The following is a 288358-nucleotide window of genomic DNA, read 5'->3' on the forward strand; positions in this document are numbered from 1 at the left end:
AATGCATGAAAGTGAAAAGTGAAAGTGAAGCCGCTCAGTCGTGTCACTCTTAGTGACCCCATGGACTGCAGCCTACCAGGCTTCTTCATCCATGGGATTTTCCAGGCAAGAGTACTGGATGGGGTGCCATTGCCTTCTCCAGATATACACACTAGTATACACAAAATAAATGACTAATAAAGACCTACTGTATAGTACAAGGAACTCTACTCAATACTCTGTGAAGGCCTATATGAGAGAATAATCTAAAAAAGAGTGGATGTATGTATATGTATAACTGAATCACTTTTCTGTATACCTGAAGCTAACACAACAAACACTATATATATTATATATAAAATGTGAGCTTATGCCAGAGAATTATTTGATTTATTAATGACAGTACTAGCAAGATGACAAATCTGGTTCTAGAGGCTATGAAAGAAACTTAAAAAATCAACAAAAAACTGGATGCTGTGTGTATATATATACACACAGATGCATGCATTTATATGGGGCTTCCCAGGTGGTGCTAGTTGTAAAGAATTTGCCTGCCAATCCAGGAGTTGCAAGGGATGTAGGTTTGATCCCTGGGTCAGGAAAATTCCCTGGAGTAGGAAGTGGCAACAAGTAATCTTACCTAGAAAATGCCATGGACAGGCTATAGTCCATATCTAGCAGGCTAAAATCCATGGAGCTGCACAGAGCAGGACATGACTGAGTGACTGAGCATATATATATATATATATATATATTTGCATCTTTACTGCACAAAAGTTAACTGCAATTTCTTTTTTCCAAGATGACATCTAACTTTTACAGGCTCTGAGTCCTAATCTTTTCCATGGGGATAGTCTTGATCCCTGTCTCCAGTACAATGTCACAAACCTCATTCCATAGTTCATTAGGCACTCTATCTATCAGATCTAGTCCCTTAAATCTATTTCTCACTTCCACTGTATAATCATAAGGGATTTGATTTAGGTCATACCTGAATGGTCTAGCGGTTTTCTCTACTTTCTTCAATTTGAGTCTGAATTTGGTAATAAAGAGTTCATGATCTGAGCCACAGTCAGCTCCTGGTCTTGTTTTTGTTGACTGTATAAAGCTTTTCCATCTTTGGCTGCAAAGAATATAATCAATCTGATTTCGGTGTTGACCATCTGGTGATGTCCATGTGTAGAGTCTTCTCTTGTGTTGTTGGAAGAGGCTGTTTGCTATGACCAGTGCATTTTCTTGGCAAAACTCTATTAGTCTTTGCCCTGCTTCAATTATGCATTGAAGGCCAAATTTGCCTGTTTCTCCAGGTGTTTCCTGACTTCCTACTTTTGCATTCCAGTCCCCTATAATGAAAAGGACATCTTTTGGGGGTGTTAGTTCTAAAAGGTCTTGTAGGTCTTCATAAAACCGTTCAACTCCAGTTTCTTCAGCGTTACTGGTTGGGGCATAGACTTGGATAACTGTGATATTGAATGGTTTGCCTTGGAGACGAACAGAGATCATTCTGTCGTTTTTGAGATTCCATCCAAGTACTGCATTGTGGACTCTTTTGTTGACCATGATGGCTACTCCATTTCTTCTGAGGGATTCCTGCTTGCAGTAGTAGATATAATGGTCATCTGCGTTAAATTCACCCATTCCAGTCCATTTTAGTTCGTTGATTCCTAGAATGTCGACGTTCACACTTGCCATCTCTTGTTCGACCACTTCCAATTTGCCTTGATTCATGGACCTGACATTCCAGGTTCCTATGCAATATTGCTCTTTACAGCATCAGATCTTACTTCTATCACCAGTCACATCCACAACTGGGTATTGTTTTTGCTTTGGCTCCATCCCTTCATTCTTTCTGGAGTTATTTCTCCACTGATCTCCATTAGCATATTGGGCACCTACTGACCTGGGGAGTTCCTCTTTTGGTATCCTATCATTTTGCCTTTTCATACTGTTCATAGGGTTCTCAAGGCAAGAATACTGAAGTGGCTTGGCTGTCTGGGGAGGTCTTACAAATAGCTGTGAAAAGAAGAGAGGCAAAAAGCAAAGGAGAAAAGGAAAGATATAAGCATCTGAATGCAGAGTTCCAAAGAATAGCAAGAAGAGGTAAGAAAGCATTCTTCAGTATTCAGTGTAAAGAAACAGAGGAAAAGAACAGAATGGGAAAGACTAGAGATCTCTTCAAAAAAATTAGAGATACCAAGGGAACATTTCATGCAAAGATGGGCTTGATAAAGGACAGAAATGTTATGACCTAACAGAAGCAGAAGATATTAAGAAGAGGTGGCAAGAATACACAGAACTGTACAAAAAAGATCTTCACGACCCAGATAATCATGATGATGTGATCAATAATCTAGAGCCAGACATCTTGGAATGTGAAGTCAAGCGGGCCTTAGAAAACATCAGTACAAACAAAGCCAGTGGAGGTGATGGAATTCCACTTGAGCTGTTTCAAATTCTGAAAGATGATGCTGTGAAAGTGCCACACTCAATATGCCAGCAAATTTGGAAAACCCAGCAGTGGCCACAGGACTGGAAAAGGTCAGCTTTCATTCCAATCCCAAAGAAAGGCAATGCAAAAGAATGCTCAAACTGCTGCACAATTGCACTCATCTCACATGCTAGTGAAGTAATGCTCAAAATTCTCCAAGCCAGGCTTCAGCAATACATGAACCGTGAACTCCCTGATGTTCAAGCTGGTTTTAGAAAAGGCAGAGGAACCAGAGATCAAATTGCCAACATCTGCTGGATCATGGAAAAAGCAAGAGAGTTCCAGAAAAACATCTATTTCTGCTTTATTGCCTATGCCAAGGCCTTTGACTGTGTGGATCACAAAACACTGTGGAAAATTCTGAAAGAGATGGAAATACCAGACCACCTAACCTGCTTCGTGAGAAATCTGTGTGCAGGTCAGGAAGCAACAGTTAGAACTGGACATGGAACAACAGACTGGTTCCAAATAGGAATAGGAGTATGTCAAGGCTGTATATTGTCACCCTGCTCATTTAACTTCTATGCAGAGTACATCATGAGAAACGCTGGGCTGGAAGAAGCACAAGGTGGACTCAAGATTGCCGGGAGAAATCTCAATAACCTCATATATGCAGATGACACCATCCTTATGGCAGAAAGTGAAGAGGAGCTAAAAAGCCTCTTGATGAAAGTGAAAGAGGAGAGCGAAAAAGTTGGCTTAAAGCTCAACATTCGGAAAACAAAGGTCATGGCATCTGGTCCCATCACTTCATGGGAAATAGATGGGGAAACAGTGGAAACAGTGTCAAACGTTATTTTTTGGGGCTCCAAAATCCCTGCATATGGTGACTGAAGCCATGAAATTTAATGACGCTTACTCCTTGGAAGAAAAGTTATGACCAACCTAGATGGTATATTCAAAAGCAGAGACATTACTTTGCCGACTAAGGTCCGTCTAGTCAAGGCTATGGTTTTTCCTGTGGTCATATATGGATGTGAGAGTTGGACTGTGAAGAAGGCTGAGCACTGAAGAATTGATGCTTTTGAACTGTGGTGTTGGAGAAGACTCTTGAGAGTCACTTGGACTGCAAGGAGATCCAACCAGTCCATTCTGAAGGAGATCAGCCCTGGGATTTCTTGGGAAGGAATGATGCTAAAGCTGAAGCTGCAGTACTTTGGCCACCTCATGTGAAGAGTTGTCTCATTGGAAAAGACTCTGATGCTGGGAGGGGTTGGGGGCAGGAGGAGAAGGGGATGACCGAGGATGAGATGGCTGGATGGCATCACGGACTTGATGGATGTGAGTCTGAGTAAACTCCGGGAGATGGTGATGGACAGGGAGACCTGGCGTGCTGCGATTCATGGGGTCGCAAACAGTCAGACACGACTGAGCAACTGAAATGAACTGAACTGAACTGAGTCCTAATCAATATATAATAGTAAGCCAAAGAAAGTTACAAGTCCCTAAATAGTCAGATGGCTGCTAGGCAGATTTGTCAGACAATGCTCAATTTGACACTACAAGGACATACACATTTTTTTGGCCTTATTTCCATGTTTTGAGATATTTTTCCCTAAGCACTTCAATCTTTTTACATTCTGGGGGAGATATGTCTGTCGGTCTCCATCCTTGTTTGTAATTGGCCTTGTACAAGTTGCTTGCTCTTTACTCATGGCTTATTCAGAGAAGGTTGATCACCGTTGCCCCAAGAAAGAGTGCCCATGAAACAGATCTTACAGGCACAGCCATGGCACATGAGACCAGGACACTTGTAACATCTACTCCCCCTGTCCCCTGCCAAGTAGAGGTGTGTCTTTTGATTCCAAAAGGAGCAATGATAGGGTGAAAGGAAAAGGCCCAACACTAGAACTGAAGAGAACTTAGACCATGGGGAAAGCCCCGTGTCAACCTATGCTATACAAAGAATCCCAAGGGCCACATGTGAATTCAATTTACTTGTGCTTAGTAAATCATAAAATAGCTCTTCAGATCTCAGGTTTTGTGATAGAAAAAATAATTACTCTATCCAAGTGTCAACCGTATAAGTAGAAAAAAAGTATTAAAGTGCACAGTAAACATCAGATTCTGGAGAGAAAATGAAAATGACCCCACATATTTTCAATAGTGAATTTGCTTTATTAGCTATAACCTCTACAATAAATAACATCCAAGGGGTGAGAGAAGATTGTCTCCTTATTTCTTATTGATCCCGGTGAAGGTCTGATGTAAAATCTACTTGGCTGCAAGAGAACTCTGAAAAACAGCAGAATTAAGCAATAAAAGAAGCCAGCAATGGGTAGTTCAGAGGTGGTGCATTTCTAATTAAACTGGAGAATGAACAATTCATTTTTCCCTGTTAATTGTACAGTGCTTGATTTCTCTAGAGAAATTTAAGTCTAGTAAACAATTTTCCCTAATGCTTTGCATGCAGCTTCTAATGTATTGACATTGAAGGAAGGATCCAATTATTATGTGATTAATTGTGGACTGCTTTTGGTCTTAGACTGATTACATTGATGGTTTTATAGAGCAGAATCAGTATTTGGACCAAATGTCTTCACCTAAACTGGCAACTTCTACCTAGGGATCAGAACTACATTGAGAAAATATTGCAAGCAGAAGCACATGTTAATAAATATTCAGCTAATTCCTATTGTCACTCAGAGACAGGCCGTTACTAAGCAGTGGTAATTATAATTGCAGCATGTGTACTGCTGCTGCCATGTTTAAAATTAATGAATATTTTATTTATTCAAAACACAAATAAAGAAATATCGTGCATTTGTTGTTCAGACAAATGTTCAGTGTTTCAGCAATAGAGATAAATAAAATTTACTACCATGCAAATTTAATTACAATATGATACATGAGAAAATGAGTGACATTTCATAAATTAGAAAGAGAATTACAAATTCAAAAATGCTAATTTCTAATAAAGCCAATTAACACACACTAGAATTAAATGCAATCGTTTGCTTCATCAAATGATTTTTCCATTATTCTTTAGTGAAGCATTAAAATTCAAGGTGTGAAGGAAAGAAAACATTCAGGAAATACTAATCATGACAAGAGGATGATGTCAGGCTTCCCTTCAGGGGGTACTTTTAAATAGGTGATTGATAACTAGAAAAAAATTCCCTTCATCTGCTACTTCTGAGATGGCTGTCTGTGTTTTGTCAATGCTTTCTTCTATTTTATTTGTAATAGGAGGTTGGGAATCTTCTAAATCCATCCTTCTGTTACTTGTGTCATATGGTTCATTTAATCATGGTAGAGATGGAGGCCAATTAAAGAAAATAAATGGCCTAATACTGAGGCCACAGAATAAGGAATGGTTCTATTGATATTTAACAGATGACTTTTTTGATGAATCTTTAAAAAGAAAATGTTTAAGTCTATTCACTGAATAGGGTAGAAAACAGTTTTTCTTTCCTAAATTTGTAGTCTTTTGCTATGCTATATAGAGTACAAATATTTTGTTTTTTCTTGCTTTCAAAAGAGAAATATAAACATAAAATTAAGAGATGTACTAAATGTGTACAATAAATAATAAGATTTATTTCCACCTGAAAAGAGCACGTCATAAAGAGGATTTACTATTTTACAAAAGGAGGGAAAATGAGATATCCTACTGTCTTAAAACAAGCTAAAACTTCTATTATATTTTATTGACATTGTTTTTGAGAAATTATATAAGTCACATTTTTCACCCTTCCCACCCTGCCCAACACTGAAAACAATTATTGGATTGGCCAAATTTTTATTCGTACAATATTCTAGAAAAACCAAAGCAAACTTTTTGACCAACCCAGTTCTATCCAATACTTGATATTTATCTTTACTATGCTTGTTTTCTGTTTTAAAGTATATGTACATATATTTTTATATATGTACACACATGTAAAATTATTGTTTTCATATGAATAATCACAAGCTACTCTCTACGATTTGTCTTTTTTGACCCATCGTTTTTCCTGAGATTTATCCACGCATTGAAACATGGAACTATTATGTGTATAACTCAACTTACTTATTTCACTACTGATGAATGCTTAGTCATTCACATTTATTTGTCATTAGAAAGAATGTTGCTACAATAATTCTTCTATAAGTATTCCTTTGTACAGATATAATAAAGTTATGACCAACCTAGAGAGCATATTAAAAAGCAGAGACATTACTTTGCCAACAAAGGTCCGTCTAGTCTAGGCTATGGTTTTCCATTGGTCATGTATGGATGTGAAAGTTGGACTGTGAAGAAAGCCACCGAAGAATTGATGCTTTTGAACTGTGGTGTTGGAGAATACTCGAGAGTCCCTTGGACTGCAAGGAAATCCAACCAGTCCATTCTAAAGGAGATCAGTCCTGGGTGTTTATTGGAAGTACTGATGCTAAAGCTGAAACTCCAATACTTTGGCCACCTCATGCGAAGAATTGACTCATTGGAAAATACCCTGATGCTGGGAGGGATTGAGGGCAGGAGGAGAAGGGGATGACAGAGGATGAGATGGCTAGATGGCATCACCGACTCGATGGACATGGGTTTGGGTAAACTCCGGGAGTTGGTGATGGACAGCATGCTGCAATTCATGGGGTCACAAAGAGTCGGACACGACTGAGCGACTGAACTGAACTGAACCGAATTTCTTTAAGGCAATAGTCTTGAAACAGTATTATGTTTCTCCTTGATGGCATGCAAAATCTTTCCAATGGAACACAAATACCGGTAATTTTAAGGTAAAAATTTCCATATCATAAGCTGAACTGAACTGAAGCTTCTATGTAAATTCATTCGTAATTGTCCTGATAGTATACAAAATAATTGACATCTTGATAACAGCAACTCTTCTGATACACAATAATTCTGATATATCTCTCTAATTTCTTAGCTCTTCTATAATATGTTTCAACAGAAGTTGGCAAAATCCTTTATAAAGGTCTTCCATATTTTTTGATAGATTTACTTTTAGCCATATTAACCCTCTATTTTTAAATTATTTTTTAACTTTTGTATTAATACATAGAAATATGACTTCTTTCTGTATATTGCTAGATTCATAAATGCTAATAATTTTTCTACACATATTCTGGGGTTTCCTATCTAGGACAGACAAATTGTTTTCAAATAATCATAACTCTGTCTCTTATTTTTGAATATTCAAACGTTTTCTTTTTTATTGTCTTACTTCTTCATTAGAATCTCTATTAAAATTTTCACATGGTGAAATATAGGGTTCTTTCCCACTTCCTTTGACTGTTTTGCCTTTAAGACAGTGGGTTAAATCTGTAATATTCATTTAATTTCTCTGATAATTAGGTCTACTCAGTTTTTCTTTTTCTTAAATTTTCTCTAGTAAGTTCTATTTTTCCAAAAAAATTCTGGTTATTTTAAGCTTTCAAGTTAATTGACATATAGTTACTTGTGATACAACAACCTGTTAAAATGAGGCTCTTCTGTCTCAGCCTTAGCTGAAACTCCAAGACTAACAACATGATAGTTATCAAGAACATCTTTTTTTTTAAGATTTCTTTTTTATGTGGATCATTTAAAAACTCATTATTGAACTTATTACAATATTGCTTCTGTTTTATTTTTGGTTGTTTGGCTGCAAGCCACGTGGATCTTAGCTCCCTGACCAAAGATTGAACCCACATCTTCTGCATTGGAAGGCAAAATCTTAACCATCAGACTTGTCAGGAAGTCCCTCAAGTGTGTTTTCTTAAAGCAAGTTACCACTTACAAGATTGCAGGCATTTTTTCTTCACTCGCTATTATGGTAGAAAGAATAAGGGTTTAATGCTTGGAAGGAACATGTCAATGTGCTCTTAGTATCCTTCTCCTTCTCTGTGGAACAGAGGCAGTTTCCTTTCCTCTTGCCTTAGTAAGTTGAAAAAAGAGGACTTATAGAGAATTAGCAGAGAAATTCATGCTGGCCCCTTGGAGTTGAGACAGTATAGAAATTGGTGATCAATTTTCACAGAGACAAAGGAACTCACAAGAGATGGTTTGAAGTTAAAAAGCAATGAAACAAAAGGCTTTACTCAAACCAAACCCTCTTCCTCCAAGAGAACAGAAAAGATGTGAGTGTGTATGGAAGGGAATCAGCCAAGAGTCATCTTAAAAGGAAGGCAATCCAAGAGGGTCATCTAGGAGAACAATGTGACCAGCTAGAAACACAAGGGTGAGGAAAGGTTATAACTGGCCAGACAGCAGGGGTGTCCTTTCTTGGAGATCCCCAGTGTGGGATGTCTGGGGAACACACACAAGTGCTCAAGAAATCAACACCAAATATGAATGCATCTGGCATACATAGAGGTGAACTGTGTTAGCCACCGAAACACTTTTTTCTCTTAGTCCCCTTTACCCTTAGCGTCTTCCCCAAAGGAGTAAAACCACAGAAACTAGACAAGGGAAGAGAGAAAAACAATCATCCTCCTCACTTCCACCATTTACTGAACCCTGATCAGAAAAGGAAGGAAATCTTTCATGCTCAGAGCATTGATATTAACCTGGTTTGGACTTTTTAACTAAAAATAAAGACCTTTATAGTTTCTAAGAGATCAGAAAAATTATGATCTAAAAGATCAGAAAAATTATTTTGCCAGAGATTTTTTTCAATGGCTAGATAGAATACTTGTCACTATATTTTTGCATGGGAAGTTTAAGAAAAAGTGAAGTTCATTTCCACATATATCCAAACGAGATCTAGTCCATTAAATAAATTAGTATAACCTTTGATATTGTTTTCAAAATCTCAGCTGCATCTTAGTCATGTCCCACTTTGTTATTCATTTTATAATTTTTTCTATCCTCTTTTGATCAATATATGATTCGCTTTATTAGTGTCAAAGAACCTATTTTTGACCTTATTAACCCTACTTATTGTATCTTTTTCCTATTCCATTATTTTATATGCTTATTATTGCTATTTGTTGAGTTTCTTTGGATTTGTTCTGTCACTGTTTTACTTCTTAAACTGAACTTTAAGTTCACTGACCTTCAGCATTTTTTCCTTTCTACAATAAGCATGTGATATTATACATTTCTATCTAACATGTATTCACCATAACTCCAATAACTGTTCTCTAATTGCATTAAAATTTTTCTTTGCTTCTCTGATTATTTAGCAGTTTGGGTTTAAAAACAATTCTAAATGCATGTTCCCCTCTTTTGTTATCATTTTTGTCCTTGATTTCTAAGCTAATTATGTTATGATTAGAGAATATTACTACCAAATATTTAAAAATTTTTAAATTTTTATTGGAGAATAGTTACTTTACAATGTTATGTTAGTTCCTTGCTGTATAGCAAAGTGAATCAGTCGTGTGTGTGTGTGTATGTGTGTGTGTGGGTGTGTGTGTGTATCCAGTCTTTTTTAGATTTTCTTCCCATTTAGGTCACCGCAGAACATTGAGCAGAGTTCTCTGTGCTAAACAATAGGTTCTCATTAGTTATCTGTATATTTTACGCATAGTAGTGTGTATATGTCAGTCCTAATCTCTCAATTCATCTCACTTCTCATTCCCCCCTTGGCAACCACACATTTGTTCTCTACATCTATTACTCTGTTACTCTATTTCTGCTTTGCAAATAAATTCATCTCTACCATTTTTCTAGATTAGACATGTGACATTATACCTAGGTATAATATTTGTTTTTCTCTTTCTAACTTATTTACCCTGTATGACAATGTTGAGGTCCATCCATGTCTTCTATAAATGGCACTATTTGTTCGTTTTTATGATTCAGTAATATTCCATTTATATATGTACCACTTCTTTTTCCATTCTTCTATTGATGGACATTTACATTGTTTCCACATCCTAGCTATTATAAACAGTGCTGCAATCAACACTGGCGTGCATGTATTTTTTCAAATTATGTGGTTTTTTTTAGATATATGCCCAGAAGTAGGATTGCTGGCTCATATAGTAGCTCTATTTTTTTTTTCTTTTTGAAGGACCCTTCTTATTATTTTCCATAGTGGCTGTACCAATTTGCATTCCCATCACCAATGTAGGAGGGCTCCCTTTCCTCAAAAACCTCTCCAGCACTTACTGTTAGTAGATTTTTTGATGATGGCCGTTCTGACTAGTGTGAGATGATGCCTCATAGTTTTGATTTGTATTTCTTTAATAATTAGTGATGTTGAGCATCTTTTCATCTGTTTGTTGTCCGTCTGTTTGTCTTCTTTGGAGAAATGTCAATTTGGTCATCAGCCCATTTTTTTTATTTGGTTATTTATTTATTCATTTTTCCCAGTAGTGAGCTGCATGAATTATTTGTACATTTTGGAGATTAATTTCTTTATAATTTGTTGAGATAGTTTACATTTACAATAATTTGCAGAAATATTCCCTATATTCTCAAGAAAAGTATGTTTTCTAATTGTTGGGCAAAGGATCCTATTTTAGTTTAACAAATCATTCTCATTAACTGTATTGTTCAAACTTTTTTTTTCCTGCCCATTCTATCAAACATTCAAGAACTGTAAAAGGATACATCTGTCATTATACTTGCATATTTTTTCATATTTATTTCATATTCTATTTGCATACCCAGTAACTAACCAACTCAAAATTTATTATAGCATCCTGGGAATAGAAATTTTAGCTGATAAGATTAAAGTATCAAGAACTCAAGTATAAAGAGTGTACTCCATGCTCTCTGAATAAGTTTGACCCCAACAGGGAAGGTACACAGTGAGAAAAGGTAAGAACCCTCATTTCTAGACATCCAGAAGGTCATGAGGGAGCCTCAAGAAATCAGACTAAGAATATTCGCCACCAGGCCTGGATCCCTCTAGACGCGAGTGTTCAGAGAGAATTCAGAACACTCCAAAGACTGTCCTGATCCCCAGCCTTTCATTAAGGTATCTTAGACACCTTTCACTATCACTAGGATCTTAAAATACAGATAAACAAGGTCTAAAGGCAAAAAAAAAAAAATCTTTCAAAGATTATGGATGGATAGATAAAAAATTTTAATATAAATACTTTTGCAACTCATTGAAAACCCAGGTATCAGTTCAGTTTAGTCACTTAGTCATGTCTGACTCTTTGTGACCCCATGGACTGCAGCACACCAAGCCTCCTCATCCATCTCCAAATACTGGAGTTTATTCAAACTCATCTCCATCACGTTGGTGATGCCATCCAACCATCTCATCCTCTGTCATCCCCTTCTCCTCCCACCTTCAATCTTTCTCAGCATCAGGGTTTATTCAAATGAGTCAGTTCTTTGCATCAGGTGGCCAAAGTATTGGAGTTTCAGCTTCAACAAACATCAGTCCTTCCAATGAATATTTAGGACTGATCTCCTTTAGGATAGATGGGTTGGATCTCCTTGCCATCCAAAGGTCTCTTATGTGTCTTCTCCAACACTGCAGTTCAAAAACATCAATTCTTTGGTGCTCAGCTTTCTCTATCGTCCAACTCTGACATCCATACATGACTACTGGAAAAACCATAGCTTTGACAATATGGACCCTTGCTGGCAAAGTAATGTCTCTGTTTTTGAATATGCTGTCTAGGTTGGTCATAACTTTTCTTCCAAGGAGTAAGTGTCTTTTAATTTCATGGCTGTAGTCACCATCTGCAGGGATTTTGAAGCCCCCCCAAAAATAAAGTCTGTTACAGTTTACATTGTTTCCCCATCTATTTGTCATGAAGTGATGGGACCAGATGTCGTGATATTAGTTTTCTGAATGTTGAGCTTTAAGCCAACTTTTTCACTCTTCTCTTTCACTTTCATTAGGAGGCTCTAAGTTCTTCTTTGCTTTCTGCCATAAAAGTGATGTCATCTGCATATTTGAGGTTATTGATATTTCTCCTGGCAATCTTGATTTCAGCTTGTGCTTCACCCAGTCCAGGATTTCTCATGATGCATTCTGCATATAAGTTAAATAAGCAGGGTGACAATATACAGCCTTGATGTACCTCTTTCCTGATATGGAACCAGTCTGTTGTTCCATGTCCAGTTTTAACTGTTGCTTCTTGATCTGCATATAGATTTCTCAGGAGGCAGGTCAGGTGGTCTGATATTCCCATCACCTTCAGAATTTTCCACAGTGTTTCGTGATCCACACAGTCAAAGTCTTTGGCATAGTCAATAAAGCAGAAATAAAGATGAACAGAGTTGACAAGAATTTTACTAATAAGATATAGAAATGGGTGAAAAACATTATTTAACGTTCTAAGTTACTTTCAATTAATAAAATATAAACTAAAGCAATCTTAAATGTTAAGCTAATAACTGGAAAAAAGTTCGTTATACACAGGTCTGGTAAGAATGCAAAAAGAAATTCTCTTATGTTGATGGTTGCACTAGAAATCACCACAATTATAATTGTACATGTTTGAATTTTATTTAAAGATATAGTTAAGGAACTATACAAATAACTAAGTTGAGTTCAGTCAGTCAGTTCAGTCGTTCAGTCGTGTCCGACTCTTTGCCACCCCATGAATCGCAGCACGCCAGGCCTCCTTGCCCATCACCATCTCCCGGAGTTCACTCAGACTCACGTTCATCGAGTCAGTGATGCCATCCAGCCATCTCATCCTCTGTCGTCCCCTTCTCCTCCTGCCCTCAATCCTTCCCAGCATCAGAGTCTTTTCCAATGAGTCAACTCTTCACATGAGGTGGCCAAAGTACTGGTGTTTCAGCTTTAGCCTCATTCCTTCCAAAGAAATCCCAGAGCTGATCTCCTTTAGAATGGACTGGTTGGATCTCCTTGCAGTCCAAGGGACTCACAAGAGTCTTCTCCAACACTACAATTGAAAAGCATCAATTCTTCGGCACTCAGCCTTCTTCACAGTCCAACTCTCACATCCATACGTGACCACAGGAAAAACCATAGCCTTGTCTAGACGGAACTTAGTCAGCAAAGCAACGTCTCTGCTTTTGAATATACCATCTAGGTTGCTCATAACTTTTCTTCCAAGGAGCAAGCATCTTTTAATTTCATGATTGCAGTCACCATCTTCAGGGATTTTGGAGCCCCCCCCAAAAAAAGTCTGACACTGTTTCCACTGTTTCCCCATCTATTTCCCAGGAAGTGATGGGACTGGATGCCATGATCTTTGTTTTCTGAATGTTGAGCTTTAAGCCAACTTTTTCACTCTCCTCTTTCACTTGCATCAAGAGGCTTTTTAGTTCCTCTTCACTTTCTGCCATAAGGATGGTGTCATCTGCATACCTGAGGTTATTGACATTTCTCCTGGCAATTTTGATTCCAGCTGTGCTTCCTCCAGCCCAGCGTTTCTCATGATGTACTCTGTGTATAAGTTAAATAAGCAGGGTGACAATATACAGCCTTGACATATTCCTTTTCCTATTTGGAACCAGGCTGTTGTTCCATGTCCAGTTCTAACTGTTGCTTCCTGACCTGCATACAGATTCCTCAAGAGGCAGGTTAGGTGGTCTGGGATTCCCATCTCTTTCAGAATTTTCCACCGTTTGTGGTGATCCACACAGTCAAAGGCTTTGGCATGGTCAATAAAGCAGAAATAGATGTTTTCCTGGAATTCTCTTGCTTTTTCCATGATCCAGAGGATGTTGGCAATTTTCAAAATTGATCAATTAACTATACAGGATTTATTGAAGACATTGAGAAATTTACTGACTAAATTTTGCATTTGACTTATACTAACAAAGTATTTAAGTACCCAGAAAACATTGTTATCATATTTATCTTAAGTGAAAACAAAATTAAAATATTCTAATTACAAAAAATATTCTAATTACCTTTTGATAAATTATATACATTATCAATCAGTCCATGTGGGATACACTACATTGTGGTAATAACTCTAAAATTTTATTGACCTGGTGTAACCTAAATGTACGGCTTGTTCCTACAAAGCCCACTATGGGCCTTGGCAATTTTCCAGGCCATATGACCTCTATGCCACATCTCAGTGTTCCAGGTTAGGTCACTTAAACCAGGTCTCTCCTACCAAATGATGCATGGGACACTAAAGAATCTTAAGCATTTCACTGTCCCTACTTTAAAATGACATTTCTTTGGCTATAAGAGGGTTGAACAGTACAATCTTCCATGTATGAAGATGAGTAGAAATTTCTGGCCCCTGGTAATATCTGCACATTAGAATTCCAAATTGAAAAAACTATATACTCTATCTATCCATCTAAATAAACACATAACACATATCTTAGAAAATCATACATTCTAATTTTTATTAACACTGGGAATATAGAGTCTTTATAATCAGAATGGCAAATGATTCCTTTGTGAACTATTCATAGACAATAAAGTAATAAAATTCAATTTAATATGCCTGTATACTCAAGAACTTGTCAACCCAATCCAACAATTTAGGAAGAGCATGAGCATACTAATGAAATCTAATTGGTGGCCTGCTGGGCTCAGCTTCACTTTGGTAGGTGGCACCAAAGCATTGGTATCTATTTTGATTGTATTGCACTTTCAGAATTAATCTGTAAGGGTCTCTCTCCCCACTTAGTGAATTCAGTTAGTATGCCAATAGTTTCAAAGATTTTGCCTAACAAAGGATCTACATTTCTCTCTGCCTGCCTGACTACTTAATGAGCTGAAGTAAAAATGTCTTTAAAGTATATAGTTTTCATAGCACTTTCAATGTATTATCTCATTTAATTCTCATAACTATTTTAGGAGGTTTGGCTTACACTTTATTTAACTTGCAAATGAAACCAAGTTAGTTTTAGAAAGGATGGTTGGTTCCCCAAGGCTAATTTTTGTTTAATGTCACAATTAGACAAATTAGAAAAAGAAATGCAAAAAGGCAAAATGGTTGTCTGAGGAGGCCTTCCAAACATCTATGAAAAGAAGAGAAGGGACAGGCAAAGGAGAAAAGACAGATATACCCATTGAATGCAGAGTTCCAAAGAATAGCAAGGAGAGATAAGAAAGTCTTCCTCAGGAATCAATGCAAAGAAATAGAGGAAAACAATAGAATGGGAAAGACTAGAGATCTCTTCAAGAAAATTAGATACACCAAGGGAACTTTTCATGTGAAAATGAGCACAATAAAGGACAGAAATGGAATGGACCTAATAGAAGCGGAAGATATTAAGATGATGTGGCAAGAATACACAGAAGAACTATACAAAAAAGATCTTCATGACCCAGGTAACCACAATGGTGTGATCATTCACCTAGAGCAAGACATCCTGGAATGTGAAGTCAAGTGGGCCTTAGGAAGCATCTCTATGAACAAAGCTAGTGGAGGTGATGGAATTCCAGTTGAGCTATTTCAAATCCTGAAAGATGATGCTGTGAAAGTGCTGCCCTCAATATGCCAGCAAATTTGTAAAACTCAGCAGTGGCCACAGGACTGGAAAAGGTCGGTTTTCATTCCAATCCCAAAAGAAAGGCAATGCCAAAGAATGTACAAAGTACTACACAACTGTACTCATCTCACATGCTAGCAGAGTAATGCTCAAAATTCTCCAAGCCAGGCTTCAACAGTATGTGAACCATGAACTTCCAGATGTTCAAGCTGTAATTAGAAAAGGCAGAGGAACCAGAGATCAAATTGCCAGCATCCATTGGATCATAAAAAAAAAAGAGTTCCAGAAAAACATTTACTTTTGCTTTATTGACTATGCCAAAGCCTTTGACTGTGTGGGTCACAACAAACTATGGAAAATTCTTCCTGAGATGGGAATACCAGACCACCTAAACTGTCTCCTGAGAAATCTGTATGCAGGTGAAGAAGCAACAGTTAGAACTGGCTGGACATGGAACAACAGACTGGTTCCAAATCGGGAAAGGAGTATATCAAGGCTTTATATTGTCACCCTGCATGTTTAACTTATATACAGAACACATTAAGAGAAATGCTGGACTGGATATAGCACAAGCTGGAATCAAGATTTTTAGGAGAAATCTCAATAACCTCAGATATGCAGATGACACCACACATATGGCAGAAAGGAAAGAAGAACTAAGGAGCCTCTTGATGAAAGTGAAAGAGGAGAATGAAAAAGTTGGCTTGAAGCTCAACATTCAGAAAACTAACATCATGGCATCTGGTCCTCTCATTTTATGGCAAATAGATGGGGAGACAATGTAAACAGTGACAGACTTTATTTTTTTGTGGCTCCAAATCCCTGTAGATGGTGACTGCAGCTATGAAATTAAAAGATGCTTGCTCCTTGGAAGAAAAGCTATGAGCAACCTAGACAGCGTATAAAAAAGCAGAGACAATAGCAACAAAGATCTGTCTAGTCAGGGCTGTGGTTTTTCCAGTAGTCATGTATGGATGTGAGAATTGAACTATAATGAAAGCTGAGCACCAAAGAATTGATGCTTTTGACCTATGGTTTTGGAGAAGACTCTTGACAGTCCCTTGGACAGCAAGGATATCCGACCTGTCTATCCTAAAGGAGATCAGTCATGGATATTCACTGGAAGGACTGATGCTGAAGCTGAAACTCCAATACTTTGGCCACCTGATATGAAGAATCGACTCATTGGAAAAGACCCTGATGCTGGGAAAGGTTGAAGGTGGGAGGAGAAGGGGACGACAGAGGATGAGATGGTTGGATGGCATCCAACCATGTGTCCGTCCACATGATGGACATGATTTTGAGTAGGCTCCGGGTGTTGGTGATGGACAGGGAAGTCTGGTGTGCTGCAGTCCATGGGGTCGCAAAGAGTTGGACAAAATTGAGTATCTGAACTGAACAAAAGGTCACAATTAATGAAGGAAAATGTGAGAATTCAAAATAGTTTCTCCTGCCTCCACCATTATTCATTCTTTCCACCATATGTTTCATGCTGTCCAAAATTCTTTTAGTTAGGAAGTTCCGGGCTTCCCTGGTCAAGAATCTACCTACCAATGCAGGAGATGCAGATTCCATCCCTGGGTGGGAAAAGTCCCCTGGAGAAGAAAATGGCAACCCACTCCAGTATTCTTGCCTGGGACAGAGGAGCCTGGTGGGCTACAGTCTATGGGGTCACAAAGAGTGGGACATGACTTAGTGACTGAACAACACCAACATAGAACTATAATCTCTTTACAGGATTGGGTTTATTACAACTAAATCATTTACAAATGAGATTGGATTACTCCAGACAAAACCTTGTAACTAGGATTCCTGATTCCTTGCTCTGTAATCTTTCCATGACCTGGCTGCCTCAAGGAATATACTGCCAGCTCTCTGAGATAATATTCAGTTTTCCTCCAGGGCAGATTCCACCCTTTCCAAATATCCCCATAAAACAGGATCTATCAGCACAATCCACAGTCCTCAGCACTTAAGACAATGTCAACACACCATTTACTTCTTTAAAAAATTCAAATGATAAATAAAAGAAGCTGAAGTTGAACGCTTCTATGAAGACCGACAAGACCTTTTAGAACTAACATCAAAAAAGATGTCCTTTTCATTATAGGGGTTCAGTTCAGTTCAGTTCAGTCACTCACTCAGTCGTGTCCAACTCTTTGTGACCCCATGAATCACAGCACGCCAGACCTCCCTGTCCATCACCATCTCCCAGAGCTCACTCAGACTCACATCCATCAAGTCTGTGATGCCATCCAGCTGTCTCATCCTCGGTCGTTCACTTCTCCTCCTGCCCTCAATCCCTCCCAGCAAAAAGAGTCTTTTCCAATGTTTCAACTCTTCACATGAGGTTGCCAAAGTACTGGAATTTCAGCTTTAGCATCAAGAAATCCCAGGGTTGATCCTTCAGAATGGACTGGTTGGATCTCCTTGCAGTCCAAGGGACTCTCAAGAGTCTTCTCCAACTCCACAGTTCAAAAGTATCAGTTCTTCAGCACTCAGCCTTCTTCACAGTCCAACTCTCACATCCATACGTGACCACAGGAAAAACCATAGCCTTGACTAGACGGACCTTAGTCGGCAAAGTAATGTCTCTGCTTTTGAATATACCATCTAGGTTGGTCATAACTTTTCTTCCAAGGAGTAAGCGTCTTTTAATTTCATGGCTGCAGTCACCATATAAAGTGATTTTGGAGCCCACCCCTCCCCCCCCCCAAAAAAATAGTCTGACACTGTTTCTACTGTTTCCCCATCTATTTCCCATGAAGTAATGGGACCGGATGGCATGATCTTCATTTTCTGAATGTTGAGCTTTAAGCCAAATTTTTCACTCTCCTCTTTCACTTGCATCAAGAGGCTTTTTAGCTCCTCTTCACTTTCTGCTATAAGGGTGGTGTCATCTGCATATCTGAGGTTATTGATATTTCTCCCGGAAATCTTGAGTCCAGCTTGTGTTTCTTCCAGTCCAGCGTTTCTCATGATATACTCTGCATGAAGTTAAATAAGCAGGGTGACAATATACAGCCTTGATGTACTTCTTTTCCTATTTGGAACCAGTCTGTTGTTCCATGTCCAGTTCTAACTGTTGCTTCCTGGCCTGCATACAGATTCCTCAAGAGGTAGGTTAGGTGGTCTGGTATTCCCATCTCTTTCAGAATTTTCCACAGTTTATGGTGATCTACACAGTCAAAGGCTTTGGCATAGTCAATTAAGCAGAAATAGATGTTTTTCTGGAACTCTCTTGCTTTTTCCATGATCCAGCGGATGTTGGCAATTTGATCTCTGGTTCCTTTGCCTTTTCTTAAACCAGCTTGAACATCAGGGAGTTCACGGTTCATGTATTGCTGAAGCCTGGCTTGGAGAATTTTGAGCATTACTTTACTAGCATGTGAGATGAGTGCAACTGTGCCATAGTTTGAGAATTCTTTTGCATTGCCTTTCTTTGGGATTGGAATGAAAAGGGACCTTTTCCAGTCCTGTGGCCACTGCTGAGTTTTCCAAATTTGCTGGCATATTGAGTGCAGCACTTTCACAGCATCATCTTTCAGGATTTGAAACAGCTCAACTGGAATTCCATCACCTCCACTACCTTTCTTCATAGTGATGCTTTCTAAGGCCCACTTGACTTCACATTCCAAGATGTCTGGCTCTAGATTAGTGATCCCATCATCATGATTATCTGGGTCATGAAGATCTTTTTGTACAGTTCTTCTGTGTATTCTTGCCACGTTTTCTTAATATCTTCTGCTTCCTTTAGGTCCATACCATTTCTGTCCTTTATCGAGCCCATCTTTGCATGAAATATTCCCTTGGTATCTCTAATTTTTTTGAAGAGATCTCTGGTCTTTCCCATCCTGTTGTTTTCCTCTATTTCTTTGCATTGATAGCTGAAGAAGGCTTTCTTCTCTCTTCTTGCTATTCTTTGGAACTCTGCATTCAGATGCTTATTTTCTCCTTTGCTTTTTGCCTCTCTTCTTTTCACAGCCATTTTGCTTTTTTGCATTTCTTTTCCATGGGTATGGTCTTGATCCCTGTCTCCTGTACAATGTCACAAACCTCATTCCATAGTTCATCAGGCACTCTATCTATCAGATCTAGTTCCTTAAATCTATTTCTCACTTCCAATGTATAATCATAAGGGATTTGATTTAGGTCATACCTGAATGGTCTAGTGGTTTTCCCTACTTTCTTCAATTTGAGTCTGAATTTGGTAATAAGGGGTTCATGATCTGAGCCAGTCAGCTCCTGGTCTTGTTTTTGTTGACTGTATAGAGCTTCTCCATCTTTGGCTGCAAAGAATATAATCAATCTGATTTCAGTGTTGACCATCTGGTGATGTCCATGTGTAGAGTCTTCTCTTGTGTTGTTGGAAGAGGGTGTTTACTATGACCAGTGCATTTTCTTGGCAAAACTCTATTAGTCTTTGCCCTGCTTCATTCCACATTCCAAGGCCAAATTTGCCTGTTACTCCAGGTGTTTCTTGACTTCCTTTTTTTTGCATTCCAGTCCCCTATAATGAAAAGGACATCTTTTTGGGGTGTTAGTTCTCAAAGGTCTTGTAGATCTCCATAAAACCATTCAACTTCAGTTTCTTCAGCATTACTGGTTGGGGCATAGACTTGGATAACTGTGATATTGAATGGTTTGCCTTGGAGACAAACAGAGATCACTCTGTCGTTTTTGAGACTCCATCCAAGTACTGCATTTCGGACTCTTTTGTTGACCATGATGGCTACGCCATTTCTTCTCAGGGATTCCTGCTTGCAGTAGTATATATAATGGTCATCTGAGTTAAGTTCATCCATTCTAGTCCATTTTAGTTCTCTGATTCTTAGAATGTCGACATTCATTTTTGTCATCTCCTGCTTGACCCTTTGTAATTTGCCAGTAAATGAAATGTTTGTTTTTATTTGTACATTTAATATTTTTATCCCAGGAAGAATACACAATGCTATCTAAATGAGATAATAAAGCACAGATTAATTTTAGAAACAAAAGAATAGAGTTGTAAAATTATCAAGAGAATAAGAGAATGGATATCTTTGCTATGCATCCATCACAAATTTGGTCAAAGGTTTTCACTGGAGAGGCGGCTATCAAAACTTTTTTTCCCCCTAGTCCAATGTCCTGTAGTTTTATGATAAATCACTAAAGAACATTGCAGCCTGGAGGATATACAATAATACTTATTTGGGGAAAATGCCTTTTGGGGCATGCCTTTTGTATATCAGTGGTCCCCAACCATTTTGGCATCAAGAACAAGTTCTGTGGAAGAAAATTTTTCCATAGACTGGCAGTGGGTGGGTGGGGATATTTTCCGGAGGATTCAAATGCATTACATTTATTATGCACTTTATTTCTATTATTTTACATCAGCTCCACCTCAGATCATCAGGCATTAGATCCTGGACTTTAGGGTCCCTGTACTAGATGACTAAAAATATTGCTCTGCCACGTTCAATTTGTATAAGTACTGAAGTTGGAAAGGGTTAAAATTTTAAGGTTAAGCCACAGCTCTGGACTATGTGCAAAAATGTTAGTCAAGCACGAGCAGAATAAAAAATGCACCTTAAAAAATAAATATAGAAGCGATTAGGTCATCCAAATGTGCTGATAACTTCTTCTCTAAGTTTCCATTAAGCTCTTCAGCAATTCACTTGTCTCAGGAGAATAACTGTGATGAACTGTTTAATCCTGAAGGGAGGTAGGCAGACAGTGCTGTCAGAAAGTTCTTAACATCTAAGTTGTATAATCATTCCAGTGGCATTTCTCGCCATGCATTTTCATAAACCACTAAATTTATAAGTAATAGCCTAGAGCTTGCAATTAGGTGTTTTGTGTTCCCTGTCCACTGTGCCTCACCACTGTGCCTTTCCCTGTGGGGTTCTGCTTATATAAAATTTGAAAGGTGGAAGAGGAGGAGATACCTTAATATTCTCTGGAGACAACTACAAGTAGTCATGGGGGCAGAAGACTAGGTTTGGAGAATCATCTACCTTGGGAATCAGCTAAGACTGGAGGCAGCAGAGATGACTGAAATTGACCAAGTTTTCCAGCAACATGGATGGACCTAGATATTATCATACCAAATGCAATAAGTCAGAAAGATAAATTCCATATGATATCACTTATGTTTAGAATCTAAAATATGGCACAAATGAACATATCTATGAAACAGAAATAGACTCATGGACTTAGAGAACAGACTTTTGGTTACCAAGAGGGAGGGTACTGGGGAAGGGATGGAGTGAGAGGTTGTGGTTAGCAAATGTAAGCTATTAAATATAGATTGGATAAACAACAAGGTCCTACTGTATAGCACAGAGAACTATAGAACTGTATTCAGTATCCTATGATAAATCATAATGAAAAATAATATTGTAAAAAATGTATATATATATTTATTTTCCCTGGTGACTTCCCCAGTGGCTCTATGGTAAAGAATCAGCCTGCAATGCAGGAGCCACAGGAGACACAGGTTCTATCCCTGGGTCAGGAAGATACCCTGGAGGAGGGCATGGAAACCCACTCCAGTATTCTTGCCTAGAGAATCCCCATGGACAGAAGAGCTTGATGGACTACAGTCCATAGCGTCACAGAGTCAGACACAATTGAGGCAACTTAGCACCTACCAACATCATATGTATCAGTGAGTCACTTTGCTGTACATCAGAGATTAACACAACATAGTAAATCAACTATACTTCAGTTTTTTAAAAAAGAATACATTTTTGAATATTTAAACAAATGGATAGTCTGTTCTTCAAGGGGTTCTTTGCTTAGCTCAGACTTGACGAATACCTGGTGGTAGAGAGACACATCATAGTGGAGAATGTATTAATCTAGAATGCATCTACTATTTGGGATTATCAGTTAAATACAGGTTCATAAGCTTTAAAGACAACCAACCTAGATATAATACTCCTATCTCTGATGAAAATTAAGAAGCTTGACAAGATTGAATTCCTGATTAAAGATCCTTCTCCTTTCCTGAGAAGTTACAAAGGTAGGCCCCACATGTAAAATAAAGATACTTCCTAGAAAACTGTTTTGCATCCTCTCTTCAATCAAGACCTATTGACAAAATTCCTTTAAATGAAAGTTTTAATGAATTTAGTTATACAGATTTTCTTAGAAAAATGTGAATGCTTGTAAGAAACATGGTTCATATTTCCGTATTTTATATAAAAAATGCTTTATTATCAAAATTCTAAAAGTAGATACTCTGTAGATTGCCTCTATAAATCGTATACAGATACCTATCTAGAAATCGAATACTTTTGACCAGAATTCTTCCTTCACATAGACACATGCTCAACTGTGGGAATTCAGACTGTTCCTATTTAAAACTTCTATAGATAAAAGTGTAATGCTCACATTTTTTAAACTAACAGTGTAATTTATTCAGTCATCCAAAATATATTGATTGACTACCTAACATGCATTAGATATTGCGTTAGGTGAGGGGATACAGTAGTTAACAAAACAGACAAAATTGTCTGCTCTCATATTCTAGTGTTAGAGATAGAAAAAAAAATCAAAATAACTAAAATAGGTTAGTGCATGGCAGTGAAAAAATCTAGAGGAAATAGAATGGGGAAATGCAGGGATGGGAGTTGCAATTTTAAATAGAATTGTTTGAAATTCCCTGGTGATCCATTGGTTAAGGACTTAGGACTTTCACTGCCTGGCCCCAGGTTCAATCCCTGGTCAGGGAATTAAGATCCAACAACTGTGCTAGACAGTCAAAAAAGAAAAAAAAAATGCAAATTATTAGATAAAGGCTCAGTAATATGAGATTTGAAAGAGGTATGGTCATGAGCCATGTAGATATACGGAGAAAAAACTCAGCACACAGAGGAAAAAGCTGGTGCAAAGGGCCACAATGGAAACATGCATACATGTTTGACAATCTTCAGTCAGTGAATATGGTGCAATGTGTGAAGGGAGGAGTAAAAAGAGATCAGACCTTGGGAGTAAATAAGAAGTCATATGATGGTCGGGCTTTTAAGCAATTATATAAGGATATTACCATTTTTTCTGATTGAATTGGTTCAATAAGCTAGAAAACTTATTGCAGCTAAACGGTATGATCTGATTTACATTTTAACTAGATCACTTTGGCTGCTGGGTTGAGAGATTGGAAGCAATTATTTCCAGGTGCATCACTTTATATTTGTCTCACTGCAATTCTTTTCTCACTTTTTCTCCCTGGCACTTATCTATTTGAAATCCACTAATGCATTATGTCTATTTGAAGAAGGGCTCTATCGTGTAGCTTTATATTTCACTTTGTATTCCTTCCTCTAGATTATAAAGTGTTAAATAAAATTGTATTCAGCACCTAGAAGCTTCCACAATTAACACTTTTACATTCAAGTGTAATAAATGTGTTTAGCATTTATGTTATGATTTTAGGTGATAAATGATAATTTAGATAATAATAGATAAATGACAATTTAGAGAATATTAAATCATATATACATACATGTCCAATATAATCTCAAATCCACAAAAACAATGTGTAAAGAAAAAAAAGATCAAATAGAAATACCCCCAATATCCAAAAGATTATTATTTTGTTTTTTAAATTTTCAGTATATTTTAATTCATGTGAGGAAACAAATTAAGCTTTATTAAGCTTTATTAATCTATATTAAGCTTTTTAAAAAAAAAATCTCGGGTGAGAGATATTTATAATGGGTAAACAGATGTGAAAGGAAGGAGAGGGGTGGAAACGCAAGATTGGGAGGAATAATACAAGCTTCAGTGCAAGTTCAACAATCCTAGCCAACTCTGTGGAAAGTTCTAAAACAAAAATTGCCCATAAGGAAAGCCTGCTCTAGGGCAAAAATGACCTAGTCTTTACATCCCCATCTCAGTTACTAGTTGAAGGTGTGGTCTCGATTGAGGCAGTTTTCTAGAGTGAGACATATCTTGAGCTACTGAGAGCTAGTCTTCCAATGACCAAACTTCCTTTTGAGGAGCAAGTCCTTTTTTTTTTTTTTTTAGTTTTTTATTTTTTAAATTTTAAAATATTTAATTATTACATGCGTTCCCAAACATGAACCCCCCTCCCACCTCCCTCCCCATAACATCTCTCTGGGTCATCCCCATGCACCAGCCCCAAGCTTGCTGCATCCTGCGTCAGACATAGACTGGTGATTCGATTCTTACATGATAGTATACATGTTAGACTGTCATTCTCCCAAATCATCCCACCCTCTCCCTCTCCCTCTCCCTCTGTGTTCCCCATGCATACATGCCTGTGACAAAACATGTCACACATACGCCCTGTGACAAAGCATTGTCTCTCTAGCTTCTTGCTTCCCAACCCTTACCTGAGGAGAAAAAAATGAAAACTGAGCAAAAAGATTCCTGCAACAAAAGTAAACAGAGGAAGAAAAGGACTCTGATATCTTAGGCATATCCAGGTGGAGAAGCGAAGGAGAGAGAATAGGGGTCATTTGCACATTGAAATGACTTATGATAGACACAATGGTGCTTTGGGTGACTAAGACATTATTAGAGACATAATTGAGGGGTCTGACACTGCTTTCTCCCTTCCTTTACCTTCCATGATGGCTTCTGTCCCTACAAATCCACTGTTAGAGATCTGGCCAAAGACAAAGAGAACCACTGTTTTGACAAATCTAGAGCACTATTTTAATGGTTATCTTTGCTGCCTCTCTCCTTAGGATTTGACACAATTTGTTACATATTGTTGTCTAGATTACATGTCACCATACTCTCCTTGTTTGCTGCCTTCTCTTTGCTCCTTCTCAGCTTCCTGTGTTAGTTTTCATTCTCTTACTAGGATCCACATCTTGACTTACTCAGAGCTATTTCCTGCATCACTTAGCTCTCTGTGTTAAATCCCTTATAATGTTATTACTTTGTGTGGGGTTTCAAAGCGCCTCTATGAGGTGACTCCCACATTTACATCTGCAGTCAATCTCTTATTCGAGTTCCCAACTTGTATACCAAATATGTCTTTGAAATTTCCATGTAGATGCCCCAACAGTATAACAGGGAAGAACCTTTTGTATTCTATTACAAGTTAATCACTAAAGGAATGCTGCCTATAAACTGAAATTACACCTAATGGCCCATCTCTGGGAACCTTGATTCCCAAGTAAAAGCATTAAGTTAAAATATCTTTATTTAGCTCACAGGAAGCATTCTGACCAAGCCCTATTGTGAATGACTGAAGGGAGGAAGAAATTAACACATCTCCTCTGGAGGCTGATGGGAACAAGGAAGTGTTTGACTTTACTCCCTCCCCTTTTATTACAAAAGGAGCCTGAATTCTAACTCAGGCAAGAGAGTTCTTAAGGGCAGGACCCCATCATCTTCTCAGTTTTCCAAATTTCTGAATAAAATCTCTATTCCTTGCCCCAACGACTCATCTCTTGACTATTAACCTGTCATGTGGTGAGCAATGTGAGCTTAGTAACAAAAGCATCACATACCTAAATGTGCAAAACTAAACATTTAGTCCTTAATTTCCCTTCCAATACACAATAGCTCCTCTCCAATCTTCCAGTATTCTTATAGCCAGAATATACAATATTTTAAGCCTGAAATCTAATATATGTGTGTGTGTAAAGTCGCTTCGGTCATGTCCAATTCTTTGCTACCCTATGGTCTGTAGCCTGCCAGGCTTCTCTGCCGTTGGGATTTTCCAGGCAAGAATATTGGAGGGGGTTGCCATTTCCTTCTCCAGGGGATCTTCCTGACCCAGGGATTGAACCTGCATTTCCTGCAGCTCCTGCATTGCAGGTAAATTCTTTACCGCTGAGCCACTGGGGAAATCTAATATGCATATACTTAGGATACCAAGTACAGATAATTTGAATTCCAAAATATGAACTTCCTCTTCTGTCTGTGGCCACTCCCATGACTCTAGTACTTGTCATCCATCAGGTCTTATCCAGGCCCATCTATAGCATTCTCACTCTTCTCCTGCAAAAATCCATTCTCCAAAGAGTAACCAGAGTGATGTTCTTAGAACGCAAATAGGATCATATAAAAAACTTTCTGATAAAATATAAATCCCTTACCATACTCCACAAGTGCCTGTTAACATCTGAGTCTTGTTTGACTCTCTACCCTTCTTCCTTGTATTTCCCTGAATTCAATCTGCTCGAGACACATGACATTCTTTCTCTAATGCATTGAACTCTTTCCCATTGTCCAACTTCTGCATATTCTATTTCCTTCTCTGGACTGCTCCTTCTCACTCTCTGTGTTCATTTCAAATGGCATAGATAACTTCTCACAACTACAAACTTTACATTCATTGGTTTAATTGTTTATATCTGACTCCCACAATAGAGTATAAGCTCCATGAAGGCAAGGAAAGCTTGCTTTGTTCACCACTATATCCCCAGCAATAAGCACACTAGCCGTTAAGTCCCTAATAAATATTTGTTAGATGAATTAATAAAGTATGTATTCAACACAAAAATTAATAAATGCCATTTTTTAACTTTCATTTTAGGAAGATAAAACATCTTGAAAATTTGCTCAGATGTTGTAAATAGTGAACATGAAACAAAACGCACAGCTTGAGGACATCCTCGGCAGGATGAGCTTCCTCCCAGTTTCATCCAGATGACTTTCAGAGCCTCCTCACTGGTCTCCTCACCTCCTTGTCCCTGCTAAAATGCACACTCCACAGGGTAGCCACATCTGGGACTAGCCTTTTGTCATGTTTCAAAGGAAAGCAGAAAAGACAATGACAAAATAAAGCACAGCTTAAGAAGAGGCCTCCAAAGACAGCTTATGTCCATTTAGTTCTTTCTCTCCAAATTCCTTGAACTTCTTAGTTATTGAAAGAAAAATTACTATGGACAGGCCTCCTAAAGATGGCTTCCTTGAAAATCAAGGAAAAGTCAATACTGACCTGGCAGTGAAACAGCACAGAGACAGTCTCCAAAGGGAACTCATCAGTATGTCTCCTTTAGTATCAAAGACAGACACACAAGCTCAATTGATTTTAATTAAGGTCTCCCCAGGCTCACCAGAAGGTGAACTTTCCTAGCATTCCTAGCACAACAGATAAGCGATTTGCCAACTAGGATAAATGTGAAAGATACTTTGGCCCCAGGGTAGCTATATAATCCTTAGAAGTAATTAGTAAAAGATTATAACTTGTTATTCTGCATTCACAGCACAGCACCTTGTTATCATAGCAATGGCCTAGATATGGGTTAAATTGACACCTATTGAACAAGCATCTTAATAAAATCAACGCCCCAAAACTCAGAGAAACAAGCTTGTGTCTTAATGTCATACTATTTCCTATGATGATATTTAAATGCAGTCTTGCTTTACGCGTCTGTTAAATTGTCATGCTCCATAATTGGTAAATGAGTTGAGCGAACTCTAGAAGATAGTGAAGGACAAGGAAGTCTGGCACACTGCAGTCCATGGATGCAGAGTCGTACACAATTTAGCAACTGAACAACAGCAGCAGCAATAATTGGTAAAAGTATAAGAAAGCATTTCTTTGAAAAGAAACTCATCTTTTTTTTTTAATATCCAAAACCCTGTGGACTACAACCATATTAGGCAAAGAACAAAAATATTTAATAAGAAGCTGTAGTTTAAAATTTACATTGGAGGCCAAGTTTGTAAAAATTCTCAAGACATTTTATCCATAGTCCCTTTTAGCAACCCTATAAGGAAGTTCAGTGCCTATTAATACTGTAATTTTACAGGTAAAGAAAATGGAGATGCGAGAATAAGTGTGTAGAGTCTCTTAGGAAGTCAGTGTGGGAGGTTGGGGGTGATTAGAGCCTGGAGGCCCTTCTCCTTTTTAGTATAGCAAGTGGTTCTGACTCCATGGGGTTCTCTTCTTGAGCAATAGAATACACAAACATCCCTGGACATTTAAAAATGTATAAGAACTCTTTGAAACTAGTTCTCTTAATGCAAAAAATTCTTCAAAAAGAATGATTTTCCAGATAGGTATAGTGGAAGTCATGGTGAATTTTGACAAGGAAATGTCTCTTTAATTCTGTAATCTTCCACTTACTAGATATACATCCTTCGGCAAAATAACTTCTCTGTGACTCATTTTCCTCACTTTAAAAATTGATACAGTAACAGAAGCTTTTCTCATAGGATTGTGAGAAAACAAAGAAGTAATGCATTGAAAGGTCAAGTGCTAACTCCTGGAGTTGTCTATCAGATGACAAACATTCCAAATGCTAAGATTCAGGCACCTGGTCTCCATCCAGGAATGAAAAGCTTAAGGCTGTTTATTTATATGCAGACAACCAAGTGTCTTGTGGAAACGCGAAGAGCTAAATTGTCTCATCTTGAGCGTATATTTCCTCAGTGAGCCAACCTTTAGTTCCAAACTGGGGATTAATAAAACTGCCCCTTAAGGGGAGAGTGAAAGGCAGCTGTGAGGGAGTTCAACATTTGCTCAGTACTTTATTTCCTGAGAGAAGAAAACAAAGTAAATAACAATAAGCAAGCAGCTCCCAATAGAACATGTCAGAAAAACACATGCAGGTGAGTATAAACTATGTAAATAATGAATCAAGCTAGACACCTACCATCTAGATTGCTATGAATTAATGCATTGAATCTTCATTAAAGTCATGTATGACAGATAAAACTTAAAACATCAGCTTACTCTTTTAAGCAAAAAAATTTAAAATCTACATAAAAAATAGAAGTATATCAGAATATCTCTTCAAAATTCTTTTCTAAGTAATTTTCACAGAGTGATCTTTTAATCAAATAAGACTGGCAATGCCTCTTTCTGCAAAATGTATTCTTTAATTTTCAGAGCTCTCTGATTTATTTTGTAAGTAAAATATCTGAATTCACAGATTTTAGTTTATGAACAGGTAGCATCTAACTTATTTCACTATGCATTTTGTAACTAAATAATGTCAAATGAGTTTAAAATACTTTTTCAGAAGTATTATATTAGTTATCAAAAGCATAGCAATTTATCCTAAAAACATAATGGCTGAAAACCATATGCATTCATTAATTCACAGTTACTATGGTTCAGGGATTCAAAAGCAGACTAGCAGGGCGGGTTACATTATACTGCAGTCAGGATGTTGGCAGGAGCTTGGGTCATCCAAAGGATTAATTAAGACTGTAGAAAAGGTTTCCAAGAATACATGAGCCTTTCCATACCCTGCTGAAATGTCCTCAAGATGTGTTATCTGGCTCTCTCTGAGTGATTCAGGAGAGAGGAAGGTTGGGACCACCCTGGCTTTGATGGCCTAGTCTTGGAAGTCTCACATGGTCATTTTCTCTTTCTTATCCTTTCATTAAAGTGAATCACTAGGACTTCCCTGGCAGTCCTGAGGTTAACACTTTGACTTTCTATGCATGGGGTGAGGATTCAGTCCTTGGTCAGGGAGATAAAAGCCACAAGGCCAAAAACCCAAAAAGCAATATTTTAACACATTAAAAAAGAAATACTTTAAAAATGGCCCACATCAAAAAGAAAACAATCTAAAAAAACAAAGGGAACCACTAATTCTAGTCTGCACTCTGGAGTATGTGATTAGGATCCACCTCTTGAAAAGGAAGAGGAACATAGAATTCGTAGGCATATTTTAAACTAGCATAGTTAGTTATTTTAGAGCTGTTTCCAGTATTAGGCTATTATAGAGAGACTAGCATAGCTCAGAACTGAGATTTGGGGGCCAGATTTCCCAGGTCAAAGGCTTGGCTTTAATAAATACTCTCTGTGTGATTAAGTGTAAGTTACTTAACTAACATGTGCCTCAGTGTTTCCTCTTCAAACAGGACCTAATGCTGGTTCTTACCTTTTAGGTTTTTTGTGAGGACTAAATGAATAGATGTGAATAAAATGCTTAGATTATTGCTTGCCACATTATAAACATCCAATAAGCTTTAATGACTATTATGAGTTGGTGTTAATTGTAACAGCTCAGCTATATACAAACAACTTTATTTTCATAGTTAGAAATATGTTTTTCCTTTTCAACAAAGAAAAGATTTTGAATTGAACCACTGGACAACAAATATCTTAAACAACACGACCGACTACTCAGAATAACAAAAATTCACTTTTGAATATTTCATCACTTCCATTTTCAGAGAAGGATTTACTTCCTTGTCTCCAATTTGGAATTGCTTTTCTTTGGGGGTATTTAATGCCTATGAACAGTTTTTTTTTTTTTTTTTTTTTAATTTTTTTAACCTTTCTAAGATACGAACATTTATTCATCTTAATTAGTTGAATCAAATGAAAACAATGCTGCCTGAAATTTGTTTGGTTAATTTACTTTCCTCTTTCCAAAAGCCTGTATCTCAGCTTTACCTGAATGTATGCGGGTTTTATTCTTTTGACAAGCTTATTGCCTACTATCCCATGTTTCTTAACAGCTTGATTGCACTGTGTCAAAACTGCTGGGCTCTAATCATGAACCTTTTTTCAAAGATTCAGTTGCTTCCCAGTAGCTGAATAGTTACATCCATCCACCGACTGTTATTGTCAGAATCCTGCCGCCTCCTCCTGTGAGGAGCCACCAGGCTTCAGCAGTTTAATGAGAATTTTGAGCTGTGAATACCATTTTCTCCATGAGGCCAGGACCATAAATCCCTCCAAGTCTCTCCCCACCCACCTTACATCGATATTAGAGACAGAGAAGGAACAAGCTTCCTTGCTCCCCACCCCACCATTCTTTCTCCTGGGAGATCAAAGAAATCTCCTAAGTCCTTCTAAACTTGCCATTACCGATTCTGATTCTGCCATCTCAATGTCTCTCTCTGCCTCCTGTTCAGAAACCAATGTAACTTTTCTAGAAGTAAATGTGACAGCAGATCCGTCATGCACCGAGATGATCAGATTGGGGAGGCCCTTCCAGGACTGGAGAGCAGAAACCTGTGCTGTGCACAGGTAAACTCTTTACCTCAAATGTGTTTTTATTTATTTATTTTCTTTCTTATTTTACTTTACAATATTGTATTGGTTTTGCCACACACCAACATGAATCCACCACAGGTGTACACGTGTTCACAATCCCAACCCCCTCCCCACCCCACCCCCCCCCCCCGCCACACCATCCCTCCAGGTCATCCCAGTGCACCAGCCCCAAGCATCCTGCACCCTGCTTCGAATCTAGACTGGCGATTCATTTCTTATATATTATACATGTTTCAATGCCATTCTCCCAAATCATCCCACCCTCTCCCTCTCCCACAGAGTCCAAAAGACTGTCCTATACATCTGTGTCTCTTTTGCTGGCTTGCATACAGGGTTATTATTACCATCTTTCTAAATTCCATATATATGTGTTAATATGCTGTATTGGTGTTTTTCTTTCTGGCTTACTTCACTCTGTATAATTGGCTCCAGTTTCGTCCACCTCATTAGAACTGAGTCAAATGTATTCTTTTTTATGGCTGAGTAATACTCCATTGTGTATATGTACCACAGCTTTCTTATCCATTCATCTGCTGATGGACATCTAGGTTGCTTCCATGTCCTGGCTATTATAAACATTGCTGCGATGAACATTGGAGTACACGTGTCTCTTTCAATTCTGGTTTCCTCAGTGTGTATGCCCAGCAGTGGGATTGCTGCATCATAAGGCAGTTCTATTTCCAGTTTTTTAAGGAATCTCCACACTGTTCTCCATAGTGGCTGTACTAGTTTGCTAACAACACATGAAAAGATGCTCAATATCACTCATTATCAAAGAAATGCAAATCAAACACGTCTTTAAGCTCTCTTGTCACTTCTGAGAGCACCTTTTTTTTATGGCAAAAGAGTATTAAATCATATTTCTATCCTATAATTTGAAAGGCTTCTGGCATTGTTGCTGCTGCTGCTGCTGCAGTCGCTTCAGTCATATCTGACTGTGCGACCCCATAGACAGCAGCCCACCAAGCTCCCCTGTCCCTGGGATTCTCCAGGCAAGAACACTGGAGTGGGTTGCCATTTCCTTCTCCAATGCGTGAAAGTGAAAAGTGAAAGTAAAGTCGCTCAGTCCTGTCTAACTCTTTGCAACCCCATGGACTGCAGCCTACCAGGCTCCTCCATCCATGGGGTTTTCCAGGCAAGAATACTGGAGTGGGGCGCCATTGCCTTCTCCACTAGTATTGTTAGGTATGTATTATTCAGTAATTTGAATTTCCCTTCCCATTTCCATCCCCTGTTTAATATATACGTCTATCTTTTAAAACACACAAACTTTTTCCGAAGTAGAATCACAATACACAGAATAGTTTTTTAATTTGCTGCTTTCTAAAATTAATATGTGGCACCTAATCAGTACCAACCATGCACATGAGATTTGTAATTAAATTACCTGGACATACATACTGTGTTCTCCACTCTCACTGGATTAACGGGCCAATTACTTAACTTTTTCCTTGCCTATTTGGGCTTCCCTCATGACAGTCAGTAAAGAATCTGCTTGCAATGCAGGAGACCCAGGTTTAATTCCTGGGTCGGGAAGATCCCCTGGAGGAGTAAATGGCAACCCACTTTAGAATCCTTGCCTGGGAAATCCCATGGACAGAGGAGCCTGGTGGGCTATAGTTCATGGGGTCCCAAAGGGTCGGACATGACTTAGGAACTAAACAACGAGAAGAAGCTGCAAAATAAGGATAGTATCTCTCTCATAGGGTTACTGTATGGATTCTATATGATTCAGTAAGCACTTAACACATTGCCCAGCAATTAGAAAGCAATCAGTGTATTCTAGCTATTAATGTAATTATTATTGCTACATAACTATTTTTTGTAAACAAATTTACTTTATTTATTAAAATGACAAAAAGTAGTACTCCACTTTCGGGGTTGATGAAACAATGTGTCCAACCAATTTCCTATTAATGGCTCTTTAGATGATTTCTAAATTTTTATATTATAAAATATGATGATGAACATTCTCACATGGACATCCTGCAATACTCATAGCTATTTTTCTGTTTGCAACGGTCCTTAAATTTTTAATAATTTTGGAAAGCGTGACTACATATAGATTAAGAAATTTCCCCTCTACTGACGTTTTCCTCTTGAACATCTTACCAGGGCAAGGAAAAACATAATTGCAGCAAAGTTGCCCTGTCCAACTTCTAAACAGTGTTTCCAGTCCTGCTTCAAAGCAAAGCCTGGCTATGATTCTACCTGGGTTCTATAGCCCTGCTCAAGAGGGAGTCAAGCCAGTAGTCGCTGAACCATTAGGCATTGAACCCTCATAACTAGGGGGCCCGAATAGAAACCCTTAGCAACCCCGGAAACCAGCCACAGAATTGCCCACCAATGGAGTCCAGCCTACAACCCTACGCAGTAGTGGAGTTCAATCTATGATCCTTCCCTAATGCTGAACATAGCCTGCAGCCTTATGCAGTTAGAAAACGTGACCCCAACCAATGGCGGAATACAGCCTGAAGCCCCTGAGGACCAGAAAACACAAAGGGCAACTTTGTAGAACTGGGAAACAGTCTCCAGTCTCATCTAACTTGGGGGCATAGTTTGAACTCACTTGACCAGAGAGCCCAGCCAGCAACCTTTCCAACAGAAGAGCACAGAGAGTGGTCTGATTGATAGTGAAGCCTGTGAAGCCCCATCTTAACGCAAAGCCTGGACTGTGGCTCTGCCTGAATGCAGAGTTGGTTAGTGGCTCTGCATCAAGGTGAAGTCAGCCAGAGGCACTACTGGAGCTGGGGAGCAAGCCTGAAGCCCCACTTGACCATGGGTGATTGCAGAGCCCAGCTATTGGCCCCACCTAATGGTGGAGTACAACCAGCAGCCCTCCCTGAGCAGTGGCCCTACTTGAATGTGGAGCTCAGCCATCAGGCCCACCCAAGCATGGGGTCACCTCACTCTCTATCTCAGAGCACAGGCACTGACCCCCTAACCAGAGGGCCGGATAGCAAGGCAGCCTACCCATGGACACTACAAACTGATATATCCAGTACCTCAAGCTGAGGTGACTGGAAAATGTCTTTCCTTGACAAAGTAAACCTATAAAGTCTAGAAGAGACTGCTTACTCAAATGTGTAGATACCAACACAAAGATTACAAAGAATCAGGTAAACATGACACCTCTGATGGGAACTCAAAAAGCTCTAATAACTGACCTAAAGAAATGGAGTACAGTGAACTGAGAGAGAATTCAGAATAATCCTCTTAAGAAGTTGTCAACCACAAGAAGAGACAGACAGACCTCTAAACAAAAGTAGGAAAACAATGGATGCACAAAATGAGTAGTTCAATGACAAAATAAAAACTGTTTTAAAATGTTGGAGAATGCAATGACTAAACTGAAAAAAATTCAATAGAAAGCTTCAACAGATTTGATCAATCAGAAGAATCAATGTCTATGAATCAGAAGAATAAATGTTAAAATGTCCATGCTACTCATAATCATCTACAGATTCAATGCAATCTCTATGAAAGTTCCACTAATATTTTTATAGATAGAAAAAAAACAGCTCTAAATTTCGTATGGAACCACAAAAGACTGAACAGCTAAAACAATGTCAGAAAAGCAGAGCAAAACTGGAGATATATCTTAACTCTATGTACTAAGAATGTCTATTCATTCTTCCCATGCAGGGCATTAAAATTATACTTTTTTAAATTAATTGAATAATCAGTTCAGTTCAGTCACTCAGTCATGTCCAACCCTTTGCGACCCCATGGACTGCAGCTCGCCAGGCTTCCCTGTCCATCATCAATTCCCAGAGTTTACTCATGTCCATTGTGTCAGTGATGCAATCCAACCAGCTCATCCTCTGTCGTCCCCTTCTCCTCCTGCCTTCAATCTTTCCCAGCATCAGGGTCTTTTCAAAGGAGTTAGTTCTTTGAATCAGGTGGCCAAAGTTTTGGAGCTTCAGCTTCAGCATCAGACCTTCCAGTGACTATTCAGGACTGATTTCCTTTAGGATGGACTGGTTGGATCTCCTTGCAGTCCAAGAGCCTTTCAAGAGTCTTCTCCAACACCACAGTTCAAAAGCATCAATTCTTTGGTGCTCAGCTTTCTTTATAGTCCAACTCTACCATCCATACATGACTACTGGAAGAACCACAGCTTTAACTAGACAGACCTTTGTGGGCAAAGTAATGTCTCTGCTTTTTAATAGGCTGTCTAGGTTGGTCATGACTTTTCTTCCAAAGAGCAAGCATCTTTTAATTTCATGGCTGCAGTCACCATCTGCAGGGATTTTGGAGCCCCCCAAAATAAAATCTATCATTGTTTCCATTGTTTCCCCATATTTTTGCCTTGAAGAGATGGGACCAGATGCCATGATATTCATTTTCTGAATGTTGAGCTTTAAGTCAACTTTTTCACTCTCCTCTTTTACTTTCATCAAGAGGCTCCTTAGTTCTTCTTTGCTTTCTGCCATAAGGGTAGTGTCATCTGCATATCTGAGGTTATTGAGATTTCTCCTAAAAATCTTGATTCCAGTTTGTGCTTTATCCAGTCCAGCATTTCTGTTAATGTATTCTGCATATAAGTTAAATAAGCAAGGTGACAATATACAGTCTTGATGTACTCCTTTCCCAATTTGGAACCAGTCTGTTGTTCCATGTCCAGTTCAAACTGTTGCTTCTTGACCTGCATACAGATTTCTCAGGAGGCAGGTCAGGTGGTCTGGTATTCCCATCTCTTCAAGAATTTTCCATAGTTTGTTGTGATCCACACAGCCAAAGGCTTTGGTATAGTCAATAAAACATAAGTAGATGTTTTTCTGGAACTCTCTCACTTTTTCGATGATCCGGTGAATGTTGGCAATATGATCTCTGGTTCCTCTGCTATTTCTAAATCCAACTTGAACATCTGGAATTTCACAGCTCACATACTGTTTAAGCCTGGCTTGGAGAATTTTAAGCATTACTGTGCTAGCGTGTGAGATGAGTGCAATTGTGTGGTAGTTTGAGCATTCTTTGTCATTGCCTTTCTTTGCAATTAGAATGAAAACTGACCTTTTCCTTTCTCATGTATTGTATTGTGTTGAACAATAAAGAAGGAAAAAATAAAATGAGAAAAATATCAAATCATCAAAAAATATATATTTTTTAAGTTAAAAATGCTTCCTTTATTACATAAAGCCAGTACTGCTACTTCTAAATTCCACTGTTTGTGCATCTCTAGGTTGTTCAGTGTTATGCCTGTGATGTGAAGGACAGTCACTTCCAGGGGTGCTCAGCGTGGCTTCCTGTGTTGTCCATCACACCTGCTCCCCTCTACATGTACAGTTACAAGCTACTCTAGGAGAGGAAGAAGTTCTCCCGGGCCCTAGAGTAAAAGTAACATTCTTCCATACTTTATTATACCAGAAGCAACAAAGTTCTGAAGGAGACATAATTAAAGACAGCACAGAGTCGCAGTCTGTCAATACACCACCCTCACCATTTTCATTTACAAAGTGGGTTACTCTGGAGCTCAGATCTGCTTTACAATTTGCTGTTGTAAGATGATGCACACTCTCCTGAATCCAGGGTACAAGGCAACTCTCAAAACAGCCTCCTGACCAGACCTGTGAGTAAAAAATATATATATATATTTTTAATGTTATCTCTTTTAAGGTACTTCTTTTTCCTTTTAATACTACAAAAGAACTTAGAACTTGGCACAGAGTGAATGGTCAATAAATATTACCAATTATTGTTCATAACTGTGGGCGTCTAAATTCTGAATACCACAAGAAGTGAATTTATCTAAACTGGGGAGCTGCCCAGAGGAGCAACTGGATGTTTATTTTGTTTTGGTTTTAATTAATAGACATTATTTTTTACAGCAGTTTGGAAGTCACAGCAAAATTGAGAGAAAGTTTCAGGAATTCCCCATACATCCCTACAGATACATATGAATAGGCTCTCCCACTTTCAAAAGCCAGCACTGGAGTGGCATATTTGTTACAATCAATGAGCCTACACTGATGCACCATAATCAGCCAAAAACCCATAGTTTACATTAGTATCCAATCTTGGTGTGCATTCCCCAGGCTTTGGTCAATGTATAATGACATGAATCCACCATTACAGAACCTTACAGGATAATTTCACTGCGTAAACACCCTCTGTGCCCTACTTATTCATCCTTTCTCACCCTGCTTCTTCAACTGAGCCACCAGGGAAGTCCCATAAGGTTTGTTACTGGCAGATAAATAGTACTGCAGTCAAGGCCTTGGACCCTGAAATCCAGTTGTTAGGTTTAACTCATGCCTCTGACACTTCCTGGCTGTATGAGTTAGAAAACATTATTTAACCTGTCAGCATTTCAATTTCCTCCTCTGCTAAATGGGCATGGAAATTGCACTTAGGTAATAGGTAAAGATTAAAATCCTATTTACAAATGGTAAAAAGCACTTAGAAGTGATACTAGCACTTTGCCAGCACCCTGTAAATGTTAGCTCTTTTTTATTGCATAGATCCTGTTTTTTGGCCTGGCCCTTCCCATTAAGTGCTTTGATTGGACTGCTTGCCCCTCCTTAATTTGGGATTCAGACCCTGGACATTATTACTCACAGACATCTTACCATATTTCTGCAATGGCACCAGTGTGCCATGATTCCATGAAAGATTCAGTATTTAGAAGGGGAGTTTCTGTAACATATGGTTAGGATGAATTTTTATTTAATCACTGCAGATACCAGGAAAAAATTATATTCTTAGAAGATGGGCTGTATAATGGCAATGCCTGTCAGACTGTTGACCATTTGTTAAGGTTAAGAGTCTCTTCACTGCACATCAATAATGAGGAGCAGATCTAGTACAGAAAACTTCTTGTTTTCTGATGTCATTCAATTCACTGTTTATGGTATAATCACTTTGGCTATACTTGTTTCTGCTCCAAACAGAGATACTTTGAGATGGTTTAGAATAGAATGCCATGACTATTGGGCTTCCCTTGTAGCTCATTTGGTAAAGAATCTGCCTGTAGTGCAGGAGACCTGGGTTTGATCCCTGGGTTGGGAAGATCCTCTGGAGAAGGAAATGGCAACCCATTCCAGCATCCTTGCCTGGAAAATCTCATGGACAAAGGAGCCTCATGGGCTGCAGTCCATGGGATCACAAAGAGCCGGGGATGATTGAGCGACTAACATGTACTTTTATTAGAAAGTAATATGTTCATTTTAATGTCATACCAACCTAATCTCATTTTTGGGGGTGGTATTTTTGTTATAAATTTTTCTGTCATATTAGGATTGTTAGTTGCATACTCAACCAACATTTTCTCTTATCTTCTTAATAGAGTCCTGATTTTATTCACAGAACAATGCTTAATATAGATTGAAACCATGTCTAAATAGAGACAGAAACATGATTAGCTGAAGTCAATCACAGTGATGTTATGTCTCTTGTTAGTGATTGGTTTGGGCATGGAGGCAAAATCATTTTAATAAATAAAATATGAGGGAATAGACTTATTGAGGTTATTTTGTAAAAGATGTTTCTTCCCAGAAATAAAAAGTGAAATAAAGAAGAAAATACATTCTTTTCCCACTGAATGTATTATTGGACTATTATAAATAGTACTAAGATACATGTATTATGATATTGAAAGATCAGTGACACATGGGGTGATGGGGCAGGTAAATAAAAAGTAGGGTCCTTGATAACATCATGCCAGAGCTGAATCCATCAATCCTGGAGGTGCTTGTCTCCATGGTCTTTTTATTACATTAGTATATTTTTCTGATTCTTTAAAATAGTTAAGTAGAAATTTTGGTTCTCTGTAGCTTACAAAATTCTTGAAAGAGACAGTTTTTTTTTATAAAGATAATAGCAAATATTATTTCAGAAAGTCTTTTATGTTATTTCCATGGAGAATATGAGGACATTTAGGTAATATGGACTATTAAACAACATAATTCCCAAGATAGCTGGTTCATGAATCAGAGTCAAACATCAGAAGAGTTTTAGAGGCATGCCATAACACTGTCCTAGTCAATATTTTTACCTATTCCCGTCATGGATATGAAAGAGAAAAGTAGGTTTCTACTACCTAGAGGTTAAAGTCTGAACTTTGTTCATTTTTCAAGGCCATTGGTGATATTTATTTCAACCATATTTCTCATGGTGTGTGCATGTGTATGTATGCATATATTATATGTATTGTCTATATTGTGTATATATAATTGTATTATGAATATTTTACATATCATCATGTATTCATTTATATGATAAAATGCTAAAAGAATCTAAATTATGGCCTGTAGTGCATGCTCATGTTTTCTGCATGCTGTTTTCTTTGCCTTGAATATCCTTTCCATTTTTGTCTATATGTTAATAGTTGAGGCTATTAGTGTTCTGTCTAGATCCTTTTTAAAGAGTCAGTGGACAGAACTTCTAACTCCAGTGCTATTGGGTAACAGCCATCCACTTCTCCAGAGAGAGAACTGCTGACCAGGATTTTCCTTGGCTGGGAAATTAACCACACCTCCTGAAGTGACAACCTGAACTGCCTGAAATGATAACCTATTAGTAAATGATACAGGGGCACAGTAGATTGCCCTTTTGCTGCAAGGCAGACCAAACAGTGCAATTCCTGCTTCAGAACTTCCCGTGGGACCAATGTGAGGCCAATCTCCAGCTTAACGTGCAATCTTTCTTTCTTTTCTTCCCTATCCTAGTTCCCTCCTTCTCCTTCTTATGAGAACACTCCTGCAATAAACCAGCTTCTCAAGAATCCTCATCTGGCAACCTGCTTTTAGAAAACCCAAACTAAGATAATAAACTAGATAATTTCTGAACATCCTTCCAGACTCAGGTCTACTGTCATTTACTCTATAAAACTGTCAAAAGTGTTCCAAGGTAGCATGAGGCACTCTTTCCTCCATGATCACATAGCACATATATCAGCCCTAAAACATTATTTTAAACATATTCTAATCCTCTGCTACTCTTCCCCTCATACTATAGGTTCTGTGAAAAAAAGACATATCTACCAAATACATGTATTCTTCATAACATGATGTATGGCAATAAGAGCTTAACAACATTTTAAATAAGGGAAAAAATTCCATTCCTTTTAAAAAACAGTTTTAAGACTAGGTCGGAGAAGGCAATGGCAACCCACTCCAGTACTCTTGCCTGGAAAACCCCATGGGCAGAGGAGCCTGGTGGGCTGCAGTCCATGGGGTCAACTAAGAGTCGGACACGACTGAGCGACTTCACTTTCACTTTTCACTTTCCTGCATTGGAGAAGGAAATGGCAACCCACTCCAGTGTTCTCGCCTGGAGAATCCCAGGGACGGAGGAGCCTGGTGGGCTGCCGTCTATGGGGTCGCACAGAGTCGGACACGACTGAAGCGACTTAGCAGCAGCAGCAGCAGCAAGACTAGGTCATAGAACAAAGATTTAAAACCTTTTAAGAAAATATTTACTTCAAAGACCAATGACAGAGGAATGAATAAAAAAGATGTGGTACATATATACAATGGAATATAACTCAGAAATAAAAATCGTGAAACAATACCATTCACAGCAACATGAATGAACCTAGAGATGATCATACCAAGCGAAGTGAGCCAGATAAAGACCAATGTCATATGGTATCACTTACATGTGGAGCCACTGAAGGTGCAAGGTGCCTAGTCATGTCCGATTCTTTGCAACCCCATGGACTGTAGCCTGACAGGCTTCTCTGTCCGTGGAATTGTCCTGGCAAAAATACTGGAGTGGGTAGCCATGCCCTGCTCTAGGGGATCTTCCCAACCCTAGGACTGAACCCAGGACTCCTGTATTGCAGGCAGATTCTTTACTATCTGAGCCACCAGGGAACCACATGAACTTATTTACAAAACAGAAATAAACTCACAGACATAGAAAATAACATTACAGTTACCTAAGGAGAGGAGGGGAAGAGCAATAAATAAGGAGTTTGGGATTAAAATATACATACTGCTATATATAGATAACCAACAAAGACCTGCTATATGGCACAGGGAACTATACTCAGTGGCTTGTAATAAGAGAATGGGAAAAACAGAATGTAAAAAATAATATATAAATTTGTGTATAAAGGTATAACTGAATCACTTTGCTGTGGACCTGAAACTAGCATTGCAAATCAACTATATTTCAGTTAAAATTAAAAGAAAGGAAATATTTACCCAAACAAGCAAAATGAAATTAAAAAGCACTGATGTAAAACCTTTAGCGAAGGTTCAAGAAGTAATTTATTCAGAATAAAAATAATTTGATATTTTATAGTATATGCTCATAGAACTTCACAATTCTCAAAATTCTTCACTTATTTATCCTTGATTCTTCCAATATATCTCCATGGTAACCATTATTAGTATCCAGATTTTGTAGATGGAAAAGTGAATTTTCAGTAGATTGAGAATCTTTCCAAGAATTCACCATTATTAAGTGACAGATCTAAAGAACAAAATAATATATTCCAATTTGAATTTTCACTGTTGCTGAAAAGCAGCTTATGTGAAAATATGTAAGAAAAGTTTTGTTCGTCACCGCTTCAAGATGAACAACTGTGCTATTAAGTTGCTCTAGAAATAGCTTGAATCATATATATATCATATATATATGATATGATATATATAGAACATATATAGAGAGAGAACAAAAATGATGAGAGGTAATAATTCTACTATTCGCTGTCTAGCTGTGAAAATCTGAAATATTGTAAACCTGATGCTATAGTTTACGAGGAATACTAAACAAAACTTGAATATGTATTGATAAGTACAAAGAAGACAATGAGAACAATGTCTGTCATGGCTGATCAGTACTCAACTAATTACTCAAGGGAAACCCTCGGCAGTTCTCTCCCTTCCTTGCTCTCTCTGTAACCATCTCCTCCCTCATGCTTTGTCCTAGAAACTTCAGCTGCCTTGGTCTCTCTCCAACTCTCACTACTGTCTTCATAACTCAGGGAGTCTGCCATGCTCTACCTGGGTTCCTCTGTGAAAATCTTTCCTACTAAATTGTCTTAAGACACTAGACTGGAGAAATTGAGGGGTTCACCTAATTTGTCTCTCATTTCTCAGAGATTGATGACTTTCATTTCCTGATAATCAGGATTGTGAAAACTGCTGCCCTCACATATTATGTCCATGCTCTGGTTATCTCAGGTGAGAGGGTAAATCTGGTTCAAGTTACTTTATCTTGACTGGAAGTGAAAGTTACAATAATGTACATTTACGTGCAAGGTACCAACATCAAAATATGCATATCAAAATTTATTACACATTTAAAGAGTATGGAAAGTAACCTGAATTTCAATAAATTTTGTTAACTCTTGGTATATGGTAAAGATAAAAATGAGAGTATATTGTATTTGAAAGCTAAAATTACTTAGGTTAATAGGTCTTTGAATCCTACTTAACTTTCTGTAAAAAATATAATACAGTTTTACTCAATCTCAAGTATAAGAATTGATCAATAACAGGCCATCAAGCAGATTTCAATGCATGTTGAGCAAAAGAAATGATAATTAAAAGAATTGGTGCATTCTTGAACCAGAAGTGATAAAAATGGAGATCTATAATTACAGCAGAATAGAACACAACTACTTGAAAATTCAAAAAGAAAATCTAAAAACTGAATCAAATAAATATTATTAGTACTGTTGTTTCACTTTAACTTTAAAAATATTTTATATAAAATGTTATAAGATGTGGTAAAAGCTATAATCAAAGATAAATATTAGGCCCAAATGGATTATTTAAGAAAAAATAAATAATGCATTAAATGTAGAGTTATTGTCTATCATATTTCAATAATAATCTAGATTCTGGGGCCATAATGTAAAACAGCATGGACATGAGTCAGATTCTAATTGAAAGAATACTCAATGAATGAATCTATAGAAATATTCAAAATAAATAAAAACTAACTGGAAGAATAAGTGGGATTAAAACCATGATAGAGATTGTTAAGAGCACTGCACACAACTCTTGGCAACAAATTGGCAAATAATAATTGTAATGGAAAATCATCCATTTATGTATATTAAAAAAATATATCTGAAAAGGAATAGCAGATCTAAACAGACCAATAGAATCAGACAAATTTTCAAAGATTTATAACCAGCAATTCTTCTGGGGCCAGAATTTTTCTGCATGATTATTTCTAAAACTTTCAAAAGAACATATATGTCCAATACAATCTACCACAGAATTTAGAAAAATCTAAAAATGCCATAATTCATTTTGCAGGACTAGTGTAACCTATTCATTTCAGTTGAGTTTAGTTCAGTTGCTCAGCCATGTCTGACTCTTTGTGACCCCATGAACTGCAGCATATCAGGCCTCCCTGTCCATCACCAAGTCCTGGAGTTCACCTAAACCCATGTCCATCAAGTCGATGATGCCATCCAGCCATTTCATCCTCTGTCGTCCCCTTCTCCTTCTGCCCTCAATCTTTCCCAGCATCAGGGTCTTTACCAATGAGTCAGTTCTTCACATCAGGTGGCCAAAATATTGGAGTTTCAGCTTCAACATTGGTCCTTCCAATGAACACCCAGGACTGATCTCCTTTAGGATGGACTGGTTGGATCTCCTTGCAGTCCAAGGGACTCTCAAGAATCTTCTCCAACACCACAGTTCAAAAGCATCAATTCTTTGGTGCTCAGCTTTCTTTATAGTCCAACCTTCACGTCCATACATGACCACAGGAAAAACCATAGCCTTGACTAGATGGACCTTTGTTGGCTAAGTAATGTCTCTGCTTTTTAATATGCTATCTAGGTTGTCATAACTTTCCTTCCAAGGACTAAACGTCTTTTAATTTCATGGCTGCAATCACCATCTAAGGTGATTTTGGAGCCCAGAAAAATAAAGTCAGCCATTGTTTCCACTGTTTCTCCATCTATTTCCCACGAAGTGATGGGACCATATGCCATGATGTTAGTTATCTGAATGTTGAGCTTTAGGCCAACTTTTTCACTCTTCCTCTTTCATTTTTATCAAGAGGCTCTTTAGTTCTTCTCTTTATGCCATAAGGATAGTATCATCTGCATATCTGAGGTTATTTATATTTCTCCCAGCAATCTTGATTCCATCTTGTGCTTCCTCCAGCCCAGCATTTCTCATGATGTACTCTGCTTAGAAGTTAAATAAGCAGGGTGACAATATACAGCCTTGATGTACTCTTTTTCCTATTTGGAACCAGTATGTTGTTCCATGTCCAGTTGTAACTGTTCCTTCCTGCATACAGGTTTCTCAAGAGGCAGGTCAGGTGGTCTGGTATTCCCATCTCTTTCAGAATTTTCCACAGTTTATTGTGATCCACACAGTCAAAGGCTTTGGCATAGTCAATAAAGCAGAAATAGATATTTTTCTGGAACTCTCTTGCTTTTTCCATGACCCAGAAGATGTGGGCAATTTGACCTCTGGTTCCTCTGCCTTTTCTTAAACCAGCTTGAACATCTGGAAGTTCACGGTTCATGTATTGCTGAAGCCTGGCTTGGAGAATTTTGAGCATTACTTTACTAGCGTGTGAGATGAGTGCAACTGTGCCATAGTTTGAGCATTCTTTGGCATTGCCTTTCTTTGGGATTGGAATGAAAACTGACCTTTTCCAGTCCTGTGGCCACTGCTGAGTTTTCCAAATTTGCTGGCATATTGAGTGCAGCACTTTCACAGCGTCATCTTTCAGGATTTGAAATAGCTCGACTGGAATTCTGTCACCTCAACTAGCTTTGTTTGTAGTGATGCTTCCTAAGGTCCACTTGACTTCACATTCCAGGATGTCTGGCTCTAAGTGAGTGATCACACCATCGTGATTGTCTGGGTTGTGAAGATCTTTTTGTACAGTTCTTCCGTGTATTCTTGCCACCTTTTCTTAATATCTTCTGCTTCTGTTAGGTCCATAACATTTCTGTCCTTTATCGAGCCCATCTTTGTGTGAAATGTTCCCTTGGTATCTCTAATTTTCTTGAAGAGATCTCTAGTCTTTCCCATTCTATTGTTTTCCTCTATTTCTTTGTACTGATCACTGAGGAAGGCTTTCTTATCTCTCCTTGCTAGTCTTTGGAATTCTGCATTCAAATCAATATATTTTTCCTTTTCTCCTTTGCTTTTCTCTTCCCTTCTTTTCACAGCTATTTATAAGGCCTCCTCAGACAGCCATTTTGCTTTTTTGCATTTCTTTTTCTTGGGGATGTTCTTGATTCCTCTCTCCTGTACAATGTCACATACCTCCATCCATAGTTCATCAGGCACTCTGTCTATCAGATCTAGTCCCTTGTATCTATTTCTCACTTCCACTTTGTAGTCATTAAGGATTTGATTTAGCTCATACCTCGATGGTCTAGTGGTTTTCCCTACTTTCTTCAATTTCAGCCTGAATTTGGCAATAAGGAGTTCATGATCTGAGCCACAGTCAGCTCCCGTTCTTGTTTTTGCTGACTGTATAGGGCTTCTCCATCTTTGGCTGCAAAGAATATAATCAATCTGGTTTCAGTGTTGACCATCTGGTGATGTCCATGTGTAGAGTCTTCTCTTGTGTTGTTGGAAGAGGCTGTTTGCTATGACCAGTGCCTTCTCTTGGCAGAACTCTATTAGTTAACCTATTACCAAAATATAAATACTATTGAACTTAAAAGAAAACCTGTGAGCATTCTGACTTACAAAAATACATATGTAAATATAGAGCAAAAAAAAAAAAATCACAGCTAACAAGTCTACACGCAGATGCACCCATAACCTCACAGCTAATTTTATCCAGAAATGTAACAATATTTTAATGTTAGAACGTATTTTACTCTAACAAAGATTATTAATTAATAATTAACAGCATAATATAATCTAACATGTTACTGAATATCCATTCAACTAGTTCCAAAGCAGTTTACATTGAAATATTTATTTAAAAAATAAAAATATTTATTCTAAATACTAGTCCTTTGTTAACTGTATCTATGAAAAATTATCCCACCACTTAATTTGTCTTTATTCTCTCCTACTTTTGATGAAGCAAAAATTTTCAATTAAATACATTTGAATTACAGGAACAATTCAATTTAATGCACTTGATTTATAACTTTTTCCTTTTTAATAAGTGCTTTCTATGTTTTAAGGTATTCTTTTCTTATAAAGATAATGAAGATATATTCTTATCTTCTAAATTTTTTAGAAATTTTCTTTTCACACTTAGATCTTTAATCCCATTGAAATGAATTTTGTTTATTTTTTTAGATAAGATCCTTTTTCTTTCTATTTTTTTCCCCTTATGGCTACCCAGTTGTCCTGGGACCATTTAATGAAAAGGTCCTCTTTTCTCTGTTGACATGTATAATCATTTTACTTTTATAAAAAACATCCATTTTGCTAGATCTATTTCTGGGCCATTTATTCTATTTCATTGGTCTATTTGAGCATCCCTATATAATATACTCCAGAGAAGGTAATGGCACCCCACTCCAGTACTCTTGCCTGGCAAATCCCATGGATGGAGGACCCTGGTAGGATGCAGTCCATGGCGTCGCTAAGAGTCAGACACGACTGAGCGACTTCACTTTTACTTTTCACTTTCATGCATTGGAGAAGGAAATGGCAACCCACTCCAGTGTTCTTGCCTGGAGAATCCCAGGGACGGGGGAGCCTGGTGGGCTGCTGTCTGTGGGGTCACACAGAGTTGGACACAACTGAAGCGACTTAGCAGCAGCAGCACATAATATACTCGGAGAAGGCAATGGCACCCCACTCCAGTACTCTTGCCTGGAAAATCCCACAGACAGAGGAGCCTGGTAGGCTGCAGTCCATGGGGTCTCTAAGAGTCAGGCACGACTGAGCGACTTCCCTTTCACTTTTCACTTTCATGCATTGGAGAAGGAAATGGCAACCCACCCCAGTGTTCTTGCCTGGAGAATCCCAGAGACAGTGGGCCCCCATCTATGGGGTTGCACAGAGTCGGACACGACTGAAGTGACTTAGCGTATAATATACTGCTCAAAGAATATAGTTTTATATATGCTTGAATTCTGAAGATTGTTGTTCATCAATATTATCAAGAATATTCTTGGCCTTTTCTGTTTTCAAATAAATGATAGAATTATATAACTATATAGTATAAGAAATATAGTGGAGGAGGAAATGGCAACCCTCACCAGTATTCTTGCCTGGAGAATCCCCATGGATAAAGGAGCCTGGTGGGATACAGTCCATGGGGTTGCAAAGAGTTGAATATAACTGAGTGACTAAGCACATATTCTATAACCTGTAGAATTATAGGATCAGTTTTTCAAATCCACATGAAAGCATATGTAAAAACTCATTGAGAGATTTTTTTAATTGAATTATAGTTGATTTATAATGTTGTGTTAGTTTCTGCTGTACAGTAAAATGATTCAGTTATACATATATTCTTTTCCATTATGGTTTATCACAGGATATTGAATGTATTTCCCTGTGCTATACAGTAAGACCTTGTTGTTTATCCATTCTATGTAATGTAATAGGTTTCATCTGCTAACACCAAACTCCCAGTATTTCCTTTCCTTGGGCCCCTCCCCCTTGGCAAATGAAACTCTGTACTCTAAGTCTGTGTTTCTGATTTGTGGTAGTTTATTCACTAAGTCGTGTCCAACTCTTGCGGCCCCATGGACTGTAGCCCGCCAGGCTCCTCTGTCCATGGGATTTTACAGGCAAGAATACTGGAGTGGCTTGCTATTTCCTTCTCAGTCTGATTTGTAAATAAGTTCATTTGTGTCATATTTTAGATTCCACATATAAGTGATATCATGTGGCATTTGTATTTCTTATTAATATTTCACCTAGTAGGATAATCTCTAGGTCCATCTATGTTGCTGAAAATGGCATTATTTCATTCTTTTTTAAGGTTGAGTAGTATTCCATTTTATATATGTACCACATCTTTATCCATTCATCTGTCCATAGACATTTAGGTTTTTCCCATGTCTTGGCTGTTATAAATAGTGCTTCTTTGAATATAGGGTACATATATCTTAAACTATAGCTTTATCTGGATATATGCCCAGGAGTGTGATTGCTGAATCAAATTGGAGCTCTATTTTTAGGTTTTAAGGAACCTCCTTATTGTTTTCCATTATGGCTGTATCAGTTTACACTCCTACCAACAACGTAGGAAGTTCCCTTTTCTCCAGACCCTCCCTAGCATCTGTTATTTGTAGACTTTTAATGATGGCCATTCTGATGGGTGTGAGATGGTACCTCATTGTAGTTTTTATTTTACTTCTCTCATAATTAGAGATGTTGAGCATCTTTTCATATGCCTGTTGCCCAAAGGTATGTCTTCTTTGGAGAAATGTCTATTTGGTCTGCTTCCCATTTTATATTGGGTTGTTTTTGTTGTTGTTAAGTTGTATGAGATGTTTGTATATTTTGAAAATTAAGCCCCTGTCAGTTGCATTGTTTGCAAATATTTTCTTCTACTCTGTAGGTAGTTGTTTCATCTTGTTCATGGTTTTCTCTGCTATGCAAGAGCTTGTAAGTTTTATTAGGTCCAATTTGTTTATTTTTGCTTTTTTTTCTATTGCCTTGGGAGATTGACCTAAGAAAATATTGGTACTATTTATATCTGAGAATGTTTTTCCTATGTTCTCTTCTAGGAGTTTTATGGTGTCATGTCTTATGTTTACTCCTTTAAGCCATTTTGAGTTTATTTTTGTGCATGGTATGAGAGTGTGTTCTAATTCATTAATTTACATGTCACTATCCAGCTTTCCCAGCACCACTTGCTAAAGAGACTATCGTTTCCCATTTTCTATTCCTGCCTCCTTTGTCAGAGAGTGACTGTAGGTGTGTGGGTTTATTTCTGAGCTCTATTCTGTTTCATTGATTCATGTCTGTTTTTGTGCCAATACAATGCTGTTTTCATTACTGTAGTTTTGTTTGTCTGAACTCTGGAAGGATTATGTGTCTGGCTTATTTTTTCTCAGGTTTGCTTTGGCAATTCTGGGTCTTTTATGGTTTCATAAAAATTTTAGAGTTATTTGTTCTAGTTTTGTGGAAAATTGTCATTGGTAATTTGAGAGAGACCACATTAGGTCTGTAGATTGCTTGAGTAGTATAGCCGTTTTAACAATATTAATTCTTCCAATTCAAGAGCAATCCCATTGGGATTTTTATTTGTATTTCTGGTGATCCACTGATCAATTTAGAGAAAAATTATATTTTACATTATTGTCTTCCAACAGGGCACTTCTCTCATTTTTATATACATCTGTTTCAAAATTTGCTATAAGTTGAATTGTGTTCCCTCAAATATGTTAAAATTCTAACTCTTGGTGTGACTTTTTTTGGAGATAGGGCCTTTAGGAGGTAATTAAGTTTAAATGAAGTAATAACAGTGGAACCCTAATCAAGTAGCATTGGGGTCCTTATATAAAGAAGAAAAGAGAGTCATAAACCCCCAGCTCCAGAACTGGAGGGAATACGTATCTATTGTTTAAGCCACCCAGTCTGTGGTATATTGTTAGGCAGACCAAGCAGACTAAGATAATAGTGCTCAGTATTGTCCACAGAGAGAAAGTAGATTCATGGGCACTTCCTATTTTTGATGTTAATGTAAATAACATATACTTAGACATTTCATTTTCTGTTTATATAGAAAAATAAAATTGATCTCAGTATTTAAGCTTGTATCAATAAGTCTTACTATTCTCTCTTGTTAAATGTTAACTATTGATCTAAAAAATTTTTTACAGTGTCCTAGAGTAACAATAATATATGTGAATAAAGAAAATATATTTCTTTACTTGCAATCTTAATTTTTCCTCCTGGTCTTACTACGCTGACAAGGACCTAATTCATAAGGCCTGAGGTAGGATCTCATTTCTGACCATATCCTGGATAATTCTTGCAACCTTAGGGAGCTGCAGTCCAAAATAATTATATTGGGTCCTAAGAATCTGGCACTATTGGCAGATATATGTTGATTAGCTCACATTTGTTTTTTTATTCCTATCTTTCCTTATAATAGCAATTTATAAAAAGTTCAATTTATCTCTAGCTCACCAAAATGCAACCAGAGGTATCTGAGTCATAGGAGGTGCCTCCACTAGGCGAAAGTCAGAGAAGAAAATTGAAATGCAGACAAATTGTGGAGATAGTTGAAACAGAGGGAGATACTTAATAAAAATGAGCATCAGATTTCTGGCACACTCCAAGCTTACAAGGAACTCTTCTTGAAGTTCTCCTTTGTCTTGGAGGTCAGATACAAACCACACTTAATCTGTTAAGCCCTCCCTTTTATAATTACCCCTTCTGCCTCTGAAAATATATATATTAAGTCCACCCTCAACATACTTATTTCCATATGGAAATAAGTGGACTACTATGGACTACTAATAAGTGGACAATATGGACTACTAAAAGGGATTTGAACAAGAAATACACTTATTTTACAAATAAAATGAAATATATACCTTAGAAATAACACTGAAAGGCAGAAGTAATTTCAGAAAAATAATGGGAACAGATTCATCAAAGAGATAACAACTGAATTGAATTTTTAAAAAGGACCCTTGCTGCTGCTGCTAAGTCGCTTCAGTCGTGTCCAACTCTGTGCGACCCCAGAGACGGCAGCCCACCAGGCTCCCCCGTCCCTGGGATTCTCCAGGCAAGAACACTGGAGTGGGTTGCCATTTCCTTCTCCAATGCATGAAAGTGAACAGTGAAAGTGAAGTCACTCAGTCATGTCTGACTGCTAGCAACCCCATGGGACCATAGCCTACCAGGCTCCTCTGTCCATGGGATTTGCTAGGCAAGAGTACTGGAGTGGCGTGCCATTGCCTTCTCCGAAAAGGGCCCTTAGTTAAACCAAATACAGATTCAGAACCAGGCAAAGCAAGATGATTGGCCAAAGGAAACCCAAAATAAATGTCCCATATAAGTGATTCAAACTATCACGAAGGCACAACTCTTTCTCTGAGCCTTCCTGAATGTCGATCCATACATACTGTTTTATCTCCTAACAAACACTTGTTTCACTGCAAAAAAAAAAAGAAAAGAAAGAAAAAGGATAAAAACTGAAAATGTAGACATGGGAAGGCACTAAGTACTCCATTAGTAGAGGAGAGGACACCTGTGGCTAGCGGTGGATGACAAAGCTTGTGAGCCAGCTTAGTAATCTATTTTAGAGACTCTTGAGAGCAAACAAAGATGAGTAAGGATATGCACTAGAGAAAGGTAGAGTCGTCTTAAGGTTCTTGGATGGTCAACTGACACAAAATTTAGTGGCCATATTGTGCAGGAAAGGAGGAAGGAAGGAAAGCATCGGAATCAAGGTAACCATTTAGTAAACTATAACTTAGGCAGAACACGATGAGGACTCATAATAAAAAAGCGGTGAAAGAAAAAGGAAGGAATGTGTTTAAAGAATGCTCTAAAAATTCACCAACATAAAAATCACCGTTAGGGGGAAAATGCCTTCAGATATTGCCTAATACCCCATTTATAAGCGGGCCTGCTCCCTGATTATAAATCTAGAAAATGCACTGGATGAGACTCAACATTCTATAGAATCAGATCACTAATTAAGAACGCGTTCTTCTATCGAAAGACTTAAAAAGAACGGTTTCTGAAATCATTGTCCTTTTTGGGAAATGTCAGGCCCTGGTTTGTATTCAAGAGGAATAATATCAGGAGTTTTCTCTGATGCAGTCCTCTAAAATTTTGTCAGGAAGACAATACCTTGTTTATCCCCCGATTAATGTATTGCTTGTAAAGAACAGCTGAGGAGATCTAATGTGTCAGTTCATTTAAATACTGCCATTTTGCTTTTGTTGGAGCAGTGTGGCAATCTCACACCCTCGCACCACAGTGAGTAAGACTTTGGCAGTTGCTTCTGTAAATGTCTGATCAATCTTCATGCCTTAGGCAGACACAGGTGGAGAGGGAAGGAGGAAGACGGAGGAGTCCCTTTACATCCATATTTTCCAGAACTCCACTGACAGGCTGTGCATTTTCTGATTTATGTTGTGTGGGAAGAGAGCTAGGGAATGGCTCACTTCCTTTGCAGCTTGGCTTCTTTGAAAACTCAAAAACAGAAGCATGCGTTGTCAGCAAGTCAGACATACGGCCTTAACTTTTATGTGGAGTAATCAATTGTCTCAGGTGTAGCCTATATATATATAATTTCTTCTATTGGGATTATTTTACTTTATAATGTGGTTTGATTTGGCAGTGTGGTACCCTGGCCTTGAAGAATTTATTTCTTTTTTGGATTTTCTTACCTTGGTCAGTGTGACCACCTTCTTATTTAGTTAGGGCTCATGGAGTCCTTGACTCATTCCCTACTCAGAACAGCTACATTATATATCCGAAGTCATTCCCAAATGCTTGCATCCCTCTCCATGCCCATAGCCTCTGCTCTGTTTTGTCTTTTTTTTTCAGCTCTACTCTAAATAATTTCAGTAACCTATTAACATGTGTTCTTCACTCCAGCTTCGTCTCAGAAACCAATCCTTCACACTGCTGTAGAGGTTTTCAAGTCCAGTGGTGAACTTCTTGATTTCATTTGTTTCTTTGTTTAACATCTGTTTAGCATTTCCACCCCCACCTCCCAGAACAACTTGTACCGATAAGAACAAATAACATCCATGCAATATCTTCCTAAATATAGATTCAGGCAATTTTTATGATTTCATGACTTTCACAGTTACCTACGTGACCTGCTCCCCTTTTCTAAACCTAGAAATTACACTGGATGATTTAGGCATCGTGAACACACCCACTTTCTGTTCCCGTAGTGTTTTTATATGTTTCTGTTAGAAATTTTTATCTATTGTAGTTATTTTATGATATGGTATCCTACGCATGTATCAGACGGATCATGCTTTGTTCCAAAATTTCATAGCTAATTACCACTAATCACTTGCACAAAGATATCTCATGCTATCAAAATGAAAACAACAAAAAGTGCTTTATTTTTCCTAAAAAGGACACACACATATGATTATACTGCTACTGCTGCTAAGTCGCTTCAATCGTGTCCGACTCTGTGCAACCCCAGAGACGGCAGCCCACCAGGCTCCCTCAATCCCTGAGACTCTCCAGGCAAGAACACTGGAGTGGGTTGCCATTTCCTTCTCCAATGCATGAAAGTGAAAAGTGAAAGTGAAGTCGCTCAGTCCCGTCCGACTCCTAGCAACCCCATGGACTGCAGCCTACCAGGCTCCTCCGTCCATGGGATTTTCCAGGCAAGAGTACTGGAGTGGGGTGCCATTGCCTTCTCCCATATGATTATAAGCTGTAAGCTGTCTGTAAATTCCTTAGCAATTTTTATAAACACCCTTCCCTTGAGTAATATCATTGGTTGAGAAGCGCTGAAATAACCTTATTTATCACTTGAGTCCTTAGTATATAAAAGTAAGCACTCAAGTGACATGTTACATGGCTGACTCAAAGAATAATTTCTAATTCATTTATTTCTAATAGATCTAACATTGTTATCATAGCTCCTCAATGCCACTTTTCAAGCATGCTCTTTGAACACAGTTGTAAAAATCCCTGATCTTTTGAGGATGATCTGAAACATTACCTCCTATTTCTCTTAATCACTGTCATCTACTGACCTGCAGACACTTACCTATTGAGTAAAATTTTTTAGTACCAACCATCTTTTCCTTTAACCCAACTCTTATCTCTAACCTATACTAATTCAGTAGTTGTACGGTTAGCTTCCTTCTGAACCCTGGAGTTCCAAACTTTCTATTTTTTTGAATTACTTATTTATCAGCTCCTAATCATTAATTTCCTCCTATTTTTTTTTCTCAAAATATAAAACTACTCTTTCGACCTCAGCCTTGCAGTAGCAACAAATCTTTTTCTTCTTTACAGTTAAGTCTCCTGAAAGAGTTGCATAAAGTGAAGTCGCTCAGTTATGTCCGACTCTTTGTGACCCCATGGACTGTAGCCCACCAGGCTCCTCTGTCCATGGGATTCTCCAGGCAAGAATACTGGAGTGGGTTACCATTTCCTTCTCCAGGGGATCTTCCTGACCCAGGGATCGAACCCAGGTCTCCTGCATTGCAGGCAGACACTTTACCATCTGAGCCACCAGGGAAGCCCTGAAAGAGTTATATACATTCTTTACTTTTCTTTTTCCATTTATTTTTCAAACTACTGCCATCTAATTTCTATCTCTATGACACCAATTAGATGTTTTTCAGCAGTGATCTCTTTTTACTAAATTCAGTGGACAATTTTATGCTCTACCATTTCTTAGTCTCTACCATGTGACATTAATGGCTTATTTCATTCTTTTGGAGGGCTTGCTTTGGCTATATTATTCTCTGTCTCTAATCAGTCCTTTCTGTATCTATCCAGGTTTTTCTTCCTTTATCTTTTCCTTAAATATTGGCATTTTCCAGCATTCTGCCCCCTTATCTAGGCTGAGTATATCACTACTTATATAAAATGCTTCCATATATTTGCATTGTTTTCCAACAACATTGTTACTGCTCAGCTTGGAATTCTAGATTCTGTGCCCTGAATCTTCACTAGCCTCTTGTTAACTCATGTTCATTCCATTTCATGTTGTGTATTCACACAAGTGACTTAATTTTCTCATTAACTCAATTTATCCAAATTTAAAATGGAAAAATAGTAATGCTTCCATCAGTGTTGAAAGGATTTTATGAGTAAATATCTATAACATATAACACACGACAGTTCTTGGGACAAAGCCATAGATAACATTATCTACTGTTCTTCACTTCACTTCACTGTTCTTATTTAAGCATTTACTTTCTTCACACAATATTTTTTGGGAAACAGTCTGTGGATAACCTTCATCAGAATCATCTGGGATCAGTTTGCTAAAAAAGCAAACCAAAAAAAAAAAACAGATACCTGGCCGCATAGTAGACCTATAGAATTACAGTCTCTGGGGCCAGGATTTTAGCCATATTCCTTTTTAGCTAGCATTCTAGATTACCAGTTTTCCTAGGATAGTAGCTAAAAAGGAACATGGTTAAAAACCTAGTCTCAGGTGGTGCTAGCGGTAAAGAACACATTTGCTGGTGTAGGAGACATAGACTCAGGTTCGCCCCGGTCAGGAAGATCTCCTGAAGGAGGGCACGGCAGCCCCCTCCAGTATTCTTGACTGGAGAATCCCATGGACAGAGGAGCCTGGTGGGCTGGACTACAGTTCACAGGGTCTCACAGAGCTGGACACAACTAAAGTGATTTAGCATGCATGCATATATATATATATATGCACATAAAAATTGCCAAAGAAATGTAGGGGTTCAAATAGTTCTAAGAGAATCAGTTTCAGAATTCTCAGTTTCCACAAGTGCTATTCCTAAATCTAATCTCCCTGAGAATGTACTTGGGTTAGCATTGTTTTGTTTTGTTTTGTTTTTAACCACGCTTCCTCTTGTACCGGGTCCTCTAGTTCACATAACTTGTTGCTGCTTAGTCTCTAAGTTGTGTCCAACTTTTTTGCCACCCCATGGTCTGTAGCCTGCCAGGCTCTTCTGTCCGTGGGATTTCCTATGCAAGAATACTGGAGAGGGTTGCCATTTCCTTCTCCAGGGGATCTTTCCAACCCAGGGATCAAACCCATATCTCTTGCATTTGCAGGTGGATTATTTACCACTGAACCACTTGGGAAGCTCATTTCACAAAACTAGACCTTATCCAACAACGGCATAGCATCACCATCATGTGCAATCCCTCGGAATGTTAAACACAGAGATAATTTAAAATATTGATGTTGATGTTGAGAAGGTAAATGTCAGTAATGACTATAAAATAAATCTTTCTGCAAGTACAGTGGTTTCTAATTACTTCCTTTCAACAAAAGTAAGAGAATCAAATTGAGTTGTCAGCTTATAGATCATTAAACATAATTTTTAATAATGGATTACTGCAATTTGGGCCATGTAACACAAAATGAGTTCAAGGAGTCATGTTATACTGTTATTGTGAAACTCCTTCCAAATTCATCTACTTTTTTTAGTTGAACAAAGTTCATCAGTGATTATTATTTTTAAAAAATCAGGAATTGATTGGTGTTGAAACGTTTATCACTGTAGCCAAAAAATGGTATTGACCCTTAGATACATGATCTGAACTGAAAGAGAGTATTTTGCATCTCATTAAAGGATTAATTTCCAGTGAAATTTTACTTTCATTTTATATCTTCATTATCAAATTTTGAAATGTATTTTCAGTCTTTTAGTAAACCATGTATTAATACTAGTCACAACGATGACTTGATGACTTCAATCTTGAAGGAAAAACTTAAGACATAGAACTTTATAGACACAGACTATTTTTAAAATTAGTTTAAAAATTATCATAGAAATCTAATAATGTAGTCATTAAAATTCTTGATAAGATATTTAAATTAAGATTAAATTCTCTGCTGAAAATAAAATGGACAGATGAGACAAAAGAGAAAAAATGAGTAGTGTTACCTTTTCAGCTACTGAATGAAAGCTTTTCATTATTTTTTTAAAATGCTGGGTATCAAAAGAACTATGCTATTTTTATTCCATTGGCTATGTCAAAAAGAATGACTAAATATATTTTCTTAGAATGCTTATATTTATAGTACTCTGGAGATTACACTCTTTATAACTATTTAAAATTATGATGGAAATATTTAGATACCAAGTTGAATATGTGAAAGGTAATTTTTCAAAATTATCTTAGATTAGTAGACAAACGCAAATCACTTGAAGAACTCTGAAAAAACATTGGGTCTCATATACACTAATCTTTGAAAACTAATACTCCACACCATACTGCCTTTTTAAGTAGTATTAAAAACTCAGGCACATAATATCATGGTATCAAGTTACTTTGAATAGGTAAAGAGCACTGAGTGCCTTAAAGTAATTGACACTATGAAAAAGTTTTGTATTACACTCTTACCTAGAGAATATCTTACTTTTCGTTTATTCATTAGCTAATCTAAGTCATTCATTCCTTCATTGTTACTATTTGTTGATCACCAAATATTTTCAAGAACCTGCTCTAATTGTGATTCTTTTCTGTTATACGTTATTACAAAATATTGAGAGTATGTTCCCTGTGATATACAGTAGGTCCTTGTTGGTTATCTATTATATATATAGCGCTATGTGTATGTTAGTCCAAAACTCCCAATTTATCTCTCTTCCTCTCCTCCCCTTAGGTAACCATATTTTGCTTTTGAAGTCTGTGAGTCTGTTTCTGTAAAAGAGTGCATTTATATAAATTTTTTTATTTCACTTATAAGTGATATATGATATTTGTCTTTCTCTGCCTAACTTCATTTAGTATGGAATCTCTAGGTCCATCCAGATTGCTCCAAATGGCATTATTTCATTTTCTTTTTTATGGCTGAGTAATGTTACATATTTACACATATTTTTCCATGTTTCTGTCAATGGTATTTAGGTTGTTTCCATGTTTGGGCTATTGTAAACAGTGCCTCTATGAATATTGGGGTGCATGTATCTTTTTGAACGAGAGTTTTTTCTGGATATATGCCCAGGAGTAGTCTCACCTGATCATATGGTAACTCTATCTTTACTTTTTTAAGGAACCTCCATACTGCTCTCCATAAGGCTGTACCAGTTTACATTCCCACCAACAATATAGGAAGGTTCCTTTTTCTCCACACCCTCTCCAGCATTTGTAATTTGTGGTATTTCATGGCCAAGCTCAGTATTGATATTCTCTGTTAAGTAGTGGGCTACAGTAAAATTGAATAATATGTTTGTAAACAAACACACTCAGATCTGAAATTAGCTTTTCCCTTTATTAACTGTCAAGCAGGTAAATCATATTTTTTCTAACATATGATTTTAGGCTAATAACAAATTTCTCAAAATGTTATCATGAAGGATAAGTGAGAATATAAAGTGTCACACAGAGTGATGGAAAATAATCTATATAAAACTATCTACTTCCCCCTTTTGTGTCTCTGATTCTCTTAGAATAAGGTTCTAATTCCTTATCAGGGCCCTGTTTTGCTTCTCCAGCCTCATTTCATCCAATCTTTTCCTTACTCATTATATACCACCCAGCTGCTGCTTTTCTGCTAAGAATTCCCCAAAGGAACTGCATTTATTTTATTTTCATGATGGAATCTTCTACTTCTGGAACCACTAACTTTTTAAAAACCTTGAGCAAAATATGTCCTCCAAAGAATTTTACCTGAATTTTTGTCTGTGTAACCCTTGAACCACCTTGAATCACATTTGTTTTGTTTCATTACACTTTCTCAATTTGTCTACTTGAATTTCTGCATGTATAATACATATACAGACATATGTATATACACATGTACATATTCTATTTCTATTGATCTGAGTTCCATGAATGCACGGATTATATCTTCCAACAGAGAACAGGTACTCTAAAATGTTTGTTGATAATATAAATGGATGAATATTGTAGTACTTCCCAAGATCTGAAACAAATCAACCAATGTAAATTTTATTGTGCACCAAGACCATTGTTGTTGTTTAGTCACTAAGTCATGTCCAACTCTTTTGCAACCCATGACTGTAGCCTACAGGCTCCTCTGTTCATGGAATTCTCCAGACAAGAATACTGGACTGGGTTGCCATTTCCTTATCCAGGGAATATTCCCAACCCAGGGACTGAACCTGTGGCTCCTGCATTAGCAAGCCAATTCTTTACACTGAACTTCCAGAGAGGCACCAAGAATAAAACATATCAAATTTTGAATTTAAACAGTTAACTAGATTTTTAAAATATATAATTACTTTGTTTAAAAAGTTTATGAAAAATAGAAGTTTATATAAAGAGACTAATTAGAAAGCATTGTGAGATGCAAATGAAACCCCATCAATAGCCTACTACATTAACTCTGTGATACTGAAGGAAAGCTGATCAAGTACATTGCCAATAAAGGTGGATTTTTTTTTTAAGTTAGAAAATATTCCCAGTAGACTTTATAAACTGTTGAAGTCTAGTGGACTTTTGTCTGAGTTTTCATGGTAAAGTTTACCTTTGAATCAATTTTTACACAGGTATCAGGAAAAAAATAAAAGTAATCATCAGGAATATTTCACACATTTCTTGACTAGATGGATAAAAGCTTAAGACGTATCGGTGGAGAAATGTCCACAACCAAACAGTGGCCTGTACATTGAAGAAGAGTACATTATAGAAATGGAAAAGAGATTAAGAAAAGGTTTTGAAAGCTCTGAATGCTGCTCCATTAAATTGTATGAAAAGCATTACTTCTGAATGAAATGACCCACTGTGTTAAGATGCAATTCAAAATTTCAGGGTGTATTGAGTTCAAAATGTTTCTTCAGTTCTGAAGAAAGTGGACATTTATATGTGACCTTTTACAGTAATATGTTGCCTGAGCTTAGGTGATAATTCACAGATATAAATTGTTCTCGTGTCCTTCAGTTTAGAAAGGAAACCAAAATATGGTGACAACTCAAAATGCCACTAGGATATTACATAGGAAATCAGTATAAGGGTAAATTAATTCATGAAACAAGTAAGGAAAGAATGCCTATAAAATTCTGTTTAAGTTTGTGGTTTGCATGCTTCAGTTATCAAAAATTTCTACTAATTACCTGACATTCATTACTGGTAGCCAAAAAATAGCCTATTGGTATATATGAATAACAATAATATGTAGGGATTTTTTTTAACTTACAGAGGAATTTGGCATTCATCTATTCTTTTAATATCTGCAATCATTCTTAAAATTGCCATCTCACCCTTATCACCCACCACTCAGCTTCATTTTTAAACTGAACAAACTAATGCCCATAAGAAAAAGTGGCTTGAGTTACGTCACACAGGTGATAAATAGTAAATGTAGGATAGAAGTCTGGCTTTGACCCTGTTTAATGTTTTTTTGTGTACTTAGTCACTCAGTCACGTCCAAATCTTTGCGACCCCATGGACTGTATCCCACCAGGCTCCTCTGTCCATGGAATTCTCCAGGCAAGGATACTTGAGTGAGTTTCCTTGCCCTTCTCCAGGGAATTTTCCCAACCCAGGGATCAATTCTCTGCGGGAAAATTCTTTACCATCTGAGCCACCAGGGAAGGCCAAATGTTTCCTTACCAAATGGGTTTAATAAATTGCCAATGGATTATGAGAAGGCAAATATGGATCTGTATCAAAGATAAAAATTAAGCTGTTGGGGTTATTTTGTGATTAATACCAGAAAAGATTTGCCTGTGCAACACACTGGAATCCTCACAAATCACATGCCTTCTCTGGATCACATTTTGGGCAGACATAGGTTGGTGATACCATAGAAATATCAAAACTTTCTGAAAATAATGTAGAAACAAATATTTCCTTTAAAGTAGATTAATTATAGGCATCTGCCTAGATCTATTTCAGAGGCTAATAATGTATATATTATAAATATGTAAATTTAAGTGATAGGCAATCTGTTTCCCTCCATGAGAATTTTGGAAGATGCATGAATGTTTTAAAAAGTCATCAGGGAGTTATTTATTTTTGATGTTTAACATTGTAGCCAGATGTGCACAGGTGATTAATAAATAATTACTGGATTTTAAAAATGAAATTCAGTACCTACATATAGCCTAGTTGGGGGGAAAAAGGAAGAAAAAGATGAATTTAAGTTTTAAAAGAGTTAAATAATGCCCCACCCTGAAATTGAGAAATAATTTATGCTATAAAAAATGCCTCCACTTCTTAAAGCATATCTCAGGAATTATCTTTGAAGGGAAGATATTACTTACTGTGCCATACTACATACATATGCCATATTACATATGTTGAATGGTTCTATGAAGACCTACAAAAACTTTCAGAACTAACACCCAAAAAAGATGTCCTCTTCATTATACGGGATTAGAATGCAAAAGCAGGAAGTCAAAAACACCTGGGGTACAGGAAAATTTGACCTTGGAATACGGAATGAAGCAGGGCAAAGGCTCATAGAGTTTTGTCAAGAGAACACACTGGTAATAGCAAACACCCTCTTCCAACAACACAAGAGAAGACTCTACACATGAACATCACCAGATGGTCAACACCAAAATCAGATTGATTATATTCTTTGCAGGCAAAGATGGAGAAGCCCTATACAGTCAGCAAAAACAAGAAAGGGAGCTGACTGTGGCTCAGATCATGAACTTCTTATTGCCAAATTCAGACTTGAATTGAAGAAAGTAAGGAAACCCAATAGACCATTCAGTTCAGTTCAGTTCAGTCGCTCAGTCATGTCCAACTCTTTGTGACCCCATGAATCACAGCATGCCAGGACTCCCTGTCCATCACCATCTCCCAGAGTTCATTCAGACTCACGTCCATAGAGTCGGTGATGCCATCAAGGCATCTCATCTTCTTTCATCCCCTTTTCCTCCTGCCCCCATTCCCTCCAGCATCAGAGTCTTTTCCAATGAGTCAACTCTTCGCATGAGGTGGCCAAAGTATTGGAGTTTCAGCTTTAGCATCATTCCTTCCAAAAAACACCCAGGACCGATCTCCTTTAGAATGGGCTGGTTGGATCTCCTTGCAGTCCAAGGGACTCTCAAGAGTCTTCTCCAACACACACAGTTCAAAAGCATCAATTCTTTGGTGCTCAACTTTCTTCACAGTCCAACTCTCACAGCCATACACGACCACTGGAAAAACCATAGCCTTAACTAAATGGACCTTTGTTGGCAAAGTAATGACTCTGCTTTTCAATATGCTATCTAGGTTGGTCATAACTTTTCTTCCAAGGAGTAAGCGTCATTTAATTTTATGGCTGCAGTCACCATCTGCAGTGATTTTGGAGCCCAGAAAGATAAAGTCTGACACTGTTTCCACTATTTCCCCATCCATTTCCCATGAAGTGATGGGACCAGATGCCATGATCTTGGTTTTCTGAATGTTGAGCTTTAAGCCAACTTTTTCACTTTCCTCTTTCACTTTCATCATGAGGCTTTTTAGTTCCTCTTCACATTCTGCCATAATTCAGGAATGACCTAAATCAAATCCCTTATGGTTATACAGTGGAAGTGAGAAATAGATTTAAGGGCCTAGATCTGATAGAGTGCCTGATGAACTATGGACTGAGATTCGTGACATTGTACAGGAGACAGGGATCAAGACCATCCCCGTGGAAAAGAAATGCAAAAAAGCAAAATGGCTGTCTCAAGAAGCCTTACAAATAGTTGTGAAAAGAGGAGCAGTGAAAAGCAAAGGAGAAAAGGAAAGATACACCCATTTGAATGCAGAGTCTAAAGAATAGCAAGGAGAAGTAAGAAACCCTTCCTCAGCAATCAAGGCAAAGAAATAGAGGAAAACAACAGAATGGGAAGGACTAGAGATCTCTTCAAGAAAATTAGAGTTACCAAGGGAACATTTCATGCTAAGATGGGCTCAATAAAGGACAGAAATGGTCTGGATGTAACAGAAGCAGAAGATATTAAGAAGAGGTGAAAGAATACACAGAAGAACTGTACAAAAAAGATCTTCACGAATCAGATAATCACAATGGTGTGATCACTCACCTAGAGCCAGACATCCTGGAATGTGAAGTCAAGTGGGCGTTAGAAAGCATCACTTTGAACAAAGCTAGTGAAGGTGAAGGAATTCCAGTTGAGCTATTTCAAACTGTGAAAGATGATGCTGTGAAAGTGCTGCACTCAATATGCTAGCAAATTTGGAAAACTCAGCAGTGGCCACAGGACTGGAAAAGGTCAGTTTTCATTCCAATCCCAAAGAAAGGCAATGCCAAAGAATGCTCAAACACCCACACAATTGCACTCATCTCACACTCTAGTAAAGTAATGCTCAAAATTCTCCAAGCCAGGCTTAAGCAATACATGAACTGTGAACTTCCAAATGTTCAAGCTGGTTTTAGAAAAGGCAGAGGAACCAGAGATCAAATTGCCAACATCCACTGGATCATGGAAAAGCAAGAGAGTTCCAGGAAAATATCTATTTCTGCTTTATTGACTATGCCAAAGCCTTTGACTGTGTGGATCACAATAAACTGTGGAAAATTCTGAAAGAGATGGGAATCCCAGACCACCTAACCTACCTCTTGAGAAACCTATATGCAGGTCAGGAAGCAACAGTTAGAACTGGACATGGAACGATAGACTGGTTCCAAATAGGAAAAGGAGTACGTCAAGCCTGTATAATGTCGCCCTGCTTATTTAACTTCTATGCAGAGTACATCATGAGAAACACGGGGCTGGAGGAAGCACAGCTGGAGTCAAGATTGCCAGGAGAAATATCAATAACCTCAGATATGCAGATGACACCACCCTTATGGCAGAAAGTGAGAAACTAAAGAGCCTCTTGATGCAAGTGAAAGAGGAAAGTGAAAAAGTTGGCTTAAAGCTCAACATTCAGAAAACCAAGATCATGGCATCCAGTCCCATCACTTCGTGAGAAATACATGGGAAAACAGTGGAAACAGTGTCAGCCTTTATTTTGGGGGGCTCCAAAATCACCTTAGATGGTGATTGCAGCCATGAAATTAAAAGACGTTTCCTCTTTGGAAGGAAAGTTATGACCAACCTAGATAGCATACTGAATAGCAGAGACATTACTTTGCCAACAAAGGTCTGTCTAGTCAAGGCTATGGTTTTTCCAGTAGTCATGTATGGATGTGAGAGTTGGACTGTGAAGAAAGCTGAGCACTGAAGAATTGATGCTTTTGAATGGTGGTGTTGGAGAAGACTCTTGAGAATCCCTTGGACTGCAAGGAGATCCAACCAATCCATTCTGAAGGAGATAAGTCCTGGGTGTTTATTGGAAGGACTGATGCTAAAGCTGAAACTCCAATACTTTGGCCACCTCATGCGAAGAGCTGACTCAATGGAAAAGACTCTGATGCTGGGAGGGATTGGGGGCAGGAGGAGAAGGGGAGGTCAGAGGATGAGATGGCGGGATGGCATCACTGCCTCGATGGACAGGAGTTTGCATAAACTTCGGGAGTTGGTGATGGACAGGGAGGCCTGGGGTGCTGCAATTCATGGGGTCACAGAGTCGGACATGACTGAGCAACTGAACTGAACTGAACTGAACTGATGCCACTTTTTCCTTAAAGATCTTTACTTTAAGATAACAGATGAGTGTTAAAATAAAAAAAGGGAAAGGAATTCTCATACACGTTATAACATGGATAAACCTTATTATATTTAATGGATAAACATTACGCTTCATGAAATAAACAACATCATAAAGGAACAAATATCATATGATTCTGCTTAAATCAGATACCTAAGTAGTCAAATTCATAGAGACCAAAGTTAAAATGGTGGTTGCCAAGGGCTGGTTAAGAGGAGGAATGGAAAGTTATTATTTAATGGATACAAAATTTCTGTCCTGGAGTTGGATGGTGACAATGGTGTCACAATCATATGAGTATACTTAATACCACTGAACTGTACACTCAAAATGATTCAGATGATAAATTTTATTTTGTGTGTATTTCATTAGTATTTTTCAAAAGCTCATTGTCTAGTTGTCTTCTTTCTCTGGTCCTCAGGTTTGATCTACGTATCCATTGGAAATCCCTAATGACTCAACATTGCAAGACGTATGTATTAGTTCCTCCTTTCATTTCACTTTCCCATTAGGCAGAGACACCATCCACGTATTTGCCCAAACTAGAAAGCTAACAATCAACTGTGACACATTTTCCTCCTTCCTCGTTCCCACCACAAAACAGGTACTAAGTCCTATTTTTTTCCACTTTCATAATATCTCTCAAATATCATACTCCCATCTATCTCATGATCCAGTACCTAGTTCAAGTAACCATAACTTCTTACCTGTGTTATCACAGTGAACTTCTAATTAGACTCTTTACCTATAGTCTTAGCCCATTTCTGAACAATTTTTGACATTATAGTCAGAGTCTTATTTACAAAATGCGTATCTGTTCACTTCTCTACTTAATATTAAATTCCTCCCCATAGACTTCAGGATAAAGAGTAAATCTCAGTGTAGCATAAAATACTTGCCTTGTTTGGACTCAATAATTTTTCTAATTCTTTGCATTCAGTCAACAAGTATTTAGAGAACACTTTCTATATGAAAAGTTCTTTACTAGGTACTGGTAGTAAATGTTGAATAAAACAGGCAGAATCTATGGTTTCATGGAATATATAGCCTAGGTTAGGATGTATAGACATTAATTTTTAAAATCATGCAGATAATGTATATTGACAAGCAATGATGGCTGCTGAGGAGGAAAGATAGAGAATGGTGTGAGAATATATTAGTTCAGCTTCCCTTGTAGCTCAGTTGGTAAAGAATCTGCCCACAATGCAGGAGACCGAGTTTGATCCCTGGGTTGGGAAGATCCCCTGGAGAAGGAAATGGCAACCCACTCCAGTATTCTTGCCTGGAAAATCCCAAGGACAGAGCAGCCTGGCAGGTTACAGTCCATGGGGTCGCAAGAGTTGGACACGACTTAGCGACTAAAGCACAAACACAGTCTCAGGGTCTGGAAAAGCCTCCTGCAAAGAGATGATATATGAGTTGAGATTTCCAAGATTTCTATGAGTTTTAATTATACAAAGCGGGGAAGGTAAATTTCAGTTAGAGAAAACATGTACGCTCAATTAAGCCAGATGGAAGATAGTGCATTTGAACCACTAAAAACACTCAGCTGATCACAAAGAGAGAGTGGTGGTGCAAGGGGAAGCTGGCTAGGGTCCTGAACTCTCTCCACAAGCAATAATTTAGGCATTTTGATCTCTTCTCTCTGTCATGCTCTCTCTCATCTCTTGCTATTGCATACTCTGTTGCTTCTATTGGGAACATCCCTCCTGAGTCTTTAACCTGATTCATCCTTGAACAATCAGTTGAGGTTTCCTCCTCAGCTGGGTTAGGTGCTCTGCTTGTGTTCATTCCCCAGGCTGTGTGTAACTTGCACAGCACTTTCTGTGCTGTAAGGCCAGACTAGAGCATTAATGTCAAGGGAAGGAGTTGAATAACATGATGCTTTGGTTTTTGTTTTGTTTTCATTGGCGAATACTTGCTATACAATGTCGTGTTAGTTTCTGTTGTACAACAAAGTTCATCATCCATACCTACACATATAGCCCTTCTTTTTCAGATTTCCTTCCCATTTAGGTCGTCACAGAGCACTGAGTGTAGTCCCTGTGCCATACAGCAGGTTCTCATTAGTTATCTATCTTGTACATAGTAGTGTGTATGTGTCATTCAGGCCTCTTTGTATCTCTAGCACCTCATACAATTTCTAGTGCAGTTTCCTCAATGAATATTTATTGAGCATTTGATATGGGAAAGTCCTAAAATAGAAATATTGAAGAATATGGAGTTGTATAAAAACCACCTTTAAGGAACTTGGTGTTTGTTACAAACGATATATGGAGAACAACATCTGGGTTTGTACTTTCCTGAGCCCAGATGTGCACAGAGGGAACAGATACAACAGCTTCCTTAGATAACACTTTGAGGGCAATCAGTTATTAGTGTATAACAAATAATTAGGTCTTTTACTAAATCATATTCATCTCATGTGCCTTCCAGCTTATTTTTTTCTCTTAACACAATATTCAATAGAAACTTAAGTATATGAGAAATCTACAGAAAAACAAAACAAAACAAAACAAAAATTAGAGTTCCGTTATGTTAACACTCTGTTCAACAGGCCAGTGCCATCTGTCAGAATATTTAATTCAAATATTACATTTTATTAGCTTTCTTTCTAGTTGACTGTATATTTCTATAAGCTATTTTCTACATCCTTCTTTTTATGTACAATTTTCACTAACTCTACCTTAAATTTATGTTTCTATTCTCTTTTAACATAATTTTAACCCCACAACAACAACACAAAATCAATATCGACCCCAGAAATTTAGTTATAATTCTATTCAAATCTACTGACACCATTATTATTCAGTTTGCCTAGATTTGGCCTTTCTAATGAAAACTTTAGCTCTTATACTTTGTGTGGGTGTAGAATATATTGTAATTATAGAACCTTCTGGAGTAGAAGTGACATTTAGATCTTCAAGTGTGTTTTTATACTTTCCAGTGTACAGGGAACAGTAACCACTGGGAATAAACCTTGTAGAAGTGTTGTATATCTTAATAAATTGGGAAAAACTAACATAGCTCTTTGTTGAAGAAAACATTTTTAAAGACTCTGATAATCCTATGGTAAGGAACTCTTTTGACATTGCCCAAAGCTGTTTTACCATAGACATCATATTTTCAGGGATGTCTACTGAGACATGGCATTCTTACAATTTTAAGAATGCTTTGAGAAATAAATACTAATATGATAAACCCTTTTAACTATAAATAAATCAAATGAAACTTACATTAGTAATGACATAATACCATCACCAAGGAAGCTACTGGAAGAATTGGGATTAGAGTCTAGCTCTTTTTCCTCCCAGTCTTAACCACAAGGCCCATGTTCTTTAAGAAGATAGTTAAGTATGCAAGTGTATAAAACAATCTTTGAAGTCTCTAAAATTATTAGGATACCATATTCAAAACAGATGGCTGAGCTATTGCTATGATTTAACTAAACCTATGTTTACTATCAAATTTGCATGCATGCTGTGCATGCTAAGTCACTTTAGTCGTGTCTGACTCTTTGCAACCTTATGGACTATAACCCGCCAGGCTTCTGTGTTCATGGGATTCTCCAGGCAAGAATACTGGAGTGGGTTGCCATTTTCTTCTCCAGGACATCTTCACCACCAAATGACTGAACCCGCATCTCTTATGTAAGTCTCCTGCATTGGCAGGTGACACCACCAAAGAAGTGTGTTTAATATCACATTTAATGACTTTAAATATATCAGTGAAAAGCATTTCTTATTAACATTTAGGAAGGATAATAAAGAAATCCGCATATAAGACCATATGAGGTTCATGGTATATTCTCAGTTTGGTACTTGAAATTAGGTTCTAGATGGAAGGATAAGCCAAATGCAGTGCATATAATGAGAAGATATTTCCATAAAATATATAACAGAGGCTTTTTTATTTTACTTGTAAAAAGTTGAAGAAATACTGTTGGGATGGTTGCATATAATTTGGTGGATTAGTAGCTAGCTAAAACTCTACTCACACAGTGCTAATTAAAGATATGAGAATAACTTGGAGGGAAATTTAAAATTATCTTTTCTTGATCCTTTTCTATTCAGTGCTTTTATCAGTAACCAGGAATAAAATATAAAAGGGGCAATTATAAAAATTGCTAATGGCATAAAACTCAAAGACAGTGAATTAGATAGAAATCAGAATGTGGCTTTAAAAGTATTTTGACAGTCTGTAACGTGTCAATGTGTTGAACTTAACAAAACTGAACAGGAAAAATGTAAAGTTCTGATAATGACTAGAAAGCAAAGAAAATAAACCAAAGATTGTAGTCTGCAATCCAGAATGGGGAAAGATATGCAAGGGTCTTCAGGTATAAATGTGCAATACAGCTGGTTTTAGTGAATTTGACCCTAAGATTTCAAGGATAGTTAGCGTAAAAGGAGCAGGGAGGAGACAGCATGGTGTTATGAGAAGAAGGTAGGTTTCAGGATTAGGAGTCCAGGATTTGGTCTGTACAATCAAATTGCAGTTCTGTTACTTATGAGTTATTTAATCTTGAGCAAATCATTTTCTTTATCTTTAAAGTAGAGATATTGGGACTTCCTTGGCAGTCCATTGGTTAAGACTTTGCCTTCCAATGCAGGGGACGTGAGTTTAATCCCTGGTTGAGGAGCTAAGATCCCATATGCCTCATGGCCTAAAAGCCAAAATGTGAAACAGGAGAAATATTGTAATGAGTTTAATAAAGATTTTTAAAATGATTCACATCAAAAAAAAAGAAAAAAAAACTTTAAAAAATAAAAAAGAAAGTAGAGATACTAATAATGACTCAAAAGATGCTTCATTCTTTTCTCTAAGTCTTTTTCCTCTTATTCCCTCTTCCATTTATACCCTTGTTTCTCTTTTACTTTTTTTCAATCACTGTAATTCCTCTTTTCCTTCTTTTTTCTTCCATTCCTCTTCTTTGCTTTTTATTCTCAGTTTTCTCTCAAACTCAAGATCCAGTAAGTTTCACATAACCGTCTCCCAATCTTCCACTGAGGTGCATACTCAGTTGATCAGTCATATCTGACTCTTTGTGACCCTTTGGACTGTAGCCCACCAGGCTCCTCTGTCCATGAGATTTTCTAAGCAAGAATACTGAAGTGTGATGCATTTCCTCCTCCAGGTTGGTGTCCAAGAATTCTGGGCCCCAGATGAATGCTCCTTTGCCATCACTCTGTAGAACATCAGACTGATGGATCTTGACCCTGAATTCACAGTGCCAGAGAATGTTCAGGGGAGCAGTTTATGGTAAAATGAGCTTGAATGCGTTAGTCACTGTCCTATCTGACTCTTTGTGACCCCATGGACTGTAGCCTGCCAGGCTCCTCTGTCTATGGAGTTCTCCAGGCAAGGATACTGGAGTGGTTAGCCTTACCCTTCTTCAGGGGATTTTCCCAACCGAGGGATTGAACCTGGGTTTCCTGCATTGGAGGTGGATCCTTGAGTGTCTGAGCCACCAAGGAGACCCATAAAATGAGCTGAGGGAAAAGCAAATATTCAGAACCCAGAGAATCCCTAGCTGTCAAAGCTCTGAGGACACCTTCCTTCCCAGCCCTTCAGAGCTTTTGAGTCCTGTTTGTCTTCCCCGTGAAGGAACCCTGGCAGACGCGATAACAGCATGGCCTCATGAGCATCACTGATGGGAGGCTGCGTATCCTTAGCTAAGTTTGCAAGTTATTTTATCTCCCATGGACTTTAAAGGACCCCAAGTCTCACTGCTAATTGATTCACACTTGAGACAGAACTTTCAACAATAATACAGTCCTACAATCTCTGTGCAAACGACTGAAATTTTCTCCTGTCAACTGTTTTGTATTAGGCTCTGTATCAATTCCATTTAAAAAATTATCGGAAAACTATAATAGAAAGTGTTTACGACTGAGACTACACTGATAGAATAGAGCTACAAGATCTGAAGAAGTCTAGTTTTATAAGGTGGGAAATAAAATCCACCATGCAGCTCTCAATTTACCCCACTGCAATGAGAGGTTTTGTTGTGAAAGTTAGGGACTTAAAGCTTCATGGATAAAGGGAATTTTATGCTTCAATAATACTGTTTTAAATGTTACACCCTTCAATGTTAAAATTCTGATTGGTAAGGCCTTGCCCAGGGATTTTCATGTTGAATATTTAAAAGAGAAGAAAATCACAATACTCAGAGCATTCTTAAAATGGGACAATCAGCCTCAGGCAAAATTGGTATAAATCAAAAAAGTACCCTAGAATTTGAGGCATTGTGTTGTAAGGCTTCAAATTTTGAGATCAGTTTCCTGGCTTCTTGGGAACTAATGCAGAAGATTGTTACTTTTTTTTAATGAAGGGCTTTTAGTAGAGTTTTTAGTTTTTATTTAGTAGAGTTTTATTTCTATGCAATGCAGAATTGACAAACCTCCTCTGTAATCTCTCTTCTTGGCACACAGTATTACCTACAATTTTGAAGTAAGGATGATGCTTACAACAGCTTTTGGGGGGAATGTTACATTGATCTCTTAAATTATAAAAAATACAAAATATCAAAATTGTGAGAACTGACACAATTTTGCCTTAACGAGTACTAGACTAGAACTTGTCATATTATATTTAAAGAAGACTTGGAGTGCTCATTGATGTTTACGATTTTAATATTTCTGAAGACCATTACAGTGGCCTGGATATGTGCTGAAAGCCAACCTTTTAAATTTGTTTTTTAAACTATTTTAAATAAATCCTATTTTAACACAGGCTACATGACTGCAGCCATGAAATTAAAAGATGCTTGCTCCTTGGAAGAAAAGCTATGACCAACCTAGACAGCATATTAAAAGGCAGAGACATTGCCAACAAGGGTCCATCTAGTCAAAGCTATGGTCTTTCCACTTGTCATGTATGGATGTGAGAGCTGGACCATAAAGAAGGCTGAGCATGAAAGAACTGATATTTTTGATTTAGAGAAGACTCTTAAGAGTCCCTTGGACTGCAAGGAGATAAAACCAGTACATCCTAAAGGAAATCAGTCCTGAATATTCACTGGAAGGACTGATGCTAAAGCTGTAGCTCCAATATTTGGCCACCTGATGTGAACAGCCGACAGGACAGAGCTCATTAGAAAAGACCCTGATGCTGGGAAAGATAGACGGCAGGAGGAGAAAGGGCAGCAGAGGAGGAGATGGTTGGATGGCATCACCAACTCAATGGACATGAGTTTGAGCAAGCTCCTTGAGATAGTGAAGGACAGGGAATCCTGGCCTGCTGCAGCTCATGGGGAGGCAAAGAGTCAGACACAACTGAGCGACTGAACAACAACAACCAGGAAAAGATAACTGAAACTAAAGATGGACAAAATATCTGAACAGCCATATCAGAAAAGCGGAAATCCAAAAGGTTAATAAACATAGGGAAAGGTGATCAATTTCACTGATAAAGAAAGAGCAGTTTTTTTAAACTATAATACTATTTTGTATCAACTAATTGGCAAAAATTAAAAAAGTCAGATAATAACCAGTGTTGGTGAGCACATGAAACAATAGGAAATTTCATGCGCTATAGGGATTGTGTCTAAATTTGTAAACTTCTAGTAAAGAAATGCATATGTTATAACTCTGAGTTTCTATACTAAACAAAATCCCTAGAAATAAATGTACATGTCCATTAAGAGATGCACAAGAGATGCCTACAAAATTGTTCACAGCAGCATCAATTCTAAAAGAAAAAAAGCTGGAAACAAATATTTATCAAGAGTAAAAGGTTAAATAAGTCATGGTCAAGTCATGGTTAAATAAGTCAAGCTAAATAGAAAATTAGAAAAATTATTGTCACAAAAGTCAAAGAGGCTGATATAGGAGACAGATTGATGATAGAAATGACACACATTAAGAGGATGGCTTCTAAGTTCTGAAAATGTTATATTTCTTAACTTGGTAGCGGTTACATAGTGTTGCTTTATAATCATTATTTAACTTCATATACACGATGTATGTCACATACAAAGTTTGTATACTTTTGGTATATGTAGGATATTTCACAATTGAAAAGCGTATTGTTCAGTCACCTGTAGAGCAAAGAACTGTCTTAATTCAGTAATGAGCATGTTCATTAACCTTAAAAATCAGAGATTTTTGTCTGACTTGAAAGTTTAGTCTTCTTTTCCCAATTCTGAGCCCTTCAATAGGAATCTCCAACTACCTCATATGGAAAAGAGGGAGTTCCTGACCTTCTGTATATCTCAGGCTTGCCCATCTCCTTCTGTACCCTTCTGCTGGCTGCCTGCCCCTTGCTCTTTCTTCCTCTAGTGTTGGGGACAATAGAGAAATGAGTGAGGAGGGAAAATAAAGGTGTTATTTAACAGGTACTGTCACCATCAGGTTTTCGTGTAACTCGGCATGCTGAAAGTTGACTCTTTTCCTCCTGAAGTTAATTCCTGTGAGATCGCCCAGTGGGGACATCTGACTGCATCTGCCTCAATGGGGCAATGCCTTTCCTGTGGCTGGACATTAAAAAAAAAAAAAAAACATTCAAATTGAAGATGATGAAAATATAATCTTCAGCTTCTGCCTCCATGGGTACCAGAGCAATCTCTTTGTTGTACTGCTTATTGCAAGAAACAATCCTGATGGAGGTTCCCAATTCAATGATCCACCTGAATCTTGCTCTCCCAGGAGGCCCATATCTGCACCGCAGGAAAGGAGCTCCTGTCCCCATTACTCCAGTGCAGCAAGTGTTAGAGTTCTCCAGAGTTAGCCCGATTTCAGCGCATGTGCCTCTGGGACTAAGCTCAAGTTCTGAATTAAAATTCAGCCCCATGGAGGGCTAGCGTAGAAGGGAGAAATATAACAGCACTCTCTCCAAAGTTCTTGCAACACCCTTCATGTCCCAGTCCCTTTATGGTTAATACTCATGTATCTATTTGGAGAGGGCAATGGCAACCCACTCCAGTGCTCTTGCCTGGATAATCCTGTGGCTGGAAGAGCCTGGTAGGCTGCAGTCCATGGGGTTGCTAAGAGTCGGACACTTACTGAGCGACTTCCCTTTCACTTTTCACTTTCATATTTTGGAGAAGGAAATGGTGACCCACTCCAGTTTTCTTGCCTGGAGAATCCCAGGGACGGCGGAGCCTGGTGGGCTGCCGTCTATGGGGTCGCACAGAATCGGACACGACTGAAGCGACTTAGCAGCAGCAGCATGTATCTATTAAATGCGTGTTTTGCTAAAACTCTGTTGTTGTCATCACTGTTACTGTTTTGTCTTTTGGAAGGTAAGAATTCTTTCTATCTTATGGTTTTTCTCAGTCTTTTGAGACCTTAGTAAAAAATTGGTCCCATTTTAACAACTTGTCACAATACTTTCTACCATTCCACACCACACCTCGACATATGGATCCTTCATGCCCTAAACCTCAACTGAGTGCTGCATTTTGACTTTTGCTGATTTTCCTTCCCCCCAGCCCTTAGCAAAACAGAATAACAGAAAGCTGATCTACATCTCTTATCTACTGTGTTTTCCTTTCCCAGTCTCTGTCTTTATAGGACTACTACACTTTTACGATCCATTTATTGCATACTGAAAGATTTCAGAAGAGAGAAATATTAGCTTTGCAAGTAATATAATCAGAATACTAGGAATTAGTTCTTATTCTGCCCCATGGTGCCTAGGAAAGTGCTTTGTTCAAGGCTATTTCATAAATGAATTACAAAATAAATGAAACAAAAAAAATTTTCCCAACAGTGAGCTTAAAAGAAAACATGCTTCTTGCACTGTATACTGTATATTATTAAAATGGTGAAAGTGAAAGTGTTAGTAGCTCAGTCTTGTCTCACTCTTTGCAACCAGGCTGCCAGGTTCCTCTGTCCATAGAATTCTCCAGACAAGAATACTATAGCGGGTAGTCATTCCATTCTCCAGGAGATCTTCCTGATCCAGGGATCAAACCCAGGTCTCCTATATTGCAGGCAGATTCTTTACCATCTGAGCCACCAGGGAAGCAATGCTCTGCCAAATATTTATGTGACAGCTAAATAATAATCTAAGCAATGAAAGAAAAACTCTATAATTTTTCTTTCTTAGGTTTTATGATTGCCAGTGAATGTGTTTGTGTGTATATTTGATGAGCTTCTAGTATTATCAGAAATTTTCAATTATTGTGAAGCTGAAGCTAGTATATCTTACTGAAACAATTTCTCTCAGCATGCAACTCCATCTTAGGAAAAAACTTAAAACATTTGATGGATCACTTTGCTTCTGTTTGATTTTATTCATTTTGGCAACTGTGTAAATTTCATTATAATCATTGTGTGCATAGAAGTATAATAACTACCCCTTTACCGATTTTACATTAAATGAATACCAGAAATGAGCTTGGTGGAAAAGAAAGAAAAATAAAAAGGCCTCAGTTCTTTATTTCTTAACTTGAAAAGAACAAAAATTTGCCATCAGAGACAAAAATACAGTTTTTTCTTGAAAACAACCAACTATGCTTTTGGATAAGCTCATGACATATTTCAACACATGAAATGATTGTTTCTAAGTTGGGGTGGTTGGTGCTCAAGTACCAGTGTTCACTGTGCTCAGGCACTTCAGTGGGGTACAATTCTTTGCAACCTTATGGACTGTAACCTGCCAAGCTCCTCTGTCCACGGGATTTTCTAGGCAAGAATACTGGAGTGAGTTGCTATGCCCTCCCTCCAGGGGATCTTCCCGATCCAGGGATCAAACCCACATTCTGTGCCTCCTGCATTGCATGTGGATTCTTTACCGCTGTCACAGGAGGAAGTCCCTTCATGTACCAAACTGAATGTAAATCTAAGACAAGTTACAAGGTACAAAAAATACAAAAATACACTCTAAGGATACATACACATTATAAACAAATAAATCAATATTTTTTCCACATAGAACCTTTCTCCTCCCCCCCTTTTTTTTCACTTAGCCTTTTTAAAACAGTAAGTTCAGTTCAGTCTCTCAATAGTGTCTGACTCTTTGCGACCCCATGGACTGCAGCCAGCCAGGATTCCCTGTGCATCACCAACTCCTGGAGTTTACTCAACTCATGTCCATTGAGTCAGAGATGCAATCCAACCACCTCACCCTCTGTCGTCCCCCACTCCTCCCACCTTCAATCTTTCCCAGCATCAGGGTCTTTTCCAATGAGTCAGTTATTCGCATCAGGTGGCCAAAGTATAGGAGTTTCAGCTTCAGCATAGGTCCTTTCAATGAATATTCAGGACTGATTTCCTTTAGGATAAACTGGTTGGATCTCCTTGTGATCCAAGGGACCCTCAAGAGTCTTCTCCAACACCACAGTTCAAAAGCATCGATTCTTCGGTGCTCAGCTTTTTTTATAGCCCAACTCTCACATTCATACATGACTACTGGAAAAACCACGGCTTTGACTAGATGGACCTTTGTTGGCAAAGTAATGTCTCAGCTTTTTAATATGCTGTCTAGGTTGGTCATCACTTTTCTTCCAAGGAACAAATGTCTTTTAATTTCATGTTTGCAGTCACCATCTGCAGTGATTTTGGAGCCCAGCAAAATAAAGTCAACCACTGTTACTGCTGTTTCCCCATCTATTCCCCATGAAGTGATGGGACCAGATGCCATGATCTTCATTTTCTGCATGTTGAGTTTTAAGCCAACTTTTTCACCCTCCTCTTTCACTTTCATCGAGAGGCTCTTTAGTTCTTCTTCACTTTCTGCCATAAGGATGGTGTCATCTGCATATTTGAGGTTATTGATATTTCTCCTGGCAATCTTGATTCCAGCTTGTGCTTCATCCAGCCTGGCTTTGCATGATGTACTCTGCATATAAGTTAAATAAGCAGGGTGACAATATACAGCCTTAATGTACTCCTTTCCCGAGTTGGAACCAGTCTGTTATTCCATGTCCAGTTCTAACTGTTGTTTCTTGACCTGCATACAGATTTCTCAGGAGGCAGGTCGGGTAGTCTCATATTCCCATCTCTTGAAGTATTTTCCTCAATTTGTTGTGATCCACACAGTCAAAGGCTTTGACTTAGTCAATAAGGCAGAAGTTTAAAACAATAAATAAGTGAAGTTTTTTTTAAAATTTCCTAGATATTTATCAAAGCGCTATAAGAATACTTTCCTATTAGGTATAGCTTGGTGGTAACATAAAATAGTGACTTATTAATGACCTTCAATATTTAAAACTTGTTAATAACCTTCAGTATTTTAGGGATGAAATCCAGTAATTGTAATCACCTGAATAAATAAGAACAAATAGAGTAGACTATAAATGTTCTCACCACAAAAAAAGAAACAGTAATTACATGAGATGATGGAGGGTTAGCGAATGTGATAGTTGCAATCAAATTGCAATATATAAATGTATCAAATGAGCATACTATACACCTTAAACCTATACCATGTTATGTTTCAATTCTGTTGCAAAGAAGTTGGGGAGAGATTTCAAAAGGATAAATAGAAGAAAAAAGCATATGAAAACCCCCTGTAGTAGAAATATGATTGACTATTTCATAGCAGATCACTTTTCTATCATTGAAAAATCTAATCACCCTTGCTAGAAATTTCTTCAGCCATGTATATATTGCCTGGAATATACTTGGAGTTTCAGCTTCAGCATTCAGTCCTTCCGATAAATATTCAGGACTGATTTCCTTTAGGATGGACTGGTTGGATCTCCTTGCAGTCCAAGGGACTCTCAAGAGTCTTCTCCAACACCACAGTTCAAAAGCTTCAATTCTTCAGTGCTCAGCTTTCTTTATAGTCCAACTCTCACATCCAAACATAACCAGAAGTAGGAAAATCAATATGGGGCTAAAAGAGTTGGCTTTGAGCTTGACTTTAAGAGAAAGTGAAAACTAACCAAATTTTGATCTTGACAACATCTGCATAAATATTATATAATAGTGTCTATAAAAATAGAGTCAAATAGACAATGTCATTTTTAATTTGTACTATGCAACTGTCAATAACAGATCTCATCATATGGAGGTATTAAATGAAATGTTAGAACTAGGCGGGTTAAGATTAAGATACAAGTTTAATTTTATCTCATCATTTTGGAGAAAGATGCATTTTTACCAATAAGGTTAGGACTGATATCATTATCCATTTAGTAAAACTAGGAACTGTTAAAGTTATCTCAAAAGAAACATTTTGCCTCTTGAAATTATTTAAGGGAAATAAAAATCTAGCAATGTTCTTTCTCACCTGCATTTTTAATGTGTGTGTGTGTGTGTGCACTCAGTCACGTCCCACTCTTCTGCAACCCCACGGACTATAGCCCACCAGGCTCCTCTATTCATGGAATTTTCCAGGCAAGAAATACTGGAGTGGTTTGCCATTTAATGATGGTTTATAAATAGAATTTTGATTGTTTGATGTAATCATTTTTAATATATTTCTCTATCTTACCTGATCACCTTTATATAGGACATAAAGAAGCTAGGTATTGTAAAAAAAAAAAAAAGGAACTAAAAAGGAACTCTAACAAACAAAAACAGGCTTTAGAATTGTTGGAAAGTGTATCAAAATTAACTAGAAGAGTACAGTAGAGGTATTTGATAAGTTAAAACGTTTTCTCATGGAAAACCACATGGAAACTCCAGCAGGAGTTGTTTATCTAGTGTCAAACTAAATAAATCATATTAATTAAAAACAGAAAATTCTATTTGTTATTGATATAAGTTCTCTGATTTTTCTGGTGCTAGAAAAATCTTCTTTAATCTACTTTTCATGTGTGGAAGAATAAATGAAGAAAGCACAAAAGGCAGAAGAAAAAGGTAGCTCCAATCCTAATCATGTGGGGTTACTAATAATTCCATAAATCATCTGATCCAACATGACCTCATACTGTTACCAGCAGAAACATTGCTCTCGTTTGCATTTTTTTAGATGTGAGGGAAAGATGAGTTCAGCTAACAGTTGAACATGGGCACATGGGCTTCAGTGACAGAAAGCGTTTACAAAATATGTTCTTAGTGTGCTTTGCCTTCCATGCACTACAATTGACCTCAAATCCTTCCATTTTTTTGGACATAAAATCACTTCTCATGAGAATGGAGCTAGTATGGTAAAATTTAAAGTCCAGATTCCTCCAGTATACATTTCTTCTGACTTGTTCCAAGTCCACTGCTCTAAGCATAAGATAATAAATATAAAACAATCATATGTTTTCTTTGAATCTCAGGCACTTATAGTTTATTTGGAATAAGGAAATTCGAAGGTTAGCTAAAAGCTTCATTGAGCAAGGATTTGTCACTTGATAAATTTGGTTTGCCTTTTAAACTTTCAAGAAAATTATAAACTCACTGAAACTTTTCCTTGCAATTTAGCTATCTTTCTGAACGATTACATTATGATGTTTAGATGATGTTTCCTGCATGAAAATATGTCTTATTGGGCATAAAATTGTGAGTTTTCCATTCTTTATTTAAAAATTGTCTCCATGAATTGTTTAAGCATAAGTGGTATTAACAAACTTTACACTTGAAGGTGACATGCAAGCAGATAACTTTTAAGAGAAAAAAATAACATCCTATTATTTAAATGGTTCATCATTAATATTTAAATATGAGAATCCTGATTTGTTTCTACCTTTTCTCTTTTTATGGTCTTAGAGATATAGTCTTAAGTTGTTATTAGGTTTCCTTTCTTTTTCAGACGTTATCTCAGAACACACTCCAGAATTATTGTTTGTAGTTTTCATTAAAATCTATTTGTTTCTTGAATCTTTTTTAATGAAATCTACAAACAAGAAATGCTGGAGAGGATGTGGAGAAAAGGGAACCTCTTACTCTATTGATGGGAATGTAAATTGATATAACCACTATGGAGAACAGAATGGAAATTTGTTAAAAAACTAAAAAGTGAATCACCATATGACCCAGCAATCCCACTCCTGGGCATATATCCAGAGAAAACCATAGTTCAAAAAGACATTTACACCCCAGTGTTCATTGTAGTGCTATTTACAATAGCCAGGACATAAAGCAGCCTAAAAGTCCATTGACAGAGAAACGGATAACCAAGATGTGGTGCATACACACAATGGGCTATTACTCAGCCATATAAAGGAATGAAACTGCGCCATTCGTAGAGATGTGGATGGACCTAAAGACTGTCATACAGAGTGAATTAAGTCAGACAAAGTCAGATATTAGCACATACATGTGGAGTCTAGAAAAATGGTATGCTGCTGCTCCTGCTGCTAAGTCGCTTCAGTCGTGTCCACCTCTATGCGGCCCCATAGATGGCAGCCTACCAGGCTCCCCCATCCCTGGGATTCTCCAGGCAAGAACACTGGAGTGGGGTGCCATTTCCTTCTCCAATGCATGAAAGTGAAAAGGGAAAGTGAAGTCGCTCAGTTGTGTCCGACTCTTCGAGACCCCATGGACTGTAGCCTACCAGGCTCTTCTGTCCATGGGATTTTCCAGGCAAGAGTACTGGAGTGGGGTGCCATTGCCTTCTCCAGAAAAATGGTGTAGATGATCTTATTTTCAAAACAGAAATAGAAAAACAGACATAGAGAATAAACCTAGGAACACCGAGGGAGGATATGTTGGTGGGGTGGGATGAATTGGGAGGCTGGGATTGACATACTCACACTATGTATAAAATAGATAACTAATGAGAATCTATTGTCTACTTCAGGGAACTCTACTAGGTGCACACACAGGGGCTTCCCAGGTGGCCCCTAGTAGGTAGAGAATCTTCCTGCCAATGCAGGAGATCCAAAACACACAGGTTTGAACCCTGAGTGGGGAAGAGCCTCTGGAGTAGGAAATGGTAACTCACTTCATTATTCTTGCCTGGAAAATCCCAAGGACAGAGGAGTCTGGTGGGCTACAGTCCATGGGGTAGCAAACAACAGGACATGACTGAGCATAGCAGAGCATCTATACGTATAGTTGATTCACTTTGCTGTACAGTAAAAACAGGCACAACATTGTACAGTAACTATACTCCAACAAAAATTAATGAGACACACACACTCACATATACTCCTCTTCAGCTGACTCAAGTTTAACCCTGTGAGTCTTAAAGAAAGCATAAAGTGAATGAAGTTGCTCAGTCGTGTCCAACTCTTTGTGACCCCATGAACTGTAGCCTATCAAGCTCCTCCATCCATGGGATTTTCCAGGCAAGAATACTGGAGTGGTGCCGGGAGCCAGCACGGGAGATCCCACCCATGACAAGGTCATGTGGAGAGACCTGATGGGCAAGGCGAGTCAGGTCTCAAGGGGTCCTCTGCCTGAGCATCTACCCCGAAACCAAAATCTGTCTGTTTACTATCTGCTATACTATACTCTTCTGACATTACAGGGGGGTTATCCCCGACCACCTTTCTCTGGAAAAAGTTAACTTAGAGCTCCAACTGTCTCCTGCATATGAAAGGAATGTTTCAACTCAAATCCCTCTGATGGCTCTCTAACTTGCCTGACAGTTGGAGACTTTTACAACTTGTGATTGTTTACAGCCCCCAACCACGAGAGGCTTAAAACATCTTAAAGATATAGAGCCTTTTAGAGCTAAGAATTAGTTTGGTGAAGGATTTCATTGTTGAGTTAATGTTTACCACCAGGCCTCCATATCCTTTATCTTTTAGGCACCTGGGAGGATACTAATCAATGTAAATGGGATGCAGAAATAGGAATATAGTAGTTTTGATGTTAGCAATACTAGACTTTTGAGTTAATGAATTTTCTCTTTGTTATAAATCACTGTACTCCTCTTTCTTTGTTATAAATTGTTGTGTCCTTGCTATGTAAGAATGTAACATTATTTAGTGCTTTCTGAGAGTGGCCCCAGACTTTGGGAAGAACAACACTATTACCCTTATCAGAAAAGGGCTATAAAATGTTAATTGGCCTTCTGGCCAGAAGATAATGTAAATCACCTGAGACCCTTTGTATACAGAAAGATTTGCAGAAAGAAAGCCTGGTCTTGATAAGAGTCAGGGCTGCTGACACTGCATAATTTTGTATTATCCATTGATCTCTTTGTACAACCAAAAGTATAAAAAGCTTTCCTGAGCAATAAAGGATGGACCACTTTCTCAGACCAGCTTCTTAAACTGGTTTCTGGGAAATCTGGCTCCCCACATGTCAAATCTCTCTCTCTCTCTCTCTCTCTTTTTCTCCCTCTCCCTCCCTCTCCTTTTCAGGCTGAATTCCCATCTGGGGTGTGGAGGCTCTCCAAGTCTACTTACTTGCCCTGGCTTTTAAGACCCACGCGAGAGGGAGCCCAAGGCAGGGCACCCTCTGCTATTCAAGCGGGCCCCGGTGGCCTAACGTATATGGTGCAAATCTCTTGTCTCGAGGTTTTATTAGCTCTCCACGTAAACCAAGTTATTTAGCCTCTTTTCTCCACCAAATTTTCCTACTACACTATTCTTTCCTAATCTCTCTTTATATTTCTAAATAAGTAAGTTTTTCCTCTCCTACTCCGTACATCCTTTGAATTCCCTGGATCCACTGGGGCTGGACCCCGGCAGAGCGGGTTGTCATTTCCTTCTCCAGGGGATCTTCCTGACCCAGGGATTGAACCTAGGTCTCCTGCATTGTAGGCAGAGGCTTTTACCGTCTGAGCCACCAGGGAAGAGCCAAAGAAGGCATACCTATGCCCAAAGGCCTGACAGGTTACTACTTTATCCTTATTTTTCCCTTCACAGCAATTTATTAAAAAATATGTCTAACTCACAGTCTTTGAATTTTAATTTTTCATTTCCTCTTCAATCTAGTACAACCTGGTTTCCACCTCCACTACCTAAATGAAATGATTTTTCCCCCTAAGGATACCAATGGCTTCCACTTTGTCTAAAATAGTGGATATACTTTTGTTTTACCTTAATTGATCTCTCTTCAACTTTTAAACTATTGATACTCCTTCTTAGAAATTTTTGTCTTTCTTGATATCAGATATAATTTTCTTTTCTGTGAAATTACAGTTTCTCTGTGAAAACCTTTTAACTTCTTCATTCATATATTTGACAGATTGTTTCGAATACTGCTGAAGATCAAGTTCCCTTTCCTGTCCTCTTCACTATGTTATTGTTGCTGTTGAGTCACCCAGTCATGTCCAACTCTTTGCAACCACATGGATCACAGCATGACAGGCCTGACTGTCCCTCACCATCTCCCAGAGTTTGTCCAAATTCATAAATGTGGAAGCCCTCCATCTATTTGATTTTCTCTAGTACAACCTGGTCTCCACCTCCACTACCTAAATGAAATGATTTTTCCCCCTAAGGATACCAATGGCTTCCACTTTGTCTAAAATAGTGGATATACTTTTGTTTTACCTTAATTGATCTCTCTTCAACTTTTAAACTATTGATTAGAAATTTTTGTCTTTCTTGATATCAGATATAATTTTCTTTTCTGTGAAATTACAGTTTCTCTGTGAAAACCTTTTAACTTCTTCATTCATATATTTGACAGATTGTTTCGAATACTGCTGAAGATCAAGTTCCCTTTCCTGTCCTCTTCACTATGTTATTGTTGCTGTTGAGTCACCCAGTCATGTCCAACTCTTTGCAACCACATGGATCACAGCATGACAGGCCTGACTGTCCCTCACCATCTCCCAGAGTTTGTCCAAATTCATAAATGTGGAAGCCCTCCATCTATTTGATTTTCTCAGTATACACATTCACCTAGGTTGTTTCATCCAGACTCACTGTGAATGATTCAAAAACTTATTTCTCCAGTAAGACCTCACTCATTATTCTCAATGGTTCACAGAACATCTTTATGCTGGTGTTCAAAAGACATCATATACTGATTTGCCGTCAGTTGTAAAAGGAAAATGTTTAAAATATTTATTCTGGCCTATGCCATCCTAAAAGTATGAAGTAATATCTCATTGTGATTTGCATTTCCTTTATGGTTAGTGATACTGAGCACTTTTTCATATACATGTTGGGCATTTATTTATCTTCTTTGCAAAAATTAATATGTGGCAATGAACATTGGGGTACATGAATCTTTCTGGATATATTTAGTTGCTTAAGTTGTTATTGTGATGATCAACTGGTCTTTTGTTTTACCTCTGCAATGTAAGGAAACAATAATGAATTATGTCCCTGAAACCACAAATATATACAATCCAGTGCTGAAATACGATTGAATGGATAAAACTGTGGCTCTCAAACACAGTAACTCTTAGATAGTTTGGGAAAAATTCATATTTTCCTACTGCCCTTAAGAGATTTACACATCATGTAAAATATATATAAAACCTGAAAAAGTATTTATTTTGTTTACTTTCTTCATTATTAGATCTCCCTTCCTGTACGACCCTCACAGGAATGTACTTCTGTGTAGGACAGCCAGGGTTAATAAATTACAGCAGGTTCATGATGCTTTTGAAAATGTAGAGGAACCATGTGTTCAGGGAATCAGGTTAAAGATAGTCAAATACTTTTCCAAAGCTAGGCCCATTCACTATGCTGGAAATCACATGCTGTTAAATTTTAGTATTTCTCATGTTGTTCAATATATGTTGAAAAAAAATTGTTTAGTTTTTTTCACCCAATCTTTAAGTTCTCCTTTAGGACAGAAGGACTAAATTTATAGGCTGAGAAGAAAGTGAATCCATATTAGCAAGATATATGAGTAAAAAATGAACACTTCTGCCATCTGGAAGTTTCCAAGTGTCCAGATGTTTGGTATCATGTTAGCTAAATATCTGAACTACTAATTAAATATTTTTATTGTGCAGGTTTTGGGCATCATGTAGATTTTTTAAAACATGTCCGTGTTATATCCAGATGTTGGTGTGACAGAAAAATAAAGTAGTCCATTGTGGGAAAAATTATTATTATGATTGGCTTGAAGGAACATGTTCAGATTCATCAGATACCAAATTGATCATTAATAAAATAAAGGTAATTATGCCAATTGTGCACAATTATTAGCAGGCACAACTCTATTCATCAATCATTTCTTAGTAATGATTGTGTTCAACTCACTTTATTCAACAGGAAATGTTGTTTGTATTTGTAGGATAATGTAAGTTAGAAAGTAAAAAAGCACCTCCATAACTAACACAAACCAATGCCAGCTAGCCAAAGGGCACATTGAGGATTTTGTTTTTTAACAAGGCTTTGAGTTCTTTTCTCTGCTGTCATAATACGCTCAGGCATTCCAAGACTCATTCCAGTGAACGGAGGTCTTCACTTGTTGAAAAATCAGGGAGAGTATCTCATCATCAGTTAAGTCCCACATATGCATGAAAACCAGCACTTACTGAGTATCTTCTCTTGTGGCCTTGGAAGAAAAGTTATGACCAACCTAGATAGTATATTCAAAAGCAGAGACATTACTTTGCCGACAAAGGTCCATCTAGTCAAGGTTATGGTTTTTCCTGGGGTCATGTATGGATGTGAGAGTTGGACTGTGAAGAAGGCTGAGCACCGAAGAATTGATGCGTTTGAACTGTGGTGTTGGAGAAGACTCTTGAGAGTCCCTTGGACTGCAAGGAGATCCAACCAGTCCATTCTGAAGGAGATCAACCCTGGGATTTCTTTGGAAGGAATGAGGCTAAAGCTGAAGCTCCAGTACTTTGGCCACCTCATGTGAAGAGTTGACTCATTGGAAAAGACTCTGATGCTGGGAGAGATTGGGGGCAGGAGGAGAAGGGGACGACCCAGGATGAGATGGCTGGATGGCATCACGGACTCAATGGACGTGAGTCTGAGTGAACTCCGGGAGATGGTGATGGACAGGGAGGCCTGGTGTGCTGCGATTCATGGGGTCACAAAGAGTCGGACACGACTTAGTGACTGAACTGAACTGAACTGAGTATCTATGGTGAACACTTAGAGATTGAAATAGAAATGAAAATAAAACATGATGCATGGCACTAAGTTCTAGGATTTCATGACCTAAAGCTAATAGACAACACTGTAAGACAACTAGTAAAACTAGGAGATTTCCTTTAAGTTCCCATATTTTGCCATTACTTTCCATTAGCTATTTCTTTTCTTTGTGAGAGTAAAGATATAGATACATAAAATTAGTTAGAAAATACTTGCAAACCCAAATGTAAGATGCTATAGGCAATAGAGTTGGACCATAAAGAAAGCTGAGCACTGAAGAATTGATGCTTTTGAACTGTGGTGTTGGAGAAGACTCTTGAGAGTCGCTTCGAACACAAGGAGATCAAACCAGTCCATCCTAAAGGAAATCAACCCTGAATATTCATTGGAAGGACTGATGCTGAAGCTGAAACTCCAAAATTTTGGCCACCTGATGCAGAGAACTGACTTATTTGAAAAGATCCTGATGCTGGGAAAGATTGATGGCAGGAGGAGAAGGGGGCAACAGAGGATGAGATGGTTGGATGGCATCACTGACTCGATGGACATGAGTTTGAGCAAGCTCTGGGAGTTGGTGATGGACAGGGAAGCATGGTGTGCTATAGTCCCTGGGGCACAAAATGTCAGACACAACTGAGTGACTGAACTGAATTGATAGGTCATGGAGAATTTAGGAAAGACACAGTTTATCAGAAACAAAAGTAAAAAGAAGGGTGTGTATGTATGTGTAAGAGAGATAACCATGAAAAGTAAAATTAAAATTAAAGTTTATTTAGCTCTAAATAAGAAATCTTTATAGAGAAATTGGACATGTTGGAGAATTCCACATGACAAAGAACTGATGGTTGCCTCTGGATTATAACCAAAAAGAAACAGACTCCCTCGACCTGATAATTTCCAGGGAACTGAATGCTGCCAATATCATGTGAATTTGGAAGCAGCTCCTTCCTTAGTTTGGTCTTCAGATGAGAACCCTGCCCTGGCTGACACCTTGATTCTGACCTGTGAAAGACTCTAAACAGAGGACCCAGGTTAAGTTCTTCCCAGACTCCTGACCCTCAGAAACTGAGGTTATTATAAATGCATGTTGCTTCCAGCCACTAAGTGTGTGTAAGTCGCTACACAGCACCAGATAACTAACATAGAGTCCAAACTCCTTATATGTGGAAGCTCTCAATATAATGTTTCCAAGCTCCTGAGTTCCTAATTATATTCAGTAAATGGTTTAATAAAATTAATACCAACTTCACACAAAAGTAAGGTTTTAATCCTTGCCATGCACACAAATGGAATTTTAGACTATCTTTTAATGCCCAGTTTCTAAAAGTATATTCCTGTGATATCTAATCCTATTTGCTGTTTTTAAAAGTAAAGTAAGAATTTGGTAGATTTGATGAATAATAAAGGCTGTGATGGAAAACTGTTCTTCATTCTGAGTCATTTTGCAGAAATTTTGTTATTTTCAGTTATTTTTTTAACATATAACCAAACACTGCTTGTTTATATATTCGCTACCAAAGTCAAACAGAATTTCCATTCACTGAGACTCATTTAAAAGATGATTTTTAAAGACAATACTCAGTGAACAAGAAAATCTTTTCTTCTGTAGCCTCAGAAACTGTAAACATCCTTCCTACACCCTACTTATTTTTCTTATAAAAAAGGTATTTATTTCTTGTAATAGGGAGGTCTGCTTTTAAAGCCAAGAGGCTCTATTTTGGGAGATGAAAGAAAGGGAGAAATCTGCAAGCAACTTCAGGTAAACAAAAGCATTCAGTTGTTCAAATACTTCAGCAGAGCAAAAATGAGCAGGAGAAAGGAGTGGATAACAATCAATTCTTACATAGTGCTTAAACTTTGAAAACACCAAACAACTGTTAATTTACAGAGACAGTCCTTAAGAGACAGCTGCATATTATGGACAGTTTCACCAAATGCCTTCATGGGACAAATTCTATGGGCTGGTCTAACACAGATACGAATCTAAGATTGACTTAGAAATTGTGCTTAAGACTAGCAAGCATTCAGTCTCATTCTTTACATTTGGAGAACCAGCTTTGTTTCAAAAAATTATTAATCCAAGAGTCATGTAATGATTCTGGTTCTATATTTGCAAATATGGAGTCAAGGCACTTGGGTGTTATTTTAATCCTAATACTGCATGAAAAGGGCTTCCCAGGTGACAGAGTGGTAAAGAATCTGCCTGCCAATGTAGGAGATGTAAATTCAATCCCTAGGTCAGGGAAGATCCCCTTGAGTAGGAAATGACCACCCACTTCAGTATTCTTGCCTGAAAAATTCCATGGACAGAGGAGCCTGGCGCGCTACAGTCTATGGGCTGGAAAGAGTCAGAAGAACTGAGCAACAGAGCACACAGGCGCTTCAAGAGAATTGTAGCCAAAGGGGAAGAAACATCCCCGGATCTGTGAAGGGGCGATCAGCTCCATCCCTTTTAAGCGAGCGATAATGCCTGTAGTTGTCATAACTAGTACCCTGTGTGTGTGTGTGTGTGTGTGTGTGTGTGTGTGTTAGTCACTCAGTCGTGTCTGACTCTTTGTGACACCACAGACTATAACTGTCCAGGCTCCTCTGTCCATGGAATTCCCCAGGCAAGAATACTGGAGTTGGTTGCCATTCCCTTCTCCAGGGGATCTTCCTGACCCAGGGATCAAACCCAGATCTCCCGCATTGTAGGCAGATTCTTTAACCATATGAGCCATCAGGGGAGTCCAACTAGTACCATCGTCAACTCTTTACCCCTAATCTCACATAGCATATTATCTAAAAGAAATAATTTTATAATTGGTGTCAAGGATTTTAAGGTTTTGAAATTTTTTTTTTAATATCATCAGGGTTCACTTTCAAACGTAGAAAAACTTCTGCAGAGTCTAAAATTCCACTCTAACTACCGATAAATATGAAATTTTTTGACAGCGTTATGACAAAACATCACACTAGCTTTTATTTTTAACATAATTTTCTTTCATTTTGAAACATTTTAAAGAAAAGTTTGTACATCATGCTTAATTTTGTTGACATTTAAAGAAATGCTTTTTTATTTGACAAAGAGTAATTTTCCAATTATCAATCAAGAGTTTATAAATTGGGCTACAAATATTTATCTCTGTGGAATTTCAACGGTTTTAAGAAGGAAGAATGAGATTATATATTCACATTGCCGTTTAAACACAAAAGTTTCAAAAATACTCAAAGGAATTCTGCCTTTCATTCAACCCTTTAAAAAGGAAAAACTAACAGTGGAACCATCATCAGTTTAATTAACACAGGAAATGTCTAAGGCAAAGTAAGCAATCTGGGACCTAATAAAAATGTCATAACTGAGTGAAATGAAAAACAACACTCAACTTGCCGTGGCATGCTCAGGTGCAGATTTTTCTGAGTATATACTGTGCACAATGAAGCCTTGATTAGAACAGTCTATAACACCTAATGGAACTCTCCAATATTCTCACAACAGGAATAGCAAACAAAAGAGCTTCAGGGAATGTTTGAAAGTAAATGAAACTCTAAAATAATAAGCTAAATAATAATAAGCTAATATGTCTTCCAATGGGAAGGTTATGGTTCATTTGGGAAAAGGGTTGAGCTAAAATGCACATTTGTTCAGTACCATAACTAAAATTAAAAAGATTAATCTTTATCTTCTTTAAAATCAAATTTATGTACTTACAACACATACTAACTAACAATTCTTTTCAGATTACCTCTTCAAAACCTTCCTAAAATTTACCTTGGATAAGCAATGAAGTAGCATTCAATAAATACTTATTGGTTGATCTGTCTTAAGTGTAGATAAATGAAGTAGCTATTACCTACCGAATGACCATTGGTGGCTGTAAGACTTCCACGACCCCTAATATCTACTGCACTCAGCCCGTCTTATAAGTAAAATAATGATAAGTATATATGACTATTTCATGGGTTGGAATAATGAATACTTGAGTTAATAAGTATAATGTGTTTAGAACTGTGCCTGAAAGAATCTCTGCTTAGTGAATGGAAAAATTTAGACATATGAGAGAATAGTGGAGGAAGTCATTAAGTTAGCCTTGGGGATAACAAAAAGCCTTCACAATAGAAGATGCATTTGAAATATGAATAGAATATCCATAGAAAGGGAAAGAAGGTGAGGAAATTCTACCCATATTACTCTCCTGCTACTTTAAATCCTTTAAAATTTCCCAAAGATGTATATGTGTTCATGTGTGTCTGTGATGTGGGTATGTGACAACATACACATAAACAATAATACATAAATGCTCAAATTTGGCTTAAAAGACCTATCCTGGCCTGGTTGTTTCAATTTTGCTAATTATGCATGTTCATCTGTCACTCTTTTCACCCTGGTAGTCATCTGATCTTATTTCCATTCCAAATGCCTTCATTTTTCTCTTTAACGTCCTCTATATCTCTCTCAACCTGAGCGCCTCCTTCCCACTGACTTTTCCTTGCTCTTACTCACCATTTCAGGTCTCAATTTCATTTCATTGTCTCTAAGAAGCCTTAAAGGCTTCCTAGGTGGCGCTACTGTAAAGAGCCTGCCAGCCGGAGGTAATGCAGGAGACATAAGAGATGTGGGTTCGATCCCTGGGTGGGAAAGATCCCCTGGAGGAGGACAGGGCAACCTATTCCAGTATTCTTGCTTGGAGAATCCCATGGACAGAGGAGCCTGGTGAGCTACAGTCCATAGAGTTGCAAAGAGCTGGACATGACTGAGGCAACTTAGCATGCGCAAGGAGCCTTCAAGACTAAATTGGATGAGCCTGCTATATACTTCCATAGGGCCTTGTATTCTTTTTTATTAATATAAAACCACTGCCACAAAGTTAGTAACTTAAAACAACAGTCATTGATTATCTCACAGTCTATGGGGCAGAAATCTGAGCAGGCTTGATTGTGTTCTCTGTTCAGGGACTCAGAAGGCTGAGCCAAGTTGTTGGCCAACCTTCTGGACTCTTCTCTGGAGACTCTGGGGGAGAATCAGCTTCTGGATTTATTCAGGTTGTTGGCAGAATGCAGTTTTTGTGCTTTTGAGACTAAAGCCCCTGTTTTCTTTCTATCAACCGGGCACCACGCTTTATGGCTTTGTGGTCTTATGGTACAGCAAATGTTTACAATGTCTCCACATTCACCTGATGCCACAGCCAGAGAAAACTCTCTGCTTTTAAAGCAGGGGTCCCCAACCTCCAGGATCTAATGTCTTATGGTCTGAGGTGAAGCTGATGTAATAATAATAATAATAATAGAACTAAAGTGCACAATAAATGTAATGCACTTGAAACATCCTGGAACCATTCCCCACCCCCACGTGCATGGAAAAATTGTCTTGGGGACTGCTGTTTTAAAGAGCCTACATGATTAGATGGGGCCTATCAGATCCTCTACCTTTTAATTAACTCCAAACCAACCAAACTTAATTAAATATATAAAAATTCCTTTTCACATAACATGATCACAAGAAGAATCATATCTCATCATATTCACAGACTCCATCTAAGCTGAAGAGGAGAAGACAAGGATTAGGATCACTGAGGATAAAACTCCATCTACTAGACTTCATACCCGCTTCTATCATCCATAGTTAAGATTGTGGTTGTTTGTTTCTTCTCACTATAATTAGCAAGTGATAGTTTAACACGCATTATATATTATCCACTGTCCCATGATTTTAGGAGGATACGATTCTTATGTGTAGTATTCAAATGAGGAAAATCAAGGCATGAAGAGGCTGGATAACCTGACCAAGATGACAGAGCTGTAAAATAGAAGAAGTAGGTTTGTAATCCAGGCAGGCTGGCTCTGGAGTCTATGCTGTTAACATTGAATTATGCTCTAAATGGCAACCCACTCCAGTATTCCTGCCTGGAGAATCCCATGGATGGAGGATCCTGGTAGGCTACAGTCCACGGGGTCGCAAAGAGTCAGACATGCCTGAGCGACTTCACTTTTGCTCTCTGCACAGTTAGGGTGCATCCTCCATGCCTGAATCTCTCTTATTTATTGAGGTCCCTATGCTTATGCAGATGACACCACCCTTATGGCAGAAAGTCAAGAAGAACTAAAGAGCCTCCTGATGAAAGTGAAAGAGGAAAGTGAAAAAGTTGGCTTAAAGCTTCACATTCAGAAAACTAAGATTATGGCATCCGGTCCCATCACTTCATGGCAAATAGATGGGGAAACAGTGGAAACAGTGAGAGACTTTACTTTTGGTGGCTCCAAAATCACTGCAGATGGTGATTGCAGCCATGAAATTAAAAATGCTTACTCCTTGGAAGGAAAGTTATGACCAATCTAGACAGCATACTAAAAAGCAGAGACATTACTTTGCCGACTAAGGTCCGTCTAGTCAAGGCTATGGTTTTTCCTGTGGTCATGTATGAGAGTTGGACTATAAAGAAAGCTGAATGCTGAAGAACTGATGCTGTTGAACTGTGGTCTTGGAGAAGACTATTGAGAGTCCCTTGGACAGCAAGGAGATCCAACCAGTCCATCCTAAAAGAGATCAGTCCTGGGTGTTCATTGGAAGGACTGATGTTGAAACTGAAACTCCAATACTTTGGCCACCTGATGCGAAGAACTGACTCATTTGAAAAGACCCTGATGTTGGGAAAGATTGAAGGTGTGAGGAGAAGGGGACGACAGAGGATGAGATGCTTGGATGGCATCACTGACTCAATGGACATGAGTTTGAGTAAACCCCGGGAGTTGGTGATGGACAGGGAGGCCTGGTGTGCTGCAGTCCATGGGGTCGCAAAGAGTCGGACATGACTGAGCAACTGAACTGATGCTTACTTCAGTCCATAGCACTTAACGTATTTATGGTATAAATCAATATAAAACTTTAAGAAATTTTTCCAAACAATGTTATTGAGCAACCATAGCCCAGTTTATGCCATATTAAAAATTATAGTTCCATATATGCCACTCATATATACCAAGCATGATTCTAAAAATCAAGGAGACAACACTAAGCAAGCCAAACATATTGTCTCCTCTTGGAATTTGCCTGGATGTCAAGACATACAAGTAAATATCCAAACACAACATGATGTGGTAAGTGTTACAGTGGAATCTGCCTGACAATACAGGAGACTCAGGTTGGATTCCTGGCTCAGGAAGATGCCCTGGAGAAGGAAATGGCAATGCACTCCAGTACTCTTGCTTGGGAAATCCCATTGACAGAGGACCCAGGCAGGCAACAGTCCATGGAGTTGCAAAGAGTTGGACACAGCTTAACAACTAAACAAGTTTTACAATAAAATTAAATTTCACTGTCAGATGAATTAATGGAATATGTGCTGAAGACAATAGCATCCCACTCCAGTACTCTTGCCTGGAAAATCCATGGACGGAGGAGCCTGGTAGGCTGCAGTCCATGGGATCGCTAAGAGTTGGACACGACTGAGCAACTTCACTTTCACTTTTCACTTTCCTGCATTGGAGAAGGAAATGGCAACCCACTCCAGTGTTCTTGCCTGGAGAATCCCAGGGACGGGGGAGCCTGGTGGGCTACCGTCTATGGGGTCACACAGAGTCAGACACGACTGAAGCGACTTAGCAGCAGCAGTGCTGAAAATATGATGTCTATGCAGTCCATGGGGTCGCTAAGAGTCGGACACGACTGAGCGACTTCACTTTCACTTTTCACTTTGATGCATTGGAGAAGGAAATGGCAACCCACTCCAGTGTTCTTGCCTGGAGAATCCTGGGGACAGGGGAGCCTGGTGGGCTGCTGTCCATGGGGTCGCACAGAGTCGGACACGACTGAAGCGACTTAGCAATAGCAGCAGCAGCATCCACTTTCCTATATTTGAACATCCCAGATCAGATCATTTAAAAGAGTAATTTGGGAAATGACTTGAATAAAAGTAAAATCCTAAGAGCTGAAACATTAACTAATCAAGAAATTAAATTAAAGAAGTTCTCCATGCATCCTATTCTTCATGTTACACTTCAAAATGAATCATATTCCCATTGGCAGAAAAGCTAATATCAGTAAGATTAGCCACAGGGATTTGCCCCAGTTGCTTCCTTTGTGAATATATTACTTTCCCTAGGTGGAGTTTGAGTGAAAGCACTTAAAATCACATCAGCACCAAAATTAGTCTTCCTGATTAATGTCATGTTTTATAACAAGCATTTGAAAAGCAGTCAGCCTTTGCCACTATAATATGGGGCATCTGTTAATGTGAGTTTATATCTGTTCATCGATTAAACTTAATTATCTTTCCCTGTGGTTTTCAACCAAAGAAGATCTACACGAAAATATATGGCTTCTTTTGATATTAATAGAAATTCTGCATGAAGAGTAAAGGAGAAGGGAGCAAAGGAAGTTAGCATTTATTTAGCAAGTATTATGTGCCAGATACTTTTTATATACTAGCCCATTTAAATCTTTCAACAACTGCATGACATTTCTAGAATAATTTCATGTTACAAACAGAAACCCCAAGGCTTGGTGAGATTAAGAATTGTTTAAGATCATAGAATTCACATGCAGCTTTCATAGCTAGCATTAACCACCTGTAGGCATCTAAGAAAAGTTGATGTCAACAGATTTTGGAATAAAAAGCAATTCCCAGCTTGCTGCTTACAAAGGGTGTTTTAATTTTGTTTTGCTTTTCAATTTCTCACTTTAGAGTGGCTCACAAAGCATTATATGATATGGTTCTCAAACTGGCACATCCAATCTAGAAAAGCAAATGTTCCTACCATTTTCCCTTTTGAGATTAGCATGGTCTCAAACATGTCTCTTCTTTTCTGATAATATTCTGATATTTCTCAGCTCTACCTCCCCAATCACCTATTCTTTAGGATTCCCATTCCAACTGTCTGTTAAAAATGGGGAAAAAAAACTTAACTGAGAGTCAAACCTTATACCCACTCCCCAAAATTATAAATAATTTAAGCCATGATCCACATGGTACAGTCATCATTAAGGATACAGTTTCACAACCAAAATATACCTTGAAAATAAGCAAATGTGCACTTAGGTTTCTCAAGTAATATGAAAATGATGCTTAGATTACAGCAGTGCTTAATAATAACCCTTTTCCATCCATTTCATATAGTAACATAAGTGCCTGTCTACAAATTATCTGAAAAATTCCCACTGAAACTTTAGACCATGCATGTCTTATTTTTTATAGTATTTCCTTTTCTTTTCAAAACCAGCATGAGGGATAAAAGAAAAAGAATTTTTCTCAGAAGTTAATCCTCAGAGGAGGAGGTGAAGGGAACAAAATTGCAAGCAAAGCAAGAACTCATTTACTATGAAGGAAAAGAGAAATGTTAGAAATATTCTAGTATCAGTAATTTACAGGTTTCCAGACTCCATGGATATGAAAATGAAAGTGTTAGTTTGCTCAATCATGTCCAACTCTTTGTGACCCCATGGACAGTAGCCCACCAGTCTCCTCTGTCCATGGAATTCTCCAAGCAAGAATATTGGAGTGAGTGGCCATTCCCTTTTCCAGGGCATCTTCCCTTTTCCAGAGGATCTTCCTGACCCAGGGATCAAACCCCAGGCTCCTACATTGCAGGCAGATTCTTTACCATTTAAGAAAAATCTGAACAATGAAAACATCCAAACCGCGAAACTCTGAATAACAACTTGATAAATATGTAGCTTACATATCATATTTACTCATTAGCATACAACTCAATATTTTTTAGTATTAATATACTGGCAAATGTTCAGACACCAGCACAATCTAATTTCCATCATTTTGTTCATCTCATAAAGAAACCCAATAGGCAGAGTGCAGAGGATTTTCAGGGTAGTGAAACTGCTCTGTGTGAGACTGTAATGGTGGGTACATGTCGGAGAATTGTCAGACCCATAAACTGTAGAACACTAAGAGAGAACCCCAATGTAAACTATGGACTGTGGGTGATGATGTGTCAGTGTGGTTCATCAATGTTGATAGTCTTCAAGAGAAGACTTTGAGAGTCCCTTGGACTGCAAGGAGATCCAACCAGTCCATCCTAAAGGAAATCAGTCCTGAATATTCACTGGAAAGACTGATGCTGAAGCTGAAACTCCAATACTTTGGCCACTACTACTTCTGAGGTGAAGAAATGACTCATTTGAAAAGACCCTGATGCTGAGAAAGATTGAAGGCAAGAGGGGAAGGAGACGACATAGGAAGAGATGGTTGGATGGCATCACCAACTCAATGGATGTGAGTTTGAGTAAATTCCAGGATTTGGTGATGGACAGGGAGGCCTGGCATGCTGCAGTCCAAGGGGTCACAAAGAGTCAGACACGACTGAGCAACTGAACTGAACTGATTGTTGATAGTGGGGCAGGCTGTACATGTGTGGAGGCAAAGAGTGTATAGGAAATCTCTATATCTTTCACTCAACTTTTCTGTGAAACTGATACTGATTTTAAAAATGAATTATATTAGAAAAGAAAAGGATACTCTATGTCAATGGAAGGCCCCCATGCTGTAGCCCCGCATCCCTCCTTGGCTCTTGGCAACCACAGATCTACTTTATCCACATATAGATTTTTGCTTCCTATGGCAATTTCATATACTCTTATTTTAAGTAGATAACAATCACTCCAGTATAAATAATGGGAAATTATTTGCTAAATCAGTGGCATGGACTTCTGGGTTTCCCTAGGATAATGTCAGGTTCTTAGACTAAAATCTCTCGGTATTCCCTACCAAAAGCAAACTGATCAACAAAAGAAGAGCAAATGAAACCACAAAAAACTGCCCTCTTTGGCATCACCTGGATATTGAGAGTGCCACAGTACTTGCGCTAAATATAAGGAAAAAAAATGAAGACCAAATTCCAACAGACATCAATGTGACCTCACCCCATAAGCCCATGTGGAAACAAAGTGGTGCCTGAAGAGACTGGGTAGAAGGATAATGGAGCAAATAAGATCCAGAGTGGCAAGGCTCAGTCACAGCATGGAACTTCTGCAACGGTCTGAAACCTGGCAGACCTGAACTCTGGCTACAGAAAGGTAGCCAGGATCTGAAGAGACAAATTCAAAACACACTTTCTTCTGGAAAAGAATGAAACAAATAGGATGGGTAGGGCATCTTTTACAGGTTTGGTGATTAAATAAGAAAGTAAGAAGAGAATCTGAGAATCTTGCAGGAACATAATCCAAAGACACGCTGATCTACTTCCCCCAAAAAACATTTATTGCTGTATGTTTCCCAAACCCTTTATTGGTGTATACATAAATTATTATTGTAGACCCAGGTTATAAACAGGAAAAATTCAGTCTACTTAACACAGAATCTTCTCTAAAAAGGAAACAGAAAACTAAAATCCAAGCAATCCAGTTAATGAAAAATCTTCTCCTCCTTTAAAGAAAAACAACAATGAAGCAGAAGAAAATTATATAACAGCCCTCCAGTCTGGATTAAATATACAAGTATTCATAGATGTTTAACAAATCATCTAAATCAGAAAATCAAAAACGCTGAACAGAAATAAGCAAAATCACAGAAGAACCATTTTAAAAAAATATTTTGACCAAACTCAGAAAGAACATGAAGATGAAACAATTTTGTGAAAACTAAATTATAAGTGCCTAATTACATGGTGTACTAGATTCAACTAAAAATTTTATAATGTAATAAGAGGAATTTAAGAATGGCTTGAAAACAACAAAATAAAAATTAGATAAAAAATGAAGTAAAAAAATCACAGGAGAAAAAAAAATGGTGGAATGAAAGTCAGGCAAAACAGATTCAAATACTGCATAACATGAGGACTTGGGTTAAAAACCAAACAACAAACCTATTTAAACAATAACACAAGGCAAATTTTTCAGATTGCTTGAAAAGTAAAATATTTCTTTTTAGAAATGCCTATGCCTTTTATTTGTTTTTCTTTGTTGCCAAACAGCTCTGTAAAGTAGACCCAGAACAATGCTGAATAAAAGTGGTCAGAGCACTTCAGTTTGGTTCCCAATCTTAGTGGGAAAGCATTCAATATGAGATTAACTGTTGGATATTTGTTGATGCCCTTAATTAATTTGAGAAGCTATTTTATTTTATTGCAATTTAATCAAGAATGAGTTAATCTACTGACATAATCACTTATATTTCTCCTTTATTCTGTTAATATGGTGAATATTTTGATTGATTTTCCAATGTTAAACAGATCTTGCAACCCTGGAATAAAGACACTTAGTTATGATGAATTATTTGGTAATTTTAAAAATATACATATATTTATATATTTTGTTTTATTAAATATATATGATATGCATATATATATATATCTACACATATACATTTTATTTTCTCATATTTAGATGAAAATTTTGGGACCAAGATTTCTGTGTGTGTGTGTGCTTAATTTTTTTTTAAATTTTTAATTGGAGGATCATTGCCGTATAATGCTGTTTGTTTCTACTGTACAACATGAATCAGCCATAAGTATACATATGTCCCCTCCCCCTTAAGCCTCCCTCCCACCTCCCCAATCCCAACCCTCTAGGTCATCACAGAAAACCAGCCTACTTTTTCTGAGAGTATTTTTTGTACCTTTTTTTGGTAGCTCTGTCTTCTTATAATGCTGTATAATTTTACTACCATAATAATGCTAACATCCTAAAATGTATTAGTAAATGTTCTTTCCTCAATTACTTTTCCAAAGATTTTGAGTAGGTTTGGAATAATTTTGTTCTTAAATATTTGGTAGATTTTACTGGAAAGCCATCTGGACCTAGATTTCCTCTGTGGAGAAGTTTTCAATTAAGAATTTAGTATCTTTAATAAGTATAGGCTTATTCAGCTTTCCACCTTATTTTTCTGCAAAATTTGATATTCTGTATCTTTTAACAACTTCAAGTTGTCAAATTCATTAGCCTATAGTCCCTGGGATCATGTCCTGTAAAATATTCCTGTCGTTGATAATCTATAGCAACACTATTCTTGCTCACAGTTACCATAATTTAGGTGGAGAAAGAGAAGGCTACATCTGTATTATCTTCCTCTTCAGCCAACAAGTGAATGTAAAAGAATAGTGGTTGAATGTGTGTGCGTGTGTGTCGAAATTTGATTCAGAGTATAATTTTGTATTGAAAACCTGTCAGTTGTCAGGTCAGATCCCCTGCTAAGCAGAAACTGATTCAGCCAATAGCATGCGAAACAGGGACTGGGCAAAGGAGTCAACTGACCTGTGATTCAGATCAATCAGATTCTCAGTTGGGCGCTTCAGGGGTTCTGGAGCTAGGATGGCCCTGAAAAGCTATTCTGACACGGGGACCTGGGATTTGGTCATTATATTCTGCATTGATGAGCCGTTAGATGTGGGCTGCCTCTGGAAGGAGATGTGACGTCAGGTGAGGCGATTTTCTTCTTGAAGGGCAATCCGCTAAAGGATTGGCAGCTAAGGACTGAATTACAGCATCTCTCTGCAGCTGTGGAATTAGTCCTTCCTTCCTAAAAGGAAATCAGGGCAGCACATCCCAACATCCACCACACAGCTGCCTTCTTAAATTACTACAATTGGCAGATCAATTCATTCTAAACTCTTTATATCCTATGCTCCATACCCATTTAAACATGTCTGCTTATCAATAAGATCATGTGAAATAAGCTTCATTGACAAACTTGGCTGAATTGTAAAGAAGACGCACAGCCAAAAGTTCCTAATATAATACAAACCAGGCAGACTGCTCCCTAGGTAAAAGTATAATTGCAGGAAATTGGCCTGCCATTAATTTTTAATAGGCTGTCTAATTTAGGCAGTATATCAAGGATACTTGTTGAGTCACAAAGTAATATCTCTCCCTGAAACTTGTTAGAGGTTGCTAAATATTATGCTGTTGAGGCTAGTAAAGTGATTTGGTATAAACCCCTAAAGAGCACTTCCAATAAATGATGTATTATTTATTCCATTAGCATTATTTGCTCTCCAACTCCTCAATGCTAATAATTTCAACATGTACATTTTCTCTTATAAACAACAGAGCTCAAACAACAAGGAAGAGAATTTCTATGATCCAAATCAGAACCAACAGGCATAGTCAAATGAAGATTGCTTGCCTCATTCTAATGAATTTCCCATAATTTCTTCTTCTGTTAGGAAACAGAGAAGAAAAGTTGAAAATGGTTTATTCCCAGCTCTAACTGTAATTATTATGCCCCATCAAGTGTCATCAAGTGTTTAATAAATAATATCATTTCAGCATAAAGAATACACTTCCACTCATTTGTTTCCATTCTCAAATGCATTAAGAATATGTCTCTTCACAGGAAAGGAGAGGGAAAATTAGGATATACTGAGCCTTAACTGTATGGCAGTGTCTTTCACAAGCATGACCTCTCATTGACTTTGTTTTCTATTCTAATTCCAGAGGCAGTGGGACGAGAAAAGGAATAATATTGCCAGTCCCTGAGGTTATATTAACACCTTGGCTTCCTGGGGCTGAAGTAAAGGCACGTTGCCAAAGACCAGTTTAATTTTGTCTCATTTCACTACCACCTCCATGGCCACACTGAGTCTAATGACAGGGAATATGTTGCCAGGCTCAGAGATAATTTTACATACATTTAGTCCATCATAGAGTAGAAGAGATGGTCATCTGTTTAAAGATAACTGCCGAAGAAGAATGATAATCATGTGATGTGATGGAGGTGTTAGCTAATGCTATGATGGTGATTATTTTACAATATATTAGTGTTCAAATCAACCTTCTGTACATCTTAAACTCCACACAATGTTAATGTCAATTGTATCTCAATAAAACCAGAAAAAATAAAGAAAACTGCCTCTCTCTATCTCTCTCTCTGTGTGTGTATATATATATATATATATATATATGTATTAGATATGTATATGAACAGTAGCGCAAACAGAAACTTTACTAGTAGGAAAATGGGCTCTCCCTAATAGAAAAATGAGGAGCTACAAACTTTTGGATCTGTTAAGGGGCATTAAAAACTAGGGTGGAATTACTCCCTAAATGGTTTCCTTCTTTGAACACAGAACTCATTAGCATAACACTTTTCAGTCCCTTTCTCACTTGTCCCTGGGGAGAGGGAAAGACTTGCATGATTGCTGAAACTGTAAAGAATAATTAGGCGTTTTCAGGTGAGCTCTGCCCTACTTCTTCTTGGGAGCTGGAAGCAAGCGTCAACAGTCATTCTGACAGCTTGTGGCAGGAGGCCACATTTCAGGGCCACCTGTCCACATGGCTAGTTCTAACACTGAGATGCAATATTAGGAAACTTACCTTTTCATAAGCCATGTACTCCAACCTGGAGTTTACCAAAAATAAGTTCCATCTGTATATCTGCTTTATTTCTAGATTTGTTCAGAACCTAGTTATGGAAGAGGAATGAAGAGGTTTATCCCTCTCCCTCAAAGATTCCCAGCATTTCCTGCCTGGGCTAGGATCCCTGAGAAATGAAATGTAAGAGTGAAATGGGAGACCAAGTATATGTGTGGTAGGTTTTGGGAAGGACCAAGACATAGGATGATAGGCTTGGGCTTTACTGTTTCAGCTAGGTGCTTTGAACTTGTAGTTTTCTTTCCTTTCTTTCTTTCTATTTTTAGAGATGTATTGGAGCTAGATTTTAATTGCTGGGACAAAAGGAAGAAACACTGGGGCCTCCCCAGTGACTCAGTGGTTAAAAATATACCTGCAATGCAGGAGATGTAGGAGATGTAGGTTTGAGCCCTGGTGGAGAAGATCCCGTGGTGCAGGGCATGGCAACCCACTCCAGTATTTTGCCTGAAGAATCCCATGGACAGAGGAGCCTGGTAGGCTACTGTCCATTGGGTCACAAAGAGTTGGACACAACCAAAGCAACTAGGCATGCAAGGAAGAAATGTTAAGACATCGGGAACATTGTATTTTGACCTGGGTGGATGAAAACAGGTTATGGAAGTTTTGTTTGTTTGTAATGATTGTTTATTTGTTTGAAGAGACTGAGACTTAAGCAAAGAGTGGTGACCTTGGGAAAATTCTGGCCTCAGCCAGATCTCTGGCAGCCTAGGGCCTAGCAAGAGAGACCCACTGGAGACCCAGTTCACCATAAAAAGTGGGCAAAACTTTTCCAAAGTAGTCATAGCTGACCACTATTCCAATGTTACAGGTCTCAGAGGCCTTGTTATACAAATGGTATCTGCTGCTTCAGAGTGAATGTGAGTTGAGTTTTAGCATTATAGAGAGCACTGATGAGGTTCTGGCTTTAAATTTTCCATGACCAGTCTGAATCATCTTCCCAAATTATCATTTTTTGCATGCTGTGAATTATCTTCAGGGTTGATGTTAGCCTTGGATTTATGAGGCTCAGCACAAACTCATTTTGGTTCTATTCAGGTTAATTGTAATCACAATAACAATATCAGGGAATCAATTTTGGGGAGCCCCAATATGGCTTTAAATAAAAAGGCACGGCAGCACTTAGAAACTAATGTCTGCTCACAAAAGTAAGATGCTATGGCACTAGATAAGAGTCCATACTCAGTACTGGAAGCAGTAGAAAGCAGGAGGTTTTGATATACTACTAAGTGGTTAGAAAGGCACCTTAGTCAAGTCCAGATGTAAACATTGTTAACAGTGCAAATTTCTCAACTTTGCATACAGACAGCAATGGCTTTTTGTCACTCTCCAAGAGAGGAAGCAGTACACAGAGGAGGCTCCTCTCTACCCCCAGATTTGCAAATTGGTGCCGAATTTGTTTGCCTGTCCTTGAAAGATTTCTCCCAGGGGAGTTTCAGTTTTTGGTAGCGGAGTGCAGACAACCGGCAGGAAATAACCAGGGTCCTCCGACCCTTCTCTCAGAGAGCACTGAGTGTCTGTGGTGCTCGTTGGGACCACTGGCCTCTGGCAATGTAATTTTATACGGGATGGTAACTCAAGGACGAGAAATCAGCTTGTTTTCTAAATGTGGTGGGTGTGGAGCCAATGCTATAATAAATCTTGTTTCTTGTTATGCCTTAGGATTCTTTAAAATGAGGTGTATCAGAGACTTGACATAACACATTCTGAAGCCCTCAACGAAGGAACTACACCTTTTCCTCTGAGATGTGTCTCAGAAGGCAGCTGTTGAAAGAAGACCAAATCTACTCAGGCATCTTAGTACCCCTCTGCTGAGACTGAGCTGAATAATAAATTTGGAAGGATAGTCTGGGTCTTAATTATAACTTAGAAATTTTAAACTTCAAACATGTGATTCCACAGGGGAAAATAACTTGATATCAGACTCTAATTCATTTGGACTTTAATATATTTTGACTTGAACTTGAAAGAAGATTTAATCTTTGAACTTCAGTTTTGCCCTGGGACTTTAAAGTAGTGGGGGTCTTTATATTCAGATTTGGGGTATTTCTATGATGCTGTCATCTCCTTATTGGAAGAAACTTTATACTTTCTATCTTTTGGTTGGCATTAAATCTCATTGAAGAACTCTGACATGCTATGGGAAAATGTGACCGGACATAATTTGAAATAGAAGGAATAGAGAATGAACTTTCAGCTTTGGATTGAGATTGGGTTTAAAATTGATATACTTCTTTTCGTATTTTCAGCTCAGTTCAGTTCAGTCGCCCAGTCGTGTCCGACTCTGCGACCCCATGAATTGCAGCACACCAGGCCACCCTGTCTATCACCAACTCCTGGAGTTTACCCAAACTCATGTCCATTGAGTCAGTGATGCCATCCAGCCATCTCATTCTCTGTCATCCCCTTCTCCTCCTGCTCCAATCCCTCCCAGCATCAGGGTCTTTTCCAATGAGTCAACTCTTCACATGAGGTGGCCAAAGTACTGGAGTTTCAGCTTCAGCATCATTCCTTCCAATGAACTCCCAGGACTGATCTCCTTTAGGATGGACTGGTTGAATCTCCTTGCTTTGTGTTTTACATTTTTAAATTAAAATGATTTATTTCAAAATTTCAAAGGTCACTTATTTAAAACTTCACTCCCATAAGGATGTCCCTATTTAAATCTTCTTTAAAAAAAACACACACATATATATATATATATTTAATTTTATTATTTGAGTAGAATTGTTTTACAAATGTTGAGGGTCAAGAGGGAAGGGTATATATATACACATAGCCGATTCACTTTGCTGTACAGCAGAAACTAATACAACATTGTAAATTAATTAAAGTTGACATACTTAATGAAATATATATATCCATTTCAGGACATTCTAGAGGCAAATTTTACAGTGGCAGAAGGATCCCAGGAGAATCCAAAAAGACAGGCAGTTGGAATTTGGATGTAAGAGTGAAACTGATGGCTTGTATATTTCCTCTTCTGAGGACTAAGCATGATATTACTATTTGAATGTAATGGGTTAAAAGAAAATTTAATCTAAGGAATTTGGGGGTGAATGTTTATTTCCCACTCCTGATGTTTCCTTCTTCTAATTATGAGATTTACCCTATAGCCTCTCACCTTTTACTTACTCCACCCTCAGGGAAGCCGAACAACTAATCAGAAAACTGGACAAGACTAAACTTTGTGGGCTCATCCCCTCTCTGGGATTCAAACTCTGAGTGTGAGCTACCTGTAGGGAGGCCAGTTTTCTCCTTTGTTCCTCTAGTTAAGAGTTAGGCTGTACCCTTGTTGGGGATTTGGGAGAGAAAGGAAGAAAGGGAGTCAAGAGGAGTAGGGGCAGGAGGTATGTTCTTGTCCTACGTGGGCAAATCTTTCTGATTCTGGGAGTTGGTTTTACAAATCACTTGAGCTCCAACTTAATTCTTCATATAAATGCTGGTGATTCTTGACCTCTATCTGCCACTTTTTGACTGATTTCTAAATTTTCTAGAACTGGGTTCAGGGAAAGGGTAACATACTCTTTAATGGACCCTCTTGAAGACTCCCAGCAGAACTGGGACTGACACCCATAATTTGCTAGTAATGCTTTAGTAAATATATGGTGGTAGTTTAGTTGCTAAGTCGTATCTGACTCTTGCGACACCATGGACTATAACCAACCACGCTCCTCCATCCACGGGATTTCCTAAGCAAGAGTACAGGAGTCAGTTGCCATTTCCTTCTCCAGGGGATCTTCCTAACTCAGGAATCGAACAGGGGTCTCCTGCATTGGAGGTGGATTCTTTACCAACTGAGTTACAAAGGAAGTAATTTGCTAGTAATGTGATCTGGCCATGTCTGTGAAACCTAGTCCACTCATCTATAAATCTAAAATCCACTTTACTGCATGGGTAGTGAATAGTAAGTGAAATTTATAGGATTACTAAACATGACACTTGCCTGGCAAATCCCATGGACAGAGGAGCCTGGTGGGCTGCCGTCCATGGGGTCGCTAGGAGTCGGACACCACTGAGTGACTTCACTTTCACGCATTGGAGAAGGAAATGGCAACCCACTCCAGTGTTCTTGCCTGGAGAATCCCAGGGACGGCAGAGCCTGGTGAGCTGCTGTCTCTGGGGTCACACAGAGTTGGACACGACTGAAGTGACTTAGCAGCAGCAGCAGCAAACTTGACACAATTTTGGACCTATGAACAAATAGGCCTGCAAAAGCATCACTGCAAATAGAGAAAGACAAATTCATCTGGCCTCAGGTAGAGTTGGTCACATGCAGGCCCTCCTATGGAGGATGAGTGCAGCTCAGAGTTGACTCTGTGGGGTCTGATGGAACAGACTAGGGAGGAAGGGACCAGCCGTGCATGTCCATCTCCTTCTTGTGAACTCAGCAGTTAAGGAAGAGACTCATTACTCTCAGGAGCAGTGAGTGACAGGGGAAAGGGGCACTAGGGATGGAAGTGTTACTGTAAGGAAATTTTTTTCACTTAGAAACAAGAATGAAGGGTAAATGTCACCTTCAAAATGATATATAGACACTGACGACATCAAATAAATAATTTTTAAGACAACTCCATATGGATGTTTGAAACTAGTACTAGAAGATTGAGACTTATCATCCTGTGAAAACTACCTGGCTGTCCTAAGAATAGATTACAAGTTTTCAATCACCTCAAATAAAAGGAGATATAATGTCAATGTGAATATCTTTTTAATGCTTTTTTTTTTTAATTTTCATAGAAGGGACTGAAAGACTGATGTATCCCTTCACAACTAATCTAATTACAGGGGAGAATATATTAAAGTAACAAATGAGTTCTTAGCCTAATTGTTGACATAGTAAATGAGATATTTTTTAGGAAAGAGAATCTTTTCTCCACTCCTGCCAGAAAATGGAATTTCTAGGCAACACAGATTCATCTGTTTATTGTAATTTGCATTTTTAAGCAAATAGTTGGTAGAAAGAAATAGACTAGAACCAAACTGAATTGAACTGAATTGGGGTTGAATTGAATTAGATTGGATTCCAGGGAGATGGTGCCACAAGATGGCCTCCCTGACCAGATAAGCTGAAAGAAGCCACAGGATTACGTATGTGCCTAAGGTCACTCACTCCCTTTATTAGTGAAAGACAAGGAGAAGGAATCTGGGTTTACTGACCTCAGCAACAAATGCTTCCCTCCTATGTAACCTCTGGGATTCCCTATGGCTCACCTGGTAAAGAATCTGCCTGCAATGTGGGAGACCTGGGTTTGATCCCTGGGTTGGAAAGATCCGTTGGAGAAGGGAACAGCTACCCACTCCAGTATTCTAAGATCATGGCATCTGGTCCCATCACATCGTGGCAAATGGATGGGGAAACAATGGAAACAGTGACAGACTTTATTTTCTTGGGCTCCAAAATCACTGCAGATGGTGACTGCAGCCATGAAATTAAAAGATACTTGCTCCTTGGAAGAACAGCTATGACCAACCTAGACAGTATATTGAAACACAGAGACATTACTTTGCCAACAAATCTCTCTCTAGTCAAAGCTATGGTTTTTCCAGTAGACATGTATGAATGTGAAAGTTGGACCATAAAGAAAGCTGAGCACCAAAGAATGGATACTTTTGAATTGTAGTGTTGGAGAAGACTCTTGAGAGTCCCTTGGACTGCAAGGAGATCCAACCAGTCAATCCAAAAGGAAATCAGTCGTGAATATTCACTGAAAGGACTGATGTTGAAGCTGAAACTCCAATATTTTGGCCACCTGACGTGAAGAACTGACTCATTGGAAATGAACCTGATGCTGGAAAGATTGAAGGCAGGAGGATAAGGGGATGACAGAGGAGAAGATGGTTGGATGACATCACAGACTCGATGGACATGAGCTTGAGCAAGCTCCAGGAGTTGGTGATGGACAGGGAAGCCTGGCATACTACAGTCCATGGGGTCGCAAAGAGTCAGACACTACTGAGAGACTGTACTGTCTGATGCAGCCTCTGATAATACACTCAGTTCTGATACAAGGTTTCCATTTATTTGCTGTCAGCTTTACTTTGTTTTTATGCCTAGATTTTTCATGTTAACTTACTTTTATGATAGAAACCAGTAGAGGAAGGACAAATATATATATATGAACACTTTTTCTAAAAAAAAAAAAAAACTACAAAATTCATTTTTCTCATCCCCATGTAGGAAATCCACTTAGAAATTTTCATAGCCAGATTTAACCTTTGATTTTCCAACTGGGAGCACCACAGTGAATATTCATGGAAGGATTGATGCTGAAGCTCAAATAATTTAGCCACCTGATGCAAAGAGACGACTCATTGGAAAAGCCTCTTTATGTTGGGAAAGATCAAGGGCAGGAGGAAAATGGGGAGGATGAGATGGTTGGATGGCATCATTAACACAATTGATATGAGTTTGAGCCAACTCCAGGAGACGGTGAAAGACAGGGAAGCCTGATATGCTGCAGGCCATGCAGTTGCAAAGAGTCGGACATGACTTAGCAACTGAACAAGAATAATATAGAAAAACAAGATAAATGCCCAAGAGATGATAGACCCAAAGATTAACATTCAGTTCAAACACATTTTAAAAATCTTTACAATAGAAAAGTTCAAACATGTACAAAAGGAGAATAATATAAAGAACTCATATTCCCATCACTCAGTAGATACTATTAGCAACACCTGGCCAATTTTATTTTATTTATGCCTTGTTCTACATTGTGGTGGTAGTTTGGTCTCTGAGTCATGTGTGAATCTTTGCAATCCCACAGACTCTAGCCCGCCAGGCTCCTCTGTCCATGGGATTTCCCAGGAAGAATACTGGAGTGGGTTACCATTTCCTTCTCCAGTGGATCTTCCTGACCCAGGGGTCAAACACATGTCTCTTGCACTATCAGGTGGATTCTTTACTACTGAGTCACCAGGGAAGCCCTTAGTTAGGTTTATTCCTAGGTATTTCTTGGTTGGAATGTAAATTCATGTAGCCACTATGGAGAATTCCTCAATGGAGGTTCTCAAAAAATAAAATAAAATAAAATAAAAATAGAACTACCATACTGTGAAAGTGCTGCAATCAATATGCCGGCAAACTTGGAAAACTCGGCAGTGGTCACAGGACTGGAAATGGGCAGTTTTCATTCCAATCCCAAAGAAAGGCAATGGCAAAGAATACTCAGCCTACCACAGAATTGGATTCATCTCACAGCCTAGCAAAGTAATGCTCAAAATTCTCAAAGCTGAGCTTCAATGATACATGGACCATGAACTTCCAGATGTTCAAGCTGGATTTAGAAAAGGCAAAGGAACCAGAGACCAAATTGCCAGTATCTGCTGAATCATCGAAAAACCAAGAGAGTTCCAGAAAAACATCTACTTCTGCTTTATTGACTATGCCAAAGCTTTTGACTGTGTGGGTCACAACAAACTATGAAAAATTATTCAAGAGATGGGAATAGCAGACTATCTGACCTGCCTCCTGAGAAATCTGTATGCAGGTCAAGAAGCAACAGTTAGAACTGGACATGGAACAACAGACTGGTTCCAAATAAGAAAGGAATGCATCAAGACTGTATACTGTCACCCTGCTTATTTTACTTATATGCAGAGTACATCATGAGAAATGTTGGACTGGATGAAGCACAAGCTGGAATCAAGATTGCTGGGAGAAACATCATAATCTCATATATGCAGATGACACCACCCTTAGGGCAGAAAGCAAAGAACAACTAAAGAGCCTCTTGATGAAAGTGAAAGAGGAGAGTGAAAAAGTTGGCTTAAAACTCAATATTCAGAAAACTAAGATCATGGCATCCGGTCCCATGGCATATAAATGGGGAAACAGTGGAAACAGTGTCAGACTTTATTTTGGGGGGCTCCAAAATCACTCTAGACTGCAACTGCAGCCATGAAATTAAAAGATGTTTGTTCTTTAGAAGAAAAGTTATGGCCAACATAGATAGCATATTATAAAGCAGAGTCATTGCCTTGCCAACAAAGGTCCGTGTAGTCAAAGCTATGGTTTTTCCAGTAGTCATATATATATGTGAGAGTTGGACTATAAAGAAAGTTGAGCACTGAAGAATTGATGCTTTTGAACTGTGGCATTGGAGAAGACTCTTGAGAGTCCCTTGGACTGCAAGGAGATCCAACCAGTCCATCCTAAAGGAAATCAGTCCTGAGTATTCTCTGGAAGGACTGATGCTGAAGCTGAAACTCCAATACTTTGGCCACCTGATGCAAAGAACTGACCTATATGAAAAGATTCTGATGCTGGGAAAGATTGAAGGTAGGAGGAGAAGGGAACGACAGAGGATGAGGTGGTTGGATGGTATCATGGACTCAATGGACGTGAGTTTGAGTAAACTCTGGGATTTGGTGATCGACAGGGAAGCCTGGCATGCTGTAGTCCATAGGGTCACAAAGAGTCATAAATGACTGAGTGACTGAACTGAACTGATGACACAGAAAACCCACTCCTGCACATATATCTGGAGAAAACCATAATTTAAAGAGATACATGTACCCCAATATTTGTGAGTGTGTGCTCAATCCCTAAGTTGTGTACAACTTTTTGCAACCCTATGGACTTTTGCCTGCCAGGCACCTCTGCCCTTGGGATTCTCCAGGCAAGAATAGTGGAGTGGGTTGCTATTTTTTTCTCCAGAGATCTCCCTGACTCTGGGATCAAACATATGTCTCTGGCATTGGCAGGCAGAGACTTTACCACTGAGCCAGGTAGGAAGCACTATTCATAATAGCCAGGATATAGATGGAACCTAAATGGCCATGAACAGAGGAATGAATAAAGAAGATATGGTACATCTATATAATGGAATATTAGCCAAAAAAGGAACAAAATAGTTCCATTTGCAGAAACATGGATAGACTGTCATACAGAGTGAAGCAAGTCAGAACTAATATCACTTGTATGTGGAATCTAGAAAAATTATACAGATAAACTTATTTGCAAAGCAGAAATAGAGGCATGGATGCAGAGAACAAGCCTATGGATTAAAAGGGGAAAGAAAGAGTGGGATAAATTGGGAGGCAGGATAGACATCTGTATACTACTACGTATAAAATATTTCAGTCCCAAAGAATGACAATGCCAGAGAATGTTCAAACTACCACACAACTGTGCTCGTTTCACATGATAGTAATTTAATGCTTAAAATTCTTCAAGCTGGGCTTCAGCAGTACATTAACTAAGAACTTCTAGATGTACAAGCTGGGTTTCAAAGAGTCAGAAGAATCAGAAATCAAATTGCTAACATTCATTGGATCATGGAGGAAGCAAGGGAGTTCTGGAAAAAACATCTTCAACAGTTATAGTAAAGCCTTTGACTGTGTAAACACAGCAAACTGGAAAATTCTTAAAGAGATGAAGAGCCTGGCATGCTGCAATCTATGGGGTCAGAAAGTGCTGGACTTAGCAACTGAAGAACAACAATAAACAATGTATAAAATAGATAACAAATGAGAACCTACTGTATAGCACAAGCAACTCTACCAGTGCTCTGTGGTGACCTAAGTGGGGAAAAAACTATAAAAGAGGGGATATATATATAGATATAGATATCAGTTCAGTTCATTCGCTGTCGTGTCTGACTCTTTGCGACCCCATGAACCACAACACGCCAGGCCTCCCTGTCCATCACCAACTCCCGGAGTCCACCCAAGCCCATGTCCATCGAAACAATGATGCCATTTAGCCATCTCATTCTCTGTTGTCCCTTCCTGCCCTCAATCCTTCCCAGCATCAGGGTCTCTTCCAATGAGTCAGCTCTTCACATCATATGGCCAAAGTATTGGACTTTCAGCTTCAACATCAGTCCTTCCAGTGAACACCCAGGACTGGTCTCCTTTAGGACAGACAGGTTGGATCTCCTTGCAGTCCAAGGGACTCTCAAGCATCTTATCCAACACCACAGTTCAAAAGCATCAATTCTTCAGCACTCAGCTTTCTTTATAGTCCAACTTTAACATCCATAAACGACCACTGCAAAAACCATAGCCTTGACTAGACAGACCTTTGTTGGCAAAGTAATGTCTCTGCTTTTGAATATGCTGTCTAGGTTGGTCATAACTTTCCTTCCAAGGACTAAGCGTCTTTTAATTTCATGGCTGCAATCGCCATCTGCAGTGATCTTGGAGCCCCCCAAAATAAAGTCAGCCACTGTTTCCACTGTTTCCCCATCTATTTCCCATGAAGTGATGGGACCAGATGCCATCATCTTAGTTTTCTGAATGTTGAGCTTTAAACCAACTTTTTCACTCTCCCACTTTCATCAAGAAGCTCTTTAGTTCTTCACTTTCTGCCATAAGGGTGGTGTCATCTGCATATCTGATGTTATTGATATTTCTCCCAGAAATCTTGATTCCAGCTTGTGCTTCCTCCAGCCCAGCGTTTCTCATGATGTACTCTGCATAGAAGTTAAATAAGCAGGGTGACAATATACAGCCTGGACGTACTCCTTTCCCTATTTGGAACCACTCTGTTGTTCCATGTCCAGTTGTAACTGTTGCTTCCTGACCTGCATACAGGTTTCTCAAGAGGCAGGTCAGGTGGTCTGGTATTTCAATCTCTTTCAGAATTTTCCACAGTTTATAGCTACATAGAATGGATTGCTGTAGTGCTGTACACTTTTCTGTACAGCAGAAACGAACGCAACATTGTAAAGCAACTGTACTCCAACTAAAATTATGAAGGAAAAAAAAATCAGATCATTTGGTGACCAATACGCATGCTTCCCCCTCATTAACCTTGCCCTTAAAACCTTAATCATCCCATTGGTTGAGAAAGTGATTTGTGAACTAAATTTTTATTTTTCCATTCTCTGGTCATTGAATAAAACTTGTGCCACTTCAATTTTAACTTTAGTTTTGTTTTTGCATCCCTGAATCCAAACAGAAGAACCTTCCCTGCCTGGCAAGAGCCTACGTGGGAGTTCTTAACATCTAATTTGTAACAAAAGCACATCCTTACTCACCTGTATAGTGGTTAAAGATGGCTAACCACTGGGATCTCACATGGGTCTGTCAGCTATAATGCTTACCCATGTTCACTTCACATGGCCTGGGCTTTCTCTAACATGGTAGATTACTGACATATTAGATGTACATAATACATACTTTCTCCCTCTTTTTCACTTAGTAACAAATTCAGAGATCATTGGATAGCACTATATAACAATATTTCTCCCTTTCTTTTACAGCTGCCTCCCCATTTGTCTGACTGCAGCTTTGTTTCTTTATCTGAAACCCCACTGAAGACATTGGGCTGTTTGCAGTTTTTTACTATCACAAAATTTGACGTGCAGTGAATAGCCTGATGATTATGCCTTTTTGTTTGCTTGTTTGTCAGTGTTTTTTAAAGATAGGTATCTGGAAATGAAAGGTTACATCCATATGTAATTTTTCTGGGTGGTGCCAAATCCCCTTCCATTGATGATGTCACATAAAACGTTTTGCTTTCAGACGAGTAATACATGAAACTGCTCATTTCCCACAGCATTTACAAAACAGAATGCAGTCAAAATCTTGCATTTTTGCCAATTTGATAGGTATTTTTGTCTTATGCAAAGACACCTTTAAATATCAAATATGAAAATAAGTTACCATCTTAACTGAAGGAAATTCAGTATCCTATATTAAAAACAGACATAATTTACTTGTTCATAGGACTATTCTGTAGCAAGCAGTTTGTTGTGTTTCATTACACATTGTCTATTTAAACACATGCCCCTGGTCTATTTCAGTTAAAATAACAGAAAAAGAATTTGTTTCTGGGATGCATTTGACTGGAATTTATCCTCCTATACACACCTTGTTGGACAACTCCTAATTTGGATTGAACCTACTTAGGGAAACTAGGCTGACCCTGGGCCTGTAGCTGAATCAGCTGATTGTCATTCAGCCTCAGAGGGTGTGACCTCCTCCCAGTCTGGCACACCTCTGAGCCAGTCTGCAGCATCCAAACAAACGGCCCTAACAATCTATGCCAGCCGGCCTCAGAGCCTTACCCTGACAAGTTAACTTTCTCCCATTTTACTACTTAACCTTCCCCAAACCCCAATCTGTGCCAAGTTTGTTGCAAGACTCGGGTGACCTCATAGCTTCTCTATCTAATTCTTCTTCCATGTTTAATGAATGAAGAGAGATGGAAGAATAAGGCGAGGTTGAAATAAGCAGGTATTTTCATCACATGTATTTTTAGTTACCTAGCCAGTCCTGCACCTTCTGCACAGGGATAGTAGAGAGTCCTGATTTGAACTATAGTGTTCTATTTATAATTAAGCCTAAAATTGAAAAGCAAAATGTTTTTCCTTCCTATTCTCTATCCTTCCTTTCTGTTCAGCATTGATTATTCCCCTTTCTCCACTCCTCTGTTCCCAAATAAACCTAGGCAAGAATTTCCTTTTTATTTTATGTTTTATCCTACTTCTTTTCAGCGATTGAACAGTACACTAGCTGAATGAGGGCAAGCCAAGTCATGTCTTTGTGTGTTTAAAATAATAGAGGGCATTTGTTCAGGTATAAGTTATTTCAAGCTACACTTTTAAAATAGAAATTTCCTTTAAATAAACTTTCAGGAGATATGGATGTACATTGTAAGAAAAAATTGGAATTTGGGTTGAAAAACACATTTGCAAGGCTCACAAATCACTTGTAAATTCTTACTGGATTCAAGTCTCAGAATTGGCTGTTAATATTTCCAGGATTGCACTGTCTTTATATCATAGGGTATGCAACTTTTTGTTTCAATTATGCCTTCTAAATGAATCCAAATAAGACAAATACAGAGTATCCCAAATCTTATTTTACAGAACCTCACTGGCATAGAAAAGAGTTGACTAAAGTCTTGCAATTTGGCCTTATGAAATTATTGTTAATGACCAAAAAAAATCTATCCTGTTCTGAAATTCTCAAGTCATTCAAACAAAAAATGTAACCTTTTGTATGACTTCACTTCCAAACATTGCTCAGTCATTTAAAGACATACTATCTACTGTAATTTTATTAACAAACAACTCTGACACTTTAATCCTGGTGCCTTTGAGGATGGCACAAAATAGAGTTGGGTTTTGCTGTTTGTTTTTCCAGCATTTGAAAATATGCTTTTAGCTCGACTGAGGAAAATAAACTTTATTTATTCAGACAGTGGAGAAGGGAATAACAACCCACTCCAGTATTGCTTGCCTTGAAAATCCCATGGACAGAAGAACCTGGTAGGCTACAGTCCATGGGGTCGCAAAAAGTCAGACACAACCGATCGACTAACACACAGCCAGACAGAAGTCACGGAGGACACTGTCAGTCAGCTGTTTACTGTATGCCTTACAGATTTTTGCTCCTCTAGAGTCAGAAAGATTTTATCTGTTTAAATCCCTCTCCTCATGTGTTCAGATGACAGCTATAGTGTGGATTAAGCTGGACATTTAGTTTTCAAGTTACCTAATTTCCCACATATTTGAAAACTCTCATGAATTATAACTCATTTCAGAATAAACTACACACACTGACTCCTTTTCCACCCTCTCTTCCACGCCAGCAAGCATACATATATACACAGGCAGACAAAATATCATTGAGGCTAGAAGCAGTGTCCTTGAAATACATTGCATGCTAACAGTTTTATGCTGTAAAGAAGGTGAGGGAAGCAAAAGAAAAGTCACTTTGGTCTTTGAGGAAATAGAAAATGTTCACAAAGACAAAGATAAGAAACAATAAAGAATGAGAACACTCAAGCTCTTGAGCTAGGGTTATATCAGCCCATCACATTGAGGATTTGTCTAACACATTCTTAAGCAAATGCTAAAATCTGTCCGTCTACCATATCAGCTATGACAAGGGAAGGAACTAGAGCAGCCTCACTTGCAAAATGACCTTCCCAAAACACTGACAATCTCAACTTGACATTGTTACCATGTGAATAGCTGAACCTGTGGAAACAATTTCTCTTAGAAAATTTGTATCTAAAAAACCTTTTCCTACCTACCTCTGTATTTTGAAGTTAACAGGCATTTAGAATGAATCGACACTTTAAGTTTTTTAAATTAATTTTTCAAATGGAAAGATGAAATTTTGTTACCATGCTCTAATAGAAATTAACACTTGTAGATAAATTATACTTAAATGAAATTTATTCTGTGTATTTTATCAAATCAGTTTGCATTTTGAGACAGTCAAATAACTATGGTACTTGCATATGTGCTTGGTTTGGTAAAAAAATGGCTGACTCTTTATTTTATGTGTTATGATAAGTCTGATCACACACCCCTGTACAATATTCTCCAATTCCATTTTCATCTGCCAACACACACACACACACACACACAGATACTTCTTTACACGCTTATAGTTAATTTTGTTATTGTTCTTTAATGGCTTAGGAATAGATTTTCTTCTCTGTCACACACATATGCATTGACGTATGTATACCTTTGTTAAAATAGAAGCCATTCTGATTTCCATACTCATTTTTCTTTTTAATTGAAAGTCGCTCAATCGTGTCTGACTCTTTGTTGTCCCATGAACTATAGCCTGCCAGGCTGCTCTGTCCATGGAATTCTCCAGGCAAGAATACTGTAGTGGGTAGCCACTCCCTTCTCCAGGGGATCTTCCCAACCCAGGGACCAAACACAGGTCTCTGCATTGCAGGAGGATTCTTTACCAACTGAGCCACTAGGAAAGCCCAAGAATACTGGCATGGGTAGCCTATCCCTTCTCCAGGAGACCTTTCCAACCCAGGAATCAAACTGGGGTCTCCTGAATTGCAGGCAGATTGAAGGTATTTTTTGTTTTCAGTATCTTTTTAACTTTAGGTTCAACAGAAAAAAAAATCAAACATTATAGCAATATTCTTCCTGTCAATAGACACTAAAATGATATGGAGGATGTTAACACCTCAGGAGGAATACATGATGTATTTGGAGCAGGACTTCCATGGTGAGTTCTCAGTGTAACTCTGAGAACACTGTAAAAACTAAAAGTGAATTACTGAAAGCATCTTAATTCAAATATGCACACTCAAATGTACAAATTTCTCTAATAAATATTCATAAGATCTAATTTAATATTATTTCAATGCTTTTTAAATGGCCTCTTAGAACACAAGTTAATGTGTTCCTAAGTATGAATTCATTTCATCTAATCATGAATAATAATATCTCATATTTTCAAGGATTTCAATGTTCTGCAAAGTGCTCATTTCTTCACATGCATTATCTTAATCAGTTTTATTCACCTGCTTTTTTCCCTTTCTTTTTCCTCCTCTTTTTTCTAAGATCATAATATATGTTTGCTTTCCAGGAGAAAGATTACTCTCTGTATATATGAGAGCAAATTTGGCAGATTTGCCTCTCAGAAAAGACTAAATCACTAAAATGAAAAGATTATTTAAAGCCCAGTATGGTTCAGGGTATTGAAATGAAAAAAATCAGGGAAGGGATGGAATAGGTAGCAATGCCAAAAGCAATAGCATGAAGATTTCTTCTTAATCCAAGAAATCGTTATTGTTAACTTTTATTTGGACCAGAGAATCTTTTTATTTGATATTCCAAATCCTTTATTTATAGCATAATCTGTTTTTATAGTGTTGACCTTTTGCTTTACACAACATTGCAATATTGTCCTTGTACACTGTGGTCATTTGTTATATTAGGTATCTGAGTATTTTCTCACATGCAAATTTATGTTAAGTGATGTGTATTCTTTTGATATGCATAACTTTCCATTTAATTATCTGCAAGCATTTTATTGAGATGTTTAAATTTTTTAATGAAAAATCTCTTCAGTTTGTCTACCTATGCTTCTTGATTACCCAGTATATTGTAACAGGCAATTCTCTCACCATAGAGTATAAATAAATTAGTAATTTATATTAATGTTAGTTTTATTTAAAAATTACTAATAAAACTAATGCTGAAAAATATGTTAAATGACTCACTACCATGTTTTCTAAATATATGGAGTTAGAAGTTTTTATCATGGAACTATCTGTCACTAAAGTTGTTTGGATCATCTAGTCTTCACAATATCGTTTTAAATTAATATGTGTGAGAGAGAAAAGTACTTTGTCATCTCACAGTCTATGGTGTTTACAAAATGCTAAGGATAGAATTTGATGGAGCATCTGCCACAGATGAGTGTTTCTGTAAAGATCCTTCAGTTCCTCTTTTGTTATAAAAAGGTCATGTTGATTTGCAGAGGGAATTATATTCATTATATCATTAAGCATATTTGAAAAATAAAGAGTCTATTAATGTTACTAAACGCTGTCCAAATTCAATGGAATAGCCATCTTGTTCACTACATTTTCCACTGGGTATGATATAAGCAGTTAAATGTAGTACTCTTCTTTACAATGACAGTCTACAGCCTGAGAACTTTATGTACCAAGGTAGGCAAAGCATAGTTTATGCTGCTCAAGAAAGACTTTATTGGATTTGATTAAGCTGGAATCCCATTTGTACAATTTAATCAAATATTTTAAGGAAGGATTAATTTTCCTCAAGTCAGCAGTTATATCACTAAGCTGGCCACTGAATGCTTGGTTTGTTGACTTTCCAATAATAACCCAGCTAGACAATCTTTATCTTTCATTGCCTTTCAATTTAGTGTATCTTTATCTGTTTCAGGAGACAATGTTAATAGCAACTATTTTCAAAGAGTAAATTTTCACTTTCAGTGTATTTGCTCAGTTCAGTTCAGTCGCTTAGTCATGCCCGATTCTTTGCCTCCCCATGCACTGCAGCAGGCCAGGATTCCCTGCAGGATTCCCTGTCCTTCACCATCTCAAGGAGCTTGCTCAAACTCATGGGCATTGAGTTGGTGATGCCATCCAACCATCTCATCCTTTGTTGTCCCCTTCTCCTCCCACCTTCAATCTTCCCCAGCATCAGGGTCTTTTCAAATGATTCAGATCTTCGCATCAGGTAGCCAAGGTATTGGAGCTTCAGTTTCAGCATCAGTCCTTCCAATGAATAGTCAGGGTTGATTTCCTTTAGGGTTGGCTGGTTTGATCTCCTTGCAGTCCAAGAGACTCTCAAGAGTCTTCTCCAACATACAGTTCAAAAGTATCAATTCTTCGGTGCTCAGCTTTCTTTATAGTCTGTCTCTCACATCCATACATGACTACTGGAAAAACCATAGCTTTGACTAGACAGACATTTGTTGACAAAGTATTGTCTCCGCTTTTTAATATGCTGTCTATGTTGTATTTGCTAATAGGCTCTTTTTCTTTATCATCTCAATCTCTCTATGTACTATTTTCCCCATTCAGAATTAATATATATAGTTTTTTATTGTAATATATTTTCTTCTATCCTCTCAAAGATTTAAACAAAAAATAAAAACTATTTAAGAATTCTAACAACTCTAACAAACAAAAAACACTCTCCCTGTAAATATATTTTCTATTCAGGAAAGTAGTGGCAAGCTTATCTTGGTCTAATTCCAAATTAAATTCTTAACCTATTTAAATATACCCTAATGTAATGGTCTACTTATCAATCCATCACTTGGTGCATCTGCTTTGAAATGGGCAGGTGGTCCCCTTCAGAAGTATCATTAGATAATGATGACGGTTGCAATTAGATGATAATGATCTTGGTCATTTACAACATGCAGAGTCGTTTATATAAATGATTTTTTTTGTAAGTATGGCATGGAGTTGGTAAGGAGTCAAAAGGTACTTCTTCCTTAGGTTATAATTCTTTTAAGTAGATCAGACTTAGTAGTCCTATGGGTTTCAAAGTTCCTTGCATCAAAATTTCATGTATTTTCCTACTTAATAAGGCCAATTATGTAATTATTTTTAGTTGCCTCTGTGTGTGTGTGTGCGTGTGTGTGAGATACCAAATCCAGTATACATGTCCATCTCCCATCCAGGGCTCTGCGGGTATCTTGCTTCCTGGTTGGCTCCAGGAACCGCTCAAGCTGTTCTGGTGGTCATGAGCCCTGTTCACCACAATCACTTCATCTCCTGACAACACTACAGCCTCAGCCTCCTCAGGGATGAGATCCTATCACCTGCATCTCACAGTCTCTCATTTCCCAACAGCTGCTCTGAGATCCATGCAAAATAACCTCGCTGTGAAGAGGCTTTAACATTCTGCAGATCAGACTGACAAACGAGGCACAGGAGACGGAAAGGAGGCAAAGCCAGCACGTTCATGTGACTCGGGCTTCTCCTGAGACTTCACATGACCCAGGAATCACCCCTCTTTTCTTGGGTGACTGTGACCCGCTTGGCAACGTCCCACTGGGCTTTGTTTTCCCGTCTTTCCTTTCTCATTTCCATTTTCCCTCGCTTTGCTTCCCTGGATAACATGCCCTGTAATAAACTCTATTTCTAAGGAACTTAGCCTGGGACAGATCTCTTTAAGTAACTGTCCACATGTGTTCCCATTTGCTTATCTTGGAAATTGTGACATTTACTCTTTTCCTAAAATGACCAATCCCTCTCTCTCTTGCACTTCCTATGAGAGCAAAACCAACTGACAGTTCAGTAATTGGCTATTGTCTAGTCACTGTACTTTCCAAACTGAACTCCTAGGAAAATAGTGCCAGACTAGAGAGTAGCTTTTAATTTCTCATATATCATGATTTATAGCATAGCTAGCTTACTGAGGTTATCCTTGATCTTTAAAAATAAACAATATCAATTTTTAAATGAGCTATAACAATCTCATATAAAATCTGAAAGACTCAGGGCATTCTGACTACATAAGCTGCTTGGCCTCCTGTGAATCAGTCCCACAGAACACACTTTAAAAATAGATTGGTGTTTCTTTATTAAATGTAATAAACTATGCTTTTCACATTTCATTTCTGAAGAATTTTCACATACAAAAGCTATACAATTAACCTGAGACTTGGACAAAATATATATTAATGTTATTATTCTAACAATTTACAGAAGGATAGACTGAGACTCAGAGTGGTTAATTCAGTGTCCAGAGTTGGCATAGCAAAAATTTGATATAAAATTTAGTTTTTCCTGTGCCTTTCCTCTTTATATCCTATCATACTGCTTTAGCTCAGTAGAGAAGAGTAGACCTTTATTAAGAATAATTTGGACATAAGATTCCTGAATAGAAATAAGTCATATACCTGCAAAGAAATGATTTTTCCCACACATCACATGGCAATATATAACATTATTTTAGACTCATGCAAATATATGAAAATTTGATTTTAATGTACCCCCAACATATGAGACTGTTATTTTAATGTTAATTTTTATGCACCCCCAACATACCAGGCTTCCCGGTAGCTCAGCTGGTAATGAATCTGCCTGCATGCAGGAGACCCTGGTTCAATTTTTGGGTTGGGCAGGTCGCCTGGAGAAGGGAACAGGCACCCACTCCAGTATTCTTGCCTGAAGAATTCCATAGACTATATAGTCCATGGGGTCTCAAAGAGTCGAACATAACTGTGTGAGTTTCACTTAACATATGAGAAAATTTAACTATTTAAAGAAAATATGGAAAAAAAGAAAGAAAATATGTGGTGAACTCTTTGGTAATGTCTTCTTTGTTAATGTCAACTAACAGACAATACTGTCTAAAAGTAAAATGGCTTTCCTGAGAGGAAATCCTTAAGGTTTCCTTACATCAAAATTCCAGCATAATCCAATCATTGATCAGATAGAGAAACAAATGACTTCTAAGGTTGTAAGATCAACTAACTCTATTTGGAGGAAAAATATGTATATTCTTGGGTAAAAGATTTATATCTGAAAAATGACATTTGTTTATATCTGAAAAATTGAAAGAAATAGATACTTTTCTGAACAGAGAAAAGTTAATGATGAGAATTTCAATGACAAAAAATTATTTAACCTTTTAAATGATCTAAAAAGGAAATACATGGAGAAATGTATGTGTTTTCAGATTCATGTGAAGCCCTTTAAATTGTAAAATGTGAATAAGTGGCAGAAAATTCAGGAAGCCAAGACTGCATGTAAGTGTCAGTTTAGGCAAAGATAAAATAATATTTTTTTCGGCAAATAGATCCAAACTATTAGAAGGACTGCTTTTGTACCAGTTATGTTTCAAAGTGAAAATTCATTGTAAACTATCCTCTGAAGATATGAGACAAATGTACTTATGAAATAAAGCATAAAAACCAAACATTAGGTTTCATCAAGAAGGAAAACAAAAAAGAAAGATGCAAGAAATGTCACATCCTTAAAGGGAAATCCTCCACAGACCCCTGTGTTGACTTCTTGAGATTGTTCTCCCACTTCTTAGCATAATCTAGTTTATATATTCAGAAAGTAAACTCTAAGTTATCAGAGGGATGGATAAATTTTCAGTGTAAAGAACGAAAACTGAGTAATATAATTATATCTATAAAATCTCAAAGTATATTACTTTGCAGAAGATAAATTTTGATCAAGTCTCAGATCTTAGGAAAGTATCCATTAGGGTAGCACTTTTAACATCAAATATATGATGTTTCTACTTTAAATGGTCATAATCATAAAAAATTATTTAAGCCAGAAGTTTAGAAAAGGTATGATATAAAGATTGGCCTTCCTCAATGGCTCAGAGGGTAAACAACCTCCCTACACTGCAGGAGACACAGGGGCTGTGGATTTCATCCCTGGGTTGGGAAGATCTCATGAAGGAGTAAGTGGCTAACCACTCCAGTATTTCTACCTGGACAGAGAATACACAGGGTCACAAAGAGTTAGATTCAACTGAGCAGCTGAGCACACACACACATAAAGATTATCATTAGTCTCTAGGGAGGGTCAGAATCTTTCCCACTAATTGCAAGGATCATCTAGTCTTCATAACAATAATAATACATCAGGTATCACAAATGGTTTCCTCCTACCAATGGGCACTTGGCTTTCTGACCTAGAAAAGCAGAGACATGCAGATAGTATATAGCAGATTTACATTTATCCACACTGAGTACTGGTGCCTCAGAGGCTGAGTTATTTTTGAAGATGTCCTAACTTCTTATAATGAATACATATATAATCATAAAAATAACTGAACTATTAAGCCTTACATATTAACTATTCCCAGGAAGAATAACTAACACACTGGGGAATTTTAAAATTTCTCAGCTCCTCACATGCACCATAAACCTTAATAAACACAAATGCCAATTTCTACATTGATTAAAAAAATGATCAAACAATGACATGAACTTAAAATGGAAGGTATGAATTTTGACAAATGCTTATAGAATAAGACCTTAAGGTTTTCACTTGAAACACCCTTTTCACAAAGAGCCTTCTTGTATGCTGGATGTGCTTAAGAAGCAAATAGAAAGTGGGGTCACAAACTGTGCTACTACCTAACTACTGAGGCTGGGGATAGGCTTCCTTCACCCACATAGCATCCGGCCACTTCTGAAGAGCTGTTTTCTTTTGGAAATTTTATACTTTAGGGAGGACATTTATTAAGTATAATATATCCTAAGGAATGTAATACCAATTGTAAGAAACCTCTGAGGGAGTGATACTATTTAAAAAAAAAAAAAGACAGCACACCAGTCTAGTAAATAATGTTTCCTCAAGGCCAGGGGCTGAATCCTGGCTCCATTTCCTATCACAGCGGAAAGCTGAGGAGGGCTACTGACTTCTCTGTAGCCGTTTCTTCTGCTTTAAGACTAAGATGTCAATAGTAGTTGTTAGACATGAAAGATCACTGAAAGGTTACACGAAGGAAACCACTTCTACCACATAGAGCACTGTCTAGCATATATTTAGCTCTCAAAATATTTTTAATACTAGGCAAAGAAGAGACAAGCTTTGAAGAGAAATCAGACAAAATAGCTGTCATCTAATTTGTGTCTGACCAGAATGTAGGACAGTTAGATAATATGTGTGACTAAGGAAAGAACTAGGATCACGTGTGATCTTTTGGAGACACAGATTCACTCTAAGAAAAGGAGAAACAACACTGTAAAAACTAGGTTTATCCAGAAATGGAAAGACAGGACTGGGTTATTGACTCAAGGTTGTCACACCACAGAAGGTATCCAACCACAGGTGAGATGACTCTCCATCAAAGAGGTTATAGAAGCTATTCGTGCTTCGGAAGCCTGAATTACCTTATGACCAGTGTACACGTGTCTCAGCAAATACATTATATATTATTTCTAAAGAAAAGAAGAGATCTCCTTACTTTTATAAATTCCCACACAAAGAGTGTTTAAAAAATTAATACCTATTAAAGACTAGACAAGTGTACATTACAATGGTTACATTTGGCAGGTAGAAGAGTCTGATGAAGGAGGTCATCATTATATTTCAATTTTGTTTTGTTTATGTGGTTTTTTTTAGTATGTTAAGTTTATATAATCATAAAACATAAGGGAAAGTCAAAGAAGTGGTTATAGAAAGCAAGAAATAACACAGTACTCTACTGGATAGAGGTATGTGTTTCCGGATTTCCCTAAGTTATGGTGATGTGTAACTTTGGATAAAAAACCTGTACAAAATGAGGATTCTGCTATGTTTTGAAAGCTCTTATTGCCTTTCTCCTGGAGAGAGGGGATGGAGATGTTAAATATCTTTCTGGCCCTTGACTCCTGCCTGATTTTTTTTCTGGAGTCTCTGGCTATACATGACCTAGCTTAACACATGCAAATAATTGGTGTAATAAAGACTAGATGAAGTGAGGAGGGTCATTTTCCCAAAAGCATCCTTCTACAGGCTTTGACTTCAAGCCATCACTGTATTCCATGTACTCTAATACACGTATTTTTACACATTAATGTTTCTGAAATGGAGATGGCTCTCAATTCTATCACAGTTTTCAGTCTCCTTCTTTAACTGTAGTCCATTAAAATGGTACATATTATGATGCTGGTATCTTAGATTGGATGGAATACACTATTTTGTGAATAGATTATGTACCCGATGCCAAGTGGTTTACATGCATATCTCATTTACTAATTCTCATAGTAATGTTTAGGTGGATATTGTTATCACCCTTTTACAGGTCTGGTTTAAAGAATTAAAGGAAAGTGTCTTTGATCACACAGCTAGTAAACATAGTGAGAGTTCTACGGAGATTTGCCTGGCAAAGTTCTTGCCATTAGCCAATTCATCAACATATTTTTCTAAGAAGGTTTTGGGTAAAGATCTTTCTATTTTAAAAGAAAAAGTTTTAAAGTCTCGAAGATGCTTCTTTCCTCAAGCATTATTTACCAATGCTTCTCACACTCTTTGTGTAACCCTCTATGGTATCAGATCTTGAGCTTCCAAGTCATCCTGCACTGGGAGCCGCTGCGTCATTTAGTGTTGATTCCCAGGGCTAACCCAACATTAAAACACAACTTAATGTTCAGGTGAATCTAAGATGCCAGAGCACTGTTGAGGAAGATTGTTGTTGTTTTTTCTTTTTTTTTTTTTAAGATATAATATATTTTCAATCCGTTTTGATATTATTTTAGTAAAGTCTAAACTTCCTTATAGTATTCTCTATGGAAAAAATTACTACCCAATTTAAATACCTTTATATCTTAACAAAATAATTTTGTCACAGCCTTAAGATTGCCAAACTCATAAGAGGACTTTTACAACAGAATTTTAAATTTTACTAGAAATGTCATTTTAAAAAAATGTTTATATGAAAGATTCTTCCTTAGAGTTTTCAAAGGAAATGTAGTCCTGCCAACACTTTGCTTTCAGACTTCTATTATGGAATGTGAGAATAAATTTCTGTTGTTTAAAGCCAAAAAAAAAAAGAGTTTATATTCATGTGACAATTTTCTAAGCTATGATTAGATTTTGAGAAATATTTGAACCACTAACAGAGACAATAGGATTGATTATGAATTTCCTCTCTAAACTGTCTTAATATTTGCAATGTAAAGAACATTATATAATCTTATTTTTATAGCTATTTCAATATCAAACTGAGGTGATAACAAATAAACTCAACTAGATTTAAGACTGAAATGCAGAGCACAAGAAAAAATATCACAATAAGAGTGTTTCTAATAAAAATCTATTTGATGAAGCTATAAAATATCTATTGCTGTCTTAGCACATGCACGACCATTATATTCTAGGTTGTTTCCAAATTACTACTTTAAGATACCTTGATGGGCTGAAAATTGCTGTACTTTAATGACAATTCAATATGAAGTGAACAAAAATACAACATAGTCAGTTTTAGTGGTCTCTCATTCTCACTTTAGTTACTCAAGATGAAATGTGTACTATCAAAATGCTGAACAACCTTGTTAATAAGGACTTGACTTGTATTTCTCAATTGCATGATTTCTGCCCAAATTAATTTTTAACCTTTAAATTTGGTGTCTCAGGTGGTAAAGAATCCACCTGTAATTCAGGAGTCCTGGGTTTGATCCCTGGGTTGAGAAGATCCTCTGGAGAAGGAAAAGAAGGGAATGGCTACCTACTCCAGTATTCTTGCCTAGGAAATCCCATGGATAGAGGAGACTGGCAGGCTACTGTTCAGGGAGTGCCAAAGAGTTGGACATGACTGACTGACTGATGCTTTCACTTTGCTTATAGATAACCTCTAATCTCTGATAGCTGGAATGATGCATTTTATCCATTCTTAATTAAAGATAATTATTACAACTAAAGAGAATTTGTACTTCTGAGAGAATTTCCAATCTTATAAAACTGCAAGTTTTATATAGATGGATATATGTAGATATAGATGTATTTAGATGTATAAATATGAAAAGTGAAAGTGACAGTCACTCAGTCTTGTCTGACTCTTTGTGACCCCGTGGACTATACAGTCCATGGTATTTCTCCAGGCCAGAAGACTGGAGTGGGTAGCTTTCCCTCTCCAAGGGATCTTAGCAACCCTGGGATCGAACCCAGGTCTCCCACATTGCAGGCAGATTCTTTACCAGCTGAGCCACAAGGGGAACCCACGTGTAAATCTAAATATATTTAAAATAGATGTTATATGAGTAAAACAGATATGTTACATAGAATGCATACATATATGCAAATATGTACCTTGAAAATATTAAAGTATTACAAGAAAGCTTAAAGCCACCTTCTAAAAACCATATCCAGTCTGTGAACACTCTGGATCTCACCAAATAACAGTTGAGTACAAATTTCTCCAGTACTTTATCCATTTCTGCATTAGATATACAGCATTATTTTCTGAATATGAGCATATGTTTTACATTAATTGTATTACACTGAAAAGATCAGTTGGAAACTTGAACTCTTCACCCAAAAGTATGTCATATATTTTTCCACAGCAGTCCACAAATTTCACCTCTTTTTTAAAAACTGCCCCAAAGTATTTCATGGTATGAATGTGCCATAATTTATATAACTTAATTACTGGTTTTCTTTTGGTAGTTATTTAGGTTATTTCTATTTTCCTTGGTTATTTCTATTATCCTTTTAGTATTGCATTTTAGATAATCCTGTGAACATTCCTGGTCATGCCATCTTGGACACGTGTAGGAATTTCTCCAGAATAATTAGAAGTGTAATTATAAGAAATTAAAAAGTTGGCTTAAAGCTCAACATTCAGAAAACGAAGATCGTGGTATCTGGTCCCATCACTTCATGGGAAATAGATGGGAAAACAGTGTCAGACTTTATTTTTGGGGTCTCCAAAATCACTGCAGATGGTGATTGCAGCCATGAAATTAAAAGACACTTACTCCTTAGAAGGAAAGATATGACCAACCTAGATAGCACATTCAAAAGCAGAGACATTACTTTTCCAACAAAAGTCCATCTAGTCAAGGCTATGGTTTTTCCAGTAGTCATGTATGGATGTGAGATTTGGACTTTGAAGAAAGCTGAGCACTGAAGAATTGATGCTTTTGAACTGTGGTGTTGGAGAAGACACTTGAGAGTCCCTTGGACTTCAAGGAGATCCAGCCAGTCCATTCTAAAGGAGATCAGTCCTGGGTGTTCTTTGGAAGGAATGATGCAGGAGCTGAAACTCCAGTACTTTGGCCACCTCATGCAAAGAGTTGACTCATTGGAAAAGAGTCTGATGATGGGAGGTATTGGGGGCAGGATGAAAAGGGGATCACAGAGGATGAGACAGCTGGATGGCATCACCGACTCAATGGATGTGGGTTTGGTTGAACTCCGGGAGTTGGTGATGGACAGGGAGGCCTGCCATGCTGTGATTCATGGGGTTGCAAAGAGCTGGACATGACTGAGTGACTGAACTGAACTGAACTGAATTTTTTAATAGAAACTATCCAAGTACCCTCAAAATTACCATACTTTTATAAGCTTACTGTCAATATAGAATACTTGTTCCCCAATAATTGTTTATACTTGGCACTTAAATTGTTGCTAGTCTGATGAGTGAAAACTCTCTCAAAGTATATTCGCCTACTTGCAAGTAAGTGGAATTGATCTTTTCATCTCCCTATTGTTTTATTCCTCTTATCTGACTTTTGACTGTTTATGTGCTTTAGTTTTTTCCCCTTGGATATATGCTGAATTTCTTTATAGGTTGCATGCTGTAATGTTTTCTACCAGCGTGTCTCTTATTCTGACTTTGTGGTGTTTTTTTGTCTTTGGAAATATTTTGACGTGACAAAATTTATCAATTTTTGTGTTTTCTTTTTAAAAAGTAATTTATTTGGCTGGGTTGAGTCTTAATTGTGGCATCCAGGCTCTCAAGTTTTCCTCGCGGGCTCTGGAGCACAAGGGCTCAGTAGTTGTGGTATAGGGGCTTAGCTGCTCCATGACATATGAGATCTTAGTTCCCCTACCAGGGATTGAACCCTTGTCCTCTGCATTGCAAAGTAGACTCTTAACCACTGGACCACGAGCAAAGTCCCTATTTGTGTCTTCTTCTAATAATTTTTAAAAAGAGTATCTTGCTCTAAAGTCACAGAGACATTTTCCTATTTTTCTTGTAAAATATTCATGTATTTTTTATTTCTGTTGTTTTTATTTTTACATATTGGCCTTTGCTCTATCTGAGATATATCTTTAAGAGTCTTTCAAGATAGAAATCAAAGAATTATTTTTCTGGTGGATAGAAAATTATCCCAACTTCATTTTATTATACTCCATATTTTATTAAAGGACCTGAAAAGACATTTTTGGCATGTGAAAACTCTATGTATCCATTTCTGGATTCTGTCATATTAAATATCTCAACTTGTTTTTTACTACATTTTTCAATTATGTTGTGATATCAGATAGGACATGTGTCAGTTGTTTTTAATATTCTGTATTTTCTATTCCAAATGAATTTTAGAGTTGGCCTTCATATTCAAAATCTCTGCTAGAAACATCATGACTATTCAAACTTAAGGATTATTTCAGAATACTGGGGTTTTACATCCACAAACATGATATATTTCTTCATTTATTCAGATTTTTTTTTTTAGGTCCAGCTTTAAAGTTTTATATTTTCAACAGAAAGGCTGTACACATTGTACAAGGCTTATGTTTATTACTTTATAACTTATATTCTTATTTGTAATGGAACTATTTCCTTTCACATTTTTAATCAATTGCTATTTATTTTTAAGGGCTTCCCAGGTGTTGCTAGTGGTAAAGAATTTGCCTACTAATGTAGGAGACACAAGAAACACAGGTTTGATCCCTGGGTTGGGGAGATCCCCTGGAGGAGGGCATGGCAACCCTCTCCAGTATTCCTGGTGGAAAAATCCCTTGGGCAGAGGAGCCTGGTGGGCTACAGTCCATGCTGCCACAGAGTTGGACATGACTGAGCAACTGAGCACACACATTTATTTGTAAAAAAATTATTTTTGTATTTTGACTTTATGTAAAATCACTTTAATCTATTTTACTATTTCTCATAATTTGTCAGTTGGTTGCATTAAATTTTCCTTTGTAGCAGACAATATACTGACCACATAGAAATATATTTTATATTTTTCCCTCCATTATTTATTTTTCATTTTTTATTGTTCATATTGTAGAGTCTAAGATCTTGAGTCAAATATTATAAGATACAATGTTTCTCTTGTTCTTGACTTTATGAAATCCTTCTAACTCAAAGAGGAAGTGCTTGAGTGCATTAATGTAAATGCTCAATACCAAGTTATTTGGGGTGTAATCTAAAAGAAAAGGGAGAATGTTACTCCATCTGCTTATTGAATTTCAAATATATTCCAGAAACTGAACTAGATCAATTTAATTATTCTGCTTAACAGTTCCAAGAGCTGCAATCTTACTTTCAAGAAGGTTTGATCAAGAAGGTTTGATGTGTAAACTAAGTTTACACATGAAGTTGACACAAATATTCAAATTCTGGTTGTAATTCTACAGACTGAGTAAACCCTGGGGTTTGCAGGTTCTAATAATCTCTGATGGTCCCAGAGTTTTCTGGACCTTTTTATCCTTTCTTATGTTTGTTGTAGGGAGAACAGGATTGAAAAGACAGGTGTTCATCCTATAAAAACAAGCTCCCTGTGAACAGAATCTGAGTCATTCTCAAAATGCAGTGCCCAGTATAGTGCAAATATGCTGCTGCTGCTGCTGCTAAGTCACTTCAGTGGTGTCCGACTCTGTGTGACCCCATAGATGGCAGCCACCAGGCTCCCCCGTCCCTGGGATTCTCCAGGCAAGAACACTGGAGTGGGTTGCCATTTCCTTCTCCAATGCATGAAAGTGAAAATTGAAAGGGAAGTCACTCAGTCGTGTCCAACTCTTCGCTACCCCATGGACCGCAGCCTACCAGGCTCCTCTGCCCATGGGATTTTCCAGGCAAGAGTACTGGAGTGGGGTGCCATCACCTTCTCCGATAGTTCAAATATAAAAGCATCAAAAATATTTTATATTGATTGATAGGGAAATATACATGTTTCATGTCACTCAAATTGAGGTGTCTCACATAATGAGCTAATAAAATAACAGCATTGTTTCTTTCTTGAAAGTTTCTTTCTGTTAAGTTTCATGTTGATAACAGTTTCAGATTTTAAGTTCTCCAGCTCTGCGTAGACAGGAAATCAGTCAAAAATGTAAGCACCAGGCAAGGAATTTTTTTCAAGTTGAGAATCTGAGACTTGCAGTTAAATACAAATCTGTCTTAAATTTTAGGCATATTAATTAAATTTTAAACTTAAAAAACACTTCTACTTTTTTGGCAGAAAAACTGTAGTTGCCTCTTTTGGAAATAGATGATTTATTAAAGTTTTTTGTTTAAAAAAAGAGTAAATAAGCATAAAATATAGGGATGATATTAAATTCTGGTCACCATTGAGATTTGCATTTTTACTTATTCCAACTTGACACAGGAAGGAACTATAGTATAGAATTGTTATACAATTTCCCCAACGTCATTCAGAGTTGACAACAGATGAAATTCAAAACCCAGGAGGGCTGACTCCAGAATCCTTGTTCTTAACCACTATATCATGCTGCCTCACATGACAGCTAAAATATCTGAGTTACTTTGCCCTGCATAACAAAGTTTCTTCAAAATGTCTATGTGCAACTTCTTTCTTTCACGTGGAGCCAATTGAGTTCCCCTCTTGGTAGCATAATTTATTTTAATGGAAGTCTCTTTACACTGAAACTTTGCCATCTGTTTCACCCTCTAATTACAAAAGCAGGAAGAATACAATTCACAATTGTGTCTATAAAGAAAAATATAAGAGACTTAAATGCAGGTTTATATCACTGCCTCTGTTCAATTGATTTTAAATCCAGGAGGAACAAAAGGGCAGGAAACCTTGCTTTCCCTTCTTATTCCAATTAGCATAGACAAGAATTCATAGCACAAAATTGCCCAGATTGGTTCACTGGGCAAAAATTGGAAAACTACCTTATTAATCTTGATCTGTATTTTACTTTACGTGCCATTTTTTTCTGATTCCAGTAAAGGTATAGAAATTAGCATTTTTTAGAAGATAGGCAGAAAATCCACGATTTTAACTAGCAGAACAGTTCAATGATAAGTGTGACTCAGAAACAGAACTTTTGTCATTTAGATGTAATTAATTCAGTCAAGAGAAAAGGCAAAAAGTGTTTCCTTACCTATTCATTATGTCCTGTTTGATAAAGCTCACCAATTTAGGAGTGGATGGGAATCTTAAATCTAGGCCATTTGGCAACCAAGTAATAATGCTTCCTCAGACCAATGCCTAAGGCTAGATTCACACCCTAACAAGAAGAGATATTAAGAGAAAGAAAATTGCATATGTATAATTGGGCCAATTCACAGTTTGTAGGTTCAATTTATCAGAGCAGTATTTTGTGTCTATGGTGGCTTCAATGTCTTTTCTTCTTAATTATGACAGCTGCATTCTCTTGATACGTCAATTAGGCCCTAAAACACAAATTTTGCTCATATTCCTAACCAGCTCAGCTATTATCAGTGTCAGTTCAGTTCAAAATATCCCGAGCTATGGAGGAACAATTTAAATTACCCAAGCACACAGACACTAATCATTAAGGCACTAGGATATTAACTGTTTGGGACCACTAGAGTGATAGTATACAACATTGTAACTTGCTCACTGGTAATCCCATCAAGAAAGTTAAAATATACACCAGGAGACTAAGTAAAACATAGAGAAGCACAGAATTAAACTGTTTTTCTTACTCTTACACTAAAATTAAAACCCATAAAACCATCAAAGACTAGGAAAATGAGCAAAATGGAACAATAACTGGTATCTATAAACACAAACTTAAATTAGCCATCTAACTAATGTCCTGCATGAAAATAAAGAGAAGGTGTAAAATTCAGAGTTTTCTGATCTAAATTCTCATATTTTTTTCCTCTTTTTCTCATGCATATATATGTATTTTCCTTCTAAATTCCTCACGTGTAAGAAGATCACTTTCTCAGGAGCCAATAACGTAGGGATTAATGCCCCCTGTCCCCAGCTATTATCTAGAGTACTAACACTAGGCAACGGAGATGTGAATAGTGCTTCCACTAACCTGTTAAAGTTAATAACATGATAATTTATAAGATGGGACAATCTCATTAAACAATGCAAAAGAGTTCAAAATTATCCTCAGGTGCTTTAAACTTGCACCTGCCCCATTATATTTGCATTAACGGGGCTTCAAAATAGTCACAGGCAGGTAGCTAATTGATATCCTTAAAAGAATATTTCAACCCTTAATTTTGATAATATTAGTGAGATAGGATAATAAATAATTTCAGAATGTTTACCTGAAGGAAATTTTACATGTGATCATTTTTATTTTCTCTTTCCAACTTTCGTGAAATGGGTATACCTGGTTTCCCCCCAGTAAATGCAACCTGCTCAGTTCAGGTTAAAGCATCTGCCTGGAATGCAGGAGACCCGGGTTCCATCCCTGGGTTGGGAAGATTCCCTGAAGAAGGAAATGGCAACCCACTCCAATACTCTTGCCTGGAGAATCCCATGGAGGGAGGAGCCTGGTAGGCTACAGTCCATGGGGTCGCAAAGAGTTGGACATGACTAAGCGACTTCACACACACACACACACACACACACACACACTCACACACAGAGTTCAGTTTAGTTCAGTCACTCAGTCATGTCTGACTCTTTGTGACCCCATGAATTGTAGCACCCCAGGCCTCCCTGTCCATCACCAAATCTGGGAGTTTACTCAAACTCATGTCCATTGAGTTGGTGATGACATCCAACCATCTCATCCTCTGTCATCCCCTTCTCCTCCCACCTTCCATCTTTTCCAGCATCAGGGTCTTTTCAAATGAGCCAGTTCTTCACATCAGGTGGCCAAAAGTATTGGAGTTTCAGCTTCAACATCAGTCCTTTCAATGAATATTCAGGACTGATTTCCTTTAGGATGGACTGGTTGGATCTCCTTGCAGTCCAAGGGACTCTCAAGAGTCTTGCCCAACACCACAGTTCAAAAGCATCAATTCTTTGGTGCTCAGCTTTCTTTATAGTCCAACTCTCACATCCATACATGACTACTGGAAAAACTATAGCCTTGACTAGAAAGACCTTTGTTGGCAAAGTAATGTCTCTGCTTTTTGATATGCTGTCTAGGTTGGTCAAGGCTGTACATTTGTCACCCTGCTTATTTAACTTATATGCAGAACACATCATGAGAAATGCTGGGCTGAAGGACACACAAGCTGGAATCAAGATTTCCAGGAGAAATATCAATAACCTCAGATATGCAGATAACACCACCCTTATGGCAGATAGCGAAGAACTAGAGACCCTGTTGATGAAAATGAAAGAGGAGAGTGAAAAAGTTGGCTTAAAGTTCAACATTCAGAAAACTAAGATCATGGCATCTGGTCCCATCACTTCATGGCAAATAGATAAGGAAACAGTGACAGATTTTATATTTTGGGGCTCCAAAATTACTTCAGATGGTGACTGAAGCCATGAAATTAAAAGACGCTTACTCCTTGAAAGAAAAGTTATGACCAACTTGCATAGCATATTAAAAAACAACCTGCTCATCCACTCTTAATTCACCACATCAGTCCCCAGTCCACTCTCTCTGTACATCAAGATCTCTGCCCCAAAAACTCCACTAACTGGACTGAAAAAACAGTCTATTACTAGACACTGTAAGGCAGGACTTCCTTTCCTCTTATCTTGGAAATGAGCAAAGTAAATGATGATGAAGAAACAATACTTTCAAAACTCAGTTCGTAAGTCACTTCTATAAAAATTTGTCCTGCTCTCATTTTATTCATGATTTTGGTAATATATATTAGATCATGTTGCTCTTCTGTTGAAAATTCTTCAAAAGCTACCTGCTATAACCAAAAGAAAATTCAAACTCTTAGGCCAAAGTCTTCAATTTCATCTTCTACTCTCCTCCCTTTCACTAATCTCCAGTCACACTGGCCTTTTGTCTGTACCTTAAATGTGCTGAGATTGTTTTCTCTCTTAAGCCTCTGTGCCCATTATTGTATCTGCTTTGTACACACTAAGATTCTTACATTTTGTTTTGTTACCATTTAACTGGTAATCAAAACAACCTTCACTTATCAGTTCAGTTCAGTCGCTCAGTCGTGTCCGACTCTTTGCGACCCCATGAATCACAGCACGCCAGGCCTCCCTGTCCATCACCATCTCCCGGAGTTCACTCAGACTCACATCCATCAACTCCATGATGCCATCCAGCCATCTCATCCTGGGTTGTCCCCTTCTCCTCCTGCCCCCAATCTCTCCCAGCATCAGAGTCTTTAGATGGTGAGTGCTGCCATGAAATTAAAAGACGCTTACTCCTTGGAAGAAAAGTTATGACCAACCTAAATAGTATATTCAAAAGCAGAGACATTACTTTGCCGACTAAGGTCCGTCTAGTCCAGGCTATGGTTTTTCCTGTGATCATGTATGGATGTGAGAGTTGGACTGTGAAGAAGGCTGAGCACCGAAGAATTGATGCGTTTGAACTATGGTGTTGGAGAAGACTCTTGAGGGTCCCTTGGACTGCAAGGAGATCCAACCAGTCCATTCTGAAGGAGATCAACCCTGGGATTTCTTTGGAGGGAATGATGCTAAAGCTGAAGCTTCAGTACTTTGGACACCTCATGCGAAGAGTTGACTCATTGTTCTACCTATTAAGCAGCCCTCCAGTCACTGTAATATTATCCTATTTTATATTTGTGATTACATACCAATACCTAAAATGTTCCTAATTTTTTTGTTTAACTAGGTTATATATTTAATTTCTCTTTTCCCTGACTAGAGACAGCTCCTTAGGACAGGAGCTATATTCCTGAGTAATGCCAATGATAAGAACAGTGTCTGACACAACAGTAAGTATCCAATACATTAGCCTTTAGCACATGTGCTACAGAGCTCTTGAAATGTAGCTAATGTAACTGTGGAACTGAATTTTTAAATTCATTTAATGCAATTAGTTTAAATTTCACTAGTGAAATCTGACTAATAGCTAACATATTCAACAGTACAGTTCTAGATACTCAGTTCTAAGGCTCCAAAACAAACTAGCTTCTACCAGAGATGGTGCTCAGTTCAGTTCAGTCACTCAGTCATGTCTGACTTTTTGCAACCCCATGAATCACAGCATGCCAGGCCTCCCTGTCCATCACCAACTCCCAGAGTTCACGCAGACTCACATCCATCGAGTCGGTGATGCCATCCAGCCATCTCATTCTCTGTCATCCCCTTGTCCTCCTGCCCCCAATCCCTCCAAGCATCAGAGTGTTTTCCAATGAGTCAACTCTTCACGTGAGGTGGCCAAAGTATTGGACTTTCAGCTTTAGCATAACTCCATCCAAAGAACACCCAGGAATGATCTCCTTTAGGATGGACTGGTTGGATCTCTGTGCAGTCCATGGGACTCTCAAGCATCTTCTCCAACACCACAGTTCAAAAGCATCAATTCTTCAGCACTCAGCTTTCTTCACAGTCCAACTCTCACATCCCTAAATGACTACTGACTGGAAAAGCCATAGCCTTGCCTAGACAGACCTTTGTTGGCAAAGTAATGTCTCTGCTTTTGAATATGCTATCTATGTTGGTCATAACTTTTCTTCCAAGGAGCAAACATCTTTTAATTTCATAGCTGCAGTCACCATCTGCAGTGATTTTGGAGCCAAGAAAAATAAAGTCTGACACTGTTTCCACTGTTTGTGCATCTATTTCCCAAGAAGTAATGGGACCAGATGCCATGATCTTTGTTTTCTGAACGTTGAGCTTTAAGCCAACTTTTTCACTCTCCTCTTTCACTTTCATCAAGAGGCTTTTTAGTTCCTCTTCACTTTCTGCCATAAGTGTGGTGTCATCTGCATATCTGAGGTTATTGATATTTCTCTCAGCAATCCTGATTCCAGTTTGTGCTTCTTCCAGTCCAGCATGTCTCATGATGTACTCTGCATATAAGTTAAATAAGCAGGGTGACAATATACAGCCTTGACGTACTCCTTTTCCTATTTGGAACCAGTCTGTTGTTCCATGTCCAGTTCTAGCTGTTGCTTCCTGACCTGCATACAGGTTTCTCAAGAGGCAGGTCAGGTGGTCTGGTATTTCAATCTCTTTCAGAATTTTCCACAGTTTATGATGGTGCTGATAATACATAAATTTTTTTTCCTCTTTCAATATCTTTATTTTTTCCCCATGACTGCATACCGACCACTGTCCTTTTTGTAAGAAATTGTCAGTTCATAAATGTTACAATCTAATGAAAATTCATGCTAAACATTTTTGATTGTTGGTAGACATTTTAAAACAAGCTTACTGCAATATAGAAGAATAGACATTGACTGTGACCTCACTAATAAATCACAAAATTTTAAAAGTATTTTAACAATTTATAAACTCAAAATGAAGAAAGAGCCATCAGTTCAATTCAGTCGCTCAGTCATTTCCGACTCTTTGTGACCCCATGAATCGCAGCATGCCAGGCCTCCCTGTCCATCACCAACTCCTGGATTTCACTCAGACTCATGTCCATCGACTCAGTGATGCCATCCAGCCTTCTCATCCTCTGTCATCCCCTTCTCCTCCTGCCCCCAATCCCTCCCAGCATCAGACTCTTTTCCAATGAGTCAACTCTTCACATGAGGTGGCCAAAGTACTGGAGTTTCAGCTTTAGCATCATTCCTTCCAAAGAAATCCCAGAGCTGATCTCCTTCAGAATGGACTGGTTGGATCTCTTGTAGTCCAAGGGACTCTCAAGAGTCTTCTCCAACACCACAGTGCCATGTGTGCTATTAATAGAAATGGAGGAATTAAAAAAAAAAAAACAGATAGTGATAAATGAGCAAACCTTAAGAGTTCAGATCTTGATATCTTAAGAGTGGGAGACTAGGATTTTAAATCCAATATTTGGCAGGGGAGCTTCATAAATCTCAGTTTGAAAAACCTTTCCAGTTTGTGGAATAGGCTTCAAAACAGTTTACAGTTGGTACGGTGTCTTGAGTCTAAGTTAAAAAAAGTAAAAACAATAACAAAAATCCCTATCAGAAATCAAATTCCAGCTCTCAACACAAAATTAGTAAAGATTTTGAGTTATACAACTATGGGTGATGGGCACCACAAGTTCATGAATTCACGTATGATCTCAGATTTAGGATTATTCAAAGCCTAACTCCTGAAGAGAGATTTTTAATGGAGACTTAGAAAGCATACTCTATTGTCATGGTCCTTGTTATAGTAAACAGTCTCCTTCAGCTGCATTAATAAGAAAAGGAATTATTTCAGAAGTATTAAGATAAAGAATTTCTGCAAGGGCCAGGAAGCCAAGCTTTGTTGCTACAAAGCCAAGCAAGAGGCATACATTTTGGAGAAATATACACTGCGCCACAGGAATGTTCCTGTGGAAAGCCCACTGCAATCAGTGTGCACTGCTTAGTTCCCATGTTGCCGGAGATTATGCTGTAGACTTTGCATCACTACTGTCACAGCTATGATTTCACCAGATGTTACTTCAGATTGCCTTTCTAGTAGCTCTTGGGAGCTTCTCGATATGGAGTCTAGCTTCTCTAGGGGAATATGAGGTCTAAAAATATTTAAAATGTAGATTTTACCTTTTCAGACTGTCTAGTTAAAAAAAGGAAGTCTAAAAGGAGTTATGAGTGGATACTGTATGAGCCAATTTAAAAAATATGCCTCTCATGCTTTATCTCCCTAAATGTGAACTGTAGATTATGACTATATAGCATATCAATGGCAACCCACTCCAGTATTCTTGCCTGGAAAATCCCATGGACAGAGGAGACTGGTGGGCTGCAGTCTATGGGTCACTAAGAGTCGGACAGAACTGAAGCGACTTAGCAGCAGCAGCAGCAGCATATGACTATACAATATATTGTGATAAGTATTGAATAAGTCCTAACAGTTTGTCACTAAACTGTGAATTCCATTAGAACAGATAACTCTATGTATTGATTACTGTTCCTTATCACCTGAAAAAATACACACAATACTTGTTAAATGAATAAATTCTAAATAGATTACAAAACTCTAGAACACAAGAGACTACAACTCTTTTTTTTTAACACATACAAGGAAAAGGGGGATTTATAATATAAATTCCATGATAGATTCAGGTAAATGTGACTTTTAGGAAAAGCCTACAATATTTATATACCTAGTATTTATATTTCATGAGAAGTTGGTAATCCAAGGTATTTAGGTATAGAGACCCAATAGGCACAAATATTAGAGCATCTGAAAGCAAAAGGACTAATATTATTTTTTAAGCTAACTAGGATTCTATAGAGTAAATAATATAGTTTTAAAGAATGTACATCATACCTCATGATCAAGTGGGCTTTATCCCAGGGATGCAAGGATTCTTCAATATTCACAATTCATTCAATGTGATACACCACATTAACAAATTGAAAGATAAAAACTATATGATGATCTCAATAGATGCAGAGAAAACCTTTGACAAAAGGCAACATCCATTTATGATAAAAACCCTCCAGAAAGCAGGCATAGAAGGAACATACCTCAAAATAATAAAAGCCATATATGATAAACCCACAGCAAACATTATCCTCAATGCCACAATGGTGAAAAAAATTGAAAGCATTTCCCCTAAAGTCAGGAACAAGACAAGGGTGTCCACTCTCACCCCTACTATTCTACATAGTTTTGGAAGTTTTAGCCACAGCAATCAGAAAATAAAAAGAAATAAAAGGAATCCAGACTGGAAAAGAAGTAAAACTCTCAGTGCTTGCAGATGACATGATCCTTTACATAGAAAACCCTAAAAGCACCACCAAATATTACCAGAGCTAATCAATGAATATAGTAAAGTTGTAGGATATAAAATCAACATGCAGAAATCTCTTGCATTCTTATACACTAACAATGAGAAAACAGAAAGAGAAATTAAGGAATCAATTCCATTCACAATTGCAATGAAAAGAATAAAATACTTAAGAATAAATCTACCTAAAGAAACAAAAGACCTACGTACAGAAAACTATAAAACACTGATGAGAGAAATCAAAGATGACACAAATAGATTGAGAAATATACCATGTTCCTGGATCAGAAGAATCAATATAGTGAAAATGAGTATACTACCCAAAGCAATCTATAGATTCAATGCAATCCGTATCAGGCTACCAATGGTATTTTTCACAGAACTAGAACAAATAATTTCAAAATTTGTATGGAAATACAGAAAATCTCGAACAGCCAAAGCAATCGAGAAAAAAGAATGGAACTGGAGGAATCAACCTACCCAACTTCAGGCTATACTACAAAGCTACGGTTATTAAGAGAGTATGGTACTGGCACAAAGACAGAAATATAGATCAATGGAACAGCCCAGAGATAAATCCACACACCTATGGACACCTTATCTTTGACAAAGGAGGTGAGAATATACAATGGAGAAAAGACAATCTCTTTAACAAGTGGTGCTGAGAAAACTGGTCAACCACTTGTAAAAGAATGAAACTCAAACACTTTCTAACACCATACACAAAAATAAAAGATCTAAATGTAAGACCAGTTCCATTCTTCTTTCACAAGATTGCTTTGGCTATTCGAGGTTTTTTGTATTTCCATACAAATTGTGAAATTATTTGTTCTAGCTCTGTGAAAAAATACCATTGGTAGCTTGATAGGGATTGTATTGAATCTAAAGATTGCTTTGGGTAGTATGCTCATTTTCACTATATTGATTCTTCCAATCCATTAACATGGCATATTTCTCCATCTATTAGTTTCCTCTTTGATTTCTTTCACCAGTGTTTTATAGTTTTCTATATATAGGTCTTTAGTTTCTTTAGGTAGATATATTCCTAAGTATTTTATTCCTTTTGTTGCAATGGTGGATGGAATTGTTTCCTTAATTTCTCTATTTTCTCAATATTAGTGTATAAGAATGCAAGGGATTTCTGCATGTTGATTTTATATCCTGCAACTTTACTATATTCATTGATTAGCTCTAGTAATTTTCTGGTGGAGTCTTTAGGGTTTTCTATGTAGAGGATCGTGTCATCTGCAAACAGTGACCTCGAATAGCCAAAGCAATCTTGAGAAAGAAGAATGGAACTGGAGAAATCAACCTGTCTGACTTCAGGCTCTACTACAAAGCCACAGTCATCAAAACAGTATGGTACTGGGCACAAAGACAGAAATATAGATCAATGGAACAAAATAGCAAGCCCAGAGATAAATCCACACACCTATGGACACCTTATCTTTGACAAAGGTGGGAGAGTGTACAATAGAGAAAAGACAATCTCTTTAACAAGTGGTGCTGGGAAAACTGGTCAATCACTTGTAAAACAATGAAACTAGAACACTTTCTAACACCACACACAAAAGTAAACTCAAAATGGGTTAGAGATCTAAATGTAAGACCAGAACCTATAAAACTCCTAGATAAAACAGGCAAAACACTCGCCGACATAAATCACAGCAGGATCCTCTATGACCCACCTCCCAGAATATTGAAAATAAAAGCAAAAATAAACAAATTCTTTAAAAAAACTGGAAATAGAACTGCCTTATGACCCAGCAATCCCACTGCTGGGCATACACACTGAGGACACCAGAATTGAAAGAGACACGTGTACCCCAATGTTCATCGCAGTGCTGTTTATAATAGCCAGGACATGGAAGCAACCTATATATCCATCAGCAGATGAATGGATAAGAAAGCTGTGGTACATATACACAATGGAGTATTACTCAGCCATTAAAAAGAATACATTTGAATCAGTTCTAATGAGGAGAATGAAACTGAAGCCTATTATACAGAGCAAAGTAAGTCAGAAAGAAAAACACCAATACCGTATACTAATGCATATATATGGAATTTAGAAAGATGGTAACGATAACCCTGTATGCAAGACAGCAAAAGAGACATAGATGTATAGAACAGTCTTTTGGACTCTGTGGGAGAGGGAGAGGGTGGGATGATTTTAGAGAATGGCACTGAAACATGTATAATATCATATAAGAAGTGAATTGCCAGTCCAGGTTTGATACAGGATGCTTGGGGCTGGTGCACTGGGATGACCCAGAGGGATGGTATGGGGAGAGAGGTGGGAGGGGGATTCAGGATGGGGAACATGTGTACGCCCATGGTGGATTCAAGTTGATGTGTGGCAGAACCAATACAATATTGTAAAGTAATTAGCTTCCAATTAAAATAAATAAATTTAAATTTAAAAAAAATAAGTAAATGTAAGACCAAGAAACTATAAAACTCCTAGAGGAAACCATAGGCAAAACACTCTGACATAAATCACAGCAGGATCCTCTATGACCCACCTCCTGGAGAAATGGAAATGAAAGCAAAAATAAACAAATGGGACCTAATTAAACTTACAAGATTTTGCACAACTAGGAAACTATAGGCAAGGTGAAAAGACGGCCTGCAGAATGGGAGGAAATAATAGAAAATGAAGCAACTGACAAAGAATTAATCTCAAAAATATACGAGCAGCTCATGCAGCTGAATTCCAGAAAAATAAATGACCCAATCAAAAAATGGGCCAAATAACTAAACAGACATTTCTCCAAAGAAGACATACAGATGGCTAACAAACACATGAGAAGATGCTCAACACCACTCATTTTCAGAGAAATGCAAATTAAGGCCGCAGTGAGAGGGGAGGGAAAGATGGCGGAGGAATAGGACGGGAAGATCACTTTCTCCCTCAAAAATTCCTCAAAAGAACATTTCAACGCCGAGCAAACTCCACAAAACAACTTCTGTAGGCTGGCAGAGGACATCAGGCAACCAGAAAAGCAGACCATTGTCTTCAAAAACAGGTAGGAAAAAATATAAAAGACGAAAAAGGAGACAAAGGAGGTGGGGAGGGAGCTCCGTCCCGGGAAGGGAATTTTAAGAAGAGAGGTTTCCAAACACCAGGAAACACTCTCCCTGCCGAGTCTGTGGCGAGCCTTGGAAACACAGAGGGCAACATAACAGGAAGGAAAAATAGATAAATAATTAAAACCAACAGATTACAAGCCCAACAGTAACTCCCCCAGCGGAAAAGCAGCATAGACGCCTGCATCCGCCATTGGGAAGTGGGGGCAGGGCAGGGACGCGCGGGAGGCACGGGCTGCAGCGCTTTGCAAGAATCGGGCAGGAATGCCCCACGCGCAACCAGAACGATCTAACTTGGGCTAGCAAACCAGACTGTGGGATAGCTACCACGCGAAATGCTCGAACATAAGATACCGCCAGGACCGAGCACAGAACAAAGGACGGAACGGAAAAAGCCGGCTGCAGACCATCCCCCGCCGGGGACAGGCAGCCAGAGCCGAAAGGACTGGAAAGGGGCAATTGCAGACCCGGAGAGACTTTACGTACCTAACTGCAAGCAGGCTCCTTTGCTAAGACTTCTGGGGGTGCTGGACAGTCACAGTCTGCTTCACGGGGTGCGCCAGCGGTCCACCCAGAAAGCTGAGCAGCAGCGGCAGAAAAGGTGACAAGCCGCGGTGATCGCACTCGCCAAACTCCTGAGCTACTCGGACCTGGGAAGGGCACAAAGCGCAGTCCCAGCCGCATTTGTGCCTCTGAGGGCTGCCTGAGCACCGAACCTGAGCGGCTTGAACCGGGGAAGTGCATGCAGCCTAGGGCTGGCCCCTGACGGTTCCCGGCTGAGCATCTTAGAGCCGGAACGGTTTGTGCGCCGCGAGAAAGGACAGGTCAAGCGGAGCAGAGATACTGTGTGCACAGGACAGTGCTATTTGTTTGCAGCATCCCCCCTCCCCACAGCGCGACTGAACTAGTGAGCCTAAAAAACCAGCAAACAGAAGAAGTTAAACAGAGGGAACCACCTTGGAAGTGAGCCCACATGGCCCATAACATCAAAGAAGGGTCAGTTATATTTTTAAAATCATTCCTTTTTTTTTTTTTTTGCTTTTTGCTTTTTTGTTTTTTTTTCTTTTTTTTCTAGCTTTTTTTAAATTCTTAAGTCTTCTATTTCTCCTCTAATTTTTATTTCTATAACCTATTATTACTATTTTTAAAAAAAAGACTTTTTTTTTTTTAAGGCAAACACCATATATACTCTTTGGATGGTTGTTGGTGGGGTTTTTTTTTGTTTTTTTTTCTTTTGTTGTTGTTGTTTTTTAATAATTTTTCTTTCTTTCTTCCTTTTTCCTTCTGCTTTTCTTTAATATTGTATCTTTGAAAATCCAACCTCTACTCTAGATTTTTAATCTTTGCTCTTAGGTTTTTGTTGTCAATTTTGTACATTTAAAAACCCAAACTTCACTACCCAAGTTTACCTGAGAGCGAGATTACTGGCTTGACCACTCTCTCCTCCTCTGGACTCTTTTTCTCCACCAGGTGGCCTCTGTCTCTTTTCTCCCCCATCTCTTCTCTATCCAACTCTGTGAATCTCTGTGTGTTCCAGACGGTAGAGAACACCTAAGGAACTGGTTACTGGCAGGATTTGTCTCTCTCCTACTCATTCCTCTCTCTTATCCTCCTGGTCACCTCTGTCTACTTCCTCCCTCTCCTCTTCCCCGTATAACTCTGTAAATACCTCTGAGCGGTCCAGACTATAGAGCGCACATAAGGAAGTGACTACTGGCTAGCTTGCTCTCTCCTCTTTTGATCTCACCACATCTCATTCCAGTTACCTCTAACTACTCCCTCCATCTTCTCTTCTCCTTGTAACTCAGTGAACCTCTCTGAGTGTCCCTCAATGTGGAGAAACTTTTCATCTTTAACCTAGATGTTTTATCATCGGTGCTGTATAGATGGTGAAGTCTAGAGGCTACTGTAAAAATAAAACTGAAAACCAGAAGCAGGAAGCTTAAATCCAAAGCCTGAAAACATTAGAGAACTCTTGAATTCAGGGAACATTAAGCAATAGGAGCTCATCAAATGCCTTCATACCTACACCGAAACCAAGCTCCACCCAAGGGCCAACAAGTTCCAAAACAAGACATACCACGCAAATTCTCCAGCAACACAGGAACAATCCCCTGAGCTTCAATATACAGGCAGCTCAAAATTATCCCCAAACCTTTGATGTCTCATAACCCATTACGGGTCACTCCACTGCACTCCAGAGAGAAGAAACCCAGCTCCACCCACCAAAACTCCAACACAAGCCTCCCTAACCAGGAAACCTTGACAAGCCACTGATAGAACCCCACCCAAAGTGAGGAAGCTCCATAATAAAGAGAACTCCACAAATTACCAAAATATAAAAAGGCCACCCCAAACGCAGCAATATAACCAAGATGAAGAGACAGAGGAATACTCAGCAGGCAAAGGAACAGGAGAGTTGCCCACCAAACCAAACAAAAGAGGAAGAAGTAGGGAATCTACCGGAGAAGGAATTCCGAATATTGATAGTGAAAATGATCCAAAATCTTGAAATCAAAATGGAAACACAGATAAATAGCCTAGAGACCAGGATTGAGAAGATGCAAGAAAGGTTTAACAAGGACCTAGGAGAAATAAAAAAGAGTCAAAATATAATGAATAACGCAATAAATAAGATCAGAAACACTCTGGAGGCAACAAATAGTAGAATAACGGAGGCAGAAGATAGGATTAGTGAAATAGAAGATAGAATGGTAGAAATCAATGAATCAGAGAGGAAACAAGAAAAACGAATTAAAAGAAACGAGGACAATCTCAGAGACCTCCAGGACAATATGAAACGCTCCAACATTCTAATTATAGGAGTCCCAAAAGAAGAAGACAGAAAGAAAGATCATGAGAAAATCCTTGAGGAGATAATAGTTGAAAACTTCCCTAAAATGGGGAAGGAAATAATCACCCAAGTCCAAGAAACACAGAGTTCCAAATAGGATAAACCCAAGGCGAAACACCCCAAGACACATATTAATCAAATTAACAAAGATCAAACACAAAGAACAAATATTAAAAGCAGCAAGGGAAAAACAACAAATAACACACAAGGGGATTCCCATAAGGATAACAGCTGATCTTTCAATAGAAACTCTTCAGGCCAGGAGGGAATGGCAAGACATACTTAAAGTGATGAAAGACAATAACCTACAGCCCAGATTACTGTACCCAGCAAGGATCTCATTCAAATACGAAGGAGAAATCAAAAGCTTTACAGACAAGCAAAAGCTGAGAGAATTCAGCACCACCAAACCAGCTCTCCAACAAATTCTAAAGGATATCCTCTAGATAGGAAACATGAAAAGGGTGTATAAACCCGAACCCAAAACAATAAAGTAAATGGTAACGGGATCATACTTAACAATAATTACCTTAAACGTAAATGGATTGAACGCCCCAACCAAAAGACAAAGACTGGCCGAATGGATACAAAAACAAGACCCCTCTATATGCTGCTTACAAGAGACCCACCTCAAAACAAGGGACACATACAGACTGAAAGTGAAGGACTGGAAAAAGATATACCACGCAAATAGAGACCAAAAGAAAGCAGGAGTGGCAATACTCATATCTGATAAAATAGACTTTAAAACAAAGGCTGTAAAAAGAGACAAAGAAGGCCACTACATAATGATCAAAGGAACAATCCAAGAAGAAGATATAACAATTATAAATATATATGCACCCAATATAGGAGCACCGCAATATGTAAGACAAATGCTAACAAGTATGAAAGGGGAAATCAGCAATAACACAATAATAGTGGGAGACTTTAATACCCCACTCACACCTATGGACAGATCAACTAAACAGAAAATTAACAAAGAAACGCAAACTTTAAATGATACATTAGATCAGTTAGACCTAATTGATATCTACAGGACATTTCACCCCAAAACAATGAATTTCACCTTTTTTTCAAGTGCTCATGGAACCTTCTCCAGGATAGATCACATCCTGGGCCATAAATCTAAACTTGATAAATTCAAAAAAATCGAAATCATTCCAAGCATCTTTTCTGACCATAATGCATTAAGATGAGATCTCAATTACAGGAGAAAAACTATTAAAAATTCCAACATATGGAGGATGAACAACACACTTCTGAATAACCAACAAATCACAGAAGAAATCAAAAAAGAAATCAAAATATGCATAGAAACTAATGAAAATGAAAACACAACAACCCAAAACCTGTGGGACACTATAAAAGCAGTGCTAAGAGGAAAGTTCATAGCAATACAGGCACACCTCAAGAAACAAGAAAAAAGTCAAATAAATAACCTAACTCTACAACTAAAGCAACTAGAAAAGGAAGAGTTGGAGAACCCCAGAGTTAGTAGAAGGAAAGAAATCTTAAAAATTAGGGCAGAAATAAATGCAAAAGAAACAAAAGAGACCATAGCAAAAATCAACAAAGCCAAAAGCTGGTTCTTTGAAAGGATAAATAAAATTGACAAACCATTAGCCAGACTCATCAAGAAGCAAAGAGAGAAAAATCAAATCAATAAAATTAGAAATGAAAATGGAGAGATCACAACAGACAACACAGAAATACAAAGGATCATAAGAGACTACTATCAGCAGTTGTATGCCAATAAAATGGACAACGTGGAAGAAATGGACAAATTCTTAGAAAAGTGCAATTTTCCAAAACTGAACCAGGAAGAAATAGAAAATCTTAACAGACCCATCACAAGCACGGAAATTGAAACGGTAATCAGAAATCTTCCAGCAAACAAAAGCCCAGGTCCAGACGGCTTCACAGCTGAATTCTACCAAAAATTTCGAGAAGAGCTAACACCTATCCTCCTCAAACTCTTCCAGAAAATTGCAGAGGAAGGTAAACTTCCAAACTCATTCTGTGAGGCCACCATCACCCTAATACCAAAACGTGACAAAGATGTCACAAAAAAAGAAAACTACAGGCCAATATCACTGATGAACATAGATGCAAAAATCCTCAACAAAATTCTAGCAATCAGGATCCAACAACACATTAAAAAGATCATACACCATGACCAAGTGGGCTTTATCCCAGGGATGCAAGGATTCTTCAATATCCGCAAAGCAATCAATGTAATTCACCACATTAACAAATTGAAAAATAAAAACCATATGATTCTCTCAATAGATGCAGAGAAGGCCTTTGACAAAATTCAACATCCATTTATGATAAAAACTCTCCAGAAAGCAGGAATAGAAGGAACATACCTCAACATAATAAAAGCTATCTATGAGAAACCCACAGCAAACATTATCCTCAATGGTGCAAAATTGAAAGCATTTTCCCTAAAGTCAGGAACAAGACAAGGGTGTCCACTTTCACTGCTACTATTCAACATAGTTCTGGAAGTTTTGGCCACAGCAATTAGAACAGAAAAAGAAATAAAAGGAATCCAAATTGGAAAAGAAGAAGTAAAACTCTCACTGTTTGCAGATGACATGATCCTCTACAAGGAAAACCCTAAAGACTCCACCAGAAAATTACTAGAGCTCATCAATGAATATAGTAAAGTTGCAGGATATAAAATCAACACACAGAAATCCCTTGCATTCCTATACACGAATAATGAGAAAGTAGAAAAAGAAATTAAGGAAACAATTCCATTCACCATTGCAACGAAAAGAATAAAATACTTAGGAATATATCTACCGAAAGAAACTAAAGACCTATATATAGAAAACTATAAAACACTGATGAAAGAAATCAAAGAGGACACTAATAGATGGAGAAATATACCATGTTCATGGATCAGAAGAATCAATATAGTGAAAATGAGTATACTACCCAAAGCAATTTACAAATCAATGCAATCCCTATCAAGCTACCAGCCACATTTTTCACAGAACTAGAACAAATAATTTCAAGATTTGTATGGAAATACAAAAAACCTCGAATTGCCAAAGCAATCTTGAGAAAGAAGAATGGAACTGGAGGAATCAACTTGCCTGACTTCAGGCTCTACTACAAAGCCACAGTCATCAAGACAGTATGGTACTGGCACAAAGACAGACATATAGATCAATGGAACAAAATAGAAAGCCCAGAGATAAATCTACACACATAGGGACACCTTATCTTTGACAAAGGAGGCAAGAATATACAATGGAGTAAAGACAATCTCTTTAACAAGTGGTGCTGGGAAAACTGGTCAACCACTTGTAAAAGAACGAAACTAGATCACTTTCTAACACCGCACACAAAAATAAACTCAAAATGGATTACAGATCTAAATGTAAGATCAGAAACTATAAAACTCCTGGAGGAGAACATAGGCAAAACACTCTCAGACATAAATCACAGCAGGATCCTCTATGATCCACCTCCCAGAATTCTGGAAATAAAAGCAAAAATAAACAAATGGGATCTAATTAAAATCAAAAGCTTCTGCACAACAAAGGAAAATATAAGCAAGGTGAAAAGACAGCCTTCTGAATGGGAGAAAATAATAGCAAATGAAGCAACTGACAAACAACTAATCTCAAAAATATACAAGCAACTTATGCAGCTCAATTCCAGAAAAATAAACGACCCAATCAAAAAATGGGCCAAAGAACTAAATAGACATTTCTCTAAAGAAGACATACGGATGGCTAACAAACACATGAAAAGATGCTCAACATCACTCATTATTAGAGAAATGCAAATCAAAACCACAATGAGGTACCACTTCACACCAGTCAGAATGGCTGCGATCCAAAAATCTGCAAGCAATAAATGCTGGAGAGGGTGTGGAGAAAAGGGAACCCTCCTACACTGTTGGTGGGAATGCAAACTAGTACAGCCACTATGGAGAACAGTGTGGAGATTCCTTAAAAAATTGCAAATAGAACTACCTTATGACCCAGCAATCCCACTTCTGGGCATACACACCGAGGAAACCAGAATTGAAAGAGACACATGTACCCCAATGTTCATCGCAGCACTGTTTATAATAGCCAGGACATGGAAACAACCTAGATGTCCATCAGCAGATGAATGGATAAGAAAGCTGTGGTACATATACACAATGGAGTATTACTCAGCCATTAAAAAGAATACATTTGAATCAGTTCTAATGAGATGGATGAAACTGGAGCCAATTATACAGAGTGAAGTAAGCCAGAAAGAAAAACACCAATACAGTATACTAACACATATTTATGGAATTTAGGAAGATGGCAATGACAACCCTGTATGCAAGACAGGGAAAGAGTCACAGATGTGTATAACGGACCTTTGGACTCAGAGGGAGAGGGAGAGGGTGGGATGATTTGGGAGAATGACATTCTAACATGTATACTATCATGTAAGAATTGAATCGCCAGTCTATGTCTGATGCAGGATGCAGCATGCTTGGGGCTGGTGCATGGGGATGACCCAGAGAGATGTTATGGGGAGGGCGGTGGGAGGGGGGTTCATGTTTGGGAACGCATGTAAGAATTAAAGATATTAAAATTTAAAAAATAAAAAACCGAAAAAAAAAATTTTTTTTAATAAAATAAAATTAAATTAAATTTTAAAAAAATAAATAAATGTACTTAATGCCACTGAACTGTACACTTAAAAAAGCCCATGAATATGGAAAATTTTATGTAATGTGTATTTCACCACAATAAAAAAAGAAAAAAAAAAAGACCACAGTGAGGCACCATCTCACGCCAGCCAGATTGCTGCTATCAAAAAGTCTACAAACAATAAATGCTGGAGAAAGTTCAGAGGAAAGGGAACCCTCTTACACTGTTGGTGGCAATGTAAACTAGTACAGCCACTATGGAGAACAGTGTGGAGATTCCTTAAAAACTTGGAAATAGAACTCCCATATGACCCAGCAATCCCACTGCTAGGCATACACACTGAGGAAACCAGAATTTAAAGAGACCATGTGTACCCCAATGTTCATTGCAGCACTGTTTACAATAGCTAGGACACGGAAGTAACCTAGATGTCCATCAGCAGATGAATGGATAAGAAAGTTGTGGTATATATACACAATATGAAATATTATTCACCTATTAAAAGGAATGAATTTGAATCAGTTCTAATGAGGAAGATGAAACTGGAGCCTATTATACAGAGTGAAGTAAGTCAGAAAGAAAAACACCAATTCAGTATATTAACACATATATATAGAATTTAGAAAGATGGTAATAATGACCCTATATGTGAGACAGCAAAAGATGTAAAGAACAGAGTTTTGGACTTTGTGGGAAAAGGCCAGGGTGGGATGATTTGAGAGAATAGCACTGAAATATGTATATTACCAATATGTGAAATAGATCACCAATCCAGGTCCGATGCATGAGACAGGGCGCTTAGGGCCGGTGCACTGGGATGACCCTGAGGGATGGAATGGGGAGGGAAGTTGAAGTGGGGTTCAGGATGGGGGACACATGTGCACTGATGGTTGATTCATGTCAATGTGTGGCAAAAACCACTACAATATTGTAATTAGCCTCAATTAAAATAATTAACTTAAAGAAAATAAAAGAAAATTAGGAAGCCTGAAGATGTGAAAGTGCTCCTGGTCATAGCATGGTGGCTAATTACATAGGCTGTAGGGGGACAGATCAGTTTTTCTGGCTTGCATCCTGATACTGCCACCTTTTGGCAACAACTCCTGTTGTGAAAATTAAATGAAGTAATTTACAAATTAGCACATAGTAAGTGTTCAAAATGGGTATGATTGTATTAGATGATTGTGCAAGTATTTATGAAGACTTTTTTGTTTTTGGTAAGGACTTGCAGTTTGACCAATTCTTAATCTTATTATCATTTTCTCTGTGAGGACTTAAATTTCTCATTTGTAAACTTGCCTACTGTGTTGATTTTTCCTTAATCTCACTTGGCCATCCCAGTTGGAAAGACATTACTGTATTTTTCAAGAGGAGATGATTGGCTTTCAAATATGGCATGTATTATATTTCTCAAGATCATTGGTATTTTATTATATCAAATCTACTACTTTTTAGCATCTTAATATAGGGTAAGTTGTCTAATTTTTCTAAATAGTTTCATCTTTGAAATGGGAACAGTAGAATATCTATGACAGTTTTTGTGCAGAAAAAATATGTAAGTTACAGTGCATTACACAGAAGTACTCAATACATGTGGTTACTATAACTATTACTATCCTTATTGTACTTAGTCTTCTTAATCACATTTACTTCTGATGTGATTGTGATGTCAGTCTTTAATTTGTGGAACTTTAAACAGAATATTCTGCAGTTGTTAATAAAATACTGATATATGCAAAAAAAAAAAAGAGAGAGAGAGAGAATGTAATACAACAAGCTAAAGAAACAGCCATTTAAACCATAAGTGCTGACTTCATATTGATGAAAGTCATTGACCATATTTAGACCAGAGTTTTCTTCTCAACTTTGACCACCTTTAATTACTAGAATCCAAGTTTAAAATGTTTTTAGTCTTTTAATAACCCAAGTTTTCCATATTATAGGATTAGACTGTCAAGAAAGTTAATCTCCTTTACATAGACAATATAAGAGGATATGTAATTGTTCTATATTATTAGATTAAAAGTAAATGAAAAATTTTAAATGTATAAAACAGACTCCCAGTTCCCAATGTAAGGATCTTGTAAGCTACCACTCTATCCAAAGAGTAAGTTAGAAGCTGAATATACTGAAAAATCAACAATCCTTCTAGGACCCATAAGAGAGGTGAGAATACAGGGCAAATTGTAAATTCACATGATCAAAAAGACACACAAGTGAATACGGAAAATAACTCACTGGAGCAGAGATTTTTGAGCTAAAACGACCACAGGAACCAGTACCAGGGTAGGAAAACCAGATCTGTAATTGACAAATTGATGAAAGCACAGTTTGGACAACTCTGGGAGATAAGAACTCTAGGGGGATCCAGTCATGGGTGAGCACATACAGTTTGGAGAGATTTCCATCCAGGAGCTCAACCAAATTTCCACAGTATATTAGAGAAAATTCCCTCATGCTTCTGAAGGAAAAGGAAAGGAACCATTTTGAAACATACCAGAGAATTCTGCTCTTTATAAGAAGGACTGAACTCAGAGGAAACGAATTTAACCAGAGAGTAACCTGCTGGTGGTTATCAGAGCCTTACACACCTGGGAGAAAGGTATCATTTAACTCCAGTCCACTCTGTCTAGCTTCTTTCACTTAGAAGGGTAACATTCTAGAAAAATGAAAAACACCTGTGAAATTCACAGTCCAGTGGCATAGGCTCCCTGAAAGACTGAGACCCCCATGACCCCACCTCACAGCCACATTACTAAAAGCCTATTTACAGCAGTTCCTTTTCCCTGGTACATCGTGTCTGACTATTAAAAAAATTACAACACATACTAAAAAGCAAAACACACAATTTGAAAATATTGAGCAAGCATCAAAATCAGACATGGTAAGGATGTTGGAATTATCAGACTAGGAATTTAAAACAATTATGATTAATATGTAAAGGACTCTAGTAGGTAAAATAGACAACATAAAAGAACGGATGGACAATGTAAGCTGAGAAATGGAAATCCTAAGAAAGACCAAAAATAAATGCTAGAGATTGGAAACGACAACAACAACACTGTAACAGAAATGAAAAACGCCTTTGTTGGGTTTATTGAAGTGAACTGAAGTGAAAGTTATTCAGTCGTGTCCAACTCTTTGCAACCTCATGGACTATATAGGCCATGAAATTCTCCAGGCCAGAATACTGGAGTAACCATTCCCTTCTCCAGGGTATCCTCCCAACCCAGGGATCGAACCCAGCTCTCCCATAATGCAGGTGGATTCTTTACCAGTTGAGCTACAAGGGTTGGGCTTACTAGTAAATAAGATAAGCTGGGGAAAGACTCAACTTGAAGGCACTTCAGTAGAAACCTCCAAAACAGAAAAGCAAAGAGAAGAAAGGACTGAAAATCACAGAACTTAGTATCCAATCACTGTGGGGGAAATTTAAAGAGGTGTGACATACATTTAATGAGTATATGAGATGGAGAAAGAAGAGAATAGAAAAAATATTTGGAAAAATAATGGCTGGTAATTTCCCCCAAGTTAAGGCCAGATACCAAACTATAGATCAGGAATTTCCAAAAACAACAAACAGAATAAATGGGGGAGAAAAAAACCCTACACCTAGGCATATCATTTTCAAATTACAAAAAAAAAAAAAAATTGAAGATGAAAATTTCTTAAAAGAAGCCAGAGGAGGGGGAAAACATATTAGTATAGCAACAAAGGTAAGAGTTACATCCAGATTCTTTTCAGAAACCATGCAAAAAAGAAGAGAATGTAGTCAAATATTTAAAGTACTGAGAGAAAAAGATCACCAACTAAAATCCTCTACTCAATGAAGTTATTCTTCAAATAACCTCAATGTGAAAGAGAAACACTTTCTCAGGCAAACGAAAATTGAGAAAATGTGTTGCCAGTAGACCTGCCTTGCAAAAAATTGAAAGTTCTTTAGAAAGAAGAAATTAATATGTCAGAAACTCAATCTACATAAAGAAAGAAAGGGCATCAAAGGACTAAGTGAAAATTAAATCAAACTTTTCTTTTTCTTTCTTTTCCATAGTATTTATTTTACTTTACAATATTGTATTGGTTTTGCCATACATCAACATGAATCTGCCAAGGGTGTACATGATTTCCCAATCCTGAACTCATCTGGTCATCCCAGTGCACCAGCCCTAATTCATCTAACAGATAACAGTTTTTTCAAAATAATAATAGTAACAATGGATTTGATAATCAATGCAGAGTTGGACACAACTGAGCGAATTCACTTTCACTTTTCACTTTCATGCATTGGCGAAGGAAATGGCAACCTACTCCAGTGTTCTTCCCTGGAGAATCCCAGGGACAGGGGAGCCTGGTGGGTTGCTGTCTAGGGGGTCGCACAGAGTCGGACATGACTGAAACGACTTAGCAGCAGCAGCTTGTGTATATATATATACACACACACACACATTTATGCTATGTATGCTTATATATTAATGAAATAAATGGCAACACTGACACAAGGGATAAGAAGGAGGAATTAGGAATATTTTGTTATAAGGTACTCACACTGTCAGTGAAGTGGTATTGTAGTATTTAGAAGTAGACTTGTATTCATTGTAAATGTGTATTATAAACTCTAGAATAACCACTAAAATATTACAGAATAGAATATAACTGATGAGCTAAAAATAAGAGAAAACTGAATCATTTAAAATGCTCAATTAAAACCACAAAGGCAGAAAAAGAGTAGAGGATAAAATAAGTGCAAAAAGGGCAACAAATATGGTAGATATTCATCCAAATGTAGCAATAATCACTTTGAATGTCAGTGGTCTACATGTGCCAGTCAAAAGACAGAGATTGCCAGAATGGATCAAAAGACGGGACCCAAGTACATGTTGTCCACAAGAAACTCACTTTAAATTTTGCTGTTCAGTTGCTAAGTCATGTCCAACTCTTTGGGATCCCATGAACTGTAGCACACCAGCCTCCCCTGTCCTTCACTATCACACTCACATTCATTGAGTATGTGATGCCATCCAACCGTCTCATCCTCTACCACCCCCTTCTCTTTCCTTCAGCCTTTCCCAGGATCAGGATCTTTTCCAGTGAGTCGGCTTTTCACATCAAGTGGTCAAAGTATTGGATCTTCAGCTTCAGCATCAGTCCTTCCAATGAATATTCAGGGTTAGTTTCCTTTAGGATTGAGTGGTTTAATCTCCTTGCTGTCCAAGGGACTCTCAAGAGTCTTCTCCAGAACCACAGTTTGAAAGCATCAATTCTAGAACCATAAAAATTAAAAGTAAGTGGCTGGAGAAAACATACCATACTGACACCGATCAAAATAAAACAAGAGTAGCTATATTAATTATAGACAAGCAGTCTTTGAAGCAAGGAAAATTATCAGAGGTAAACAGGGACACACCCAGATTCCCCTAGTTTTTTCTCCTGTAGCTCTCTATTCTGTTACATCCATCTACTTGTCTATTATTTTCCTAATAGCACAGTGTCTTGATTACTGTAGAAAGTGAAAGTGAAGTCACTCAGTCGTGTCCGACTCTTTGTGACCCCGTGGACTGTAGCCTACCAAGCTCCTCTGTCCATGGGATTCTCCAGGCAAGAATGCTGGAGTGGGTTGCCATTTCCTTCTCCAGGGAATCTTCCCAACCCAGGGATTGAACCTGGGTTTCCCACATTGGAGGCAGACGCTTTAACCTCTGAGCCACCAGGGAAGCCACCAAGGATTACTGTAGAGCTCCCCTGATATGCAGAGTACATCATGAGAAATGCTGGGCTAGAGGAAGCACAAGCTGGAATCAAGATTGCTGGGAGAAACAGCAATAACCTCAGATATGCAGAGGACACCACCCTTATGGCAGAAAGCAAAGAAGAACTTAGAGCCTCTTGATGAAAGTGAAAGAGGAGAGTGAAAAAGTCGGCTTAAAGCTCAACATTCAGAAAACTAAGATCATGGCATCTGGTCCCAACATTTCATGGCAAATAGATAAGGAAACAGTGGAAACAGTGGCTGACTTTATTTTTCTGGGCTCCAAAATCACTGCAGATGGTGATTGCAGCCATAAAATTAAAAGATGCTTACTCCTTGGAAGGAAAGTTATGGCCAACCTAGATAGCATATTAAAAAGCAGAGACATTACTTTGCAAACAAAGGTCTGTCTAGTCAAGGCTATGGTTTTTCCAGGAGTCATGTATGGATGTGAGAGTTGGACTATAAAGAAAGCTGAGCACCAAAGAATTGATGCTTTTGAACTGTGGTGTTGGAGAAGACTCTTGAGAGTCCCTTGGGCTGCAAAGAGGTCCAACCAGTCCATCCTTAAGGAGATTAGTCCTGGGTGTTCATTGAAGGGACTGATGTTGAAGCTGAAAGTCCAATACTTTGGCCACCTGATGCAGAGAGCTGACTCATTTGAAAAGACCCTGATGCGGGGAAAGATTGAGGGCTGGAGGAGAAGGGGACACCAAAGGATGAGATGGTTGGCTAGCATCACCAACACAATGGACATGGGTTTGGGTAGACTCCAGGAATTGATGATGGACAGGGAGGCCTGACATGCTGCAGTTCATGGGGTTGCAAAGAGTTGGACACAACTGAATGACTGAACTGAACTGAACTCCCTGATAGCTCAGTTGGTAAAGAATCTGCCTGCATTGCAGGAGACCCCCATTCGATTCCTGGATCAGGAAGATTCCCTGGAGAAGGGATAGGCTACCCATTCCAGTATTCTTGAACTTCCCTTGTGGCTCAGATGGTAAAGAATCTGCCTGCAATGCAGGAGACCTGGGTTCAACCCCTGGGTTGGGAAGATTCCCCCGGAGAAGGGAAAGGCTACCCACTCTAGTATTCTGGCCTGGAAAATTCCATGGACTGTATAGTCCATGGGATCACAAAGAGTAGAACATGACTGAGTGACTTTCATTTCATTTCACTTGATTACTGTAGCTTTAAACTAAGTCTTGAAGATGGACAGTATAGTGTTAATCCTCCAACTTCATACTGCTTATTCAATGCTGTGTTGGCTATCCTTGGTCTTTTATCTCTCCAATATACTTCATAATCAAATTGTCAATTTAAACAAAATAACTTGCTGGGATTTTGACTGGGATTGCACTCAATCAATAGAGCAACTTCGGAAGAACTGACATCTTAACAATATTGAGTCTTCCCATCCATGAACATGGAATCTCTCCATTTATTTAGCTCTTTTAAAGTTTTGTTAATCAGAGATCTGTAGTTTACCTCATATAGATCTTGTTTATGTTTCATTAGATTTATACCTAAGTATAAATACTTTCACTTTTGAAGGTAATTTGGCAAATTCTATAAAACTAATATACTCTTACCATACAATCCAGCAATCAGACTCCTTGGTATTTATCCAGAGAAGTTGAAAACTGTATCCACACAAAATCTACATACAGATGTCTATAGCGTCTTGATTCAGAATTGCCGAAACCTGGAAGCAACCAAGATATCTGTCAATAGGTAAATGGATAAATAAACCTGCACATTCAGATGACGGAATATTATACATTGCTAAGAATAAAGGAGCTGTGGAGTCATGAAAAAGAGGAAACAAATACTAAGTGTAAGAAGCCAATCTGAAAAGGCTACATACTGTATGTTTTCAATTATATTACATTTTGGAAAAGGTAAAATATGGGGACAGTAAAAAGAAAGTTGCCTCAAGGGAAGGAGAGCAGGATGAATAGATGGAGCACAGAGAAACTTTAGGGCTGTAAAAATAGCCTATATAATATTATAATTATGGATACATTAGCATTATACGCTTGTCCTAAACCTATGAAATGTACAGCACCAAGAACGAACCCTAATGTAAACTGTGTACTTTAGTTTATTGCAATTTGTAGATGTAGATTCATGAGTTGTAACAAATGTACCACTCTGGTAAGTGATGTTGATAATGGGAGTTATGCCCATATATGTGTGCTTAGGAAGGGCAGATTAAACTAGAAATTTTTGTACCTTCCTCATAATTTTGCAGTGAATCTTAAAACTGCTCTAAATTTTTAAAAAATTCTGTAAAAATAAGGTATAAGAAAATAAGAGGAATGTTTTTTTCGAAATATTTAGAGGGAAATTCTAGGATAATGTTCATTCAGTATGTATTGACAATAAAAGCATGTAAGCAAATTTATGTAATTATTATTAGGGAAGTGAGACATTCTTTGACATTTTTCCTCTCACATTTACTTTGAATCCGCCTTTCATAAGAATCCATTTTTTAATATTCTCTTCCTATCCCACATCCAGTAGGTGGCACTCTTTCTTTTGCACTAAGAACTAAGTAAGGATGGATGAGTGAATGAGAGCAAACTCCAGCACCCTAAAATGCATTTTCAGCTAAATGGTAAAATGAATCTAAGTTTGCAAACCCAGCAGATATTTGAAACTTAAAGCTAAAGCAACCTTTGTTGTTGACAATAATCTAGGTCATTGGGACACCTGGGGACATGGAATAACTGGGTTGTCTGATCTGTCAGGAAATTATTGCAGGACCCTGTGGTGTTTCAATGCCTCAGGCCATAGGACAAATTTGTAGCTGAGCTGGGAGTAAGTTCAAGAATCAAGATGACACCAAAGTATACATTTTTTCATCAAATTTCTATTGAAGTTGTAAGAAAATGTGATATAAGCTTTTTTTCCTTTTTAATGCCATAGAGATTTGATAATAAGAATAGCAATGGTAAATATATAATATAAAGAAATAAAAAGCAACAAAGATTAACTGCCACAAATTGCCTCTTGAAGTATTTAAAGCACATTTGTCTCATACTGAGAGATGATATTCAATTTTTCAAAGTATTAGCAAGTAACTTTAACAATACTTGAAATACTTGCGTTTTGTTCTATTCTTCCAATCTGAAAGAAGTTAACATTCCACTCTTCTCCTTTCTCAGTAGTTTCTTCGTTTATACCTACTTCAGCCTTGGTTGGGTTTTAGTTTATCCTTTGGAAAAAGAGATGTATATTTATTTCTACCTTTGTAAGGGTTATGTTTTCTTTTTTCTTTAACACCCCAGCTTTCATATTTGTTTTCTTGTGTCTATCTCATTCTTAAAACATTCTTTCTGGAATAAGGTAAGATAAAAATCAATAAATCAACCATTGGGGATAGACGGCCTACCAGACTTTAATTCCCAACACATTGATCACACAAATCCTTCTCTTCGTGTACTTAGTTTTTTATTATCATTCACTAGACCATGACTGTGAGTGCCCCCAGGCAAGAGACATGTTTTATTCATCTTTATTCTTTCTGCAAGGCCTAGCACAAGACTAACACATGGTAGGAATTCATGCAACATTTATTTAATGGTTAAGCAAAACAATAAATTAATTAAATCAAATTAATTCATTTTTCTTTAAGTTTATGACCTTCTGACATTATTCTCATAACATATAGAATTTATTTGCATACATCAGTGATGACATTCCTAGTGTTTGTTTTATTAACTCTCAAATTTTCCAGTATAACAAGACCTTATGTTCCTAAATTTTTTTATAGCCCAACCCTACAACATTTAAAAAAATCAAACAAGTGTATGTATGCTTGCTATTAAATTTATCATACCTCATGTTCTCTTTGTTCATTTACCGGCCCCAAGTGGTTGCCAAAAGAAGAAAGCAGACAAAGTAAACAGGAATCTAGTCTATTATATAAATAAATAGCCATACTCTGTAAGACATTTCATGATTCCAGAACAAGTTCCCAAATTATGCAGTAAGTTAGAAGTTCAGATAAAATTTTTATTAATACAGCTGCTTTCTAAACCTAAATGGTCATAAAAAATGGATTTTATTATGAGTTAGAGAACAAACTACCTTTCTGATTGTTATTGTATGTCTAAGTTTTCACTGATAATAGAATTAATCTGTCTGCTTTAACCTTAAAATTGCCTTTCTGTAAGTTTAAGTGAACTCACTCAGTCATGTCCAACACTTTGCGACCCCATGGACTGTAGTCTGCCAAGCTTCTCCGTCCATGGGGTTTTCCAGGCAAGATGCGGAGGTGGGTTGCCATTTCCTCCTCCAGGGGATCTTCCCGACCCAGGGATAGAACTTGGGTCTCTCACATTGCAGACAGACTCTTTACCATCACTGTTACCACCTATGTTCACAAGGCAATCGAGTAGCTCAGACAGAGTAAATATACCAATTGTGAAAAGGATGGCTTCATTTTCTAATATTCACAATTATAAAGTGTAGTGCATTGAAAATCTAATTTACAGTGTGGTTTGCATTTTAGGGTTTTAATTATAATAGGCAGAAATAGACTTCAATCTTTGTTTAAGCCTGTGTGACCCAACTGAGGCAAAAGACAGCAGAAACAATCCCAACTATTATGATATTGCCATATAGATTAGATTTTAAAACTCAACCTAGTGCTATTTCAAGTAAAAAGGTGTGTTTATAGAAAACTGTAACACAAAATGTTACTTTTTAGTAGTTAAGGCAAGTCTCAATACTATCACAGACACTTTTTCTAAGACTTTCCTCCATAATCAACCCTCACAGCTAGTTATGCAGCCCCCAGCAACCTCTCTAGTCACTTTTCCAGACATGATGACATCTTCAACAATCTCCTTATCAATATCAAAACAATAGCTATATATTTTGCAGTAACTGTGTTAATTACTTAGAGCACAGTTAAAGGGGTAATTGAGAGATTGTATTACTTATATTTTATTTTGATTAAATATTTGGAGATCAGCTGAACAATATTTTAAATAATAGAAAAGATCTGAAACTAAGCCAGTCAAGCTTGTGAATTGTTCCTATTATTTATTCTAACTGATTGCTTTTGCTTGTGAAGAATTCCCACTTCCAGCATAAGAATAAAGATGATGTTAAGAAATATCAGTTCAATATCAGTTTTATAGAAAATATTGGCTGGAAATATATATATTTTTACCCACTTCTGAATAAATGATCTGATAAGAAAATATTTTCATGTTAAGGAAAATAAGTGTAATACAGTGTTGGTTAAGAGATGAGGCTTAAATGATTTATCTTTATTCTTTCTATAATCCAACTAATATAAAAGTAAATGTATTTTTAAAAGAGTATAAATCCAGAAGGACAAGGAAAATGATATAATATTTAACAGTAGAAGGTGATAACATTTGTCAGCAATCTTTTGTCAATGAGAAAGGGATGCTTTAGTGGGATGGAGGAAACTTAGAAAACTTAAGACCATAACAGGCAGACCTCATTTTATTAGGCTTCCCTTTATCGCACTTGGCAGGTATTGTGCATGTTCTTTCAATTGAATGTTTGCGGCAACCCCACCTTGATAAAATCTATTGACACCATTTTTCCAACAGCACTTGCTCATTTCCTGTCTCTGGGTCACATTCTAATAATTATCACAGTATTTCAAATTTTTCATTCTTAATATATTTGTTGTTATATGTGATCAGTGATCTTTGATGTTACTCTTACAATTGTTTTGACATATCTTGAACTACATCCATTTAAGATAGCAAACCTAATCAATATGTTTTAGCTGCTCCACCAGCTGGCCATTTTGCCATCTCTCTTCCTCTTCCTGAGCCTCCTTACTCCCTGAGACACAACAACATTGAAATTAGACCACTTAATAATCCTACAATGGCCTGTAGGTGTTCCAGTGAAAGGAACAGTCACACGTCTCTCACTTTAAATCAAAAGCTAGAAAAGATTAAGCTTAGTGAGAGGGCATGTCAAAAGCTGAGACACGCTGAAAGCCAGGCCTCTTGCACCAACACTTAGCCAAGTTCTTAACACAAAGGAAAAGCGCTTGGAGGAAATGAAAAGTGCTACTCCAGTGAAGGCCCAAATGATAAGAAAATGAAACAGTTTTATTGCCAATATGGATCTTCTAGACAGAAGATCAAACCAGCCACACAATTTCCTTAAGCCAAAACCTAATCCCAACCTAATAAGGCCCTGGTTTTCTTCAGTGCTATGAAGTTTTAGAGGTGTGACCATTACAGAAGAAATATTTGAAACTAGCAGAGGTTGGTTCATGAGATTTGGGAAAAGAAGCCATCTTCATAACATAAAAGTGTAAGGTGAAATAGCAAATGCTGATGCAGAAGCAGCAAGTTATTCAGAAGATTTAGCTAAGATAATGAGTGATGGTGGCTACCTAAACAACAGGTTTTCAGTGTAGGCAAAACAGCATTATATTGGAAGCAAATGCCATCTAGGACTTTCATAGCTACAGATGAGAAGTCAGTGCCTGGCTTCAAAGCTTCAAAGGACAGACTGACTCTCTTGTTAAAGGCTAATGGAGCTGATACCTTGAAGTTGAAGCCAATGCTCATTTACCATTCCCCAAATTCTAGGATTCTTAAGAATTATGCTAAATCTACTCTGCATTATCAATGGAACAACAAAGCCTGGAAGATAGATAGTGCATCTGTTTACAATATGATTTCCTGAATATTTTAAGCCCACTGTTGAGACCTACTGCTCAGAAAAAAAAAAAATATTCCTTTCAAAATATTTTTGCTCATTGACAATGCACTTGGTCATCCAAGAGCTCTGATGAAAATTAATGTATTTTCATACCTGGAAGTACAGCATCCATTCTGTAGCCCATGGATCAAGGAGTAATTTCAACTTTCAAGTCTTATTCTTTAAGAAATACATTTTTGTAAGGCTATAGCTGCCTTATAGTGATTCTGCTGATTGATCTGGAATATGTAAATTGAAAACCTTCTGGAAAGGATTCACCATTCTAGGTGTCGTTAAGAACATTCATTGTTCACAGGATGAGGTCAAAATGTCAAAATTAACAGGAGTTTCAAAGAAGCTAATTCCAGCCAGAGATGACTTTCAGGGGCTCAAGACTTCAGCAGAGGAAATAATTGCAGATGTGGTAGAAACAGCAAGAGAATTAGAAGTGAAGCCTTAGGCTGTGATTGAATTGCTGCAATCTCATGATAAAAACTTGAATGAATGAGGAGTTGCTTCTCCTGGATGAGAAAAAAAAAAAAAAGTGGTTTCTTGGGATGGAATCTATCCCTGGGAAAGATGCTGTGAAGATGGTTGAAATGACAACGATGGATTTAGAATATTATATAAACTTAGTTGATAAAGAAGCGACAGTGTTTGAGAAAACTGACTCCAATTTTGAAAGAAGTTTTACTGTGGGTAAAATGCTATCAAACAATACTACCTGCTGCAGAGAAACTTTTTTGTGAAAAGAAGAGTCAACCAATGTGGTAAACTTCATTGCTATGTTATATTAAGAAATTGCTACATCCACCCTAGTCTTTAGTAACCACCACCCTGGTCAGCCAGCAGCCATGAACATTGAAGCATCCACCAGAAAAAAGATTATGACTCAGTGATGGCTCAGAGAGTGGTCAACATATTTTAGCAATAAAGTGTTTTTAAATTAAGGTGCATACATTGGCTTTTTAGACACAGTGCTATGCACATTTAATAGACTACAGTATAGTATAAACGTACTTTTTATATTTACTGGGGAACAAAAAACTTCATGTCACTTACTTTATTGCATTTACTTTATTTGCAACTAAACTTGCCAAATCTCCAAGGTATCCTTTTGTAAGGAAACCACTAAGTCCTAAAGAGTTCTGAATTGGTTCTTAGAAGCACAATTTCCTTAGAAAAAAATGTTGCAATCTTAATGTACTTATAAAAAAGTAGATGACAGGCAGTGTGATACAGTATATGTGTTACTTAGCTTAGGCTGTAGCTGTTATTACTCAAGAATGTCCAAGCTAGGGTTGGTCAGTTAAAGTACTAATTAATAATGTACAATTGAGTTGTAGTCAGGCAACATTTTAGGGAAGGCCCTACTCCCATCATGGCTAATCTATTTTTCTGTTATCCCTATCTTAATTAGCATCCAAAGCTGGCTGGTTAATATTACTAAATGTTGGTAAAATATGTTGCCTCATTGGATGAATATTGGATATGAATTCTCATTAGTAAAATGAAAATTATTAAATTATTCAAAATAGGGTCATTGCATAAAAATATTTTAGAGACTCTCCCATGCTTGTGTACCCAGGTATAAGAAGCCAGCTAGGTCTATTTTCTTTACTTGAAAAATGCCTTGTGCTGAATCACTAAGTGGAATTCCTATGTTGAGGTTCACAGCTTCATGAACCCTGGAGTTTTTGCAGAATTCCAACTATATGGTTTACAGAATTCTACTCTGAAACTTTGACATTTGCCAAATCTACCACTTCAGAAAGTGGTAATAAAAAACAACTAAAAGAACAAAGACCTAGGGATTCTTGATTTAACAGGAAAGATCATAACGAAATATTTCTTTTGTGTCTGTAGATGGGGGAGACATTTGGTTTAAGAAAAACCTTTTTTATAATCTGGCAGCAAGGTTAGAGTACCACCTGGTAATGAATGGAGTAGCTAGAGTCACTGACCTCAAATAAATTTTTAATGGGCATTTATTATTCACCATAAAAGACTTAAGAATTGTGCATAACCAAATTGTATTAGGTCAGTTTATAATGATAGTTACTGAGGATGAGACAGAAACAAAAGAATCAGAAGAAGCGTGCCCAGGAGTAGACAGAGCCCCGGTTCCCTCTTTCACAACTTAAATAGCCTCCTTCCCTAGTTACAAAAGAGAAAGCTTTACTTTGGAGAAACTGAACCAAAGTCTCCAAATTTAAGCAAGGAAGAGGGCAGTGTAAGGCCTATCCTTAGAGACTGAGTAAGTGAATGTCTTCGTGCTCAACAGAGAGACCTACAGTGTCTTCCCAGGATTTTAAGTGCTTGGATACCCAGTGTTGAGTCTTGGAGGTTGCACACCAGCTCAGAACTCAAGGGCTTCTTTGCATGTACCACCTGACCCAAGAGAAAAGATCTCCGGACTTTGATATTTGGGGTCTCCGGGTCAGGTTCTTATCCCAGAAACTATAATGTAAAGCCCAGCAGGAGTCCATAAGCCAACAAAGCTCATTCTCCATTTCTTAGAGCTTCATTCTCAGAAATTACTGGAAAATCAAGCATCTCCAGATAAGCTAAAAAAAGGCATCCAACATGAGCGAGCAGACCAACACAAATAGATGAAAATGAAACTCAGAAGAAATAAACTCTCGAAAAAGGCAGGGGGGTAGACAAAAGATATTTTCAAAACTACAACTTCAAGGCTAATCAAGATAACTTAGTTATGTGAATATTATCTATAGGGATCAGATGATTATACTATGTTATCACTTTTGGATAAGAGAAAAATTTACAACTATAAATTAAGAACAGGATTCTTTTTTAAAAAAGTAATGATCAGAGTATAAGACATAATTATTAGTGTTAAAATGCTGATGCATTTTAAACATCAAAATTGCTACGAAAAACATCTAGAAGTAGAACAAGGGACAAGAAATATTTAAATGTTCATATTTTAAAGAACCAGGTTCAAATGTGGCTAATAGAAGCTCTTGGAAAGAGATAAAGAAAGAGAGAGAGAAAATGTAAGGAAAATGTTAAAAAAGAAATAATAAAATAAAATTTATCAGAACTTAATGGCTATGTTAAGAAACACAGCCTTTGTCCTGCAAAATAGTGGTGAAAAAGTGAATCGTTTTTCAAGGGACATCATCATGAAATTTCAAAAGTAGATAAACGAAAAGATCTTACATGTTTCTGGAGAGTTAAAAGAAATAAGGGTCAAGGGTGTCAGGCATGTGGTGCCAGGAATCAGAAAGGTTTAGGACTTCACAGTATAAACACTGGCGATTAGGAGACAATGGTATAATGATTTTTAAAATCTGAAGAAGAATTATTTCTAAGTCCAGAGTGCATACCCTGGCACAATTCAATCACAAATGAGGACAGGAAAAAAGATTTCAAACATGCAAAGAATAGAAAACATAGTTTTCAAAATCTGCTTCTCAGGAAGCTAAGGGAGGATGTTGGCTCCAACAAAACAAGGGATCAATCCAGGAAGGAAGAAAGCATGAGCTCCAAAAATATTGGGTGGGACATTCAACAGAGGAGAAATGCCAAGAGAATGTACTAAAACCTAAGGGCATGCTACTGAAGACCAGTGCCAAGAAGCGCAGTGCTATAGCAGGCTGCAGAGCCATCAGTTCAGACAGGCCAAAGATGAAATTAACCTGGTGCTGTACCCAGTGCATAGTGATGATTTGATCAGCCAGGATGCAAATGACCAACCAGGGCTTCCAGAAAGGTACAATTTATGTGATGCAGACAGCACAGGTGGGATCAAAACAGATTCTGGCATTGACATCATAGTGATCTCTGTTTAAGCCCTAGGTAAAATGTTCTCTGTCATTTGGATGTTTGGGAGTGGCATATATTCTAAAGCACTGAGTGTCAAGTTATGCAATCTATATTATAAACATGACTAGATAAAAGTAGAAAATTTTTAGAAAAGGGAATTCCCTAGTAGTCCAGTAGTTAGGGCTCCCTGCTGCCACTGCAGGAGAAGGCAATGGCACCCCACTCCAGTGCTCTTGCCTGGAACATCCTATGGACGGAGGAGCCTGGTGGGCTGCAGTCCATGGGGCCACTAAAAGTCGGACACGACTGAACGACTTCACTTTCACTTTTCACTTTGATGCATTGGAGAAGGAGATGGCAACACTCCAGTGTTCTTGCCTGGAGAATTACAGGGACAGGGGAGCCTGGTGGGCTGCTGTCTATGGGATCGCACAGAGTCAGACACGACTGAAGTGACTTAGCAGCAGCTGCCACTGCAAGGAGCATGGTCTTGATCTGTAGTTGGGGAATTAAGATCCCGCTTGCCATTCAAATAATAAATTAAAAACTACAATAAATAAATGAATATGGTATCTCACTTAACATCACAAACAACCTTGTGAAATATACACTATAAAAAAATAGAAAAAATGGATTTAATATTATTCTGAAAATATTAATCCAAATTAGGTTAATTCTATCATATTTCAGGTACATAATTGCTTTTTTTTTGTTAAATTTCAGCTTTAAAATCCCATAAACTACATGTAAGTTCTGTTGAGTCTCAAGATATAATATATATATAATCATAACTTCCTTTCAGTTTCTAATATACTGTGTTGGTTATTGTGTTTAAAATACAATAAAGAAAAATATTGTACTTTTTTTAAACAACTTTAAATGCCATTAGCTCCATTTTCTGGGTTTTTATAAGTGATACAATATAAATAAAATAGAATAATTTCTAAATAATTATTGAATAATTGAATAAGTATGACAATGTAATTTTTAGGAAATGACTCATTGTCAATTTATCTAAACTTAGGTCTCCTTGTTCTTTCTATCCTCTTTTAAATACTTTCTGCTTATGAGTAACTATTTCAAGCTAGTGTTATAAAAAAGATCTATGTTATACCACTTAATTTTAATTTAAACTTTATTTTCTTTTTTTTCTTTTATTTTAAATAATTCATTGTTAGTAGTTTGGAGGGAGATATCAGGTATGAGATATTCATATAAGCTATTGGCCAAAATGAAGCTTTTGGATTATCTATGAATTCAGCCATCCATCCTTTCTTTCTCTGCAGTCTTTTCCTTTTTTTTTTCATCCTCATAGCTCTCAAATTGGGAATTTACTATAATAGATATTGATGTTTATACAGCATCTTCCATCCTTATAAGAGTATGAGGATATATTTTCTCTTTATTGAGATGGATTGAATTCATTTTTTTGAATTATCAAGCAAAGGCTATTCCAAAACCATAGGCTCTTTGCAGACTTCTTACAATAACCCTTATTATTCATAGAATCAGAAGCCTCAAAAACCAGGAGAACTCACATTGACCCTGTTATTACCACTAGATAGAAACAGTGGTCCTTTGCACTGAAGCACTCCCCCCAAAGAAAGCATCATAAAACAAAGAAATATCACAGTTTGCCTAACAGATTTAGCCTGAGTGTGCAAAAGGAGGGAAGATTCTAATTTCCTGTGGGTAGAAGTATAAATTGGTCTCAGGAAATTTGGTAATGTGTACAATACTCAATATATATACATAACATTTATATTATACTGCTGCTTATAAAATCAAAAAATGGAAACAAAATGTTTCTTTAAACAGTTATAAGTAAACTGTAATACATATAAGCAATGAATAATATGTTATAATTAAAATTAAAAGGCAGATCTATATTCACTCTTGTGAAAGGACATTCATAATATATTGATAAATAAAGATGTCAAGGAAGATGGGATTTTATTCTTTAAGTATATACACCAAAATCTTAGCATTGACATACTGGGTATTGATAGTTCATGTAATTTTAGTTTTATCTAGTTTTTTTTTTTTAATTTATGCCTAAAAGTATCATTTTTTTATTTTAATAATTTAACAAAGAAAAATTATATCCTATAAAAATGAAATTTTTTAGTGAAATTTCAAGTTCTTATGAAGTTCTGATAATTGTGATACTTCTCATAAAGCCGCACTAATAACAAAGCAAAATCATATGCTTTTTTAAAATCGCTAATGATTTTACAACTGTTTTAACAAATAATGCTGATATATTTATTTGTCAGCAAAGGCAAAAATCCCATTGATATGATCTTATCCTTTGTTATTGAAAAGCTTGCAGGTGCAGTGATTAAACACAGGAGCATAGAGAGAATTCCCTGAATTATTTTTTTCATCCTACTTCTTAAAGACAACAAACCTCTAGTTCCCACCATTTAGAGTATACCGCATTTATTGCTTTGTTTTACTAGCTGACTTCTCTTTTTATTTATAAGTATGGACATGAACAGGTTTATAATAACCTTAAATTGAGCTCCTTAAAATCTGAATCCTATTTAGCTGCAGTATAATGCTATTTAAATGACTTTGAAGCTTTCATTGTATAAATACCAAAAATAAAAATGGATTACAGTTATTCTTGGATATTTGAAGAGCTGCCAGAAACTAAAGGAAGCCAACTTTGTCTGGACTGTTTTGAGACCAGTGACTTTTGGTCTTTTGTTTGTTTGTAGGTTAAGTTGAGAACATAATGAAACCAATGGACCCTCTTCCCAGAAAAGTGTTCTTAGGCACATTTAAAACTTATTTTTATATACAATATCAAGTGTTCACAGAGTTCCCTGAAGCACATGGTTTTAATGGATAGATTAGAATTAGTGGGTGAAACAAGAAGAGAAGCTGAATTCATTTCTTTATTAGAAGAATTTTCTAGCAAAGTAGAAGTTTCCAACAATGTGCATTGCTTCATTAGGCACTCAGTAAGGATGGCTAAGTATATTTGGGAAGCACATTGGCTGAAATAGCATAGAAGGAATTCCAACCTCCAAACTGAAGTTTGGCAAGATGACCCCAGACAGTAGTTTAATTTTATGAGATTTAAATAAGGTTAGTGTATTTAAGCCAATAGATAGGCTTTAAGTACATGACATGACTCAGCTGGTAAAGAATTCGCCTGCAATGCAGGAGACACAGGAGATGCAGTTTTCATCCCTGGGTCGGGAAGATCCCCTGGAAAAGAGAATGGCTACCCACTCCAATATTCTTGCCTGGAAAATCCCATGGGCAGAGGAGCCTGGCGGGCTATAGTCCATGGTGTTGCAGAGAGTCGGACACGCCTGAGCACGAAGCACAAGAACATGACTTAACACATGTCCTGCGGCACTGCTCCCTGCCACTCTTTATTCTCTCATCACCAGGGCAGTACAAGTGCTTGGTGTTCTCTCTCTCGGTCCTTCTTAGGATTTCTGTTTCAGAATGGTGGTCTGACCATAAGCACATATCTCTTTTCATCCCTACAACCTCCTAAATTGACAGTTTCGAAAATGAAAAGGTACATACACTTCACAGCTCTGAAGAAATGGATGAAGATGCAATCAACAGACAAAAAACTCATGTATTTTAGAAGATGACAAAAGGGAAAAGGATGAGGAATGGCAGGAAGCTATAGATTGGGATGAGTGGAAAGAACTCTGTAGGCAACAGCATTAAGAAGAGATTTAACTTGCTCTAGGAGACTCTTAAGAGAAGTTGACCCAGAGACCCTGAGGCTAGTAGACAGTAGAAGTCTCCCACCACCACCTGTAGTACCCCTGTTACCAGACTCAGCAACGGACAGAAAGCACATTTCATCTCTCTAGAAAAATGGCATCATATATCTCTGGATCATAAGCACAACTTTTAAAAACTATAGAATAAAACTCTTCTTATTCTGGCATTTAGAGAGTTTTTCTACTTTAATGGTTTCTCACATTCACTCCTGTAATATGAAGTCTGCTGAACTTTTTCTACACACAGACCTTGCTATTTTTTCCCCCTTCTTAAATGTGAGCTTAAAACCAGTCTTCAACACAGATTGGAAGATATCTGCAACATGACAGAGGAAAATCAGTAGAAATACATAATTTGTATACCATGATGATGAGAATTTGTTTAAAATCAATTATTTTTTTCAGAGAGAATAAATAAGTTGTAATACACTGAAAACAAGATTTGCATGTGGTGGGAAAAAAATCCATGAACAAAAAATAGCTTCTAGAAATTGAAAAAAGTTGGAAGAATTTCATTAATTGAAAGATGAAACAATATTTTTAAAAATCTAGGATACATAGAAAGGTAGACAAGAAATAAAATACAAAAGATCCTAGTTAAAATCTATAACATCTGAATAAAATATAATTGCCAAAAGAACAAAAAGGTAAAAATCGTAAAATGCAAGGCAAGCTTAACAATTATTTTTCAATTAAAAAAAAAGTTTGTAGCTAAAGTTCCCAGTGCTTGTGGGGAGGGAGGTGGGAGGGGGGTTCATGTTTGGGATCGCATGTACACCTGTGGTGGATTCATGTCAATGTATGGCAAAACCAATACAGTATTGTAAAGTAAAATAAAGTAAAAACAAAAAATTAATAATAATAATAATAAAAGAATTATGCTAGACATTGGTAAGCACTTGAATAAGGTTGTTTACTTTGTAAAGTAAAAACACAAATGAAGTCATGATCAACTGTATTCTGGAGTTTTTAGAAGCCACTAAATAACATATATGAAGAGAACTAGGATGAATATGTCTGAGAATTCAGTATTAGAGGAAGTAAAATTGAGTAGAAAGAAAGAGCAGTACATGCAAGGTTCTGGTGTGAACAAATGAAAACTCCCTGCTGCTCTATGGTGATCATTAAAACATGTAATAAGCACCAGCTCATCAGAACACACACAGCAATCAACTAGGACAGCCACCAGCTCTACACAATTAGTATGACTTACCTTGCCGATGTCACTCCTGCTGGTACATACAAGGAAGGGCAAGTTCCTTGCTTCAGTTATTTCCAATTTCAGCTGTTTGGTGTCCAAACCACAGTTTTAAAAATGAGCAAATATGATCTGGGGAAAATAAAAGAATGAACTTTAGATTAAAAAAAAAAAACAGATGAGGTAGCTTTGCTTTTTAAGGAATACAGTCTTATAAACTGACAACACCAAATATTATTTTAAAGAAGGAACATAAATTCTTACACGGTAATCTCTAATCTCTTTCACTGGTCTATAAATAGCCACCCTTTCTCCTCTAGAATCTATCCTCTATCTATGTGTCTATACACCTGTAAGTCCTCAATTTTAAACTCAAGAAAAGGCTTTGTATATTTTTACTCGTAGGCTAAGAAGTAACTGACTTTATTTTAAGGCAATGGAGGCCTGATTTAGGGCTTCCCAAGTGGCACTAGTGGTAAAGAACCCCCTGCCAATGCAGGAGACATAAGAGACGCAGGTTCTATCCCTGGATTGGGAAGATCCCCTGGAGGAGGAAATGGCAACCCACTCCGGTATTCCTGCCTGGAAATTTCCATGGACAGAGGTGCCTGGTGGGCTACAGTCCATAGTGTAGCAAAGAGTCCATAGGGTCCTAAAGAGTTCATAGGGTCGCAAAGAGTCAGACATGAATGAGCAACTAGCATGCGCCATGCATGCCTGATGTACCTTTCAATGGAAGTTTTGATAATAGGGTTGCAGGGTTTCATGGACACCAGAGGAGGCAAAAGAAGAGGGTTAGAAAAGGTGCTAGAAACAAAGATTTATTAAAGGTCCTCCATGGTTCTAGTACTATACCCTACCCTGTAGATTCAGAGATGAATTACTAAACTGATAAGTAAGAGCCGTGAGAGCGGTAGGGCTTTTCTGGTGGCTCAGATGATAAAGAATCCACCCACAATGCAGGAGACCTGGGTTCGATTCCTGGGCTGGGAAGAACCCCTGCAGGAGGGCATGGCGAACCACTCCAGTACTCTTGCCTAGAGAATCCCCATGGACAGAGGAGCCTGGTGGGCTACAGTCCATGGGGTCACAAAGAGTCAGACACTTTAAGTCGCTCAGTCATGCCCGACTCTTTGCGACCCCATGGCCTATAAAGTCCATGCATTCTCCAGGCCAGAATATTGGAGTGTGTAGCTGTTCCCTTCTCCAGGGAATCTTTCCAACCCAGGGACTGAACACAGGTCTCCTGCATTGCAGGCGGATTCTTAACCAGTTGACCCACAAGGGAAGCCCAGTGAGAGTGGTAAATTTTGAGTGATAGAATAAACAGAAAAAATTAGTCTATTCTTTGAAACAAAACTCAACCCTATTGGAATCTTCAAATTTGATTACTGTAGGCTACAAAAGAGCGAGAATGTTATTTCCAACTCTCACCTGAGAGCTGGAAAAATAGGTTACGCTCAATTGACTTTGAAGGAATTAATTAACTGAGAAGTTAGGAAGTTTATGTTTCAGCTAAGTTTAAAGGGTAGTAAAGTCACAATAGGCAACTTGGTTTTCATATTTTATGTCACAAATATTTTTTTTTTCTTCAAAATTGAGGATGTTTTCCAAAGTTAAAAATTGCAGAGATATTTAAGATTTGCTGCTTGTCTCTGCTTCCGTTGATAGAATCTCAGTCATAGCAAATGCAATTCATTCCAGTTCAGGAAATTTCATTTTCAAAAAGTGGCTTATTAGACATTTTCAGTTAAAGACATGATAAATTGAGTTATGCGGTCAAAAGTAACCATAAATTTCACATTCCTTATAAAACACATTCATTTAACTTAATTACCCCATTGATATATCCATAAAAGAAATGTGAGGCACACTCAGGGTGAGTTCTTACATCTTAAATTATAAGTATTATTAAATCAAGTTTTTGGTTGAAATTTGTGAATATATCAATTATTTGGGAAGAAAATAATTGATCCTTCACACAGTGTTTTCCGGTGTCTTCATCACTATCTTCTATACAAACCACTAGAGGGCAAGACAGTCTAACATATTAGAGCAGATCTAATTTCATCCAACAGAGGGCAGTCATGCATACACCAGGCAAAGAAATTGGTATATTACATTACATTTCAGCTGTTACCATCTGCCATTTCCTTTCATAGTTGTAAGAGGAAAGAGAAGATAGAAAGAAGGAAAGAGGGAAGAACACAATCTTCCCAATAAACATTCCATTGGCAACACCATTAAGCAAATAAGTTTAATAAACAATTCACTTTTTCTTAGATTTAAATAGTTTAACTTTGAAGTGAAAAAACCACCAGTTAGAAGACAGGATTCTTGGGGCTGGTGCACTGTGACAACCCAGAGGGATGGTACGGGGAGAGAGGTGGGAGGGGTGTTCAGGATGGGGAACACGTGTACACCCGTGGCAGATTCATGTTGATATAGGGCAGAACCAATACAATATTGTGAAAGTAATTAGCCTCCAATTAAAATAAATAAATTTATATTTTAAAAAAGAAGATAAATCTTAAAGAAAAGGAAATGAAAAAAACACGAAAACCATTTCCAAACAAAGGCATCAAGCATTAACAGCTTTATTTTTGTGTGCAAACACAATATCAAGTTACCTTTAGAGGCCAAGTAGTTAATCAGCAACATAAGTAATTCTTTATTAAACAAAAACTAAAGAAAGACTATAAGTGAGGTGACAGACAGGATTAGCCATTTCTCACAAAACATCTTGAAGAAGAAACCTAGGTTAATGGGAAAGGACAACAATCAGGAAGCCTGGGTTTCATTCTTGACGCCTTTCCATTGGCTGTATGACAACTGGTAGGTTGGCCAATCCACTTAGCAGTTCAGTTGCCTCATATGCAAAGTTATAGAAGTTGTAACATAAATGACTTCTAAATCTGACTTGTCATCAGAAAGCTTGCTTTGCTAGTCTCTGGTGCTCCTGCTCAGTAGCTTCAGTTGGGTCTGACTCTGTGACCCCATGGACTGTAGCCTACCAGGCTCCTCTGTCCATGGGATTTTCTCAGCAAGCACACTGGAGTGGGTTGCCTTTCCTGACACAGAGATAGAACCAGTCTCCTGTGTCTCCTGCAATATAGGTGGATTCTTTACTGCTGAGCCACTGAGGAACCTACTAAATAAGAACTGAATATCCAGAAATGGAGTTCAACAACATATAAACATATATGTATACCTTAAATATTAATATGTAGACATTATATTTGCATTTATATTATATATGCAAAATGTACATGTGTGTGCAATTCTAGGCAATTCTAATGATTTGTCATTATATGCATTGGGCTTTATGATGACTAAGTTTCCTTTTTCACTTTTAAATTCCACGAATTTGTCCTTATTTGTACATCACTAAGTTGATATTTTAAGGTATAAGATGTTTTTCTGGCCAACACTAAAAAAAAAAAAAAAGAACAGAAACTCCATCACATTAAAAAAAATTGAACTCAGAAAAAATTCAATTTGGAGATAGTTTCCAAGAGTCCATTGATACCTCAGTATTTTTTTTACTTTTCCTCAGAACTTTTTAACTGAGTATTTGTCATTAGTGCTTTTGATATCATGTGGCAGCACCTGGTTATGAGCTTAATGATGTGGATTTATTGTTGTTGGTGGTATTGTTATGGCTTGAATCTGTAATGGCTAATTGCCACAGGAATGACCTTGGTGTATATGTTCTGACTGTGGGGAATGTGGAGAAATTATGAGTTATGAATGTCATCATCATATGAATTATGATATCATCAGCATAATTGATGGGCTTCCCTCGTAGCTCAGTTGGCAAAGAATAGGAGACCCGGGCTCGATCCCTGGGTTGGGAAGATCCCCTGGCAAAGGAAATGGCAACCCACTCCAGTATTCTTGCCTGGAGAATCCCATGGACAGAGGAGCCTTGCAGGCTACAGTCCATGCTGTTGCCAGAGTTAGACACAACTTAGAAACTAAACCACCACAGGATAACTGAAATTCTACTTTAAGATAAGGCAAGAGAAACCAGACTGAACCTGATAGCAGCAGTATTTGAAGAAAGAGAAAGGATTCTATAAGTGATTCATAAATTATGTTCTATGTAAAGCTTATCTTGTACCATCTCATTCCAAGTAGGGGGATTCACAAGTTTAACTTGAGATACATCAAGAAAACTTAAAGTCACTTAACTATCTAATTAAGCCTAGTGACAGAAGATGTATATGACTTCACTTTTGGTAGATGTATTATTTTTCTGGTACACAACTTGAGTGACCACTTGATGTCAATCTTTGTGTTATGTTAGTGCTCTGGGAAGCAGTATGGATTCTTGTGGGATTTTAACAAAGCAGCTGACATAGATGAGATTCCTCACTATAAATGAGTAACTAATAACCTTAGAATCAGAGGTGCCAATGAAGGACAATCAAAGGCAGTTGTAGTCTTTGCTGATCTCCTGCTTCATTCACCACATTATTCTTCAACCAGATTCAATATAATCTTCCTTCAAAAATGTACATGTGTGTTAGTCACTCAGTCATGCCCAACTCTTTGCAGCCCCACGGACTGTAACTGGCCACACTCCTTCATCCATGGAATTCTCCAGGCAAGAATACTGGAGTAGGTTGCCATTCCCTTTTCCAGGGGACCTCCCTGACCAAGGGATCAAACCTGGGTCTCCTGCCTTGCAGGCAAATTCTTTACCACCTGATCCAGAGAATGTATTATTCTAGTAATTTCATGCGACATAGTACTTCCAGTCCCGGTGGAAGAGCACAGCACTGTAATTCATTAATTGGATTCTGTATTAAAGGTTTCCCTTGCTTATCACATTTATCTAATTGTCAATCTCTTTTCCTCCCCAATCACAGCCTCTCTCACCTGCCCCCTCCCTCTGGTAATGTTAAAAAACACTCTTCTTTTCATCTGGCACTAGCACTTAAAATACATATTTCAATATCAAGATAACACTTCCAAAGTGATTCTGATATAATGGCAGTAAAAATAAAATTCTGCAATTCTAAAAGCACCAAGCTGAAACCAATAGTAATTCAGTTATTAATAGTGCAGTTATTCTCATGTTGTATTTTGCCTTAGTCATATTAAAATAAAACACTTCTAAGTAGCTATTTTGCCAGCTGTTTAGGTTCATTTTAAATATATACATGCATTTTTGTTTTAGGGGAGCCAGGTACATTGTTTTATTCTATGCACTTTGCTGAAAGCATTCTCCAAGAGCCAACCAACCCTACAAAATGAAGCGCTCAACCAATTCAGAAGATGAGAAAAAGAAGTTGCATTAATAGTACTCCCACATTTTATTTGATTTATGCTATATCCTGCAGCACATGGGAATACAACTAAATTTTTTAGAATTAATTTTCTAATAAGAGGTTAAGAACGTGGACATTTTATCACTATCAAGTAAACTTGTGAGGCATGTTCGTTTTACACTAATCTGACTATCCTGAATTACCTAGTTAGTAAACTAATCACTATTAGTTTGACCATTGGGATGGGAAATAAATCTTCAGAAAAGGACTTTAATATTCAGAAGATCCTTGTCTGAACCGTATACCTCATATCAGAGCTGCTTAAATAATTTCTTTTCAACACAATATATACCCTCAGTACAAGATATCTGATTAAATCAAGCACAGGCCACTGATGGTGTTCTTTCTTTTTAGAAAGTTTCGTTCTTCGTTCCTGATTGATGTAACTTCACCCACCCTCAGGCTGCCGTATCCATCTGTAACAGGCGTATGGACTTCTTGATGTTTCCCTTACTCTTCAATTCTACTTAATCCATGAACTATAATTGCCATGAAATCTGGCTTTTCAACTGGGACAACCAGTGCCTCTTTCATTTTTTAGATAGCCTTAGATCCTTAATCTTCATCACATGAATAAAGAGAAACAAGGCTCTCCATGGCATATCTGGATTGCTTACCCTTCTCCTGTAACTGTCCATGAATATTTTATTGAAGCATGACACTAAGGAAATTAAGATTTTAGATTACATATATATTCTAAAAGTAATCTTAAAATATATCCTGAAAGTCCATTCTAAATGTCATAGGGGTGTTTATATGTTGTTTTTTCATTTGAAATAGTGAATAAGATGGAGAAGACAATGGCAACCCACTCGAGTACTCTCACCTGGAAAATCCCATGGATGGAGGAGCCTGGTGGGCTGTAGTCCATGGGGTCACTAGAGTCAGACACGACTAAGCAACTTCACTTTCACTTTTCCTTTCATGCATTGGAGAAGGAAATGGCAACCCACTCCAGTGTTCTTGCCTGGAGAATCCCAGGGACGGGGGAGTCTGGTGGGCTGCCGTCTATGGAGTCGCACAGTCAGACACAACTGAGGTGACTTAGAAGCAGCAGCAGTTAATAAGAACCAGAGCCTCTGCTGTGCTAAATAGCTGACTTCTCTACAGAAATTCTTCTCATCACTAACTTTTAGGATTATGTGATATATCACACCAATCATAATGTTCCTCTGGGGATTCAGTCATTTGTGATTCAGCCAGATGACCACACTCTAAGTTAGCACTTCATGGAACTCAGTTCTGAGCCATCAATCCCAAAATGGGCATACTTACTCTCAGACTCTTGGAATTCATGTTCTCTCTTACTTGTCTCCTTTCTCTCACCTTTTCTCTTCTTTTTCCTAAATGCTTTTGAGAGAAAAATCCAGAAGCCCTTCTGGGATAGAGAAATAAAAACAAATTTGAATCTGTCTGATAGATTCTCCTAGTTCCTAGCCAAATCGAGGAGATGAACCAAACAGATAGAGACAAGGCATTACTATACTGAAGGGAAATCACTTCTCTGAGAGTTTGAGCAAAAGGGATGTAAGGGCACCTAACACCCCGTATACACTTGCTTTGATGTCTGGAAAACTATCATTAATATGAAATGTATTATGCATAAATATGAAATTATTACATCATCTCATGTTTTTTAAAAGAACAGATATAAAGTGGTAAGTTGGAAAAAAGCAGAGTGTAGGTGTTCCAGTATCTTTTCTACTTTCTCTTCAGGCTTATAAAGTAGAATTATTTTATATTTTTAAAAGTCTGGAAAAGGTTGCCAGATAATTTGAATCATCTCTTTCATTAATTCTTGAACAACCATGGGGTGGACTCAACTTGTGACTCAGCAGATTTAGAACACTGTGGTGAACTCTAGAACCAGACTACCAAGACTAAATCTAAGCTCTTCTATATGGTAACTATTAAATTTGGGGTAAATTACTTCAAAACTCCAAGTTTGCAAACTTCAGTTTGCTTATCTGTAAAATGCAAACAAAGTAGCTGCATCTTAAGATGTTTTGTGAATTAAATCACTCGAGTACAAATGTCCTGCCTTGTGTAATTTTTTTTTTGTTCCTGTAATACTTGGAATCAAAAGCAAAAGCAAATTCCTCAGCATCTGGGTCAACCAAAATCAAATTGATAACCAGGTATGAACTGACTTTAAGTCACAAAGTATTATGTCTATGAAGCCAAAATACCATCAAACAGAGGCAGTGTGTTGGTGGAAAAAAGCAGGAGAATTGGTGCCATGGGAGTATTTTTAGCTCCAGTTTCTCCAGTTACCAGTTATGTGACCATGAGTAAGTCAACCTCTGAAGCTAAACTTTCTTGTGAGCAAAAAGGAATAACACACACACCATGGCATTTGCCATGGGAATTAAAAAGACATCATTGATGTAAAATTAAAACTATGAACGTTAAATTGAGTAAGGAAAATTTCCTTCATCTTAGGAGACAATAAGAAACAGGAACAAATAAACAAACCCCACATGCTCCACTCAAATCCCCTTCCTTTGTGAAGCCTTTCCTGCTTCCACAGTTTTCTCTCTGCAGAGCAATGTTGTTTACTTTTGACTCTTTTATTATCTTTAGACTTACCTCCCTCGTCTCTCTCATCAATAATCATTTATGGGTCTATGGCCTATAGAAATGAAACATGTCTTATTTGTTTCCGTGTCTCCTGCACCGACCACAGAGACAAACACAGTGAATGGTGCTCAGCAAATGAACTCTTTTTTTAAATAACTGATTGAATGGTTAAATGAAAGAATGTATTATTCTGATGTTAAAGATAAGATACAGCTATATATCATTGCTTAGAATGTGTGGCCAACAAAAATGCATTCATAACCACTATTTACCTAACAATATTGTCTTCTGCCTAGATATATCCAGTTGCATGAATTTTGGTATTGTCCTAATTAGAAATGCCATGCTAACATTCCAGAGTAAAGCAGACATCTCTTTTGTTGGGTGGATAAAGATTCCAGCCTGTTGGTGGGGCTGAGGCTGCACAGTCATCGGGAAAGAACACTTGGAATTCTGCAGCAGGGCCAGAAAAGGGGCATCAGCTTCATGAATGCAGCTCTCATGCAACTGTGTTGGAACAAAGCTGGCGGTGAATCAAACCTTGTGCTTTTCTGCCTGTCCTGGAAGAGTGTATATGTTAATCGGCTATGGGAGACAGGCAAGGTTTTAAGAGACAAGCAGAAGAGAAGATAGAATGTCATTGAAAACACATTTCCAGACTCCTTCTCAAGTAAAAATCCAGTCCCTTCGAGTGGATTCATGCCAATAATGTTTCAGCATTTCTATACATGATCAGACCACTCCCGTCTCATCTTGGCTTCAGTCCTTTGTGAACCATAGAAGCCTGTACTGTCTAGGATACTGTAAGCAGAAAACCAGCCTTTACACTCAAGCAGAACAGATTTGGGTGGAGAGTCCTGGTAAAGTCATAAACAATTTATAAACTTAAGCATTTAGAAAGTCTTGATTAAAGGTTTAAATCCTTAGAGTTTTTTGCCAATGAAATATACGGTTTCACTGTTTTCAGTAACCATGCTTTGGAAATCTTGGGAAAAAATCCTACTATATAGCTTGGCAAATTTTTAATATTTAATCAGCTAACCTAAAAAAATGCTTATGAAGAAAATCCTAAATACCAATATGTGTATGAATGCTTTATATAAATCTCTTCAAAATATTATCCTTATGAACTGAGATAGGTTTTGCATTGATAGTGGCTGGGAAATTCAAACTAATTTTGAAGAAAGAAAAGACAAGAGTTTAACCCAATCAGACAGAATGTCAGAAAATTGAGTTGCGATTTTTCTTTAATACATAGTTAATTATGGCTCTCCAAACTTTGACAAAACTGCATCAGTGCAAGCAATTAATTCTTTAAGCTCATTTTTATTGCTCAAGAAGGCTTAGTGATCTACTACCTAACTCATCCTTTCCTTTCCAATTTAATGTAACCAATGAAATTCCATCATATGGACTGTCACAGTCACAGAGTGATGGTGAAATCAAAGACTTATTAAAAATTAACATAAATAAACATGCCAGTATACTCAACGGGAAGATTTTATTCAATTCAACGTTTCTCAAGATCAAGGTCTAGATCTTGTATCATCTTTTAAATCCCAGAATTGGATAGACCTTTACACTTGGTAAAATCTCAAAAGATTTTGGTCAAGAACATGAAAAACTGACTTAAAGTTTCACTAAAATAATTTTCTCAGCTCAATATATGCTTATAAAGGCAGAATTAATACTGGAAGATTGTTATATTAATACACTACTCTATTCTTTAAACTTTGGCTTTTAAATACCCCACCCTAAGACTGAAATTATTTTTGCAGTAAGCCTATCTTAAGTGAGCACAAAAGACATTATAAAGTGGAAAGAATGAGCAAAAGAAACGGAGAACAGGTGTGCAGAGGAAGTGGAAGTACACACGAAGAGGGAGAAAGTTCTAAGCACTCCAAGGGAGGAAAAAAGCAAGTAGCAAAATCAACTCTATTCATTTATAAAGAATTTCGTAAGGGATTTTAAAAAATAACAATCAATGAAAAGATCTTTAAAGAAGAAAAAAGAAATGAATCACTTTAATTCAATTCGATAAAAGTTTTTCCTTATTTTCTGAGTAATAGATTCCCTTTTCAGGCCCTCCAAGGCCAGATCTTTGCAGTCAGCAGAAAATGAAGCTGAGCGATTATTTGCTGAATTTTAATTTAAACAGCTGTAGATCAGAATAATTTGGGTCAATTATGATCAAGGATTCATGTCACTGTGATAGCTTCCAGTATCTGAGTTAATGATCTCGTCCCTGAGTGTGTAGTGAAAAGAACATTCAATAAGAGGTCAAGGAGTGCTGTATGCTTTTTTCAAATTCGTCATTGAATTAGCAACTGTTAATCTCTCTGGGACATAGTGTTATCATCTGATCACTGTAGATAATATTTGCACAATTGGGTTGTCTTGATAAGCTATGAGACACTGTATGTAAATAATTTTGTAAATATAAAATATTTTGTAAATTAGTGAATTTATTGTGAATACTCCCTCTCTTGTCATCCCATCATGCTTTGTACAGGTTTGCATGAACTTTTTTAGTAAGATATTATAAAAGATATGGCTGAAAGTAAAGTATTTTGATATTAATATATAAAAACAAACATATTGGAGAGAAAAAAAAAAGCTCCAATGTACATTATGCATTAATACAAAACAAAGTGCTTTTTGGAAAAATCCTCAACAGTATTCAAATTATCTTTAGGTGGGTGATACATGTATGATTTCACACTTTTTGATAATAATGTATAATTTTTCATTGATCCATAATAAGTGACCTTATATTTTCAATGGAACTAAATTAGGTTTGTTTCCATTTTACTGATGCTAAAATATTATAAAACTGACCTTTTAGTTAAGTACACTTAAATAAAAGCAGCTCTTTCAAAAGTTGAAAATGTCATTAGGATTTTATGTGCATACTGCTTGCTTTTTTATCATTGGGGATAATATTTTTTACTATAACATATGAAAATATTGGCAGTGATAGCAGGTCTTGTTTGGAAATTTGGTTTCATCTGAAACCTAACTCAAATATAACTAGAGTGGGTGAATCCATATGAACCAAAACTCCAAACTCTTTGAAATTTCCTCCTAAATTTACACTACTTTGAAACCTCCAAGAATCATATGACTTAAACAACAACAAATACATAATCAGAGTTTTCAAGAAACTTGAAACTAAAACAGAAATTTTTACTAGTTCCTTTAGTGAGAGGGAGACAGTGTTTTTTTGTTACTGTTATACTTAGTTGCTGCTACTGATGCTTTTTGTGATGTTTAAATTTTTATTTAAATTTTCTTTAGATTTAACCACTAAACATGGTAATGAAATGGGATACGTGAAAAATAATCCTAACATTATCCAGAAGTACTAAAACTGTCTTTTAATAACTGAAGTATAGGAATATTTTTGGATAGTAAAGATTTTATAATTAAAAATTATGAAAGATTATTTAAGATTAAGATAAAAAAGTTACAGTTATGATGAAACAAATTTTCTACTTGGCTTTTTAAATGTTATAAGTCTATTGTTTTTCCTCTTATATTGGCATGATGCTGCTGCTGCTGCTAAGTCACGTCAGTCGTGTCCAACTCTGTGCGATCCCATAGATGGCAGCCCACCAGGCTCCGCCATCCCTGGGATTCTCCAGGCAAGAACACTGGAGTGGGTTGCCATTTCCCCCATAGCCAAATAAAAAACTATAACTTCTATGAATGTATTAATAAAACCTATCTTCAAAGCTGGGCTTGACTTCAAAAATACATTCTAATATTAAAACTGACAATTTTGTATTAGAAATTCAATATAGACCCCTTGTTTATTAAAAATAAAACCTCATATACTTGTTACTAAAAATATACATACTATTCTACCTTAACCTGGAATTATAGAATTTTACTTTTTTAAAAAAAAGAAAAAGAAAGGTACTCCTTTGAATAGAATGAGAATTTCCCTTTTATTATGATATTAGAGAAAGACTCAGAGATTCTGCAGATCAGCAATTTTATTTTACTCATGAGAAATTTTTCTAGCTGATAGCTTTGAAAACCCATGTCTGCTGTATCATGAGTTTAGTTGTCTTTAGGTTCTATTATGGTTGCTCTTGAGTGCACAGAAACTTAAATCGGATATATTTTTTTTAAAACTGTCCAAAAAATGACTTAGATGTACTTAAAAATATATTTTTTAAATAATTTTCAATAGTTTTACAAGAGAAGAAAATTTATATTTATATCATCCTTTAAAAAGACATGGGCTTCCCTCACAGTTCAGTTGGTAAAGAAACTGCCTGCAATGAAGAAGATCTGAGCTTGATCCCTGGATTGCAAAGATCCTCTGGAGAAGGGAAAGGCTACCCACTCCAGTGTACTGGCCTGGAGAATTCCATGGACTGTATAGCCTATGGGGTCCCAAAGAGTTGGACATGACTGAGTGACTTTCACATCACTTAAAAAGACATAGAACAATTAATTCTTTCTATTTTCTCAAAGTAAAATGCTATCTATGAGCCTGGATATCTATTCTGGTATCTATGAAAACATCTGGCATCCTCATACTCATTTTTATACTTCTTTATATTGTAATAAGGGCTTCCCAGGGATTGGCACTAGTGGTAAAGAACTAGGGTGCCAGTGCAGGGGACCTCAGAGACATGGGTTTGATCCTGAATCGGGAAGATCCCCTGGAAGAGGGCATGGCAACCCACTCCAGTGTTCTTGCCTGGAGAATCCCAGGGACGGGGGAGCCTGGTGGGCTGCCATCTATGGGGTCGCACAGAGTTGGACATGACTGAAGCAACTTAGCAGCAGCAGCAGCAGTGTTACTTGAAAGGCTAAAAATAGATTTTCCATTTGAGCAGCAGCTGAGTCATGGGCTCATCTTTAAACCAATCTCTGTGTCCAGGGGAAATGGATATTGTAATAAATTGGATTAAAATTAGTCTTTCCTGTTTTCAATATTTTTGAAATAGTAGTTCTGAATCTAAAAAATAAAACATTATCAGAAAGGTGTGGACCTGTAATTCTAAGTAACACCTAGAATCATGGGCCAATAACAATCAGTTCAGTTCAGTTCAGTTCAATCGCTCAGTCATATCCAACTCTTTGTGACCCCATGGACTGCAGCACACCAAGCCTCCCTGTCCATCACTAACTGCCAGAGTCTACCCAAACCCATGTCCATTGCTTTGGTGATGCCACCCAACCATCTCATCCTCTCTCATCCCCTTCTCCTCCTGCCCTCAATCTTTCTCAGCATCAGGGTCTTTTCCAGTGAGTCAGCTCTTCACATCAGGTGGCCAAAGTATTAGAATTTCAGCTTCAACATCAGTCCTTCCAATGAACACCCAGGACTGATCTCCTTTAGGGTAGTGGCAACCAGACAACAAGAATAGTGGAGACTAGAGGTCAAAATAGGAGTAAGGATGGGAAGGAATAAAAAGGCAAGTGATCTCACAGACCTGCCAAGAGGGGAAGACAGCTTATGATCCCCATCTCTCAACTTCCTCTTACCTGAAGGAAGGAAGCATACACATTCAAACAGGCAAAACTCTAAGGGTCATTCATAACATCCTCTGCATGGTAGCCTATCAAATAGATATCTATAATAAATTCAAATCATTTCCTATTGTTTGGCATTTATATTTTATACAAGTCTCTGAGTATTTCTATAGGATTAATTAATTGAGGTAAACTAGCTGGATTATCAGATATAAACATTTTAAGAATGTTAAGCCAAATTGCTTGTCAGTAAGACTTCACTAATACTAGTGGCACATAAGCAGCACCTTGTTTTGAACTCTGGCCAACATTGACTGTCAAAATGAAAACACATGTATATTTTCTAATTTAAGGAACAAAAGTTTCCTTTTCCAAAAACAGAATAATGTAATAACTCTGATTATAAAAACTGCTACATGTTTCTATCAAGAAAAGTCAAGCAATCAAAATACTACAAAGAGAATCAAAAGTCCCCAAACCTCTCAACCGAGAGATATTTATAATTAAGATTTTGGAGAATCTCCTCCAAAACTTTTTCTATCCATCTATGTCAATACATGTACACAAAAATTCTATGAATGTGATCGTATTATAATGCCATTTTATTTAAAAAATTTTCACTGTACAATAGAGCATGTATTGGGTTGCTCAAAAAGTTTGTTCAGGTTTTCCAAATGATGTTATGGAAAAACTTGAATGAATGTTTTGGCCAACCCAATGCATCTTTTCATGCCTCTGTGTGTTTGTGTGTGTGTGTGTGTGAAAGTGTTAGTCATTTAATCATGTCTGACTTTTTGCAAGCCCATAGACTGTAGCCCACCACGGTCTTCTATCCATGGAATTCTCCAGGCAAGAATACTAGAGTGGGTTGCTATTCCCTTCTCCAGGGGACTTTCCTGAGTGAGGGATTGAACCTTGGTCTCCAGCAGTTCAGGCAGATTCTTTACTGTCTGAGCCACCAAGGAAGCGTATATATATACATAAAATTTTAATAAGCAAAATAATCAGTTTTTATATTCCTACACTTCATTATCAGGTTATCTACTAAGAAAAATCTAAGGTTATTTTCGATCTTTACTATAAACAATGCTGTCACAAATACCTTTGAGCTTATAGTTTTATATAGTTTATACATACTTATGTAATTATTCCTTCAAGAAAATGTATTTTTAGAGGGCTCTATGGGGTCTAATAGCATTTGAAAGTTACCCTCCAAGTCACAATGAATGTGTACTTCCTTTAGACCATCCTTTTGCAAAAATGGCCAATGTGATTGGGAGTAATATGAACAAATTTGATTTTTTAAATAGTAGATATCAAATGTACCAACATTTAGAAAATCTGCATATAACCACATACCAATATTTTCCAAAAAACTAAGGTATGATGTTATGTCATCAGAAAAAAGATAAATTATCTATTGAAAGTGCAAGATAGGATAATTAATTAAGGAACATTTGAAAAGTTTATTAGTATGGCTTCAGCTCTCACACTGCAACTAACCTTTAAGAAACTATCACTTGTGAACTGTTGGTGTAATATCAAAGAACATCAAAAATTATATGAAAGGGCTCTTAAAAGTCTCCTCCTTTTCCTAACTACATATCTGTGTGGGGCTATTTTTTTTAATTCATATATTTCAACCAAAACCACACTGCAGTCAATTGACAGCAGAAGCAAACATGAGAATATGCTTGTCTTCTATCAAGCCAGACATTAAAGGCGTTTGCAAAAACTGTAAAACACCGTAGCTCTTCCCCTAAGCATGTTATTTTGGAAAATATAATTATTTGTCATATAAATAAGCTGGTTTTACAGCAACAGGTGATGGATTTGTTGTTTCAGTCACTAAATCATGTCCAACTCTTTGTGACCCCATGTAATACAGCATGCCAGGCTGCTCTGTCCTTCACCATCTCCCAGAGTTTGCTCAAATGCATGTCCATTGAGTCAGTGAAGCCATCCAACCATCTCATCCTCTGCTGCCCTCTTCTTCTTTTCATTTCAGTCTTTCCTAGCATCAGGGTCTTTTCCACAAGTTGGCTTTTTTTTTTTTTTTTTTTGCATCTGGGCACCCCAGTACGGGAGCTTCAGCTTTGGCATCAGTCCTTCCAATGAATATTTAGGGTTGATTTCCTTCAGGATTGACTGGTTTGATTTCCTTGCAGTCCAAGGGATTTTCAAAAGTCATCTCCAGCACCACAATTTGAAATCATCCATTCTTTGGCACTCAGTCTTCTTTATGGCCCAACTCTCACATCCATACATGACTACTGGAAAAACCATAGATTTGAATACACAGAACTTGGTTGGCAAAGTGATGTCTCTACTTTTTAATATACTGTCTAGATTTGTCATGGCATTCTTGGGCTTCCCTGGTGGCTCAGCTGGTAAAGAATCCGCCTGCAATGCAAGAGACCTAGGTTCAATCCCTGGGATGGGAAGATCCCCTGGAGAAGAGAACAGCTACCCACTCCAGTATTCTGGCCTGGGTTGCAAAGAGTTGGACCCAACTGACTCTCACTTTCACTTTCCTTCCAAGGATCAGTCATCTTTTAGTTTCACTGCAGTCACCATCTACAGTGATTTTGGAGCCCAGGAAAATAAACTCTGTCACTGCTTCCACTTTTCCCCCTTCTATTTTCCATGAAGTGATGGGGTTGGATGCCATGATCTTAGTTTTTTGAAAGCTGGAGTTTTAAGCCAATTTTTTAAACTCTCTTGTTTCACCCACATCAAGAGGTTCTTTGGTTCTTCATCACTTTCTTCCATTAGAGTGGTAGCATCTGTATATCTGATATTGTTGATATTTCTCCCAGAAAACTTGATTCCAGCCTGACATTTCACATGATGTACTCTGAATATAAGTTAAATAAACAAAATAACAATATACAGTCTTGACATACTCCCTTTCCAATTTTAAACCAGTCAGTTATTCCATGTAAGGTTCTGTTGATTCTTGACCTGCATATAGGTTTCTCAGGAGGCAGGTCGGGTGGTCTGGTATTCCCATCCCTTTCAGAATTTTCCACAGTTTGTTGTGATCCATACAGTCAAAGGCTTTAGCATAGTCAATGAAGCAAGAATAGATGTTTTTCTGGAACTCTATTGTTTTCTCCATGATCCAATGAACATTGGCAATTTGATCTGTGGTTCCTCTGACTTTTCTAAATTCAGCTTGAACATCTGGAATTTCTCAGTTCATATACTGCTGAAGCCTGGCTTGAAGGATTTTGAGCATAACCTTACTAGCATGCAAAATGAGGCCAACTGTCTGGTAGTTTGAACATTCTTTGACATTGCCCTTCTTTGGGACTGGAATAAAAACTGACCTTTTCCAGTCCTGTGGCCACTGCTGAGTTTTCCAAACTTGCTGACATACTGAGTGCAAAACTTAACAGCATCATCTTTTAGGATTTGACATAGCTCAACTGGAATTCCATCACCTCCGCTAGCTTTGTGTGCAGTAATGCTTTCTAAGGCCTACTTGACTTTACTCTCCAGAAAGTCTGGCTCTAGATGAGTGATCACACTGTCACTCATCTGGTTACCTGGGTTATTAACACCTTTTTTTGTATAGTTCTGTGTATTCTTGCCACCTATTTTTAATCTCTTCTGCTCCTGTTAGACACTTATTGTTTCGGTCCTTTACTGTGCCCAGCCTTGCAAGATATGTTCCCTTGATATCTCTGATTTTCTTAAATAGATCTCTAGTTTTTCACATTCTATTGTTTTCCTATATTTCTTTGCACTGTTCATTTAAGAAGTCCTTCTTATCTCTCCTTGCAATTCTCTGAATCTTTGCATTTGTTACTCATTTAAAATAAATTAACAAATGTGTACTTTCATTTCTTAGCTTTAATTTACAATATAGCAAATAGAAATAGATAAAATCCATGTAAACAAAAATTTGGTGGTCCATTTTTAAGAATATAATAGAATTCTGAGACTATCATATTTTCAACACCTGACCTAATCAATAGAAAATTACTCAGATGCCCATATCCTAAGATATGAATAATACTGAAGAATCTGACAGACAACACAGTGTTTTATCTAAAGGATGTCCACTAATCTCCTCCAATTTCTAAATCTTGGGCGATTTTTCCTTACAGTGCTTACTATATCAAAGATCACATTTTATTATTTAAATTCAGTACTTAAGATTTAAAATGTGTGCCAGAGGAGGCCCTGAAAAAAACAAGATTGTGTCTACTTTAAACTACAAATTTAAACATAGGCAGGATGAGGATCTTGATATTAAGTTTTTCCACAATGAACTACAGAATTGCAAAAGAACAGCAAGCTCCCCCCTCCCCCTAGAATCCCAAGTACAAAAGAAGTAGGTTATCAGCTATGATGTTCTTAGAGCAGAACATGAAGAATGGCATGGAGGGCCAGCGAAGGCACAAAACATATCCATGACAGACTTTTTGAAGCAAAGAATTAGAAAAGAGAGAAAAACAAAACAAAACCAAGAACAATCCCCATCCCTCTTGACAAATGCAGGCCATCTGGTCACTTTAAGGAAGCATATGGATACTAAACATTAGCTGAGTGTTCCTTCTGTTGTTCTTATAGAAACTAGAACTCAGGAGACTACAATTTCTTATTTTAAAACAAACAACTGAAAAAGGCATCTATTTGAACTATGAATTCCATGGTAGACTGAAGGTACAAATCCGACTTTGAGGGCAAAACTGCCATATTTACATGTCTGGAGTTTATATTTCATGACAGGTTTGTAGCCAAAGTAATTAGGGTATGGATCCCTATAGGCATAAATATTAGGGCGCCTTAAGACAAAGTGGGCTCATGCATATTCTTTCAGCATAACCAGTCAGTGCATGGAGTAAACAAGAGACAAAGAATGCAATGCAGTGAGTGAAGGAGCCAGCTATCCAAATCTTAAAATTAAACCTGAGGTTGAGCAATCAATTCTTAATAGAATTTACAGTCAAATGAAGGCTATATACAGTTAAAGGGGGAAACAAACTATGGGGAAAACCTGACCCATAGTTTGGGTAAAACGTTAAGAGTTATTGAGTAATTAAGTTGTTCCCTCTTCCTGTGAGCAACAAACCACTTGGAAAAACCACATCTGGAGAATCAACAGAGACCTCTGGGGATGTTTGGATTCCCTCAGCTCCTCTTCACTGGAGAGCCAAAAGGTGCCTCAGGGGAAATAGTTCAAGACATAAAAAATAAATAGAAATGTCATTTTATTCAAGAAAGCTATGTCTTGTCTTTTTTACTAAATGTCTCTTCCTTCAGTGTAATCGCCTCCATTTGTTTTTTACACATACTTTGAATTATACTTAGTGGCCTAGTTTCACATTGTCTCAGCTGAGGTGGCAGGAGAGCAGAGATGAATAAAACTCCATCTTAAGAGAGGCCAAACAGAGGCCAAACAAAGCCAAGTGCACGTTTGCCAGAGGGATGAAAATAATTTCACTTCAATAGGTGTTTTCTCAGGTACTAAAAGTTACATGGAAAGTTATCATTTCTATCTCTCCCCATTCTCTCTTTCTCTCTCCCCCCATATATACATATATATGTATATGTATACATGTATATGTACATGTATACATAAATATATAGTGTGAATATATATGTGTGTGTGTGTGTGTGTGTGTGTGTGTGTGTATCTTTTCTCTCTCTTTCTTCTAGTCTAGGTAGAATGATAAGATGAGAAAGCCTATTGTTTTCCCATGGTGGGTTTTCTCTTGCTGCCTCTAACACCACCAGCACAAAGAGAGAATTATAAACCAAGAAGGCTGCAGTCCCTGCCTGTTTTGTTTTAAAATGTGAGAGTAGAGAGAAAAAGCCCATTCCTACCAGCAGTTCAGTCTTAGAAGGATCCCACTGCTGCTGCTGCTGCTAAGTCGCTTCAGTCATGTCCAACTCTGTGTGACCACATAGACAGCAGCCCACCAGGCTCCTCTGTCCCTGGGATTCTCCAGGCAAGAATACTGGAGTGGGTTGCCATTTCCTTCTCCAATGCATGCATGCATGCCTGCTAAGTCACTTCAGTTGTGTCTGACTCTGTGCAACCCTATGCATAGCAGCCCACCAGGCTCCTCTCTCCATGGGATTCTCTAGGCAAGAATACTAGAGTGGGTTGCCATTTTCTTCTCCAGAAAGATCCAGAGGCATGTACAAACCATGTATACACACACTTCAGGGAGACAACATTTTAATCTAGTCATTTTATGTTAGAAAGTTTATCCTTATGAATGAAAATTACAGTTCCAGGGACAAATATCATTTTTTACATATAAACTGGAAGAAAGGAAGAAAGATAGTGCTAAATCGTTCCAATTCTTGCGACCTCATGGACTGTAGCCTGCCAGGTTCCTCTGCCCATGAGATTCTCCAGGCAAAAATACTGGAGTGGGTTGCCATTTCCTTCTCCAGATTCATAGACTTTAGTATCTTTGGTGCAGCCTCCATGGACAGATATTCCTCTGATAGTTGAACAACTGTTCTGTGCATAGCATCAACTCTTCAATCTTTTTCTCCTCTAACTCCTTCCTATCTTCCACTATATCTTAAGAAACATTTAATTGTCTAATAACAAGTTGATCCTTAAACATGGAAATGGTGGGACTCTCCCCTAAAATCTGAAATACTACCATTTTAGTTTATGTTAAAATATAACTGCTTACAATAAAAATGAAAAGTAGACTGCTTTTTCTGGGCTAGTTCTTTCCTCTGAAGCTTTCTTAATTTCCTAAATCTAAATTCAAAGGTTATATCTGCAATATCAAATTAGGCCAAACTAAGCCAGCTACTTTTGCACCTACCCATTTCCCAACTAAACACAACACATGTAAACTAAGAGACGTCATTTTAAAAATGTAATAGAAAGATTACATGTTCATGTAACTTTCTCCTCCATACTGCTGAAACCTCAGAGACAAAAAATACTCCAAAGGGGAAAAAATAATCTGAAATCATGACATATGTTAAAAACAAGAAAAGAACCCAAAATAGTCACTTATGCAAAACCCCACATCACTAGATGGAGGCGTCATTACAGTTTTAGCTCTCACAGACATGGAATTTTTAAACCATTTAATCAAGAATCACCTGATCAGTCCTTGTTAGGTAGTCTCCCTGATAGATCCTTGGCATCCCATGAAAAGACAGTAATCTTGCAGTAGCCAACCCATTTGGTTTTTTGCCAAGTACAATTTCTTTGCTTCTGTTTCCTTCTGCTTACAAAATCTCTTGCCTTGCATAGCTCTTTGGAGCTCCCTTGCATGCTCAGTGACTCACTTGTATCAGACTCTTTGTATCCCATGGACTGTAACCGGCCAGGCTTCTCTGTCCATGGGATTTTCCAGGCAAGAATACTGGAATGGGTTGCCATCTCTTCCCTTCGGAGCACCCATCTACCTGCAAATTGGATCCTGCTGATTGGTGAATCACTGAATAAAGCCAATAAGATCTTTAAAATTTTACTCAGTTGACTGTTTTTAAATACACGTTAACTTCTCATATCTAATTCAGATTAATAAAATATTTTGTTCATTTTGATACCAGTTTTGTATTGTTGGATATGTTTTTTAAAAAATTATATCAGTTTGCTCTCTAGATCATAGTAAAAATTATTCCTACTCTTACTAAAGTAGAGGAAATCTTTAAAAATTTCCTTATCTCAGGAATCCAACTAGAAGAGTAAGTGATTTAAAAACGACAAGTATAAAGTGTTGTTTCAATTTCACTAAGTTAGAGACCAAAGTTAAACTAACTATTCCTTAAAGGGGTTATATGGACCACCTTGTGTTGTTGGCATAGGGATCTTAACAGTGGTTTATCACCTAATGGCCACACTACTCTAAGCACAGTCCCAAACGCACAGTCCCAGTTACTGCTGCAGAGGCTGCAATTTCAAACCTCACTCTTAATCCTAAACCAAGTCTAATCTTAGCCTCAAATCACCTCCTTATACTTGACTCACCAGATTTTAAAAAGAGGTTTGTTCTTTCATTTAAACGACATTGCAGAGAGAGTGTGAGAAGTAAATCTGTCAATAATTCCAAGACCTTTAAAGTTAAGTAGTGTATGGACAAGAGATTATAGTAATAATTGCTTGTCCTTGCATATCAACATTAAGAGTATATGTCAAAGTTTTACTTCAAAGTAAAATAAGAAATGCTTGGAAAACTAAAATCTGATGGTTTAAAAGTTGGTAGACCTGAAGCTTTTCTGCCTAACAAATATGTGATGAGCTTTACCAGGCTTTATTTTTTAACTACAAAAAATTAATTATATTATTTCTCATTCTACATGGATAATTTGTTAGGATTAAGTTATGGAAGTTACTTAAAAACACTTTAAGCAAGCTAAGCAAATACTATTACATAAAATATTAGAACTATTTGAACTAACAATTCAGATCAAGTTCTTATGCATGATTTTTGTAAAGTTGGTAGAATTTTTGCACCATAAAATTCATGCACTGGTCCCTGGTTCCATCTATAAAATGATTTCTCCTTTATCAAGACAGAGTGTTATTAATGATCTGATCACTTAAGGATTCTTGAATTTTGAGATGAACTCTAACATTGCCTCTTTAAGGAAAGCATATAATCACATTCTGCCCTTAATATTTTTCATCTAGGAAAATAAGGAATTAAATGCATATCTCTGTCATAATTAGTATCATAAAAATTAATACTTTGAATTTATGTAGCATTGAAATACAATACTATATCACAAAGAAGTCTGGCTTATTCTAGGAAAAAAAGCATATTAACACCCTTAGTGTTGACAAAAAGTAAAGAGAGGAAAAGATTCATTGTTGAAAGATCTTTCAAATTTTCTAGTTCTAGAAAAGTATCCTTGGAGTGCATGAGGTAATGTGAATATTTTATTCAGTTATGCATGAGGAAGGAACTTCATACATACTAGAGTCTTGTGGCACTGGCCAGGTGCAGATTAAGTGTTGTTGTTCAGCCACTGTCATTCAGTTATGTCTGACTCTTTGTGACCCATGGACACATAAGCCAGGGTCCTCTGTCCTCAACTATCTCCAAGAATTTGCTCAAATTCATGTCAGTGTGAATCAGTCAGTGATACTATCTAACCAGCTCATCCTTTGCTGCCCCTTCTCTTCCTGCCTTCAATGTTTCCCAGCATAGAGGGTATTTTCCAATGAGTTGGCTCTTCGCATCAGGTGGCCAAAGTATTGGAGCTTCAGCTTCAGCATCAGTCCTTCCAGTGACTAGATGATTAAGTGAGCTGGCAATTATCTGTAAGGCTGGAACAAGAATGCCTTTTGGTGAAAACTCTTCTGAAAATCATTCTTTGTTTAAGTACCTCTTAGAGTCTGGACTCAGAACTGATGTTCAAAGTCAGGACTATTCATACTGAATGAATATTCCTTATTTTTGAGGAAATAAGAATTTATTTTAAAATATTTACATTTGCAAAAGGTCCAGGTGTCATTTTCTGATTGTCATTCACTACTTTCAATAACTTGTCGATGTGCCTTATTAAAAATAGTGAAAGTCACTCAGTCATATCCAACTCTTTGTGACCCCATGGAATATAGCCCATGGAATTCTCCAGGCCAGAATACTGGAGTGGGTAGACTTTCCCTTCTCCAGGAGATCTTCCCATCCCAGGGGTCAAACCCAGGTCTCCTGCTTTGTGGGCAAATTCTTTACCAGCTGAGCTACCAGGGAAGCCCAAGAATACTGGAGTGGGTAGCTTATCCCTTCTCCAGTGGATCTCCCTGACCCAGGAATTGAACCACGGTCTCCCAACCTTTAAAACAAAAAGTTAAACAGTTTAGCTAGTCAAATTGAGTTTATTCAGAATTAGCAAAGGAGTTTCAATCCACGACATGCAAACTACCTTTTCTAAAAGATTATTATTTAAATGACTATATAAGATTTAAAATTCTGAAATAGGATACTTAAATACTTAAAGCTGTGTCAAGTAAGCAATAGGCACTAACCTGCATTTTAAAAGTAGAATTTTTGTAAAATTTTCATTTGTGCTGAAAAAATCAGCCAGAGGTTGTAAAAAGTAAGCATAACATTTCTGTGTATTTGTCCAAATTATTGCTCAACTACACCTTGAAAATACTTTTTTCTGCTCAATTTTCTGATATTATTTAAAGAGATGCTCTCAGAGACGGGCATGGCAACCCACTCCAGTATTCTTGCCTGGAGAATCCCATGGATATGTTTCAGGAAGGGGGACCCCTTCCAGGGCCCGAAACTGAGCTCTTGTCTAACACTCAGAAATGAATTGTCCAAGGAGACACATGTGCTGACAAAGCAAGAGATTTTATTGAGAAAGGGCACCCGGGGGGAGAGCAGTAGGGTAAGGGAACCCAGGAGAACTGCTCTGCCATGTGGCTCGCAGTCTCGGGTTTTATGGTGATGGGATTAGTTTCCAGGTGGTCTTTGGCCAATCACTCTAATTCAGAGACTTTCCTGGTGGAGCACACATCGCTCAGCCAAGATGGATGCTAGCAAGAGGGATTCTGGGAAGTGGACAGACACGCGGTGTCTCCTTTCAAGCTTTCCTGAACTCTTCTGTTGGTGGTGGCTTATTAGTTCCATATTCCTTATCAGGATACCTGTCATAAAAAAACTCATGCAAATGGTTACTATGGTGCCTGGCCAGGGTGGGAGGTTTCAATCAGTGTGCTTCCCCAACAGATAGAGGAGCTTGGTGGGCTTTGTCCATTGGATCGCAAAGAGTTGGACATGACTGAGTGACTAACACTTTATTAGAGGAAAAGCAGTAAAAGTTCTAGCTAAGAGAATATAACTGGGAAACTGCTCTACATCTGGCTTCATCTCTGGAAGAGAAATCAGTCCTTGTGCCAATTAGATCCTGGAATTTATGGTATTTTTATAAGGCAAAGTGGACAAGTTGGTGCAAAAGAAAGGTACAGCTAAATTTATAGGCAAATGTGTCATATAGACTTTCCAAGTACATATCAGAAAATATAACATAATGACAAGTTGAATGAAAGGTTAGTCACTCAGTCGTGTCCAGCTCTTTGTGATCCCATGGACTGTAACTCACCTGGCTCCTCCGTCCATAGAATTCTACAGGCAGGAATACTGGAGTGTGTTGCCATTTCTTTCTCCAGGGGATCTTTCTGACCCAAGGATTGAACCTGGGTCACCTGCATTGCAGGCAGACTTTTACCATCTGAGCTACCAGGGAAGCCCCTAAGGACAAGTTATAGATGAGCAAAATTTTTTTCTGGAAACAAATGTTTCTCAGGAAACAGATGTGTTGCTTTTTTGGACAGTTGGTGAAGAAATAGTTCAAGTATCCATAATATGAACAACTGATCAATGCTTCTCAACACATAGAATAAGAAGAACAGATGTGTCTCTAAACCTTGGAATGATCACACACTTTCCTCTTTTATTTAGTTATCAATACACAAAAATTGATAAAGAATCACATCTCAGATATAATTTCTTAAACTAAGAAATATTTAAATCATATTTTCCTGCTCCTTTAATTTTTAATGACTTCTAGATTTACCAAAAAGAAGTTGAAAACTGAGGACACTAACGTGCAACTCTAAGTGAATATCACTGAAAGTCTTGCAGCTCAACACAATAGTTAGTGACTACCCATTATGTGCAAAGCACTGTGCCTGGGGCTGAAAGAGACAGACATACAACAAAATTAAGTCTAACACAATGAAATAAGTGCTACAATAAAGGCATATATCAAGCACGGTGACTAAGGAGAAGAAAAAGATTAACTCTTCCTGAAGGTGTTGCAGAGGAAGGGACATCTGATAAGAGTTTGAAGAATGAGGAATTTGCTTGGACAGAGTTTATAGAGGGCTCTCTCTAAATCCAGAGAACATTGTAGTAACTAGGGGATGAGAGAATGCAAGGAAAAAACTGAGATGAAACCATGAAAAGGTCAATGGGAGCCACTTCAGGTGGAGTTATCTACAGCAGACTAAGAAGAGACATAGTCACACTGGAATTTTAAATTCATTAACCAGGCCATTTTCTGAGAATGACTGTGAAGGGACAATACTGAAGGTAGAAAAATTTGTAAGGGATTGTAGTATTCTGGGTAAAACAGAAGAGTCAAAACAGGGACACAAAGGAGGTACTCAATAAAACTTCATGGAAGAAAGAAAGGAGAAAAGGGGAAAGAATGGTTGGGAAGAAGGGAGGGAGAGAGGAAGTCAAGTCTTAGTGCTCTTGTTCCTAACATAAGGAAACTGAAGTCCTGAGAGATAAAATGCCTGGTCATCTCTGGAGAAATAGCATTGTAGAGCTTCTAGACCAGAGCATTTTAGATCAGGGAAGCGAATTTGACTTAGAGCATTAACAGGAAGCTTAAATAAAAGTAAAAGCATCTGCAGAAGTTTTACTGTCTTTGCTGACTTATTTAAAATAGTAATTTTAACCTCATGAAAAGCATGTGTTACTGATTGGAATGTAATGTTTCTGGCAATGTCTTTGTACATATTTTCCAAGTCTTTATGGAATTGGCTTAGGTTTTTCTTTCCTTAGTCCAAAGCTTATGTTTGCTGAAATTCTGTTGTAGTACAATATGAAGTTCCTCTTTTCATACGCTTATATTTCTATGTATGTCTTGATTAATAGGAACTTAGGAAACTACAGATAGACTGTAATATAATATATATTTTATCAAGGCTAAGCATTTATTTGGATTTTTTTCAGTACACATGTATGTCTTAAAAAAACAAATGGGGATACAGTTCCTTATTTGTCACTCATTTAAATACCAGCCTTATTATTAAAAATCTTGAATTCAATGAGGTTAACTCTTAAAAACAAATGTGCTATGTTTTATAACCATGCCACAGAAATAATTTAGAACTGAATTAAAAAAGTATAGTTGATTCAAAATGATGCATATCAATTATGAAATTGATGCAAATTTAATATTATCATTATTTCTAAGTCTCTATTTCTGTCAGTGCCAGCACCATTATTCCAGTCTTCTGGACTAAAAGCTTTGACATCATTTTTGATTCTTTCCTGTTTTTGCCCATTATGAGTAATTTATTAGCAAGTCTATTTGTAACTGCCTTGATCCTCTTAATAGTAATGAATCTCTGTCATTTATACTCTTTTACTTCTTTTACGTTTGTTATAGCACTTATTAAAGTATAGCTTGTATAACAGCTGTAAAATTACCTGTCTTCTACTGAGAGAAAGGACAATACCTTATTCAAATTTTCAACCCCCTCTATGTCTAACTTTCCACCTGTGTAAATATGACTACTGTATAGTACAGGGAACTCTACTCAGTGCTCAGTGGTAACCTAAATGGGAAGGAAATCTAAAAAAGAGGGAATTATATGTATTATATGCTGTATACTTTGCTGTACAGCAGAAACTAATATAACAATGTAAAGCAACCATACTCAAATAAAAATTAATAAAATAAAAATTTAAAAACTTTAAAGTTTGTGTTAGAAACACACATCATCACCTATGTAGTATGCTTGCCAAAAATAAGTTGCCTAAATATAATCATGAAGAAATAGACATATCCAAGTTAAGAACAACCTGTAAATGGACTAACTTAGACTCTTTGTTAACATAAAAACATAAAATAAGAAGCCAGAGGAAAAAAATAAATAACTACCAAGCACAGTGTTTGGTACATAATAGGCATATAGTAGGCAGTGAAAATAAGTTTTTCAAATTCTAAGGGTTTTAACTGACTATAAGACAGATTTTGATAAATCAATATTTTCAATGTGATTTTGTACAAGCTCTTTGCTGCCTATTCCATCACATATAAACTTCTCTGTCATTTGTTTAATGTCTCTGACAATATTTCTCCACTGCAAATTTATAGCATATTTATTATCAATTTCCAAACAAAATTCTCTACCCAAGTACACTAAAACTGAGATCATGGCATCCAGTCCCATTGCTTCATAGCAAATAGAAAGGGAAAAAGTGGAAGCAGTGATAATTTTATTTTTTCGGTTGAAATCACTGCAGATGGTGATTACAGCCTTGAAATTAAAAGAAGCTTGCTCCTTGCAAGGAAAGCAATGACAAACCTAGACAGCATATTAAAAAGTAGAGACATAACTTGGCCGACAAAGGTCTGTCTAGTCAAAGGTATGGTTTTTTTTCTAGTAGTTATGTATGGATGTGAGAGTTGGACCATAAAGAGGGCTGAGTGTTGAAGAATTGATGCTTTTAAACTGTGGTGCTGGAAAAGACTCTTGAGAGTCCCTTGGACAGAAAGAGATCAAACCGTTCAATCCTAAAAGAAATGAACCCTGAATATTCACTAGAAGAACTGATGCTAAACCTCAGTGTCCAATATTTGGTCACCTGAGGCAAAAAGCTGACCCATTGGAAAAGACCTTGATGCCAGGAAAGATTGATGGCAGGAAGGGGACGACAGAGGATGAGACGGTTGAATGGCATCACTGATTTTCATGAGTTTGAGCAAACTCCGGCAGATAGTATAAAACAGGGAAGCCTGGTGTGCTGCAGTGCGTGGGGTCACAAAGAGTTGGATATGACTTAGTGACTGAACAACAACAATGCTCATTTTTGAAATTATGAAAAAATATATTTACATTTTATGAATTTTGAATACTGACAGAGATGTAAAGAAATGAAAAATCATGCTTAATTGTATTAATATTAAAGAGATGCAACAATAATTAACTACTTAGTGTTCATTCCAGTTTTGTTCTGTGCGTAACCCTGTCTAGCTGAAATAATTCTGATTATTTAATTATGCAACTTGAATGTCACACAATATTAAAACTTAAACATTATTCCATTATTTACAAAATCTTTACAAACATAATTTTATAGTGATTAAAATATTAAATGCACAAGATTAAATTCAATATAATTTAAACAATGTTAATGTTAAGGCTTTTAAAATATCCTTACATGTTTAGACATTAGCTTATTTCCAAAAGTTTTGAAATTTTTAATAATAAAGTTTCAACATTTGGGGAAATAAAGTTTTTCCTGAGTTTCAAATAATAATCAGGATATATTCTAAAAACTGCTACAGGTTCAAGATGCATTTTAATTATTACAAAATAGTCTCCTTTTTGCCAAAATGGCTCCATGATTTTTATACTATACCCAGCATAATCTTCTTGTCATATTCTATGATTCTTGCTAGTTTGATAGTCAACATTTTCAATATGAGTTCATTAATCACATGTATTTTTCCTTTTGCAAATAATTTTGATCATTCCTTTGTTATTTGGGCAGTTTTAATGTTTTTCTTATGAATCTGTGACGAGACAAAGAACCAAGGAACATACACTCACGTGACATCTATGACGGACATTAAAGCCCCCTTGGCGTGTCAAATCTATATGTACTCATTACTTATTAAAGACAAAAAAAAAGTATATTTGCTGCAGATTTTTCCCAAAGTATTGTTTTCACTCATGTATTTTGTTTGCATAAAACACTTTGTGTTAATGCTGTTAAAATAATAGATCTATTTTTGTTATTTTATTAATAATAGAATACAAGAAAGAGACTATATAGCAATAGAGAAGAGAAAATAAAAGGAAAATAAAAAGCAACAACAATGCTTGTGGTAAAGTTATTAAATTAAAAGGTGATATCTCAATCATTATACCATAAGTGTGTGTTGTCCATAAATTACATTGTAAATCTAATTTAAACTATTGCATAAAATTAAATCATTTATATACTCCTTAATGTATTTAACCATTTCTTATTTGGGTTATTAAGATTTTTATTAGTATGAACAACATCCTAGTAAATATTTTTCACATAAATCTTACATTATAATTTTCATTGTGTCTTTGAGGATAAATTTCTGAAAGCAAAACTATTGATTGAAAATTTATAAACACTTTAGGATTTGTAACTTGCTTTCCCAGATGTTAATTTACTCATCCACCAGTAGTATATAAGAATGCATTACTGAATCTGTAATAATAACTGTTTTACAGATCTCTGTTAATTGGATATGTGAAAATATTTGTAATGTGCACTTCGTTGGTTACAGTGATGTTGGGCATTAAATATTTCTTCTGGGCTTCAAGGTCACTCTTCCAGACCTGGCTTGGAGACATTGATTAGGGCTGGGACAGCAAATTTTTTCCCTTTGGCCACTTCTTTCCTTGATAGGCCCCGTGACTGGTGGGTATCAGAATGAGGCTGCCAAGCAAGAGAAAATGTCAAAAGACCTTTCTTGTTCATCTTTTCCCATCTTTCTAGCATTAGCTCTTCTCTCTGGTAGCAATAGTGATTTCTAACAGCAGCTGATTCTATCTTCTTTCCACTCACTCCCAAAATGATGCATTCCACCCAGTGGTATCAACAAGAAGAAAGCAATACCCTTTTCTTAGAGGTCTGAATCTCAGTTCTTTAGGATCGTCTTACAAGCTTTCTCATTGTGAAAACACCAACCTCTTCCTTTTGTTCCTCCTGCTCTCAGGGTAGTTAATACTCCATGAAGTTATTATCTGTATCATCTCAGAAAGTCTTATTGAACAGCACTACAATAATCCTGTAATTTAAAGGGCAATGGTTCCCAAACTTGGAAACTTCCGAAGTCAAATTTCAAAGCTCAGGCCACACCCCAGACCAATTACATCACAGTCTCTGGGGATGGATGCCAACCTCCTCCTCCTTGTCTTCTGTGCCTCCTCCTCCTCATTATTATTACTATTATTTGAAGTTTCTACAGGCCATTATGATAGGCTTCCAGGTGGCTCAGTGGGTAAAGAAGCTGCCTGCAATGAAGGAGAGGTAGGAGACATAGGTTTGATCCCTGGATCTGTAAGATCCTCTGGAGGAGGGCATAGCAACCCACCCCAGTGTTCTTGCCTGGAGAATCCCATGGAGAGGGGAGCTGGGCAGGCTACAGCCCATAGCGTCGCAAACTGAAGTGACCGAGCATGCAGGCAGCATGACGCACACAGGTGGCTACAGTGTGCAAACAGGTTTGAGAACCAGGGTTGGTTTAAACAAAATGACAGGATAATTAACGTTACATACATTTTTTTATAAGATTGCTATTAGGGAAGAATCACCTCTCTCCCATTCTCTCAAGTTCCTACAGATGATAACAGTACAAACTACTTTTATCTTTTTAATGTTGAACTGGCTACATTTCTTTCTGTCATCTCTAGAAAGAACATGACTTCCCTGAATTCATTTGGTGCATTAAAGACAACTCTTCATCCTTCATGGAAAGAAAGTGCTAACGGGTATTTTGGTTTCCTGTTAGGCAGGCCGGTGTGTTTAGAATGGCTTATAAGTGGCATTTAAAGGTACTGAGACAGCTGCAGTGCTCAAAAAAGTGTGAAATTCTTTTCTACTTTTGTTAACAGTAGAGAAAATATCACCAGCATCTGAAGCTCTCCACTGACTGCTCAGTAATCAGCTAAAGAGAAGGGAGAGTGAACTTCTGCAAAGTGAGCAGCTAGGGAGAGACAATAAACATGGCAAAACACTGACTTGAAGAGGGTAAAATCAAATGTAAATTTTTCCTTGAATTACCTGGCAAAGGCTAATTCAACTAACAAAAAGGTTTGAATGTTTGGGAAACAAAAATCAGAATGTAACATGCTTTGATTTGATTGTTGTGCTGCATGTTACTCCAAATAAAAGAAGGAAGGAGGGGAGATGAAAGCAAAAGAGCAGACTGTAGCCTTCCTCCATGTAACTGAGTGATTCTTCTTAATGTGTACTGTTCCTGCAAATCATTAGAGGAATATGGAATCTGAATGAATGAATAATGCCAAATAAAATAAGAATTGACCCCAGCCTACAGCTGTTTATTGAAGTGAACCCACTATGAACCTCTCTATGGATGCAGCCTCACCAGCAAAGTCAAATGAATAACTGGTTCAGTTCAGCTAATTCAGACCAAAAATGCAGTGGTTGTCTCAATCATCAGACTGTTTCAGGCGAGAGTTATTTTTCCTGTGTTTCGACTTCATTTGCCTATATAGCTTAAGATAATGTATTCATAGTCACATCTTCTTTCATTGTATATTTCCCATCATTCTCATACAATCAGAGTAAATACTGGGGGGAAAATTGCCTGTCTTTTATCAACACTTTGTTATTTGTCATTTTTTTGAATCAAAAGGAAAATACTGCCTATGGCGTGTTTTTGGTTTTCCTTATATCATTCATGTGCTCCATTCATTCATTCAAAATCATTTAGTAAATTCTTACTATGTGCTAGGCATCTGGATTGGTTTTAAGTGTAACAAATGAATAAGGTATGGAAGTGGTGAGGCAACTTATCGATATAATTATCTTATGATTGTTCTCCCCAAAATTTTCCTTTCCCACTTTGCAAGGAGTAGCCAGATCCATAGTATTTCCATGCCTTGGGGTTCTTGTTGGTTGCGAGTAAAGTAATAGCAGCTTCGTTCCCAAATTGAACCAGTACCAATCCCATGGGTTGTAGTCCCTAGGGGTGTACAGATATGCAGTACATATATCAGAAATGTCTAATTAGGAGATGGAAACCACATGGTAATTTGAACAAGGACACTTACCATAAAGAATTATTAACAGTGACAATGGAATAACTATACAGAAGAACAGAGAACCTAAGGCAGGAGTCCAGCAAACTTTTCTGTTAAACAGCCAGATAGTAAATATTTTAGGCTTTGCAAACCAGCAAAGATTTTAGATCTCTGTTCCATCCAGCATTCAGCTCTGCTGTGGCAGCATCAAAGGAGCCCGAGACAAAATAGAAACGTGTAGCTGTGTTTGGATAAATCTCTGCTTACAAAAACCAACAGCCAGTTGAAGTTGCTGACCTCTATTCTAAAGAATAGGGCTTCTCAGGTGACTCATTGTAAAGAATTTGCCTGCAATGCAGGAGACATGGGTTTGATGCCTAGGTCGGGAAGATCCCCTGGAGAAGGAAATGGCAACCCACTCCAGTATTCTTGCCTGGAAAATCCCATGGACAGAGGAGTCTGGTGGATTACAGTCCATGGAGTTGCAAAGAATCGGACAGGACTGAGTGACTAACCTTTCATTCAACTAGTTTTGTTTTCTGATATGTACTTGGAAAGCCTATATGACACGTATTCCTATAAATTTGGCTGTAGCTTTCATTTGAACAAAGTTGACCACTTTGCCTTATAAAACACCATAAATTCCAGGATCTAATTGGCACAAGGATTGACTACTCTTCCAGAGATGAAGCCAGGTGTAGAACACTTTCCCGATTATATTCTCTTAGCTAGAACTCCTGTTTTTCCTCTAATAAAGTGTTAGTCACTCTGTCGTGTCTGACTCTTTGCGACCTGTGGACTTGCCAGGCTCCTCTGTCCATGGAGATTCTGCAGGCAAGAATACTGGAGTGGGTTGCCACGCCATCCTCCATGGGATCTTCCTAACCTAGGGATTGAACCCAGGTCTCCCACGTCGCAGGCAGATTCTTTACCATCTGAGCCAGTGTCTTTGCCAAACCTTCTCCACTGCAGTCAGGATTGGTTCTACATTTTGTTATAAATTTGAAGTTTTGGATCTACGCTTTAAATAAATGTAAACAAACTTTATAGAATGAGATTCTTTTGCATAAACATACCTACATTCATTTTCAAAAATAAACACATTTCAGTAGACTATGGACTTGGGGGAAATGGTGTGGCTAAATCTTATTCTGGAATCATTAGGGTGCTGGATTAGCTGCTTCTAGGCCCCAATATGGCCTCTGCTTGCTTTCCCTTTCCCGCTCTTCCACAGCCATCCCTCCTCCCCCAACACACAACCAATAAGAGTACTGCTCTAATAGCTGCTGCACCATGCATGCCTCTTCCTCTCCAGTTAGCCCTATATTCACAGGGCCAGAGTAGGTAAACTGAGCTCCCTCTAGAAAGAAACCCATATTGAGCATCAAACCAGACTCTCTAGAAACAAAGAACCAAGTTATTTGTACATGGGATATTGGGTAGCAAGCACTATATGGGGGCTTGCTTTCTATGTGCCAGGCACTGTCCTAAGGGTTTACAAACACTAACTCATACCTGACCATCCAGGTATAACCTAAATCAAATCCCTTATGATTATACAGTGGAAGTGAGAAATAGATTTAATGACCTAGATCTGATAGATAGAGTGCCTGATGAACTATGGAAGGAAGTTCATGACATTGTGCAGGAGACAGGGATCAAGATCATCCCCATGGAAAAGAAATGCAAAAAAGCAAAATGGCTGTCTGGGGAGGCCTTACAAATAGCTGTGAAAAGAAGACAGGCGAAAAGCAAAGGAGAAAAGGAAAGATATAAGCATCTGAATGCAGAGTTCCAAAGAATAGCAAGAAGAGATAAGAAAGCCTTCTTCAGTGATCAATGCAAAGAAATAGAGGAAAAAAACAGAATGGGAAAGACTAGAGATCTCTTTAAGAAAATTAGAGATACCAAGGGAACGTTTCATGCAAAGATGGGCTCGATAAAGGACAGAAATGGTATGGACCTAACAGAAGCAAAAGATATTAAGAAGAGGTGGCAAGAATACACAGAAGAACTGTACAAACAGGATCTTCACGACCCAGATAATCATGATGATGTGATCACTAATCTAGAGCCAGACATCTTGGAATGTGAAGTCAAGTGGGCCTTAGAAAGCATCACTACAAACAAAGCTAGTGGAGGTGATGGAATTCCAGTTGAGCTATTTCAAATTGTGAAAGATGATGCTGTGAAAGTGCCACACTCAATATGCCAGCAAATTTGGAAAACTCAGCAGTGGCCAAAGGACTGGAAAAGGTAGGTTTTCATTCCAGTCCCAAAGAAAGGCAATGCCAAAGAATGCACAAACTACCGCACAATTGTACTCATCTCACATGCTAGTAAAGTAATGCTCAAAATTCTCCAAGCCAGGTTTCAGCAATATGTAAACCATGAATTTCCTGATGTTCGAGCTGGTTTTAGAAAAGGCAGAGTAACCAGAGATCAAATGGCCAAATCCACTGGATCATGGCAAAAGCAAGAGAGTTCCAGAAAAACATCTATTTCTGCTGTATTGACTATGCCAAAGCCTTTGACTGTGTGGATCACAATAAAATGTGGAAAATTCTGAAAGAAATGGGAATACGAGACCACCTAACCTGCCTCTTGAGAAACCTGTATGCAGGTCAGGAAGCAACAGTTAGAACTGGACATGGAACAATAGACTGGTTCCAAATAGGAAAAGTAGTACGTCAAGGCTGTATATTGTCACCCTGCTTATTTAACTTATACGCAGAGTACATCATGAGAAATGCTGGACTGGAAGAAAAACAAGCTGGAATCAAGATTGCTGGGAGAAATATCAATAACCTCAGATATGCAGATGACACCACCCTTATGGCAGAAAGTGAAGAGGAACTAAAAAGCCTCTTGATGAAAGTGAAAGAGGAGAGTGAAAACTTTGGCTTAAAGCTCAACGTTCAGAAAACGAAGATCATGGCATCTGGTCCCATCACTTCATGGGAAATAGATGGGGAAACAGTGGAAACAGTGTCAGACTTTATTTTTGGAGGATCCAAAATCAGTGCAGATGGTGATTGCAGCCATGAAATTAAAAGACACTTACTCCTTGGAAGAAAAGTTACGACCAACCTAGATAGTATATTCAAAAACAGAGACTTTACTTTGCCAACTAAGGTCCGTCTAGTCAAGGCTATGGTTTTTCTTGTGGTCATCATGTATGGGTATGAGAGTTGGACTGTGAAGAAGGCTGAGTGCCGAAGAATTGATGCTTTTGAACTGTGGTGTTAGCAAAGACTCTTGAGAGTCCCTTGGACTGCAAGGAGATCCAACCAGTCAATTCTAAAGGAGATCAACCCTGCTATTTCTTTGGAAGGAATGATGGTAAAGCTGAAGCTCCAGTACTTTGGTCACCTCATGCGAAGAGCTGACTCATTGGAAAAGACTCTGATGCTGGGAGGGATTGGGAGCAGGAGGAGAAGGGGACGACTGACGATGAGATGGCTGGATAGCATCACTGACTCGATGGACATGAGTCTGAGTGAACTCCGGGAGATGGTGATGGACAGGGAGGCCTGGCGTGCTGCGATTCATGGGGTCGCAAAGAGTCGGACATGACTGAGCAACTGAAATGAACTGAACTGAACTGAACTGGACTCATTTAATCCTCACAGCATCGCTATTTTTTATCCCTATTTGACAGATGAGCTAACCGAGACACAGAGAAGTTAGATGACTTGCCCAAATGTAAGGGGCAGAGATACATGGAACTGAACTATCTAAGCTTTAATAATCACACATTACTTTGCCAACAAAGGTCCGTCTAGTCAAGGCTATAGTTTTTCCAGTGGCCATGTATGGATGTGAGAGTTGGACTGAAGAAAGCTGAACGCCAAAGAGTTGATGCTTTTGAACTGCAGTTTTGGAGCATACTCTTGAGAGTCCCTTGGACTGCAAGAAGATCCAACTAGTCCATTCTAAAGGAGATCAGTCCTGGGTGTTCATTGGAAGGACTGATGCTAAAGCTGAAATTCCAGTACTTTGGCCACCTCATGTGAAGAATTGACTCATTGGAAAAGACCCTGATGCTGGGAGGGATTTAGGGCAGGAGGAGAAGGAGATGACAGAGGATGAGATGACTGGATGGCATCACTGACTCCATGGACACGAGTTTGAGTAAACTCCAGGAGTTGGTGATGGACAGGGGGGCCTGGAGTGCTGCGATTCATGGGGTTGCAGAGTCAGACACGACTGAGCGACTGAACTGAACTGAACTGAACTGAATCTTCATAGATGATTCATTTCTCTAGCTTTATCGGAGTGTAATGTGTGAAAGTGTTAGTTGCTCAGCTGTGTCTGACTCTTTGTGAACCCATGGACTGTAGCCTGCCAGGCTCCTCTGTCTATGGAATCTCCAGGCAAGAATATTGGAGTGGGTTGCCAATTCCTTCTCCAGGTGATCTTCTCAACTCAAGGATCAAACCCATGCCTCCGGCATTGCTGGCAGATTCTTTACTACATGAGCCACCAGCGTGTAACTGGCAAATGAAACTGTATATATTTAAAGTGCATAATACTTCACAGATGATTCTGACCTGCAAATAGGATTGGAAGCCAATTATAAAAATTATTTGAAGACTCCCTTGTCCCCGCCGCCCGCGAAGCCACCGCAGCCGCTGCCGCCTCTGGACCGGCTTTATGGTTAGGCCACAATCTTCAATGAGTAGACATATTCCTCAGTTCTGTGCTGTTCTCAGTCACACATTTATGGAGTTTCTGAAGAGCAGTGGAGATTACTGCCAGGCGCAGCACGACTTCTATGCAGACAAGTGAATTGCAGAAATTCATTACTGCTCAACCAAGAAGCCCCCATAAGACTGATTAACCTGGACTCAGAAGTGTTGAATTGAAATCCATAGAGCATTTTTATACAAAAGTTCTGATCTGGATGGGGTAAACCTCAATGCACTTCCTTTCTATTGCCTCAGTACTATTGGATTGAAGAATTGCTGCTTCTTGTTAAGAGGTTCATTCATTCATTACTCCCAACTTCATACTTGAAGCACTGAGAATTTCAAGTGGAGTATATTAAAGTTGACTGTGTTTCTTTGCATCATTTCTGTATTCAGTTTTTTAAATTCTTTCATATACCTATTGAGTGTTTTTTAACTAAATTAACATGGCTCGAATGAACCGCCCAGCTCCTGTGGAAGTTACATACAGGAGCATAAGATTTATTACACAGAACTGAACTAATGCAACGTTAAGCAAATTTATAGAGGAACTTAAGAAGTATGGGGTTACCACAATCGTAAGAGTATGTGAAGCAACTTATAACACTACTCTTGTGGAGAAAGAAGGCATCCATGTTCTCGAATGGCCTTTTGATGATGGTGCACCACCATCTAACCAGATTGTTGATGACTGGTTAAGTCTTGTGAAAATTAAGTTTCGTGAAGACCCTAGTTGTTGTATTGCTGTTGATTGTGTTGCAGGCTTGGCAGAACTCCAGTGCTTGTTGCCCTAGCATTAATTGAAGGTGGAATGAAATATGAAGATGCAGTACAGTTCATAAAAGCGGCGAGGAGCTTTTAACAGCAAGCAACTTTTGTATTTGGAGAAGTATCATCCTAACATGCAGCTGTGCTTCAAAGACTCCAATGGGCATAGAAACAACTGCTGCATTCAATAAAACCAGGGTGCATGGTGCCATTGATTGGAAATGGAACCTGAGAAAGGATGGAATTTGTCGTGCATAGCAGATAGCCCAGTTGACTTGGTGAATAAGTCTGACGAAGCTTCCATAGGAGTGGTGAAAAGCAGTTTCACCAGGCCATAGGCCTGGCAGAATTGTAGTCCCTGTTCAGGTTATGATCAACCTATTTGGATGCTAGTAAAGAATTCTTGCTGCTCAGCATTGAATATGTGCTTATAATTTGTACCAACTGACCTTCCCTGAAATCATGCCGTATTGTGTCATGTCATTAAATCTGTTTCCATGCCAGAATCTTACCAATATGTAAGAAATTTAGAAAGACTAGGTGCCAAAATACCCAGCACAATACTTGTATATTTTTAGTATCATATAGAACAAATCCCAGGAACTATGAACACTCTAGACCTTACGTGGTTTATTCCTTGCATCATTTCAAACACAGAAACTAGGGCCTATGAAGTTTGCTCACAATATATTTACATCTCCCACACTCATACCAGTATACATCAGATTTGCTCCCTTTTTAATTAACCGAGTCTTACAGTGATTTTTAAATATCTTTCTATAAATCTCATTTTATGTTGTAGAAGGCCTCCATTTTGAAAATCTACATTGTACAGAAACACATGTCTTTAATGTCTCCAGACAAAAGCCTTACAGTTCATTTTAATGTTTGCACTTTGGGGTGCAACTTACAGGGAGGGCCTGAAAAAAGAATGGGAGGGGGCTATTAAGTATTTTTAGTAAAATGTTGCCTTTGACTTGTGCAGAACATGTAGAATATGCACTTTAATTTAGTAAATATTTTTAAAAGGTAGAAATACTTTGTTACTGCAACTAAAACAATTCTTAATCAAAATTTCTGAAATTCTTGTAATTTTTTTTCATACTTACCTGAAGTTGTTTACCGACTTAGTTTTGTTTGAAGTGTGATTCCCAGCCTCTCTTGCAAAAATAAGTGGGTTTCTGCTAATGAATTGAGCAGACATTTAATATTTTATATACCTTTTGAGCTGTGTAACTTAATATTTGGATACTTGACAATTTGTTTTATTATGTAATTGATAAAATGGTGATGGGTATTAACATTAGCTCAACCATATATTTATACTGTCTGGGAACAAGTGGTTATAGTTCTGTGGGAGAAATAATTTGTCAGTGTTCAGCAGCTTGTAAAAATCTAGTACAAGAGCTTAAACATTAAATAAATGATGATATGCATTTATTGTCATATATATATATTTGAGCTGTACATTTATTACATGAACCCACATTCAGTTCTATCAGTATTACAGACTTAACTGATCTTTTTTTAGTTCTACAAAATCATACAGATGGAAAAAAAATGCCCATTTGAGATTTCACAAAAATTTTAACTTTAGTAACCATTTTGCTCCTCGATTAAAAATCCCAATGTCTGTGATGGGTTTCTTCTTATGTTTGGTGTTCCCACAAGTCCCCATGCTATTCCATGAGTTGCCTGAAGCAGAATATCTGGAAGGGGTTAGGACTGAAGTTGCTGTAGGCATTCTTGCAGCCAACGCCAATCAACAGCACTACTCCAGGTACCATGATAGATATCCTGGGATACTGTACCACGCGTACATGTGTATATGCAGAAGATTCTAACTTATGCCCTGAGAGCAAAATTCCTAATTTCTGCAATTTCCTACTTCTTAACTCCAAAAATGAACAATAATTGTGTCACTGTTAATCAGTGGTTAATCTTTCAAAACTAACTCAACAACATATTGCTTCAGATGTTACTATGTAATGATGGTTTTATCTCTATTTTCTAAACCAAATTGTTAGAAATAATACATAACTAGTAGAGCTTCTAATAGCTCACAATGCCTAATTAAAGATGTTATGAGTTTAAGGAATATTATAGATACTTTAGAAGGAAATTTGGAATAGTTTTTCTTTTCAAAGATGCATTCTTCTCTAACAGAGGTATTCAGGGTAAAATAATCACAGACTGATGTTTTTAAATGTGCATATTTTATCCTTAATAATTTATCAAACAGCATTTTCATACAACTTCAAAACAAGTGACAAGCAAGTCTAATATGGTCATCTCTTTACATCTACTACTAAAGAAACACAGCTCAGTTCAGTTCAGTTGCCAGGTCGTGTCTGACTCTTTGCTACCCCATGAATCACAGCACGCCAGGCCCTCCTGTCCATCACCAACTCCTGGAGTTTACTCAAACTCATGTCCATGGAGTCGGTGATGCCATCCAGCCATCTCATCCTCTGTTGTCCCCTTCTCCTCCTGCCCCCAATCCCTCCCAGCATCAGGGTCTCTTCCAATAAGTCAATTCTTCACATGAGGTGGCCAACATACTGGAATTTCAGCTTCAGCATCAGTCCTTCCAGTGAACACCCAGGAATGATCTCCTTCAGAATGGACTGGTTGGATCTCCTTGCAGTCCAAGGGACTCTCAAGAGTCTTCTCCAACACCACAGTTCAAAAGCATCAATTCTTTGGCGCTCAGCTTTCTTCACAGTCCAACTCTCACATCCATACATGACCACTGGAAAAATCATAGCCTTGACTAGACGGACCTTTGTTGGCAAAGTCATGTCTCTGCTTTTGAATATGCTATCTAGGTTGGTCATAACTTTCCTTCCAAGAAGTAAGTGTCTTTTAATTTCATGGCTGCAATCACCATCTGTAGTGATTTTGGAGCCCCCAAAAATAAAGTCTGACACTGTTTCCACTGCTTCCCCATCTATTTGCCATGAAGTGATGGGACCGGATGCCATGATCTTAGTTTTCTAGGTCAGAGGAGACAAATATAAAATTGCAATGGAAACTGTGATTGAACAGCATAATAGCAAAATTCAATATGCCCCAGCCGTCGTCCATAAATTAGTAAATGGTCGAAAAGTCCTGTTTCTATATGAAGTGTAATAAATAAAGTAGATAACTGTGACATATTAATCAAAGAGAAGTGTGAGGGTGAGTGACGTCAGCAACACAGTGAAATAGGAGGCCTCCCTCTTGCATCTCTACTCAGCAACAATGATTTGGTAACCATCCACAGACAGAAGTGCCTCTGTGGATGTACAGGATACAGGTAGGAGACTGTGGAACGCTGATGAATCCCAAGACCAAGGAAGTTCATTTTGAGAAAGCAGATCTCGGCCCAGGTGGTAGACTCAACTGTGTTTCTGACCGCAGACCACTCTGGACTCTACCACAAACTTGTTCATATGCACCGTCCACCAAGGCACCCAGGAGGAGTCATATCTACCTGTGCCTACTGAACTCAGTGCCAGCTGTGGTCCTGAAGTGGTATGTGACCCTGCCCTGTCCCTCAGAGCTGTCAGTCCTAACTGCCCAGGAACCCAGAGTGACACATGTCCAGCCCAGGCCATTTCTGCCCCTAAAGTAAGTTCATTGACTTACTTTGGATCTTGCTCTGACTTTGGATCTTGGAGCAACTCTGTAACCTGACTTCAGCACTCAAAGCCTTGGTCCAGAAGCAATCTAGCCACCCAGGGACCTGGAGAGAGCCATGCTCATGGGTGCCTCCAAGGTGTCCCACCACTGAAGTGGCCCCATGACACAGTATAAGCCCCTCTCAGCTGCAGCCCAGGAGCAGTCCAGACTACCCAGCAACCTGATGGGAGATTCAGAGATCTGTGCCTCTGAATGTCGGCCTTCTGACCACTGTCAGCTATAGATTCTGAAGCGGCCCTGTGACTTGGTTCTAGCCCTTCCCAGCTGTAGCCTGGAGCCAATCTTGCCCAACTAAGGGCCTGTCCAGTGAACCACCAGGAACCTTCCCATGGACCCACAAGGAGGCACATCCAACCACACAGCACGCACGGATGAAGACAGATGTCTCAAATGTTAATTTCTTCAAAAACTTTAGTTTCCTAGAAACCATAACTCTCCACCAAGCTTCACACTGAGAAGCCTAAACAGGCTCCATTCACTTATCTTTCTCACTACCATCTTATCCAGATGGATACCAAATCTAAGTCATGTCTCAGAAGTGACTTGAAAATTCTATTCTTTTTTGACATTTGCTGCCACTGCACCAAGTCTCCCAGAACTGCTGAATCATCGCCTGATTTTTTTCCTCTTACATTTCCCAAGTTGCTTCCAGAGAAAACTTTATTTATTTTATGAATTTAGAAAATAAAGCTGATCACTTCACTCTCAAATTGTTTTTAAGCTTTCGGTTTCTTCCTCAAAACTCTTGTTTCCGTTGGTTATTGAAGAAAGCTTCCAATCTTTTGGTTTGGCAAACAAAGCTGTTCACAATTTAGCCCACTGGATTTTTCAAATCATCTCTTTCACACTTGAAATACATTGCTAACTTTTCAGATTTAGCTACCATAAACCAAGAAATTTTAAAGGTGAATTTATTATGACAGTGTGAGGTAGGATGAATTAAGAAAAAATGACAGGGTTAAAAGAAAAAGGCCTTCAACCTGGTCCCAGTTTCACTATTAATTAACTATGATCTTGTGTAAAACTCTTAGCTTAATTTCTAAAATGACGGAGGAAAGGGGACTGGATTATTTAAGTAAGATCCATTTGTAAGTTTTATAACTAAACAGATACCTACACTGCTATGTGTAATTGTCCCTTGGGGTTTTATATTTGTCTTTTTTTCCCTTAATTATTATTTACACTTATATCAACTTATACCTAAGTGTAAATATAAAATATTTTGTGCACAAAGGCAACACTCAATAAAGTCATTCAATTAAAACTGGAAACTGTAAGTACATCACATTTGCAAAATCACATCCCACACTTTGTGAAAATGGTATTAACACTCTAAGTTACAAAAAAAACCTGACATATGCTTTATTCATTCATTAATTCACCTATTTATTCATCATGTATTTACTAGGCAATTGACTGTTATGTTTCAAGAACTATTCTTGGTCTTATATTTGGTGACAAAACAGACATTGCTCTTGCCACCATAGAGTTTATAATGTAGTTATGGTGACAATTAATGGAAATTTTTTTTTTAATATTGAAGTACAGAGTGTGACAAAAACTATAAAAACTCAATGAGAGTTCTGTGAGAGATTTACAGGGTGAAGCTGAGGGGTTAGTTCAGATTAGCTGGAGCTTAGACATAATAAATTACCACATGGAGCCACCTTGCCACTGAGACCACCTTGTAAGAGGCAGTTCTTTGCGGGTGGTCCAGGTGGACTCCAGGGCCATGATTTTCGCCAGCTTACAGCACGCAATGGGGAGACAGGCGGCTCAATGCTGCCTTGTCACCATCCCTCACCCACACCCTCCTCCACATCACACTTCTGGTTTCCCTGACTCTAGACACTCCCCTCCGACCCTCTGCCAGATCATCAGTCTTCATCATTCCAAGGTTCGAGTGCTCCACATTCTGCTCCTCTTCAGGAACACTGCAGACCCCTGATCCAGAGTCCTGTATTCCAGGCAGGGGCCACTGAGCTCTTTCTGTTGGGATTCCAGACATATCAAAAGACAAATATCACTGACTTTTTAGATTCTGAACAGAACAGACTGCGGAGTCAGATCTTCAAATGGCTTAATATCTATCTGTTAGCTTATGAAGAAAAGTACATAAGATAAATGAAAACACTGTATAGTTGAAACTGTATAGTGCTATATAACTGTCTTTTTTCTCATTCGCAAGTAGTCCCAGTAGTTTCCTCCCTCCCTTCCTTCCTTCCCGCTCCCTCTCTTTTTCATCTCCCATCTTCCTTCCCTTTCTCTCCTTTTCCTCTCCATCTCTCTATCTCCCTTCCTTCCTTCTTTCCATTCTTTCTTCCCTCAATAATTCTTTTTTTTTAAGTTTCTATGATGTATCAGACACTTTGGTGGTACATGAAGTACAAAGACAAATAAAAATGGTGACAAGCATAGACTCTAGAATCAAACTGAATCCGAAACATATGGATCCATGCTGTGTTTAGCATGGTTCCCAGCACACTGTCAGTGCTCAAAAACATTCAGGATTTATAACAGTGGGATAAAATTTGAAGCAATTAGCTTTATTTAAGAATACTGTGGACATCTTCACAGAAAAGAGGTCTTCTGGATGGGTTTTGAGAGACAAAAAGGAGCAGAAATAATCTGCAAGCAGTGATATTGTGTTCTTGAATAAATAATAAGTGGGAAGAAGTATTCACTCGTTCATTCATATACTTAATGATTACTACTCTGGGGGGACTCGGCTGAGCCTTCAAGATATAAAAGTGAATATGAAGTTATTAAGGAAGTATCAACAATGTTCTACAAACTGTAATGACACATTTATAATGCTGATAGGTATGTGTGTGTGTGTGTGTGTGTGTGTGTGTCTGCATGCTCAGTGTGTCCAACTCTTTGCAACCCCATGGACTGTAGCCCACAAGGCTCTTCTGTCCAAGGGATTTCCCAGGCAATAATGCAGGAGTGGGTTTCCATTTCCTTCTCCAGGGGATCTTCCTGACCCAAGAATAGAACCTGCATCTCCTGCATTGGGGTGGATCCTTTACCAATCAGCCACCTGGGAAGCCCCACATATACTTATCTTTTAGATATATACACTATCTAGATGGGTGGGATATGCTTTAACACAACCTAGACTTTGAGGTGACTGCATGGGCATAAGGGTGTATAGAAGAAAGAAGATTGGACATGAGTTGATAAGCTGGAATTTGTACTCGGGAATCCTCCAAACTAATTTTCTATGTTTTTATGTTTTAAACTTTCCTCAGTAATAACACACGTTTTCTCCTTGGAAGATTTTTGTATTTATTTTTTCTTCCAGTTTTATTGAGATATAATTGCCATAAAGCACTGTATATGTGCACAATATAATGATTTGAATTACATAACATCTTGAAATGATTATTACAATAATTTAGTGAACATCCATCATCTCATATATATACAAAATCAGAGAAACAGAAAACAAACTTTTTCTTGTGATAAGGACTCAGGAGTAAATCTCTCAACAGCTTTCATATGTAACATACAGCAGTGTTAATTATACTGATTTTGTTGTACATTACCTCCCTGGTACTCATCATCTCACAACTGAACGTTTTTACCTTTTGAATTGCCGTCAGTAACAACTTTAATAAAGTGAATATGGGACAGTCAGTCCTCCTTTTACAGTCAGATGTATGACACAGACACTGGACACCAATACTTGCCTTGCAGCGTTACATTTGCATAAAGTGAAGTGGACGTGGAAGTCGCTCAGTCATGTCTGTTTCTTTGTGACCCCATGGACTGTACAGTAAATGGAATTCTCCAGGCCAGAATACTGGAGTGGGTAGCCTTTCCCTTCTCCAGGGGAATCTTCCCAAGCCAGGGATCAAACCCAAGTCTCCCACATTGCAAGCGGATTCTTTACCAGCTGAGCCACAGAGGGGGCTGCTCTTTGCATAAAACCATTTTTAAATAAGTGGGGGATGAGAACCTCACAATTAATAAAGGATGTTGCGTTCTGGAGGACTCTGTATATGAGTGCTTTTCTTATTCCTCACGTTAGTGGTTCCCTTGATAGAGAGTTTTGTATGCTTCCTTTTTCAGTGTGAAAGAAATGGGAGGAGCAGGTGGGGATCCTGTAATAAAATACTAGGCAGTTGCCTCATTCTGGTAATTATACAGCACTTCCATCGAAGCTTCTGAAACTCTAAAGTTCTTTCAAGAGATACATAATCTATCACTTTTCTGTAGAGGGATTCAAAATTAGAGACCCAAAAGTGAATTTTTCAGTATGTTGCCTCTACTTAATCAAATAGCTAATGTTCTATAACCTCAGTACCGCTTTCTCACAGCCTTTACAATTTTACCTGCCTCCTGAACGTTTTCATTTAATGCCTCTCTCCAGATGTCTTAATCTGCATTTAATTCCTGCTTGAGCCTACTTTTCCCTTCTGCTCAGATTTTCTGAATTCTTAAGGCTCATTCATATAGTTCCTCTATTCCTATAGTTGCTTGCCAAGCCACCACGTTTAATATCATTAAAATTTTCATTGCTTTATTACTATCTCTCTTTTCCAGACCATTAAACGGAGACAAATATGTGGGAGGCAAATATAAATAGTATTCCATTAATTAACCAACTAAAATAATCAACTTTTTGATGTTAAAAGGCATAAATATCTCTCTGGTTGATGATATAAACATTTATCTGCATCTATTCATGTATTTACTTTTTCTAGCCCAACTCTTTTCAAAAGATAGAAGGGTTAGGGTATATTTACCATATAGTTTATTAAGATACATAAAAGGCAGGATCAAGGCGATTAAAAGAAGAAACAGCATGTATTAAAAGGGGCCAATTTAGCTGCTTTGATGATTAAGCATAACATTTGAGCTGCACATTGATGTTTAACAATCTTTTCTTATCATTAGTTAACAAAAGAACATTAATTTTTACATGTGAAAAGACTGAGTTTTTTACTTCTGCTGTTTGCTACACTAGTATCCTAATTAAAAACTGATGCCAATTTAATTGTTGGAGTCTGAAATGTTTACATAAATATTCTTTTATTTTGTAATTTTAAATTCAATTGTGGTAAAATATATACTGAGTAGCTTCTTGGTTTCAGACTGAAAATGATAAAAGGGGAAATGCTGTACATATATCATTCTATTCATAAAATACAATCAATGTGATGAGTTTATAATAAAAAGATGTATAAAATATTTATGGGAACCCAGATTAAAGGAGATATTCATTCTTCCTTATGCATGTAACTATGAAGAAGGCAAGTAAGGAGCCATCCTGGACATTGCTTCCCTAGCAGATAAAACAAGATTCCAGAGAGAAGGGCCTGTGCAGACATTTATCCATCCCTCACTGAGAGTCCAGTCATTAAGCAGCAGAGACAATCCATGCCCCATGCAAATCCTTACTCACCAAAATTATAATAGAATAGTTGGTGTTTTATCCACTAAGTTATTTCTAGTGGAAGGAGGGAGAATTGTTATGCAACAAAGTGTAACCAAGACACTGATCAAGTTCAGGTCACCCATCTTTTTCTCCAAGATCTTCCCACCCACTCCCCCTGTCCTTTGTTGGTTTCTGTCCTCCTCTCTATAAGACAGAAGAATCTTTACAAACTGTCTCTGATTATATAACTGCCTTGGTTAACAGTCTTCGGGGGTCCCCACTGCTTTCAAAATGAACTTGCACACTCACCATAACTCTGAATCATTTCATGGGTTGTTCACAGCCTCACCTTGCTCACGTCCCAAACCTCATCTTTGTGCTTCTCCCTCAGTGGTCAGTTAGTTCTCCCAAACATGCCACAGACTCTCAAGCTGTGAACACTCTCTTGCCTCTGCCTGGAATGCTCCTCTCTACCACCTCAAATTCCCCACCTTCCCTTTACTCTGGTTGCGCATGTGCGTGTTAGTCACTCAGTTGTGTCCGACTCTTTGCAACCCCATGGTCTGTCCGTGGAATTCTCTAGGCAAGAATGCTGGGGTGGGTTGCCATTCCCTTCTCCAGGGTATCTTCCCAACCTAGGAATCGAACCCTGCACTGAAGGCAGATTCTTTACCATCTGAGCTATCATTTCAGACTCCAGTATAAATATCTTTTTCTCCAAATACTGCTTCTCCAGAAGTAACACCTGTATACCTATGTTGTAAAGTCCTTAAAGTCCCCAGGTACCTTCAATGTTCCTGAAATATCATCATCAATGAATTTAATCTTCAACTTGTTCCCATTCCCTGGGTGAGACTAAATGCTGCTAGCAGCTAACACCCATAAGAGCAAGCATGCTTCAACCATTATGTCAATTTCTCTTGGTAAAAACCTCATAGAAATCTAAAGGACCTAGTTTCCAACCATTATTAAGAGTTTCCCATTTTTGGAGGATACTACTTAACAATATTCCCATTTAAGTGGCAATCCTATATAATGCATTATGCACTATAAATTGGGGATAAGCCTGCTAATTCTGAGTTGTCATGCAGAAAAGATGTCAAAATCTGTGCTTTGGATCCCTGAGATAGTTTTTCCATTTAAAGCTACCAGTGCTGCCTCTTTATGTGAAGAAGGTAGCCCAGAATTTCCCCTCAAACCTACAATTGCACATCACTGAGGGAGAAAAAATGGAGGCAGTGGGAACCCACGATAGGAAAGGGTGATACTTGAAACAGAAGATATTTTGAGTCATAGGACTTTTATCAGTTCTATGTAACAGACCTGAAGAAAGAATCCACATGTCAATGCAGAAGACACAAGAGACATGGGTTCAGTCCCTGGGTTGGGAAGATCCTCTGGAATAGGAAACAGCAACCCACTCCAGTATTCTTGCCTTGGAAATCACATGGACAGAGGAACCTGGCGGGCTGCAGTCCACGGGGTCACAAAGAGTAGGACACTGCTGAATGAGCACATACGCATGAAACAGACCTGAAGAAACGTGTCATGGCCTGTCTGGCCTAGGGAGACCTTAGGAAATGACCTTGGACAGAATCAGGGAGAATCTCGGAGAAAGAGCATCAGGTCATGATCTGTTTGACCCAGATATGTTCTCTATGGGGTTCTGATGCAGAATCTCCATCTGCAACCCTCCCCATTACAATGTCTGACTACTCTGATTTGTGAGGTTAATTCTATACTTTTGTGATAATCCTAAAGCCTCAGTGAATAAAGCTGCCCAGCTGTCAAGGACAGTCATCATTTTCTGAATCTGATGACAAAGCTTACTTACATATAGCTCTTTCTCTGGGTCTCTGATTGTTTCCTTTTGGCCCATGATCTATAGTTTTGTTCTCCTCCACTCACCGCCAACATTCCCTCCTGGACAATGTTCCCAATCTTCCCTTAACCTTTCTCCCCCAGATAATACTTTGATAACTTTACATGAGGTCCTGAAGCTCTCAAGGGAGTCTTGAACTCCACTCTGGAAGATTGGTCTCATGGTTTCTTGTCATTTTAAAACAAGATTACTTGCTGTGACACCACATGAGGCAAAAGAAGAAAATGCATCATAAATAAAGAATAAGACTACTGGGAAACTTGCTATGCCAGTGTAAATCAGGAGTATCCAATGAGAACAAATTTCTACAGATTGCATTCAATTGTTTCAGAATTTCTGAAAAACAAATTTATTTTTCTTATTACTATACTTCTTTGCAGTTGATGGGTCCTCAGCAGGCAGAGAAACTATATACAAAAACATCTCTCTGCAATCATGTAGAAATCTGAATCATAAAATAAAGTCATGAATTCTAGTCTACTGTGTTATAGCACTCAACAGTAGCTAAATTTTTTTTTAACCTGCAAATATATCAACTGTTGCTGCTGCTAAGTCGCTTCAGTCGTGTCCGACTCTGTGCGACCCCACAGATGGCAGCCCACCAGGCTCCCCCATCCCTGGGATTCTCCAGGCAAGAACACTGGAGTGGGTTGCCATTTCCTTCTCCAATGCATCAAAGTGAAAAGTGAAAGTGAAGTCACTCAGTCGTGTCCAACTCTTAGCGACCCCATTGACGACAGCCTACCGGGCTCCTCTGCCCATGGGATTTTCCAGGCAAGAGTACTGGAGTGGGTTGCCATTGCCTTCAACTGATGTACTGATAAATAGAACCAGAATCTTTTTAAATGATGGTAGAAATGAACTTCCCAGTTGCTTTCACAATAGAAACAGTTACATTTAATACATTTTCATGAGTCTCTGGTTTTATATTACATGCACACTCAGTAACAATAAATATTGTTCTTCTACCATAAGTAAGGGCTTCCCTGGTGTCTCAGCTGGTGAAGAATCCACCTGCAATGTGGGAGACCTGGGTTTGATCCCTGGGTTGGGAAGATCCCCTGGAGAAGAGAACAGCTACCCACTCCAGTATTCTGGCCTGGAGAATTCCATGAACTATATAGTCCATGGGGTTGCAAAGAGTCGGACATGACTGAACGACTTTCAGTACTACTACCACCACCATAAGTAAATATATCAAATCCTTTGAAGATTCCAGAGACCTATTAGACACGATCCCTACAGTGCCTTTAGTTCTTGATCAATCAAACTGTAAAAGACATCTCAGGAGTGAAAGAAGAAAACTGTAAGACTACTGTTCACAGAGAATCAAAGATTATTAATACATATCTGATGGGCATGCCTGCAGAAGAAAATAATTTGAGATTCATACCTCTAAATGTAAATTAAATAACTATAATTTCTGCCATTCTACAAATATGTGTTGATTATTTATGGTGTGCTTGGTACAGAGTAAATATTAAGATGAAGAGGACCAAAACTAAGTTAGAGATTAACAGGTGGGGCCAAGAGGAAGACTCCCTGAGAAGGCATTTATTTACACTGAGACTTAAGAGATGAGGAGGTGAGAGACAGGAAGACAGAGACCAGTACAGTTTGGAGAGGTGCATCAGGGGAAACTAACAGAGTTTCCTCAATGTTAAGTTGTTTTTGGTCCCTAATATGCACCATGTGTTTTCACCTGAATGCCTGACATAAACTTTCCCTTCCTTTCATCCTTTTTATTCACCCTTTTATTCTATGTTCAAATGCCCCTTCCTCCAGGAAGCCCTCTTCACTTCAGGCTGAGTTTCAGTGCCACTCCTTTCTCCCTGTGAGTGTCTCTACAATTCCACATGGCCTATAAGATCGTCTCCTCTAATCATAAGTCAGGTAAGAGTAGGAACAGTGTTTGGAGTGGATCTGGGGCTCAGCAGAGCTCAATGACTGCGGCAGACATCCCAGCTGCTCCCCAATATCCATCTTTAATTCATTCACCACCTCTGTGCTAGACAGCCTCCTGTTTCTCCTTACAAATCCAATCCTGTTTTGTTCTGAATAGGAATTTCTGCCTTAAACTTCTCATTTTAAATTTAAAAAAAAAAAAAAGAACTAACTTTCCAGTCCCTCTTGTAGCTAGATGACAGCACGCTGACAATAACATTCACAGAAGATTGCTAGCAATTTGAGAGAAGTTTTGCTTTCCTGATATTTGTGTCACCCTTTATTTTATAGGACTTCCTTCCTTTATCCTAGAATAATCCATGAGGCTGGATTATAAGAGGGAGAGCCATACACTCAAGATGAAGGAGGAGAAATCCAGTAGTTGGAGCCCTTGGTTATATCTTGGATCAGCCACACAAGCCTGATCTTTCTTACTCGAGGAAAAGAAACTCCAGCATTTGTAGTTGAACTTCTGTTATATGCAGATGAATGCAACCTTTCCTGATAAACTGTCTAAGAGCAAACAGACCATGGGCAGTCTGCTAGTGTCACATCCTGGTTCTGCAATTTAGCCAAACACAGCCTACTCTATGGTTAAGACTCCATCTGGCAAGGTAGGGTACACATCTGATCCCTGGCCAGGAAACTAAGATCACACATGTTTTGAAGCAACTAAGGCTGCGAGCTGCACCTAGAGAGTTTGGATGCTGCAACAAAAGATCCCACGTGCTGCAACTAAACCAAAGCAGTCAAATAAGTAAATATTTGAAAGAAGTTAGTCTAATAACACTTGACAATCTATTTACTTCTTCAAGCTTCAGTTTCCTCACCTGCAAAGTAAGGGTGGTAACAATAACTAGCTCAAAACATTGATGTAAGAACTGTGTAAGATAATGAAGTCAAGTTTTTAGCACACTATCTGTCAAATAATACTTAACAAAGTTAGCTATTATTATTACTATTAAACATATGCTTGTTAAAAGATTAAACAAATAAGCAACTTTCCCTCTCCGACTGTCTAATGAAGTTATCACATTAGAGAAAGAAATCAAAGAAATATGTAACAATACAGGATACAAATCAACAGATGCTTAAATGAGTGCTAGGATGGACGTGAGTCTGAGTGAACTCCGGGAGTTGCTGATGGACAGAGAGGCCTGGCGTGCGGCGATTCATGGGGTTGCAAAGAGTCGGACACGACTGAGCAACTAAACTGAACTGAGGATTTTTTCCCAGCACTTTTTAAATAAACTTTTTATTTAGAACAGTTTTAGGTTTTTACAGAAAAATGCAAAGGTTGCAGAGAGATTTCCTATGTATTCCAAACCCAGTTTCTCCTGTTATTAACGTCTTACATTAGTGTGATCCTTTTGTCACAATTAATGAACCAATATTGATATGTTATTAACTAAAGTCTATACTTTATTCAGATTTCCTTAGTTTGTACCTAATGTCCTTTTAGCATCCCAGGATCCCATCTATGATAAAACATTACATTTTGTCTTGTCTGTGGCTCTGTAGGCTCCTTGTGGCTATGACAGTTTTTCAGTTGATCCTTGACAGTTTTGAGGATTACTGACTAGTTAAGTATCTGTAAAATGTCTTTTAGTTGGGATTTTTCTGATGTATTTCTCATGATTAGACTAGGGTGACGTGTTTTTTAGAAGGGAACCACAGAGGTAACATGCTATTTTCCTCACACCACATCAAGGGTTTCATACCATCAACATGACTTATCACTGTGGCTGTTGACCTTGATCATCTGTCCGAGGTGGTGTCTGTCAGCTTCCTGCACTGCAAAGCTACTTTTTCTCCCTCCCTTTCCATACTATTCTCTTTGGAAAGAATTCACTAAGTGAAGCCACACTTGTGGAATATCATTACATTTCCACCTCCCTGAATTGCCCCCAAAGTGGGCAAAATGAATTTATTGTGCTCGTGAAAAATGCCGTAAGATGACTAATATCACTAGGCTTCCATTTGCTTCAACAAGACTATGGGAGAAATGTAAAAACTCAAGAAAGAAAAAAGTGGATTGCCAACAAGTGTAGCTGACTAGCTGAATGACCAAGAATCTACAATGCAATAACTGGAAGTTACTGGTTGGTTCAACAAAGAATTCAAAACAAATAACGATCTTTTTTTTTTTTTTATGTACACTGAATGATGACATCATGAAAGTTAGAAACTCACTTTATTTGAATCTGATGCATCATATCAACAAATGATTTCCATGGCAGCAAAGCCTGTGAATTAAGACTTTGATCTCTTCCACTGGACACACATATTCAAATCTAAGTTCCCCATCTTTTTGGTTCAGTGTCTCATATCTAATAAAATAGCAGCACCTACCTCCTTAGAGAGTTGTGAGGATTGGATACATGAACACTTGGAAAGCTCTTAGCATACTTCCCATGACCCAGTAATTATTATAAAACATTCAGTTTTCACTGTTCTGGCACATACTTACAATATTTTTGGATTCTTCATTTCAGAAATTAAAATTCCAAATGTCAAGGAGGAGGGGATAATATCTTAATCACATGCAATTTTTGAAAAGCAGTTAATCAGAAGTGCAAATGTATTCTGAAGAAGGACAAATACCTTAAAAGTAAATATTCTATTGTTTTTCCTGTGGGAACAGCTTATTTTTTTTTTGTTTTTATAATAATTATTTTTTTTTTTTTAGTTTTTTATTTTTTAAATTTTAAAATCTTTAATTCTTACATGCATTCCCAAACATGAACCCCCCTCCCACCTCCCTCCCCATAACATCTTTCTGGGTCATCCCCATGCACCAGCCCCAAGCATGCTGCATCCTGCGTCAGACTTTTGACTTTGATTATAGGGTGTATAATTTGCACTTGAACTCTTTCTTTTCTAGTTTTCCTCTTGAGCTATTTCATCCCTTTCTGTATGCAAAACTTTCCTAATGGATCTCCAGTGACAAAGATCTTATATATGATAGAGTGGTATATTCACTGGTACACTGTCCATTCACTTTTCCTACTTTGCACCTGAAGTATTTCAAATTCGATTGCCTGAGAGCCACTGCCAAGGAGTAGACATGGTGTGGGAGAGACTGTACTTGTCTAACTTTCACCATTAGGAACACTATAAAACTAGGGCAAGCTAAAGTTTTCTTTCTTCTAAAGACAACATTCTCATGAAGTCAAATTGAGATTTAAATATTTATCAACCTCTCCCACTTAGAATTTCAAATTTGGGTTCAGCTTCATCGTGAGTCATGAAAAGTTGTAACTTTTGGGGCTAACATTCAGATACTGTGGCATCTTAAGCTATTCTACCACTAGATGCTAAAATTAAAAAAAAAAAAAAAAAGGTCATTGTTTCTGATTGAACACTAGTTGGAAGACCCAGAGGGAAAATTTGACAAGAATTAATGTATTTTCCAAGGATCTTGTAGCAGCTAGAGAGACAGCTGACTCATCAGAGAGATCAGAACTCAGACATCTCAGTATTAAAGCTTCCTCCTAAAGCCCTATGCACCAAAGGTCTTTTAAGCATAAGGATTGAGCCAAAGAAGAGTGTTTACTACTTGATGTCTAGGTTATAATCATTTCAGTGACTTTCATAAAGAGTGAAATTAAGAAAAGATGGTATCAATAGTCATCTCTTCCCATCTGCAAACTTTTCCATTGATTCTCTGCTATCTGCCAGGTGACACGAAGATTCACTAATATTACAGAGGCCTAAAAACAGGTGAGAAAGTAGTGAAAGTGTCATGTCCAACTCTTGCGACCCTATGGACGACAGCCCACCTGGCTCCTCTGTCCATGGGATTCTCCAGGTAAGAATACTGGAGTGGGTAGTCATTCCCTTCTCCAGGAGATCTTTCCGACCCAGGGATCAAACCCAGGTCTCCTGCATTGTAGGCAGATTCTTTACCATCTGAGCCACCAGGGAAGTCCAAGGAAACTAAAAAGCATGCCTGACCTCCTGTGCTCTGACCTACACATAGCATGCTTTTTCTGTACCAGAGCAGAGCTTTAAGGCAAACTCCCTGGTAACTGAGGCTAGGATTTGGAGACTCCAAGCTCAACTTTATTTGAAAACAATCTGTAAAAGAACCTAGTGGCTCATTTTTAAAAGTGGTTCAATCCTATAATTATTGTCATCAACATAATCAAAGGCAAGTAAAATGTAAGGAGAAATTAATACTGGTAGTCAGGGAGTTTCACCATTCATCATTCTTAGGCCTGATGGCTCAGATGGTACAGAATCTGCCTGCAATGCAGGAGAAAGGGTTTCTATTCCTGGGTCAGGAAGATCTCCTGGGGAAAGGAATGGCCAGCCATTCCGGTATTCTTGCCTGGAGAATTCCACGGACAGAGGAGCCTGGTGGGCTGCAGTCCAGGGGGTCACAAACAGTCAGACACGACTAAGTGACTAACACTCTCACTTTCATTCTTAGGTCAAGGAGAAGAATTTTTTTTAGGTTATGCCTCACGGAAAAACCTTTTGTCTTCCCAACACAAAGCCTATAAACTCTTTCTGTCATGGACACACAATTCACATTCACACACAGGCATACCACATTCACACATATACCCATGTATATGCGCACACACACACACACACACACACACACACACACATCTGCCGTTCACAAGAGAAGATGCACCATACTCCATTTATATAATAAGAACATGAGCTAGTTTTCAGAATACATTAGAAACATGAAAACCTGCTTTTAGAATATACTTATAAAAGAGTCCATGGAAAATCTGAACTTTGAATAAATGCAATGATAGTTCCTAAGAATCTTCTACAATATTTATTAAAATCTTGCCCAGGGAAACAACTGCTGCATATATACCTCATGGGGGCATGAATGATAGGGAAGACAGAAAATCAGACAAGAAAAGGCCAACCACACTGATGGTGAAGACAATACAGACCAAAGCAGGGACACTTTTTCCGCTTTGTCAGTCCTGCTTAATGGTCTTGCCAATTCCCTTTTGAGAAGTTATTAGGAGTTATGACATGATCTACACTGAATATGTTTTATAAATTATTGCATGGGCTTTATAAGATTAAGAATATATAAAGTCTTATTGAAGATAGATTCAGAGGTCAGGCAACTCCAGTCAGTCATTTCCATCAAGATTCTAGTGGTTGAAAAAGATATGATGCTATTATGGTATATATCAATAGTATGTTAAAATTACTTGTATGTCAGAGTAATCTGGATATTACTAACCCATCTTCCTGGTCACAAAGATAACTGGACATAACTGAGTAATTTAATAAAAATGGCAGCAACCTTTAGTGTTATGAATTTATTCTCTGTAGATTATAGCAGACCAAGTGAGGAAATGGAATAAAATTTGCATGATCAGTTTCACTGCTAGGAGATCTGGCTTTTACAGCCCTTCAGTTGTATAGAATGGTGATGGAGAAAAGATAGACACAGTTTTCACTTGTCAAGTCGACTCCCATAAACCCAGGTGAGTTTCTCTACCCCAGGCAGAGCAGACAGGAGAGGGCATTGCAGCACCATGGATTTTTTTTTTTTTTAATTTAGATGCACAGAGCTATCACCAATTACAAATTTGAGAGGGCTGTGGTTTAACTCCAGCCATAACAAAAATATGAAACTCTATATGCTATTCAAAAGCTAGAATCAAGACATCTTTTCTTAAAGGATTTAAGACTACAGCCAACAGAACTTGGGTGACTGAAATTTGATTTGGCGGTATACAAACTCCATCATTTCTGTGTATTTGGTACCAGTGCTCACTCTGCCTCTGAAAGGTGAGGGTATAGTTTCTGCCTCAGGCAATTTGAAACCATAATTATTTCATTTTATTCTTCTTGGGGTGAGAGTCACAGGCGAGGAGGACAAGAGCAAAATATCCAGAGACAGGCGGTTTCAATGGTGTGGTTTCAACAATGAATATTCCAGAGATCTTATGGCAGGTCCTGTTATTGTGATACATCATGCTCAATGCAAAGTTTGGAAAGTCAATATACGCACCGAAAACATTGGCTAGGAAACTCAACCGAAGTTTCCTCAACCTCTCTGACCCTTGGTTGAGCAGTTTAATCAAATGTATCAGAATGGACAGCTGTAGTTCCCTTCTCACTCTGAAAATAAGGAGCCCAAGAGTCTGTGAGTTTCTCCAACAAATGAGACACCTCCTTCATTGATGGATATGCCCTTCCAGCTGCTTTTAACAATATGAAATAGATTGGACTGGCAGCTTTTGAGGAAAAATAGCCCCTTTTAACATTAGGAGAGGTGCACAATTTGGAAGCTCACAGTGTTTCATTTCAACGTTTGGCACTGCTCTTCACCTAGTCATCCAAGAAATGTAAACAGGACACTGCTTCACACTCCTGAGAGCAAGTAATGTTCACCTATTTACATGACACTCACTGAGTAGCCTAATTAATTACCTGTGCATGGCAGATTACATGCAGTCATATTAGTCACTTAAGTATGCATTGCTTGTATTGACGCATACTCTGAAAATGTGATATATTCTTTTTTTGGAGGTGGAGGTTAAGGTAGCTTTCTGTTTAATGTTTGGATGTTTTGCATTTATGTTTTATTTGGCTGATAAAATTTCAAACTTTCTACAAGCAAAAGTAAACAAAATGTGGTACCCAAAGAACAATGTAAATCAGAATCATGGACTAATTGTCACAAATTTCTGAAAGGCAAATGATACTATTAGGTTAGAATTTTCCAAAGGCAGTGTCAGGATCCATGTTCATCATTCAGACTTCCTAAATCATCAATGGTTCTTGCATGATACCTGCCAAGGGATATTCTTTGTTCTTTATAAATTTTTTAGACAGGTTTCCTAAGGGCTGTGTATGATATGAGAATATTTATTATGGGGTTTCAGCTTATTAACTGTCATTATAATACCCAGTTTCTCTTACTGCCTTATGCTGCTGCTGCTGCTAAGTCACTTCAGTCATGTCCGACTCTGTGCGACCCCATAGACAGCAACCCACCAGGCTCCCCGGTCCCTGGGATTCTCCAGGCAAGAACTCTGGAGTGGGTTGCCATTTCCTTCTCCAAGCATGAAAGTGAAAAGAAAGTGAAGTCGCTCAGTCGTGTTCAACTCTTAGCCACCCCATGGACTGCAGCCTACCAGGCTCCTCCGTCCACAGGATTTTCCAGGCAAAAGTACTGGAGTGGAGTGCCATTGCCTTCTCCCTTACTACCTTATATTTACTTCTAATTTCATCTCAAAGATTACTGGATAAATATTTTTATACTCATCTCCAAAGAGATTTTTTAGTATCAGATTTCATAGAAAAAGAACCCATTAAACCTTTAGGGCACAGATGCACAGAGAAACAAGGAAAAGACCACCAAACCTTTCCCCATCCCCAGATCACTGCTAATAATTTTACAATAAGAGTATGTATGCTTCAGACACCAGGAGCCTCATGGAAGAAAAGGCAGGATGGAAAATGCCGCCCTGATCCTGATAAATTAGGCAAAAAGAGAGAGACCACGGCTATATTAGCATCAGTGACTCTGGTGAGAATTATAAAACCTTTTTTTAAAAAAAATCTTCTTCCCATGGCACATGCATTTCTGACTTTTTAGAAAGGTTAGAGCTATATGAGATCTGGAATCAAAACCTGATGTGACCTACATAAAAGAAACGCTGATTCCCTAATTAAACCAAGCTGTGGCTGCAGGCTCTGTAAAGAGCTGCCAAAAAATCATCCCATCAATTTTTCGACTATCCTCCAGGAATGTGGCGCGGAGGGCGAGGGCGGAGAGGCGAAAAGATGACTGTGAGGGTGCGGAGGCCGGCGGGGAACCTCCTTCTTACACACGCTCTGAGCTGAGGTACTGCTTTTCCAGCACAGAAACCTAGGATGGAAAGGATCACGTGGAAGTGGGGGCTGGGAAACAAGGGGACCGGCAGGGGTGGAGGAGAAAAACAGACTAAATGTTTTAACAGCTGCCCCTTTTTTCTTCACTTATTTTGCCCAGGGATCTGATTTCCTTCTGAAGGGGTGGGCTTTCCAGGGGCCCCTGGCTCTGCTCAGCAGGGGTTGTTTACTCTTGAGAACCAGAGCTCTTTCCCTGTTTATAAAAGTGCTTGTTTTTGAGGAGAGGGAAGGGGTGGTGAGAAGAAAATGGAATATTTTAGAGTTCATATGGAAGCAAAACTAGTCAGAGAAAATGCAGTTCATCTGAATTTTAAGTAGACACTGGCAACAAACGAAGAAAAAAAAACATTCTCACATTCTTGCTCTCGAATTTTTGACAGGAAAATTGTTCTCCAGGAAAGATGGAATGTCGTTCCCATGTAACTTCCTCTTTCATTTTGGTTCCTCGATGATGCAGAAGACATGTTAATTGAGAAGGATTAGGAAAATAATTCAGCTGCTAAAACTGGAGGCAAATAACTTGCAGAGAAGCAATAAAACAAATGGCAAAGGTGCTTTCTGTGAGCCAAACACTCAGGGCTGCCAATATTGGATAAAGGGCAAATTCTATGTGAAAAGAGCAGTTATTTATTTTCTTTGCAAAATCTTCTTGAATCTAGCATTTTGGTCTTGCCATAGAGTATTTCACCACACAAAACATTTCATGATAGATGCTGTCTCTCCCTGACTTACTTCATAACGACCATCTCATTGAAATACTGGACGAGCCCTCAGTTAACACGTACATTGGTTTATTCCACGAGACACATAAATTCTCCTTTTGAGGAAGTGGAGCCACCAAATGTAAACTGTAATTGCAGCCAAGTCTCAATTATTCGAGCAAATGTTGGAAGGCCAGCTGAAAGTTACTGCAAATGGCACACCCTTGTCAGACTTTACTTCAGCTTGTATTCAGGACCTGCACCACCCTGGCTCACCCTCTCCAGCCCCAGGCCGGGCTTCTGCGTTCTGTTTCCTGTTCACACTGTCTTTCTCCACTGAAGGCTCGCCTCACCTCCTCCAGAGTTCCTAAGCTTCTATCCAGTCTGAGCTTTTGTACGCTAGGCTCACTTTTGCAAAGAAGGTGTCTCTCCATCACCATCCTTCCACTGCCAGCTCTCAAACCTTACATAGTTTATATGCTGCACCACACACACTTAAGCTTTGTTTCTTTCTCTCTTCAATTGTCCCAGATTTGGTTTCCTGCATCCCATTTCCCCAGTCAATTACAAACACCTTGTGGAAAAGAACAATACCTGACATTTTTCTCTGAAAAACTGGAAGATTGTTTAGCATGGTGCTAAATTTTCCAGTTTCCCCAAACTATCCCAATTTCAACATTGAAAGACCCATGTCCCAGGAAACTGCTCAGTCCCCTGGCAAGCTAGGCTGGCTGGTCACCCAATCAGATAATACAGGAAAAAAAACTGTGCTTGATTGTGGAAACATTGAATAATTAAAATGCTTTCATTAAACAGAGAAACCAAAAGAAGTCATTAAATGAATTAAAATATGGCAGAGAAATGTACTATTCAGTATACATATTTTGCATAGATTTATTTCACATAGAACAGAGAAGGCAATGGCACCCCACTCCAGTACTCTTGCCTGGAGAATCCCATGGACAGAAGAGCCTGGTGGGCTGCAGTCCATGGGGTTGCTAAGAGTCAGACACGACTGAGCGACTTCACTTTCACTTTTCACTTTCATGCATTGGAGAAGGAAATGGCAACCCACTCCAGTGTTCTTGCCTAGAGAATCCCAGGGATGGGGGAGCCTGGTGGGCTGCCATCTATGGGGTCACACAGAGTCTAACACGACTGAAGCAACTTAGCGTTCCACATGAAATATGTAAAAATAAGAAGAAGAAAAAAGATTTCCCTGTAGCTCAAACAACAAAGAATCTGCCAGCAATTCAGGAGACCCGGGTTCAATCCCTGGGTTGGAAAGATCCCCTGGAGAAGGAAATGGCAATGCACTCCAGTATTCCTGCCTGGAGAATCCCATAGACAGAGAAGCCTGGAGGGCTACAGTTCATGGGGTTGCAAAGAGTCGGACACGACTGAGTGACCAACACTTATTGCTACTTCTACGAATAAGAAAAAGACTTGATTAATATAAACTGTAGAGGCAGATTGACTTGTGTGAAGCTCTTCTTTATTCTAGTTCTCTCCTGGCCAATAGAAGCAGTGCTAAGGAAGAGAATATTGTCCTACAGGCTTCCGTCCTGCAGAATAAACATGCCTGAAGTTTCAGCCGAAAATCAGACATTGAGTCCTGAGTCCTGGTCACTTTAGTCTGCATCTCATCAGTCTGCCTTTTGTCTTTCCTTCTGCTGCCTTAATCTTAGTGTTTCTGAGTCAGTATTATTGCCATGAGCTTGCTAGGTATACGTTAGTTCCCAGGGTCTGTTTAGAGCTTTTATAAAAACTCCCAAGACATGATAAGTTTTATTGACAGTATTACTCTGGGAAGTTAATTACACTTAGTAGACTTGATTAATGTTTCTAGTTATGTGATAAATAATAATAGAATAATCATATATATAAATATTTTATATATATAAGTACAATGTTTTATGTTTATATTATATAAAAATGATTTCTATATTAAAAATACAGTTTTAGCAATACAATGAATTTGTTAAATAATACATTCATTTTCAGCATTTTCTTTTTAAGAAACCCTATTAGGTTCTCAGAAATGTGTGGTAGAGATAGGCAGTTACAGGCAAAGATAAGAAGGACCCTTCTCCTGCCCTCAAGGGGCTCATAAGCAGTTGGAGAAGGTGGATGCAAAAACTAACATGGGATGGACCCCAAGGCAGGATGGAAAGATCACTGAGAAGGTAGGACAGAGACTGTGAGTAGGAAGTTGGCGGATAATTTTGACGAGCAATCTTGGGGAAAAACAAAAGAGCTGGTTAGACACTATGCAAAAGGTATTTATGGCAAAGAGGGCCACATGAGTATACATATGAATAAAGTCACAGAAGCAAGGGAATGGAGATATATGCGTACCTTAATGGTAGAGAAGGAAAAAGAAACCAGGGCATGTAAAAGACAGAGGAACAGCACTGTGACTGGAAAAGTAGGCCAGGTCTAGAATTGGAGCATCAGAATCTGTGCTCAGGCTCAGTTGTGTCCGACTCTTTGTGACCTCACAGATGTAACCCATCCTCCTCCTCTGTCCATGGGATTTTCCAGACAAGAATACCAGAAAGGGTTGCTATGTCCTCCTCCGGGGGATCTTCCTGATTTAGGGACTAAACCTGCATCTCCTATGTCTCTTGCACTGGCAGACGGATTCTTTACCATTGGGCCACCTGGGAAGCCCTCAGAAGATCACAGGAGGTTACTAATATTAGTTGAGCTTAAACTGGAAGTCAGATATTGTACTAGGTAATGTGCAGAAGTTATTTCATTTAATGCCCATTAAACTCTAAGGTAGAGACTTCCCTGGTGGTTCAGATGGTAAAAGAATCTGCCTGTAATGCAAGAGACCTGGGTTCGATCCCTGGGTCAGGAAGATCCCTTGGAGAAGGGAATGGCAACCCACTCCAGTATTCTTGCTGGAAGAATTCCATGGGCAGAGGAGGCTGATGGAGTCACAAAGAGTTGGACACAACTGAGTAACACTTTCACTTTCAAACCCTAAGGTAGTTATTTTTAGTCCTCATTTTACAGATGACAAAACAGGTTTAGAGAAGAAAAATACACAGCCACAATCACACAGCTAAAAGCTAAAATGCCACAAAGCCAAGTTGAACCCCATATCTGCCAGCCTCCAAATTCAAGCAAACTGAGCTCTCTCCATTTTCCCCCACATGATTTGGGCTTTGTTAGAGATGCAGGAAGTTGTCACAGGTTTGTGATGGGGAAGTCAAAGAGGGTTATCTGGATTCTTGTAGGGGATGCATTGTCAGGGGCAGAGGCTAAAGATACGGGGGCAAGAGTAATGAAGACAAGAACCAAGCCAGAACTCAAAAAAGAAAAACACTAGAGAGCTAGTTCAGAGGTAGATCCTACATAGCCCAGCCATTGGGTTTATTGGCCACACTTCATGAATGAGTCCAAAAAGCAGCCTGTGAGAAGGCTGGTATCGTCTGTCATAGACGTAGTGTATTGGACTTACTGGAATATGGAAAATGGGCTGTAACCCTTCTCCTTAAACATCTGCAGATGTTTAAATAGACAAATCATTGTTAGGAAAATCATTTTGCTTTGTTGAACAGCAGAGTATTGCCTTTCAATTGAACGGTGACATGAACATTTATTGTGTGTAAGACAATTATAAATTGAGTCTCATCCATGCTAAACTCTGTGTCCTTGTATTTTTACTAGCTTTAGTGAAGTCGCTCAGTCATGTCCGACTCTTTGCGACCCCATAGACTGGGGCCTACCAGGCTCCTCTGTCCATGGGATTTTCCAGGCAATAGTACTGGAGTGAATTGCCATTTCCTTCTCCAGGGGATCTTCCCAACCCAGGGCTCGAACCGGGGTCTCCTGCATTGTAGACAGACGCTTTACCATCTGAGCCACCAGGGAAGTCTCTTTAATCCAGTCTGCAACTCTATGGCTAATACAATGTCTTTTTCATAAAGAAAGGTAGAATCTGTGGCAATGGATTTAAGATGCAATTATTCAAAGACCAAAAACATGATATGGTTTCTTATCTTTTTTGAAGGGAGTACTGTGAAAATTTGATTTTCGATCCTGCAATGGGAGATGAAGGGCCATCTAAAATAAAACAAGTCAAATGCTTTAAATTTTCAGCATATTGGAAGGATACAACTGAAAGAATAGTAGAACCAGCATTAAAACGAATAAAACTAAATGTTGGAGGAAGTATCTTAACATCGAGTACCATTTACCCTTTAGCAGAAATCTGTCAGAATAGTTTTAATCATTGTAGCAATGGGGTTCAAAATTAGATTGGGTCAAGGAGGAGAAATAATCATACTATAATAATATTCCATCTGACAAAGAGCAGATGGCTGCACTGGTCTCCAGTGGGTGTCTGCTCTTCCCTATGACTAAGCAATGTTTACATATAGACATAATGGTCTTTTCTAAGCCTAATAATGATGATAATAGTGATAATAACCCTAATTTATTAGACACCAATTATATGCAAGGCACTGTACTAGCTACAACACATACATTCTCTCACTTTATCTTTAAAACAATCCTCTGATGAAGGCACGCTGTCTCCATTTTACAAGATAGGTACATGAGTTTAGGAAGCTTCAAAAACTTTCCCAATGTCACACGGCACAAAAAGTGGCATATTTGGAATTACAACACAGACCTGGCAGACTCCACCTACAGTCCATGTCCTATGCTAGGAACTCTCAGTCCTAGCTGCATGTTAGAATCATCTGGAGAGCTTTTACAAAAATTTCAGTCCTCCAGCCTCCCTCCTAGAGATTCTAATTTAATTGGTTTGGGCTGGGACCAAGTATATATTTTTAAAATTTCCCTGCGTAATTAAAATGGGCAGTCCTTGTGACAGTAGTGTACCATATACTACCACCCAAAGTATAATGAATCTCTAAGAAGAGAATTTGAAAATAAAATATAACCTTATGTTCACTTTTTTCATCCACACCCACCCCCAAACACACACCTCATTTTCAGATCACTGTTCTCAACAGAAAAGTTTTAACTATCAGGTTTAGATTGAATAGACTTCAAGGTCACAGATAATATTCAAGCTAAATATTCAAAGAGAAGTCTTCATAGAGAAGACCAGGGTACTAGGAACCAATACATTGTTGATGAAGTTTCTTCAGTATTTTTCAGTGCAGAATCCTAGGCAAACTTTCTTCTGTACAGGAAAAGTGGTTAGGAGCTACATACATTTTTTTTATCTTCAGTTCAGTTCAGTTCAGTCGCTCAGTCGTGTCCGACTCTTTGCGACCCCATGAATCGCAGCGCGCCAGGCCTCGTTGTTCATCACTATCTCCTGGAGTTCACTCAGACTCACGTCCATTGAGTCCGTGATGCCATCCAGCCATCTCATCCTCTGTTATCCCCTTCTCCTCCTGCCCCCAATCCCTCCCAGCATCAGAGTCTGTTCCAATGAGTCAACTCTTCACATGAGGTAGCCAAAGTACTGGAGTTTCAGCTTCAGCATCATTTCTTCCAAAGAAATCCCAGGGCTGATCTCCTTTAGAATTGACTGGTTGGATCTCCTTGCAGTCCAAGGGACTCTCAAGAGTCTTCGCCAACACCACAGTTCAAAAGCATCAATTCTTCGGCACTCAGCCTTCTTCACAGTCCAACTTTCATATCCATACATGACCACAGGAAAAACCATAGCCTTGACTAGATGGACCTTAGTGGGCAAAGTAATGTCTCTGCTTTTGAATATGCTATCTAGGTTGGTCATAGCTTTTCTTCCAAGGAGTAAGCATCTTTTAATTTCATGGCTGCAGTCACCATCTGCAGTGATTTTGGAGCCCCCAGAATAAAATCTGACACTGTTTCCACTGTTTCCCCAACTAAGTGCCTTATGTATGTCTGAACCATCTCTCAAGCTTGCCCTACAAAAGATGCAAAACTATGAACCAAAGGCTAAGGGGTTAAGGAGAATGATCAAGAGGACATAGCAATGTGGGGGGCAGAGGGAGGTCAAAATGGCAGTGACAAGCCGGGACAAGGCCAGGACCCTAAGTTCTAGGAAGATCCAACCATACTTTCTGCTGTCAGCGTTGTAGTGAGCCTTTCTCCTGTTCTAGACAGAGACTAATCATCATGGATAAGTCCATTTTAGTGTTTGTTTTTAAAGCTTTATTCTTCTTTAGTCCTGGAGACACTCGTAGTCTTTATGTACTTTGTTTGTTCCTTCAGCCCCTCTACTCCTTTCTTTGTCCTCTTTAAACCCAAACCACAAACACACCCTGCCTAAACCTGTGCATTTCTAGAGTACAAGACACACCCAGGCATTTGAAAAATTGGAGAGATTACGCTATGGAAGGTTTCACAATGCTTCACAATAGTCTGCTGCTTTCTTCTATGCAGGTGCTTCCCTACCCATCAAGGGTGTGAAGAGGGGAACTCCAGAAAGTTCACCCCTCTCACAGATTTCAGACAGGTGGACATGCGGCCAAGAAAGTGAGGCATCCCAGGAGCTCTATGAAAGCCCAAAAGCATGACTTTGTCTTGAGATAGACACGACTGGAATCTGAGGCACCTAACCCCACCCGTCCTGACAGGGACTTCCTTTACCCAGAAAAGGGCCTGATATTTTATTCACGTGGACTCAGACTTTAAATGGAAATGCTCAGGAGAAAAGTTTGAACCAGATATGAGGAACATGATGTTTGGAGATAGAGTTTATACTTGAACCAGGCTGTGTAATTTATCTGCTCTATGGCCTTGAAAAATGTATTTAAATTCTCAAAGTCTCATTTTCCTCATCAGTAAAATGGAAATGGAAGCATAACATGCTTTAATGGTTTAATGCTTGAACAGGGTGATTCAAAAAGATATGCCTATAAAACGATCAGCATAGTCCCTGTTCATTTGTATGAAATATACTTGTTGAAAACCTCGCTGAGGCAGGCATGACTTTAGGTGCTTCAGACACAGCAGTGGATGAAACAGACAAAACTCCCTTCCCCTGGGATGCTTACATTCTAGTAAAGGGAGATAGTGATTAGCAAAACAAAGAAAGAAAGGGTACTGAATGTTAACACACTCAGAGACTTGGAAAGCAGACTTATGGTTACCATTACCAAGGGGAAAATTTGGGGGAAGGGATAAATGAGGAGTTTGGGTAACATACACACACTTCTATATATAAAATAAACTCACTGTACAGTCCTTATAGATTATTTTATATGGAGATAGTATGTAAAATATACAGGGAACTCTAATACTTAATAATCTATAATAACTTATATGGGAAACGCATCTGAAAAAGAATGGATATATTTGTATGTATAACTAAATCACTTTGCTGTATCCCTGAAATTAACACTACATTGTGAATCAACCACACTTCAATATAAAATAAACATTAAAATTTTGAAAAAGGTTCTGCATGTCAAGTATAGAGTAAAATATATCCTATGTCTAATATATAGAAAGTTTTCATCAAATGTTACTATAAAAATGTATGTATAATATCTCATCCTATCAAGACACATGTCAGATAAAGGTGTGAAGTATTTTTCACAGAACCCCATTTGTTATAGAAGCTTGAGTAATGAATTAAGATTGGTATGAAGAAATGGTGCATCATCTGACCTTTAAAGGAAATGATTGAGCCCCAAACCCAAGGTTCAGTAATGTTGAATCAGCTCTTCAACTGATGTCACTAAAAGGAACCCCATGTGTAACTGTACTGAAGCTATTTCTCAAGGTATATAGAACTCTTTGGAGGAAGGCCATCAAGAATGACTTCCTAGCTCTAAGAGACTCCATCACTATTTCTGCTTGAGAGATGTGAGCAGCTAATATCATGAGTGTTCTGTTCAACAGCATTCCTTACCCATTTCTATAGAGACCTCCCACATTTCTAAAGCTTTTAAAGCTTTATCTTGTTACCTTGTCTCCATCACCTCCATAAATGGATGACCATTACACCAAACACTGCCCTAATCTTTTGCATGACTCTGAAAAGTCCTTTTTGTAAGCTAATAATAAACAATCTATTTTCCACTTAAAAATCAAATGTCATTGTTTCCATAAGCACTGGCTGTGTGAATGCAGCTGATTCCCTATAGAGTCAGAACAATGTTTATGAAACGAAATGACCCCTAAAAAGCCATGGTTCAGGGCATCATGGAAACATAAGCTAGTCATATACAAACAAGCTGGGAACTTTTCTGTCTCAGAAAGCCTCTACAGGAAACACTAAATCTGCTGCGAGGTTTCAGCAGTTAGCCTGGCAGGCTGCAGCATGCACTGCCTTGCTGTTGCTGGCAGTATCATGCACTTTCTTGTTGGCAGAGCCCTAAGGAGGATGCTAGCAGCCAAGCAGCTTTGAGCGATGAAACTATGAGTTCATGTTAAACATAGAATTTACATGAAATGAACCGAGTCGCAGTAAATGGAAAAGATTTATCACTTGGGAAGGAACTGTATGTCTTAGTTTTATTTTTTCCCCAATATTAGCTCTCTAAATGTTTATAACTTGATTCTTTTCCCATGTACCATATACCTACTCCTTCTCTCTCTTCTCCACAAGACTACACTGTATCAACTCAATTCTTCACTCCCTCTTTTGCAGGGCAGGCGATATCTCTGTATTTTTTATCATTAAAACTAATTAAATCTGGGAGGGGTAGCAGAGCATGGTGATGAAAGGAGAGCATTTAAAGCAGGAAAGACTTGCACGACTTACTAGGTGTGAGACTTTGCACAAGTTATTTAAACTAACTGGATCTCAATTTCCTCATCTATAAAAAGCGGGGGCGGAGGGGGGGTGGTGATGAGAAGACCATGAGATGATGTACAGAGTGTTCAGCATACTTCCTGGCACATGGAACTGATTTAAGAGAATATGTGTTCTTTTTGAAGGATTCAAGTGTAGATGACCACAGAGAGGAGTACTCTATAGTTATAAATATATGAAGACATTTGGACATAAGCAGTAGGTATACATGCATACACACTTATCAACTGAAAGCAACTGCTTAACATCTTTGTGTGTTGCTCACACATGCCATCTGAGCATCTATCTCTTCATCTTTGTGAATATGAGATTGTGTTGTGGGTATGACTGTGTGAGGATAATTGGATCTACTGTAGAGTGGATATAATCCCAAATGACGGTCATTCTGTTCTTTCCTTCCAGGAGCCCCTTTAAATTTTCTGTCCTTATATTATTGTATAGAGACAATGGTTGGTAGTTCCTTTTATATCCTATTTCTCCTTCAACAGTTCTATCCTTTGTTTTGCTTGTTAATTTCAGGAAAGATTCATCTTTGTGCTCAGCAAACCACCCTTTCCTTTGCATCCATCCACTAGTTAAGAGACAACTTTCCAAACAAGATCCAGAAGTCAGCTCATTCGGGAACAGTCTCTAAGCCAATGGAAAACTGGTTTTAATTATTTTAGATTATTATGTATGTGTGTTCAGTCAAGTCAGTTTTGTTCAACTCTTTATGACCCTATGGACTATAACCCACCAGGCTCCTCTGTCCATGGGATTCTCCAGGAAACTATGCTGGAATGGGTTGCTATGCCCTCCTCCAGGGGATCTCTTCAACCCAGGGACGTGTCTCCTGGGTCCCCTGCATTACAGGTGGATTTATTACCCACTGAGCCATCTTGGAAGCTCTTCAATCATTATCAAAATAGTCAATTGCCAAAAACCTATAAAAGTCACTTGAAATATATGCTTCTGATCCCAGGTATACCTATTTTATCCTGGATTGCAGGTTGAACAATTCCATTTATTTCAAAAATATTTATTTAATACCTGCTTTGTTCAAAAATATATTCCTTTAGGACTGCAAGCATATAATGAATGGTTATGGTTACAGAATGTTATGGCTAGAAGGGACATTATCCTTTTAAATCTTGAATAGGAATTTTTTTTCTAATAACTGACAGAAAACCAACTCAAACTATATAAAGGGGAAAAGTATTTCACTGAATCATGAAACTGAAACATACAGACGTGGACTGACTTCAGATATAGCTGAATCCAGACACCAAAATCCAGACTCATTGGAAAAAACTCTGATCCTGGGAAAGATTGAAGGCAAGAGGAGAAGGGGATGACAGAAGATGAGACGATGGGATGATGGCATCACCGGCTTGATGGACATGACTTTGAGTAAGCTCCGGGAGTTGGTGATGGACAGGGAAGCCTGGTGTGCTGCAGTCCATGGGGTCCCAAAGAGTTGGACATGACTAAGCAACTGAACTGAACTGAGACACCAAAATATTTATCGTAATAATCACTCTTGCCATTTATTCTCTCTCTCTCTCCAAACCCTAATTTCATAGTTCTTCTTTCTTTGAGTTGCGTTCAGTCTTAAGCAGATTCTCTCCACCTGGTAGAAGAGACAGTCTCTGGCAGCTTTACGCTGTTATGATTTTTTCAGCTTATATATTTTGGAAATTAAAAAGGGATCTATTTCCCCTGATTCCATGCAGTTTAAATACCCACACACAGACACAGACACAGACACACACACACATAATTTTCTAACCCTGCTTAGTCTTTGTGTTCAGCCCTGGAGCAATTACTCTGCCTAAGGATATGAAAAACTCTGGAGACTCTGCAGTGGCAAAGCTGGTGGCCATGTGACCGACCGACAGTCTTTCTGGAATAGACTGGGAGAGGGACAATTCTCAAAATAAAAGGAGTCTGGGAAGGTAAAAAGAGGCTGTCTGCTATCCCGTTCTTGTGTCTTGTAAATAAGAATACTGCTGCTGCTGCCGCTAAGTCTCTTCAGTTGTGTCCAACTCTGTGTGATCCCATACATGGCAGCCCACCAGGCTCCGCCGTCCCTGGGATTCTCCAGGCAAGAACACTGGAGTGGGTTGCCATTTCCTTCTCCAATGCATGAAAGTGAAAACTGAAAGTGAAGTCGTTCAGTTGTGTCCGACTCTCAGAGACTCCATGGACTGCATCCCACCAGGCTCCACTGTTCATGGGATTTTCCAGGCAAGGGTGTTGGAGTGGGGTGCCATTGCCTTCTTCCTAAGAATACTGAATTCAGATCAAAGAGAGTAAGTGAGTAAACAGCTGCTGACAATCTAAGACTGGTACTCAGGTTTTATGACTCCTTCATTCACATTCTGCTCTTCTTAACAATCAGGGGAGAACAATACAGAAGTACAGAAGGCTACACAATGAAGTGGTCAAAGCAAAAGCCAGACGTGCTTGTGATAAGTCACTCAGTCATGTCCAACTCTTGGCAACCCTATGGACTATACAGAGCCTGAGAGGCTCCTCTGTCTGCGGGATTCTCCAAGCAACGATACTGGAGTTGGCTGCCATGCCCTCCGCCAGGGGATCTTCCTGATGCAGGGATCGAACACGTCTCTTATGCCTTCTGCACTGGCAGGCAGGTTCTTCACCACTTGCATGTGCACCACCCTGGTGTAGTCCAACTCTGTGTCCTTGAAAAGGGAGTTAACCCTTTTTGTGCCTTACTTGTCTCATCTACAAAACAGGGAGATGGTGCCTGCTCTATTGCAATGTTAACCAATGTAAAAGGAACACAAGGGTTAATAAATGTAAAGAGTTTAAAACAGTGTCTGGATAGTAATATATAAAGTTTGGTTCTTCTTCGTATTAAACACTTACTAAAAGCAAAGTATTTTGCACATATTACGCCACGTAATCTTCACAAAACTGTAATGTAATAGCCATGATCATCTTCACTTGACAGAAAACCTATGGGTTCTTGAGAAATGAAACAATTTGCTCACGATTATACACCTAGGTAGGAAGCAGGGTTTGAACTTCTGTCTGTCTGACAACAAAGCCTAAGTTTTCACGTGATACTAAGTGATAAATGTCATAAGATGGGTTCAAAGAAAGTGCTTTGGGAGCCCAAAAGAGATAGCAATCACAACTAACTAAACTGTTAAAAAACAACTATTCTTTATATTAGAAGCAATGGACCCAGCTCCAGGCAGACTGTACTTCAATAACTCAATTCAACAAATATTTATTTGAGCTACAAACAAAGCTGGTGGAGGTGATGGAATTCCAGTGGAGCTATTTCAAATCCTGAAAGATAATGCTGTGAAAGTGCTGCACTCAATATGCCAGCAAATTTGGAAAACTCAGCAGTGGCCACAGGACTGGAAAAGGTCAGTTTTCATTCCAATCCCAAAGAAAGGCAATGCCAAAGAATGCTCAAAATACTGCACAATTGCACTCATCTCACATGCTAGTAAAGTAATGCTCAAAATTCTCCAAGCCAGGCTTCAGCAATACGTGAACTGTGAACTTCCTGATGTTCAAGCTGGTTTTGGAAAAGGCAGAGGAACCAGAGATCAAATTGCCAACATCCGCTGGATCATGGAAAAAGCAAGAGAGTTCCAGAAAAACATCTATTTCTACTTTATTGACTACGCCAAAGCCTTTGACTATGTGGATCACAATAAACTGTGGAAAATTCTGAAAGAGATGGGAATACCAGACCACCTGACCTGCCTCTTGAGAAATCTGTATGCAGGTCAGGAAGCACCAGTTAGAACTGGACATGGAACACCAGACTGGTTCCAAATAGGAAAAGGAGTGCTGGGATTCATGGGGTCGCAGAGTCGGACATGACTGAGCAACTGAACTGAACTGAACATATCCAAATAGAGCAGTGAACATAATTGTTCAGTTCAGTTCAGTCATTCAGCTGTGTACGACTCTGAGACCCCATGAACTGAAGCATGCCAGGCCTCCCTGTCCATCACCAACTCCCGGAGTTCACCCAAACTCATGTCCATCAAGTCAGTGATGCCATCCAGCAATCTCATCCTTGGTCGTACCCTTCTCCTTCTGCCCCCAATCCCTCCCAGCATCAAAGTCTTTTCCAATGAGTCAACTGTTCACATGAGGTGGCCAAGTATTGGAGTTTCAGCTTCATCATCAGTCCTTCCAAAGAACACCCAGGACTGATCTCTTTCAGAATGGACTGGTTGGATCTCCTTGCAGTCCAAGGGACTCGCAAGAGTCTTCTCCAATGCCCCAGTTCAAAAGCATCAATTCTTTGGTGCTCAGCCTTCTTCACAGTCCAACTCTCACATCCATACATGACCACTGGAAAAACAATAGCCTTGACTAGATGGACCTTTGTTGGCAAAGTCATGTCTCTGCTTTTGAATATGCTATCTAGGTTGGTCATAACTTTCTTTCCAAAGAGTAAGCGTCTTTTAATTTCATGGCTGCAATCACCATCTGCAGTGATTTTGGAGCCCCAAAAAATAAAGTCTGACACTGTTTCCACTGCTTCCCCATCTATTTCCCATGAAGTGATGAGACCAGATGCCATGATCTTCGTTTTCTGAATGTTGAGCTTTAAGCCAACATTTTCACTCTCCTCTTTCACTTTCATCAAGAGGGTTTTTAGTTCCTCTTCACTTTCTGCCACAATGGTGGTGTCATCTGCATATCTGAGGTTATTGATATTTCTCCTAGCAATCTTGATTCCAGCTTGTGCATCTTCCAAGTTATAAATGCCAAATTTGAACTAAGAAAAAGTAATAGGGCATTTTAAACAAAAGGTTCTAATGGAAAGATAAGAGCAAAGGAAAGGGATATGATATAAGAGAAGTGATCTGGGATCAAGGTCTATGTTGATTTATAGGATGCTGTATGTCACGGAGGAGAGTGAGAGAGAGTTGGGAAGTGAATAGGTACCACAATATTGTGGCGATATCACAGATGAGATGTTTAAAGACAGTCACCAAAGAAGTAAACCCAGAAGATGGTGACTGAGAAGAATGAAAGCTGAAGGACAATAACGGCCACACACACACACAATAGGAAACTCTCCCCACACTCTGAAAATTGGAATGATATGAGTTGATTAGCTTACTGAATGATAAGCTTTGTTTAATAAGGAGAAAATTAACATGCTACTTTTTGGATAATATTGCAAGATATCCGCTCCCCCCCCACCCCCCCCCAAATTCTCCTTTAATGGCATTTCCATTTCCAGAAAAATATCTTTTCTTATTTTTTTCATACTTTGCATTTGCTTTTACTCTTCTCATGGAACAGAGTCTGTACTATCATTAAAATATCTGCAATACCTATTCATAATGTTTTTATAATGAGTAAGAAGGAGTAAGCTTTTGCCATAAGGATCCACACAGAAAATGTTGACAACTTTCACTGTCCCATAGAGTCAAGCTGCTAGGAATTGTGACTTTATGCAAAAGAGGAAATGGATGTTGTCATGGTTCCTCATGAGGGTGACATGAAAATAAATGAGGTTTTGGGCAGAAGGATATTTTTCAAGTGACAGGTTGAATTCCAGAACACTATTATAAGCAATGAAAACACATTTACGGCCAGAGAAGAAAATTTTTTCAAACACTAAAGTTGTGTGTGTAGAGCTGAGAAATATTCAAAAGATGAGAGTTGTAGGGGTATCTAACTTAAATTTTAAAACTAAAGCTTTTTAGCACCTGTCCAACTTAAATTTTAAAACTAAGGCATCTAGCATCCATTTTCATAGGTGAACAACAAAGGTCTAGATATGAGAATGCGTTGCATCAGTGTGCTCAGTTCCTTTCTATTTCTTACATTTCATTAAATATTTAATGCAGAACAATTCCAGGTCATTTGCAAATGAGAAAAATTGAAACTCACCGTGGTTAAATAATTCATTTCATATCACACAACAGTTAAGTGACAGTGTCTAAATAAAGACCCAAGTTCTCTGTCCCTAATCCCCAACCTCAAACTGCTATCCAATATTTTTATCAATAAATACTTACTTTTTATATCAAGTACTTATGTACTTATGTGTTTCCACATATTTCACATTAATACAAAGTTTGAAAGAAAGATCTCTATGACTGCTACTCAAAGTTGCCTATCTTTGAACTGTTTATTACCAGCATTCCATGAATAGTCAAGAAAGTCCTGTTACATTGAAAAAAACAATTAAAAAAAATCAGGTGACTTAAATGGTGTGCTTAGCAACTTAGTTGATTGACATTCTGGCTCCAACTTCTTACCTCATCTCAAGTCAGTAACAAACACGTCTAGGATCCGCACGAATCCTTGGTCCCCATATTGACTGACATTGATATAAATTCGTACAGAGCTGACCTGGAAATCTGAGTACACTAAAGATTTTGCAGTATCTAAATGACAAAGGAAAAAATACTCAAATAATCACACAATAAATTGTGACACTAGAAGGTTTAGTGTCAAGTGACGTTAACCTGATTTTCCTTTTGTGCTAAGGAAACCCATGGTCTAGGAATGAGGTTCATCTTCCTTTACCTGGCAACTTGCTTCTTTTCATACATGAAGACTCCACTCCCCACCAGCTCCCTCTTTTCCTTTGCCACTGCCACACACTTTGACACGGGTTGTGTGCCATTAGCCAGGGGCATGCCATCAGGAGAAAGAGGGAACAATTTTGCCTCAGTCAGATGTCACTTACAATTTTAAGATGAATTTCAAAAAGGAAGTAAAAGAGAAGGTTTTATGCCAAATGAAAGATTCTGCATGAGGATTTTATTCTCTCTAGCTTTGGGGGGAAATTCCTGAATAATAAATAGAGGAGCAAGGTCGCTCACCTTTATAAACTGCCATTGAGCAGGGTAGGTCAAGCACAGGACGTAACGGTATATAAGAAAAGGAATACTTAGAACTGATTGCAAATAGACTTTATCCTTTGTCTACCGTGCCAGAACATTCTATCAGTTCAAATCAAACACAAAACAAAATTTGTATAATGTAGACACCTGATTAAATTCTTCCCCTGGAGGAGTCTATGAAAATTCTTAAATCTATGTGCCCATGCTAAATACCTTTGGGAATTATATGAAGACTTTGTTTGGATCCATTTAAACTATGGCATACATTTTAGGGAGTGTTTGAGGAATTCTTAAAAAATACATGTGATACAATGTAAAATTGATTATGTCTTCCTCCAAATGACACAGAAACTTTTGTTCAACTATTGCTCGGTTCCTGTTCTGTACATTCCCAAGACAAATTCTGAAGATTAAATTTTACCTCATTTGGAATATGTACTTTTACTAGATAATTAAAATGTCACAAAATTCAGAGGCCTCAATCACAGAAGAAACAAGAGCTATGCTATTTAAGGAAGGGAGGAAGAAGAGAGGCCACTTCTGTTTGTAATGAATTAACACAGGACTGAATTTGAATTACTATCAAAACTGCTAATATAATGTACCCATAGCCAGAGGGAAACTCATTATTTAAATATTTGTTTTACATATAAATGTGTTTAAAACTATGAATCATTAGATTGGAAATGAGTGAGTAGGTTACAAAATTTCACTTATCCTTGTTCTGATATCAGAATTAATTTGTAACAGGTCTATTTACAACCTGTTTAAATTAAGAATGAGGATTTAGGGTAAGTAACAAAATACTATTATTTCTTTTTGCCAACATCTCAGGTTTCGATACAAAAAAAGTTCCAGCATTATTCATAATAGAGAAAGAAAACTGGAGGAGTAGTTGAGTAAATTATGCTAATATACTTAATGGCATTTTATATAAGATCATACTTGTGCACAATAAGATAGTGGGAAAAAACTTCATAAATAAAGTTACCTGGAAAAAGTAATTGTGTGTCTATTACACCAAACATCACGAATGCTAAATGCACATGTAAGATTGATGAGATTTTTCATTATTTTCCATTTTCTTTTTTGACATGTAATTTATAAATTATGTAATATATGATATAAATTAAAAGATAATATATTTTATGTTAACAAATGGATTAACCAGTCAAACTGGCTAGAACATATTTTAGCCCAGCTTATATTTTCTCACTAAAGTGGAGTAGCAATTTTAGAAAAATGTGTTTGGCTTAAAGGCATTTTCCAAAGAAGAGGCATTATATTTGAATTTAGTGGCCAGTTTGTGGCCTACACCAGCATATTGTTTTTATTTATTAGAAAAGATGAGGACTTTTTAATAAGAGTTATCTAGTTCTAGAATAATTTTTAAAGTATTCCCCTGGAAATAAAGTATTGTCTATTCAGCCTTCACTATACCCAGATAAACAAACTTGAATAATAAAAACCACACACGAACTGCCCTATTGTCAATAGGTGTACTTTAAATTTACCTAATGAGGACCGCAAAAATCATCAATTTTTGCATCACTCTAAGTAAACCTAAGTCTATTTTCCTAAGCAAGCCTATTAAACTATAAAAGAACAAGCAGAGCTACCAAATATTCATTCCAGAAAACAAAGCCCATGAAGAGTGTAATTATTTTGTTCTTTCTTTAAATCTCCTTGCCAAGAATCCAAGCTGGATTAAGTATTCAACACCAAGAGATTAAAGATGTATATCCCTGTAGCTACCACTGCACACATCTCCACATAATCATTGGGATTAACTTTCCAAGGAAGTAGATCAAAGCTTTATTTCCTTGTGGGTATCCGATAATAAAAGCTGAAGCTAAATCAAACTCTCATCACTTTTGCATCTCTCCTTAAGCTACTGGTTCAAGAATAATCAGAATATGTAAAAGATAAGGTCAGTGAGAAAGAAAGGAGAGGGAAAAACACTCTGTTGAATGGGGTAACACTAGACAAACAACAAAACCAACAGAATCACATGAAAGTTTTAGAGCAGCAGCATCATCATCATATGATATCATTTAATGTTCATTCACCTTTTACCAGAGACTCATTATTTATGCATTATAAACTACAAATAAATCAGCCAGCTATTGTTTATCAACTCTTGGCAATGAATGATGATGAATTTTTGCAATCAGTAACCTTACTTTTCCAGAAAGTTTGTCGCAAACTAGATAATGTATTTTTAGTTCCATCCCAACTTAGGAAAATTGGCTGCTGAATTCAGTAACTTGGATTAATTGACTTATTGTACTTATTAGTAAAAAATGTGGGATATATATATATAAACATGGAACAAATATTCCATGTGGAGTAGAGGCTTGCTTTGACTAAGTCTGTATTTGTACTCCTGGATTCCACTTCTGCCCTGCTGCTGAGAGAGAGGTCCACAGGGAATTCAAGGGGGAAGAATCTAGCCTTTTGTTGTTAATATTCCTAAAAAAGTCCACCAGAAAAACTGACGCTTTCTGCTATTAAGCACATCATAAACATTAATTCATATTTAATGAATCAGCCTTATGTTACATATTAAAGAATAGATTTATTTTTCCATTATTTCAATTCCCTTACTTGAAGTGTCTTTATCAGCAACATTTGTGAGCAATAACAAAAACATACCAATTCTGGAGAGACAGAAATATTCCAGGAAAAAACTTCTAAAAAGACAATTGTTTCCTCTGGGCATGTTGTAGACTTTGAATCTTCAAAAGGTTTATCTTTTGCATAGACTAAACATTCTAACTTGGTGAAAAAAAAAAAATGGTCTGTGCTTTTCAGAATCCCCTTCAAAGCTTGGAAACATTAAGACCAATATTTATGAAATTATGAGATCTTGTGAAAGAATAGGAAAATCTTCCAAACTTTGGCTACATTTGTACCTGAATTTAATTAAAAGATGGTGAAAAATTATCAACACAGATCCATTTTAGATGGAAGAAATACTGTTTTTATAGTAGTACTATTTTGAGGATATGGAGTTATATTTTTCAATAATGTTTATGAGGTCCAGAAAAGTTATTCACGGAATCATTTCTTTTCTGCAATGCAGTAATTATATACTTTTATTTTACACTTCCAAATGTCTAATTTGCTAATGTTTAAATTTCTCTCACATTAATCAGCCCATTGTTTTAATCAATTGAAAACATATAAAAATTAATATTGTTAGAGAAAAATAATGTATTTCTCATTTTCTGGAGGTGTATTAACTCTTGCATGCTAATAAGAAACATACAAAACTATATTTCTGTCATACACTTTGTAAGATAAAAATGTGACCTAATTGTGTGTCTCAGAAGTAATCTCACATTGCTATAAATTGTAACTGCCAGTTGGGGGACAATGCAAGGAGAAATTCAATTATTTGCAACCACATTAAATTCTTATAATAAGAAACATAATCAGTTTGTGGTTCATGATTTCTCAAATTATAACTTAATAACTGAATGTACTTTATCAGATTTCTACATAGTGATCGACATTCTACAAGGTCATGGAGAATAACGGCCTCTGGGCAGTATCTCATTTATTAAGAAGTTTAACCACATGATCATGAAATCATGAAGCTGATCTCTAGGGAAAACAAATCATTCAATTTACAGTACACAGAAAACAAAGGAAGCATTTGGCTTTTCTCTAGGATTTGATCAGTGTCTATTTCTCTGCCTATTGGCCTGCGATATCAACTTCCTGGAAAATGGGGGCTTAAAAAAAGGCAATTATATAGATAGAAGTTGATCAGTGTACTAAAGGAATAAGAAACAAAAGGGTTGCTAAAATTTCTCACCTCCTGTGGGGTGGGGAGGGGAGGGCGGTAGGCGGATAAACCTGTGCAGGAAAAAGGGACACAAGTCTCCAGACCTGTCATCTTTTATGTTGGCAGTTCACACCCTGCCCTTCCTGCCTTCTCTAGCCATTAATTCTCTACCCTCCTTAAAGTCAAGAACACTTGGAGAACATAACGAAGCCAGAAAACACCTCTCTAGAAAGAAAAAAAAAGTCATCCAGTCTTCATGATGATCTCTCTGTAACAGCGAATAGTTGAACCACTTTAATCACGTGAAAGACGGGTTTCAATCACTACGCAAATCGTGCTGACAGTGACACCAACAGCACCAACACTGACATCTCCCCATCGCTGAGTGTTGACAGTGTCCCAGGCACTAAGCTAAGCGCTTCCCCTCCATTATCACATTTTACCTCTCAACTACCAACAGTACAAATCCTATCATTTCTCTTTCAACTGAATATCCAGATATAGTTAGATAACTATATATATATAGTTGTATATATATACATATATAGAGAGAGAGAGATAGTTAGATGGCTTTCCAATACTGCAGCTGATTTTACATGGAGGCTGTTGAACCCAGTGCTCTCATACTCTTGTCACCTAGCCATGCTGTCTCTCACTGTGGTCGCTATTCAATCCATTAAGCACACGGGACACAAAAATGATCACATGGAGATTTTGCCATAAGCATCTGCTAATTGTTTCTTCAGATTAAAAAAAGACTACACACACACACACACACACACATATACAAACACATTCAACTTTGTATACTAATTTTGTTTGATTACTCTCCACTGTACCTTTGGCTAGGTCCTCTCAGAATCATGGTACAACTTCCCTCTGTATTTAAAAGACCATTTTATTTGTGATAACGATGCTTATGTGATTCAAAGAAATGCTTCCAAGTCACTCTTTTCACATTGCCTATTCCCATTTTCCAAATCAGCTCACCTTTATGTACACCCTTATAACTGTGTCATTAACTATAATAATGATTGATCTATCCCCCTTGCAGCCTTTAGCCATCTGTGCAAGCAAAATTTTCAAGCCAGACATTTCAAGCATTAAACATATACTGAAGCTCTGTTCAATAGATCTTTCATAAATCCCCAGCCCCCAGCCCCAGAGAGTAAGAAAAGTCAGGTCATGAGCAGGAAGTAATGGAGACAAGGCAGTTTCTGAGCTGAAACTCAGACTCAAAGCTGGTTTATTGTTGTCATGACGACGAGTTCCACATGCCTAAAGTCACCGGTTTCTGAAAAGAATGATGCAGTGTCTAGCCTTACAGCTGGACATATAAACCAAATTAGTCTGCCATGCCTCTACCTGCTTTGTGGTTGTTAGTGAAAAGAGCAATATATCACACCATCAGTCATGCAGCAGTTAAGCTCCACACACACTGCTTTCTCAGATCTGTAACTCATTTTTTTTCTTTTTTTTTCTTTTTTTTTTGCAGCTCCTCAGAATAATAGCTTGACTCTGGGGCAGGGTAGGGATCAAAGTAATTTTGATAGATATTTAAAATTTTTCAATGAAAGATAAAGCAGAAAGCAATTTATAGTGTTTCTTCGTACTAACACAGCCTCAAGCTTTAAATCACACAAGTAGTAAGAGGATATAGAAAATTTTCTGTAGAAGAGTTCAAAACTTCATGGATTTGCAAAAAGATTGTCTTTTTAAAAGAAGAGGGTGTTTGGGGAAGGAGAAGCCGAGTTTGCCTGCTCCAGATGTGAAATGAGAGCTTTGAGAGCTCAGTTCTCTTCCTTGCTCTCCAAGTGATTAATTGGATGACCTAGGGGAAGTAATTTAACCCAGGCGTGGAAAAAGAAAATACACACTTGCCCACCAGAACTGGGTGTCTTATTTGCCTCCACACCTGCGCCACTGACATTACCCCTGTCTCAAAAAAGTTATGAAGACCCCCGTCTTGTATACATATCCTTCCCCTCCCTCCATCTACCCTCACATGTCTCTCCCGCCTGCTTTAAACCCTTCAAATCTTATCACACCCATAAATATTTGAAATTCCCTTGTCTCCTTCCTCCACCTAGTTCTGTTCTGTCTCTGGCATCTACTAGAAGAAAGCTAAAAAAGTAGAAAGCAGATCCCATCTGGTTTGTCTTCAGCACTCACTCTTCTTGTTCCATCCACTCATGACTTTTTCCAGCATTAAGCATCTCCATGCTGTCCACACAGCAATTTGCAGGTCCATTCTCTAGCACCCAATCTGGGCTTATCCTCCCTAAGATGACCTAAAACTTCCCTGTGGGCTCTCTTCTTCCTCTTGTCAACAGTCAGTTTTAATCATTGCTCCCTATTTAAGTGGTTTTGTGAGGCCGGGTCTCCCTAAAAGGAACAGGCTAATGGAAGCTGCTTCCTTTTATGTGTGCATGTCTCCTAGACTTCGGGTGGAAATTATCAAGAAGCAGTAAAAGGCAGCAATACCAGAAGCAGAGTTTCTTCTTAGGTTTTGTGAAATTGGAGTGTGTAGGGGCGGGGGAAGGAATGAGTGGAGGATGCCCATACCATAGTATAATCCCATATTGATTATGAATTTAATAAGTTAATTAGTTCCCCTTTCTATTTAATAATGGAAATCTCAGGTAATGTGACAGCCAGGGAGAGAGACATTTTAGAGCCTGGGAGGTCCCTGAGGTTGTTGGATTGGGTCAGGTCTGGAAGTATTCGAATCCAGGTATGGCAGAATTATTTGCAACTGAGAAGCATGCAAGATAAAAGACAGTTAAAAGCACTGTGTGATGGCATGGATCCAGCTAAAAGATGTGTCAAACCATATCTCATGGTATAATCCACAAGTCTTTAAATGTGAGGTACCTATTCTTTGGTTGGTGGGCACAGAGTAGAACTCCAGATTCTTTGAGGGTCCCTGTAGGATATTTATCACAGCAGTATTCAGGATATTTTGCTAGAATTATTTTCACATTAAAAAAAAGCTTTACATTAAAATGCACAATGACCCATCTGATTTAGATTTGTGCTATTTTTCCCTCCAAGTAGTAAGAAACAAGCTTAATTTAAACAATCTTCTAATGCCTCCAGGTGACAATAGTGCACGTTTGGTATTTAATGGTTGTGTAGGGCTTTAATGGGTTATAGAACACTTGAGAATATATTTGTTTTAGCAGCATGGCTTCTACACACAAAGAGATTTTTAAAAGTATGCATAAAGTAACTCTTATCCATATTTAGAGTGATAGTTGTATGATTCTATATGTAAGTTCAGTTCAGTTCAGTTCAGTTGCTCAATCGTGTCCAACTCTTTGCGACCCCCTGAATCGCAGCACACCAGGCCTCCCTGTCCATCACCAACTCCCGGAGTTCACTCAGACTCACGTCCATCGAGTCAGTGATGCCATCTAGCCATCTCATCTTCGGTCGTCCCCTTCTTCTCCTGTCTCCAATCCCTCTCAGCATCAAAGTCTTTTCCAATGAGTCAACTCTTTGCATGAGGTGGCCAAAGTACTGGAGTTTCAGCTTTAGCATCATTCCTTCCAAAGAAATCCCAGAGCTGATCTCCTTCAGAATGGACTGGTTGGATCTCCTTGCAGTCCAAGGGACTCTCAAGAGTCTTCTCCAACACCACAGTTCAAAAGCATCAATTCTTTGCTACTCAGCTTTCTTCACAGTCCAACTCTCACATCCATACATGACCACTGGAAAAACCATAGCCTTGACTAGACGGACCTTAGTTGGCAAAGTAATGTCTCTGCTTTTGAATATGCTATCTAGGTTGGTCATAACTTTTCTTCCAAGGAGTGTAAACATGAATATAAATACATGAAAATATATCTATATGATATAAAAATACAATTACATTTTATTTAAAAAGTAATTGACCACTAATTAGTCGCTTAATAAAGCTCATGATATATTCAGATTATAATGGTACAAAAAGGAGAATTATAATGAATTATGTTTCTTAATAGAATGATATTAAATGTTTATATGATATTGAAAACAATGAGCCAGTTATAGCTTTCAACATGTTTTTTGAAGACAGTTAGGTCAAAGAAGTGACTAGAAGTGAAGAGTATAATATTAAGGCAGCAAACTTGTAAACTTACAAGTGAGATTATTTTGTTTTCTACTTTTATTTGGAGAGAACAAAGACTAAATAATCTGGAAATGCCCTGAACAAATAAAATTAGTGAGCCTATGTCTATCTGCTTCCTTCAGTGTTGGACCATTATGCTATATCACTAAGCAGCTCATCTTTAGGACAACTAGTTCACCTTTCTATGCTCTAGTCTTTAACATCCATTCCTTACCCTTACCATTTATTCTTAACTGTAAATTTAGACCACCCATCTCAATAGCCCTCACACAGGAAGGTATGGATGGTTCAAGAAACAAAGAGTATCACTGGAAAAAAAAAAAGTGCTATCAACAAAGTAAGACTGCCTGTTAATGGAAGGGTCTCTATAGACTGTCCAGAAAACAAATCACCTTCACATCCCCAGTGTTCCTCTTTAGGCAAGCTCACAATATGGTAGGAGAGATAACACAATGGCTAGGATTTTGGTTCTTTTTTTTTTCCTCCTTCTTTTCAAAACAATTTTAGGTCATACTAAATTTCTACTGGTATGTGAGAATAAAAATCCTTTCATCACCATTATCAGCATCAACACACCATTCACATTAACATCACTAGAGGTATGATGACGTTTCCAGTACTCTGCTGCTGTGCCAACAGTGAGAAGCTGCAATTCTGTGGATTCCTTCCCCTAGCTAAATCATTAGGATCACAGTCCTTCAAGACCTCTCTTTTTGCATCAAAGTGGGAGTAAGTGGGGGGCTGGGGAGTGGCCACCATCATATTCCACAAACTTCCATTACCTATTTTCCCCCATGATCTCCTTGCATCCCAGTTGCTATGGATTCCATCTGTGATTCTTAGTACCCAGTAGTGTGGGGAATACAGGCAAGTCACTATCAGCATTTGAATAATCCACCAATCTCCACAAAAATGCTTCTCTCTTTTCCATTCTGACCTACCAACTTTTCTTTCCAACATGTTCAGCATGTAAGAGAGCAGAAAGAAGCACACTTGGATATACCAGATTTAGGCTCTACCCAACTGTCCTGTTCAACTTCCCTGGTGGCACAGTGATAAAGAATCTGCCTGCCAATGCAGGAGACTAGGGTTTAATCCCTGGTCAAGAAGATTGGAGAAGGAAATGGCAACCGCTCCAGTATTCTTGCCTGTGAAATCCCATGGACAGAGGAGCCTGATCGGCTAAAGTCTATGGGGTCGCAAAGAGTAGGACACGACTTACTGTCTTTTTGACAGAGAAATCATGACCTGACGACTATTGTTGCTGTTGAGATCAATTTCTCTCAGCTTCTTCCCTTTAGGTGTCAGACACAGTGTCAAAGAGAACACGGCCAGAAACTCTCAGCACCACCTCCGAGTATCCAATTGTTCCGATATTCTTCCCATCAAACTACTGCACTCAATATCACTCTACAGTTGAAAACTGCCAGGCATTCCTCAACAGCTGAGGAATCCTCCTCTTCCAGTGCTAAGACAAAGTTAGTCATTTGCTTTTCAATTAAACTCTACCAGCCCTAAGATATGTGATAGAAAACTAAACTGTGGGTTACACAGTTTAGACCTTCATTTGGTAGCCTAATCTAACAGGGAGGATTAACTGTACCCAGATGGAGTGGAAAAAAACAACAGAATTAAAACTCAGAACGCTCCAGTCTCCCCTGCCAATTCTGTCCATAACCTACATTCAAGCCTATTCACCTCACTGTCAATGTGTTTTAATCCAAAACTGAAACTTATCTCTAGAAACCTCCAAAATATTTTAAAATCAGATAAATTATTTAGAAAATGAAGATAAATAAAATTCCCTACTTATTTAAACCAATTTATGGGAGTATCTAACTTTGCTGGTGGCTCAGACGATAAAGTGTCTGCTTACAATGTGGGAGATCCGGGTTCAATCTCTGGGTCAGGAAGACAGCCTAGAGAAGGGAATGGCAACCCACTCCATTATTCTTGCCTCCACCCCCTCGCCCTGCCAAGCAGCGGCTGCTGTGCGGGTGCAGGAGGGCCAAGAGGAGCTACTCTATGTTCAAGATCAGGAGGGGTGGCTGTGAGGAGACACCCCTCATCCAAGTTAAGGAGCATCAGCTGCACTTTGCTGGAGCAGCCATGAAGAGATACTCCACGACCAAAGTAAGAGAAACCCAAATAAGAGAGTAGGTGTTACAAGAGGGCATCAGAGGGCAGACACACTGAAACCATAATCACAGAAAACTAGCCAGTCTAATCACATGGACCACAGCCTTGTCTAACTCAATGAAACTAAGCCATGCCATGTGGGGCCACCCAAGATGAGCGGATCATGGTGGAGACGTCTGACAGAATTTTGTCCACTAGAGAAGGGAATGGCAAACCACTTCAGTTTTCTTGCCTTGAGAACCCCATGAACAGTATGAAAAGGCAAAATGATAGGATACTGAAAGAGGAACTCCCTGGGTCAGTAGGTGCCCAATATGTTACTGGAGATCAGTGGAGACTACAGAAAGAATGAAGGGATGAAGCCAAAGCAAAAACAATACCCAGCTGTGGATGTGACTGGTGATAGAAGTAAAGTCTGATGCTGTAAAGAGCAATATTGCATAGGAATCTGAAATGTCAGGTCCATGAATCAAGGCAAATTGGAAGTGGTCAGACAGGAGATGGCAAGAGTGAACATCGACACTCTAGGAGTCAGAGAACTAAAATGAACTAGAATGAGTGAATTTAACTCAGATGACTATTATATCTACTACTGAGGACAGGAATCCCTTAGAAGAAATGGAGTAGCCATCATGGTGAACAAAAGAATCTGAAATGCAGTACTTGGATGCAATCTCAAAAACCACAGAATGATCTCTGTTCCTTTCCAAAGCAAACCATTCAATATCATGGTAATCCAAGCCTTTGCCCCAACCAGTAATGCTGAAGAAGCTGAAGTTGAATGGTTCTACGAAGACCTACAAGACCTTTTAGAACTAACACTCAAAAAAGATGTCCTTTTCATCATAGGGGACTGGAATGCAAAAGTAGGAAGTCAAGAAATACCTGGCTGCTACTGCTGCTGCTAAGTCACTTCAGTCGTGTCCGACTCTGTGTGACCCCATAGACGGCAGACCACCAGGCTCCCCCATCCCTGGGATTCTCCAGGCAAGAACACTGGAGTGGGGTGCCATTTCCTTCTCCAATTCATGAAAGTGAAAAGTGAGAGTGAAGTCGCTCAGTCGTGTCAGAAATACCTGGAATAACAGGCAAATTTGGCCATGGAGTACGAAATGAAGCAGGGCAAAGGCTAATAGAGTTTTGCCAAGAGAACGCACTGGTCATAGCAAACAGCCTCTTCCAACAACACAAGAGAAGACTCTACACATGGACATCACCAGATGGTCAACATCGAAATCAGATTGATTATATTCTTTGCAGCCAAAGATGGAGAAGCTCTATACAGTCAGCCAAAACAAGACCAGGAGCTGACTGTGGCTCAGATCATGAGCTCCTTATTGCCAAATTCAGACTTAAATTGAAGAAAGTGGGGAAAACCACTAGACCATTCAGGTAGGACCTAAATCAAATCCCTTATGATTATACAGTGGAAGTGAGAAATAGATTTAAGGGCCTAGATCTGATAGAGTGCCTGATGAACTATGGACTGAGGTTCGTGACATTGTACAGGAGACAGGGATCAAGACCATCCCCATGGAAAAGAAATGCAAAAAAGCAAAATGGCTGTCTGAGGAGGCCTTACAAATAGCCGTGAATGGAGGAGAAGCGAAAAACAAAGGAGAAAAGGAAACATATAAGCATGTGAATGCAGAGTTCCAAAGAATAGCAAGGAGAGACAAGAAAGCCTTCCTCAGTGATCAATGCAAAGAAATAGAGGAAAACAACAGAATGGGAAAGACTAAAGATCTTCAAGAAAATTAGAGATACCAAGGGAACATTTCATGCAAAGATGGGCTCAATAAAGGACAGAAATTGTATGGACCTAACAGAAGCAGAAGATACTAAGAGGTGGCAACAATACATAGAATAACTGTAGAAAAAAAGATCTTCATGACCCAGATAATCACAATGGTACGATCACTCACCTAGAGCCAGACATCCTGGAATGTGAAGTCAAGTGGGCTTTAGAAAGCATCACTATGAACAGGGGATGGAATTCCAGTTGAGCTATTTCAAATTGTGAAAGATGATGCTGTGAAAGTGCTGCACTCAATATGCCAGAAAATTTGGAAAACTCAGCAGTGGCCACAGGACTGGGAAAGGTCAGTTTTCACTCCAATCTCAATGAAAGGCAATGCCAAAGAACGCTTAAACTACTGCACAATTGCACTCATCTCACACGCTAGTAAAGTAATACTCAAAATTCTGCAAACCAGGCTTGAGCAGTACGTAAACTGTGAACTTCCAAATGTTCAAGCTGGTTTTAGAAAAGGCAGAGGAACCAGAGATCAAATTGCCAACATCTGCTGGATCATTGAAAAAATCAAGAGTTTCAGAAAAAACATCTATTTCTGCTTTATTGACTATGCCAAAGCCTTTGACTGTGTGGATCACAATAAACTGTGGAAAATTCTGAAAGAGATGGGAATACCGGACCACCTGACCTGCCTCTTGAGAAACTTATATGAAGGTCAGGAAGCAACAGTTAGAACTGGACGTGGAAAAACAGATTGGTTCCAAATAGGAAAAAGAGTACATCAAGGCTGTATATTGTCACCCTGCTTTTTTAACTTTTATGCAGAGTACATCATGAGAAACGCTGGACTGGAAGAAACACAAGCTAGAATCAAGATTGCGGGGAGAAATATCAATAACCTCAGATATGCAGATGACAACACCCTTAGGGTAGAAAGTGAAGAGGAACTAAAAAGCCTCTTGATGAAAGTGAAAGAGGAGAGTGAAAAAGTTGGCTTAAAGCTCAACATTCAGAAAACTAAGATCATGGCATCTGGTCCCATCACTTCATGGGAAATAGATGGGGAAACAAGCGAAACAGTGTCAGACTTTATTTTGGGGGGGGGGCGGGGTGGGAGGGCTCCGAAATCACTGCAGATGGTGATTACAGCCATGAAATTAAAAGACGCTTACTCCTTGGAAGGAAAGCTATGACCAATCTAGATAGTACATTGAAAAGCAGAGACATTACTTTGCCACCAATGATCCATCTAGTCAAGGCTATGGTTTTTCTAGTAGTCATGTATGGATGTGAGAGCTGGACTGTGAAGAAAGCTGAGCACTGAAGAATCGATGGTTTTGAACTGAAAAACCGTGTTGGAGCAGACTCTTAAGAGTCTCTTGGACTGCAAGGAGTTCCAACCAGTCCATTCTGAAGGAGATCAGTCCTGGGTGTTCATTGGAAGGACTGATGCTGAAGCTGAAACTCCAATACTTTGGCCACCTCGTGCAAAGAGTTGACTCATTGGAAAAGACTCTGATGCTGGTAGGGATTGGGGGCAGGACGACAGAGGATGAGATGGCTGGATGGCATCACCGACTCGATGGACATGAGTTTGAGCGAACTCCGTGAGTTATGATGGAGAGGGAGGCCTGACGTGCTGTGATTCATGGGGTTGCAAAGAATCAGATATGACTGAGCGGCTGAACTGAACTGAACTGACTGATGGGGTTATCTGATAAATTAGCTGTGTGATAACTAATAAAGTTGTTGAGTCTCTCATGACCTCAGATCACAAATTTGGGAAAAAAGAAGCAAGGAAACGCACTAGATGTTGGCTAAGATTTCTTCCTAACCTACAATTATGTGCTTCAATTAAAGTAATGAATATGTAAGCTCTTTGAAATATATACCAGTATTATTACAAATATGCACAGCATGTTTTTATTTTGAATTGACTAAATATCTGAGAAATCATCTATGTGACTGTGAAACCAAGTTTTCAGCTTTCAAAGCATATTTTTGAAAAATATTCTGAGATTCTCTTCTTAAAGTATGGTCCTTCCCATTTTGGAGCAATGAAGATCTTTCAGCAATCCTATAATCTTCACTGAGCAGATGTACACCTAGTTCCTTTTAATATTTACAGAGCACTTTATATTTTCAAAATCTTACAGGCATTAATTAGATACTCCTCACAGAAACCTGAGAAATCAGCTCTCATCTTCAATTTATAAATAAGGAATCCATAATACAGAAAGTTAAATGAATTGTACAATATCATAAGGCACATCAGAGAAAGACAAAACTGCAAAAGGAGGTCAGACTCAGTGCTGTGCTTAAATCTGACTGAGTCAATTCATCTCACCACAAATTTCTTTCTATATTTCAGCTTCTTTCCACTACTCGATACACACTGTAACAAAAACAAACAAACCCACACATTAATGTTTAAATGTTAATATCTAATTTTGTTTATATATATATATATGTAAGATATAAGTGCCAGCCATTCATTTGCATTTAAAAATACATTTTAGTTCTGAAGAAAATTTAAAACTTTAAAATCAGCACTCTTGATTTATTTATGTAGCTGGTATGTTAAACAAGCAAAATGCATAAGATATGTTTAAGTTCTAATTTTTAAAAAATAGTCTACTATTCTACTGTAATTTTGTTCTCCAGAGGAAAGTTTTGTCTGGCTTTATTTTGTTTTGATTTTACCTTATTTTTTTTTTTAATGGGTGAGGGTGGGGTAAGGAAAAGTTTTTGCCTTGTTAGTAGATCAACATTCTACCAAGGTCACTTCTTTTTTGGTCACTTTCAGGCAATAGACAGCCCTCTGAAGACATTAAGATGCCAACACCATCTCAGTTCAGTTATTAGGTCATGCAGTCCTAGACAATACTCTAAAATATGGGACTTCCCTGGTGGTCCAGGGGTTAAGAATCCACCTGCCAATGCAGGGGACATGAGTTCAGTCTTTGATCTGGGAAGATCCCATATACCACGAGGCAACTAAGCTAGAGCACTACAACTATTGAGCTCGAGTGCCCTAGAGCCTGTACCCTGCAACAAGTGAAGCCACCGTAATAAGAAGCCCCCACAACACAGCTAGAGAGTAGTCCCCAATCACTACAACTAGAGAAAATCCAGGCACAGCAACAAAGACCCAGCACAGTCAAAAACAAATAAATAAATACATTTTAAAAAATAAAATAAAATATGGACATCATTAGATGTCCATCATCTCCCTCTTTCCAGCCAGGATTTACAAAGGTGTGAGTAGAGGTGGGGCAATGAAGCAATAGGAGAGAGTTCTTACTTGGCTAGTACCTGACTCACTCTCTGGAATTGGTGAGATGGTAAAGCTGGTTCTCAGAAGTTATTCCCAGAACTCTTTGGAGGCTCCCATACTAGGTCCCTTGTGTCAGTTAAAACAGAATTGATGATGCTATGTCAACAGCTAACCCCCCACAATCATTGGCCCAAGACAACAAAGTTTAGTTTCTGCTCGCTTACCATGTGCCTCAAGAGTAGGTGGGCAAGCAGACCCTATTTACTGTAGTACATTCAGAAACTTAAGTTAATGAGGCTCCATATCACAGCACATTCTTCTAAGATTAAGGCATCAGAGGAAAGAGCACAGGGAGCAAGTGCTGTCTCTTCATGTCTGTCCATAAGAGATGCATGATATGTCTAGTTACCTTCATTGGTCACATTGAGTTCATTAGGGCCGGAACACAAACAAAATATTTTAGGGCAGAGATTTATAATCCTCCTTCAAGAGGAGGCACTGAATATGGGAGAAGAGAACTATAGACCATCACCTGGTCTGGCATCAACTCCCATGCTATGGGGGCAGGTCTTCAGCAAGGCATCCCCAATCCTCCCTACACTTCTGATTACCTGATGCTTATCCCACACATGCTCCGTCTTTTGTGGCCTTTCATCCTATGGCAGAAACATCTCCAGGCATAAATTCCTATCATGTACTCTGTATCTGTCCCTTGGATTTCATGGACCTTTAACTAGCCATCCTAGAGGACCAGCATTAATTTCCAAAATAGCAGCCACATTCTCTTCAATGTATCCTTATACCGGCACAGCTCACCAGGAAGCTGGTGGCACAAATATCCCACAACTTCAGGAGTCACATATTCAGGTTCATATTCCCACCTTCAGGTGGGAGGTACAGATTTACAATGAGGCAATAGCTCTCCCCAAAATCTTTTCACAAATTGTCCTTGTCTTTCTACTTTGTCTAGACGTTTGTACTCTTAAAGCATTTGAGAGGATTTAAAATTGTGGAACCAGTTCTTGGCAATTTTCGTTGACAATTTTATATACAATCTGTCTCTCTCACTTTGGTATCTGATATCTTGACTATCCTATTAAAAATATCCATATTAACACTCCACTCTATCCTTTTATCCTCATTATCAAGGCTGTCTGGCTGAAAATGATTACTAAGTTTGTTTATTTATTTACTTCGCTGTGTTGACTCTTAGTTGCTGCACATGGAATTTTTGTTAAGGCATACAGGCTTAGTAGCTCTGCAGCATGTGGGATCTTAGTTCCCTGACAAGGGATTAAACCCATGTCTCCTGCACTGGAAGATGGATTCTTAACCACTGTACCATCAGAGAAGTCCTTGATGATCATGTGTGAACTGTAAAACTCCTGTCCATTCTCTTTCTGGTAAAATTTCTGAGGCCACATTCAGCCACTAGTGTGGACATCTGTCCAAGATTGGGACCATCAAGATACCTGATTCCCCTGGTTTCAACATGTGACTGAGGGATCAGCATGTGACCTGACCTGAAACATTCAGGGTCTTCCTTGTAGGAGGGAAAAGAGAAATGTTTCTCCCCCTCCTCAGATGTCTAAAGGAGACAGAACATCTATTAACACTCCCCATAAGAAGGCAGTGGAGAAGGGGGAAGTGAAACCATGTTAAACACACCACAGGAGGCATGGCTAATCTAATTGGTCAGAGCTAGACAGTCATTGGCCTTGTGGTGTGATGACTACTCTTAAAAACCAGGAATAGATTCACCCACCTCATCATGCTGCCTGTTCAACTGATCCCAAAGAAACATAACGGTCTCTTTTACTTCTTGCTGCCATGCAGAGTTGGGGTCCATAGATCTACTTTCTTTTTTTTTTTTTCTGAGACAAGTCTGACCACAGTGTCTCCCATTTCTGACAGCCAAAGAATGTCTGAGGTTGGCCTCCCGTCCTCTGTGAAGTTGGTCAGATTTGTGGGCTGAGTTGACTCTGTGGCAGCATACAAGAATTAGAGTTGAAAATAGGAGTAAACCTATTCCCTAGTTAATCTAGTGTTTTGGGGTGGTTAGCTTTAGGTACTAATCCACGTTGTCCTGTTTGTTCTTTATCATTTAGAACCCAGGAATATAGGAAGTATGAGTAACTGACTCCATAAACTTCCAGCATCAGAGAATTGAGTAACTAGATCTGGAAGAGTAGGAGCTACTTTCTTCTCAGATTATGAAGCTGAAGGAATGCAAGTCTGGAGTTCCTACCACATGTGGAGGAAATCGGCCTGCATCAGTAAAAAATAAATCCAGTCCACACAGAGAGGCAGGGAGTCTCAGAAGCGATGGTCCCCATCATTCCTAAGGCCAGCTCCATGCCTATTCTTAATGGTATGCACATTATAAGAACCAATAGACCTGTTAGATCCTCATGCCAATTTGAGTTAGGCTTTTTTTTTTTTGAAGATTATTCTTATCTTAAAATTTATTTACTTATTTATTTGGCTTTATTGAGTCTTAGTTGCAGCATGTGGGATCTTCATTGTGATAGGTGGACTCCAGAGCGTGCAGGCTCGCTCAGCAGTTGTGGTGCATAGGCTTAGTTGCCCCCTAGCATTGTTCTCAAACCAAGGATCAAACTCATGTCCCTTGCATTGGAAGGTGGATTCTTAACCATTAGACCACCAGGGAAGACCCAGGTTGAAGTTTTTGATATCAGCGATTGGGAAAAAAAAATTCTGGTCAATACAATCATTGACTGCTTCTCAAGACTACTGACCACTTCCTCTGTACTCTTTCATCAGCCTACTCCATGGCCCAGCACACTGGTGATCTAATAAGAACATCGTTTAGAGCCAAACTGTGCTGGTACAGATATGCATTCACCTTTGCTGAATACTTACTGGTATTTCCTTACTGGTAATAAAATAGAATAAGTCCAAGTACATCATGTAGAAGGAAATGGAAACACAGAGATTTATCTCTGGGGCCCGCATCACCAGCACACAACAGTTTTTGCCTCCATGATCCCCCTTATCAAATTTGCTTCCTGAAAAAAAAATTCTCTCAGCTCTCACACTAAAGCAAAAGAACATCACTATGCGACAGCATCTTTTTCATAAGTGTTCACACACAAGAAGTCTCATTACGAGGAAAGAAAGAATCATATGGATTTTAGTTACCATAGAGAATTATTTTATAAACCATTCAGAATGGTCTTACCTTCTTTATGCTGCAGCCCCCTGTGTAAAATCACAAACCGTTATATTTGATGGAGGAAATGAGACATTTTAAGGGCTGTTAGCACATTGAATTTTTATCACAAGGAAAACTTGCATAAAGTTACATGGCACAGGTCTTTCTGTAATTATGTTGCATTGAAAAAGAATGTAGTAGGTGGTGTTCCAACCTGGTACTAGGGAGACAGAAAGTTACAAGCAGCAGTGGGGAAGGCATATTCCAGGACATAGGGATATTCTTTCTGAATGGGTGTTTGGGTGTGGGGGAAGTAGTGAAGAAAGTGAATTTCTGTAGTGCTATTGCTTTAGTTCATACTAGCTGAGGAGTATACTGTATATGGCATATATAAAGAAGGAAACAGCCCCAAAGTTTTGATGCTTTGATGAACAAACCACCAAGAATGTGAAAGCATTCTATACAAACGCACTGCTGTGGGTTGCAGATGCTTTCTCTACCTCAGGACCAGGAAGGAAAAATAAATTATGTGTAGAAAACATAGAATGACATGATGGATGTACTTCCCTCAAGGCACTTTTAAGCACCTGTTGCCCTGCTGTGTATGTTTTCTGTACTGGGTGCCTGAAATGACTAAAGCACTTAAGAGAAATGAGCTAGATATTTGCAATATTTTATCACACGAAACCAATACAGTATTGTAAAGTAAAATAAAGGAAAAAAATAAAATAAAGAGTATGCTATATAAATGATAAGTCATTCAGGGAGCAAAGGTATTATTTTATAAAAGAGAAAGGGCACCTAGGCTGCTGGAGACAAGACTGAGCTGACAAAGTACCACGGCTATCCTCTCAACCCTGCTCTCTCCTCCCTGGGATGCCTGTGTGACACGTTTGCACATGCGGTTTTCAGAAGCAGCAGAAGGCAGGGATGACATGCTAGAATTTCAGTTTCACCATGTACACATAGGTCCTGGTGTGTGTCACAGCCCTCAAATTGTGTCATGAAAAAGCATGCCTATTTTTCAGTCACTTGATTTGGAAATCAATAAAGATAAAATAATCTGGCTTTTAGTTTTCATATTCTTAGTCATGTCCAGTTCTTTGCAACCCCATGGACTGTAGTTTGCCAGGCTTCCCTACTCATGGGATTCTCCAGGCAAGAAGACTGAAGTGGGTTGCCATTTCCTCCTCCAGGGGATCTTTGCAACCCAGGGATCCAACCCAGGTCTTCCGAATGGGCAGGTACATTCTTTACCACTAAGCGATCTGGGAAACCCTATATTCTTAGTAATTCCTACTTTTTGTGAAATATGAATTTAGTAATATAAAAGAGATCAAGGTAAAATATCATTTAAAGTCCTTAAAAGATGTAGTCCTCAGAAACATTAAAGACCAACAGGGCTTACTTAAATAAAAAGAAAAAAAAAGAAACAAAAATATTAACATATCCTAGTTTGACTTCTCAGTAAAACCAATAGACTATTAACCATGTCATAATATTCACTAGATCTTTAACACCTCAGAAAAATAGAATATTGATGTAATATGTGGATGGGCTGTGGGTACATCAGTGGCCACAGTGTAAGCTTTGACTTTATTTCGAAAATTTTTTCTCACCACCAGCAGAAGAGAGAAAATTGCACTGAATTTGTATCCTAATCCAGCCTAATTCCCTTTCTTTACCAGTAAATTGTATTAATTGGTTTTCTGAACGCTAAATATTAGGACTACTAAGTGGAAAATAATTTGCTGTAAGCCTTCTAAACACTGTGGCTGCCTCCTCACAAGAGAACATGATGAGACGGCTCTCCCAACACAATCTATAAAATTCATCCTATCCTGGCCAAGATGGGAGGGACAATCAGCAAGCGGTGGTGATCATTAATGAAAAGTAAAAAATATAGATGAGAATCTATCATACAGTTGGCCTTACTGCACACACACTCCATTTTGCCTCTCTTGAGACAGCATAATATTTAAGCTCTCCACTGTGGGTGAACTCACATAGACTGCATTCAAGAGGAAGAGCGGGGCATGTACAGCCAGCAGGGGTGTCCACAGCAGCCTCTCTCATTGGGTTATGTTTCCCATGGACTTACATCTTGGTCATTCAGGAGAAATCATAAAGTACTAGTGACAAGGAATGAGTCCATTTGACTGATTTTCCTCTGTGTCCCCCAAATATGGTAAATGTAACAAAATTGTCAGAAAGGAGAAGCAGCCATCACCAGCACCAAACAAAATCATTCAGACAGAGAATCATTTCAAAATATACTTGTTACTAATGGATAATTCTCATTTTAAAATTTTAATTAAAGTAATATATATATGCAAGTTTCTGTGAAATAAGATAAAGAACAGTAGGTTCCATTTGATTTCTGGCTATTCTGCATTAGGTAGTATATTAGTAACTTTATAGAAGCTCTCTTATTAGTCCTTGTGAGAATTTCATGAGCAACTGTTATTTTGCCCATTTTTATAAGTGATGAACCTGAAACTCCAAGATATTAAATGTTTCCCAACATCGAGCATCCAGTAGGCTTTGGAACATATTCAGATTTACAGTTCTTAGATTTCAAACTCTGATCTTAAAGCCCAACATTACTTACATTTCAGAGATTAATAAAATAATACACTATTTTAATGTCAAATAACCTTTAAAAAAACCTATTAAAGATACTGGTTTAAGTATCTTTACTTAAATGATGACTCTGCCAAAAACATGAGGAAAGGTTCCCTTCTCCTCCATCTTGTGGTTCCCATATCTGCACTTATCTAATTCTTCAAAGTGTGTTTACTGAACTTAAAAGGCAAAGAACTGCTCAAAAACCATAATCTTGCCAGTTAGCTTCACCAGTCCATCATAAAGATTTCTTCAAAGAGCATTTCCTCTCCCACTTTCAAAATGAAATGTAGTTAAAACATAGGTTGCATGTTACAAGGCAGTTTTATAAAGTTTTATATGGTGCAAGATTTTTCAGCCATTTATGAGTGCTTTTTCCTTTTCCTCATAATTTTTTTCCCTTTACACATTGTGGCCTAAGAATAGTTTAAAGAAGGAAACTTTTGAGATCCACACCTATCTATTTCATTTATTCTCACAATACTGTGAGAATATGGAAATAACTGTTAACTAACTTGACCAAATTCAATGGCAGGGTCAAGAATGCCCTGGATCTCTAGGATTATATCATTTTAGTCAGTTTGGAAATAAGTGTTTGAATGTTCACAGAGTGGGACAAGAATACAATGTGAACGACAGAGTTAAAACAGTCTGTTTCCAGATTACAAATTATTGTTTATTTGCTAAATTGTGACCCCGTGGACTGTAGTCCCCTTTGTCCATGATATTTCCCAGGCATGAATACTGGAGTGGATTGCCATTCCCTTTTCCATGGGATCTTCCTGACCCAGGTATGGAACTCGCATCTCCTATATTGGCAGGTGGATTCTTTACCTCTGAGCCATCAAGGAAGCCCTCCCAGATTATATGTTGTGTGCTTAGTCACTCAGTTGTGTCTGACTCTTTGAGACTCCATGGACAGTAGCCCACCAGGCTCCTCTGTCCATTGGATTCTCCAGGCAAGAATACTGGAGTGGGTTGCCATGCCCTCCTCCAGGGGATCTTCCCAATCCAGGGATCAAACCAGGTCTCCTGCATTGCAGGCAAATTATTTACTGTCTAAGCCACCAGGGAAGCCCTAGATTACATAACAGTGACTAAATACAGCGTAGCATGGATTTTTCCCCTGCTACTGGAACAGATCACTGTCTCTGTAGTCGAGAAAAGCTGTATTAATTTGCTTTTATTTAGGACTTACGCTTTATTAGATAGAAATAAAGATGAGTAAATACATAGATACATAGATAGGTAGGTAGATGCTAATGCAATGTGAAGCATGGGGAAAATGAGACTGATAGCCCACAGATTCAAAGTTCAGATGCAAAGTTCACACTGAAAGGACACATGCTCATATCCCTTGCCAACACTGTTGATCGTTTTCCTCTTTACTTTTGAAAAGTTGAATCTAAGTCAAATGAATCCATAATGGGATTCCATCACACTGATATAATAACTACTAGAATACATGGAGAGCTAACATTTCTTGGGTTATTCTTACTGGTTGTAGAAAGACAAGAATCAGTGCCCAGAGTCTATCTATCACAAGCAGGCCCGTGAGGACAAGTACCACAACAAGGTGCCTGATAACAACAGAGATGTTTTCTCTCACAGTTCTGGAGGCTTGAAGTTCAAAATCAAGGTGCCAGCAGGACCTTACTCCTGAACACTCTAGAGAAGAGTCCTTTCTTGCCTCTTTCAGCTTGTGGTAGTCTCAGATACTCCTTGGCTTTTGGCAACATTAATTCCAATCTCTGTCCCTATCTTCAGGAGGCCTTCCTCCCTATGTAGGGCACCACTCACAGGATTTAGGGCCTATTCTAAATACAGAATGATTTCATCTCAAGATCCTTTAATTACATTTGCAAATACTCTATTTCCAAATAATGTTACACTCTAAGATTCAGGGTGGACTTGATTATTGGGAGGTGGGCTCACTATTCAACTCATAGCAGACTCTCACATGAGCAGGAAAGGTGGGCCCCTACCCTGGCTCTCAGTCTTCAGAGGGCTTCACATATGACAAATTAAAAAGGATGGCCACATGTACCACAGACACATGGAAAAATACGTTTATTAAACAATACAGGTGTGTCTCTGTAACTTGAAGTCTGGCCATCAGCACCACCACAGCCCGACCTGTAAGCCTAGACATCTCCTCTGTGGCTAACACAAATCAAGCCCCTGGAAGTACTTCTCCTTGTTTAACCTGTGTTCCCTTAGAATAAAAAGCATCTATCTACAGATGAATATCATGAATATGTGGATGGATAGCAGTGCTTCCAGGTATAAGAAAATGCAAGTGGTAGAAGCACTTCAGAAAGAGAGAAAACTAATCCATTTGCTAAATATTTCCTCTCAAATAGCATGAATGAAACAGATTATTGCATAACTATTATTCCCCAGAGTGCTGAATGTCCATTAATTTTTTTCTCTCCCTGCTCTAATCTGTGGATCCAATTTGTGATCCAAAATATATATGAATCTGTGCAACATAGTTTTACTTGGCAGCTAAGAAATATTCTGTAATAGTAGCAAGGTTTCCCTGTTGGCTCAGATGGTAAAGAATCTGCCTGCAATGCGGGAAACCCAGGTTCGATCCCTGGGTCAGGAAGATCCTCTGGAGAAGGGAATGGCAACCCACAATTTGTGATCCAAAATGTGTACGAATCAGTGCAGTATTCACCAGAGTTTTACTTGACAGCTGAGAAACATTCTGTAATATTAAAATACTAACATCTCACTTAAACTTGCATACCTATTTAGAACTATTATCTATATACCTATCTATGTCAAAATCTGATATGCATTGAAGTACAATACTCTTTACTTTGTCAACTAGGTGGTCACTAAACATGATAATGGTGAAGAGTTTTATCTTGTATTTAATTAATCAAATTTTTAAATGTTAGCTTATATAATTATTTTAGATTCAGCTTTTTTATTTTTTATAATTTTAACTTGAAGTCTATATTTTAATTTTATAAGATAATATTGTGTATTTTAGGGAAGAGTCCCATGAAAAATAATTTTAATATTTTACAACCTATTCAGTTTATATTTCTGAAGCTGCTGCTACTAAGTCACTTCAGTCGTGTCCGACTCTGTGTGATCCCAAAGACGGCAGCCCACCAGGCTCCCCTGTCCCTGGGATTCTCCAGGCAAGAACACTGGAGTGGGTTGCCATTTCCTTCTCCTTTCTGAAGCTAATGCATTCAAATAATATATATTTTGAAAATAATTACACTTTAATTCATATTCTGATGAAGATATATTCAAATTATGTGCACTGTAAAATTAATTACAACGGAACATAAATCAGAAAAAAAATGTTGATTATAGTTAAGTAATTAGTGGTTGTGTTGAAATGAAGACAAAAATAAATTTGATACAATAAATAGACAATAATTTACAAATTATGTATGTCTCTATTTTATTATCCCAAACTTTGCCAGCTCATCAACAGAATATCCATGTCTGCACAATAATAATTAAATTTATGTGTCTGACATTTTGGCTACTTTCAATCATATTAAAACTATACATGAAACATACTTTTAAATTATTATAATTATAAAACTATGTCAACACAAAAGGAGAAAACATTTGTATTAAATAGTTTGATAGCTTGATTCATGATTGTTAAATATTTAAATTACAGGGGAAAATATTTTATTTTGCAACAATCTATTTCACTCATGTTGTATGAGAGAATGATTTGATTAATTAATTAGTATTTTCACTTTCTTCAGTGATCTGTGGGCCCCTGTTCTCTGTTTTCTGGCCCTACAACCTCAGCAGTGGGCAGGACCCGCACTTGCTTTCAAAATACATAGAATGGGTGACTGGCCAGTGGACGGCTAATTTTCAATTACTACTATTGTTTTCATTTTCTACGTTTGCGGAAAAAAAAAAAAGTAGTACAGAATGGGCTTAAACAAAAGAAACTGTCTCACAGTTCTGGAGACTAAGGACTTCCTTGGTGGCTCAGACAGTAAAGCGTCTCTGCCTGCAATGTGGGAGACCCAGGTTTGATCCCTGGGTCGGGAAGATCCTCTGGAGAAGGAAATGGCAACCCACTCCAGTACTCTTGCCTGGAAAATCCCATGGATGAAGGAGCATGGTAAGCTATAGTCCATGGAGTTGCAAACAGTCTGACAAGACTGAGCGACTTCACTTTCTGGAGGCTAAAACTCCAAGATCAGTATCTATCAGCAGGGTTGATTTCTTCTAAGGGCTGTGAAGGAAGGACCTGCCTCAGGCCTTTTTCCTGGGCATGTAGATGGCCATCTTTTCCTGTGTCTTTACATCATCTTCCCCATAGGTGTCTGTGTCCAAATCTCCTGTTCTGATTGGATTATGACTAATTACACTGCTCAGGGCTCACCCTAAAAGCTTCATTTTAATTCAAGTATCTCTATAAAGACCTTATCTCCAAATACAGTCACATTCAGAGGTACTGGGCTTCCCAGATGGCTGAGTGGTAAAGAACCTGCCTGCTAATGCAGGAAACGTAAGAGACTCCGGTTCAGTCTCTAGGTCGGGAAGATCCCCTGGAGTAGGAAATGGCAACCCACTCCAGTATTCTTGCCTGGGAAATCTCATGGACAGAGGAGGCTGGAGGGCACCAGTCCATAGGGTTGCAAAGACTCAGACATGACTGAGCAACTAAGCACACACGCACACACACACACATTCTAAGGTACTAGGGGTTATGACTTTAACATATGAATTTTTGGGGAGGACACAATTCTGCCCATAACATCTACACCGGACATAAAAATTTGGTCTTTTGTCTTTTTGTCCTATTGGACTGAACCACTGTCCATAAATACCTGTGCATTTTCCACAAGACCATTAACACATGTCAAGTGGTTTTTGGCCACAGATGACAAAAACTTCTATAATTATAATCAGTTTTCTGGATTTAATTTTGACTCTCATTTCCTTAAATGAGACAAAATTTTATATGATAATAGCTTAGCTAATAGATACAATGTGGCATTCTCTCCCAAATTTATTTGTGCTGTGCTTGACAGAAGGAGTTCTCAACTTTATTGAGTTTTAGCAATGTTTCGTTTTTTTGAGTCCTAGGCAATTACTCTTCAAGGTAATAAACATGAGTCATTCTTTTACGATTGCTAATCTATTTTTATGTATCTGCATAATATGTAGTTGATGAACTTTAATAAAATCTGAAGTGAGGTCCCCTCGAGGCCATTTTCAGGCAGCTTTTGCTGAAACCAGTGAGTGGAAATTTAGTTCGCTCAGCATCCCGTGTGTTTCTTTTTAAAACAGATGGGCTAATGAGAAGCATGTCTGTGCTGGCCTGGTGTAATGGTCTGGCCTCTAACACCGGTTGTTAAAACAAACTACACACCATCCAGGATCTAACTGCTAATGATTCGATGGTGTAACATAACTTAATTGAATATACTTTCAGCTTGGAAAAGGTAAATAGGAAACAAGGCAGCAAGAATATGCATGCCTGCAAAGATGCCATCTAACTGTTTCTGGAAGAAATCCAGGAGAGTACAGTCTGAACTAAATCAGATAATTCTGTCTGTTTTCTCTTCTGAAGAACTGTTCTATCCCAAGTAATCAAGTAAGTGATTGAACTACTTAGGGGTTCTACCTAGGACCTAATTAGGAGACTGACAATTCTGGAAGCAAGACATTTGGTCTACAGAATGAAATCGTTTTTGTAAGGGCATCCTCTAGGATCTTTTATACTTCTACCAAACAGTCTGCATAACTGTTCCTCAAATCATAATTTTTCCATGTTATATTTTATTATGTACCTATCTACCTCCCCTATTTATTGAAAATCACTATAGACCAGAAACATTCTTTCTAACTCTTTTAATTTTAAAATAAAAAAACCATAATGTTACAAACTTATGAAATAGGAATAGAATAAAAATGAATTTAAAATTCTAAAATTAGAGAATGAAAAGGGTCTCCAAGCAGTCAACTTGCAGAATTCCCCATTTTCAGGTAACTGAATGTCCATATAAGTGACAAAAATCCCCTGCAACACAAAACACATGCCAGAGAAGGGCTCTGAACCTAAAAAAAAAAATTTAACACATAAGCCAGTTGCTAATGTTACACTGTCTCTCAATGGTGACATCACTCCAGCCACAAGTGTGTCAGTACGTATTTCTCTTACAGCTGGAAAACAGAGTTGGTAGTTAGGTATCAGTTCTCTATCATTTGGTCCCCACCCCATATGGAAACCCTAATACCCACCTAGTTTTCAGAAATGTAATATCAATGGGTACTTGAATCTCCAGCATGCTTTGAAATTAAAATATTGAAAGTGCTCTTCTCACTTCACTTACTTTCATTATAATTACTGAATATTACCATGAGCTCATGCTGATTGAGAAATATATGCAGATATTCAGAATCAGGTTAAAATTGTATGTGTGTGTGTGTCCATTTTCTATACGATTGTGATTCTGCTAAATACTTTCATGAGTCCTTAAGAACAAAAACTATTCTCCAGCTGATTTCCAAAGTCCCAGAAAAAGGTCTGTCACATAATGGCTGGTGATGTGTATCTATTCGAGTTTGGCAATTCTTAAAAAAATGATGTCCTTAATGACACCTCACCAAGGCTATTTTATCTTCTTACTACGAGGGCTTTACATTCTAGTTTCCTTGTTTTGTAAGAGCTTCTTCTTTATTTATATCCAATTGGAAATTCTTTAACATAAACTGTTTTTTCACCTATTTCTGAAAAATGAAATGTTGATATATCATCCCTATTAATGCATAATACTCTTTAACTATCAATTTTCACTTCTAGAGTTTGACCTTCCCTTCATAACTCTGCCATCTGTGATTACCAAAAAATAGATTCAATTGCAATTGTATGTGTGTGTCTGTGTATGTGTGTAGTAGGGACGGCTGTCTTAAATGGAGACAGCAAATTGATTATTATCTAATTCTACTCAAGAAACCCGTGAGTGAATCATCATTGTTCCATGCCTAGGGTAAGCAAAGACTGTTCTTAGAAACAAAGAAGAGGATGCTAACAAATCACAGTGCCTTCTAGTAAACTGTTATGAAAACCAGCAGCTAAAACAGTTAAAAAAAAAAAAAACAGGGGTTACAAAACAAAAATTAGACAAAAATTCCTACAAGTTTAACAGCAATTTACTGAACTATAAACCAAAGAAATATGAGCAACTGATTTTGGTTTTTTGTATTTACTATTGCTGGATGCTAGGAACGTATACAGCCTTGACGTACCCCTTTTCCTATTTGGAACCAGTCTGTTGTTCCATATCCAGTTCTAACTGTTGCTTCCTGACCTGCACATAGGCTTCTCAAGAGGCAGATCAGGTGGTCTGGTATTCCCATCTACAGACTGGTTCCAAATAGGAAAAGTAGTACATCAAGGCTGTATAGTGTCACCCTGCTTATTTAAATTATATGCAGAGTACATCATGAGAAATGCTGGACTGGAAGAAGCACAAGCTAGAATCAAGATTGCAGGGAGAAATATCAATAACCTCAGATATGCAAATGACACCACCCTTATGGTAGAAAGTAAGGAGGAACTAAAAAGCCTCTTGATGAAAGTGAAAGAGGAGAGTGAAAAAACTAGCTTAAAGCTCAACATTCAGAAAACTAAGATCATGGCATCTGGTCCCATCACTTCATGGGAAATAGATAAGGAAACAGTGGAAACAGTGTCAGACTTTATTTTGGGGGGCTCCAAAATCACTGCAGATGGTGACTGCAGCCATGAAATTAAAAGACGCTTACTCCTTGGAAGAAAAGTTATGACCAACCTAGATAGCATATCGAAAAGCAGAGACATGACTTTGCCAACAAAGGTCTGTCTAGTCTAGGCTATGGTTTCTCCAGTGGTCATGTATGGATGTGAGAGTTGGACTGTGAAGAAGGCTGAGTGCAGAAGAATTGATGCTTTTGAACTGTGGTGTTGGAGAAGACTCTTGAGAGTCCCTTGGACTGCAAGGAGATACAACCAGTCCATTCTAAAGGAGAGCCCCGGATGTTCTTTAGAAGGAATGATGCTAAATCTGAAACTCCAGTACTTTGGCCACCTCATGCAAAAAGTTGACTTATTGGAAAAGACTCTGATGCTGGGAGGGATTGGGGGCAGGAGGAGAAGGGGAGGACAGACGATAAGATGGCTGGATGGCATCACCGACTCGATGGACGTGAGTCTGAGTGAAGTCCGGGAGTTGGTGATGGACAGGGAGGCCTGGCATGCTGCGATTTTTGTGGTCGCAAAGAGTCGGACACAACTGAGTGACTGAACTGAACTGAACTGAGGAACGTATACCAGGAATCATTTGCGAGTGCGCGTGTGGGGGGCGGGGGGGCGGGGTGCGGTGATGGGTGGAGAACTGGAAGTTCCTGAAAACTGGAAAGACCTAGATTTGCTTGAGGTCAAGATCTGCTTTCCCACTATATTTGCTGGCAATTATCATATCCTTAAATCTTTGAAAAGTATTGTCTCCCATCAGAAATGCTAGTTATCATCTACAAAGGATATAACACTTTTGCAATTCTCTGCTACTTACTAATTTGGAGAATCTAGGTTAGAGTCAGTGAACTTCAGTTATTTCATCCCTTACAGGGGAGCAGCCGAACCTTCTAGAAACACTTTTAAAAATCAAACAAGGTAATGTCTATAAGCACTGGCAGGAAACAGGAGTTCAATAAATACGGGTAACATTTTTGGGCATAGTATCTTCGGTACTGAAAAACCTTCGAAATACTGGTGAAATGTACGACTGATTAAAAATATACTTTTTTAAAGAATAATTTAAGGACAAGCCTTTATATAAGAGCTAATCTGAAAGAACTCTCTGAAGTCAAATATAGAACAATCTGAGCCATAAAATAATGTGATATTGGATGATAAACCAAAGATAAAATAGGCACATCTATACTGAAATAATGACTGAGTAAATAAATGAAAGGAGGAGAAGGGACAGATCTTCATTATGAAAGAACTCCAGGTAATTTATGTGGATATTCTGCCTCCCACTGTTTCATCCTCCCTCCTGTCTTGGGTGTGGGTTGGGTTTAGGACTTACTGACTCCTTTACAAAGAATATAGTGGGGAAAGGGGTAAAACAGTAATGTTACAGTAGGGAAACCTGAGACACCCTACCTTAACCAAGTGATCAAAGTCAATCTCACCAGTGATTAAGTCATCACACTGATATCACAGGTCCCCTGATGTGATGAGAAGGACACATCACATCTGTGGTTCATGACAAAAATCAGAACACCATGGTGGTTCTGACCATGAAAAAAATATGAGGGATGCTTTTCAAAATGCTGGACTAATAAATATTCTTCAAAACGGCCAAGGTCATGAAAACAAGGAGAGGTAGAGAAATTTGTCACAATCCAGAGAATACTGAGAAGATATGACAACCAAATGCAACATGGTGTCTTGGATTAGAAACAGGAATGTAAAAAGGACATTAATGGAAAAGCTGGTGAAATCCCAATAATCCTGATAATCTGTAAATTATTTAACAGTAATACACCAATGCTAATTTCTTCCTTTTTGTAAGTGTGCCCCAGTTCTATAAGGTGTTACCATTAGAATCTGAGCAAAGAGTATAGAAATTCAGCATTATATTTGCAACTTTCCTGTAAACCTAAAATTATTCCAAAATAAATATTTTATTAAAAAAAATGAAACTTTCATATGTGGTATCATTCTCATTAAATAATTTCAAACACAAGGAAAATGTACCAAAGGAGCTGAAATCTTGCTCCTTCCTCTGTAATATCATAATAGAGTGTTTAGTGAAGTTGTGAGGTTTAATCAACTCAAAAAGCAACATTGTAAAGCTCTTTGAATTGCCAAGATGAAAGAAAATTATATATAAGTATGTAAATGAAGTCTTCGTCTGGCCATTCAGAAATGTTCCTAGATATGGGAAGCCTAAGTAAGAGATGAATCTTTGTAAGCTGTTTTCTCTAATCCAAATTCATTCTGCTTATACTTTTGAGTGCATAATGCAGAAAAGACCGACAGAAAATGGGAAACTCCAATCAACTTGATTATTAACATCCTGTATCACACAACCTCAGGCAAAAATAAGAGGAATTTTTCTTGCTGATTTCATCTATGAGTTTGCTTTTTAAAGTAGTGAAATTTAGACTGCACGGAGATACAGAAAGGCATTTCCCTGTTCATGGGAGCACAACAGGAAGCACTTTTAATATATTATGAGATGAGAGCCATCACATAGCTAGTGGTCCACCAAATATACCCCTCTAAAGAAATGATGCAATTCAGCTGGAGTGGCTGAGTTGCCTTCATAAGAGTTCCACAGTTTTTGACAGGTTTCTCAACCCCTAACACTCAGGGTATTCAGTGGATGGTATTTAACAGGGGAGCTCTGTCCTACCTTCTCTGCATGGTGGAGACTCCATACCTGCCTACCAGCTTTGGTCCCAGCTTTTGACCTTGCACATCAGCAGGCTCACAATTTTGGTTTTCATTGATAAATAAACTTGAAGCAGATTGTCATGTCTGATACTTGGTTAAACAAAGCCTGAAGTTACACCCATGCCCAAACTACTAATTTGATTTTGTCAGTGCAAACTGAGTGTCAACCTGGTGAACAAAAGTTTCAGGTCCATTATTGACTTATTTGTCCAGGTTTTGTTATTGGTTTCAGCAGAAGGTTGATCCCAAATAATCCAAAATAGAAATAAACTGGGAAGCTTTCTTCTCTTGGTTTGAAAATATCTACTTATAAGTCAGTTAGAACAGCAGGTTAAGCATGGGCTTTAGGTTATACAGATCTTCCTGATAACTTTATTAACTAGCTGTGTGACCTTGGGAAGCCAGTTAGCCTCTCTGATCGCAATTTCTTTTTCCATAAAATGATAGTATAAAAACCAATCTCACATATCTCTGAAGACTGAATAGATTTAAATATGTGAAAGTACTTAGTATGATGCCTGACTCAATAAATTCCCTTTCAACATGAAAATGTTAGAGAGAGTGATTATGTTCCAAGTTGCTAGCAAAAAACTAGATAGCTACACTACATAACAGAAATGTATCTGTCTCATTAAAATAATTAATTAATAGAAAACATTGTTGCCACATTCCTAGTTAATGAAACATAGGAAATTCTTTTAAATGAGGAATTAAATTTGTTCTCTTCCCTGCAATCTAAATATCTTGATTATTGGCAGTTGAAAAAAATCCATTTAGTAACAAAAGTGATTTTTTTGTTTATATATCTAACAAGCATCTCCTTTCCCAGGCATTTTGCTGGCCACTGGAAATAGGGAAAAAACAAAACAACTACACACGCGGGCGCGTGCACACACACACACACAAAAAAAAAAAAACACAAAAAACAGTGAAAAAATAAAAATAAGGAAACTGTCTCCTTGTTGCTTACAAACTAGTGAGGGAGATATTTAGGAACAAATGCACAATTTGAGGCTGAGATAAGGTCCCTGAAGATGTAATGAGTGGAGTGATGGTGACAAGGATTTCCATGATAGATACAATGATTTCCCTGGATAATGGGAAAGGAACAAAAATGATGGAAAAGGAGGAGTGTCAGGGTAGGGAATCAGGGACTAACTTACACAGGCAGTGTTTACCTATGATGAAATGTCAACTGAGCTGTGCTTAGTGTAAACCAGGGAGAGAGGACTTGTTCCTGGGCCCCACGAGGGGATGAGCAATGAAGGGAAAGAATGAAAGAGCAGAGAGGAGATGTGGTTTTCCCTGTGAAGTGGCTAAATATGTGAGGAGACTGAGTGCAACCAGCTGTTTTCATGTAGAGCCATATCTGTGACACTGAGGTCAGCCGCTGAAAAAGGAATTCTAAGGTAGTTGATCCCAGAACAACAGAGATGACCTGCTTTGGAAAACGTAGAATGAATGCAGCTTGCCAGGGCAGCAAGAATCTTAGCCATAGACCTGCACCAAAACCCAAGTTAGGAAGGCCAGTTTAAAGACAACAGCCTGAAAAAGATTTGTCTAAAACAGGACAAATACTTCAAACCTGTGTGAATAATCCTGGAATTTTCAATAAGCCCTGTTGATATAAGGAATGACTCACTCTTGCCAAATAAGTGAAAGAATGAAGTTTTAGAAATGCAATCATCATTCCCCAACTAGAATGGTTTATTTCACAACTTAAAGTTTAACATTAAACAAATACACCTCAAGTCACAATGCAATGATGATTGATGTTTTTCATCAACATCCAATTATCATTCCATCAAGCCCTGTTGCCTGGGCCAAGGAAAACACTGAGTACACATCTAGAAAAGGTTATTCTCCATACCTTTTCAAAATAACTTGCAGGATATAACTACACTTACTGCATTTCTGACTTGTTAGATCATGTCACAGGGAACCTCGGCGAGTGAGTTTGGATGTTGTGTTATCACCTGAGGTTTCCAAAGAATATTAATTGCTTTTGCTATTTGAAGTTAAAAGGAGAACACCTTTCATTTATTTGACTTATTCCATTAGAACAACCTGCATCTGTTCATTCTTTGTCTTTTGTTAGCTGTGAAGGCAGCCACTTAGGTATCGAACATGATGTCAGGCTGTGGTGTGAGGTCTCGCAGGAGGTGCGGCAAACTGAAGGGATTTCAGAAAAACAAAAGCAAAATAAAAACATCCCTTTGACAGGGCTTCAAAGGAGGCCATCACATTCAGGAACAGCTCTTTGGGAAAAAAAAAAAAAAGCACAATCACTTCCCATTTTGTTTTGGGCTCAGCCGGTGGTTCAAAAGAGGAGTGATGGATGGCTCAGAGACTGTTGTCACTGTCGTAAAAACGCCCCACGTTCACAGGGAGGCCTTTTGTCCCAACACACTTAGCAGGCAGCTCCCTCAAAGAAGCAAGAAGCTTTCTCACCACTTCTCAAACGACTCTCCTCTAGGGAGGCAGCAACAGCTGCTTCACCCTCGGCAGTTCCTTGCCAAGGAAGACAAAGAACACATCTTTTCCATCTGAAACTGCAGGAAGGGCTGAGCATTGAAATGTAATTAATTGCTCAAATTGGAATTTGGCCAGAACCCCAAGGGCTAACAATGCACACTTATAGGGGAGGAAAGAAAAGGCTTTAATGAACTTAGAAAGAAGAGATCTAAAAATTATATCAAAACAGACAATAAAATATATCTCATCACGACACTGCAGCAGGGCATAACTTGGATGGGACAAAAGAAGATGAGAGCTGAGTCTCTGGCAATTCTGGCTCTCCAGAGTGTGAATAAAATCACTAAGACGATTTTGCCCCACTTCTAAGAACTTGCCTCACACCAGAATGATAATTAAGGAGAAAATCTGACTTGATTTTATTATTTTTTTAACCTTAACCTCAGCAAAATACATGCATACATGATCAGTCACTAAGTTGTGTCCAACTTTTTGCAACCCCATGGACTGTAGCTTGTCAGGCTTCTCTGTCCATGGAACTTTCCAGGCAAGAATACTGGAGTGGATTGGCCATTTTCTTCTCCAGGGAATCTCCTTGAATCAGGGATCAAACCAGCATCTCCTGCTTTGGCAGGTGGATTCCTTACCATTGAGCCACCTGGGAAGCCCCAGTAAAAATGGATACACTCTTATTAAGAACATGAGTTCCTATGTAAGTGTTCTATTCCAAAGCTTATGCAGAGAGGCACTCAAGGGCCTGGTCCCCAGTCCTCACCAGGTTCTCCTCACCTATTCTCAGAGTCGCACTGTGTGTGGCACAGGAGAAGCCAGGGAAGGGGGCCCCCAGCCATGGAAATTCAAATTCAACTCAATTCAGCCAATATCTGGGGGCAAGCGATAGTGGGAGCTAAGAGTTGCAAGACATCACAAGCATCACAGACAAAAGATGTGAATGTGCCACTCTGAGCTTGGAGGAGGTGAAAAGAAAAGACACAGCTGGTCTTTGACTTGAAATCCAGAGTATGAGAGGGGAACCAATGCTAAGAGCAGTGACTTCTTTAAAGAAATGGGCTCAGAGCTTAAGGTTATCAGCAAGGGAAGAATGAGGGGAAGGGACAGTTAGAGTTTGGGATGGACATGTACACACTCTTATATTTAAAATGGGTAACCAACAAGGTACTGCTGGGAACACAGGGAACTCCGCTCAGTGTTAAGTGGCAGCCTAGATGGGAGAGGAGTTGAGGGGTGGGGAGAATGGATATATGTATATGGCTGAGTCCCTCTGCTGTCCACCTGAAGTTATCACAACATTGTTAATCAACTATACTCCAATATAAAATACCAAGTTTTAAAGAAAAAGAAGTGGGCTCGGAAAGCACAGCCAAATGCACCAGACACAGAACACAAAGTTCAGAAATGGTGTTTAGAGCTGGGCAGGACACAATGTCTGCCAAGCGGTAGACTGACTTCCCAGTGGGTGGTCATCACCTATGGCACAAGATCTGGGGCTGGAGATAGTTAGCAGGCAAGAACGCTGGAGGCCATCATTCAGTCTTTCAACAAATACACATTGGGCATCTACTATGTTACAGATGCTGTGCTTGATGTGGTGGGTTTAAGGGCTCAATCTGACAGAGCCATCTGGGAAGTCACAGGTGACAGGAAATCAGCGAGGGATCTAGCTTCTTGGGCCAAAAGCTAGTTCTCCTTAGCAGGAGAAGTAGAGGCCACCTTTCAGATGAGAGGTCCCCATTCTAAACAGTGAGAGCTTACAAATAAGTACCTAGGAAATATGAAAATCAGAGTCTGTAGACATATATTTTTCTAAGTAGGTTTTACAGAACCATCCAATACCTTTGCACAGGCAAAGAGGCAAAAGGAAAAATCTTTATTTTGTCCCATGAACTTATGTGATTCCATTTGGTCTCCTTGTCAACAAATCTATTTTGTCCTGGTTGAAGAATAAACTGTCTCATGTAGGGATTAAGATATAAAAAGAATATGCCCTAAGTTTGATTCCATTTGGTCTCCTTGTCAACAAATCTATTTTGTCCTGGTTGAAGAATAAACTGTCTCATGTAGGGATTAAGATATAAAAAGAATATGCCCTAAGTTGACCATTCACAAACATCTACTTCTGCTTTACTGACTACGCTAAAGCCTTTGATTGTGTGGCTCACAATAAACTGTGGAAAATTCTGAAAGAGATGGGAATACCAGACCACCTGACCTGCCTCTTGAGAAATCTGTATGCAGGTCAAAAAGCAACAGTTAGAATTGGACATGGAACAATAGATTGGTTCCAAACCGGGAAAGGAGTATGTCAAGGCTGTATATTGTCATCCTGCTTATTTAACTTATATGCAGAGTGAAAGAAAGTGAAAGTGAAGTCGCTCAGTCATGTCCAACTCTTTGCGACCCCGTGGACTGTAGCCCTCCAGGCTCCTCCGTCCATGGGATTCTCCAGGCAAGAATACTGGAGTGGGTTGCCATTTCCTTCTCCAGAGGATCTTCCCAACTCAGGGATTGAACCCAGGTCTCCCACATTGCAGACAGATGCTTTAACCTAGAGTACATCATGAGAAACACTGAGCTAGATGAAGCGCATGCTGGAATCAAGATTGCTGGGAGAAATATCAATAACCTCAGATATGCAGATGACACCACCCTTATGGCAGAAAGTGAAGAAGAACTAAAGAACCTCTTGATGAAAGTGAAAGAGGAGAGTGAAAAAGTTGGCTTAAAGCTCAACATTCAGAAAACGAAGATCATGGCTTCTGGTCCCACCACTTCATGGCAAATGGAAGATGGGGAAACAATGGAAACAGTGAGAGACTTTATTTTGGGGGGGCTCCAAAATCACTGCAGATGGTGACTGCAGCCATGAAATTAAAAGATGCTTGCTCCTTGGAAGAAAAGTTTGACCAACCTAGACAGCATATTAAAAAGTAGAGACATTACTTTGCCAACAAAGGTCTGTTTAGTCAAAGCTATGGTTTTTCCAGTAGTCATGTATGGATGTGAGAATTGGACTATAAATAAAGCTGAGCGTGAAAGAAAAATTGATGCTTTTGAAAGGTGGTGTTGCAGAAGAATCTTGGCTGTTCCTTGAACTGAAAGGAGATCCAACCAGTCCATCCGGAAGGGAATCAGCTCTGAATATTCATTGGAAGGACTAATGCTGAAGCTGAAACTCCAATAATTTGTTCACCTGATGTGAAGAACTGACTCATCTGAAAAGACTCTGATGCTGGGAAAGATTGAAGGCAGGAGGAGAAGGGGATGACAGAGGATAAGATAGTTAGATGACATCACCGACACAATGGACATGAGTTTGAGTAAACTCTGGGAGCTGGTGATCGACAGGGAAGCCTGGCCTCCTGCAGTCCATGGGGTCACAAAGAGTTGGACACAACTGAGCAACTGAACTGAATGAACTGATACGTTATTTATGAATTAATCATTTACTATGTACAAAGTACTATGTCAGGTCCTCACATGCCAAAATACAGATAATAAAAATCCTGCCCTCGAGAAACTTGCAGTTAATTGGAGAGGACAGACAAGTAAACCAGCTGTCATGAAACAATAATGTGAATGCCTTAACTGCCTCTTATGCCTTCACCTGCACCTTACTAGGATTCTGGTCCAGTGGACCTGGGATGGAATTTGGGTCATCGAGAGCTCAATGCCAGGAAATTACTATAGTAGAGATGAAATTAAGCAGAAAGGTCCACTTCAGAGGCAAAATGCTAATGTGGCGGCAAGAAGTCCAAAGCCTGCACTACTGGGTGGACCTAGAATGAAGTCAGGGCTGAAAGAGAGAATTCTGTATGATACTACAAAGAGAAAGCAGCTGCTCCAAAAATGAAAATGTGGCCCATTGATTTGGCTTTAGATGGGGAAGGAGGCTAAGCAAGTTTCAGAAAGTCAAAGCAGGATAATATAAAAGGCAAATGCACAAAACCCTGAGAACAGAGAGGGTGAGCAGGGGGTCTCATCTGTGGTGCAGCAGAGATGGGGAGAGTGGGTTTGTGGAGGAATTAACAGAAGGAAGGATGGTGATGTGATTTAAGAATGAGCAGGAGTTAACCAGATGCAGGAAGAAAAGAACATGCCAGGGAGAGACAACCCCACCTCCACCCCAAGAGAGACATAGCTGTTTCTGAGACCTTGTCCCAGTTGGCTTGATGGCTAGGCTTCTATGGAGCAGCTGCAGGAGACGAGGTTAAACTGGAAGACAGGAGTCAGACAAATATTATTTTCCTCTTAACTCCTTAATGGAGTAGATACAGAGAGAAAATGTTCCCGTTTACATTCTATGGATAGCTGATCTACAAATCATAAACTTATATAGACTCAGGGACATTATAGAAACTACCCAAATAAAGATAATTTTTATTGACTGCTTCAAAAATTAGTTTCTATTTACCCTACCATAAGTCAGCTAGAATTATTTGTGGTGTGCTAACAGTATGGGGTCGCACAGTCAGACATGACTGACGCGACTTAGCAGCAGTAGCAGCAGCAGCAACAGTTCAATTTCTTTGTCCTTTTGTAGGAAAGCACTAAATCTGCTTTGTTCAGTTAAAAATGAACATGTCCCCTGATGAAATTACAGCCCCTTAGATGATCCCAGTACTTAATCACTGTTAAATGTAAATGTAACTGCTGATGGCTTAAGTTGCATAGCTTTTATTTTCAGGTCTTCAATCTCTCTTATATTTATTTTCTCAGATTTCTTGATTTAAAAAGTACATGAGATAGATTTAGTCATTAGCCACAAATTAAAGACTCGCCACAGATACCTCAGTCCTTTGTAGGCTAAAATTCTATTGCCGGCTATTTATGGGATTAATCTTTATCTCAACAATCTAACATCAAGTGGCACTTGGTTTCTATGCCATTGTTTAAACAGTTATTTGGGTGCTTATTGCAGTGGTAATGTGTAAAATACTGTTCTTAATTATAAAAATCCTAACTTTGGATCAATCTATCTCCAGATAATATTATTTTCATCGTTATGCACATTCTTTAAAATGTTACCAAATGAGCAATCACATAAATAATGGATTAAACTTTTGGAACAAGTAGCTGGGGTCATTCGGTGCTAATAGCAGCCAAGGCAGAAGTTTGTTCTGCAAAGCAGGAAACTGTGAGCACTCCCATCAAATCTATTTATTGTTCAGCTTGGTTCATAGTCTTCATTCTGGGTGAATTAATAGTAATCCTTTAGAATCACAGAGGACCTTTCTTAAGAGAATACAAAGCATTCTCTCATACCTTCTCTAATTCATTTTGCAGCATCCCCATAAAGCAGGAAGGGTCAGGTATTCAGACAGGAAACCAAAGCAGACGCTAAATGACTTTCCCCAGGACACATGGTTAGCCACAGACAGAGCCGTAACAAGAATGCGAGTCCCCTGACATCAAGGTCAGTGTGGATGCCATTGGAGTGCTGGTTCTCAAAGGATCTGTGAAGGCTCCCAGCTCATTCACAGGCTGGGGGCTATGAAGTCAGAAACATCTGCACTCGCTATCAATTCTATATAATGAACGTCTGGGTTGTGACAATAGCTGAAATGCGGTCACTGGTGTGAGGACTCCTGTCTTTAGAAAAACATAAAACAGTCCTCTCGCTGAACCCTTCTTCTTGGGCTGCTATCCTAATAATCAGTTTCACTCCTTTCCCCTTCTTTCCTTCCCTCCTTCCTTCCTTTTTGTTCCCCATCAAGAACAGGACTGAGACACACAGGCTGCAATCCTGGCACATCTTCAAACTAATAATTCAAATCTTTATTCAATATTTTAGTGTGAAATGAGAGACACTGATTTTTTTTTACTACTAAAAATACTCTAGAAAAACAGATACAATTAATAATTCACATCAACTGACATTGGTTTCATTCTTGTGCTCTGGTCATATTTTTCTAATAATTTTCCAAATCAAATTCAGTTCAGTTCAGTCACTCAGTCATATCCAGCTCTTTTGTGACCCCATGAATCGCAGCACTCCAGGCCTCCCTGTCCATCAACAACTCCCGGAGTTCATTCAAACTCACGTCCGTCGAGTCAATGATGCCATCCAGCCATCTCATCCTCAGTCGTCCCCTTCGTCTCCTGCCCCCAATCCCTCCCAGCATCAAGGTCTTTTCCAATGAGTCAACTCTTCACATGAGGTGGCCAAAGTACTGGAGTTTCAGCTTTAGCATCATTCCTTCCAAAAAACACCCGGGGCTGATCTCCTTCAGAATGGACTGGTTGAATCTCCTTGCAGTCCAAGGGACTCTCAAGAGTCTTCTCCAACACCACAGTTCAAAAGCATCAATTCTTCGGTGCTCAGCCTTCTTCACAGTCCAACTCTCACATCCATACATGACTACTGGAAAAACCATAGCCTTGACTAGATGGACCTTAGTCGGCAAAGTAATGTCTCTGTTTTTGAATATGTTATCTAGGTTGGTCATAACTTTTCTTCCAAGGAGTAAGCGTCTTTCCATTTCATAGCTGCAATCACCATCTGCAGTGATTTTGGAGCCCAAAAACTTCTTGGGAAATATATGAAAGAATTTGACATGTAAGCAATAAAACAAATCACTTGCTCCCAGTAAACAGTGCCACGCCCATATATTATTCAGGTTCAGAATTCAGCTGACTGTAACTGCTGAATTCAGAGACCACTCAACTTTCATATGTGTGCTATAAAAGTGCTAAACACGCACACACACACCACACCAGAGACTGATCAGCACATGCAAGGGAAAGTTCTAATTTTTCCCTTTTCACTGGAAGGGACTGCCTACTCTGTTGAGAGGAGAATGGAACCAAGTTTTCATTTTTCTCATTCTGTAAAGTGCCCTGAGTAGAGCCTTTTAATCACTAGCACCATATTTCTGTTTCCCCAGATTTTTCATTTGCAGCCCTAAACTTTCTCAGAGCTCCAGGCTCACTTTCTAATTACCTGATTGCAAAATCCGTGTGGAGTCCACTTCTCTACATCAAACTCCATAGGTTCAAATCAAATCAACATTTCTCCAAAATTCTCCAATTTATGTCTTGAGCCTCAAAAAAAAAAAAAAAACCCAACTTCCTTTCAGGAAAACCTCCTTCTGCATCTCTACAGTTTCTAACTTTCATTTGTTGACTCATTCATTCAATAGCTCTTTCAGTTCAGTTCAGTCGCTCAGTTGTGTCCGACTCTTTGCGACCCCATGAATCGCAGCATGCCAGGCCTCCCTGTCCATCACCATCTCCCGGAGTTCACTCAGACTCATGTCCATCGAGTCAGTGATGCTATCCAGCCATCTCATCCTCAGTCGTCCCCTTCTCCTCCTGCCCCCAATCCCTCCCAGCATCAGAGTCTTTTCCAATGAGTCAACTCTTCGCATGAGGTGGCCAAAGTACTGGAGCTTCAGCTTTAGCATCATTCCTTCCAAAGAAATTCCAGGGCTGATCTCTTTCAGAATGGACTGGTTGGATCTCCTTGCAGTCCAAAGGACCCTCAAGAGTCTTCTCCAACACCACAGTTCAAAAGCATCAATTCTTTGGCACTCAGCCTTCTTCACAGTCCAACTCACATCCATACATGACCACAGGAAAAACCATAGCCTAGACTAGACAGACCTTAGTCGGCAAAGTAATGTCTCTGCTTTTGAATATACTGTCTAGGTTGGTCATAACATTTCTTCCAAGGAATAAGCATCTTTTAATTTCATGGCTGCAGTCACCATCTGCAGTGATTTTGGAGTCCAAAAAAATAAAGTCTGACACTGTTTCTACTGTTTCCCCATCTATTTCCCATGAAGTGATGGGACCAGATGCCATGATCTTAGTTTTCTGAATGTTGAGCTTTAAGCCAACTTTTTCACTCTCCTCTTTTACTTTCATCAAGAGGCTTTTTAGCTCCTCTTCACTTTCTGCCATAATGGTGGTGTCATCTGCATATCTGAGGTTATTGATATTTCTCCCGGCAATCTTGATTCCAGCTGGTGTTTCTTCCAGTCCAGCGTTTCTCATGATGTACTCTGCATAGAAGTTAAATAAGCAGGGTGACAATATACAGCCTTGACGTACTCCTTTTCCTATTTGGAACCAGTCTGTTGTTCCATGTCCAGTTCTAACTGTTGCTTCCTGGTCTGCATACATATTTCTCAGGAGGCAGGTCAGGTAGTCTGGTATTCCCATCTCTCTCAGAATTTTCCACAGTTCATTGTGATCCACACAGTCAAAGGCTTTGGCAGTAGCAAACCAGAGACCCTTAGGAAATTACTAATGAACAATTATAGTTATAACTTCCCAATTATAATTATTACAGTGCTACGCCCTAACTCCTTTACCTCTTCCCTAAACATATGCCAAAATCCTTCCCGGGTCCCTTTCCTTCTCCCCCAGATCTATATCTATCCTATTCCTCCCCTTTAATCTAGCCTATAGCTTTATAGCCAGATTACTTTTCTTAAAATTCTCTTATCAAAAGCAGTCTGTGAATTCCCATAGCCAATGAAACAGCCCATATCAGGGTCGTTGGCAATCCAGGCAAAATGTTGTAGAGAACAGAGTCTTCCCCTGAGTGTGGAGACCAGGGTTCAAGACTGGCCCCCACTGCTAATGCAAGGGTGACAGAGCTATTCACCACCCCTGTACCTCAGTCACCTCACTTGTAAATGAGAGGATCAGATTAAAAACATATTCATGTCTAAAATCCTTTCCTTTCGACTTCTGAAACATTGAGATTCAGTCGATAAGATGTACTCCAGCTAACAGACATCCTGCTTTTCCCACACAGGTCTGTTCCTCTGCCCCAGTGTCCTGACTCAAATACCCATCTTTACTCTCCCTCTTCTACCCCATTAAAAGCCATGAGCATCCTTTATAGGTTTGTTTAACTATCACCTTTTAATTCATTGACTAGGTGTAAGATCTTCATTTGAAACTCTCCTATAACATTACACACACCTTTCTTAAATCAAATATCCTGTACTTGAAGTGACTTCAAAATTTACACACTATAAGTCATATGTAAAGAAATACAACCTCATCACAAGCCTCTAAGTCTCTGAATAACAATGGAAAAAATACCTAATCTGGGTAAGAGAGTCAATTTTTGTTTAAGGCTATTCTCTTGCAATTTAACTAGGTCTATTTGGGGTACATGTTTTCACGGTCATCTCATACCACTATATCTTCTCCTTTCTCCCCTCAGATCTTCTGAGCAACAAGAGATTGCAAGGAAACAGCATGGCAGCAGGGATGGGAGAGCCACTTGTGCAGTTCTCCCTCCTCACTGAGCCACGTCACCTCACCTGACCATTGGATGAAGTCCTCTTTCCCCTCTGCGTCTCATGGCACTCACTTGGCCTAGATGCATCTGCTACTGAGGCCCACAGTGCCCACCATGGATCCTGACCCTTTAACATTGCCCATTTGACCTTGTGCAGCCCTGACATTAGTTCTCCTTGGTTCCCCTTCCTGAAACTGGGCATTTCTGCATCTCCCCATGGCACATATGGGCTGCAGGCTGCAGGCAACTAGAGGTGGGAGGGGTTCCATCTCAAGGACTCTATAGACTGAACACACACACACACACACACACACACACAACACAATCATTTCTGCTCTATTGGATTTGTTCCACATCACTGTGGGATAAGAGTTGCAGAGCAGCAAAAATTCATAGACATGAAAATTATCTGATTACTCCACTCATTCTCCTTTATGTTTACTTATTTGAGACTATGCTTTATTCTCCCTACTAGAAGAAACCTGTGTTCAAATTTACTCTTCTCCTTATGCTACTCTATAAATTAGCCTTAGAAATTTGCAAATCATCTGCATATTATCCAATCAATCTATTAGATGTTGATTTCTCAAAGACAGC

General features: G+C 38.2%; 1 pseudogene; it reads left to right on the plus strand.

Moving 5' to 3' along the window:
* The first annotated feature begins 207270 nt into the window (after positions 1 to 207270).
* Positions 207271 to 208205, plus strand: LOC138438238 (protein tyrosine phosphatase type IVA 1 pseudogene; annotated as a pseudogene).
* Positions 208206 to 288358: the final 80153 nt, after the last annotated feature.

Source organism: Ovis canadensis, chromosome 3, assembly GCF_042477335.2.
Source record: "Ovis canadensis isolate MfBH-ARS-UI-01 breed Bighorn chromosome 3, ARS-UI_OviCan_v2, whole genome shotgun sequence".
NCBI lineage: Eukaryota > Metazoa > Chordata > Mammalia > Artiodactyla > Bovidae > Ovis > Ovis canadensis.